The sequence below is a fragment of the Oncorhynchus clarkii genome, chromosome 15 (assembly GCF_045791955.1).
Source record: "Oncorhynchus clarkii lewisi isolate Uvic-CL-2024 chromosome 15, UVic_Ocla_1.0, whole genome shotgun sequence".
Taxonomy (NCBI): domain Eukaryota; kingdom Metazoa; phylum Chordata; class Actinopteri; order Salmoniformes; family Salmonidae; genus Oncorhynchus; species Oncorhynchus clarkii.
This window is the reverse complement of record NC_092161.1, coordinates 24,978,751-25,267,108: the sequence shown is the minus strand read 5'-3', so window position 1 is coordinate 25,267,108 and position 288,358 is coordinate 24,978,751. Positions and strand designations below refer to the sequence as shown.

The following is a 288,358-nucleotide window of genomic DNA, read 5'->3' as shown; positions in this document are numbered from 1 at the left end:
ATTGCAGGATTCAAAGAATTCATCCAGAAATGGTACTCCTATTCACAACAAACTGCATACCGAAACATGTGCTGTGTAACTCCTAACACTAATGATAGTGGACATGCTATATGATCGGTCTACTGAGCAATTTTCAAATACTTAATTTGCTCAATGACTATCATGACAGTGGAAAATATTTTGAAAGTATTTCATGTCAATGGCGGTGTCAAAAGTGCACTAATTTTGATCAGAGCTCTATGGACCCTGCTGATAAGTAGTGCACTAAATTTGGAAAACGGGACCATTGTCCTTTGTAAACAGTCCAACCTGATGCAGTGTTTGAGTCCTGCTGGCTGGCTAGTAAACCTCTACTGTTCCAGTGTCCATACTGGGTTGTGTCCCAAATGGCACCCCATTCCCTATACAGTACACAACTTTTGAGCAGGGCCCATAGGGCTCTGGTCAAAAGAAGTGCACTATATAGGGAATAGGGTGCCATTTTGGACGAAGTCCCGGTCTGTGTATCTGAGTGGCTGGCACCATGCTACTTAATGAGTGGCTACACGCTGATGCCTTGTTCTCTTCTCTTTATTCCCGCTTCCAAACGGCTCCCAAAACTTTTACAGGGGCTCTCCAGCCAAGCCTTTAAAAGAGGGGGCCAGGGTTGGTACTAATCCCAGGGGAGAGAGCCCATTTTGGGCACATGTATCCTCTCAGGTGGGGAGCCACTTCCAGAGATCAAATCTGCGTCCCAAATGGCACTATATTCCATATATAGTGCACTACTTTTGACCAGGACCCATCAAAAGTGATCCATTATATTGGGAATAGTAGGTCATTTGAGATATAACTCTGGAGAAACAGGATTCTTCTCATTATGTTCAACAGCTGTTGTTGGTCTTCTTCATGCATAGAATTGAAGTGGCTTTGCTGAAATATCTGGTTTGATTAGAGTTCGGTAATTTCACGGCTATGTTTCGTTTCAAGTCATTTAGGGGGGAACTTGTGGAAAGTCAGCGTCCATATAATCAATCTAGCCCTCTTTATGAGGTAGAGAGAACAAAGAGAGAGCCAGATGAGTCCTGGTGCTATTCAGAGAAGATACTTGGTCCTAAAGACATACTGCACTTCAAAGACAAGGTCATAAAGACGTCAGTCGAGGCCTTACCAAGAAAAAGTGGAACATTATTCTTTATGTTGCAGATGTTCAGGTTAGAATAGACTCATTTAGGAACATTAGACGGCTCTCAAAGTGGATAAAGATTCAGGTAGTCATATTACAGTCATCTCTCCCTGTTCCCAGAAAACGGGACAGAGGGATAGACAGGAGGCAGTAGGAAAGTAGCACCGCTGCGTCCCAATGGTACCCTATTCCCCTTTATAGTGCACAAGTTTTGACCAGGGCCCATAGAGAATAGGGTGACATTTGGGACTCAGGGTAGGAAGAGACGCTTAAAGACGGACATCAATGGAAACCACCTGTTCTTAGCGTTATGAAACAACTAGAGGAGAACTAAGTGATGGACCAGACTGCTGCTTTACAGTCAGGTGTAAAACGCAAGACCCCACCGGCCTGCCAGGACATCTGAAAATATAATTCCCCCCTTTCTCTGCCTCTCTCTGTCCCTTTCTCTCCCCCATCCCCTCCCTCTCTTCTCTCCACCGTCAGAAGGAGAAGTTATGGTGTCTATGACAAAATGCTCCCTGTTTAAGAAGTTCTGAGAGGAACATCTGGAAGAGGCAGGCAGGCAGGCACGCACGCACGCACGCACGCACATGCACGCACAAATTGTCAACGGCTGAAGACAAACTGGTCTGTCTAACCTATAGTAAGTTCATGCAACTGTGTGCCTATTTTGCACTTACTGTAAGTTGCTATGGATAAGACTGTCTGTTAAAGGACCAAAAGGTTAAAAAATATATATATATTTTTTTTTAAATAAATTTATCAATAAACCAATTCAAATGTTGGATTCACAGTCTCGTAATGCAAACTTTTCCAAATAAATTAAACCAGATTGTTAGCAAATCTCATTTTCTCACAATAATTGTCATCAATTACCTCTGAGGTAGCCTTGTCTTGCCAATGTCATTGCAGAGTGAATGAGAATACAATGTCTGGCTATGGGAGGCTACCTCAAAGATAAACATATCATTTTGGTCACTTAGCTCAGTGAACTGTTTTCTTTAAACTAGTATCCAAGTATAGGCCCAATGTACCGTTACCAAATGAGAATGACTAAGAACAGCAAGCTAGCCAAGTAAGAAGTTAACGAGGCAGTCTGGGATTCAAACAATAAAGTACTCCTCCAGCCAATATTTTGGTAAAAAACTAAGGGATGGGGCTGGAGAAATGTAACCCCTCGGAAATTCATAGACGGAGCTATGGATGCAAGGACTGACCATCCATGAGATCAAAATGATAGGATTAACCCTGATTTGAAGTGATACAGTGTTTGTTACAAATCCCAGATTGCCCCTTTAAAGAGAGCCAGAGACTTGGAGGACATTTTTATATAGCGTAATGCTGGCTTCTCCTCTGATGTGCATTTTGTATGAATGTGTGTGTGTGTGTGTGTACTTTCCATATGTATTAATTACATTGTGTATGAATATGCCTTATGTTCAAAGATAGATGAACATTCCTCCTCTCTGAAGCAGATGGGGATGTCAGCCACAACACACACACACACACACACACACACACACACACACACACACACACACATTTACTTAACATTCCCCCATCACAATGCTATAAACTTTTGGAATCCATCTTGGGAAAGTATTGAATGGAACATCTTTGGTAGATTTACAGTATAAGTGAAGTTTTTGATTGAATAACGAACTTTGATCCTCCGATAACGATGACTTCAAACACCAACAATTGCTGTCATATCAGATCATCTATAGTACGACAAAGAATTCACAGAACCAAGCTGTCATATTAGATGAACTATAGTACAACAACTAATTCACAGAACCAAGCCAAGAGGCAACAAAAAAGTCAGGGCTTATTTTTCCAAAAGGTAGAATTATGCTATAAAGAAGAAAGAAAAAGTATATTGGCAGGATAGGTGACCTCTGTGAGATGGTCTACACATGGAGCTCACAACACACACTCTGTTCCTATTCACAACTGGTGAACACCAAACACAACGTACATTGTAAAAGTGAGGACAACAAGAGGTGATGTCCCAATACTGTCCCTCTTCAGGCAGTGTCGTTCCATTTGATTTCAAAACACTGTTTAACAGCACCCCTTTTGATTTGATCAAAACTTTTCATACACATTTGTAGAAGTGGTCAGACACTTTGTGGACCCGCCAAACCGTGCTTCTTAACACCCGCCCGGAATTCAGCTGCACCAATGTGTCGGAGAAAACACCGTTCAAATGACAACCGGGGTCAAGTCTGCAGAGAGCGCAATGAGTCGCTAGAGCGTGATGAGCCAAGTAAAGCACCTCCGGCCAAACCCTCTCCTAACCCGGACGACTCTGGGCCGCCCTATGGAACTCCCGATCACAGCCGGTTGTGATACAGCCCGGGATCAAACCTGGGTCTGTAGTGATGCCTCTAGCACTGCGATGCAGTGCCTTAAATGGCTGCACCACTCGGGAGGCCCGGTTTGACAGCTTTTAAATGATATCAAACTCAACCATATATATTTTCGAATGATGAAGACATGGACGTCTCATGGTAGGTTATGCCAAATGGGTCACCTTTGAGCACCTCCATCTCCTAAATGTTGTGGCATTCAGATCCAAAAGTCCCCTTCTGACTACGTCTAACATGTCAAATATGTATAGAACACTTCATTTAAATCAAAAGGGGTGCAGTCAAAAAGTGGTTGAATTCAGGTGGAACGACCCAGCAGTATTAAGTGGAACAGCACAGTGGAACTCCTTGGAGATTTTACACTGACACTGGACTTTGATCAAATAACAAAACATATCAATTTGAAACTACTTTTCCTTTCCTTCAAACAACATCCGTAACAAGGTTTCCCAAAGTCGGAGCAGGGCCCCTCCCCCCTGGTTGCATATTTTGGTTTTTGCCCTAGCACTACACAGCTGATTCAAATAACCAACTCATCATCAAGCTTGGATTATTTGAATGAGCTGTGTAGTGCTAGGGGAAAAAACTAAACGTGCACCTAGGGGGGGGGGGGGGGGGGGGCGAGACTGACTTTGGGAAACCGTGATTTACAACACATACGGAACAAGCCAAGAGGCATCAAAAAGTTATACGTCTAAACTTTTGACATTTTACTAAGCAATAAAATACTAAAGAAAAAGTAATTAAAGAGAATAGCTGACCTAGTGTGCGTCCCTATAGGTCCTGGTCAAAAGTAGTGCACAAGAAAGGGAACTGGGTGCCTAGTGTACATGTGGCTGAAACAACCCAAAACAATAGACTAAGTGAAGATAACTAGAGATGACTCCACCAAATGGCCCTCAATTACATTTAACTGCACTCTCGCTCTCTCTCTCTGTGTGTGTGTGTGTGTGTGTGTATATATATACGTGTGTGTGTGTCTCCAGAGGTTCCCTATTACAAGATATCAAACAAACAGCAAACATTGCAGGCTTTACCAATTAATTGACCAAATTCAAAACAACCCCTTGGGTGCGGGGGCTGAATCCCAAATGGCACCATATTCCCTATAGAGAGCACTACTTTTGACTATGGCCCATATGGCACTATGTAGGAAATAAGTTGCTATTTGGGATGGAGACGGGGTAGTAAGTCATCAGGCAGATCCTGTATGTATTTACTTTGACCCTATCAGTGCTAGACAACCATGATCATTTAACAAAATAAATAAAAAGAGGGGCTGAAAATTGAACACACCTGTTAGTCCTCTTGCTTCCCCCCTGGCATGCACACATGCCGACGCGCTCACACACACACAGACACACACACGCGCACACACACACACAATCTTTCTGACGCAGACTCAAATACCCCATCATGCATAATTGGTGGGGTAAGAGAGAACAGTCTTTGAAGTGTTCATTTTTCTAGCCTTGGGATACAAAGAGAATGCTAGTAAAACAGGGGTCTCGGGCCGGGGACAGAGACACATATTTACACAGAGGGAGTGAGGGAGGGGGTTGCGGTGATGCCAGTGATGCCAGTGATGTTGTCAGAAGAGCGCTCTTACTTGAACTGACTAACAGATTGAAAAGGGAAATAGTCATGGCTGTCAATACAGACACTCCACTGTATTTGAACAACTATGACATCTGTATAATAGGGGGTTAGACAGTATTTTAATGGTAGCACTATTTTATGCTTCTGCTGTTACTGAATTGATGAACTGGGAGCACTATGCTATGGACCACAGATGTTGAAATAACCTACTGTACACTGGACAATTAATACAGAACGCAACATGCAACAATTGCAAAGATTTTATTGAGTTATAGTTCATATAAGGGAATCAGTCAATTGAAATAAATTCATTAGGCCTTGATCTATGGATTTCACATAACTGGGAATATCGATATGCAGCTGTTGTTCACAGATACCTTAAAAACAAGGTAGGGGCGTGGATCAGAAAGGCAGTCAGTATCTGCTGTGACTACATCTCCTTCATAGAGCTGATCAGGCTGTTGATTGTGGCCTGTGGAATGTTGTCCCACACCTCTTCAATTGCTGTGCGAAGTTGCTGGATATTGGCGGGAACTGGTACACATCGATCCAATGGAGGCAGGCCATGGAAGAACTGGGACATTTTCAGCTTGCAAGAATTGTGTACAGATCCTTGCGACATGAATGGCACAACAATGGGCCTCGGGATCTCGTCAAGGTATCTCTCTGCTTTCAATTAGCTTTCGATAAAATACAATTGTGTTCGTTGTCCACAGCTTATGCCTGCCCATACCATAACCATAACCATGGGGCACTCTGTTCATAACGCTGACTTCAGCAAACCACTCGCCCGCTCAACGCCATACATGCTGTTTGCCATCTGCCCGGTACAATTGAAATCGGGATTCATCCGTGAAGAGCACACTTCTCCAGCATGCCAGTGGCCGTCGAAAGTGAACATTTGCCCATTGAAGTCGGTTATGACGCTCAACTGCAGTCAGGTCAAGACCCTGGTGAGGATGACAAGTACGCAGATGAGCTTCCTTGAGACGGTTTCTGACAATTTGTGCAAACATCTCTAAAATGATGTTGGCGGTGGCTTATGTAAAAGAAATGAACAATCAATTCTCTGGCAGCAGCTCTGGTGGACATTCCTGCAGTCAGCATGCCAATTGCGCGCTCCCTCAAAACTTGAGACATCTGTGGCATTGTGTTGTGTGACAAAACTGCACATTTTAGATAGATAAGGTGGATATGTGTATAGATAATCTTGGCAAAGAAGAAATACTCACTAACAGGGAGGTAAAGACATTTGAGAGAAATACAATTTTTGTGGGATATTTTTGGGATCTTTTATTTCAGATCATGAAACCAACACTTCACATGTTGCGTTTATATTTTTGTTCAGTATATATATATCTTCCTCAACACACTTACCCTATATTCCCTTAGTAGGTGAGAATGGGACCATACCAACATTGTTCAACGTACCATGAAACCGTGTTGCTCAAGTCTTATTCAAGTCAATAAACTTCTTATGTGTATTAGAAATATAGCTGAAATATAGCATCATTTGGATACAGTCAAACTAATGAAGTGAAATGGATATAGCTGCCCAGTCAGACGGTACTGGCTCACTGGTCACAGGACATAGACCACAACATGAGAGAGATGCATAGAGCACGGATCGGGATCGTAGAGCTAGTTGAAATGTACACCTGTGTACACATGGTTTAATTTTGGTTGAGCTTGTTAAAATTAGATTTCCCCAAATCATAAATCCAGTGTGCAGGTATACTGGGAGGAGGGTACAGTACATGTGCCATGCTTGAGGTCCCATGCGTACAGCTCAGCACAGTTGTCTGTCTCGTCTCCTTTACCCCATGATCTCATTGTGACGAGTAACTTGCTGAGCAAACCACTGGCTGGCTGTCCTGTCTCCGGTATCTTAAGCCCTGTTCACACTGCAGACCTTAATGCTCAAATCAGTTTTTGTTTTTCAAACCTGACTGTCCAAACAACAAGTTATAGTAACAAAGGGTGTGTAGGCTTATTGGTGGGGGTGCTGGTACTTCCTATCTCTCAGAAGTGATGTGTCCCAGTTGATTTGAACGTACAAAACCATAGTGCAAGAACACTTTTAAAGCCTCAAAGGAGAAGATGATGCAACTTTCAAAACAAGTCCTTTTTGGCTAGCCACAGCAGTCAACTAGCTAGCTAGGTACTGATTAGCTTTCTAGCACATTCACTAACTTCTTTGTAAACCATTAACAATTAAGTTAGCTACCCCAAATGTTATTGTCAAACTGTCAACAGAGTAGCTAGCAAGCAACAAGATATGCCAAATAACAGTCTAAAAATCACTTGTGGGCAAATAAATCAGATTTGACCGTTCAGACAAGTCGCAAGGCCAGGAATCAGATTTGTATCTGAGTTCAAACCATATATGAAGGTGGTTTGAAATGTGGCTTGAAATATCAGATTCCATGTGGCAGATTAGAATATGCAAAACATTTGATTTGAGTCACTTCAAACTGCCAATGTGAGCAAAGCTTTAGAGAATAGATCGCTCCATCTCTCCCTCTATCCATCTATGTCCCTCTCTACCCTTCACCACTCACTCTTTCTTCCTCTCCATCTCTCCACTATCACGCCATCCTTTTGTCTCCATCCATCACTCCCTCTCCATTCCATCAGTCCAGATTTTCTCATCTGTCACAATGGTTCTATTAATCCTTCACTCCTCCTGTCAGACATCCCTCCCTTTCCCCCTTCCTTCATCCCTCACCTATTTTTCTTCCCCCAACTAAACCTGTGTAAGCCCCCTCTCATGCCTTCAACTATCCAGATATGAGCAGTAACCCTGAGACGCTATGTTGTCTAAGAAATTACTCATGAGGGGAGTACCCGGACCGGCTGTGAGCCAACACACACACACACACACACTCTGGTTACCAGTGGTCTGAGACAGAGAGAGAGACAGTCAGACCAGGATATCACAGTCCAACTGGACATTAGAGAAAGGTAACATAATGGTGTCTAATTTTTTATTTATTTCACCTTTATTTAACCAGGTAGGCAAGTTGAGAACAAGTTCTCATTTACAATTGCGACCTGGCAAAGATAAAGCAAAGCAGTTCGACAGGTACAACAACACAGAGTTACACATGGAGTAAAACAAACATACAGTCAATGATACAGTAGAAAAATAAGTCTATATACAATGTGAGCAAATGAGGTGAGATAAGGGAGGTAAAGGCAAAAAAGGCCATGGTGGCGAAGTAAATACAATATAGCAAGTCAAAAAAAAATAAAATAATAATAAACACTGGAATGGTAGATTTGCAGTGGAAGAATGTGCAAAGTAGAGATAGAATTAATGGGGGTGAAAAGGAGCTAAATAAATAAATAAATACAGTAAGGGGAGAGGTAGTTGTTTGGGCTAAATTATAGATGGGCTATGTACAGGTGCAGTAATCTGTGAGCTGCTCTGACAGCTGGTGCTTAAAGCTAGTGAGGGAGATAAGTGTTTCCAGTTTCAGAGATTTTTCAGTTCGTTCCAGTCATTGGCAGCAGAGAACTGGAAGGAGAGGCGGCCAAAGTAAGAATTGGTTTTGGGGGTGACCAGAGAGATATACCTGCTGGAGCGGGTGCTACGGGTGGGTGCTGCTATGGTGACCAGTGAGCTGAGATAAGGGGGGACTTTACCTAGCAGGGTCTTGTAGATGACATGGAGCCAGTGGGTTTGGCGACGAGTATGAAGCGAGGGCCAGCCAACGAGAGCGTACAGGTCGCAGTGGTGGGTAGTATATGGGGCTTTGGTGACAAAACGGATGGCACTGTGATAGACTGCATCCAATTTATTGAGTAGGGTATTGGAGGCTATTTTGTAAATGACGTCGCCGAAGTCGAGGATCAGTAGGATGGTCAGTTTTACAAGGGTATGTTTGGCAGCATGAGTGAAGGAGGCTTTGTTGTGAAATAGGAAGCCAATTCTAGATTTAACTTTGGATTGGAGATGTTTGATATGAGTCTGGAAGGAGAGTTTACAGTCTAACCAGACACCTAGGTATTTGTAGCTGTCCACCTAATCTAAGTCAGAACCGTCCAAAGTAGTGATGTTGGACGGGCGGGCAGTATTTGGCCCATCTAACCTCTTAAGCCAGCAACTCGACTCCAGCCCTTGGGGAAGGCCTTTACTAACGTGTCCCACTTGGCACCCTATTCTCTACAGAGCTCTGCTCAAAGGTAGTGCACTATGTAGGGAATATGGGTGCCATTTAGAACAGCCTCTGTGTGCTGATATCTGTCTAAGCACGAAGAGCCAGCATCCCATCCACATTACATCAGCTTCAACAACAGTCTGTTAGTGAGTTTCCTTACAGCACTCAACTTCTGGACTAGTTACCATTGATAAAAGTGGCTGCCCATTGATGAAAACCAGAATGATATGCTGGCTCTTATCTCGCCCTCAGAAGGGCTTATTGGGGTGATGATAGCATCAAGCTGAGGGGATGGCCATCTTGCATCAAAGACTGGCCATATTTCAGGCTGCATTCCTCTGTCTGTTGGCCAGTGTAAACATGGGGGCTTATTTTGAAAATGGTAGATGCGTTCGTGCTGAAAAGCTCTCTGCTACATTACACACAAAGACATACACCCTCATAGAAGCCAATGTCTTTATACTGTCACACTTGGCCTTTCCCTAACTGTGGCACTAGGACCCATTAAGGGGATTAACATGCAATCACATTTCTGCTTTCTTTTTCTCCATTCAGATTGTTCTCTCTCCCTCTCGAAGTAGCCCACGGTGTGCGATTTCCAGCAGCCCCAGGGCTTGGCTGATCTCCGTTAGCAACCTCCATTGTTGTGTGTTTATTATGGTCCTGGCAGTGGCACCCTTTAGTGTGGTGGTGATGTGGTGGTCCACGTCCCAAATAGCACCCTTTTACTTATATAGTGCACTACTTTTGATCAGGGCTCCATAGGGCTCTGGTCTAAAGTTGGGCACTATTTTGGGAATAGGGTGCCATTTGAAATGCATACCACCACTGGCCATGCCTACACCCACACAACCTGGACACTGTGGCTCTGACCCCGGCACAATAAACTCCCGACTACACACTTCCATTAAATTAAGGCATTGGTGAGAAAGGAGATTAAACTGCAGACCTTTTGAGCATGACGGATCACTTCATTTTCCTCACCAAATACAAATATTCACCAACAAAACGATTCTGTTACATTAAAAATAAATTTGACAGTAAACCATTCAGCACACCTGTCCCAACAGAACAGCTCTGTAACATAAACAAAGAGTCAGTAGAGGGTAGTGTAGGGGTGTTGAGCCCTGGTAACGGGCTAGTAAACGTTATTCTATTACGTCTTTAAAGGGAGACGTGTTAAAGAGGAAATGACAGCACTGAGAGACTCCTGTAACTCTGCAGGCCTCTTCTGATCAGCATGGTAGATCCGTGCGTCACACACACACCCCTCAGGGAACAGTCCTCCTCCAGAAGTCCTGGGCTTTCTCGCTGTTTCCTTCAGTAATACACTGCTGCTACTCGCTGTTTCTTATCTATGCATAGTCATTTCACCCCTACCTACATGTACAAATTACCTCAACTAACCTGTACCCCCGCCCACTGACTCGGTACCCCCTGTATATAGCCTCGTTATTGTTATTTTATAGTGTTACTTTTTATTATTTTTTTACTTTAGTTTATTTGATCAATATTTTCTTAACTCTTCTTGAACTGCACTGTTGGTTAAGGGTTTGTAAGTAAGCATTTCACTGTAAGGTCTACACTTGTTGTATTCGGCAAATGTGACAAATAAAGTTTGATTTGATTTAATACAGTTCCCTAATACAGAGCCTAACGACAGACAAACATACGTACAAACTATGTGGACACCCCTTCAATTTAGTGGATTCGACTATTTGACTACTTCAGCCACACCCATCGCTGACTGATGTATAAAATTGAGCACACAGCCATGCAATCTCCATAGACAAACATTGGCAGTAGAACGGCCTTACTGAAGAGCTCAGTGACTTTCAACGTGGCACGGTCACGGTCAGTTTGTCAAATTTCTGCTATAGCTGCCCCAGTGAAGTGTAAGTGTTGTTATTGTGAAGGGAAACGGCTAGGAGCAACAACGTCTCAGCCGTGAAGTGGTAGGCCTCACAAGTCACATAATGGGACCGTTGAGTGCTGAAACGAGAAGCGCGTAAAAATCGTCTGTCCTCGGTTGCAACACTCACTACGGAGTTCCAAACTGCCTCTGGAAGCAACGTCAGCACACAAGAGCTGTTTGTCGGGAGCTTCATGAAATGGGTATCTATGGCCAAGTAGCCACGCACAAGCCTAAGATCACCATGAGCAATGCCAAGCATCTGGCTGGAGCTGTGGAAACGCGTTCTCTGGAGAGATGATTCACACTTCACCATCTGGTAGTCCAACAGACGAATCTGGGTTTGGTGGATGACAGGAGAATGCTACCTGCCTGAATGCATAGCGCCAACCGTATAGTTTGGTGTCAGAGGAATAATGGTCTGGGGCTGTTTTTCATGGTCTGCGCTAGGCCCCTTAGTTCCAGTGAAGGGAAATCGTAACGCTATAGCATACAATGACATTGTCAACTTTGTGGCAGCAGTTTGGGGAAGCCCTTCCCTCTTTCAGCATGACACTGCTCCCGTGCACAAAGCAAGGTCCATACAGAAATGGTTTGTCGAGATTAGTGTGGAAGAACTTGACTGGCCTGCACAGAGCCCTGACCTCAACCCCATCGAACACCTTTGGGATGAATTGGAACACCGATGCAAGCCAGGCCTAATCGCCCAACATCAGTGCCCGACCTCACTAATGCTCATGGCTGAATGGAGTCCCTGCAGCAATGTTCCAACATCTAGTGGAAAGCCTTCCCAGAAGAGTGGAGGCTGGGGGTGGACTCCATATTAATGCCCATGATTTTGGAATGAGATGTTCGACAAGCAGGTGTCCACATACTTTTGGTCATATCTAGTGTAGTGTATCTAGTACGCACACGTTTTTATTTTCACACACACCGGATAGGTGCAGTGAAATGTGTTGTTCCACATGGTCAGCCATAATAGTACTGTGCCCCGGGTGCAAATTAGGGTTAAGTGCCTTGCTCAAGGACACAAACAGATGTATCACCTTGACGGCTCAGGTATTCGAACCAGCAAGCTTTTGGTTACTGGCCCAACGCTCCAACCACTAGGCTACCTGCCGAGCTATATTTGGCTACCAGTTATGGTTTTATTTGTGTTCAATGCCTTTTTTCATAGCAATGAATACATTTTTTATTTTATATATACCTTTTCTATTTTATTGCTCTGAGGGTCTGCTGTAAAATTACAGTGCAAATTGTTGCATTCACACCACCTTATCCCGCCCCTTTTGTCTATAACATAACATATAAAGCAGTTTGTGACAGTAATTTGTCTCTAGGGGATAGACTGGGGGGGGGGGGGTCCCCTCATAATGACACTGTGTCAAGTCAGACTAAAATGGAGCATGCAGTGCAACAAACATGTACTACAGTATACAGGCTTGAAACACACTACAGCCTCTCTTGGAGCTCATTTGTAAAGACATGAAAAAGCTTTGTAGAAATAATTATCTAGGTAAAGAACATATTATGGTGGTATAAATCTAAAACCACAAGTTGAGGAGTCGTTACAAGTCGGTCATTACGTGTGATAAAATAAAAAAGCTCTGACGTTATCCAAACAAACCTTTAGTTGGTCAGTTAGTTTTCCACGTATAACTCGTGTAAACGTGTAAAACAAAACAGCAACCTGTGGCATAAAGGGGATTTCAGTTGAGGGGAATTCAGGGTTATATGGGCACTCCCCAAGGATAAGTATTCTGACCACCAGTTTATTTTAGGTGTTCCTCAAGGGACCTACTTCTGACTGGCTGCTCAGGAAAATGTGATTTAACGGGCACTTAAATAGGGTTTATCAAAAAACAAACAGCACATTGGAGACGAGGTGTGTAAAGTGTGTGTGTGTGTGTGTGTGTGTGTGTGTGTGTGTGTGTGTGTGTGTGTGTGTGTTTCACGCGTGACTGGCTCAATCAGCATGACAGGATGTCATCCCTCTTGGCACTTACACTTTACAGACAAAATAAAAACACACTCATTCCAACACTTCTGGATCTACAATGGAGTATTGTTGGCCACGAACGAAGTGATTTTCCCCCAGGGTCGAATTATGAAGCATGTAGTCTGGCGTTTAATGACGACAGTACACTGCAGTACAGAAAAGCAACAAAGTGATTGACTAATAACTCAGGATTATTACAAGATTATACCAATACATAAAAAGGGTCCTTTGTAGTTATGCCAAGTCTTACAAAGCATTATACCTATAGACTCATGGGTCGATAGGCTCTAAGATAAAGGTGTTTCCTATCTATTTTGTCACTGGAAGGAAATATAATGCATGCTAAGTTCAAGTGCCAGTATACGGATACTTGGGTGATTCCAAATGGGATTGGCCCAAAGATATATATGAAATTAAGCCATAAATATATCCTTTGGGGAAAGGAGGTTTGGCATACCTTTGGTGGAATCCTTTTACATGGATTATGTGGCTTTCACAATGTATTGAGCAGACCATAAAGAGACACAGAGACAGCTAGAGGAAGAGGACAGTAAAATCATCACATCCTGTCTTGAGGAGGGAGGACTGTACTCTACTCTGGTAATTGAAGCAGAAATCCTCTTGGACAATGACCATCAAATTAGCATTTTACAGTCAGGAACAAGAGCATAGGATAGAAGGAAGGGCAGAGGAAGTGAGGTGTTTGACCCAAGACAGTGATCATTTTCATTACGGTTGTAAAAGCACAGTGTCCTTTTTAATGCATCTAAATAGAGACAATGCATAACGTCTACTGTAAAAACCATTGACCCCCAAAAACTAGTCTAATTGACAAGGATTCAGTCTTTTCGCTCCCTTTTTCTCTCATTCTCTTTCCTCTTACTCTTTTCCAAGATGGCATAGCAGTCAGACGTCTTTGTCCTGTCGTGTCCCTTTTATATATATTTTTATTGCATATTTTTTACAAATATTTCCGTAAACCTCAACTTCTAAATACTCTCCTGCAACCCGCCTCACCCAATGTGGTGTGGATCTGTTTTTTCTCTCTAAAGTATTTCTATTTACTTTGGCTCTGGAATCCCACAACTGAAGCTAGCAAGCTAACGTTAACTAGCTACCAGCTATCAGTCAGCAAACCACTGCTAGCGGTCATCAGCTAACCTCGCCAGTTCATACAATGTGACTCAAACCAGAGCATAATGGACCTATTTTTCTCTCCATATCCCCGGATTCCTACCGCAAAATCTGAACCTTTTCATCTGGATCCTCTCAACTAGCTAAACGCAATCCCGGGTGACTACTCCTGGCTAGCGTTTCCATCCCGGAGCAAGTACCAATTAGCCTGAAGCTAGCCCGGCTAGGGCTCCTGGCCTACCACCGAAGACCACTGTTGGGCTACAATATCCGGGCACCTTCTACTGCCGGAACAGGGCACGGAACCCCACCGATCCTCTACGACTGGAATACCGACATAATCTGCCCGAGGATTCCAAAGGCCCATTCTGCTAACCTGCTAGCTCACTAGCCCCAGTCTGCTAACTGCTAGCTTGCTAGCCCCAGTCTGCTAACTGCTAGCTTGTTAGCCCCGGCCTACTAACTGCTAGCTTGTTAGCCCCGGCCTACTAACTGCTAGCTTGTTAGCCCCGGCATGCTGACTGTCTGAATCGCCGCGTCCACAGCCAAGCCTAACCACTCACTGGACCCATATGATCACTTGGTTACGCATGCCTCTCTCTAATATCAATATGCCTCATCCATTACTGTCCTGGTTAGTGATTACTGTCTTATTTCACTGTAGAGCCTCTAGCCCTGCTCAATATGCCTTAACCAACCATGTTGTTCCACCTCCTACATATGCGATGACATCACCTGGTTTAAAGGTCTCTAGAGACTATATCTCTCTCATCATTACTCAATGCCTAGGTTTACCTCCAATGTACTCACATCCTACCTTACCTTTGTCTGTAGACTATGCCTTGAATCTATGCTATCGTGCCCAGAAACCTGCATCATTTTACTCTCTATTCCGAACGTGCTAGACGGACAGTTCGTATAGCCTTTAGGCTTACCTTTATCCTACTCCTCCTCTGTTCCTCTGGTGATGTAGAGGTTAATCCAGGTCCTGCAGTGCCTAGCTCCACTCCCACTCCCCAGGTGCTCTCATTTGTTGACTTCTGTAACCGTAAAAGCTTTGGTTTCATGCAGGTTAACATTAGAAGCCTACTCCCTAAGTTTGTTTTACTCACTGCTTTAGCACACTCTGCCAACCCGGATGTCTCAGCCGTGTCTGACAAGAGCACCTCCTCCCAGCTGCCCACTGCTCTGAGGCTAGGAAACACTGTTACCACCGATAAATCCACTATAACTGAGAATTTCAATACGCATTTATCTACGGCTGGCCATGCTTTCCACCTGGCTACCCCTACCCCGGTCACCTGCCCGGCACCCTCCACAGCAACCCGCCTAAGCCCCCAGCATTTCTCCTTCATCCAAATCCAGATAGCTAGATGTTCTGAAAGAGCTGCAAAATCTGGACCCCTACAAATCAGCCGGGCTAGACAATCTGGACCCTCTCTTTCTAAAATTACCTGCCGAAATTGTTGCAACCCCTATTACTAGCCTGTTCAACCTCTCTATTGTCTAAGATTCCCAAAGATTGGAAAGCTGCCGCGGTCATCGCCCTCTTCAAAGGGGGTGACACTCTAGACCCAAACTATATCTATCCTACCCTGTCTTTCTAAGGTCTTCGAAAGCCAAGTTAACAAACAGATTACCGACCATTTCAAATCCCACCATACATTCTCTGCTATGCAATCTGGTTTCAGAGCTGGTCATGGGTGCACCTCATCCACGCTCAAGGTCCTAAATTATATCATAACCACCATCGATAAGTGTAGCCATATTCATCGACCTGGCCAAGGCTTTCAACTCTGTCAATCACCACATTCTTATTGGCAGACTCGACAGCCTTGGTTTCTCAAATGATTGCCTCGCCTGGTTTACCAACTACTTCTCTGATAGAGTTCAGTGTGTCAAATCTGAGGGCCTGTTGTCCGGACCTCTGGCAGTCTCTATGGGCCTGCCACAGGGTTCAATTCTCGGGTCGACTCTCTTCTCTGTATACATCATTGATGGCGCTCTTGCTGCTGGTGATTCTCTGATCCACCTCTACGCAGACGGCACCATTCTGTATACTTCTGGCCCCTCTTTGGACACTGTGTTAACTAACCTCCAGACGAGCTTCAATGCCGTACAACTCTCCTTCCGTGGCCTCCAACTGCTCTTAAATGCAAGTAAAGCTAAATGCATGCTATTCAATCGATCACTGCCCGCACCTGCCCGCTGTCCAGCATCACTACTCTGGACCGCTCTGACTTAGAATACGTGGACAATTACAAAAACCTAGGTGTCTGGTTAGACTGTAAACTCTCCTTCCAGACTCACATTAAGCATCTCCAATCCAAAATGAAATCTAGAATCGGCTTCCTATTTCACAACAAAGCATCCTTCACTCATGCCGCCAAACATACCCTCGTAAAACTGACCATCCTACCGATCCTCAACTTCGGCGATGTCATCTATGAAATAGCCTCCAACACTCTACTCAACAAATTGGATGCAGTCTATCACAGTGCCACCCGTTTTGTCACCAAAGCGCCATACACTACCCACCACTGCAACATGTACACTCTCGTTGGTTGGCCCTCGCTTCATACTCGTCGCCAAACCCACTGGCTACAGGTTATCTACAAGTCTCTGCTAGGTAAAGCCCCACCTTATCTCAGCTCACTGGTCACCATAGCAGCACCCACTCGTAGCACTCGTTCCAGCAGGAATATCTCACTGGTTACCCCCAAAGCCAATTCCTAATTTGGTCGCCTTTCCTTCCAGTTATCTGCTGCCAATGACTGGAACGAACTGCAAAAATCACTTAAGCTGGAGACTCATATCTCCCTCACTAGCTTTAAGCATCAGCTGTCAGACCAGCTCACAGATCACTGCACCTGTACATAGCCCATCTATCTACCTCATCCCCATACTGTATTTATTTATTTATCTTGCTCCTTTGCACCACAGTATCTCTACTTGCACATTCATCTTCTGCACATCTACCATTCCAGTGTTTAATTGCTATATTGTAATTACTTCACCACCATGGCCTATTTATTGCCTTAACTCCCTCATCTTACCTCATTTGCACTCACTTTATATAGACTTTTTTGTTTTCTTTTTTTTATACTGTATTATTGACTATGTTTTGTTTATTCCATGTGTAACTCTGTGTTGTTGTATGTGTCGAATTGCTATGCTTTATCTTGGCCAGGTTGCAGTTGCAAATGAGAACTTGTTCTCAACTAGCCTACCTGTTTAAATAAAAGGTCAAATAAAATAAAGTCAGGAAAAAAAACTACAATTGAAATTCAAATGCCAAGCAATGGTTTCAGAAGTGAACAAGAGAAACAGTTAAGCCTCGATTATCAGCCACATTTACAACAATACAATCCTTTCAGTTCCTGTAATTCATTCATTTACCCTCTTACGACTTTCTTCTTGCTTTCACACCTTCTGATAGAAGCAATGGTGAATATGCCACCTCAATGTCAAGCTATGGGGGCAGATTATATCAACACCTCAGCTAAACAAATTGTTTTTGATTCCCCATCATTGACTACTAGTGATGGTCTCATTTACTGGAGGAGCAGTAAAGAACGACAATGGATGAAACCATGACATTGACAAATAGTAGAGAAACTGTTGAGGGTTTATATTGAATGGTGTATATAAATGTACCATAACAGCAAAAGTTCTGTTACCACAGGCATCATGTAAGTACAGTTTTGGGGGAAATTCAATTCTCAGAATGCAATGTACCTCCATAGAATATATATATATAAATAACCTTTATTTAACTAGGCAAGTCAGTTAAAGTAAGTTATTTTCAATGACAGCCTATGAACAGTTGGTTAACTGCCTTGTTCAGCGGCAGAACTGCAGATTTTTACCTTGTCAACTCAGGGATTTGATCTCTGCAACCTTTCGATTACTAGTCCATCGCTCTAACCACTAGGCTACCTGCCACCCCATTTCATAACAGAAACTTCAATGAATATAAGTGTAAACTGCTTGACCCTTTCGCTTTAATTTATTTGGAGCTATTGTATAAGAAATAAATGAACACAGCACTTCCTTATTTAGCTTATCTGCTTGTTAGTCAGTCAATAAAAACTACTTGACAGAACTCTTCATGTCTACACCCAGGAAAAAAAAATTATCGAAGGAACACACCATGCTTGTGTCACAAATGGCACCCTATTCCATCCAGCCCCATAGGGCGCTGGTCAAAATGAGTGTACTTACTATATAAGGAATAGGGTGCTTTTGGGATACACCCACAATGTTCTATTATCAGTCCAATTGAAATAGTTACTAAAACCTATTGGATTAAAGTTCTTTCTCAATCGACACCATTCATACAGGCTGTTTTTTCAGCTGCCTCCACAACCTTGTAACCTAATAAAGTACCAGCATAAAGTGTGTCAACAGTTCTCGCTAGGTAATAATATTGTAAATCCATAACGTCAGCTACATCCCAAATGGCACCCTATTCCCTATGTAGTGCATTCATGTTGATAGGGCTCTAGTCAAAAGTAGTGCACTGTGTCGGGAATAGGGTCCCATTTGGGACAGCCGTTGGAAATATTTGTAGATTTGACAGCTGGCTTTATATCCGTAGTTGATGTCATGGGCTGTGGAAGTACCTAGGTATCCAGCTAGAAAAAACATGACTCATAACGGTCACTTATCAATCAACATGTTATAGGCTTTCACCCATCGTAAAATTCCAGATATGGCTCCATTTGACACCTGAATGGAAAAGTCAACAGTAAAAGTAGTTAAAATTCTCATTTTATGTCGTACTCTCATGCCTATCCATTTCAGCCACCTGTACATACTGTCCACAGGCCTTTATTAAGTGACTGTCACCTCTTACAAGATTAAGATTGTGTTACATGGACAACATTTTGAAGAAGGTATGTAATGATTTCCTTTATCAGAGCTTTTAGAGCATTTTACTGTCAGGGAGACGAGAGATTTTACAAGGGGTACACACACACACACACACGGCCTGCAGCCGTCAGCTGGTCCAGCGAGGGAGTGTGTGTCTATTGCTCCTCACCACAACCTCTGGTTTCCTGTGTGAGGGCCTGCGAGGTAAATAACAGCAGGACAGAGACAAAATTCTTACCGCACTGTCCCACATGCGCAAGCAGTGGCGCACACATACACACGCTGTAAAGTAAAAACACACATACAACCTGGCAGTCAGTTCCCATTCCCACATCTGTCAATTCTCCCCTTCTGTCCTGAGTCTGACACACTCATGTCCTCTCTTCCGCCACACTGCGACTTCCTCCATTTCACAAGTCATAAACAAACACGCCGACGCTTTCACTACTGGCTGCCACAGACAACCACTCCCAAACCTCCCCTACACACACACACACACACACACACACACACACACACACACACACACACACACACACACACACACACACACACACACACACACACACACACACACACACACACACACACACACACACACACACACACTCTCACACACACTCTCACACACACACACACACACACACACACCTGACTGTATGACGAACTAGCAGTAGGAGTGCTCCCCTTTTTTAGTCCAGACATACACAGATATATTTGCTCATCATTCATTACCTCGGTCACTGTTTATTTCTCTCCCTCCCTCCTCCCTCCTCCCTCGCTTTCCTGACCAACTGGCCAGCTGGTGAAGGGGGAGGGATGGGGAGCCTCCCTCTCCACTCGAACAGACCGAACAGAAACCCAGGGTGCAGTTGGGACATGCTGACAAGTGTAAGAGGACCAGCGGTGTTAAGGGTCACATAGGCTACTGTGGCAACACAGGTTTGGGCAGTTCACTTCACGGTGTAGGTTACTGCAGTATAACCACAGTGACTAAAAGACTAGAACAACAAACTGAAGCATGTCCTCACTACACCACCAATAAAAGGCAGTTGGGCAAGACTTCTGCGCCACTGGGAAAGAAGGTTAAGAATAGGGTTAACCCTTTGGTTTACAGTACCAGGTTTGTACACACCTACTCGTTCTCTGCTACCACTTGTCGTGAGGTAGCAGAGAAAACAGTCTATGACTTAGCCATCTTCTGACACCGCCTATTATATAGATCCTGGATGGCAGGAAGCTTGGCCCCAGTGATGTACTGGGCCATACGCACTACCCACTGTAGCGCCTTCAGATGCCGAGCACTTGCCATACCAGGCACTGATATAACCACTCAGGATGCTCTTGATGGTGCAGCTGGAGAACATCTTGAGGATCTGGGGACCCATGACAAATCTTTTCCGTCTCCTGAGGGTGGGAAAAGGTTCTGTTGTGCACTCTTCACGACAGTCTTGGTGTGTTTGGACCATGACAGTTCGTTGGTTATGTAGACACCAAGGAACATGAAACTCTAGACCCACTCCACTACAGCCCCATCAATGTTAATGGTGGCCATCTCGACCCCCCTTTTCCTGTAATCCATGATCAGCTCCTTTGTCTTGCTCACATTGAGGGAGAGGTTGTTGTGCTGGAACCACACCGCCAGTTCTCTGACCTCTCTGTCTCGTCATTGTCGGTGATCAGGCTGTTGTGTCGTCATTAAACTTAATGATACAGTGTTGGGGTCGTGTTTGGCCACGCAGTCGTGGGTGAAAAGGGAATACATGGCAGACATGCTGTAACCTACTCTTACCACCTGGGGGTGGCCCGTCAGGAAGTCCAGGATCCAGTTGCAGAGGGAGGTGTTTAGTCCCAGGGTCCTTAGCTTCGTGATGATCTTCGTGGGCACTATGGTGTTGAATGCTGAGCTGTAGTCAATGAACAGCATTCTCACATAGGTGTTCCTTTTGTCCAGGTGGGAAAGGGCAGCGTGGAGTGCGATTGAGAATAAGTTGGGTGAATTTTGGCCCATTCCTCCTGACAGAGCTGGTGTAACTGAGTCAGGTTTGTAGGCCTCCTTGCTCACACACGCCTTTTCAGTTCTGCCCCCACATTTTCTATAGGATTGAGGTTAGGGCGTTGTGATGGCCACTCCAATATGACTTTGTTGTCCTTAAGCCATTTTGCCACAACTTTGTAAGTATGCTTGGGGTCATTGTCCATTTGGAAGAACCATTTGCGACCAAGCATTAACTTCCTGACTGATGTCTTCAGATGCTGCTTCAACATATCTACATCATTTTCCACCTCATGATGCCATCTATTTTGTGAAACAACATGATGCTGCCACCCACGTGCTTCACGGTTGGGATGGTGTTCTTTGGCTTACAAGCCTCCCCCTTTTTCCTCCAAACATAACGATGGTCATTATGGCCAAACAGTTATATTTGTGTTTCATCAAACCAGAGGACATTTCTCCAAAAAGTACCATCTTTGTCTCCATGTGCAGTTGCAAACCGTAGTCTGGCTTTTTTTATGGTGGTTTTGGAGCAGTGGCTTCTTCCTTGCTGAGCGGCCTTTCAGGTTATGTCGATATAGGACTCGTTTTACTGTGCATATAGATACGTTTGTACCTGTTTCCTCCAGCATCTTCACAATGTCCTTTGCTGTTGTTCTGGGATTGGTTTGCACTTTTCGCACCAAAGTACGTTCATCTCTAGGAGACAGAACACATCTCCTTCCTGAGCAGTATGACAGATGTGTGGTCCCATGGTGTTTATACTTGCGTACTGATGTTTGTACAGATGGGCGTGGTACATTCAGGCATTTGGAAATTGCTCCCCAGGATGAACCAGACTTGTGGAGGTCTACAATTATTTTTCAGTGGTCTTTGCTGATTTCTTTTGATTTTCCTATGATGTCAAGCAAAGAGGCACTGCGTTTGACGGTAGGCCTTGAAATACATCCACAGGTACACCGCTAATTGACTCAAATTATGTCAATTAGCCTATCAGAAGCTTCTAAAGGCATGGTATCATTTTCTGGAATTTTCCAAGCTGTTTGAAGGCACAGTCAACTTAGTGTATGTGAACTTCTGACCCACTAGAATTGTGATAGTGAATTATAAGTGGAATAATCTGTCTGTAAACAATTGTTGGAAAAATGACTTGTGTCATGCACAAAGTTGATGTCCTAACCGACTTGCCAAAACTATAGTTTGTTAACAAGAAATTGTGGAGTGGTTGAAAAACAACCTAAGTGTATGTAAACTTCCGACTTCAACTGTAGGTATTACAGACTTTGTCAGGGAGAGATTGAAAATGTCAGTGAAGACACTTGCCAGTTGGTCAGCGTATGCTCACAGTACACGTCCTGGTAATCCGTCTGGCCCCGCGGCTTTGTGATTGTTGACCTGTTTAAAGGTCTTGATCACATCGGCTACCGGTAGCATTATCACAGTCATCCAGAAAAGCTGGTGCTCTTGTGCGTGCTTCATTGTTGCTTGCCTCGAAGCGAGCATAAAAGGCATTTAGCTTGTCTGGTAGGCGCGCATCACTGGGCAGCTCACGTCTGGGTTTCCCTTTGTAGTCCGTAATAGTTTTCAAGCCCTGCCACAAACGACGAGCGTCAGAGCCAGTGTAGTAGGATTCAATATCAATCCTGTATTGACGCTTTGCTTGTTTGTTGGTTCGTCTGAGTGCATAGCGAGATTTCTTGTAAGAGTTTGGATTAGTGTCCCACTCCTTGAAAGCGGCAGCTCTAGCCTTTAGCTAGATGCGGATGTTGCCTGTAATGCATGGCTTCTGGTTGGGATATGAACTTATGGTCACTGTGGTCAGTCAATGTGGAAAAATTCAAGTGCTATGTTGAAACTGGCTCTCATGAGGACCGCCACAGGAAACGAAGACCCAGAGTAACCTATGCTGCAGAGGACAAGTTCATTAGAATTAATTGCACCTCAGATTGTGAAGCATATATTTGGGCTGCTGAGTTCAAGTAACAGACACATCAACATCAACTGTTCAGAGGAGTCTGCGTGAATCAGCATTCATGGTCAAATTTCTGCAAAGAAACCACTACTAATGGACACCAATAATAAGAAGAGACATGATTGGGCCAAGAAACATGTGCAATGGACATTAGACCGGTGGAAATCTGTCCTTTCGTCTGATGAGTCCCAATTTGAGATTTTTGGTTCCAACCACCATGTCTTTGTGAGACACTGAGTAGGTGAACCGCATGTGTGGTTGCCATCGTGAATCATGGAGGAGGAGGAGTGATGGTGTGGGGGTGCTTTGCTGGTGACACAGGCTGTGATTCATTTAGAATTCAAGGCATACTTAACCAGCATTGCTACCACAGTATTCTGCAGCGATACGCCATCCCATCTGGTTTGCGCTTAGTGGGACTATTATTGGTTTTCCAAAAGGAAAATGACCCAACACATCTCCAGGCTGTGTAATGGCTGACCAAGACGGAGAGTGATGGAGTGCTGCATCAGATGACCTGGCCTCCACAATTGCCCGACCTCAACCCAATTGAGATGGTTTGGGATGAGTTGGACCACAGAGTGAAGGAAAAGCAGCCAACAAGTACTCAGCATATGTGTGAACTCCTTCAAGACTTTTGGAAAAGCATTCCAGGTGAAGCTGGTTGAGAGAATACCAACAGTGTGCAAAGCTGTCATCAGGGCAAAGGGTGGCTACTTTGAAGAATCTCAAATAGAAAATATATTTAGATTTGTTTAACACTTTTTTGGTTACTACATGATTCCATGTGTGTTATTTCATAGTTTTGATGTCTTCACTATTATTCTACAATGTAGAAAATAGTAAAAATAAAGAAAAACCCTTGAATGAGTAGGTGTGTCCAAACTTTTTACTGGTACTATTTGTCTCATCTTAAAATAAAACACTATGTAAGCTAAGAGTTTACTTAAAGCACATTCTTTTGGTGTGATTTATTGCCTTCTAAGTGTATTCATTCATATCACCTTGTAAATAGGATCCTTATTTAATGTACGTGGTTGAGGAATGCTATTGAAGGGGCAGATTGGGCCCTTATGAAGGACTTGTGTAATAAATCTCTTGCGGTGCTTGGCATGGTGTTGACTACATACTATACATGTACAGTACACATCTTTGATTGCAGACATGAAAGCACATTCCAGCTCAGTTAGGTTGTGATGTCCATAAATTGTAGTTGACAGGAGAGGCTAACGAGAGATATAGGTAGGGCTAACACTGACGCTGTCCTCAGTGAAAGAGGTAGAGAGAGAGGTCAAGAGAGAGAGGGCGGCCTATTTGAACAGACTTCATCCGAGAAGGGAAGAGAGTAAATATTATAATTTCACATATACTTGTAAAGAAAAGAGTACAAAGTGCTAACCACCCAGCTTTGGAGTAGTTAGGTCTATTTCCTTGTTTTTGAGATGAGCTGGCTAGTAGATACCCATAGACTTCCAGCAATTGTGCTAAGCTAACAATATGCTACCTTCAACTTTCTTGAAACCGCACACGGACATAAAAATGGTATCCATGAGTTTGTCTGACTCTAGGTAAGTAGGAAATTACCAAAATACCAATGTATCCATTTAATATCAGGTTAAACTAACAGAGAAAGAGAGAGTATTGGGTAGAGCAAGAGGGCTAGAGAGCGAGAGGGCTAGAGAGCGAGAGGGCTAGAGAGCGAGCGAGCGAGCGAGCGAGAACTAGAGAGCGAGTGAGAGAAGTGGCCAGGTTCATGTTTCATGTGGCCAGATCCTAAACCTGCCCTTGACCTGTCTGTCAGACGGAGGAACGGAAGAACGGAGAGAGACTGAGGGGAGGGACGGCAAGCTGATGATTGACACACTGACATTGCCTCCCCTCCCTTCAATAGTGTCCAAGTAGAGTTAGCTAGGTCTAGTATGCTGTACCTGCTCCAAAACTCAGCTATTCTTCATCCTATAGCTCATTCTCCATATTTTTTAATAGTGAGCCAACATGTTTTCAGGATTTTTATTTCCATGACTGATAAAAAACTAATTTCTCATGCTCTCTCATCTCTCTGCAGAAGACAAACACTCAGTGATCAGTTTATTAGATATACCAACACGTTAATGAAAATGGTGGCCCGTAGCTTGTTCTATAAAGCAGGCAGACAGGCATCAAGTTACTGTTCGATTGAACGTTAGAATGGGCAAAATGAGTCCCCGGTGGACTGACAATACACTGCTGTTTAGTGAATCCCCTGTGGACTGACAATACACTGCTGTTTAGTGAATCCCCGGTGGACTGACAATACACTGCTGTTTAGTGAATCCCCTGTGGACTGACAATACACTGCTGTTTAGTGAATCCCCGGTGGACTGACAATACACTGCTGTTTAGCGAATCCCCTGTGGACTGTCAGAGGTCCAGATGTAGAACACAAACAGAGGTATTGAGCGGCTGGCCAGAGGGGAGGAGAGGGCGATTGTGCTGCTGTAGGATCTTTGATGTTTTATGGTACTGGACTTCAGTCACAAGGCTTTCACACACATCTGTAGGCTACCGCTCTTGCTCTGCCGCGCTCAATGACTACCACATGCTCCTAATGGCCCTGTAGAAGTTTGTGCACAAACACACACACACACACCGATCGTAGTAACAGAATGCAAAACAGTTATACTCTGGACGTCCATTAGAAACCTACAACAAATACACTGACAGTAAGCTACAGTTTGACTTTCATTTACTGATCTTGTCAATATGATTCTCAAAAGATTCTCATCACATTGTAGTCTAAAAAGCCATGTGTTTTCAAGCCTTTAACCCCCACATTCAGTGACAGTAAGGGGCATTCACATTACACTGACCTCATCCCCCTGAAACACACACACCTCCCCCGTCCTATTCAAGCCTTGTAAGGGTGAACTCTCCTCTCAATAAGATTCCTGTCCACTCCAGGCAGCGTTTCCATGTCTGTCCAAACATACAGAGACAGAGGAAAGAGAGAAGCAGAGAGCGGTCAGTCAGGCAGAGAACCCATCTGTGTTCTCCTCCATTCTCAGAGCCTGGACATGAGCAAACACTATCGCTTTCACACCACCGGCTTTCAGCGCCCTGCCTGGCAACCATTCTGAGACTGGAGCCTGCCGTTCAGTTCACACTGAACGGCAGGCTCTGCTGTTACGAAGAAGCTTGAACTTGACATCTAGCCAATTAGCTAGCAAGTTAGCAAACCAAGTGCTTATTTGGAGCCTCTTAGAGTTCTAACAGTTATGCCTAACTAATAGTTAACTATAGTGATAAGCAGTGGTGTTTCAAGCACCCCGTGAGGCGGGTGGGTCCCCAACTGAATTATATATTTTTAAACGGTATTGAAAATCATACCATCTTTTTCAAAAAACACCGTATAATGGGGTAACACACACACACACACGCCTAAACAACATCACATGGGTCATAGAGAAGAAGAAGGGAGATGAACATTTGGGTAGTCACCAACTGATAAGATGGCGTCCCAAATGGCACGCTATTCCCTACATAGTGCACTGTTGTTGACAAGGGTCTCTCGTTAAAAGTAGAGCACTATGTAGGAAATAATGTGCCGTTTGGAAGTGACCAAGACTTCCAGGGTGTTTGGGCGGCGGCTGCAAACTCTTCTGGGAAACTACCAGATAACGACAGGAAGAGGTTGAAAGTCTGAAAGGAGGGAATAGAAGAACAGATCTATGGGACACAGGGGTTGAGAAAACACTGGGTTTTTAAGGGCAAGCTGCTGAACTGTGGGGCATAGCACTGTTGGGATATAGGCTGTGTCCCAAATGGCACTCGATACGCTACATAGTGCACTACTGAGACCAGGCAAATAGGGTTCTGGTCAAAAGTAGTGTGCTATATAGGGAATGGGGTGCCATTTAAGATGCATCCTTAGTGTTTGCATATGGTAATGATTGGCTTCACATCAGTCTGGCCCGTTAAATGGTCAATAGTCTAATGTGGGGAGTAAAAATAACATCTTTAACATCCTGGAAGATCAACATACGTACAAACAAATAAGTGTGGTCGTCTAAAAGCAATATGGCTTTATCTTTTATATTATTTTCCCCTAGCTTTCAAGTTTAGTTCAGAAACACTTAAGGACTGCTGGTGTTTGAACCACCGTGCCAAGTTATTGTTATGCTGGGATCTCTTTTCATCTGCCTCATCGTTACATTTCAATGCTGATTTTCACTTCGGTCAACAAAGAGGAGAAGAACAGGTGCACCGTTTAGTAAGGCAAAGCTAATTACGGCTAAAATGGGAGAATTTATTTAGGTTTGTCCGATTTGTCCGATGCGGCCGCTGCCTCCTGCTCAGTTCAAAGCATCATCCATCTTCCAGTTACATCTCCCACTAACACAGGCCCGCTCACATCTCCCACTAACACAGGCCCGCTCACATCTCCCACTAACACAGGCCCGCTCACATCTCCCACTAACACAGGCCCGCTCACATCTCCCACTAACACAGGCCCGCTCACATCTCCCACTAACACAGGCCCGCTCACATCTCCCACTAACACAGGCCCGCTCACATCTCCCACTAACACAGGCCCGCTCACATCTCCCACTAACACAGGCCCGCTCACATCTCCCACTAACACAGGCCCGCTCACATCTCCCACTAACACAGGCCCGCTCACATCTCCCACTAACACAGGCCCGCTCACATCTCCCACTAACACAGGCCCGCTCACATCTCCCACTAACACTGGCCCGCTCACATCTCCCACTAACACAGGCCCGCTCACATCTCCCACTAACACAGGCCCGCTCACATCTCCCACTAACACAGGCCCGCTCACATCTCCCACTAACACAGGCCCGCTCACATCTCCCACTAACACAGGCCCGCTCACATCTCCCACTAACACAGGCCCGCTCACATCTCCCACTAACACAGGCCCGCTCACATCTCCCACTAACACAGGCCCGCTCACATCTCCCACTAACACAGGCCCGCTCACATCTCCCACTAACACAGGCCCGCTCACATCTCCCACTAACACAGGCCCGCTCACATCTCCCACTAACACAGGCCCGCTCACATCTCCCACTAACACAGGCCCGCTCACATCTCCCACTAACACAGGCCCGCTCACATCTCCCACTAACACAGGCCCGCTCACATCTCCCACTAACACAGGCCCGGGCGATGGGAAAGTTCACCCTTCAATTGGAGAGCTTGCTTGGACAGACTGGACAAATATTTCCTTTGTGTGGTCGTCTCCTCGCCTCTGTTCTGCCCTGACAGCCACAGAAGAGGGGTTGGGGTAAGAGTGTGTGTGTGTGTGTAGTGTTGGTCCCCCCCCCTGTAGTGACCCAGGACCGCCCATATAGCTGCTTCCATGTTAAATGTTTGATCTCTGTCACTTGGCTTAGCGTGTGTGTGTGTGTGTGTCCCACACTTGGCATAGGTATCAATTAGACCGGGGTTACAGAGGAAGAGTGTTCACACAGTGTGCAATCAAAACAGCACAGTGCCCATTTGAAATGAAAAGCTTTCGATGTTTACTGTACAGATTACAGTTGAGGGTTGAGGAGGGGTTGGAGTCAGTCAAATGGTTCTCAGATGGTTTCTCTCTGAATGTGTCCAAAATTACACCCTATTCCCTATATAGAGGCTGTAGAGCCAGAAGGCTCCACAGTCAAAAGTAACGTACTATACAGAGGATGTAGGTCACCATTTGGGACACAGCCTCTACATTTCAAACACAGATGGGATGTTACGCTGGGATAGTTTCTAGGTATGTAAATATGTATTGTTGAGGCTCACTGAGGTTATACTTTGAGAGGATCAATTTACAGCAATACCTACAGTATCACCCTACTGTATGGTTTATATCAAGACAAATGTCACCCTCGGTTGTCATATCATTTACTATATATAACAAGATCAATTCTTTCTAAATGAAACATTTTTATCAAGACTCAACTCTCAAAGAGGGAAACTGAACTGCAGACACATATAGGGCTGGTTTCTTGGAAACAGATGAATCCTGGACTAAAAATAAGTAAGGGATAATCAAGGAGTGGCTATGTATTCTATGGAAAACAACGAACAATGTGGAAGGTGTGCTCCACTCCTTTAACCTCCGCGCTAGCGGAGTGGAACTGACCTTCCACGGAGTTGCATTCTAACGCATAGAGCCCCGAGTTGAATATCCCTTTTATACCATGTCTATAATTGAACACATTTGCCACTAGAAATGTGTTAATTTGCCAGTAGAAATGTGTTCAATATCCACTGAATTAGCTAGCAAGTTTACTAGATAGCTACATTAGTCGCTATGGTAACCAAACAGACTCGCTAGTTTAGCTAACCAAACCATCGGTCTTAGCTTGCTATTATGAAAATCGAATTCAACAATACCGATACTGTTTTCAAATTTGTTTGAGCTGCTTTTGCTTTCAAAAGCAGCTCAAACACAACATGTAAAATGAACTAGAGCCATTGAATTCTACCGTGCAAATATTCCGTGCATTATAGGGAAAAAATGCACACTGACAGACGAGGGGGTGGGGTACTGTATATGGCCAAAATGCCACAGCTAAGGGCTGTTCTTAGGCACGACGCATCTCAGAGTGCCTGGACACAGCTCCTAGCCGTGTTATATTGGCCATATATATATAACTGATTACCAACGTAATGAGAACAGCAAAAATAAATGTTTTGTCATACCCGTGGTATACGGTCCGATATACCACAGCATTCAGCCAATCAGCATTCAGGCCTCGAACCGTCCAGTATTTAATCATCAATAAAGATTCTCAATTAAAAAAAAGATTTTTAGTCCAGGACTAGGCTTAATCTACGTCTGGGAAACAAGCCCATAGTGTTAAGAGTTTAGAGGAGAGACAACTGACTGTCACATAAAAACTTTGTCAACGGGAGAAAAGTTAGGAGATCTCAGATATCAAGTCTGAATACTGCACATTGCCTGATGCCAGTCCGTTTCCGTTTTCTTGCCAACTCCTCTAAAATGTTTAGCTTGACAATGACAGCAATGGAGTTTGTAAGAGCACAAACACATCTGGGATCAGGTTACCTACCGCCCATAATGCTGACAGTGTAACTGTCTAGTGCGGTCTGTGTAACTCTGTCTGTGAAGCTGTGGAACAACACACCAACTGCAAAGACAAATAGCCTAGCGCTGGTGAGACCACATGGTCCTGTAAATCAGCGATGGACTACTCTCTGGGTGAACTCTTGACTCAGAGGTCAGAGGTCAGCTCATATCATTACCCTGAGAAGCTGTTCACACTGATCACTTCATAGACAGACGGACAATCTGTTGGATAGACAGGGAGAGTGGAGCTAGAATGAAGATGTTCCGGCTGAGAATGATCCTCCCCCTTTTGCAGTATTTGGAGCTTCAATATATTTGAAATGTTGTGTGTTTGCTCATAGTGCGTGTCTTTGGGAGAGGAACATGTCACCCTATGTACACTGAACAAAAATATAAAACGCAACATGCAATTTCAAAGATTTTAAAAAGAGTTACAGTTAAGGGGAGTTAGTCAATTGAAAATAAATCCATTAGGCCCTAATCTATGGATTTTACATGTCTGGGAATACAGATATGCATCTGTTGGTTTATAGATACCAAAGTAGGGGTCTCCCGAGTGGCGCAGCAGCCTAGGCACTGCATCGCAGTGCTAGAGGCGTCACTACAGACCCGGGTTCGATCCCGTGTCACAACCGACCGTGATCGGGAGTCCCATAGGGCGGCGCACAATTGTCCCAGCGTTGCCCGGGTTAGGAGAGGGTTTGGCCGGGGGGGCTTTACTTGGCTCATTGGCTCTAGCCACTCCTTGTGGTGGGCTTGGTGCCTGCAGGCTGACCTCAGTCGTCAGTTGAACGGTATTTCTGCCGACACATTGGTGTGGCTGGCTTCTGGGTTAAACAGGCTCATGTTTGGGAGGACGCGTGACTCGACCTTCGCCTCCCACGCCAGTTGGAGAGTTGCAGGGATGAGACAAGGTCGAAATTGGGAAGAAAAAGGTGGTAAATAAATAAATAAGTAGGGGCGTGGATCAGAAAACCAGCCAGTATCTGGTGTATTCACCATTTGCCTCATGCAGCGTGACACATCTCCTTCCCATAGAGTTGAACAGGCTGTTGATTGTGGCCTGTGGAATGTTGTCCCACTCCTCTTCAATGGCTGTGAGAAGTTGCAGGATATTGGTGGGAACTGGAACAAGCTGTCGTACACGTCGATCCAGAGCATCCTAAACAGGCTCAATGGGTGACATATCTGGTGAGTATGCAGGACATGGAAGAACTGGGACATTTTCCGCTTTCAGGAATCATGTACAGATAGTATATTTTTAGGATCCCCATTAGCTGTTGCAAAAGCCACAGCTTCTCTTCCTGGGGTCCACACAGAACATTAAAGATGACAGAACATTAATAGGCAAGAACAGCTCAAGGACAGAACTACATAAATCCTTGCGACATTGTGACATGCGTTATCATGCTGAAACATGAGGTGATGGCGGCGGATGAATGGCACGACAATGGGCCTCAGGATCTCGTCACGGTATCTCTGTGCATTTAAATTGCAATTGTGTTCGTTGTCCTTGGCTGGGGCACTCTGTTCACAGTGTTGACATCAGCAAACCGCTCGCCCACACGACGCCATACGTACAGTTGAAAATGGGATTAATCCACGAAGAGCACACTTCTCCAACCCACCAGTGGCCATCGAATGTGAGCATTTGCTCACTGAAGTCGGTTACGTTGCCGAACTGCAGTCAGGTCAAGACCCTGCTGTGGACAACGAGCACGCAAATGAGCTTCCCTGAGATGGTTTCAGACCGTTTGTGCAGGTATTATTTGGTTGTGCAAACCCACAGTTTCATCAGCTGTCCACGTGGCTGGTCTCAGATGATCCCGCAGGTGACGAAGCCAGATGTGGAGGTCATGGGCTGGCATGGTTACACCTGATCTGCTGTGGTGAGTCCGGTTGGACGTACTGCCAAACTCACCAGAACAGCTTATGGTAGAGAAATGAACATTCAATTCTCTGGCAACAGCTCTGTGGCAGCTCTGTGGCAAAGGTGCCCCTGTGTAATGATCATGAAACATGGGACCAATACTTAACATGTTGTGTTTATGTATTTGTTCAGTGTATTTACGTGGTAGTTACTGTACATCGGCAGAAAGTGGGTTTTTTCTCAAGAACTAGTCTTCTTATGAAGATTGTCCATTTAACATGCTTTTTAGTCCAGAAGCAGGCTAAATCTGTTAAATGATCCTGTAATGTCCTAAAACATATGCATTTACATAGGCAGATAGAATAATTGTAAATGTGCTACATTACATTGATTCAAATCCTTAGATGAGTCCATAGGGTGGCGGTGGAGTTTAGTGGTCATTAACACTAGGCTAAACGATATGGATGAACTGTTATTTAGACAGGATGTCCATTGTCATCCTAAGGGTGCTATAGTAGACTAAACACAGTTGACCATCATCCATCATGTCCAGTGGAATATTAGGACCACATGTCATCAGCCATATCTCCGTTACTCCAGGATATCCGTCTCAAATGGCATCCATTTCCCTACAGATGTAGAATCTGAATTTGATCACCCTGTTGAAGGAGAACTTTCCTGCACTACAGGTTTAAAAAGGCTTCTGAAGTTTGTAATTTCCACTTTGAAATTTCAGACTTGATTTTCCCTTTCGAAAAATGTATCAATCCCTACAAAATGTTCCATTAATAATAATCCCCCAAAATAATTCACATTTCCTGTTGCTGCTTTAGCAAACTGACACAAATTAAGACACTAAAAGGGAACACGGTGCAATTTGAGACGCAAGCCATGATCTTGGTTTAGTAATGAATACATGTATATCACGTACTCTCTGGCCAATTGTCATCAAGCAACTTGATATACGGCAAAACGAGAACAGTCCCTGAATGATTGTTTAAATGTGACAAATTGATTGGGTTTAGAAGTAGGATCATGGGGAGGAAACTGTAATGCATTGTCTTTCTGTCATGCTGTTGAATACATAGGACCATGCCAGGGGTTTCGAGTTTCGAGTAAAGACACGCCCTGAAATCATTACGATGATTTATTAACAATTACAAAAAACTGTAAACGCTTCCACTCGTGGCTTCATTAGAAAAACATGGTTGAGCTTGGATTATAGTAACAGTTTAAAACAGTGACACGAGGAACGGTGGAGAGGGATGGAGCGTCTCTGACTAATGTGTGTTTCCTCGGTAGGGATTAGACCCCGTTCAGTCTCTCCCAGTCAGAGGAAACATAAACAGCCATGACACTAGGATTAAGGCTTATATAATGAAACTCTAACTTTATAATGCTGGATGTTATGCAGCCCCTTGACATGCCTCAGTTAAATATCCTTGGCACTGCTCGATGCCCATCTGAACTGTAAAACAAAAGTTGTTTCAATTTGTTGCCGGCTCTCACGCATCTTAGTAGTAGCAAAATGCTTTTCTGCCTAGTCATAAGAGCAAACATCACTCCACACTGCAATCAAGACTTACCCAAAAAGGAATAACAAAGGTATCTACAAATGGATTGTTTGACTCATCCAAGTTACTTATAGACTGTGGACATGAAGCGCATTGGATTTGTGTCAATAATGCTAAAAAGTTAGCATTTGAAAGCGTGGCCAGGTAAACAAAACAAAAGCATGGATTGTGATCATACCTTATCCGTAGACTGCTTACAGGGTAGGAACACCAGTATGTAATTTAGCAATTTGGGTGAATAAGTCATTCCTAATAACCTTATTCCCAACACAGAGCAGTACACACTCAAAATGGGGTTTATTTCATTTCAGTCATCATTGAGATATGACCATATGAGTGCTGTAATGTCCCTACAAGGATTTTGTTTCCCCTCAGTCAAGTCAACACCAGCCCCAGCTAATAATGAACAAACAGCAGGAGAGTAATGACCATAGCAGAGACCAACGTTATGGCTGCCCAACAGTCATGTCATCAAAACCATGACAAGGATTCTGGGAGGGGAAACAGGCCCTTTAACAATGTCAGCTGACTCTACATGACCTCTAGTGGAAGATTGGCACAGTTCAACGGACAGCCACTCTCTTCACTCGCTCTCCTCCCTCTCTCTCGCTCATTCACTCTCTCCACTCCCTCTCTCTTACAGGCCCAGAGAGAAGAGAATGCGTCGGCAGGCAACTTTCCACACCTCTTCCTTTCAATCCACTCCCTTAACTGTTCCCACCCTCTCCCTCCTCCCGCATCTCTGCCTCCCTGGCAGAGGACATGCACCTCTCGGTTTTATGGAAATGGATTAGAGAAAATAATATCACCCACAAAGCCATCAATGTTTTGACTGGGCTTAAAAGCCTCTTAAACTGCAGTGGTGCTATGTCCAATAAGCCCACTTCCAACTGTGAGCTAAGCTCGCCTCGCCTTGACTGCCACTGACATCATGGAGAAACCAACGCTAAAGAAACGCACTCCGTTATTGACGAGTGAGCAGAACTTCCCCAGGAAACCAGGATGAGCCAATAGCAATCAGCCGAATCCATGGCTGAGCCAATAGGGATGAAACTAAACCAGGGATCAGCCAATAGAGTTGAGCCAATATTTATCCCTCAGCGTCCCGCTCTTTAACGCCGACCAGAATGTGGTTGCTTCCCAGTTGGCACCCTATTCTCTACATAAGCCTGAGTCAAAAGTAGTGCACTACATAGGATATTGGGTGTCATTGGTGACTCGACCAGCCTGTAACATAAATATCATAGAGCAATCTGAATGAGGGATTTTATAAGCAGCTTCTGTCTCGTTGAGATGGTGGTGATGCGAAGCAATGATGGAACGGGATGAGTCAGAAAGGAGCGGAAACTAACCGGTAATAGGAACCATTTGGTTCTGTGTCAATTCAGAGCCAATGCACAGAAGTCATCGACATCAATCTTCAACAAATCTCTCAGCAGTAAAACGGTTTATGGTTCGTGATTTTGGTGCCAGTGCTGAATAAAGTGATAATTGCCTACTTTAAGGTTTTGCTTGGGTCTACATCCCAAATAGAATCTTATTCCCTACTTAATGCACTTCTTTTGACCAGGAACCATAGGGTCTATGTATGGAATATGGTGCCATTTGGAATCATTATCTTTTTTTGTTCTGGTGTGGTGAGGAATCACCCCAGTTGGTATCCAATGGATGAGATGCACCAACTAAGGTTGCCACCCGAATGGCCCCCTATACCCTATATGGTGCACCACTTCTGACAAGAGCCATATGTGCCCTGGTAAAAAGTAGTGTACTACATAGGGAATAGGGTGCCATTTGAGACGCCAATACTAACACAGAGAAGAGCTGAAGAAATTTCAAGACGGTTACGTGGGATTGAGTTGGCAGGACACCCAAAACCTCTTTACTGTCTGGTTCTGTGAGGACGGTACGATACTTCACCTCCCTAACAGGTAGTAAAATGTGTCAGCTGAATGAATGATCATAGTAAGACCTTAGTGATAACAAGCTCTTGCTCCCTCCCACAGTCAAACAAGGCAACAAGAACCTGCGTCGGATGCCAAAGAAGCGTCTCAGGGTCGTACAATAAATCTACTCTATGCCCGCATCCCAAATGGCACCCTTCCCCCTACACAGTGCACTACTATTGACCAGGGCCCATGGGAACAGGGTGCCATTTGTCGCACAGTTCCAGTTCAAGTTCTCTCTTGTAGCACAGCATTGCTGATAGTGAGATCACGGGAGATTGTTTGCGTGCAGTGGAATTGACTACCTACACACAGACAGCACCGATACATTTGTGTCCTACACATGAGGTCGACAAATGCACTTTTTACACGGTGTAAGTTGCTCTCTCCTTACTAGCATTTGTGCAAGCGGTGCTTTTTACAAACAAACAACAACATGGTTACAGCCTGGCTTCCTTTCAGATAGGGTTGTCACAATTGTATTTCTTTATTTTTGATTTCCCCTTTTTTTAACCAGGTAGGCCAGTTGAGAACAACTTCTCATTTACAACTGCGACCTGGCCAAGATAAAGCAAAGCAGTGTGACAAAAAACAACACAGAGGTGCACATAAACAATCACTGTCAATATCACAACATAAATATATATGAACAGTGTGTCCAAATGTAGAAGAGTAGGGAGGTAAGGCAATAAATGGGCCATAGAGGTGAAATAATTACAATTTAGCATTAACACTGGAGTGATAGATGTGCAGATGATGATGGGCAAGTAGAGATACTGGGGTGCAAAAGAGAAAGAAGATAAATAACAATATGGGGATGAGGTAGTTGGGTGTGCTATTTACAGATTGGCTGTGTACAGGTAGAGTGCTCAGTGAGCTGCTCTGATGCTTAAAGTTAGAGAGGGAGATATAAGACTCCAGCTTCAGTGATTTTTGCAATTCGTTCCAGTCATTGGCAGCAGAGAACTGGAAGGAAAGGCGGCCAAAGGAAGTGTTGGCTTTGGGGATGACCAGTGAAATATGCCTGCTGAAGCACGTGCTACTGGTGGTTGTTGCTAAGGTGAGCTGAGATTAGGTGGGGCTTTACCTAGCAAAGACTTATAAATTACCTGGAGCCAGTGGGTCTGGCCACGAATATGTAGTGAGGGCCAGCCAACGAGAGCATACAGGTCGCAGTGGTGGGTAGTGTATGGGACTTTGGTGACAAAGGTTGGACAAAGGTTGGAGTCATTAAAATTTGTTTTTCAATCACTCCAGAAATGTATTGTAAGCAAACTATTGTTTTGGCAAGAGCACCAGCTTTTCTGGATGACTGTGTGATAATGCTACCGGTAGCCGATGTCAGCAAGACCTTTAAACAGGTCAACAATCTCAAAGCCGCAGGGCCAGACGGATTACCAGGACGTGTACTGTGAGCATACGCTGACCAACTGGCAAGTGTCTTAACTGATATTTTCAATCTCTCCCTGACAAAGTCTGTAATACCTACAGTTGAAGTCGGAAGTTTACATACACTTAGGTTGTTTTTCAACCACTCCACAATGTTTTGTTAACATACTATAGTTTTGGCAAGTCGGTCAGGACATCTACGTTGTGCATGACACAAGTAATTTTTCCAACAATTGTTTACAGACAGATTATTTCACTTATAATTCAGATAGATAGTTTTGTACCCGTTTCCTCCAGCATCTGCACAAGGTCGTTTGCTGTTGTTCTGGGATTGATTTGCACTTTTCCCACCAAAGTACGTTCATCTCTAGGCGACAGAACGCGTCTCCTTTCTGAGCGGTATGATGGCTGCGTGGTCCCATTGTTTATACTTGTGTAGTTATGTTTGTACAGATGAACGTGGTACCTTGAAATTGCTCCCAAGGATGAACCAGACTTGTGGAGGTCTGCAATTTGTTGTCTGATGTCTTGGCTGATTTCTTTAGATTTTCCCATGATGTCAAGCAAAGAGGCACTAAGTTTGAAGGTAGGCCTTGAAATACATCAACAGGTACACATCCAATTGACGTCAATTAACCTAGCAGAGGCTTCTAAATCCATGACATCCTTTTCTGGAGTTTTCCAAACTGTTTAAAGGCATAGTCAACTTAGTGTATGTAAACTTCTGACCCACTGGAATTATGATACAGTGAATTATAAGTGAAATAATCTCTGTAAACAATTGTTGGAAAAATTACTTGTGTCATGCACAAAGTAGATATCCTAACCGGCTTGCCAAAACTATAGTTTGTTAACAAGATTTGTGGAGTGGTTGAAAAACTAGTTTTAAAGACTCCAACCTAAGTGTATGTAAACTTCCGACTTCAACTGTAGGTCTATAACAGTTTGGGTCTAGAGTGTCTCCCCCTTTGAAGAGGGGGATGACCGAGGCAGCTTTCCAATCTTTAGGGATCTCAGACGATACGAAAGAGAGGTTGAATAGGCTAGTAACAAGGGTTTCAACAATTTCGGCGGATACCAGTATTACGATACTCAGAAAACAGTTCTAATCTTGTAAACTCACAGCCTCATGTTGTTACAGTTTGAATCACATTTGTTTATTTTCCAAGCTATAGCACACAGTTATTTACATACAGCAGGGTTTTTCAAAAGGACCATAGACTTTAGGCTACTTCCTGTTTTCTTTTTTTGATATGGAAAATTGATCATTGTGGTATTGCGCTATTGGTACCACACATTCAGATAGTTTGGTCATGTTGTTAACCCCTAAAACAGTAGAGTATCAGTCAAAGACTGTGCTATATAGGAATTGGCTGCCATTTGAAATGTAACCAAACACCTTGTGCACCTCTTGGGCCTTTCCTAAGGTAGGCCCATACATTACGGTAGTATAGTAATATTCTATCTATTACGTAACCTTCTGACCCCTGCTTTTTATTCTGGTACGGTACAACCTGCAACTCGTGTCTCCAACGACCTGCTGACGGGTCGGAGGAAGTCAATCTGTGAATAAATATTACGTTTACAGCCGGTTGTACATGGAAGTAAATCACGGGGGAGGTTTAAACTGTCCTCGGGATGGCTGTGTGTGTGCGAGCGTGCACGTTGGTGTAAGGAAAGAGAGTTAGTGGGTTAGGACAGCTGTTTTAAACATCCTCTCACTCTCTCTCACTCCTTCCTTGCTTCAAGGAAATAATAACTGGAGCCCAGAAAACCGGAAAGCGTTTTTACAGCCAAAGTAAAAACACTGAGTAATTTTCATAAATGTGTTCTAGAGCTAAAAAAGCACTGTGAAATAAAAAAAGTTACGCGACGCCAGGGCTGAGAAAAAAGTCACTGAATCACGTCCCACAGCGCTGATGTTCTTACCATCTTTTGCTAGCGAAACATGACAGTACCTCACGACAACAAACTTCTACAACTTCTTAATTTCTTGGTCCACGCATCACATCTCACAGTCCCAGATCGTAGCTGAAGCTGATGCATTTTGAGGCCTGGATAATTCTCCCTTCCTTTCCCTTTGCTGGGGAAATTGACATCAGACTTTTGGCAGCACGGGTGTATGGGTGTGTGTGCGTGCAGCAGATGGTGGCTACACCTTTCTTGTGTTACTGGTTACTGTGATCAGAGGAGTCCTGGGCTAGTAAACAGGGGTGTTGAGGGAGGGATCGCCTTCCCTCGTTCCCTCCTCTCCCTGTGGGCCTACAACCCCATGTCTCTCCCACCACACCCTTCCTCTCCGTGGCCGACCCATCCATGGTGTCACTTACTGGAACCGACGCAGTTTAGATCTTAGAGTGATGGTCTGAACTCGGCAAACAACGTGTTGGACTGATTGTATTGAACATTCCAGTAACACGTTTCCTGCTATAAAAAGCCATATTTTATGAATGACTAGCCTATAGCAAGAGAAGGTATGTACCACCCTCCCAAAGAGAGAATTATATATATTTTCCTCACACAAATTGAAAGACTAATTTGTCTAACTGCCAGTAAGAAGTTCAACAAGTTCATCAACAACCCTTTCTTTTTTCTTTTTCTTTTTTTATACCCTTTTCTTTTTTTATACCCTGGTATCCAATTGTTAGTAGCTACTATCTTGTCTCATCACTACAACTCCCGTACGGGCTCGGGAGAGACAAAGTTTGAAAGCCATGCGTCCTCCGAAACACAACCCAACCAAGCCGCACTGCTTCTTAACACAGCGTGCATCCAACCCGGAAGCCAGCCGCATCAATGTGTCGGAGGAAACACCGTGCACCTGGCGACCTGGTTAGCGTGCACTGCACCCAGCCCGCCACAGGAGTCGCTAGTGCGCGATGAGACAAGGATATCCCTACCGGCCAAACCCTCCCTAACCCGGACGACGCTAGGCCAATTGTGCGTCGCCCCATGGACCTCCCGGTCGCAGCCGGCTGCGACAGAGCCTGGGCTCAAACCCAGAGTCTCTGGTGGCACAGCTAGCACTGCGATGCAGTGCCCTAGACCACTGCACCACCCGGGAGGCCCTTTCAACAATCCTTTCTAACTGCACCACTGTAACAGGTGCTTAAAAGTACCTCTTCTACCTTCACCAGCTCACACCCAGACTGGATCTCGGGATGTCTGTCTCGCAAACACACGTGACGGACCTCCTGAAAGATTGTAGCCAGTTGTGCCACCAAAAGCTATCAATTCGATGGTGCGGGTAGAGACATTTCAAACTGAGGAGTAAGGCTATCAATACCCATCAGTTACCCATCTAACATAACATCCCCCCATACACATGAATGTGCGTTGGCCTCTCCCAGACAGCTAGCCAGCCCTATATCTGACTGGGAGATGAGATTAATGGCCATATCTCTGACTGGTAGACAACATTCATGTCGATGACAGTGCATTTACTGAGGCATGATTCCAATTAGTGTCTGTCAGGGCTGTATTATCATGGCTCCTTGGTCCTCTTTGCTTAGTAATGCTACATCAGCGAGCGAGAGGGGGAGTAAACAACACATTGGATTGGCTGTCCTTCGATACATCCCAAATGGCATTTCCTTTATAGCGTACTACTTTTGACCAGGGCCTATGGGGTGCCTTTTGGGACACACTCAATAACATCTGGAGATTGGAATCATAAAGAGAGCCATGAAACACAAATGTGCTGCTACCTTCAGATTAGATGCCTCCTCTAAGACCAAAAGCCCTTGTTACTCAACTTCTTGGCCTGTGTCACAAATGGCACCCTGCCTCCTATTCAGTGCACTACTTTTGACCAGGGCCCGTAGGGTGGTGCACTATATAGGGAATTTGGAACGCAGAGGCATTGATTGAAGAATGTAGAAAAGAGAGGGAGCCATGCATTTGATGACACACTAGCATGCACTCGACTCACTCACGCAGCGACAAAACTTGGACAGGAAAATTATTACGGGAGACTCAACAGACAAACAAATACTCTCCAATAAAAAGAGTTGAAGCCATGGACAAGGTTCTGGCCCCACACTAAAGTCCTTCTCTCCTTCCCCTGTCATCCAGCAGCATTTGCCCAATTCTTTGAAAAATGGGGAAAGGCACGAATAAGAGCTGAAGCTGGCAGAAAATGAAACAGTATGAACATACCTAATAAATAAGGGCTTAAATCAAAAGCCATATGCAGGAGCATCAAATTCACTGCAACTTTATATGTAAATTAACATAAGAGAGACGAGATCTGACCGGATCATGAGTAGCCCAGCTCAGGCTTTAGTACTCGGGAACAGAACGGACCAGGGAAAACACACACACACATTTGGCATGGTCCCTCAGATCCTCAAAGAGTTCTACAGCTGCACCAGAAAGCATCTTGACTGGCTGCATCACCACTTGGCAACTGCTTGGCATCCGACCGCAAGGTGCTACGGAGGGAGTGCGTATGGCCCAGTGCATCACTGGGGCCAAGCTGCCTGCCTTCCAGGACTTCTATACCAGGCAGTGTCAGAGGAAGGCCCAAACCACAGACTGTTCTCTCTGCTATTGCACAGCAAGCAGTACCAATGCAACAAGTCTGGAACCAACATGACCCTGCACAGCTTCTACCCTCAAACCACAAGACGTCTAAACAAGACTGCTAAACAGCTACCTGCAATGACCCTTTTTTGCTCTCTTGCGTTGACTCTACACACACACCCCCCAACACACATAACATGCACACACATGCATACTGACGCCACACACACACACATACAAACTGACACCACACACTTTCACACTCACCACATGCACTGCTGCTACTGTCTATTATCTATCCTGTTGCCTAGTCACTTTACATCTATCTATAGGTACATAGCTACCTCAATTACCTCGTACCCCTGCACATCAACTTGGTACTGGTACTTCCTGTATATAGCCATGTTATTACCTCGTACCCCTGCACATCAACTTGGTACTGGTACTCCCTGTATATAGCCATGTTATTACCTCGTACCCCTGCACATCAACTTGGTACTGGTACTTCCTGTATATAGCCATGTTATTACCTCGTACCCCTGCACATCAACTTGGTACTGGTACTTCCTGTATATAGCCATGTTATTACCTCGTACCCCTGCACATCAACTTGGTACTGGTACTCCCTGTATATAGCCATGTTATTACCTCGTACCCCTGCACATCAACTTGGTACTGGTACTTCCTGTATATAGCCATGTTATTACCTCGTACCCCTGCACATCAACTTGGTACTGGTACTCCCTGTATATAGCCATGTTATTACCTCGTACCCCTGCACATCAACTTGGTACTGGTACTTCCTGTATATAGCCATGTTATTACCTCGTACCCCTGCACATCAACTTGGTACTGGTACTTCCTGTATATAGCCATGTTATTACCTCGTACCCCTGCACATCAACTTGGTACTGGTACTCCCTGTATATAGCCATGTTATTTTTACTCTTATTTTTTATTTGTTATTCACTGTGTATTTATTTTTCATGTCACTATTCATAGTTTTTATTTTATATCTTTAACTCTGCACTGTTGGAAATAGACCCCTAAGTAAGCATTTCACTGTTAGTCTACACCTGTTGTCTGTGAAGCATGTGACAAATAACATTTGATTTGACACAGACACTAGCCTGAGGGGAGTTTAACAGCTAGTGTGGGAGAGAGCGAATGTGATCCATCATTGGCACACACCTTTTTTACAATAGGTATAAATATCACATTAACCAGTACTTTGTCTCTCTGCCATCAGATACTGTTTCAATCCTCTCCAGAATGGGATAAAACATGAACGCATATCAAAACACATACAGAAGACGGTTCGCCACAGGATTCAGCTCAGACCTTTTCCATTTGAAAGAATAACACCAGTTATACGGGGCTGATGATTCTATGACATAAACAGAGACAAACACACAGACAGAAAGACAGAGATAGACTTGAACTGCTTGTTGAGAAAATCTGCATTTTGTTATGAGAAAACAAGAGAGTAGATCTTTCTGCAGATACCGTCCTGGTCTGTCATGCTTTGGCAACAGTGGCAACCACCCATTCATGCCAAGAAAACATTTATTGACTTGAGAGAGCGAGCGAGAGGTTACGCCAAGTTTGTGCGACTCATTTGACCGAGGTCTGAGCCTCACCCACCGCACCACCTGCCAGCGTACTGCGCACACACATATACACACATATACACACGGCTGTACTCCACCTCATTAATCTGACCTTCCTGCCAACCTTAAACACAGCTGACTCAAAAGCTCTTCAATTAGACAGAAATCTCCATATTATTTCAGCGTATTCATGGATACTGTATTTCTCTGGAAAATTTGGAGAACGGCTTTTTGGAACGGATGGCAGAGAAGACGAGACACACAATGATCATGTTCCAGAGAAAAAAAATCTAAAAGTCTCGGCGAGGCCCAATATTTATCTGGGTGTGGATGTCTGTGCACGCAGACGAGACAGAAACACAGGATCTAACCATTACACTGTCATCTTCCAAGGAGTACATCAAATATAAAGTCTGCCTCTTAAATGGTGCCCTGTTCCCTTTATAGTGCACCATTTTATACCAGAACCCTATGGAGCGCCTACCCTATTCTCTAAATGGGACTTGGTCAAACGTAGTGCAGAATATAGGGCATAAGGTGCCATTTGGGACATAACAAAAACATGTTTTTTAATATTGTAGGAGATGTCAGCTGACATCTAGTGGGGTTCAAGGGTAAGTAAACAACATGGTTTGTGTCCCAAATGGCACCATTTTCCCTTATAGTGAAAAGACCTAGTGCACTAAATAGAGAATAGGGTGCCATTTGGGGCACTGCCCTGGTTCAGTAGACATGTTGTAAATGTCTCAGCCATAATACACTTGTTTCATACTGGCAATCTGTCCTTCAACACAGTACAAGCCAAGCCAAGCCAATACACACACACACACACACACACACACACACACACTCCTAGCAGCAGCCATTCCCAAACGACAGTGTATAATAACTTCTGGTTTCAGCAATGCTAAAAACAACTTGGACTCAGGGGTAGACGTAACATAGTTAATGTAAATCCAGGACACTCATTAGTATGACATGTAACGTTTGGTATGTATTCATTTGTGGATGTCTATCATTCATTTCATATAAATTGTTAGGAATTACAATTCATATGATATGTTACGAATTCCAATTTGTTGTAGCTAAGTTAGCTAGGTGGCTAACACTAGCTAGGTGGTTAACGTTAGCTGGGTTAGGGTTAGGAGTTTGGTTAAATGGTTAAGGTTAGGGTTATGGGACGGGTTATCTAACATACTGAGTAGTTGGAAAGTAGCAGGCTAAGTAGTTGCTAATTAGCTAAAATGCTAATGGTTGTCCGTGAAGAGACACGCAACCTTTGGGTTGCTAGACGTTCGCATCATGTGTTCACCCATCCACCCTGACCAACCACCCTACTTGCTTTCGTTTTTTTCCTTAAAGGAAAATTCCACCCAAAATCTCTCTTTTGGCATTTGTTTTATTAGTCCATTGTTGATATAGTCCCTAAATGTTTGCATGTCAGCAATCAAGTTAAGATGTACAACTTTCAAAATACAGCCAGTATGATGCATTTTGTATTTTCATTTTCATGCAAAATGCATAGTGCTGAGCGGTTAACCGAAAACTCTGTTATTCTTCGTTTTTAAACAACTAATTGATCAACTCGGTTCAATTATTTTAATTCCATTTCATTCATTTTTTGTCTGTGAGCTCAATGCACATATTACACAGTTTCTCTAGAGATAAATCAGATCAAGCCTGAACTGTGCGATGTAGTAGTTTAGCACACAAAAAAAGTGGTAATTAACTACAATGACCACAATCCATTGTGCATCTACTTGTCCAGTCTGTGTTTCTTTTAAGACTACTAAGGAAGAGACAGAAGAATGTGTGATCGTGAGAGGATATGGAAATCAGCTGTCGCTTGGTGAGGTATCTCTACCTGAAAAATACATGATAAGTGATTGATAGTTGGTACTCAGCAGTCATAAAAGTATGCCTGATTTACTTTGAAGAACTACAAAATAGTGGTTTTGTTCAACAATATTACTTTTATAACAGTCAAATGCGTTCCCAGAACAGTGAGCACTTACCGATGAGTAGATCTTCTTGCGCACTGTATTCCACTTGTTCATGCCAGAAAAGGAGGTGAAAACCTGTATTTCTGATATTGGATGGGACAATACAGGGCAGGAGGCTGCAAGGTGTGACCAATACTATTAGCAGGAACTACACATGCTCTCCTCGACGGGATTTAAACTTGAATCTTCTCTTCTTTTGGACTATAGACTACCAATGTTGTTGTTGTAGCCTAAGTAAATGCTTTGTTTTATCCTATGTTTTGTGTAGACTACATCAATCCATTGTAGAAGAGTGCTACTTGGTCAATGTTACTGAGCTCATGCACTCACCTGTCTTAATTGGTTAATTAAAAGGCAATATGGGATACAAACAAAGTGGTCACCCATTACTCAAAGCCAATTCCTCAGCTGGTTACCAAAAAAGTGGCTGAGTTCCCACTTTGTTGTTATTTGAATCCCAGATTGCCCCTTTAACAAACCTTGGACGAGTGATGAAGTCCACACTCTCACAGATGTGAAAAGTGGGTCATTTTGTTTTTGCTGCTGAGCCATTCAACGAATGCAACACACACAATTGATTTAAAAACACTTCTTTTTTCAGTAATGACATTGAATAATGTAGATACGAAACAAATAGCTGGTGTCATTTATACCCCAGAAAAAAAGCAGCATCTCCACCATAACTTTGCTGCATTGGGAAACGTGTGAAATAATTGACAACATGTGTAGGCCTTTACACAATGTATCTGTCATTTTTCAAGTTCTTTGACTACCTCATTAGAGAGGTTGCTGACTGCCACATAATGTGCCAATAACGCGAATAACCCCTTTCTTCTTCTAAACTACAAAACACTTCACACCCAACTGCTTTCATTATTAGCCTAGTTTGGTGTGAGAGGAAAGAGAAAGATCTGCATCCAAAATGGCACCCTTTTCCCTATATAGGGCACTACTTTTGAGTAGGGCCCATAAGGTTCTGGTCAAAAGTAGTGCCCTATTTAGGGAATAGGGCGCCATTTGGGATGCGTTTCCTGACAGTGGCCATAGCACATTGCGGAGAGCCTATACAGTTCTAGCCCACTCAGTCAAAGCATTCTGATCAGCTTTGAATACTGGATAAGTGCACTCACACACGCACTGCATATCCAATTCATTACCACCATCACGACTTCCCCCACCCGCCCAATCAAGAGGATGTTTGCATGGTTGCCTTTACTGCTGCTTTTAATAAAAACAAGATAAAGCAATGCTTTCTCTCCCACTTTTTTCTTTGCTCTCTTTTTTTTCCTCCCTCGTTTGTCCCAATTAAACACTCCCCCAGTGTGTTTTTACTCTGTGTTAATTTCTTCACGTTTGTTTTGTTCATGTGAAAACGACCTCTCAGAAGTCTGTAGGGGTATGAGGCGCTTGGACTACGTCCCAAATGGCACACTATCCCCTATATGATGCACTGCTTTTGACCAGAGCCCTTTTCAAAAGTAGTGTACTACATAGGGAATTAGAGTACTATATGAGACATAGGTAATGCACTTGCCCTCCAAGTTGCTGGTTCAAATCCTCTTCGGATCGGCCGTTCCTCCTAAATCGCTACATAGGGTCATCTCTTCCTCCCACAGCGTCTCTAGATTGATGAGGAGAGATAGGAGTTCCAAAGGGCTATCCGTTACCAATTAGCTCTGTGGATTCACACACGCAAATGCATAGGATAAATGCTGGAGACACACACAACACACCGAACGGACACACACACACAAACACACACCCTGGCCTATGGGAAAGTTACAGGGCGGGTCTCGTAGCCTGAATTCTAGACTCCACTGTATACTCCTTCAAAGCATACTTGTCGACCTCTATAGATGTACTAATGCTGTGAATCAGCATCAATCTGCCTTTGTAAGGCTGTAAATAATGAGGCAGGACAGTTCGATAGCTGACCACAGATTGGTCTGCATCCCAAATAGCACCCTACTCCCTATATAGTGGACAGCATATAGGTAGTAGGGTGCCATTTGAGACGCAGACGTGGTGGTCTGGATCCAAAATGGCCCCCGCTTGGATCTCCTGGGTGGCCTGGACTGCCTCAGTTGCTTCAACTAGGCCTGGTTTATTAAAGGCAGAATGGTAAACAGATTCTCGGGTATTGGGAGGCTCTCTGAACTCTCGGGGGATAATAATAAGGATATGAAAGAGAATCCCCACTGATACTCAATAACATTGTGTTTGAGGGGAATCCTTTTTATCTTTCACATACAATGTGAAATGGTATTATATTCCTTATATACAGTATGATGCACTAATTTTGACCAGAGCCCTATGGGCCCTGGACAAAAGTAGTGCACTATAAAGGGAATAGGGTGCTATTTGGGATGCAAATCATGGGAACTTATCTCACCCATACGCTACGATGACGTTAACAAAGCAATATGAGGAACAGTAGGGCGTCACAATGTCTACAGTACATCCCAAATGGCACCCTATTCCCTATATAGTGCACTACATTTGACCAGGGCCTATAGGGTAGTGCACTAGGGAATAGGTTGCCATTTGGGACACACAACAAGTCATGTGTATGAGTTATGACACATCGAGATATGTTCCCATACGTACTGTCCATGTGAATGACAGCATTAAAGTGGAAAGCGTATAAGACATCTGTGTGGCAGGGACTTCTTTAACTTCTCATTCTTCAGAAACACTTCATGCTTTGATAGTTTGATGACATGACAAATAAGAGAATAGGAGAGACACATGTAGTCAGAGAAAATATTGATACTAAAAATGAACCAAGCGTTACTGGCAAATAATAATCTGTGTGTGAAATAAAACATAACAGATGGCAATCAAACAACATAGTTTTCCATCAAACAAGGAGTGTCCAAAATGGCACCCTATTCCCTTTTCAGTGCACTACTTTTGACCAGGACCCATAGGGCTATGGTCAAAAGTAGTGCACTATATAGGATATAGGGCACCATTTGGGATGCAAACATAGTCTTTAATAAAGAAATATCAAAGAAGATGATCTAATTTCACACACGAGGAAAGACGAACGTTGCTGAAAGCTACATGTACAATGGTCCTAATTACACCCAAATCAACACGCCCTTGAGACCTGATTAGGCCAAATCAACACACTCATACATCTTTTGTGGCAAGGATCCTTTTGAAAAACCACATCCCTTTCCACTGAATAAACTTTCCCCACTAAACGTGAATAAACGTTCTGTGGAAATACCTTGGATGGCTGTAGTCTGCATACCATGCTTTATTATATGTCTGTGTTAGCATGGGAGGGAGAATGCTGATGGTAATCCTGACGCATCCCTGTACAGGAACAACCCTCAGGCTACGTCCCAACTGACACCCTGCTCCCTATATAGTGCACTACTTTTGACTAGCCTGGTCAAAAGTAGTGCACTACATAGGGAATAGGGTGCCATTGGGACACACGTCTGGGGCTGGGAGGCTTTCTTTAGACCACATCCCGTTTTTGGAGGGTTGGGAGGGATGGAGGTAGTTGAAACAGGCAGCGCTTGGTGAGACATGGCGGGCGCACGTTTGAACAAGGCGTTCATACGGTGCCGGAGCGGGGTGTCTTCTCACACTCAAACCAGCATAATGTCTGTGGTGGGTGTACGTGGGGAGGGGGGGTGTGTGTGTGTGTGTGTGTACACGTGGTTACATACTGTATGTGTCTGTGTGAGCCTTTGCGCATGGAAAACTGAATCTGCACTTATGTCTCCTCTGCTCAGACAGCTACAGCTTAACTTCAACACTACCAGGCAAACACACGCGCACACACACACACAGACACACTGGTTAACTTACACACACACACACACAACCCGCAGACAGCCACAGTTTAATTTCCACACGCCCAGGCAAACAGAGAACTGTTAGAAACGTAACTGTGGTCAGTGGGCATCATTTCTGCTCATCACCACAGCTAGTGTTTAAAGCACAAGACACACAACCTACAAAGATCATCTGGTTGCAGACCTGGGTTGATGAACTATTAGAAATCTGTCAAATACTTTGAGCGTTTGCTTTAGCCTGCCTGGAGTGCCAGGACGTTTCTATTGGTTCCATTGCAACAGGGAAGTTCAATCAAGCACAGATAAAGCAAATTATTTCAAATAGTATTTAAACCCAGGTCTGTCTGGTTTGGATGGGAAAATGGTAGAGCAATAATTGATGATGTGTGCATCCCAAATTGCACCCCATTTCCTTTATAGTGCACTACTGTACTTTTGACCAGCACCCATAGTGCACACTATATAGGGAACAGAGCGCCATTTGGGACGCATCCAATGTGTTATGATAGGTTTAATTATGCAAAAACATGGCATCAATCACTTCCAGGTTTTTATTCAATGGTTCAGTCAGTGCATAAAAAAGAAACAATCTTTTATCCATTTTGTAAGTATTTGTCAACAGAAGTATAACAAAACTCAGAGCTACAAAAGGAACAGTCGTAGATCAACATAACAGTGTAGACCAGGATTGTTACCTTTCCCATAATGTCTAGATTTTCCCAAGAAATCCTGGAAGGAGGAATGAGGGATTCCAGACTTCCCTTACCAGGGGCAAGTTCTTATGTCGCAGTCTCCTGAACAGACCCATGGTGTGGTGAAGAAACACTCTTCAAGTTATTAACAGAATTTAGAATGAACAGAATTTAGAATTAACTAAATTTGGTGCAAAAGAAGGAAGGATATCCTTTTCAAATCAAGGTGAGTATCTGTACGAATGCCTGCATACCAGCTACTGTTTTTTAAAACAATGGAGCTTTAGGTTTGAAATAAAACAGATCTGGGATCAGGCTACAGAATGTAGTGTGGGGGAAAATAATCTTCAATTCAAGGTGAATATCTGCTCCATTATTTTATTCCCTTGAAAGCCATTCCACTTTAAAAACCAGCCCTTAAGTGCCTATCCAGAGATTGGCTCTATACAGTACAGTACAGTACAGGTGCTACTGTTTCAAAGTATGCTTCTGGCTTCAAGAAAAAAATGGGTTAACAACAAAATGCTTTTTTTTCTTTCAACTCCTTTAAAGACGTAAGCATGCTAAAATAGCAAGCACAAAGAAATATTCAGTTATATTTCATACTTCATACTCTAAAGTTGTCCTATTTTTGACAATAGTTCACACATCTTGGTGCTACATGGTCTCAGAAATATCAACCTCTGTGGAAAAAGTATACAATCTTTTTATATTCCTCACTGAGTGAATTATAAAAAATAATGGTCTCTGTACACAATATTGAAAATACCCAGTGGTTTGCATAATTATTTGATTGGATCAATGTCTCTCTCTCTCTGGTCTTCATCACTATAGGCCTGTGAAAACACACACACACACACACACACACACACACACACACACACACACACACACACAAAGACGAAAACATCAGTCTCCTTAGAAACCAAGATTCAGACACATTTCAACAACCAACCGCTAATAAGAAATAATAGCCTGAGCAATTACAATAAAACAGACTTTAATATTTGAACATGTCAAAGATAAACATGAGTTGGAAAATGAGAATGAAGCCTGGTTGGTTGGTTGGGGACCGAGAGAGATGGTTCCAGAGGGCTCTGAGTTCTGGGCTTGCGTCCCAAATGGCACCCTATTCCCTATATAGTGAACTATTTTTTACCAGAGCCCTATAAGCCCTGGTCAAAAGAAGTGCACTATATAGGCAACGGGGTGCCATCTGGGTCACAGCATATGGGAGATGAGTGATAGTGCATGGTGACTTCAGCACCCAGAGTTGGGGTTTGGGTTGGTTGTTACTATAGTTACTGTGGCAGCATTGTTAGCTCGTGGCGTGTCAGATAGCCAAAGCGTCGGCCTGACCACGGCCTCTCTAACACCTCTCTGCAGGCTCTCTTTCTCTATATATATATTATGATTTTTTTTTCTCCCTCCCTCTCTATGTATCTCTCTCTGTCCAACCTGGCGCTCTCTTTCTCCATCTCTCTCTCACTCTCTGTCCCTGGCTCTTTCTCTCTCCAGACTTTCACACGCGCTCTCTCTCTCCCTTCCTCCCTTCTCTCTCTCTCTCCCTTCCTCCCTTCTCTCTCTCCCCCTTCCTCCCTTCTCTCTCTCTCCCTTCTCCCTCCCTCTCTCTCTTTGACTCTGGGAACTGTGGGCAGAACTTGTCGACCAGCTAGCGCCACAAGAAGGCAGAACCGCAGAGAACCTCGTCTAAACCAACCAGACACTCTCTGTCTGCGTCCCAAATGCCACCCAGGCGCTGGTCAAAGGTAGTGAACTATATAGGGAATAGGGTGCCATTTGGGACATAGTCTTTGCCTCTGCCCAAATCCTCTCTAAAGACTTGACGCTGTCTGTCTGCAGTGATTTTAAACCCTGTAAACACTGTTCCCTATGCACCCAGTACTGACTTAATGGAAGAGGTGCCCTTCTCCATCTCTCTCTCGCACTCTCTCACTCTCCAAAATGGCCGATGTCCACCAATCGCATTGCAGAGCCGGTACGTCAATCTAAGGACTAATTGGAGGGTCTATAAAGGAAAATGGAGGCTTCTGAGTCACCTATTGGTAGTTGCCGGGGCAACATACACTGCAGTGGTGCCGGGGACTCTGAGTGAGGTCATTGACAGACAGACATGGAGGCTCCATCAAATAAAGTCGCCTCTTGTCTCTAATGGGATAAAGGAGTCGTCTCAAGACACTACTAATAAGAAACAGACCGGCTGATATTACGCTGTTATTGGATAGCTTTGTGATCCATATAATAATATATCACAATATAATCCATATTTCTATAATGGGTACCTGGTAGCAGACTAGGTTGTTATGCTTTTGAGTGTAAATTATCTTACACTTATGTGAGTAATGTTGAAATATGTTACAGTTTTCAAAATGTGTACTGTATATGACAGACTGTTTGATTTCCGGTCTTATTGGATGGCTTTTTCATCCATATAATCATATAATCATAATAAAATCCATATACTGTAATCATGTCCATGCTACCTGGTACTGTATAATGCCTTTTGGTTGTCTCCCGCTGGGCACACACTGGTTGAATCAACGTTGTTTTCACGTCATTTCAATGAAATGATGTTGAACCAATGTGGAATAGATGTTGAATTGACATCTGTGCCCAGCGGGCTGGTAGACCACGTTTTTATGATGTTACTGTGAAACGCATATTTTACCGTATTTTGCATAAATATGAAACCGTTTTTAAGAGTAAAGCGTGAATAACATGCTCTTAAACATAGGAATATGACAGCGAGATGATTGTTGATTTTGACTACAGTTGATTGGGTTATCTTATTGGTGTGATTGTGATTGATTGTGACAGACTAGTACCTTTGGGTTTAGACGCTCACCTGAGAACACGGATCTCTTATTGGCATCTCGTACCCCACCTGTGAATACATCAGAACAGACAATAACACTAATTAATCCACATAACTGGGACTCTGACTGACATCCCATCCAACATGGCAACATATTTTAGCGTTTTCAGGGGTATTCCAGTTGGGACTCGAACCACAACCCCAAAGCAGATAACTCCTTTGGAGGAGTTTGTGACCACCCTCATCAAGGGTTGCTGCCAATATCATATGAAAACAACACTATCAGCACCCATCAAACTACCTACAGTACATATAAACCATCATTACAGAGACGTTGGCAGTTGTATACACACATTACCATGTTAATTCATCAAGTTAAAGCAGAACATATGTTTGTATTTTTTTCATCAGGCCACTGTTGATGTAGTCCCAGAATGTGTTGCATGTCAGCAGTGGACTAATGAAAAATACCAAAAGATAGTTTTGGAGTGGAGTTTTCCTCTATGTTTAATAAATTGGGTAGTTAGTCTGAGACATGAGCCACAGGGTGGTTGGGAAGAGAAGGGGACAGGAGGGGGACTGACTACTCCATTGACTACACACTACTTTCATCTCAATGAGGTCGCTGCGGTTACCCCATTGTGGAAGTCTCTAGAATAACAGGAAATAGCTATGGATGGCTTTTTTCTTCTTTATTATGTAGCTCTGTGCCATAGACTTGGCGCCAGCTCAGACACAAGAACCAGGGCACTGGCATGGCAGCAGAGATGAGGGGAGGGGGGTGTCACTGTGCCAATGAGCTAAGAAGCATACATCTAATGACACACACACACACAGACACGAACGCACACAGGCATACGTACACACAAATGTAAACACAGACGCACGCACACACACACTTACTGAGTCAGTCAGCAGCCATCTCACCCCATGAGCCCTCTCTCATGTCTCGCAGCTGGGCATCTCTCTCTTTCTTTCTCTTGCTCCCGCTCTCTTCCATCTCTCTCCCCTCTCTCTCCTCCTCCTCCACCTCTCTCTCTCTTCCATCTCTCTCCCCTCTCCTCCTCCTCCACCTCTCTCCCTCCCTCTCTCTCCAGTAGTGTGTGGCTCGTATCCTTTTATAAACACATCATTGCCATAGCCCGAGTATAGTAGCTGAATACGTTTGGCCACTTCACCAGCTATGTTCCTTTTGGCACAACAACCCTCCATACCCAAGAGAAACCTGTCATGTAGTCTTACAGTTCCATTTGATTGCCGCCATTTTGCGTAACGCAATGTTTGGTTAGACTTGGAATTCCTGGATGCATCCCAAATGGCACCCTATTCCTATATAGTGCGTTACATTTGACCAGAGCTCTAAGGGCCCTGGTCAAAAGTGGTGCACCACATGGGGAATAGGGTGCCATTTGGGATGCAGTCCCTGTTTCATGAGTTCCATAAAAACCTTTGGCCCTCTGACTCCAATTCCCACTTGCATTTCAGTCTCAGTACAAGCAGATGATTCCAGGCCCTGTTGTTTACTGAGAAAACTGTGTGTGGATACCAAATCGCACCCTATTCCCGATATAGTGCACTACTTTTGACCAGAGCCCTATGGATCCTGGTCAAAAGTAGTGCACCTCATAGAGAAAAAGGTGGCATTTGGGACACGTTATGTGATACATTATTTGCAGAACATTTCTGTCACTGTTCTGGGAAAGAGAGGAATTAGGGCCAAATGACAGATTTAGTTCCATCTGGCTTGATAGATAAATTCAATTAATTGACTTCAACATGAACAGAATTATGTACGATGAACTGTACTTACACTGTAGTTGTATAATCCACCCACACTGAAGAAGTTGGCTATGTGTGGATATGCACTCTCCTTCTGTATGTTTTTTCAATGACAGAGACCGGTATGCAATGAAGGGGAGACAGAGAGAAGGGAGATACTGAGTTGGGCCGGTAGGTGCCGGGATTCGTGCCCACACAGTCAGGGGAATCGTATATGTGCTGAGGGCGGTGGTCTTAACTACAAGGCCAACGTCAGGCAAGTGTACTGTTCGTGTGTGTTCATTGACGCATTTCTACAATACCAGGATCTGAAGCCATCTCTGAGGATGTGGCGATACGCAACTCTCACCATAAAAGTTAAGAGCACACACATTTGATGGTTTGATAGGACTATTGAGACCATATTATATTATTATTTATTACATATGAATAATTATGACATATTACTACATTCAACAGATTTATTTATCTGAACATCAAGAGGGGACTTCTGATCTAACTATGTCATGTTCAATGATGGAGTCTGTGTCCCAAATGGCACCCTATTCCCTATATAGTACACAACTTTGCCCAGAGCCCTATGGCCCCTGTAGGGAATAGGGTTCCATTTGGGATACACTCCTAGTGATGTCATGTTCAAAGGACAGAGAGAGAGAGAGAGCTACGTCGTACCCAAGCCAGACTTATATAACGATTTATGGATTCATGAGATGCAACGGAGAGTCCTTCATGTCCATCGGCTAGCTCTTAACGTGAATAAATCTCTTAAGTGACGGCTGGAGATGTAATCTTAGACGATATTAACAATCCACCCAGAAATCACATATTCAGCTTTTAAAACTTCAGAAGATGTCTGCCTCCTGTGTAGCAAGGGGCATTTCATGACTAAACTCTCATTTTCTTGTACTGAATTTGACAGCGTACATTAAGGTATAAATCCCCTTTATTAGGCCGACGGAAAGCCATACTTTGTACATTAATCACAGAAAATTGAAGTAATGGCATAAATAAATTGAACTAAGGAAATTACAGTGTGCGGCTGATGGCAGTAAGAGAGCGATCAGACATCGTGTGGGGCAGTAGAATACCACTGACTTCATGAAAGAGTTTGACACTGTGAAACACTGAGGAAAAAGGACTTCCCTTGTGAGTCAGTATGGGAGAGAAAAGACAATAAGAAAGGTGGGGAGAGAAATAAACAGCAATGCGGATAAAGATTAAGACAGAGGTAGAAAGAGAGAGACAGGGCCAGAAAGAGAAAAAGAGCAGAGAAATAGAGAGAAGGGATGAAGGTAAGGCACGCTTACTCACACTTGTCCTGCTCAGGTGGTTCCAGAAGGTCACTCTCTGTGTCACTGGGAATGTGCCATGGCTGTCTGATGGCCTGCAGCTGCTGGTAGAACTCATCCTATAGGAGAGGAGATGGGATGGGAGGAGAGGAGATGGGAGGAGACATTACAGGGTTGACTCATGTTGTAGGTAAACAACAGGTGTCTAATTGAGTATTAACAAAACTACCTACAAATAATTTTGAGAGGTTGTTTTTAAGTTTAACAAAGTGTGATGAGATCCATATACTGGTGAGCTCTGGCCGTAATAGCCTAACAACAATGTATACTATACATACAACTTGTTTGGAATTAGAGAGATAAATAATTGAATCGTCAAGATGAAAAGCTGCATACATAGCTATACATTTACAAACGTAGGCAAACAACATGAACTGGGCCAAGGTTTAGAGTGAACCATAAAAAAAACATGTTCTTCTGGAAAATATATATCTGATACAGCTGTTAGAAGTCTGTAAGCAACTTTAAGGCTTGCACACATCGCACAGAATGTGGCTCTAGAGTTCATCTGCCGATCGTTCAGCACGCTGTGTTTTATGGACCACCCATTGTAGAGGTCTGACTGACGACATTTAAGTCGATTCTACATGGAGAACCGGTGCGCACTCGGTTTGCAAATTACTGTTCAGAGGTACCTAAGTACTCTCGGCTGGTAAACTATTGGTGTGTCTGAGCCTTTAGATTCTGTCATTTTTAAACCACTAATTTATTTTATTTTATTTTTTGTATTTCTAAACGTCTTGACGGTGGAAAACAGAGAAAGTCTATCTATCGCTCTCTCGTTCCATCTCCTCGCTCTCTTTCTCTCTTGTTCCATCTCCATCTGTCGCTCTTGCTCTCTCGTTCCATCTCCTCTCTCATTCCATCTCCTTTCTCTCTCTCACTCTCTCTAAAAGGAAAATTACAGAGAAATTGTTAGTGAACTAGAAACCAAAGAGTTCCCCATTTAGTCCTACAGCTTTTAAAACCAAGTACACCTTGGAGTATAGTCCTTGGGGCCAAACTTTAATAAATAAATTGCCCGTGTTCCCTTTTAATGGCTTTTATGGGTTCTAGTTTTGTTCCCTTCTAATAGCTTTTATGTGTTCTAGTTTTGTTCCCTTCTAATGGCTTTTATGTGTTCTAGTTTTGTTCCCGTCTAAAGGGTTTTATGTGATCTAGTTTTGTTCCCGTCTAAAGGGTTTTATGTGTTCTAGTTTTGTTCCCTTCTAATAGCTTTTATGTGTTCTAGTTTTGTTCCCGTCTAAAGGGTTTTATGTGTTCTAGTTTTGTTCCCTTCTAATAGCTTTTATGTGTTCTAGTTTTGTTCCCGTCTAAAGGGTTTTATGTGTTCTAGTTTTGTTCCCGTCTAAAGGGTTTTATGTGTTCTAGTTTTGTTCCCGTCTAAAGGGTTTTATGTGTTCTAGTTTTGTTCCCGTCTAAAGGGTTTTATGTGTTCTAGTTTTGTTCCCGTCTAAAGGGTTTTATGTGTTCTAGTTTTGTTCCCGTCTAAAGGGTTTTATGTGTTCTAGTTTTGTTCCCGTCTAAAGGGTTTTATGTGTTCTAGTTTTGTTCCCGTCTAAAGGGTTTTATGTGTTCTAGTTTTGTTCCCGTCTAAAGGGTTTTATGTGTTCTAGTTTTTTAGTGTTAAAAGGTGATGGATGTTTCCCAGCCAGTCAAAAGCTGGTCAGCCAGCCAGCCAGTCAGTGAGTCAGTCAGTCATTTAGCCAGTCAGTAAGCTGGTCAGCCAGCCAGCCAGTCAGTGAGTCAGTCAGTCATTTAGCCAGTCAGTAAGCTGGTCAGCCAGCCAGCCAGTCAGTGAGTCAGTCAGTCATTTAGCCAGTCAGTAAGCTGGTCAGCCAGCCAGCCAGTCAGTGAGTCAGTCAGTCATTTAGCCAGTCAGTAAGCTGGTCAGCCAGCCAGCCAGTCAGTGAGTCAGTCAGTCATTTAGCCAGTCAGTAAGCTGGTCAGCCAGCCAGCCAGTCAGTGAGTCAGTCAGTCATTTAGCCAGTCAGTAAGCTGGTCAGCCAGCCAGCCAGTCAGTGAGTCAGTCAGTCATTTAGCCAGTCAGTAAGCTGGTCAGCCAGCCAGCCAGCCAGTCAGTGAGTCAGTCAGTCATTTAGCCAGTCAGTAAGCCAGCCTGTCAGTTAGTCTCGATGGTGGAGAAAGAGAGGACGCCTCCAAGCGTCTCTTGTAGAGTCCTGGTCAAAAGTAGTGCACTATTAAAGGGAGTAGGGTGCCATTTGGGACGTAAAGGCAGTGTTTCAAGAAGAGTTACAACAGGAAGAGGAAGAATCAGGTTTGTACATCCATTCTTTCCTGTCCTCTCTCTTGCTCTCCCTTGTTTTCTGTACATCCAGTTTTATAAACAGGCCCAGGATTCTTGCTCTCTTTCTGCCTCTGTTTGTTTGTCTCTCATCCCCCTCTGTCTCTCTCACTCTCTTTCTCTCTCTCTCTCTCTCTCGACCCTCTCCACTTCTATCTCTCCATCACTAGCTGTCTACCAGGCGATGCACATTCACTCACACAAAATACACACACACCTCATACTCACAGAAACACACACACTCACAGCCAACACTGCTGTCACATGTTAAAGAGACATTGAACCACTGGACACTTCCCATTTCACTCTGTGTATTTAAATACTGTATCCCCGACATAGCTTATTCTAATATTTCTACTACTGCACAGTGTATTCTTACACTGTTTATACACACCACATACTTATTTACATACTGGATTCTTGACATAGCTCATTCCAATATATCTACTGTTGTACATATAATTCTTAGTATATCTGGTGTAAATTCTCCAGCTATACTGCACATATGTATAGATTGTATTTTGATTACTATTTGGGCTGTTAATTGAATTCCTCAATCTTGATTTCTTGTTTCTTTTGTACTCTTTCTACATTTTAATTATTTGTGTACTTTGACATTTTACTGCAATAAACATTGATTTGATTTGATAGCTCTCTCTGTTGTTGTTGTTCTTCTCTCTCTCTCTCTCTCTCTCTCTCTCTTTCTCTCTGTTCTTCTCTCTCTCTCTCTCTCTCTCTCTCTTTCAGTGGACACTAGTCATCCCGCAAGTCCAGGTGGCTCCAATCATTTGTGAATCAGAATCAGGTCACTCCGCTCCGCTCGCTGGTGTTTTTGATAATCTCAGTAGGCGTCAACCTCAAGCAACTGTCCAAAAAATACACAGGAATCACCAAATTCCTGCCCGCGATTAATAAAGTCCTCAGAAAGGGGGTCTCATATTTAACAATGTGGCTCTGAAGTAGACCATGAAAAGGAACTTGAGACAAAAAAATCCCATTGAAATATTCCCCTTTAAAGCCAGACACATTTTTTCCACAGTGAGTAGACATCCTACTGTATGGACCTCCCATCACTATGCCAAACCCCCCATGATGTCTCTGTGTGTGTGTGTGCATTCTATGTGCCCTCACGTGCTCTCATGTTCTAATGCCAACCTATTACAACCCATTACATTACCCAAGGAATTACAATAAATGAAGGGTACATTTCACTTCCATGACCCAAGGTTTATGGTAATTAGACCTGGGTTTTTCTGTTCTTTTATACACTGGTTCATCCTATAATGACCTACAGTAGCATGACAAACGAAGGTCAGTTTTGACTTATCCCTCTTATAGTTTAGGTTATGATTTTGAAAGGCTGATCCTAGATCTGTGCTTTAAGGAAACTTCCCCCTGGTGTGAGTGGGTACCTCTGACAGATAGGCCCTGAGGCTGGAGGCCTTGCCCAGACTATCTGTCGTACTCAGCCCAGGAGGGGTGAGCAGGGGCCTGGGTCGGGTCGGCTGACTGGTGGGGGTCACCGGTCTGCTCCTTGACCTCCTGAACGTCACCTCCTTATGACCCCCGTGACCTCCAACCCCTGGGGTCACGGCCGTCATGGCCGACCTGGAGGTCAGCAGGCTGTTGGGGGTCATGGGCCTGCTGCTGGGGGTTCTAGGAGTTGTAGTTCTGCTGCCGGGGTTGCTGGGAGAATGAGTTCTGTGACCAGTCGTCATGGTGAGGGAGGTTGGTTTCCGGGTGAGCAGAGGGCTAAGTTTGGGGCTGACCAGGGGGTAGCCTATGGAGCTGGGCTTGGCTGAGCGGGCGCTGAGGACGGGGGACTGGGGTCTGGAGGGGGGTCTGGAGGTCTGGCCTGGTAAGGGTAGAGTGTTGGGGAGGGTTCCCCCCGGGAGGGAGGTGTGGAACAGAGGGGTGAGGAGCAGACTACTGTGGGGGCTGTTGGGGCTCCGCTGGGCTAGTTTCCCCTGCTCCGCCAGTTTGGCCAGGTCCTTCTCCACCTCTGGAGGGGCACAGAGACAAAGACAGACATGTTTGATAATTAAATGTATTCATGATAAATAACATACTGTATAAAAGTAAGGCCAAGGGACATAGTCAACAAAATATCTGGGCCTTATTATATAAAACAGAGAAAGGGCAAAGGTGGGTCATGTTCAGATATGCACGCTTATCTTTCAAATCTTTCAAAAAAAAGCACCTCAACGCTCTGATTTTCATTGATGTGTGTTTCTGGACTAAAGACACAGGATGGACTAATTTACATTACAAAACATCCCAGAAGATATCACAGGCTTCATAACAGGAGAGTGGGAATGCTGCCTTTCCTTTTCATTATGTTTGTCTTAAAACCCCTTTCAATGGTCATTGAAAACAATATTTACTGACTCTGTAAATTGTGGTGAATCCTGCTTCAGTAAAAATTCCGGATTGACATTAAAAACGAATGTCACATAACATGAAGATTGTGTCCCAAATGGCACCATATTTCCTATGTAGTGCACTACTGTTGACCAAGACCCATAGGGCTCTGGTCAAAAGCAGTGCACTACATAGGGAGCAGAGTGCAATTTGGGACAGGTACCCTATTTCCTATGTCCTATGTAATGCACCCTATTTCCTATGTAGTGCACTACTGTTGACCAGGGCTCATAGGGCTCTGGTCAAAAGGAATGCACTACATAGGGAGCAGGGTGCAATTTGGGACACACAGAAGTGTTATTCCAAAATTCTGAAAATATATTTGTTTGCTTTATTGGTAGTTACAAAAACAGTTTTGTTTGTCAGAGGATGGGATAGGACTGCCAATGAGAACATCTGGGGGTAGCCTGCTCTCTGCTCCTCATCTCCCTGTTTTTGTCCTTTTTAAGGCTCTGACGCTGTTGGGTTTTCAGCGATCCAAGCTGGGACTTATCATGCGAGGGGGATATTTTCAGGAATGACTCACCACGAAGAGTTCGTACCAAACGGCACCCCATTCCCTATAGTGCACTACTTTTGCCAGAGCTCTATGGGCACTGGTCAAAAGTAGTGCACTATGTAGGACATATTATGCCATTCGGGATGGAGCCTAACTCCTTAAGCATTCTCAGAGAAGCGTGTATTTGTGACATTTAATAAATGACACGTAGTGGAAGCATTACATGTACTTCATAAACCTTGACTTCAACCATTTATGAGCAAATAGAGACTTCTCCAAAACAAACAACATTTCATTTTTCCACGCTTCAAAAATGCGAAACACATGTTCACTCATCACAAATTACTAGCTACAGTCGATCCACATATTATTGCAAAATACTCCAAAACTACTATGATACTGTAGGTCAACTAATATTATACAAGAGCACTGAGCAGTGTTGGAGAGATGATTTAAGCTGGTTTGAAAGTTTAAGAAGTGTGTGTCTGTAAGTTTGTTTGAAAACTCATCTAAATTGTTTGTATTGTATAGTCCATCCGGCACCCTGTGTATTTCATTCCATGACGTGGATAACCATATAGCTGGATCTGTAGTTAATTAGTTGTAATTGTAACAGTCTCTTGAAACCAGAGAGAGATACTACACCATGGCAGTATGTTCACTTACTGAATGTGTGTGTACATCATACTGACATTGTGTTCTTTGCTGTTTTAAATTAAACTCAGATACTGTGTGTGTGTGTGTGTGTGTGTGTGTGTGTGTGTGTGTGTGTGTGTGTGTGTGTGTTTGCACCATACACTAACATTGAGTCCTGTGTTGTTTTAGCCCATATGCTGTTATAGACTGTGTTTGTAGACCTGCTGACATCTGATCCAATAGAGCGATATAATATAGGAGAACATGGTTGTATCCCAAATGGCACCCTATTCCCTATGTAGCCTGTACTTTTGACCAGGGCGCATAGGGCATATATAGGGAATAATATACCTGTGTGTAGAAATTAGAATATATGAGCAACTGAGATTATGGGAAACTTTATGGCTTAAAACCACACATTTTCGGTGGATTGGCAATCCCTGTAAAGTATCCTCCTTTTTAAACGAAGCCAACTCATTGCGGCTCTGCCACATAATTGGAAGGGGCAAAGAAATAGTCTATTAGCCACCCATTAAAAACCTGAAATGGCAAAATATGATTAGTGTACATCGAAAAATGTATCAGTTTGACTTAAAGTCAAATGGTTTGACAGCAACGTCGCATAAAATTCAAGTCAGTTGGGATCAGGCTCTTTGACGTCCCAATACCTTGGCATCTGGTCTATGAACTGGTTTATACAAATCAACTGACATGTCAATCCGTTCGTTTTAATTTAAGATATTATATAAAATACAAAGACAATGCTTAATAGATGGGGCATTGAACAGTCAGCCTTACACAGGCTCTGCCATGAGAATTGACCACAAGTTCTCAATGGGATTAAGGTCTGGGGAGTTTCCTGGCCATGGACCCAAAATATCGATGTTTTGTTCCCCGAGCCACTTAGTTTTTTCTCTTATGGCAAGATGCTCCATCATGCTGGAAAAGGCATGGTTCATCACCAAACTGTTCCTGGATGGTTGGGAGAAGTTGCTCTCAGAGGATGTGTTGGTGCCATTCTTTATTCATGGCTGTGTTCTTAGGCAAAATTGTGAGTGAGACCACTCCCTTGGCTGAGAAGGCCTCAGGATGCTTTACTGTTGGCATGACACAGGACTGATGGTAGCGCTCACCTTGTCTTCTCCAGACACGCTTTTTTCCAGATGCCCCAAACAATCGGAAAAGGGATTAATCAGAGAAAATGACTTTACCCCAGTCCTCAGCAGTCCAATCCCTGTACCTTTTGCAGAATATCAGTCTGTCCCTGATGTTTTTCCTGGAGAAGTGGCTTCTTTGCTGCCCTTCTTGACACCAGGCCATCCTCCAAAAGTCTTTGCCTCACTGTGCGTGCAGATGCACTCACACCTGCCTGCTGCCATTCCTGAGCAAGCTCTGTACTGGTGGTGCCCCGATCCCGCAGCTGAATCAACTTTAGGAGAAGTCCTGGCACTTGCTGGACTTTCCCCGAAGCCTTCTTCACAACAATTGAACCGCTCTCCTTAAAGTTCTTGATGATCCTATAAATGGTTGATTTAGGTGCAATCTTACTGGCAGCAATATCCTTGCCTGTGAAGCCCTTTTTGTGCAAAGCAATGATGACGGCACATGTTTCCTTGCAGGTAACCATGATTGACAGAGGAAGAACAATGATTCCAAGCACCACCCTCCATTTGAAGCTTCCAGTCTGTTATTCAAACTCAATCAGCATGACACAGTGATCTCCAGCCTTGTCCTCGTCAACACTCACACCTGTGTTAACGAGAGAATCACTGACATGATGTCAGCTGGTCCTTTTGTGGCAGGGCTGAAATGCAGTGGACATTTTTTTTGTGATTCAGTTCATTTGCATGGCAAAGAGGGACTTGGCAATTAATTACAATTCCTTTGATCACTCTTCATAACATTCTGGAGTATATGCAAATTGCCATCATACAAACTGAGGCAGCAGACTTTGAGAAAATGTTATTTGTGTCATTCTCAAAACTTTTGGCCATGACTGTACAGTAGATATTCCATTAAAAAAAATCTACCGTGTCCAGCTACAATAGTCATTTACAACACTAACAATGTCTACACTGTATTTCTGATCTATTTGATGTATTTTAATAGACAAAAAAATGTGCATTCTTTTCAAAAACAAGGACATTTCTAAGTGACCCCACACTTTTGAATGTTAGTGTACATTTGAAGGAAAACAGTGTATTTTACAATAGTTATCTTTTGTTTGTTTTTAATCCCATCCTTAAGCTACCCTCAACCCCTCCTATCTACAGTATCTCTAAAGACCATCCAGTTCTGAACACATATACATTTTACAGACACTGTGTATTTTACATGAGTTATCGTGTTGTTTTTAGTCCCGCCCTTTAGCTCCACTCAACCCCTCCCATCTATCTACGAACACCATTCAGTTTTGATTTCTATTTGCTATATATTTGTCAACTGTGCTGTGATGTTTCACAAATGTTCTGAACCTTTCTATTCTCATAGTTTCTACGGATTGTAAATTAAAGATAAATATTTTGATAAAAGTATTATATTATTGATCGATTGACTAAGAAGTGCTATTTGCAGAGTTAGCTCCAAGTAACTGCTGCAATTCTTCAGCCATACCTGAACATGTGACTAAAAACAAGCTACATATGGACAGTATCAAAACAAATGATCTAATGATTCTGTTTCTTTGCAGCAAAATCTGCATTCTTGTCATGCCCTGACCTTAGTTATCTTTGTTTTCTTTGTTATTTTGGTTAGGTCAGGGTGTGATGAGGGGTGTATGTGCTTTTTGTCTTGTCTAGGGGTTTTGTATATCTATGGGATTTTGGTATGTCTAGGTAAATGTAGGTCTATGGTGGCCTGAATTGGTTCCCAATCAGAGGCAGCTGTTTATCGTTGTCTCTGATTGGGGATCCTATTTAGGTTGCCATTTTCAATTTAGGTTTGGTGGGTTATTGTCTATGTGCTGTTTCCTGTCAGCATGCGTGTCTTTTCACGGCACGGTTGTTTAGTGTTCTTCGTGCAAATAAAGAAGAATGTATTCTTATCACACTGCGCCTTGGTCTCCTCATTATGACGAACGTGACAATTCTATTGGTTGCAAGAATTTTGTATAATAATTTAAGTAGATTTATTTTTTATTTTTTTTACCTGGCGTCGAGAGATTTACAGAGTTAGCAAAACGTCACACCAGAGTAAGACTACACAAAACACAGCCCTTATTTTAAGTGTTTCTAAAATCCCCTATGGGAAAAATTAATTGTGGAAAAACAATTTGAACCATTTCCCTCTTTGACTGCTAGTTTTTATGGGTATTATGACTCATACTGTGGTACTCTATAGTGTGTAAGCCAGTGACAAAAAAAACTAAATTTAATCAATTTTAAATTCAGGCTGTAATACAACAAAATATGGAAAAAATCAAGGGTGGGAAAACTTTCTGAAGGCCCATGTATATGAGTTCTTCATGCGTTGCCATACTTTCTGAAGGCACATGTACATGAGTTCTTCATGCGTTGCCATACTTTCTGAAGGCACATGTATATGAGTTCTTCATGCGTTGCCATACTTTCTGAAGGCCCATGTATATGAGTTCTTCATGCGTTGCCATACTTTCTGAAGGCACATGTATATGAGTTCTTCATGCGTTGCCATACTTTCTGAAGGCACATGTATATGAGTTCTTCATGCGTTGCCATACTTTCTGAAGGCCCATGTATATGAGTTCTTCATGCGTTGCCATACTTTCTGAAGGCACATGTACATGAGTTCTTCATGCGTTGCCATACTTTCTGAAGGCACATGTATATTAGTTCTTCATGCGTTGCCATACTTTCTGAAGGCCCATGTATATGAGTTCTTCATGCGTTGCCATACTTTCTGAAGGCACATGTACATGAGTTCTTCATGCGTTGCCATACTTTCTGAAGGCACATGTACATGGGTTCTTCATGCGTTGCCATACTTTCTGAAGGCCCATGTATATGAGTTCTTCATGCGTTGCCATACTTTCTGAAGGCACATGTACATGAGTTCTTCATGCGTTGCCATACTTTCTGAAGGCACATGTATATTAGTTCTTCATGCGTTGCCATACTTTCTGAAGGCCCATGTATATGAGTTCTTCATGCGTTGCCATACTTTCTGAAGGCACATGTACATGAGTTCTTCATGCGTTGCCATACTTTCTGAAGGCACATGTACATGGGTTCTTCATGCGTTGCCATACTTTCTGAAGGCCCATGTATATGAGTTCTTCATGCGTTGCCATACTTTCTGAAGGCACATGTATATGAGTTCTTCATGCGTTGCCATACTTTCTGAAGGCACATGTACATGGGTTCTTCATGCGTTGCCATACTTTCTGAAGGCACATGTACATGGGTTCTTCATGCGTTGCCATACTTTCTGAAGGCACATGTACATGGGTTCTTTATGCGTTGCCATACTTTCTGAAGGCCCATGTATATGAGTTCTTCATGCGTTGCCATACTTTCTGAAGGCACATGTATATGGGTTCTTCATGCGTTGCCATACTTTCTGAAGGCACATGTACATGGGTTCTTCATGCGTTGCCATACTTTCTGAAGGCACATGTACATGAGTTCTTCATGCGTTGCCATACTTTCTGAAGGCACATGTATATGAGTTCTTCATGCGTTGCCATACTTTCTGAAGGTCCATGTATATGAGTTCTTCATGCGTTGCCATACTTTCTGAAGGCACATGTATATGAGTTCTTCATGCGTTGCCATACTTTCTGAAGGCACATGTACATGGGTTCTTCATGCGTTGCCATACTTTCTGAAGGCCCATGTATATGAGTTCTTCATGCGTTGCCATACTTTCTGAAGGCACATGTATATGAGTTCTTCATGCGTTGCCATACTTTCTGAAGGCACATGTATATGAGTTCTTCATGCGTTGCCATACTTTCTGAAGGCACATGTACATGGGTTCTTCATGCGTTGCCATACTTTCTGAAGGCCCATGTATATGAGTTCTTCATGCGTTGCCATACTTTCTGAAGGCACATGTACATGAGTTCTTCATGCGTTGCCATACTTTCTGAAGGCCCATGTATATGAGTTCTTCATGCGTTGCCATACTTTCTGAAGGCACATGTACATGAGTTCTTCATGCGTTGCCATACTTTCTGAAGGCACATGTACATGGGTTCTTCATGCGTTGCCATACTTTCTGAAGGCCCATGTATATGAGTTCTTCATGCGTTGCCATACTTTCTGAAGGCACATGTATATGAGTTCTTCATGCGTTGCCATACTTTCTGAAGGCACATGTATATGAGTTCTTCATGCGTTGCCATACTTTCTGAAGGCACATGTACATGGGTTCTTCATGCGTTGCCATACTTTCTGAAGGCCCATGTATATGAGTTCTTCATGCGTTGCCATACTTTCTGAAGGCACATGTACATGAGTTCTTCATGCGTTGCCATACTTTCTGAAGGCACATGTACATGGGTTCTTCATGCGTTGCCATACTTTCTGAAGGCCCATGTATATGAGTTCTTCATGCGTTGCCATACTTTCTGAAGGCACATGTATATGAGTTCTTCATGCGTTGCCATACTTTCTGAAGGCACATGTATATGGGTTCTTCATGCGTTGCCATACTTTCTGAAGGCCCATGTATATGAGTTCTTCATGCGTTGCCATACTTTCTGAAGGCACATGTATATGAGTTCTTCATGCGTTGCCATACTTTCTGAAGGCACATGTATATGGGTTCTTCATGCGTTGCCATACTTTCTGAAGGCACATGTATATGAGTTCTTCATGCGTTGCCATACTTTCTGAAGGCACATGTACATGGGTTCTTTATGCGTTGCCATACTTTCTGAAGGCCCATGTATATGAGTTCTTCATGCGTTGCCATACTTTCTGAAGGCACATGTATATGGGTTCTTCATGCGTTGCCATACTTTCTGAAGGCACATGTACATGGGTTCTTCATGCGTTGCCATACTTTCTGAAGGCACATGTACATGAGTTCTTCATGCGTTGCCATACTTTCTGAAGGCACATGTATATGAGTTCTTCATGCGTTGCCATACTTTCTGAAGGCCCATGTATATGAGTTCTTCATGCGTTGCCATACTTTCTGAAGGCACATGTACATGAGTTCTTCATGCGTTGCCATACTTTCTGAAGGCACATGTACATGGGTTCTTCATGCGTTGCTATACTTTCTGAAGGCCCATGTATATGAGTTCTTCATGCGTTGCCATACTTTCTGAAGGCACATGTATATGAGTTCTTCATGCGTTGCCATACTTTCTGAAGGCACATGTATATGAGTTCTTCATGCGTTGCCATACTTTCTGAAGGCACATGTACATGGGTTCTTCATGCGTTGCCATACTTTCTGAAGGCCCATGTATATGAGTTCTTCATGCGTTGCCATACTTTCTGAAGGCACATGTACATGAGTTCTTCATGCGTTGCCATACTTTCTGAAGGCACATGTACATAGGTTCTTCATGCGTTGCCATACTTTCTGAAGGCCCATGTATATGAGTTCTTCATGCGTTGCCATACTTTCCGAAGGCACATGTACATGAGTTCTTCATGCGTTGCCATACTTTCTGAAGGCACATGTATATGGGTTCTTCATGCGTTGCCATACTTTCTGAAGGCACATGTACATGGGTTCTTCATGCGTTGCCATACTTTCTGAAGGCACATGTATATGAGTTCTTCATGCGTTGCCATACTTTCTGAAGGCACATGTATATGGGTTCTTCATGCGTTGCCATACTTTCTGAAGGCACATGTATATGAGTTCTTCATGCGTTGCCATACTTTCTGAAGGCACATGTATATGGGTTCTTCATGCGTTGCCATACTTTCTGAAGGCACATGTATATGGGTTCTTCATGCGTTGCCATACTTTCTGAAGGCACATGTATATGGGTTCTTCATGCGTTGCCATACTTTCTGAAGGCACATGTACATGGGTTCTTCATGCGTTGCCATACTTTCTGAAGGCACATGTATATGAGTTCTTCATGCGTTGCCATACTTTCTGAAGGCACATGTATATGGGTTCTTCATGCGTTGCCATACTTTCTGAAGGCACATGTATATGAGTTCTTCATGCGTTGCCATACTTTCTGAAGGCACATGTATATGGGTTCTTCATGCGTTGCCATACTTTCTGAAGGCACATGTATATGGGTTCTTCATGCGTTGCCATACTTTCTGAAGGCACATGTACATGGGTTCTTCATGCGTTGCCATACTTTCTGAAGGCCCATGTATATGGGTTCTTCATGCGTTGCCATACTTTCTGAAGGCACATGTATATGGGTTCTTCATGCGTTGCCATACTTTCTGAAGGCACATGTATATGGGTTCTTCATGCGTTGCCATACTTTCTGAAGGCACATGTACATGGGTTCTTCATGCGTTGCCATACTATTCCATCACAGTGTCAGATCTGGGTTAGTCACTTGAGAAAACAGGATACATCTACTGAAACACCAAATGTAGACCTTTAGGAAGCGACTTGAATATCCAACTGTACACAAGTGATAAATGAATACACGACTACTACTAATGTTGAGAAACTGTACATGAAGCTGCTTTCATAATGCCCTATTTCAGTCAGTGTTTATAAGCAGTGAAGAAAATGCAGCAGGTATGAGGGCGTGAAATGTCATACTCTCCCACACAGCACCCATTCTACCATGACCAAGATCGTTGGTGTTTGATTCAACTAAACAGGATATGTTGATAAATAATCAGTTCCCATAAAGCCAATATGATCATCAACTGATGTTATGATAAACAAAAGCATTCTTTCAGTCGGTTTGGAAAATCGTTGTTCCTGACCGTAAGTGATTTGGGTGTTGATGCAGTCATGCTGTTACTGTAAGTGTGACGAAGATAGTTCCCCTTCCACTCCTCCTCCTGTCCTCTCCAATTAAAACATGGCTCTCACATCCCGTTTATTAAACATCGAAGACTGCGTCCCAAATGGCACACTGTTCCCTGTTTCACCAGCGTCCTTGTCAAAAGTAGTGCACTATAAAGGGAAAAGGGTGCCATTTGGGACACAATCTAAAAATCAGGAATGTATTTATCTGTATCCAACTTGATTAACTCACTGTAGTTCAAGTACTGTGTTCACAGTCTGAGCTGATGCCTGGCCTCCAGACTAAAATAAGTGATGACAATTGTTTAAAAGACAATCAAGGTTGGAGGCATCAGGACTCAAATGCACTTAGCACAAGGCGGGTGGGAGGGAGGAGGCAGATATAATCTATTCTAAACTCTTTGATCAGAAAGAGAAGACATTTAGTGATAGAGTACAGGACCACAGCATTACAACACCCTTACAACTCTTAGATCACATGCAATGCTTTATTGACTCCGGCTTCCAACCTCTTCAAAATGGAAACTTTAAAGACAGGCACACTGGCGGGCACACACACACACACGTTAACGATTCAGTCATCTCTTTTCGTTTGGATAAAATCTGCATGTTGTCGGCCAGAATGAGATGTACTCCCTGAATAACATTAAACAACATGATTACAGATAAATGATGTCGAACGGATAGGAGAATTATCATGAACTGAATTGCATTACCCTAAAACTGATCCCAAATCTGTGTGTCCTCAAGACTACTCCATTGCTGCCTTTGTTTGGCATAACAAGGAGCGACAAGGAGTTGGCATGATAAGACATGCAGACTGGCAGTCAGACTAAGCCTAGACTGGTTCCAGGTCGGTAAACAGCATGTTTTATTAGCCATCTGCTCTGACTATTCACATTCCATATCATAGGACTAAAGCTAGTATTACGCACAGACTTCAATCATCAAAGAGATTAGGGTTGCAAAATTCTGGTGACTTTCCCAAAGTTCAGAAAAAAGTTTTCCAGAACTCCTCGTTGGAGGATTCCCGTAATCAGGAGAATTAAGCAATGAGGTAATTCACCAACTGGAATTCTCCAAGCGGTATTTATGAAAAACCTGGGGATCTTGGAAAAGTTACCGGAATTTTGAAACCCTAGTGAAGTTCTACTTGAGACAAGTCTAATAATCAAATGGGATCTTTTGGTGGGGAAAAAAGTAACCTATTACTTATATCCACAGGGATTACAAAAGAAAGTAGATAAACCTAATTGTATTTCAAAAACGGACTAGTAGAAGGGGAATGCACCATTACCACATAATTTGGGGTGAGAGAGGAGATAAAAGGAGAGGCGGTGGGTTGAAACATGGAACAGATTAGCAGCTAATAGAGGCATGAAAGACAGGGAATTAAGTTGTTCAACGTCTCCCTTCAATGGGGAGCCCTCTGATTCAATACAGCCTAACTTAAGTAAAACAACTAGAAATCAATGCCACCTGATGGCTTGAGGGTGTTTCATAAAGAACGAGTGCAAAGTGTGCCATGTTGTCAACACAACGACTTTAAGGACTTCTCTAGTGCCCCATACTGCCAGGCAGTGTACAAATCTCTATACACTCAGGGGGAAATCCTAACTTACACTTACATTTTCACTTCATCAGAAGTTTGGAAGATTAGCCCCAGAGGTAAATTGCTAAGATGCAGCATTTAGTTCAGTGGAGTAGGTAGAGAAGTTGCCCCTAACTGCTTATACAGGGTCAGATCTTTTTTTAATCCATTTAAGGGTTTAGGAGAGTATTGGGAGTTGAGTAATCAGATCTTAGATCTGTGGATAAGAGAAACCTCTACCTCAGTGCAATCAGTAGGAGTGTGTGGGAGAGAATAGTCTATCGCCGTGCAGATTAATTATTGAGACACTCAACAGTGATATTTTATTAGCTGCTCAAAGTGAATGTGTTGCCAACACAGGGCCTCCTCTTGTGTCCCAAAGTCAGCCAGTGTATTATTCTCCTGACGGGACTGTGAGGGAGAGAGATACAACAGGCTAACAATGAGCCAATACGTTATTGCATTATGAGATACACAGCAGTGGCATTTTCAAAAGCTCAAAGTGTGCATGTTGCCAACATAGGGCCTCCCCACTGTGTCTCCAAAGTGCCAGACAGGGTTCTGTTTTGCTAGTGAAAACCCTGTGTGAGGGAGACAGACCCATACATACAACAGGCAACCAATGAGCAGATGAGCTGAGGTCTGAGAAGACGCAGAAGATATTTACCAGCTGTGAGTGCCTCTGCGTGACATTAATAGTTACACTAAGTGTGGTCAAAATGCTTGACATAACCCTAGAATGTAGACACGTATGTGGTGTACATGCAGCAGAGGCTGCATCCCAAACTGCACTTTATTCCCTATATAGTGCACTACTTTGACCAGGGCCTGTAGTGCACTACAGTAATAAGGGAATATAGACTCTTATAAACCCGTTTGGGACACAGAAGAGATAACCACAGCTTAAAGGGGGAATGTGCAGGAACAAACAATTGGGTGACACATGTCTTAGGTTGACTGTGGATGGCGACTTCACTCTTTGGTCTACTTTCATCTGGTTAATAAATTAATACTCTACGTCGCAACCACCCGTAACGACCGTGACGAACGTCTCAGAGAGCCACCCAGACAGACGTCACGTCAACCATCGTTCAAAGAGAGGAGAGAGATCAAGCCTGATGGAAAGGCACAGTGACTGCTCCCATATTTTGGTCATGGTTCTAAGAACTTAAAATGTGTCAGGTCACAGCATGCGAAGTGTGTGCATGAGTGTGTGTGTGGTTTTATAAATTAAAATATGTCAGTTCATAGCAGTGTGTGTGTGTGTGTGTGTGTGTAAGCTATCAATTTCACAGAAGGTTTTAACGACTTACCAGAGCTGTATTTATTAAATTAATAAAAGATGCCGAGGGGTAAAAATAAATATATTTTTTTCCAGACACTTTTAATTGGCAGATCAGTTTTTAATTAGCCAATCAAATTGCACAAGCCCCAAATATGTTATTTGGCAGGAGCTAGGTTAATTCTGTCTCTCTCTCTCCCCATGTTCTCTTTCTGTCATATATGCAATGTTTAATGGAGCTCTGTCTGTCTGTCTGTCTGTCTGTCTGTGTGTCTGTCTGTGTGTCTGTCTGTGTGTCTGTCTGTGTGTCTGTCTGTGTGTCTGTCTGTGTGTCTGTGTGTCTGTGAGTGATTGTTTGATCTGGGTTACCCACAGTGTTTGTCACTGTAAAAAAAAAACACTCCCGTCACACAAAGAACCCCTGCCCCTCCACACACACCATACACACCCAGATAGATGCCTACCAGCGAGGTGTTTGCCCATGTTTTCTAGTTCTTTAGAGAAGAGGGAGTCACTTAGCAGCAGTCCCCCCGTCTGTCCCAACAGCTCCCTGGACGAGCTCCCTCCTCCTACTCCTTTGACCACCTTCACATCAGCCTCCCAGACTGCCTGACGCTGACACAGAGAAGAAAGAGAGAGTGGGAGAAAAAATAGAGAAAGTCACATTAGAAGAAAGAAAGACCCCCTCAATTACAACATCATTGAATAATCAAGGTTTTGCTCAAAAGCTCAAAATGGGGGCAGGCCCCAGCCATATCTGTTGTAACAAGAGGCAATTATTATATTTTATGGGCATTAGAAAAACTTTGGGTAACCACAGAGTGTAGATGAAAGTGGGTGGGTTGGAGGCTAGCCTCGGATGGTAGAACATCGACTGGTAGACTACTAGACTGTCAGTAGTGGTCGTTTGAGGGGATTTTTATAAATAACAATCAATAAATTCTGAAATGGAGTGCAAGGTTGTGTCACAAGTGCACCCTATTCCATTTTTAGTGCACTTCCCATAGGGCTTTGGTCAAAAGCAGTGCACTATGTAGGAAATAGAGTGCCATTTGGGATGCAGAATATGGCTCCTGCTAGCCAGGCTGTCTGAGAGCGCTGATCCATCTACAGTATAGGCAGTTAACAAACAATACATCTAACAAACCAAACTGTTTGGAAATAGTTTCATAAGCATATGGATACCATTTTTTAAAGTTTTTTTTTACAATATCAAAACTAGAAAAGTGTTTAAAAACTTTATGAACAGACATTCAGGGATCATGAATAAGCAAAGTAGACTACGGTTGCAACTGGCTGCTGGGGTAGCTGGGTTGCCATGTATTACTGCCATGCCGCCATACCTATTCCTGGCATCAGACATAATTTAGTATGACCGGGGTTGCCAGATTCTATAATTGGAGTACACATAATCCCCCCCCCCCCCCCTCTTTTATCCCAGTGATCACAGACTGGTCAGATGAGCTGTTAATCCAGTGGACCTTTGTGTGTCCAATGATAAGACGGCCATAGGGCTCTAGTTAAAAGTAGACGCATTAAATGGGTAATATGGTGCTATTTGGGACGTAGTTGTACTGAACCTTAACATGAGTTATAGTGACATCACTGCCAACTGTGACATCACTGGACACTCTTAGCGTCCACTGACAGGCTGGTTTCACATGATGGACTGTCCAGGCAGGGTAGTGTATGGATGGGTCCCAAATGGCACCATATTTCCTAATACTGCACTATTTTCAACCAGTGCACATAAGGCTCTGGTCAAAAGTAGTCCACTATATAGGGAAAAGGATGCCATTTGGGACACACGACGTCTAAAGGCACAGATCTGATGAGAGACATACAGCTTCTCTCCACTACGTTTATAGACCAACCCAGAGGGATAGCTAACCTTACACATGGGTTGCATCCCAAAAGGCACCCTATTCCCTATATAGTGCACTCCTTTTGACGAGTGGTCTATAGGGCTCCGGTAAAGAGTAGTGCACTACATAGGGAATAGGGTGCTATTTGGGACACATCCCTAGCCTAACACTGGTACTCATTGTAGGCCCCCTGATCTGAATGTGGATTGAGTGAGTGGTCTTAAAACATGTCCGCATAGAAAAGGAATGACGAAAAACAACAGGGTCTGTTGCCGGGCGCTGCCCAAGGATAAATGGCAAAACGTGATTTTGGGGGAGACTGGAGCTTTCCCCTAAATGGTACCCTATTCTCTAAAGCCCTTTGTGCACTTATTTTGATCAGAGCCCTATGGGCCCTGGTCATACGTAGTCCACTCTATAGGGAATAGGGTGCTATTTGGGAAAAATCCCTGAAGTTGGTCTTTCTGCCTATTAGCGACATGAAGAGCTCTGTGGCGGTAAGACCACAACCCATCAGTAATTATAACCCTCTAACCAGTCTGCCAGCAGGGTGAAACATTACATGACATGTTCCTCCCTCCCTCCCTCCCTCCCTCCCTCCCTCCCTCCAGCATGACATCATCTAGTCATGCTTTTCTGGGTATTCTCTCTGTGACATCTTTCGTGACATCTCCACACACAAACAGGTTCTGGGTAGAAGGCATCTCCCATAAAATACCACAATTTAAACAGAACTCGTTGTGGTCTGTTATGGGAGATCCTGCCATCATCTTTTATTTTTTGACTACATGACTTTACCCAGATGAGATGCCCATTCCATAGATCAAAGCATTTTAGTATCACAGTCACATCTAAATTCTCACTCTGGGTTGAAGTTCTTCATAGACACCAGACCTAGGATCAGTTATACACACACATAGACATACAGAACAGTATATTCAGTGTTTGTGGCCCTTATGAGACTCCAAATGAACTACAGCTATATGTCTGGAGACGTAATGAGCCAGCTAAACAATGCAGAGTGTTGTAGTCCACAGACCGACTGCTTAACTACTGACTGACTGGCTCACTGGCTGGCATGCTGGCTGACTTGCTGTCTAACTGACTTGTTGGCTGGTTGGCTGGCTGACTTGTCCTAAACATGTTCTTTATCTCCCATATAGCATGTTGCCTATTGAGACCCTCTAGACCTGACTGTAACAATTGAAACTGGACATTCACAGATGTAGCCTAAATGACACCCTATTCCCCAGCTACATAATACTCTTGCCTAGTGTGCTACTTTTGGTCAGAACCAAAGGTCAAATAAAGTTTAAGTCAGATGTTTACATACACCTTAGCCAAATATATTATAAACTCAGTTTTTCACAATCAGAGGCAGCTGTCTATCGTTACTTAGGTAGCTTTTTCCCACTGGGTTTTTGTGGGTAGTTGTTTTCTGTTTTTGTGTCTGCACCAGACAGAACTGTTTCGGTTATTCCCTTTGTTATTGTTGTATTAGTGTTCAGTGTCAATACAATAACATGAACACGTACCACGCTGCGCTTTGGTCCTCACCTTCTTCCACCAACAGCCGTTACACTCCCCTTCATCTACACTAAATGAAGTGGATTTAACAAGTGACATCAATTAGGGATCATAGCATTCACCTGGTCAGTCTATGTCATGGAAGGAGCCGGTGTTCTTAATGTTTTGTACAGTCAGTATATATAATATATAGGGAGTCGTGTCTGTTTAGTCCCCCTGATGAAAACAACATCCATTTACTCAACAAGTTATGCTTTGATTCTTGGCATACTTTGTCTGTTTACATTGTGATGTTATCTAGGGAGGTGAATTAATAGAAGGTTGTGTGTATATTGGAATCCTGTGTATCTTGCTTGGCTTTAGGACTCTACAGTACCATGTGGAAGGGCCCCTGTAGTCTTTAGGACTCTACAGTACCATGTGGAAGGGCCCCTGTAGTCTTTAGGACTCTACAGTACCATGTGGAAGGGCCCCTGTAGACTTTAGGACTGTACAGTACCATGTGGAAGGGCCCCTGTAGTCTTTAGGACTATACAGTACCATGTGGAAGGGCCCCTGTAGACTTTAGGACTCTACAGTACCATGTGGAAGGGCCCCTGTAGATTTTAGGACTGTACAGTACCATGTGGAAGGGCCCCTGTAGTCTTTAGGACTCTACAGTACCATGTGGAAGGGCCCCTGTAGTCTTTAGGACTCTACAGTACCATGTGGAAGGGCCCCTGTAGCCTTTAGGACTCTACAGTACCATGTGGAAGGGCCCCTGTAGTCTTTAGGACACTACAGTACCATGTGGAAGGGCTCCTGTAGTCTTTAGGACTGTACACTACCATGTGGAAGGGCCCCTGTAGCCTTTAGGACTCTACAGTACCATGTGGAAGGGCCCCTGTAGTCTTTAGGACTCTACAGTACCATGTGGAAGGGCCCCTGTAGTCTTTAGGACTCTACAGTACCATGTGGAAGGGCCCCTGTAGTCTTTAGGACTCTACACTACCATGTGGAAGGGCCCCTGTAGTCTTTAGGACTGTACAGTAACATGTGGAAGGGCCCCTGTAGTCTTTAGGACTCTACACTACCATGTGGAAGGGCCCCTGTAGTCTTTAGGACTCTACAGTACCATGTGGAAGGGCCCCTGTAGTCTTTAGGACTGTACAGCACCATGTGGAAGGGCCCCTGTAGTCTTTAGGACTCTACACTACCATGTGGAAGGGCCCCTGTAGACTTTAGGACTGTACAGTACCATGTGGAAGGGCCCCTGTAGTCTTTAGGACTGTACACTACCATGTGGAAGGGCCCCTGTAGTCTTTAGGACTCTACCCTACCATGTGGAAGGACCCCGGTAGTCTTTAGTCACTTCATGATATACGGTTGTGATTACCGTCATGATTACCTCTACTCCTAAGTGTACGTGTGTATTTGTGTGCCAGGTTGGATTCCCACATGGGCCAGTGAATATACTTTTGGTCCAAAAGAACCAAATGGTCTTGCAAATATTGCAGCGCATTGATCAAATTGGAAAGCTTACACTGGCTTTGATATCGCCTGGATGGAATTTCTTAGTTTATCTATCTGGCTGTACTGTGTGAACTTTGTCTGCCTATCGTGATGTGGACACAGCCTCTGCGTCCCAAATGGTAACCTATTCCCTATATAGTGCACTTCCTACAGGATTCTCGTCAAAAGTAGTGGGCTATATAGGGAATAGGAAACCATTTGGAATGCAGAGAGCATCTGCTTTTGGTGAAATAGATCACAGCTTTCCACTGCAGATGGTTGCACTTGGACCTAGTGTCAGAAAATCAGAAAAACCTGCCTTTTGGAATATCCTTCACTTCCAGACATTTAACAAATGGTCAAAGTAGTGCATGATAGAGGGAGTAGGACTCTGGTCATAAGTAGTTGACTATGGAGGGAGTAGGGCTCTGGTCATAAGTAGTTGACTATAGACGGAGTAGGACTCTGGTCATAAGTAGTTCACTATAGAGGGAGTAGGACTCTGGTCATAAGTAGTTCACTATAGAGGGAGTAGGACTCTGGTCATAAGTAGTTCACTATAGAGGGAGTAGGACTCTGGTCATAAGTAGTTCACTATAGAGGGAGTAGGACTCTGGTCATAAGTAGTTCACTATAGAGGGAGTAGGGCTCTGGTCATAAGTAGTTGACTATGGAGGGAGTAGGGCTCTGGTCATAAGTAGTTCATTATAGAGGGAGTAGGGCTCTGGTCATAAGTAGTTGACTATAGAGGGAGTAGGGCTCTGGTCATAAGTAGTTCATTATAGAGGGAGTAGGGCTCTGGTCATAAGTAGGTGACTATAGACGGAGTAGGACTCTGGTCATAAGTAGGTGACTATAGAGGGAGTAGGACTCTGGTCATAAGTAGTTCACTATAGAGGGAGTAGGACTCTGGTCATAAGTAGTTCACTATAGAGGGAGTAGGACTCTGGTCATAAGTAGTTGACTATGGAGGGAGTAGGACTCTGGTCATAAGTAGGTGACTATAGACGGAGTAGGACTCTGGTCATAAGTAGGTGACTATAGACGGAGTAGGACTCTGGTCATAAGTAGGTGACTATAGAGGGAGTAGGACTCTGGTCATAAGTAGTTCACTATAGAGGGAGTAGGACTCTGGTCATAAGTAGTTCACTATAGAGGGAGTAGGACTCTGGTCATAAGTAGTTGACTATGGAGGGAGTAGGACTCTGGTCATAAGTAGTTCACTATAGAGGGAGTAGGACTCTGGTCATAAGTAGTTCACTATAGAGGGAGTAGGGCTCTGGACATAAGTAGTTCACTATAGAGGGAGTAGGACTCTGGTCATAAGTAGTTCACTATAGAGGGAGTAGGACTCTGGTCATAAGTAGTTGACTATGGAGGGAGTAGGGCTCTGGTCATAAGTAGGTGACTATAGAGGGAGTAGGGCTCTGGACATAAGTAGGTGACTATAGAGGGAGTAGGGCTCTGGACATAAGTAGTTCATTATAGAGGGAGTAGGGCTCTGGTCATAAGTAGGTGACTATAGAGGGAGTAGGGCTCTGGACATAAGTAGTTGACTATAGAGGGAGTAGGGCTCTGGTCATAAGTAGGTGACTATAGAGGGAGTAGGGCTCTGGACATAAGTAGTTCATTATAGAGGGAGTAGGGCTCTGGTCATAAGTAGTTGACTATAGAGGGAGTAGGGCTCTGGACATAAGTAGTTGACTATAGAGGGAGTAGGGCTCTGGTCATAAGTAGTTCATTATAGAGGGAGTAGGGCTCTGGTCATAAGTAGTTGACTATGGAGGGAGTAGGACTCTGGTCATAAGTAGGTGACTATAGACGGAGTAGGACTCTGGTCATAAGTAGGTGACTATAGACGGAGTAGGACTCTGGTCATAAGTAGGTGACTATAGAGGGAGTAGGACTCTGGTCATAAGTAGTTCACTATAGAGGGAGTAGGACTCTGGTCATAAGTAGTTCACTATAGAGGGAGTAGGACTCTGGTCATAAGTAGTTGACTATGGAGGGAGTAGGACTCTGGTCATAAGTAGTTCACTATAGAGGGAGTAGGACTCTGGTCATAAGTAGTTCACTATAGAGGGAGTAGGGCTCTGGACATAAGTAGTTCACTATAGAGGGAGTAGGACTCTGGTCATAAGTAGTTCACTATAGAGGGAGTAGGACTCTGGTCATAAGTAGTTGACTATGGAGGGAGTAGGGCTCTGGTCATAAGTAGGTGACTATAGAGGGAGTAGGGCTCTGGTCATAAGTAGTTGACTATAGAGGGAGTAGGGCTCTGGACATAAGTAGTTCATTATAGAGGGAGTAGGGCTCTGGACATAAGTAGGTGACTATAGAGGGAGTAGGGCTCTGGACATAAGTAGTTCATTATAGAGGGAGTAGGGCTCTGGTCATAAGTAGGTGACTATAGAGGGAGTAGGGCTCTGGACATAAGTAGTTGACTATAGAGGGAGTAGGGCTCTGGTCATAAGTAGGTGACTATAGAGGGAGTAGGGCTCTGGACATAAGTAGTTCATTATAGAGGGAGTAGGGCTCTGGTCATAAGTAGTTGACTATAGAGGGAGTAGGGCTCTGGACATAAGTAGTTGACTATAGAGGGAGTAGGGCTCTGGTCATAAGTAGTTCATTATAGAGGGAGTAGTGCTCTGGTCATAAGTAGTTGACTATAGAGGGAGTAGGGCTCTGGACATAAGTAGTTCATTATAGAGGGAGTAGGGCTCTGGACATAAGTAGTTCACTATAGAGGGAGTAGGGCTCTGGACATAAGTAGTTGACTATAGAGGGAGTAGGGCTCTGGTCATAAGTAGTTCATTATAGAGGGAGTAGGGCTCTGGTCATAAGTAGTTGACTATAGAGGGAGTAGGGCTCTGGACATAAGTAGTTGACTATAGAGGGAGTAGGGCTCTGGACATAAGTAGTTGACTATAGAGGGAGTAGGGCTCTGGTCATAAGTAGTTCATTATAGAGGGAGTAGGGCTCTGGACATAAGTAGTTCACTATAGAGGGAGTAGGGCTCTGGTCATAAGTAGGTGACTATAGACGGAGTAGGACTCTGGTCATAAGTAGTTGACTATAGAGGGAGTAGGGCTCTGGTCATAAGTAGTTCACTATGGAGGGAGTAGGGCTCTGGTCATAAGTAGTTGACTATAGAGGGAGTAGGGCTCTGGTCATAAGTAGGTGACTATAGACGGAGTAGGACTCTGGTCATAAGTAGTGCACGATAGAGGGAGTAGGGCTCTGGTCATAAGTAGTTCACTATGGAGGGAGTAGGGCTCTGGACATAAGTAGTTCACTATAGAGGGAGTAGGGCTCTGGTCATAAGTAGTTGACTATAGAGGGAGTAGGGCTCTGGTCATAAGTAGTGCACGATAGAGGGAGTAGGGCTCTGGTCATAAGTAGTTCACTATGGAGGGAGTAGGGCTCTGGACATAAGTAGTTGACTATAGAGGGAGTAGGGCTCTGGTCATAAGTAGTTGACTATAGAGGGAGTAGGGCTCTGGTCATAAGTAGTGCACGATAGAGGGAGTAGGGCTCTGGTCATAAGTAGTTCACTATGGAGGGAGTAGGGCTCTGGACATAAGTAGTTCACTATAGAGGGAGTAGGGCTCTGGTCATAAGTAGTTGACTATAGAGGGAGTAGGGCTCTGGACATAAGTAGTTGACTATAGACGGAGTAGGACTCTGGTCATAAGTAGGTGACTATAGAGGGAGTAGGACTCTGGTCATAAGTAGGTGACTATAGAGGGAGTAGGGCTCTGGTCATAAGTAGTTGACTATAGAGGGAGTAGGGCTCTGGTCATAAGTAGTTGACTATAGAGGGAGTAGGGCTCTGGACATAATAGTTGACTATAGAGGGAGTAGGGCTCTGGTCATAAGTAGGTGACTATAGAGGGAGTAGGGCTCTGGTCATAAGTAGGTGACTATAGAGGGAGTAGGACTCTGGTCATAAGTAGGTGACTATAGAGGGAGTAGGGCTCTGGTCATAAGTAGGTGACTATAGAGGGAGTAGGGCTCTGGTCATAAGTAGTTGACTATAGAGGGAGTAGGGCTCTGGACATAAGTAGGTGACTATAGAGGGAGTAGGGCTCTGGTCATAAGTAGTTGACTATAGAGGGAGTAGGGCTCTGGTCATAAGTAGGTCACTATAGAGGGAGTAGGGCTCTGGACATAAGTAGTTCATTATAGAGGGAGTAGGGCTCTGGTCATAAGTAGTTCACTATAGAGGGAGTAGGACTCTGGTCATAAGTAGTTCACTATAGAGGGAGTAGGGCTCTGGACATAAGTAGTTCACTATAGAGGGAGTAGGACTCTGGTCATAAGTAGTTCACTATAGAGGGAGTAGGACTCTGGTCATAAGTAGTTGACTATAGAGGGAGTAGGGCTCTGGTCATAAGTAGTTGACTATAGAGGGAGTAGGGCTCTGGACATAATAGTTGACTATAGAGGGAGTAGGGCTCTGGACATAAGTAGGTGACTATAGAGGGAGTAGGGCTCTGGTCATAAGTAGTTGACTATAGAGGGAGTAGGGCTCTGGTCATAAGTAGGTGACTATAGAGGGAGTAGGGCTCTGGACATAAGTAGTTCACTATAGAGGGAGTAGGGCTCTGGTCATAAGTAGTTGACTATAGAGGGAGTAGGACTCTGGTCATAAGTAGTTCACTATAGAGGGAGTAGGACTCTGGTCATAAGTAGTTGACTATAGAGGGAGTAGGACTCTGGACATAAGTAGGTGACTATAGACGGAGTAGGACTCTGGTCATAAGTAGTGCACGATAGAGGGAGTAGGGCTCTGGTCATAAGTAGTTCACTATGGAGGGAGTAGGGCTCTGGACATAAGTAGTTCACTATAGAGGGAGTAGGGCTCTGGTCATAAGTAGTTGACTATAGAGGGAGTAGGGCTCTGGTCATAAGTAGTGCACGATAGAGGGAGTAGGGCTCTGGTCATAAGTAGTTCACTATGGAGGGAGTAGGGCTCTGGACATAAGTAGTTGACTATAGAGGGAGTAGGGCTCTGGTCATAAGTAGTTGACTATAGAGGGAGTAGGGCTCTGGTCATAAGTAGTGCACGATAGAGGGAGTAGGGCTCTGGTCATAAGTAGTTCACTATGGAGGGAGTAGGGCTCTGGACATAAGTAGTTCACTATAGAGGGAGTAGGGCTCTGGTCATAAGTAGTTGACTATAGAGGGAGTAGGGCTCTGGACATAAGTAGTTGACTATAGACGGAGTAGGACTCTGGTCATAAGTAGGTGACTATAGAGGGAGTAGGACTCTGGTCATAAGTAGGTGACTATAGAGGGAGTAGGGCTCTGGTCATAAGTAGTTGACTATAGAGGGAGTAGGGCTCTGGTCATAAGTAGTTGACTATAGAGGGAGTAGGGCTCTGGACATAATAGTTGACTATAGAGGGAGTAGGGCTCTGGTCATAAGTAGGTGACTATAGAGGGAGTAGGGCTCTGGTCATAAGTAGGTGACTATAGAGGGAGTAGGACTCTGGTCATAAGTAGGTGACTATAGAGGGAGTAGGGCTCTGGTCATAAGTAGGTGACTATAGAGGGAGTAGGGCTCTGGTCATAAGTAGTTGACTATAGAGGGAGTAGGGCTCTGGACATAAGTAGGTGACTATAGAGGGAGTAGGGCTCTGGTCATAAGTAGTTGACTATAGAGGGAGTAGGGCTCTGGTCATAAGTAGGTCACTATAGAGGGAGTAGGGCTCTGGACATAAGTAGTTCATTATAGAGGGAGTAGGGCTCTGGTCATAAGTAGTTCACTATAGAGGGAGTAGGACTCTGGTCATAAGTAGTTCACTATAGAGGGAGTAGGGCTCTGGACATAAGTAGTTCACTATAGAGGGAGTAGGACTCTGGTCATAAGTAGTTCACTATAGAGGGAGTAGGACTCTGGTCATAAGTAGTTGACTATAGAGGGAGTAGGGCTCTGGTCATAAGTAGTTGACTATAGAGGGAGTAGGGCTCTGGACATAATAGTTGACTATAGAGGGAGTAGGGCTCTGGACATAAGTAGGTGACTATAGAGGGAGTAGGGCTCTGGTCATAAGTAGTTGACTATAGAGGGAGTAGGGCTCTGGTCATAAGTAGGTGACTATAGAGGGAGTAGGGCTCTGGACATAAGTAGTTCACTATAGAGGGAGTAGGGCTCTGGTCATAAGTAGTTGACTATAGAGGGAGTAGGACTCTGGTCATAAGTAGTTCACTATAGAGGGAGTAGGACTCTGGTCATAAGTAGTTGACTATAGAGGGAGTAGGGCTCTGGACATAAGTAGTTCACTATAGAGGGAGTAGGGCTCTGGACATAATTAGTTCACTATAGAGGGAGTAGGGCTCTGGACATAAGTAGTTCACTATAGAGGGAGTAGGGCTCTGGACATAAGTAGTTCATTATAGAGGGAGTAGGGCTCTGGTCATAAGTAGTTCACTATGGAGGGAGTAGGGCTCTGGACATAAGTAGTTCACTATAGAGGGAGTAGGGCTCTGGTCATAAGTAGTTCACTATAGAGGGAGTAGGGCTCTGGACATAAGTAGTTCACTATAGAGGGAGTAGGGCTCTGGTCATAAGTAGTTCACTATGGAGGGAGTAGGGCTCTGGACATAAGTAGTTCACTATAGAGGGAGTAGGGCTCTGGACATAAGTAGTTCATTATAGAGGGAGTAGGGCTCTGGTCATAAGTAGTTCACTATGGAGGGAGTAGGGCTCTGGACATAATTAGTTCACTATAGAGGGAGTAGGGCTCTGGACATAAGTAGTTCACTATAGAGGGAGTAGGGCTCTGGACATAAGTAGTTCATTATAGAGGGAGTAGGGCTCTGGTCATAAGTAGTTCACTATGGAGGGAGTAGGGCTCTGGACATAAGTAGTTCACTATAGAGGGAGTAGGGCTCTGGACATAAGTAGTTCACTATAGAGGGAGTAGGGCTCTGGTCATAAGTAGTTCACTATAGAGGGAGTAGGGCTCTGGTCATAAGTAGTTCACTATAGAGGGAGTAGGGCTCTGGACATAAGTAGTTCACTATAGAGGGAGTAGGACTCTGGTCATAAGTAGTTCACTATAGAGGGAGTAGGGCTCTGGTCATAAGTAGTTCACTATAGAGGGAGTAGGACTCTGGTCATAAGTAGTTCACTATAGAGGGAGTAGGGCTCCAGTCCCGAGAGAGAAACTGAGTCACTCCTGTCTGAAACAGTCATTGCATTGCATTGTATTGATAATGATGTATGTTTAGATGATGACCCAAATGAGTCAAACTGTTTTTGTTTCATTTGTTTGTTGGACGCATCGATGCAAATCATTTTATTTCATCCAGATGAACAACAAATCAAAAGAACAAGGTTTGTTGTGTTCATCTCTGAGATAAAGTACTTTTATAATTTGGTAATGAGTTATGATGAGGTCATTCATGTCAACGACTAGAAAACCAACGTTGTATAATTCCACTCCCAGCCAACACTGCAGAAACCCAAAGCCGAGCCCAAGGTGAACAAAGAAAATGGAAGAAAATCCTTTGGTGGTGATGCTTCTGTCCAACTAACAAACATGGATCTGATTCCTACCTAAATTAGATCCATGTTGAGAGAGAGAGGATGGGAGTCCAGATTGAAATCTTTCACTGTGTGTGTGTGTGTGTGTGTGTGTGTGTGTGTGTGTGTGTGCGTGCGTGCGTGCGTGCTCAGCAGTAATATCCACCAGCACCACTAACAGGGAGTTTTTGGGTCCCAGTCGGCCCCGGTGCACAGCAGGACTGTCAGGGCTGTGTGCATGCAGTCAGCCTCAATCACCTTGGTGGTGGTGAAGAAGAAGAGCTAGAGAGACAGACAGACAGACAGTATGCTGTCGTTTAAACTCTGCCCTTTTGAGGGCAGGAAAAGGCCAGAAAAAGACTCCTGTCTGGGTTTCTTACTCTGGTCTACCATGAATGATAAAGTTCTGATCTATTCATAACTGGTAAGAAAGATTGTCTATTTTGGGAAATATTGCTTCTAAGCTACGTTCATCACCTTTGATACTTGATACCCCATGGACCCTGGTAAAAAATGGTGCAATGTTTGGACTTCTGGTCTGCCCACATGACTCTTGGGCCACATGTTGCCCGTTGTAGCCTGGTCTAGTGAGGAACTGCTAGTGGGCAACCCAAGTGGAACAGGAAGCAGCTAGGAACACACACACCACTAGCAAGACCACCACCGCTACCTCATCCCCTTTAAGACCACAGGTTGACCTCTTCAAACCACTTAATAGAAGGCATGCCTGTTGTTTTCAGAACATGAGGATGGAGGGAGAGATGAACGTGATAGGGAGGGATGGAGTGAGGGAAAGGACAGGAGGGAGGAAGAGATGAACGAGAGAGGGAGGAAGAGATGGAGTGGGGGAAGGGACAGGCGGGAGGGAGGGAGAGATGAATGAGGGAGGGAGGGAGGGAGGGAGGGAGGGAGGGAGGGAGGGAGGGAGGGAGGGAGGGAGGGAGGGAGGGATGAATGAGGGAGGGAGGAAGAGATGGAGTGGGGGAAAGGGACAGGCGGGAGGGAGGGAGGGAGAGATGAATGAGGGAGGGAGGGAGAGATGGAGTGGGGGAAAGGACAGGCGGGAGGGAGGGAGAGATGAATGAGGGAGGGAGGGAGAGATGAACGAGAGAGGGAGGAAGAGAGAGATGGAGTGGGGGAAAGGACAGGCGGGAGGGAGGGAGGGAGGGAGGGAGGGAGGGAGGGAGGGAGGGAGGGAGGGAGGGAGGGAGGGAGGGAGGGGATGAGAGTATGAGGGAGTGATGGAGGGGGAGCAAAAGGGGGGAGAGGGAAAGAGGAAGAGAAAGTAATCCAATATGATTTAGTCTTATTTCTTCCTTTGTCTGCATGTGTCCCTTGTGTTTTCTGACAGCTCGCTGAAAACAACTGGTTGATTTATGGGCCTAACCCTGCATGTGAGAGACAGCTCGACTACACATCTGGTTTGTTTCCTCATTGTTTGGTGTAAAAATGTTATCTTTTAAAAGGGTATTTATAATAACGTTGTTTACCTGGTACGATATTTGTCAGAAGGCTTTTTTGGGGTAACTAAAGTTTCATCTACAATACAGTTTTTGAAGAGCGTATTACTGTCTCTGTAAGCTGTCAAATAATTGTAAGTGGTGGAATCCGAAACTCGGTCTCCCAGCGTGGAAAACAAACATATTAACCATTAGACAATGAGGAAATTCCCCTTGGGCAGTGGGTGCCACTGACCTTAAGTCCAACTCACTTCACTACATAACGATCAACAGTAACATACAGTACATTTAGCCAAACTATTGTTTTCAGCATGTTTGGCATGACAAGGAACCATATAGGAGTTAGCTGCAACACACACAGACCTGGGACCAGGCTAATAATGTAGATTACAGTGAGAAATATACAGTGCCTTCAGAAAGTATTCACACCCCATGAATTTTTCCACATTTTGTTGTGTTACAGCCTGAATTTAAAATTGATTAATTTGAGATTTTTTTGTTACTGGCCTACACACAATACCCGATAATGTCAAAGTGGGATAATGTTTTCTAAATTGTTACAAATGAATACAAAATTAAAAGCTGAAGTGTCTTGAGTATTCAGCCATTTTGTTATGGCAAGCCTAAATCAAATCAAATGTATTTATATAGCCCTTCTTACATGATATATCAAAGTGCTGTACAGAAACCCAGCCTAAAACCCCAAACGGCAAGCAATGCAGGTGTAGAGGACGTACAAAATAAGTTCAGGAGTAAAAATGTGCTTAACAAGTCACATAATAAGTTACATGGACTCACTCTGTGTGCATTAATAGTGTTTTAACATAATATTTGAATGACTACCTCATCTCTGTACCCCACACATACAATGATCTGGAAGGTTCTCCAGTCGAGCAGTGAATTTCAAACTCAGATTCAACAACAAAGACCAGGGAGCTTTTCCAATGCCTCGCAAAGGGCACCTACAGTGGGGCAAAAAAGTATTTAGTCAGCCACCAATTGTGCAAGTTCTCCCACTTAAAAAGATGAGAGAGGCCTGTAATTTTCATAATAGGTACACTTCAACTATGACAGACAAAATGAGAGAAAAAAAATCCAGAAAATCACATTGTAGGATTTTTTATGAATTTATTTGCAAATTATGGTGGAAAATAAGTATTTGGTCACCTACAAACAAGCAAGATTTCTGGCTCTCACAGACCTGTAACTTCTTATTTAAGAGGCTCCTCTGTCCTCCACTCGTTACCTGTATTAATGGCACCTGTTTGAACTTGTTATCAGTATAAAATACACCTGTTATCAGTATAAAAGACACCTGTCCACAACCTCAAACAGTCACACTCCAAACTCCACTATGGCCAAGACCAAAGAGCTGTCAAAGGACACCAGAAACAAAATTGTAGACCTGCACCAGGCTGGGAAGACTGAATCTGCAATAGGTAAGCAGCTTGGTTTGAAGAAATCAACTGTGGGAGCAATTATTAGGAAATGGAAGACATACAAGACCACTGATAATCTCCCTCGATCTGGGGCTCCATGCAAGAACTCACCCGTGGGGTCAAAATGATCACAAGAACGGTGAGCAAAAATCCCAGAACCACACGGGGGGACCTAGTGAATGACCTACAAACATTTAAGGTTTGTACCCTGCGGGACAGGGTAAGTTAAGTTGAGCTGCGGGATAGGGTAAGTTAAGTTGAGCTGCGGGATAGGGTAAGTTAAGTTGAGCTGCGGGATAGGGTAAGTTAAGTTGAGCCGCGGGACAGGGTAAGTTAAGTTGAGCCGCGGGATAGGGTAAGTTAAGTTGAGCCTCGGGACATGGTAAGTTAAGTTGAGCCACGGGATAGGGTAAGTTAAGTTGAGCCGCTAGATAGGGTAAGTTAAGTTGAGCCACGGGACAGGGTAAGTTAAGTTGGGCTGAGGGACAGGGTAAGTTAAGTTGAGCTGCGGGACAGGGTAAGTTAAGTTGAGCTGCGGGATAGGGTAAGTTAAGTTGAGCCGCGGGACAGGGTAAGTTAAGTTGAGCCGCGGGATAGGGTAAGTTAAGTTGAACCGCGGGACAGGGTAAGTTAAGTTGAGCCGCGGGACAGGGTAAGTTAAGTTGAGCCGCGGGACAGGGTAAGTTAAGTTGAGCCGCGGGACAGGGTAAGTTAAGCCGCCTACACATTTCTGTACTGAGGGAAATATTACCACTACCTTTTTAAAACCATGTCTATCTTGATTTCCCACTCACAATTCAACACAATCACGATCACTGTTTGGTCTTTTAATCATTTTAACACAGGCTTAACACTTAACAAACACTTAACATAGGCCCTGCTGTTACCTCATATCACAGCAAGAATGCCTTGCATTATGCCTTGGAAGAAAACACTTACATTTGCTCAACTTACCCCAAGGCAAACATTTTGACTATATTAGCCCACACAGCTACAAGGATGCACTTTCATGCTAGGTTTAGGACCTCCTATTGAAGCTTATAGAGACCACAACTTAAAATTATCTACTTTGGTTTTAGATACAAGCATCATTAAACCTTGAACACGATAGATTCATTTGGTGAAAATCTGTTTTTTTGGACCTAACTGTCTTACCACTTTTTCCATGTGGTTTCTTCCTTCACAGACTCCATGAAATGATGACCTCTTCCTAAATATTTGGTCAACTTATTCATTTTGTGTATGGTTTCCTAGAAACAGGGGTGGCTCAACTTACCACTTTTGCTCAACTTGCTCCACTCTCCCCTACCATTTTTTGAAAGGAAAACTATTTCACTCATATTGTAAGTAATTATAGGTCACATTTCATAGAAATCTGGAAACACTGGACAGTTCATTTAAGGTGTTGAACTCTCCTCCCTCCGTGTCTCTTTCATACACCCCCATTGCTTTGTCCTCGTCCCTTACCCGTCAGTTAATGATGGACTATAGTTGCAGGCACGCAGCAGCACCCTAGAACATCTCCATTGTTTGGCTGCCCTTGGAAGTGTCCAAAATGGCACACTATCCTCTGTACAGTACACTACTTTTGCCATATGGACCCTGGTCAAAAATAGTACACTATATAGGGAATAGGGTGCCATTTGGGACGCACTTTTGGCCAGTTAATGATGAGCTATTGTTGAACTATAACAATCCAGCACTCCAGAAGACCATGGTTTGGCTGGCCTTGTGGATCCCAGCGTGTAGACAGTATGTCATAGTAGACCTGCCTTTGTAGTCTCTCAAGAAAGGAGAGGAAAGGGAAGAGAGAGGGGAGAAGAGGAGAGCGGAGTAGAGGAAAGGAGAGGAAAGGGAAGAGAGAGGGGAGAAGAGGAGAGCGGAGTAGAGGAAAGGAGAGGAAAGGGAAGAGAGAGGGGAGAAGAGGAGAGCGGAGTAGAAGAAAGGAGAGGAAAGGGAAGAGAGAGGGGAGAAGAGGAGAGCGGAGTAGAGGAAAGGAGAAAGATGGGAGAAGAGGAGAGGGGAGTAGAGGAAAGGAGAGGGAGGGGAATAGAGAGGGGAGAAGAGAGCGGAGTAGAGGAAAGGAGAAAGATGGGAGAAGAGGAGAGGGGAGTAGAGGAAAGGAGAGGGAGGGGAAGAGAGAGGGGAGAAGAGGAGAGCGGAGTAGAGGAAAGGAGAGAAATGGGAGAAGAGGAGAGCGGAGTAGAGGGAAGGAGAGAGATGGGAAGAGAGAGGGGAGAAGAGGAGAGGGGAGTAGAGGAAAGGAGAGGAAAGGGAAGAGAGAGGGGAGAAGAGGAGAGGGGAGTAGAGGAAAGGAGAGAGATGGGAAGAGAGAGGGGAGAAGAGGAGAGGGGAGTAGAGGAAAGGAGAGGAAAGGGAAGAGAGAGGGAAGAAGAGGAGAGGGGAGTAGAGGAAAGGAGAGGGAAGGGAAGAGAGAGGGGAGTAGAGGAAAGGAGAGAGATGGGAAAAGAGAGGGGAGAAGAGGAGAGGGGAGTAGAGGAAAGGAGAAAGATGGGAAGAGAGAGGGGAGAAGAGGAGAGCGGAGTAGAGGAAAGGAGAAAGATGGGAAGAGAGAGGGGAGAAGAGGAGAGGGGAGTAGAGGAAAGGAGAGAGATGGGAAGAGAGAGGGAAGAAGAGGAGAGGGGAGTAGAGGAAAGGAGAAAGATGGGAAGAGAGGGGAGAAGAGGAGAGGGGAGTAGAGGAAAGGAGAAAGATGGGAAGAGAGAGGGGAGAAGAGGAGAGCGGAGTAGAGGAAAGGAGAAAGATGGGAAGAGAGAGGGGAGAAGAGGAGAGGGGAGTAGAGGAAAGGAGAAAGATGGGAAGAGAGAGGGTAGAAGAGGAGAGCGGAGTAGAGGAAAGGAGAAAGATGGGAAGAGAGGGGAGAAGAGGAGAGCGGAGTAGAGGAAAGGAGAGGGAAGGGAAGAGAGAGGGGAGAAGAGGAGAGGGGAGTAGAGGAAAGGAGAAAGATGGGAAGAGAGAGGGGAGAAGAGGAGAGCGGAGTAGAGGAAAGGAGAAAGATGAGAAGAGAGGGGAGAAGAGGAGAGCGGAGTAGAGGAGCGGAGTAGAGGAAAGGAGAGGGAAGGGAAGAGAGAGGGGAGAAGAGGAGAGGGGAGTAGAGGAAAGGAGAGGAAAGGAGAGAGAAGGGAAGAGAGAGGGGAGAAGAGGAGAGGGGAGTAGAGGAAAGGAGAGAGATGGGAAGAGAGAGGGGAGAAGAGGAGAGGGGAGAAGAGGAAGGGGAGTAGAGGAAAGGAGAGGAAAGGGAAAGGAGAGGAAAGGGAAGAGAGAGGGGAGAAGAGGAGAGGGGAGTAGAGGAAAGGAGAAAGATGGGAAGAGAGAGGGGAGAAGAGGAGAGGGGAGTAGAGGAAAGGAGAGGGAAGGGAAGAGAGAGGGGAGAAGAGGAGAGGGGAGTAGAGGAAAGGAGAGGGAAGGGAAGGGAGAGGGGAGTAGAGGAAAGGAGAGAGAGGGGAGAAGAGGAGAGGGGAGTAGAGGAAATGAGAGGGAAGGGAAGAGAGGGGGGAGAAGAGGAGAGGGGAGTAGAGAAAAGGAGAAAGATGGGAAGAGAGAGGGGAGAAGAGGAGAGGGGAGTAGAGGAAAGGAGAGGGAAGGGAAGATAAGATAGAAGGGAGAAGAGGAGAGGGGAGAAGAGGAAAGGAGAGAGATGGGAAGAGAGAGGGGAGAAGAGGAGAGGGGCGAAGAGGAAAGGAGAGAGATGGGAAGAGAGAGGGGAGTAGAGGAAAGGAGAGGAAAGGGAAGAGAGGGGAGTAGAGGAAAGGAGAGGAAAGGGAAGAGAGGGGAGAAGAGGAGAGGAGAAGAAAAGAGAAGAAAGGAGAGAGGAGAGGCTTGAATCAGGAGTGTAATTGTGTTATTGTCAATATCCTGTTTTCTGTTGGCTGCTCTGAATCAGTCGTGTCATTGGGTCTGTGTGCCTGGGAGCTGAACCGACCACATTCTACGTTAGTCCGCATCACAATTGGCACCCTATCCCCTACATATTACCATTGGGCTCAGGTGAAGCGTAGTGCACTATATAGGGAATAAATTGGGTGTAATTTGGGATGCAGCCTAGGTGAGTCCATAGCCATTGCCAAGACAACAGGAATGTATTATCTGAAGCGTTAGACCACATATTATTAATATCCTCCTGTAGCTGTGGGGTTAGGGTTGGGTTAGCGGGAGAATGATGGAGTGTGTGTTTGTGTGTGTCTGTCGGCTTAGGGTTGTGTTAGGTTAGTTGAAGGACGATGGAGTGTGTGTGTGTGTGTGTGTGTTTTGACTTAGGGTTGTGTTAGGTTAGCTGAAGGATGATGGAGTGGGTGTCCACGGATGCACTGGATAAAATCATTTTTTATTACAAATGAATTCTGTGTATCTGTTTTGTATTCACATGATCTTTTTTTGTATTGATGTACACTGAGTATACAAAACATTAAGAACACCTGCTCAGTGTTCGTGTGCCATGGATTGTGTACGTGTGCCATTCAGAGGGTGAATATGCAAAACAAACGATTTCAGTGCCTTTGAACGGGGTATGGTAGTAGATGCCAGGCACACTGTTTTGTGTCAAGAACTGCAACGCTGCTGGGTTTTTCACGCTCAACAGTTTCCTGTGTGTATCAAAATTGGTCCACCAGCCAACTTGACACAACTGTGGGAAGCATTGGAGTCAACATGGGTCAGCATCCCTGTGGAACGTTTTTGACACCTTGTAGAGTCCATGCCCCGATGAATGGATGCTGTTCTGAGGGCAAAATAGGGGTGCAATGCAATATTAGGAAGGTGTTCCCAATGTTTGGTATACTCTGGTGGATGTTAGCTAAAGTTTTATTAAATACATATACTTCAGAATTAATGTTATTAATATTGACAGTATGTGTTTTGCAACCAACTACATTACAATAGCATTTATATGGCTGCTTGCTCTTAACCTACGCAGAAAACACTCAATGTGCCATAGTGATAAATATTAGCTTCAACAGTGTTACTTCTGATAAATCTCCTTGCTGTGTGGGATTAACCTTGCTGTGTGGGATTACTGCATGGCAAGTTTGATTGAACGTTGGCCCATGAAGAGTGAAAACGGAGAACTCGAAGGAAGGAAAAAACTCACGCTCACTAAAGTTCAAAGAGTCAGCCTTTCTTTTCTAATACGGAGTGCGGTGCGGGAGAGCAAGCGAGCGGTGCGGGTTCTAGCTCTGCTCTGCATGCAGTCACAAGCAATCAATTGCCGACAAACAGACTGTTTCTCTTAAAGTTGAATTAGTAGACTATATTTAGTAGAAACCACAGCAGTACGATCTCTCCTCGCTCCCAGCTCTCCAGGCTCTTTGTTTCTCGGGTCCATTGGAGGTGAGTAATTTGCTATTGTTTGTTCTAACAAATGAAAACCCCAAGCAGCCTGGGGTTTGGGCTAAATTTAAATAAGGCATTAGTTATGACTCCTGGCTGATGGTGGCTTTGCATGTAAGGGTGTGTGTGTGTGTGTGTGTGTGTGTGTGTGCCTGGTCTGGTGGGACTGGTGTGTGTTGGTAAGAGAGAGAGAAAGAGAGGGATGGAAAAGGGAAAGAGGATGAGGTGGATACAGCAGGCCATGACTGGGCCTAGACACGCATGTTTGTTTGTTTGTTTGGCCAATGGCAGGTGAGCCAGGTATCATGCTAACAGCAACTATGGCGGTGGCACAGAAGTGTCGGCTGTAGGCCCTACCGGGGCTCTTTCACAATTCACATTCGGTTACTGGCCTTCTTCTCAAAACACATTGGAGGGGAAGGACCTCCTCCATTACAGTTGAGAAGGCGTTGAGGAAATAGGATGCAAGAAATTGAATTGAGATAGAGCCCTAGTCTTGAGGGTACAATGGGGGGAAAGGCAGTGGTGGTCACAGACCAGATTAGCTTAAGGTATTGGTCCTGGGCGGTTCGATTTCGGGGCCTGAGGGAGGCAATAACTTCTGGTTTCTGTTTCTGTCTGCTAGGTAATTGCACTCACCTGGTGTCCCCGGTCTGAATCTGTCCCTGTGCATAAGCAGAGCATGAATACCAGAAGTGTTTTGGCCCTCCAGGACCGGAATGAAACAGTCCCAGCCTAGAGGAACCAGGGAGACTGGACACAAGTAAGGCAATGCAGGAGCTCCTACAGTTCTTCAGGATAGCTGTTTTCTAAACTCACTTTTTGCATTGAGACAATCATTGTGAACGTGGAGCACCAAGACCACATGAAAGGAAACCACTAATATGGAAAGTCTGGAAATACTAGAGACTTTTGTAGGGGAATATAACAGCTATTGGGTTACCTAGGTTACGTCCCCAATGGCAACCTATTCCCCTTGCAGTGCACTACTTTTTGACCAGGGCCCAATGGGCTCTGGCCAAAAGTTGTGCACTATATAGGGATTATGGTACCATTTATGACACTTCCCTGGAGTATAAAACATTGAGATTGGGTCTGCCGATAATCAGGTGTATAATATATTACCATAGAGGTGTGGGAGCATGCTGGCTCCATTGATAAAGTGGAGAGGTGGCCAGTGCCAAATACTAAAGACCCAGGAAGAGACGAGAGAGGTCACACACACACACACGCGCGCACACACACACACACTTAGGAATAGAGGCCCTGCAATATATCAGCTGAACTACATCCAAATGGCCCTGGAAACATAAACCATCACATTCCTGCCCTGAAACATACACATAGCATTGCATCATGCAAATTATCTTGTTCTTGTTGCTTGTAAAATGTAAACATTTAGAAAAATCTTGACGACGGTAACACCCAGTCGAAGGGCTAGGTTTGATTAAACATAGTGCTTGACACTTATGAAGGAAATTGAGCAGAAATTCTTGGGAAATTACTCCGGCTGTTGCTTTAGGAACATAACCTTTATGAGTCAATTATCACCTAGAGAAGCTGGCACAGCTAGATGGTAGACCTAATGCTGTTGCAGCAGCATTAATGTTAACCATTAACAGCGTTCTGCTTTCTGCCGTTCTGCCGTTCTGCCCTTGAGCAAGGCAGTTAACCCCCAACAACAACTGCTCCCCGGGCGCCGATGTCATGGACGTCGAATAAGGCACACCCCCCCCACACCTCTCTGATTCAGAGGTGTTGGGTTAAATGTGGAAGATACATTTCAGTTGTATACACATATGTGTGGTGTGTGTTCAGCTATCCAAGTCTGCTTCGTTTTATGGCTCAATGCTGGATACAGATATCCTTTACCTAGGGAAAAACAGGAAGCCACTATAAAATGCCCTATTGACTGAAAACAAACTTCTATACAGGACATCCCTTGTCTGTGTCCCATGGTTGCCTCCCAAATGGCACCAAATTCCCTTCATACTAGTGCACTACTTTTCACCAGACCTCTATGGGCCATGGTTAAGAGGAGTGTCCAACATAGGGAGTAGGGTCCCATTTGGGACGCACCCAGTGAACCATAGGAAAGGCAGTGAGTGGAGATAGATACAGTAGATAGACAGACAGAGAGCTCGGCCATTGTATGACATTAACCATTGTTTGTCCCAAGAAGTGAATCAACAGAACTCATTAAAGTATTACATGTTGTTTCCCATAGCTTGTTAGCTCCTCAGGGCACCAGAGCCCTGCAGGCCCAGTTAAACAAACACACTATTAGGAAGACAAATTACATTAGCCTTTCAAAAAGGGCCCAAAATAAGCCATTAAAGAGGAAAACAACCACATTTGGGTTCAGTTCCAAATGGCACACTATTCCCTATGCAGTGCACTACTTTCGACCAGGGCCCATAGGGCTCTGGTTAAAAGTAGTGCACTATGTAGGGAATAGGGTGCCATTTGGGTTGAATAGTAGGCTTTAAAAACAGCAGTAGGTGGCGGGAGAGAGACATTCACACTTGGTGTTTCCATATGGGAAACATTAGAATATTAAAAGCTTGCTCTTAACACTGCCAACCGCTCGAACCTATGGAGACCGTGTGAGGAGAGCAATGGAGAGTACATGTGCTGTACTGTACAGTGGTGAAGACAGCCAAAATCTTGAGTTACTTGTGTGTCAGTGCTGTGACCCATGGACTGCAGAGTGTAGGGAGCTGGATCGCCGAGGATGCAGTTGGTTCCCTGTAATGCAATCCGACACAATTGGGGGTGGCTGGTAGCCTCGAGGTTAGAGTGTTGGGCCAGTAACTGAAAGGAAACTGGTTTAAATCCCGGAGCCGACAATTAAATAAATATTTTGCTGTCCTCTTAAGCAAGGCACTTCGCCCCAATTACTCCAGGGTTGCTGGACAATAGTGACCCCACTCCCTGTGGGTTTCTCAGGAGGAGTTGGAATATACCAGAAACACATTTCCATGACACACTTGTACAAGACACACCCACAAGTGTATCCGGACAAATATAAGCACCCCCATCCCCTGAGTTATTATTATTATTAATTGAATTGAACAATGAAGATATCAGATATTCTTTCTAGCAGCATTGAGAGAATGCTATTTTGCCATTTACTCCATCAATGTCGACCCGGTTACCGCTTTGATTGAATATTGTCTCACACCAGTCCTGCTGCCAGTTAGTCTGGAGCCTCCGCCCATCTGGTGCGCACACACACACACACACACACACACACACACACACGAGGTGCAGCTCCAAATCCCTTTTATTTCTACAAAAAAAAGCTGTTAAAGGCTTTTCCAACACTTGGTGTGGATAATTAAGCATCAAGGTATCGGCGTCTGCATACACAGACTGCTTTATTAACAGCATGTGAGTGTCTGTGGCACCGCCACACTCAATCTGTCATGTGTTAGTTAGTTAGCTGTCAGATGGCTACATCAATGCAGCACCAGGTCTGCATCCCAAATAGCACCCTATTCCCTTTATAGTGTAGTACTTTTGACTAGGGCCCATGGGGGGGGGGGGGGGTTATATAGGGCATAGAGTGCTTTTTGGGGCAGACTCCAAATCCCTCTATGAACTCCCTTAGCAGGTGGAGTTATCACGAAAGCCAGCCAATGAACAATAATGAATTGAATGTGTCGTTTCGTCTACCCTTTTGCCTGTAGCTACATCTGTAGAGCACCTTATAAACCTCCATGATCTCCACAGTTGTCACGCAAACCAGTACGCAGAACAATAGTGAATGTCTCTTTACTAGCCCTTTATGTGGGGCAAGAGTATCATGATTCTAAATAGCCCTATCTCTGGTCGGTAGTTCCAGATACATAGAAACGGATTAAAACCGAAACTCATCCTTTTAACAGACAAATGGCAGAAAAAGCCCTGAAACTATCGACATTAACGACATTTAGGGAAACTATCGTAGAGTGACATTTAGGGAAACTATCGTAGAGTGACATTTAGGGAAACTATCGTAAAGTGACATTTAGGGAAACTATTGTAAAGTGATATGAAGGGAAAGTCTAATTAGATGTGTCACTTGTTCCGCTGTATCACAGTTATATTGTCCATTGTGTAAACTGTCGTGGCCTGTAAAGATGGATGGTTAGAGCCTGGCCTTGGCCTAATAGCAGGGTTATTGAGACGGGTCTAGCGCTCAGTCTTACAAAACAGGTTGGGGGGGGTGATAATTGATGAGGTAAGGTGAGCTGGATTGTTTGGTGACAGATGGTGGGAAGAAGAGAGGGAGGGACAGAACGATGGAAGACACTTACTGGGAAAGAGACCTGAGACACACTCTCGCATTCCTGGTCTCGTACCGGCGCTGTGTCCACCCCGGGAAAACAACCTACTCCAGACAACCCACAAACACACAGAAAGAAAGAGTAAGAGTAATGCCATATTTGACGTATCGAGAGCTGACAAGATGATATACTGGGTAGGTCCTATTAGCGGCATCCTAATAGTGCACTGTGCGTGATTTGGGATGCATACATTGTGTACTATTAACTTACAGGAGATATCAGGCACAGGTTGTAAGTGATTGGGGGGTCCACGAGGCCCATTTCCATCAGGCATGTTGACAGCAGCATGCTCTGGGATTAGGGGATGAGAAGTTCCATGGAGAGGTCCATGTTGAGGTGATCCATGCTGGGAGGGTCCATGGTGCTGGTCCTCTTCTGGTCTACTGGCATCTGACAGACTGTCCCCCTGCAGCCTGTAGAGACAAAACCGAACTTAGATAACGCACTCGACGACTACAGGCTGAACCACATGTCAAAACAACTCACACAAATCATCACACTTCACACATTACAACCCCTAACTTAAAACAAAACCTATACACACTTTACGCTAAACATCCACTAGCTTTCAGACGAGCAGCATTCACCCGAAGTCGGTTTGGAACCTTCGAAGGCACAACACCGATGAAACATTCTTCAATTACAGTGGGTCAAACGCTGAACACTTAACACACGACGCAAGGCACATACTTCCCTACTGTAGTGTGCATACAGCACAGTATGCACACTACAGTAGTCCAGTACCGTATCTGTTTCTCACACTATACATCTGTATTCATCAGCATATCAAACTAGAAGTGCACATCTAGGATCAGGTGCCCCCCCTCTGTCCATGTAATATTTTTCACTCTGATCTAAATGACTAAACTGATCCTAGATCAGTATTCTACTCTGATATGCTTAATTAATACATCAGGCCCTGAACCCTTCTATGAGAGGACAGTGGGAATCTATCAGTGAGAGGTGATGAAACAGAGTGGAACTGATAGGCTTCACTTGTCTAATCTATATCAGGGGAATGCGTCGGGATGTGGATGTGCATCAGGGAAGGTACCTCCAGACACAGTAACATAGCAGACCAGTTTAGGAATTCATATCCATCCACTCATCACAACTACAGTTAGATAGAATCTGTATAGGCAGAACTATGCCCAAGCCAAACTCAGATAAAAGTCTTATCATGTATAGCTGAAGTATAAGATGGTGCAGTTCATTCAGTTTTGGAGCCAAACACACTTTGCAAAATGTTTGTTAACAGGGGCATAACTTTTACCGGGGATGGGCATGCCGCCCCCCCCCCCCCCCCCCCTTGGCATTTTGTCCCCTCCACATTTATCCTGGGAATGTGATACAAAACAAGGCAACCGGCTGATTTCGGATCATGCAGACGTCTCTGAGAGGTGGGGCTGTTTGGAGTGTTTAGCTGGCTGGATAAAAAATATATAGATATTATGTCCTCCTGAACTTCTAAAACCAAAGTCACGCCCCTGTTTGTTAATGTTTGTGTCAGTTGTTCACATCGACAAGCCCATTCCTGTTGCTAGAAGCTTTCGAACATGCATTGGGTTTGTTATATAAATGATAACACACTAGTAGAAATGTTAAATATTGTCTATTTAGAATTCAAGTTCCATTTTATCACTGACCTTCAATATTAACCACTGCGGATTGTTGTGGAAACTAGTTAGCCAGTAGCTGTGAGGACTGAGCATGCTCAGAAATTACTATGCACTATGTTGAGGTGTGTTTTCCTAATCTTTATCAGTTAAATGTTTGCGATATTTATGTAAATGTATTAGCCATTGATATTTAAACCAGTGAAAAGTATTGATTATTGACTGAGATATTCATGTTAATTGATGACATTTTGGATTACCGGTATCACAGTTTTAGGGCTGGGTTTTGAATCTGTTCACTCTGCCTAGTTTGAAGGCACTCTGCTTAGTTTGAATTCACTCTGCCTAGTTTGAATTCACTCTGCCTAGTTTGAAGGCACTCTGCCTAGTTTGAAGGCACTCTGCCTTGTTTATTCACTCTGCCTAGTTTTAAGGCACTCTACCTAGTTTGAAGGCACTCTGCCTAGTTTGAAGGCACTCTGCCTAGTTTGAAGGCACTCTGCCTAGTTTGAAGGCACTCTGCCTAGTTTGAAGGCACTCTGCCTAGTTTGAAGGCACTCTGCCTAGTTTGAAGGCACTCTGCCTAGTTTGAATTCACTCTGCCTAGTTTTAAGGCACTCTGCCTTAGAAGCCAGCAGCTTCAGTGAACTGGCCCTTTGTTATTTTGGTCAACGTCTGATGATGTACCTGTAAATAAATACCATCATTTTAAACCCAAATTCCGTCTGTCTACTGGTGCTTCACACCCCTGACAAGACTGTCGGGTCCACTATCATATCCCATCTGTTCGTAATCATAACTGTTCAATGTCATGTCCAGCTTTGAGCCCATATATGCCTACCAGTACAAATCCTATCTATGGCATATATATAGGTCTGCCAGTACCAGCCCTATCTGCTTGGAGTGGGATGAGAGCCTTGTCCAAAAGTTGTGGCTTCTGCCTTTCTTCTCACGTCAAAGATGTAACACTCTCAGAGATTAGACAAAGAGCAGCACGCTGTGTCTGAAAGACAAACAGTTTTCTAACAGGAACGCAAGCTGAACACTCTGGCCTTCGCTTTGTGGTTGGATGTAGTGGTTCGGATAAAAATAATGTTAGATGACATTTTCTGTATCCCAAATGGCACCCTATTCCCCATTAAGGCTCTAGTTAGAGGTAGGGCATAGGGTGCCATTTGGAACACACTTTTTGATTCCCTTAGTGTTTCCTTCTTCTCCTATAAACAGTTTCACATCATCTGTACTCATGGTATTTACGTTTGAACAGTATATATTTAGTTGACTGTAAATCATACCATATATCATTTAATTGCACACTGCTTTAGTTACGCATTCTTTTAGTTGCATGCTATTTTCCATGTAATCAGAGGAAGCCATTAACTGGAGACAAAATACATTTATTTTATTTTATTTAACCTTTATTTAACTAGGCAAGTCAGTTAAGAACAAATTCTTATTTACAATGACGGCCTACCAAAAGGCATAAGGCCTCCTTGCGGGGACGTGGGCTGAGATTAAAAATAAAAATATAGGACAAAACACACATCACGACAAGAGAGACACCACAACACTATATAAAGAGACACCTAAGACAACAACATAGCAGCAACACATGAAAACGCAGCATGGTAACAACACAACATGACAACAACTTATGGTGTGGCATTCCTCCACAGCCACCACCACTTTGTACCTAAGGGATTATTGTAAGAATTGAAGATAACTTTTGAAATGAACAAATCTCTCTCTCTCTCCTATGTCTCTCACTCCTATGACCCTCTCTCATCTGACCCTCTCTCCTCTGTCTGTCTCTCTCTCCTCTGTCTGTCTCTCTCTCCTCTGTCTGTCTCTCTCTCCTCTGTCTGTCTCGCTCTCCTCTGTCTGTCTCGCTCTCCTCTGTCTGTCTCGCTCTCCTCTGTCTGTCTCGCTCTCCTCTGTCTGTCTCGCTCTCCTCTGTCTGTCTCGCTCTCCTCTGTCTGTCTCGCTCTCCTCTGTCTGTCTCGCTCTCCTCTGTCTGTCTCGCTCTCCTCTGTCTGTCTCTCTCTCCTCTGTCTGTCTCTCTCTCCTCTGTCTGTCTCTCTCTCCTCTGTCTGTCTCTCTCTCCTCTGTCTGTCTCTCTCTCCTCTGTCTGTCTCTCTCTCTCAAAAATATCCCTGCTTTGAATGATGTGGTCCTCTGCATTTGGGCCTGACTACCATTCACAATTCCCTGAAAGCATTCCATATACGAAAACAAATATTCTAATAAGGCCTATTCCCGGTCCACATATGCCACGGATGGTCTCCCAGGCTGTGACGACACACAGACACACATACGCGCACACACACAGTGCTTAGGGACAGGGTCTGGGATGAGTTTGTGAACACTTGAGATTTGCCGCCAGAGCAAGGCCCAGCAGGGACATGCAGCTCTAGCCACATCTATGGGCCAGGGGCATGCAGCTCTAGCCACATCTATGGGCCAGGGGCATGCAGCTCTAGCCACATCTATGGGCCAGGGACATGCAGCTCTAGCCACATCTATGGGCCAGGGACATGCAGCTCTAGCCACATCTATGGGCCAGGGGCATGCAGCTCTAGCCACATCTATGGGCCAGGGGCATGCAGCTCTAGCCACATCTATGGGCCAGGGACATGCAGCTCTAGCCACATCTATGGGCCAGGGACATGCAGCTCTAGCCACATCTATGGGCCAGGGACATGCAGCTCTAGCCACATCTATGGGCCAGGGACATGCAGCTCTAGCCACATCTATGGGCCAGGGACATATCTATGGGCCAGGGACATGCAGCTCTAGCCACATCTATGGGCCAGGGACATGCAGCTCTAGCCACATCTATGGGCCAGGTACAGGCATCTCAAACCACATCTATGGGCCAGGTACAGGCATCTCTAACCACATCTATGGGCCAGGGACATGCAGCTCTGGTGGGCCCAAAACATAAAACTATCAAATAAAGAAATCTCACGCTTTTGAGAAAAGGATTGAAAGGAAGGATGATATTCGTTGTCTATCACTGTCCCTGGTAACATCTGCCTCCTCTAAGTAACGCCTTGGAACAGATGGGTGTTGAACACACCTCTGGGTAGGCTCCACTGGAGGTGACTGGTAGCACACAGTACTGGGTGGGGCGCAGGCAGCATTTAACAGTGCTGCAGTAAATTAATAAACACTCTGAGGTGTTACCTTAGATTAATCATCTCCATGCTGTTGTTCCCCGGCTGGCATAGTGGTCTTGTATTTTTGTCTTTCACTTCGATGGCTTCCCAGACTAAGTTAGAGGAGACTGGTGGAGGGAAACATAGGAGGACGGGGTCATTGTAATTGCTGGAATGGAATAAATGGAATGGTATCAAACACATCAAACATATGGAAACCACATGTTTGACTCCGTTCCATTCATTCCTGTCATTACAATGAGCCCATCCTCCTATAGGTCCTCCCACCAGCCTCCTCTGAAGTATGTATATGAAAGACATCTTGCCAGCCTTTGAGTATTGGGATAGCCAATTTACCCCCCCCCCCCCCCCCCTCTCTCTCTGTCACACACCCACTGTCTCCCTCTCTCTCTCTCTCCTCTCTCTCTTTCTCTTTTCCTTTCTCTCCCTCTCGCTCTCTCCCTCTCTCCTCTCTCTTTCTTTCTCCCCCTCTCCCTCTCTCTCTCTCTTCCTCTTTGTATCAGCACTTACCTACAGTCTACATTCCTCCAGATCAAGAACAGAATATCATATCTTAAGTGCATTCCAAAATGTGCTTGTTGTCACAAGACCGCCCTGCGCTGATACCGGTCTCCATTATCACCTCTTTATCATTTTTTATTTATTTTTTAGATCACTTGTTTTCTCTTCCGGCACGTTTCCTGTTTATCCTCCCTCCCAGCCCAATGTTATGCTCATGTTTCTGGGTGTTGGGTGCAATAGGGCCCAAGCGGGCATGACTCTGCCCGATGCCAGGGTGAGATAATGGGGTATTAGACAGGTCAGACGCCAGGCACACTCCTCCATCCCCCCTGCCCCCTTCCCTCTCTATTTGGGTTTTGTCCTCTTTCTTGTTCTTTTCATTTTTCATTCATCCACGCCGCTTATCTGTTTGGTAATGCGTGTCTAAGATGGGTAGATGGGTTTCTCATGATACTGAATGTTATCAGAAAGTTTGTAGACAGATTGTTTACCACCTGAATGTTTAAAGTTCAATAGTTTATATCTATGGCTTATAATGACTAAGCCAGCTCCTGGATCACAATGGGTGCATCCCAAATGGCACCCTATTCCCTATATAGTGCACAACTTTTGACCAGGGAATAGGGTGCCATTTGGGACGTATCCACTGATGTTGTAGCCGTATCTGGAGCTAGCTTTGGCTCTGTGCAAATATCTCTCTCAGTGAAACGTCAGACATCTGCTTTCTCCCCCTCTCCGTCTGTTCTGTTCCGACCAAATTCCTTTAACCTGACCACTAGATCCTCTAGAGGTTTATTGGCTGACGAGCTCTAGTTGTTTTAGATGGTGAGGGATGGGAGGGAAGGGAAGGGCCCTAAACAGATCACACATCACTGGCCTGGAAATGCCTTGGACAGACGGCCCAGACCAGACCGGCTTCATTCCAGATGCACGGGACTGTAATATCAGAGGTTATTTAAACACACGCACACACAGACCCACACACACACTGTGTTCTGTGGTATGAGGAGTGTGTTCAGTAGACATGCCTGTGAACAGGGGGCTGTAAAGACAGGGGTCAGAGGTCAAACGGGAGCAGAGCGTGAGAGAGAGATGTGCGTGGAGAAGGAGAGAGAGAGAGAAAGTAGCAAAGAGAGAGAGAGAGGCTGGCTCTCACCTCTAACAAAAGCTTTACAGTGTGTGCTTTAGACCCAACCATGTCTCAATGGGATTCCCAGAAGTGCCTGTGAAACCTATCCATCCTAATAATAAACCTGCTTCCCTGGAGCCTAGCATGAGTGGGGAGGGAGATAAAGACTTTCTACTGGGCTAGTATAGTGATAGGGAACTGGGCTAGTATAGTGATATCATACTACACCAGCTCCGACACTCGTCTTATGTGGCAGGGCTTGCAAACTATTACAGACCATAAAAGGAAGTACAGGAGCGAGCTGCCCAATGACACAAGTCTACCAGAGAAGCTAAATCACTTCTATGCTCGCTTCGAGGCAAGCAACACTGAGGCATGCATGAGAGCATCAGCTGTTCCAGACGACTGTGGGATCACGCTCTCTGTAGCCGATGTGAGTAAGACCTTTAAACAGGTGAACATACACAAGGCTACGGGGCCAGACGGATTTCCAGGACATGTGCTCTGGGCATGTGCTGACCAACTGGCAGGTGTCTTCCGTAGCCATGAAGTGCATTGAAAGGTTGGTAATGGCTCACATCAACACCATTATCCCAGAAACCCTAGACCCACTCCAATTTGCATACCGCCCCAACAAATCCACAGATGATGCAATCTCTATTGCACACCACACTGCCCTTTCCCACCTGGACAAATGGAACACTTATGTGAGAATGCTATTCATTGACTACAGCTCAGTGTTCAACACCATAGTACCCTCAAATCTCATCATGAAGCTAAGGATTCTGGGACTAAACACCTCCTTCTGCAACTGGATCCCGGACTTCCTGACGGGCTGACTTAGGTGGTGAGGGGAGGTAGCAACACATCTGCCACGCTGATCCTCAACACCGGCGCTCCACAGGGGTGTGTGCTCAGTCCACTCCTGTACTCTCTGTTCACCCACGACTGCATGGCCAGGCACGACTCCAACACCATCATTAAGTTTGCAAACGACACAACAGTGGTAGGCCTGATCACCGACAACGACGAGACAGCCTATAGGGAGGAGGTCAGAGACCTGGCCGTGTGGTGCCAGAATAACAACCTATCCCTCAACGTAACCAAGACTAAGGAGATGATTGTGTTCTACAGGAAAAGGAGCATCGAGCACGCCCCCATTCTCATCGACGGGGCCGTAGTTGAGCAGGTTGAGAGCTTCAAGTTCCTTGGTGTCCACATCAACAACAAACTAGAATGGTCTAAACACACCAAGACAGTTGTGATGAGGGCACGACAAAGCATGTTCCCACTCAGGAGACATAAAAGATTTGGCATGGGTCCTGAGATCCTCAAAAGGTTCAACAGCTGCAACATCGAGAGCATGGTTGCATCACTTCCTGGTACGGCAATTGCTCGGCCTCTGACTGCAAAGCACTACAGAGGGTAGTGCGTACAGCCCAGTACATCAATGCGGTTAAGCTGCCTGCCATCCAGGACCTCTACACCAGGTGGTGTCAGAGGAAGGCCCTAAAAATTGTCAAAGACCCCAGCCACCCCAGTCATAGACTGTTCCCTCTACTACCGCATGGCAAGCGGTACCAGAGTGCCAAGTCTAGGACAAAAAGGCTTCTCAACAGTTTTTACACCCAAGCCATAAGACTCCTGAACAGGTAATCAAATGGCTATCCGGACTATTTGCATTGTCTGCCACCCCCAACCCCTCTTTTTACACTGCTGCTACTCTCTGTTTATCATATATACATAGTCACTTTAACTATACATTCATGTACATACTACCTCAATTGGGCTGACCAACCAGTGCTCCCGCACATTGGCTAACCGGTCTATCTGCATTGTGTCCCGCCACCCACCACCCACCAACCCCTCTTTTACGCTACTGCTACTCTCTGTTCATCATATATGCATAGTCACTTTAACCATATCTACATGTATATACTACCTATCAGCCTGGCTAACCGGTGTCTGTATGTATCCTCGCTACTGTAAGTAGCCCCGCTACTGTTTATATAGCCTGTCTTTTTACAGTTTTATTTTTTTACTTAACAGTTGTTCACCTAATACCTGTTTTGCACTATTGGTTAGAGCCTGTAAATAAGCATTTCACTGCAAGGTCTACACCTATTGTATTCAGCTCACGTGACAAATAAACTTTGATTTGATTTGCTAGGGAACCGGACTAATATAGTGAAGAGAACTGGACTAGTATAGTGATAGAGAACTGGGCTAGTATAGTGATAGGGAACTAGGCTAGTATAGTGATAGGGAACTGGGCTAGTATAGTAATAGACAACTGGACTAGTATAGTAATAGACAACTGGACTAGTATAGTGATAGAGAACTGGGCTAGTATAGTGATAGGGAGCTGGGCTAGTATAGTGATAGGGAACTGGGCTAGTATAGTAATAGACAACTGGACTAGTATAGTGATAGGGAACTAGGCTAGTATAGTGATAGGGAGCTGGGCTAGTATAGTGATAGGGAACTGGGCTAGTATAGTGATAGGGAACTGGGCTAGTATAGTGTTAGAAAACTGGGCTAGTTTTACTAGGCTAGTATAGTGATAGGGAACTAGGCTAGTATAGTCATAGAACACTGGGCTAGTATAGTGATAGGGAACTAGGCTAGTATAGTAATAGAGAACTAGACTAGTATAGTGATAGGGAACTAGGCTAGTATAGTAATAGAGAACTAGACTAGTATAGTGATAGGGAAGTAGGCTAGTATAGTGATAGGGAACTGGACTAGTATAGTGATAGGGAACTAGGCTAGTATAGTAATAGGGAACTGGACTAGTATAGTGATAGGTAACTGGGCTAGTATAGTGATAGGGAACTAGGCTAGTATAGTAATAGGGAACTGGGCTAATATAGTGATAGGGAAATGGGCTAGTATAGTGATAGGGAACTGGGCTTATATAGTGATAGGGAACTGGACTAGCATAGTGATAGGGAACTGGGCTAGTATAGTGATAGAGCACTGGGCTAGTATAGTGATAGGGAACTAGGCTAGTATAGTGATATGGAACTGGGCTAGTATAGTGATAGAAAACTGGGCTAGTATAGTGATAGGGAGCTGGAATAGTATAGTGATAGGTAACTGGGCTAGTATAGTGATAGGGAACTGGGCTAGTATAGTGATAGGGAACTGGGCTAGTATAGTGATAGGGAACTGGGCTAATATAGTGATAGGGAACTGGGCTAGTATAGTGATAGGGAACTAGGCTAGTATAGCGATAGGGAACTAGGCTAGTATAGTGATAGGGAAGTAGACTAGTATAGTGATAGGGAACTGGACTAGTATAGTGATAGGGAACTGGACTAGTATAGTGATAGGGAACTGGGCTAGTATAGTCATAGAACACTGGGCTAGTATAGTGATAGAGAACTGGGCTAGTATATTGATAAAGAACTAGACTAGTATAGTGATAGGGAACTGGGCTAGTATAGTGATAGGGAACTGGGCTAGTATAGTGATAGGGAACTGGACTAGCATAGTGATAGGGAACTGGGCTAGTATAGTGATAGGGAACTAGGATAGTATAGTGATAGGGAACTAGGCCTGTATAGTGATAGGGAACTAGGCTAGTATAGTCATAGAACACTGGGCTAGTATAGTGATAGAGAACTGGGCTAGTATATTGATAAGGAACTGGGCTAGTATAGTGATAGGGAACTTGGCTAGTATAGTGATATAGAACTTGGACTAGTATAGTGATAGGGAACTGGGCTAGTATAGTGATAGGGAACTGGGCTAGTATAGTGATAGGGAACTGGGCTAGTATAGTGATAGGGAACTGGGCTAGTATAGTGATAGGGAACTGAACTAGTATAGTGATAGGGAACTGAACTAGTATAGTGATAGGGAACTGGGCTAGTATAGTGATAGGGAACTGAACTAGTATAGTGATAGGGAACTGAACTAGTATAGTGATAGGGAACTGGGCTAGTATAGTGATAGGGAACTGGGCTAGTATAGTGATAGGGAACTAGGCTAGTATAGTGATAGGGAGCTGGAATAGTATAGTGATAGGTAACTGGGCTAGTATAGTGATAGGGAACTGGGCTAGTATAGTGATAGGGAACTGGGCTAGTATAGTGATAGGGAACTGGGCTAATATAGTGATAGGGAACTGGGCTAGTATAGTGATAGGGAACTAGGCTAGTATAGCGATAGGGAACTAGGCTAGTATAGTGATAGGGAAGTAGACTAGTATAGTGATAGGGAACTGGACTAGTATAGTGATAGGGAACTGGACTAGTATAGTGATAGGGAACTGGGCTAGTATAGTCATAGAACACTGGGCTAGTATAGTGATAGAGAACTGGGCTAGTATATTGATAAAGAACTAGACTAGTATAGTGATAGGGAACTGGGCTAGTATAGTGATAGGGAACTGGGCTAGTATAGTGATAGGGAACTGGACTAGCATAGTGATAGGGAACTGGGCTAGTATAGTGATAGGGAACTAGGATAGTATAGTGATAGGGAACTAGTTCTGTATAGTGATAGGGAACTAGGCTAGTATAGTCATAGAACACTGGGCTAGTATAGTGATAGAGAACTGGGCTAGTATATTGATAAGGAACTGGGCTAGTATAGTGATAGGGAACTTGGCTAGTATAGTGATATAGAACTTGGACTAGTATAGTGATAGGGAACTGGGCTAGTATAGTGATAGGGAACTGGGCTAGTATAGTGATAGGGAACTGGGCTAGTATAGTGATAGGGAACTGAACTAGTATAGTGATAGGGAACTGAACTAGTATAGTGATAGGGAACTGGGCTAGTATAGTGATAGGGAACTGAACTAGTATAGTGATAGGGAACTGAACTAGTATAGTGATAGGGAACTGGGCTAGTATAGTGATAGGGAACTGGGCTAGTATAGTGATAGGGAACTAGGCTAGTATAGTGATAGGGAACTGGGCCTATGGACACTGCAGTAGTAAGTCAGGCAAGCATTTCTCATATGCAGTACCCTATCTGTTCAGAAAAAAACACTCACTGAGCAGAGACAAGAGGAGTCTTTGGACACAGACCTGTCCCACTCTCTCTGTACCAAGTTATAGAGCAGACAGACAACCATTCAGCCAAACAGACACACTGGCACAGGTAAAGCCCAGGTAACCCCCAGATCAGAGTAAAGGATAAATATTTACCTTGCACACCTTGAGCAGATGTTGAGTGTGACCTTGGCCTGGGGCTCTGGGAGGTAGGAACTACGACCCTGGCTGAACTTACTTCCTGACGGGGCCAGCCCTGTTACCCCCTCCATTCGCAGGTCATCTAGGTCCTCTATGGAGAGAGAGGAGAGAGGGCGAGAGGAGAGAGAGGGAGAAAGGGGGAGGAAGAGAGGGAGACAGGGAAGAGAGAGAATGGGTGAAGTACAGGGAGATGGAGTGAAGAAGAGGGATGAGGAATAGAAGGAAAGGGAGATGGAGTGAGGAAGAGGGATGAGGAATAGAAGGAAAGAGAGAGAGGGGAAAGAGGGAGAGAAGGAGAGGGACAGTCATTTATCATAGTCACTGAGTCATCAACAGATGCATTGTATCTGTCTTAGCTGTCTCAGCCGTCCAGAACTGAGGAAGGATGAACCAACACACACACACACACACACACACACACACACACACACACACACACACAAAGAGACGATAGACTGACAAGACTATCTTGCATCAATTAGCCAATAAATAGATGGTGGTTGTAAGGAGAAGAGACAGAGAAGGCAGTCCTGAAGGAGAGATGATGAGAGAGAGACCACACATCCTGACCAGAGAGAAGGAGAGACGTTTCTCTGTGTGTTCTCTCCCTGTGTCCTCATAAGAACAGTCCTCGGTCTGCATGACTCTCTAAAGAGCTCCATATGAACTAGACACGCCATTGTCATCCCCTCTCCTTCTCCCCAGTCTCTCTGTCTCTTTCACCCGACCCCCCCCCTCTATCTCTCTCTCTCTGGTTTGTTTTAACATACTGCTGTTGGACAGGGAGACAGAATAAAGCTGAACTGAGTTCCACACGCGATAGTGTTCCCAGGTTCAGTGCTGTGTGTTCCCAGGTTCACCACTGGGCCCATGTTCAGCTTTAAACAGGCTTATATGATCAGGTATCAGAGAATAGAATTTTCAGCTTCAAGGTGAAGTAGATGACGCGTGTTTCGGTAACAGAGACAATAATACAATCATTGAGAACAGAAAGCATAACTTCGTCTGCGTTCCAAATGACAGCCTAGTCCCTTTATGGCTGTGTGGACCCTGGTCAAAAGTAGTGCACTATATAGAGAATAGGGTTCCATTTGGGATGCACCCTCAGTCTAATAAGCAGGGTCATGACTGAGTAGAAAAGAAGGGTAGTAAAATATAAATAACTTCATGTTTATTGTCACAAAACTAAAACCAGTAACGCTTTATTAAATATAGCAGGACATCAAAGAGGGATGTAAATTCGACAGCAAGTTCTTGGTTCTGAATAAATGTTTTGAGAGACGAAACACATTGCAACAATTATATAGCGTAAGTCTGAATTTGTATGTTGACGACATGAGTCATGGTCTGAGTTAGCTAACTGTTGGTAAAGATATATAATACAGCTTTTTAATAACAAGTTGATATCTTAAAGGTCCAATGCAGCTGTTTTTATCTCAATATCAAATCATTTCTGGGTAAAATGGTTAAAAAAAAAAATTAAACAACAATTAATAATTGGCAAAAAGATATTTCTCAAGCAAGAAAGTACTATTCCAACCTCAAAGTGTGGAATATATGTATAAAACACAGGAAATCACATTTTTGACAGCACTGGGCCTTTAAAATCAAATACAAACTTGCCCGTATCACTTGTGTTTATTAAGCATACAGGCAAGCGCAGTTTGAAGATATCTTAGAAGGATTCCCAGGCCCCTGCAACAAAACACCTCAGACGTGCGAGTGCTTTCCCTTTTTTTAATAACAAGTTGATAGATACAGTACCTCAAGCCATTACTGTATGGACCATTTGACAGCATATAAAGGATGTTTTCTTTAACAACAATAGCCCATTTTGTTTTCATCAGTCATCAGGAATGTGAGAAATGTGACAACAAGAGATCAAATGCTGGACATAATTATTACCACTCACTAGTGTGTGTGTGTGTGTGTGTGTGTGTGTGTGTGTGTGTGTGTGTGTGTGTGTGTGTGTGTGTGTGTGTGTGACAGATATACACATTAGTCACATTGATACTCTCCCCGTCAATCTCATGTTACTGGCCTCCTGGTTGAGACGAGACGATAGAAAACAGCGGCTTACACTTTGATAGAAGAGGAGGCGTGACTAATCACCTGGATTAGAGGAGAGACACTCATCCACTGAGAAATCTTCCTCTCCCCTCCATCCATCACACTGGCCCTGCGCCAGGCTATCTCTCACCTGTCTCTCCTCGTTACGCGTTTGTCTGTGTGTGTGTGTGTGTGTGTGTTTGCTTGCATGCCTCCCTTTGCTTCGTACGTGCATGTCTCCTCTCCGTAGGTGAAGAAATCATTTAAAGAGAGCGAGAGGAGACGAGAGAGGAGAGAAATACCATACCAGCTGCAAATGAAGAATTCCACTAGGAGTAAAATTCCATGAGAAGTACATTTTCAGAGAGGCACTGATGTGTGTCTAAAAGGAATACCAGCCCGGGTGTTACATGTAGTCAGATTGCCCGGGTGTTACATGTAGTCAGATTCCCCGGGTGTTACATGTAGTCAGATTGCCTGGGTGTTACGTAGTCAGATTGCCCGGGTGTTACGTAGTCAGATTGCCCGGGTGTTACGTAGTCAGATTGCCCGGGTGTTACATGTGGTCAGATTGCCCGGGTGCTCAATGTAGTCAGATTATCCGGGTGTTACATGTAGTCAGATTGCCTGGGTGTTACACGTAGTCAGATTGCCTGGGTGTTACACGTAGTCAGATTGCCCAGGTTTTGATTTAGAATTGTCTGATGGGTGTTGGATTTTTCCTTAATTTTTCTATCGTCTGATGAGATTAACATAAACATTTGATAACATACACACCATGAAGATGAACGTTTATATCATGCTGACATTGAGCCATACTACGTCTTACCGTGCCAGACGAGGTGAGATTTCTCACCTGAAGCACTGAGAGACCTGTGGGCCTGGTCAAAAGTATTTCACTGTAAGGAAAATAGGGTTGCAGCTGGTACACACAGTCCCAGAACACAGGTCATCCAGGGACTGGGACTGGTGTGGATAACACAGGGTGACTGAATGCTTCTGTCATGCTTCTGAGAATGCCTGTAAGCATAGTCTCATTCATCATCACTGCTGGGAAATGAGAGTGGGTGGGCAAGAGGAGAGAGGTTACCGGCCGTGGGAACCATGTCTGTGTCCCAAATGGCACCCTATTCCCTATGCATTGTGTTACTTTTGACCAGGGTCCATAGGGTCTGGTCAAAAGTAACACACTGTGTTGGGAGTAGGGGGTCCTTTGGAACACAAGCCATGGCTTAATATTGTGTCAACGCCCAGACCATCACCTGCTCCTCCACCTAATCCGTCTCCTGGTCGTTATCTACTCTGTCCTGTCTAGAGACTGGTTTGGTTTACGCGGTGGTAGACTACAAGTCCGAAAAGTCTAGGTGGGTCACAGCGGGAACCACTGCTGTAAAGTTACTGTGTTCAAACGTTGCCACGGTCACAGCACATTACCTTACGGGAAGCTTTTAATCTCCGAGTTCACCTCTCCCTTTGACCTTGTTCCTTGTAGGTGGAGATAAAGAAATGACAAAAACACGGAGAGGACAAAATCTCTGTCTAATCTTTCAGGCGAGTGGAATAAAGACATTACATGCAGCTTAGATTTAGTTTGTGTTTTGTCTAAACAAGATGTTACCGCTGTTGAGAACAAGCCTGGCATGACAACATGGCGCGCTTACAGGACGGCAAGTCTTTCCGCCCTACAAACAGTGTCAATGGGATTATACATTGGGATCTCACTCACACACACACACACACACACTCACACACACACACACACACACACACACACACACACACACACACACACACACACACACACACACACACACACACACACACAGTGGCATTATACTGTCAACCCTGCTGTGTATGAATAACACTGGTCTGATGCTATCAGGTGTGGGCTCCTACAAAGAGACACAGGGGCCTCCATGGGCCAAGGGAGAGAAACAGAGTGATCCCTGGAAGTTACACTCACCCTTATTAGTGTGACTTACAGTACATTGGCATACAGTGTGTGTGTGTGTGTGTGTCCACAGTGCCATGGCTGATGTGTATTTTATGTGGGCATATAGCTGCTTGCTGCTTACCGCTGTGCCAGTGAAGTGTTGGTGCCAGACATAGACTTAAATACTGGGAACTGACTAAACTAAACTAAACTAAACTAGAGGATAAATCATATTTTTGTGTGTACATCTTTTTTTTGTTTGTTCCCCTTTTCTACAGGTCCCATTGAGAAAGAGAGTTTATTTATTCAGCCAGACACAACTGAGTTTATCTCCCTTGGGTTAGCAACACATCCTACCATAACCCCCGCACCAAACCCCCCACACAATAACACCGTCTAAGAGAAGTTTACATTACAGACCGGCACGTCATACGTTTCACCATGCAACACTCACGTCACACGCAGTGGCGTCTGTCTAGACACAACAAAGTCAGCACTCAGCCCACCCGTTTGTCAGCGAGCGAGGCACATTTTCACTCCCTCAGAGTCAGAGCACAGCGGGGCAGCCACACATGGTCCCTGGGTACGTCCAAAATATGACCCTATTCCCTACATTCTCTAATGCTTCCTGGTCGAAGGAGGAGCACTATATAGGGAATAGGGTGGCATTTGGAAAGCAGACCCTGCATCAAACGTTGAGACATGACTGATAAATACGACTGGCAGAGGAGAGGAGACGGGTGGAAAGTATTTGAGCGATGCGATGTGAACAAAGAGGTCTGAGTAATGAGGAATTCCTTCTCTCAATCACTCACTACACCAAAGCAAAAAGCGGAGCTGGTGTGTGTGTCTGTTCCCCCATCAAGTTTCCATGTTATAATGTCATTTAGACGGAGACTGACTGACTCTCTCCTCTCTCTGTTCTAAATCAAGAACTGAAGTCATAATTAGTATATTCATCTCACAAATAACCTAACCTACACTTTCTGAGATGATGTGTTGACAGATGTATAGTGTGCAATCATCTAACTCTCTCCCCCACACACAGAGACACAGAGAGAGACAAACACAAACACACTGGCACGCACACACCCTTTCTCACGCACACCAAATCCAAGACTACGAGTTTATTGATTCACATATGAGTGAACTAATTGACTAATTTCCAGCCCTTCATATGTCCTAGCTGTGTCTGTGATGCTGTGATGCTGTGGCTCTGTGTCTAGGAGGTCACAATGGAATGCATCCCAAATGGCACCCTATTACCTATATAGTGCACCCATAGGATCCTGGTCAAAAGTAGTGCACTACGTAGGGAACAAAGTACCATTTGGGATATAGCCTATAACAGCAGGCTCTAGTCTTGTGTCATTATAAAATAGACTGTGGCTCTACTGTCTCTCCTATCCGCTGCGCTGTAATTAACAATATCTCTGTAATGATAGATATCACAGAGAGTGGTAGCAGACACACACACACACACACACACACACACACACACAGAGAGAGAATGATTTGAATTGTGAAAGAGAGGGGGGGTGAAAGAGAGAGGGGGAGAGAGTGAGGGAGAGAAAGAGAGACCCCACACTCTCCCTGCCCCTCACACAGTCAGCTCAAGCATTTGTGATTCATGAAGTATTAAACACAAAGCATTGACTCTGCGGTTAAATCTCCCAGAACGGGCCAGAGAGGCATTTGTTTAGCTTTGTAATAAAAGCAATATTCCAACTTACATTTCATAATTACAACTCAGCTTTCAATTGCGTTTCTTTCCCAGTGCCTGTCATTCCCCTCAAAGTCTGTCTGTCAGATCCCAACCTCATGCAGTATCTCAGACAGACACAGAGAGAGAGAGGGAGAGAGAGGAGAGAGAATAGAGAGAATAGAGAGAGAGAGAGAGAGAGAATAGAGAGAGAGAGAGAGAGAGAGAGAGAGAGAGAGAGAATAGAGAGAGAGAGAGAGAGAGAGAGAGAGAGAATAGAGAGAGAGAGAGAGAGAGAGAGAGAGAGAGAGAGAGAGAGAGAGAGAGAATAGAGAGAGAGAATAGAGAGAGAGAGAGAGAGAGAGAGAGAGAGAGAGAGAGAGAGAGAGAGAGAGAGAGAGAGAGAGAGAGAGAGAGAGAGCTTTAGATATCAGAGAACACTGCCTTTACAAGAAAGAGAACAAACTAAAAGCATCAGATGGAGAGAGAGAGAATACAAGATCAGAGCCTGTGAAAGTCTTGTCAGAACTCCACAACACTGTTCTGTCAACTCATTCAACTCAAGCTCTTAAACTGTAATCCTTCTCTCTGAGAGAAAGCCTGGAGACAGGGAACAACAACCGTCTCCCAGGCTCAATACTGCCATCTAGAGTTCATATAAGTAACTGTTGATGCAATATGATAAGAACACAGTATTAAGACATCAATGTTAGAGACCTGGGCCAGTATCCATAAAGTGTCTCAGAATAGGAGTGCTGATGTAGGATCAGTCCCTCCCTGACCATGTATTCTTCTTCACTGTGATCTAAAAGGCTAAATTGATCAGCACACCTACTCCTAGACGCTTTGGGCTCCCGAGAGGCGCAGCGGTCTAGGGCACTGCATCTTAGTGCTAGAGGCGTCACTACAGTCCCTGGGTCGATTCCAGGCTGTATCACATCCGACTGTGATTGAGAGTCCCATAGGGCGGCGCACAATTGGCCCAGCGTCGTCCGGGTTTGACCGGGGTAGGCCGTCATTGTAAATAAGAATTTGTTCGTAACTGACTTGACTAGTTAAATAAAAGTTCCATTTAAAATGTTTAAAAAAATATTTGTGACACTAGCCCCGGCCCAGTTACTAAAGGAGAACAACAGAGAAGGTTTCTGGGCAGATATGGTGATCTACAGCCCAGAGATAACAATGTCTGGGTGGGGTTACCAGATTTTGTGGGTTACATTGTCAAGTAATGAGGTAGTTGGAGTTGAAATCCCCCCCCCCCCCCCCCCCCCCGCCATAGTCCTCATTCATACGCACCTGAAGAGGTGATGGGGAGTTGGCAACCTGTTGGTGATAAACACATAGATACGAAAGACAACACAAACACTCTGATTACGCAGTAATGACCTCATAAAGTCTGTAACTCACTGTTTGTCAGATGCATCTTCATTTAGACGCTAACAGGGGCCACCCTTTCTCCTATAAAAACACCTGAGAATGACATGGTGGATTTTTATCACGAGAAGAACAAAGAATACACAATGCACAATGTTGCTGGCAAAGATACTGTAAGATGAACAAAGGCCTTTTCATAGATATAAAAAACAGATGTATTTATTGTCTATGGGTCTTTTCAGGTATTTAGTCAAGAACACTCTTCAGACAGATCATTCTAGGCACAAGCATAAAGGTCCTTTATCCTAAAACTTCTCTATTTAAATAAACTATCGGTGTTTAGCCATAATATTACAGTATGTGTCCATTCATATAATCTGTCATTCCAAGACCAACCCCTTCTATCCGTAAACTCTGAGACCAGTGAGTGTCCGATTTTATCCCAACAGATAACATTGTAACACTGAACTTGCCCATCAGTGTTGTAGTTGCCTCCAGTAATACCACTGCAATTCACCCTTCAACCAACCCATCCATCTGCACATGTATTATTTTACAGGGCCTCATAATGGCAACACTTATTTTCTAACTGGGGACTCTTTCTCCCATCAAACTATATAGTATCAGAGGCTTTAGTCAGAGAAGCTGTCACCCTGCCAGCCGTTTCCACCCCCTGTACATGACTTGATCTTATGTGATTTAGTACCTCTGTAATTCACACTACTAACATGCCCTTCTCTTCTCCTCGTGTGTCTTTTAACAAACAACGCTCCCTGATGATACGGCTCAGTTGTTTGTTTGCGCTGTTGCCGGGGCAACTGTTGTGTCTCTGGTTGTCAGGGCAAGGAAGGAGAGGAGGAGAGGGGGAGGACTGGCGTCAGGAAGTTCAGAGCAGGGTGAGGTGTCTGCCAGCCCTGGCACTCTCTTTCTTTCCCCCTCTCCCGCTCTAGCTCTCATTCTCTCCCGCGCGCTCTCTCTCTCTCTATTCTAAATACAGAATAGAACAAAGAGATATACTGATATTGGGGCTGGGCTCTGAAGCTCTGCAATTGGACCAGATTTTCTCTCTCTCTCTCTCTCACTCACGCACACACACACACACACACACACACACACACAAGTATTCTTTGTTTTCTTTATTATTTTGCTTAGGTCAGGGTGTGACATGGGTGATGTATGTGTTTTTGTACTGTCTAGGGGTTTTGTATGTTTATGGGGGTGTATACTATCTAGGTGTTTATGTATGTCTATGGTTGCCTAGATTCTCAATTAGAGGCAGCTGTTTATCGTTGTCTCTGATTGGAAACCATATTTAGGCAGCCATCTTCTTTGGGTATTTCGTGGGTTATTGTCTGTGTTAGTTGCCTGTGTCAGCACTATATTAAGCGTCACCTTCGTTTTGTTGTTTTTGTAGTTTGTTTATGTGCTTCTTCTTCGTCATTAAAGGAACATGTATTCATATCACGCTGCTTGGTCCTTTTGCTTGGTCTGTCACGTTCGGTGAATGGAGGAGACCAAGGCGCAGCGTGATATGAATACATGTTCCTTTAATGACGACGAAGAAACACACAAACAAACTACAAAAACAACAAAACAAACATAAGAGGATAAAAAAACAAAATAATAACAATACAAACTGAATGACTAAAAAGGTGTGTTTTAAGTTCTCTTTGAAATATGTCCACAGTTTCTGCCCCCTCAGGTTCTCTAGAAGGCTATTCCAGGGGCATAGTACCTAAAGCCTGTCTCTCCATGCCTCTTGGTCCTTGACTTTGAGTGCCAGAAGACCTGAGGGACCTACTTGGTACATAACTTAAAAGCATGTCTGACATGTATTGGGGAGCACAATCGTGGATTGATTTAAAAACCAACAGAAGCATCTTTAAATGAATTCTAAATGAATTCTAAAACTCAGGCAGCCAGTGCAGAGACATTAAAACCGGTGTAATATGTGCTCTCCTTCTGGTCTTGGTCAGTACCCGTGCTGTAGAATTCTGTATGTTTTGCAGTTGACCAATGGCTTTCTTGGGTAGACCAGACAGGAGAGCATTACAGTAATCAAGTCTGCTTGTAATAAAAGCATGGATAAGTTTCTCTGTATCAGCCTGAGAGAGAAACGGCCACACCGTGGTAATGTTCCTCAGCTGGTTAAAATATATATTGGTCACATTCCTCATGTGTGATTCGAAATGGAGTTCAGATTCTAAAATAACACCTAGGTTTTTTACCTGGTGTTTTATCTTTATTGCCCGTGAATTACAATGTGCGGCCAGATTCTCTCTCTGTGCTTTGGCTCCAACAATAAGTACCTCGGTCTTGTCTTGATTTAGCTGGAGGAAGTTGTGATCCAACCAAGTATTTAAATCACTAATGCAGTACAATAATTTATCTATGGAGCTAAAATCCTCAGAAATGTAAAAGTTGTGTATCGTCTATGTAGCAGTGAAAATCAATGCTATGCTTTCTGATAACGCTGCCAAGGCGTAACATATATAAACTGAACAGTACCGGACCCAAACCCTTGTGGAATGCCACATGTGATATGTATTCTCTATGAGTTATGTTCACCCAGGGTGACAAAAAAAACTCTTGACCAGTTAAATTATGCAATTTCAATCTCCTGCTGTCCTCCTGAATCCCCTAGAGAGTAAGGGTACACTACCCCCCCCCCCCCCCCCCCCATGTTCGGGGGACCCCCGGCCGGGTGGTACAGAGCACAAAAGCGCATCTGTTCATTCACAGAGGGGGTTCTGATATCTCCTGTACGAATATATGACCTTAATAGAGTGTCCTGGTGGCGCGTTTGTGTAGGGGGTTTATGTTTTGTTTGCAAATAGGAACAGGGTCACTATTAAGCTACGGTGAGACCGAGGACAGGGGTAGTATGAGTGCTCAGTCCAGACAACTAACAACAACCGCTTTAATACAGTAACCTTATCTTACCTACAGTTTCATTTAACGGTAAGGCAGGAGATGGCAGGGAGACTTCATTGTCAGTTGGAGAGGAGAATAAGTTATTGCAACATGACTGTATGTCGCTCTGGATAAGAGCGTCGGCCAAATGACTGAAATGTCATGTAAATGTAACGTTTCGGAAAGGGGTCAGCTGGAGCCCTCTCGGGAGGAACTGGCCCTCTCTGTTGTTTTTCTGAACTAATCATAGAACAACACAGTGCTGCCAGCTGAAGGCTGTTTCTCTCCACCAGCTCAACTTGTTACTTTATTAAGAACCGTTTCTGTGTGTGGTTTTACCAGCATAGTCTGTGGAGACGGTTATGCTTTCTCCTTGTGTACTTTCCAGTGGTTCATAAAGCCTGTGTCACATTACTTTCCAGTGTTTCATAAAGCCTGTGTCACATTACTTTCCAGTGTTTCATAAAGCCTGTGTCACATTACTTTCCAGTGTTTCATAAAGCTTGTGTCACATTACTTTCCAGTGGTTCATAAAGCCTGTGTCACATTACTTTCCAGTGTTTCATAAAGCCTGTGTCACATTACTTTCCAGTGTTTCATAAAGCCTGTGTCACATTACTTTCCAGTGTTTCATAAAGCCTGTGTCACATTACTTTCCAGTGTTTCATAAAGCCTGTGTCACATTACTTTCCAGTGTTTCATAAAGCCTGTGTCACATTAGTTTCCAGTGTGGATTGTGCTGCAGGTAACACTAGGCATAAGGACATATACTTGAATGTGATGTCATAGAAATGAATGTGATGTACTAGCCTCTGAGTCCCCAGTATTTGTCCCTGTCTATAACAGTCTATAACACACTTAACTCTAATGGTGGAAAACACAGACAGACAGACGAGACAGTTTGGTTGACTATTTGGCTTTTACAAATAACCATTCAAATAGTCAAAGAAAAGTACTTGTTTTGGGCTGTGTATTTGAAAATACTCAAATGCACAGAAAAAAGTATTTGAATAAAAAATACACAAAACCACATGCATTTGAACCTAGGTCTGATATACACATGCACATACTACTGGCATACTACCCTCCCCCTGCAGGGCCACCCACCGCCGCAATAAAAAGGTTGTATAAAATACTATATTCTCCCTGGAGGTCGTTGCCATAGAATTAGGAATTAGAATACTACAACTGACATGAACATTCTTATGACGAGATAAAGGTCAGCCATTTTGGTCAAAAAGTTGGTTGGCCACTGCTGTGATAAGAGGTTTTGTTTGTTTGTGTGTGTGTGTGTGTGTGTGTGTGTGTGTGTGTGTGTGTGTGTGTGTGTGTGAACACCTGGAGTGGGCTTGTCACATAATATGATAATTCCTGGGAAGGGCTGTGGCAGTCATGACATTTCGGCAGCCAGTGATTGTCAAGCAAATCACTGTCAGTCTCATAGCAATTGACCGTAAATGAACATAAACACATTGATGCAGACCTTTGGAACATCTACATTTTAAAAGTCTAATAAATCCATTTAATACAGTCTACACCATCACAATAAATCCATGTTTTATTTTAGACCGGTCTAAAGAAACATGATATGAAGAAATAAAGTATATTTCTGAAGAACAGAATATCATACTCTGAGTTGTCCTGATGTTAGGCCCTGACCTGGCTATGCCGAATGGCTGTGTGCTACACTAGTTTATTTAGCAGACAAGATTTGCTTACGTTGCATTATTTTATATTATTTTATAACATGAAGAATACAATTGAACATAGCTGAATAAAATTAGATAATATATTTCCTACAAACAATTTGAGGGAGTGAGCAAACACGTCTATTCTCTGTTGAGCGGTTAGCAAAGAAACATGTCCTCCTATATGCTTCATTTAGAGTTATTTATAGAACTTTAGTTGTGATACAAATATTGGGCTATAATGTTTAGAATTTTAATACATTCTAAGGCTGCATGAGGCGACTACAATTATAATTTGAAAAAAGTTGCATGAAAGGCATGAACTCTGCTTTGTTTTTAGCGCAGGCTGTACACACTTCATCATCAGTCTTCATCAATTTGACAAGCGCTTGATAATGCCTCAAATTTCCCTGCGGCATCCCCTTTGTGTGGTCATAATGCTTCCTGAACAAATCCGTGCCATTTGCGGACAGTGTCTGTTGTGCCCTTGGGCTGAATATAATCATTATAATTCCCTTCTCCCATCTGCATGCTCCAAAGCACCTCTCACTCAAATGGCTCTCCGTCACATGATCGGGTCTTTCTCACAGGCTACAAGTGAAGACAGACACTTTGAGGACACAACTGTGTGCGTCCTCATCCAATTCCGAGGCGTATATTCAAGATATTGTAAGAACTGTCCACATTTACTTTTCGTCAGCCAACAAGATGAGTAGGCCTAATGAACAGCAAAAGCCTATGTCAATCTACTATCCCCCATAGTACAAGTTGACCTATTCTATTCTGTGCGAGAAATAAATATTCCAAACACAGTCTGGGAAGGTTGTGGGATGGGATAGATCTCAAATGAACACAACCACAAGCATCACAAATGTGGCTCACATAACAGATCAGAACTTTTAGCTTGAAATATTGATAAACTATTAGCCTATTTCTCCACGTTATAAGCAGAGGAAATGGGCACATGGCAGTAGGCTATAAGCAGGAATGTTCCATTAGCTGGAAAACACCATTCTCAAAAGTGAACGCAAATGCAATTATGCATGTCATGTTTCTATTATAATGATGCATTGTTATGGTGACAATGATCTTCCCCAAATGTGAAACGTATGTGCTGTGTATGTATGCCAGTTATGCTGTGTGCTTCATTTTAAGAAGTTATTTGGCCACTTTAGTGGGATACAAACCCTATCAAAACATACAGGGCTGTGAAAAAGTATTTGCCCTCTTCCTGATTTCTTGTTTTTTGTCACATTTGTCACATTTAAATGTTTCAGATCATCAAGCAAATGTTAATATTACACAAAGATAACCAAAGTAAACACAAAATGCAGTTAAGTCATCATTTTATTTATGAAGGGAAAAAAGCTATCCGAACCTTCATGGCCTATATGACAAAGTACAGTAATTGCTCCCCCTTGTTAAATCATGAATTCACTGTGGTTAATCACATTTTTTGGAAAGCTGAATTCAATTTCACAAGCCACACCCAGGCCTGATTACTGCCAGACCTGATGAATCAAGAAATCACTTAAATAGAACCTGTCTGACAACGTGAAGTTGTCAGACAAAAAGCAAGACATCATGCTGTGATCCAAAGAAATTCAGGAACAGTTGAGAAACAAAGTAATTGACATCTATCAGTCTGGAAAGGGTTACAAAGCCATTTCTAAAGCTTTGGGACTCCGGCAAACCACGGTGAGAGCCACTATCCACAAATGGAGAAAATTTGGAACAGTGGTGAACCTTCCCATGAGTGGCCGGCCTACCAAAATTACCCCAAGATCGCAGCGACGACTAATCCAAGAGGTCACAAAAGAACCTACAACAACATCTAAAGAACTGCAGGCCTCAGTTAAGGTCAGTGTTCATGACTCAACCATAAGAAAGAGACTGGGGGAAAATGGTTTCAATGGCAGAGTTCCAAGGTGAAAACCACTGCTGACCAAAAAGAACATAAAGGCTTGTCTCACTTTTGACAAAAAAAAAACATCTTGAACTTTTTGGAAGGTGTGCATCCCGTTACATCTGGCGTAAAAGAACATCATACCAATAGTCAAATATGGTGGTGGTAGTGTGATGGTCTGGGGCTCCTTTGCTGCTTCAGGACCTGGGCAACTTGCTGTGATTGATGGAGCCATGAATTCTGCTCTCTACCAAAAAATCCTGAAGCAGAATGTCCGGCCATCAGTTCGTGACCTCAAGCTGAAGCGCACTTGGGTTCTGCAGCAGGACAATGATCCAAAACACACCAGCAAGTCCACCTCTGAATGGCTTAAAAAAACAAAATGAAGGTTTGGAGTGGCCTAGTCAAAGTCCGTACTTGAATCGGATTGAGATGCTGTGGCATGACCTTAAAAAGGTGGTTCATGCTCGAAAACCCTCCGATGTGGCTGAATTAAAATAATTCTGCAAAGAAGAGTGGGCCAAAATTCCTCCACAGCAATGTGAAAGACTCATTGCCAGTTATCGCAAATGCTTGATTGCAGTTGTTGCTGCTGAGGGTGGCACAACCAGTTATTAGGTTTAGGGGGCAATTACTTTGTCACATAGGGCCATGAAGGTTCAGATAGCTTTTTTCCCTAAATAAATAAAATCATCACTTAAAGACTGCATGTTGTGTTTACTTGGGTTATCTTTGTGTAATATTTACATTTGTTTGATGATCTGAAACATTTAAATGTGACAAATGTGCCAAAAAACAAGAAATCAGGAAGGGGGCAAATACTTTTTCACGGCATTGTATATGCCTATGGGCTAGGCTATATGAGGTGTGTGACTATGATTTGCCTTACTGCATTCAAGCTGGTCATCATTCACAAGTGATAGGCTAATATTGTCACCCATCAGACTATTCTTGATTTAATCTCGTATTTACATATCCTGAATAATATATGTGTGAAATTTGTTTTGATTCAGAATGAACCATTATCATGCACCTGTATGGGGAAAATGCATGTCATCTATGCACTTAAATAGCGAATGGAGGACGTTTTCCTGTGTTTCATTTTCATGCCAGCTAGGTAAGCTATACTCTTGTTTTAAAGAGAAGCAATGTGCTCAATATTATTAATGTTGCGAAATAAATATAGTAGGCCTAGACTATAAAAAGCTGATGGGATCCTCCTCTTTTTAATAGAGGCCATCACTCTGTTTTCTCACGCAATTACATAACTTATAGAAATGTTGCGCAACATGAGCTCATAGACTCTCATGAAGTGTTTGATAAGATTTTTGATTACATTTGCATTGATGTCAGATATATTGGAGGGACAGTAGAGTGCTGAGTACCAGGCAGTTAGCAAGTTGACCATCAGCAGGATCAGAGCTTGGAGAAGCCTAATTAACGTGACTAAGCGATCACGTGGAATTTAACTGCCAGCATGACTCTGGTGTGGCTGGTGTGGCAGTAATACGTTTACCGTAAAAGCCCTATTCCTGGCTTGACTTAGTATCACAGTTGTGTGAGCAACTGGAGTCATAGAATAACAAAGACAGTCCTGGCTAGGCATGGATTACCCCATGCCAGCTCCTCAGTGCTTTGTTACAATATGGTGGTTTGGTTTGGTCAAAACAAGAACAGTGACAACACATGTCTACAGAAAGTGGCAGAGTCATCATTGCACCTGGTTAGTTTGGCACGCTGTGTGTGTGTTAAGTTGGTAACCCTCTGCTACACACAGATGGTGGAGTCTGGCAGAAGCTCAACGAGTGGGAGAGAGAGACACCAGTGGCCCAGTCTGAACCATAGAGAACAACAATAAACACCCGGGTCATGTTCAGTACGTACAAAGCGGACAAAAACAGAGGAAAACGGGGAGGTACCATCTGCAGTCCAATAAGAAATGCTTTTTTACTCTTTGTTGCGCAACGCTTTGCTACGTTATGCCCTAGTGAATACACCCCATGGTTCACAGGAGAATTCAGTGCCAGTCACTGGCTCCTATTCCATCTGTGGCCACTAGAGGTCTGTGTAACCTCATATACACAGTGACTCAAACATCCACTTCTCTAGTTTGTTCACTCACAGATTGTTGTAACAATGAATGATCTACAAACTACATTCCTGGATCCATACAACTTTGTGTGCATCTCAAATGGCACCCTATTCCCTATATAGTGCACAACCTTTGACCAGGAACCTATAAGGAAAAGGGTGTCTTTCGGGATGCAACCTTCGAATACAGGCCGTGGCTGTGAATACAGAGTTTTCACCGCATCCTTCCAGAAATCTGTCTTTCTCGAACCTAAGGATCCGAATCACATTCTGCACTTGCGTTATTTTTTGCACACTACGTAGCTACTGCTCACACACCTGCTCCCTTCATGTTTTTCTCTCTACTCACCCTCTTCTCAACCATGATGACGTAGCCCGTCTCTGCCTGTGTAGGGACAGCTAAAATAAAAACTGCGCAGCGATTTTAAATGAACATTCCAAAAACAACCCGTCTGTTATAACGAATATTGCACTTGCATAAGCAGGACGCAGTCCCTACACATCCAGGTTTTGTGTGATGATGTCGGCTAATCTGTATAGTTGCTGCCATGTCGTAGCCACTAGCCAGAGTTCCTGAAAAAAGAACACTAATACTCTGACTGCCTGTCTGCCTCCTGCTTAGCCGATGCTTGCAACGATGATGAAACAATAACATTAATAGGCTAATTAGACTGCATGTCGGTGTCTTGCTTGTGTTTGAAATGCTGCCTAGATAGCAGCATGTAACACTCCAAAAACTGTCTGCGTTTTAACCTCATGCAGGCCCGACGAACCGCTATTACCGCTTCTCAATGATCATGCAACTGCAGCACAAGAGGCATACCCAGCTGTTCCACCTCTGGCAGCCGAGCTGTATACAGCGGTGCTCTGTCCTTACATCTTTGTCAACTACCGCTTTAGACAGCGTACTATTTGTAATTGATCATCTTCATATCATAGTGAAAGTAGATGTAAAAAAGAACGAGTCAATGTTTGCAATGATGATGAGAAAATAATATTAAACCGCTATTTTGACTGTAGTGTCTGTCTTGCTTGTGTTTGATATGCTGGCCTAAATAGCTGCATGTAACTCAGCAGCTAAGAAGAACATGAAATCGCAAGACAGCCTTTGCAATACTGTTACAACAGGCGACAACGTTTGTACCAACATGCCGATCATGTTGTTTGTGCACAACATCAACATGACAGCTGCATGTAGCCGAACGCCCCTCCTGAAAAAATAACATTCAATCGCGCTTGAGGCAAGGAATGCACAGTTCGAACATGGTCGACTATGTCTTTAGCTTCGACTGTAAAAAAAAAAAAATACGGCTTTAGTGTGTGACATCAAGTTTCCCTCCGAGGGTCAAGAAATGGGCAGCAGCAGCGGAGCACTGAGCAGAAGCTACGTAAGGCAGCAGAGTGGGCAGCAGAGTGGGCAGCAGCTACATAAAAGTAAATTCTGCAAATGCAGAGAAATCTCTATCATTAGCCACAGCAAGTCAGGTTCCAGAAAATCTGGAACAGCAGCCACTCTGTTGAATATTATCTCCATCACAACTCCCTGAGTCCTAATCAAAACAGTGTGGCTTATCTGAAGTCAAGTTCAGATCGCATGATGTCCACTATAATTGCAATCCCCTGTTTTTGTCAGCTTAATTAAGACAATAGGACAGTCCTATTGTCACCAACCACTGGGCATCTCTCTTCTCTCCGTACCATCTCTGTATTTCTGTAGTCTGGAAGGCCATTAAGTAAGACTGATAGACCTCTCTCCCTCTCTCTCTACCAGGACCAGCCCAGTCTCAATGGGCTGTACCAGGCAAAACCCTTCACTATATTAGGCCAAGCCTTCACACAGAATCACAAATGACCTCATTGCATCATCCCCTCTGAATATCTGCTATCTGTGGACTAGACTGTCGGCTATAGCTGTTAAGAGTCAGACACACAGCTATCAGAATTATGATCAATCAGAGATAAGACAAAGCAGGGTCATTTCATATAATCAACTCACAAAATGCCTCTTTGATTAAATATGGTTTATATAGTGTGAAACGACCAACAGAGTCCTCTCCTTCTCGAACAGGGAAAACATTAAACACATATGAATAATTAGTCTACTTCAGCTCATCCAGACGCCACTTTACAAATGAGCACTCTGGATGTGCTGTGCTCTGCAGATGACACGGCCTTCTGAAGTGGGGGAGGACATTGATTATCTGTCACTACAGAAGAGACTAAGGGGAGAGAGAATAAGAGGGGGAAAGGGGATAGAGATGGTCAACTACTGTGTAATTGGACTCCTGCTTCCCCATCTGGGGAGAGGGAGTGGCCATGCAAGACACTCAGACCGGAATGAGCAGAAAGGATGTGGTCTGTTCTGTTCAGTACAACAAGTCGGTCTACCCGCGTTACAGAAAGTCATGCTACGCTAAAGCATTACTTTGGCTGATCTGTATTTGAACATATACTGCAGAGCAATAGGTGTTGGAAAAGACAGAAAGAAATAGAAAACAGCAGGTAATCTGTGGGATTTAAAGTAGCATTTTGTAAGGCTATGAGTCAGCTATTTCCCTCTGTGGGTGTGTGTTTCTCCCTTAGCATGAATGGAGTATCAGAAGAATGAGGCCTTTCATTACAACAGAGCCAGAGCCCAGGGATGATCCCCTTTGTACTTTATTCTACCTACCTACCTATCGCTGGAGGTAAGGATTATAATGCAGGAGAGAGCAGGAGAGAGAGAGGGAGAAAGAGAGAGCGGGAGGGAGAGAGAGCGGGAGAGAGAGCGAGAGAGCTTTGATAACAGAGAACACTACCTTTACAAGAAAGAGAACAAATTGAATTTGACATGAGACAAGATACCTCAGTGTCTGGTCAGACAAGGTGACAGGAGCAGAAAGAACAGACACCCCCCTCACTGTGTAATCCAGGAAAAGCACCTCAAGTCACACAAGAACCTTCCGGGAATCAAAAAACACCCTCAAACAAAAAATATAAAGGAATATAGTGTTTGTTTGTTCACTCATTCATTGCCGTTATGAATTACAGCCTAAATTGTTATGAATGGTTGAATCACACATTTCTTGACCAACACACACACATACCCACACTGGTGCACAGTGTGTGGGAGAGGGCATGATAACAGGCAGCTAAATAAATCTCAACCCCACAGTGTACTTCACATCAACGAAGTTGAGCTGCGACATCGCAAAGTTTATCAAAAACTATGGATTTGGCACGCAATTACTGAGAATAGCAATTACACAGAAAAAATCACAGTACATTGTGGAGTTGAGTTTTACTTGGCCAGATAACAGGAGGCTGTAAGCACTGTGAAGAACACACCATTCTGTACTACCATGAAGTAGCTATGTAACGGATGTGAAACGGCTAGCTAGTTAGCGGTGGTGCGCGCTAAATAGCGTTTCAATCGGTGACGTCACTTGCTCTGAGACCTTGAAGTAGTGGTTACCCTTGCTCTGAAAGGGCAGCGGCTTTTGTGGAGCGATGGGTATCGATGCTTCGTGGGTGACTGTTGTTGATGTGTGCAGAGGGTCCCCGGTTCGAGCCCGGGTATGGGCGAGGTGACGGACTAAAGTTATACTGTTACAGCTACACTACAGCATGGGAAAGTGTGTGGTTGTGTGTGTGCGTGTATAATTTGTTTTGTTTCATCTAGTTTGGCTGTGGATTATCATGTATCTGTTATTCATGGTTATCCTACATTTACTGTACACAATTTGTCTTGCCTCTTAGATTATAGAGAGAGACCATTTGCAATGCAATCATCTGTTGTCTAGAACCTGACTGTCATGTAAGTGTTTCTTATTCACAAAGGAAGGAAATTCCGTTCAGTGTTTATGAATGTGTTTTCCATATTCAGCATATCTGGAGGTGGTTGTTGTTGTGGAACTTGGTAGTCTAGTTCAGCCGTAATGAAGACGCCAGCAACATCTTAAAGTCAGAACTCAATGACCGTCCATGAAAATAGAGTCATTATCTTCACTGGCATATTTGAAATGTGAATCAGTATTCAGTCTGGTTTTGTTTAGTAGTTGTTAGTGGGAAAATGGGGCTTGAAGAGTAGAAGATGTGAACCCATCGACCCCTGTGTGTGAATGCCTGTGTGTGTGTGTGTGTGAATTTGTGAATGTGTAAGCACATTTTTCTGAACTTACCCAACAGTTCCATGGCATCATCCTCATCCTCTATTTCCTCCTCTGTGAGTGAGGGGGCGGAGCTATGGGCGGAGTCAAAGGAATCCTGGGACAACATGGCCGCCAGGAGCTTCTTGTGGTGCTGCTGCTGCTGCTTCAACCCTTTACTCTTCCCCTCCATCTTCACACTGGAGAAAGAGGAAGGGGAGGGGTTACAACAGGAAGAGGAGAGGTTAGAATGGGAAGGGGCAGGGTTTTCAACCTGTCTGTAATACCAACATGTTTCAAGCAGACCACCATAGTCCCTGTGCTCAAGAACACTAAGGTAATCTGCCTAAATGACTACTGACCCGTAGCACTCTAATTTGTAGTCAGGAATTGCTCTGAAAGGCTGGTAATGGCTCATATCAACACTATTATCCCAGAAACTGTAGACCCACTCCAATTTGCATACCGCCCCAACAGATCCACAGATGATGCAATCTCTATTGTACTCCACTCTGCCCTTTCCCACCTGGACAAAAGGAACACCTATGTGAGAATGCTATTTATTGACTACAGCATGGCGTTCAACACCATAGTGCCCTCAAAGCTCATCACTAAGCTAAGAATCCTGGGACTAAACACCTCCCTCTGCAACTGGATCCTGGACTTCCTGATGGGCCGCCCTCAGTTGGTAAGGGTAGATAACATCTGCCACACTGATCCTCAACACTGTGGCCCCTCTGGTGAGTGCTCAGTCCTCTCCTGTACTCCTGGTTCACCCATGACTGCATGGCCAGGCACGACTCCAACACCATCATTAAGTTTGCAGACGACACAACAGTGGTAGGCCTGATCACCGACAACGACGAGAAAGCCTATAGGGAGGAGGTCAGAGTCCTGGCCGTGTGGTGCCAGGACAACAACCTCTCCCTCAATGTGATCAAGACAAAGGAGATGATTGTGGATTACAGGAAAAGGAGGACCGAGCACACCCCCATTCACCTCGATGGGGCTGTAGTGGAGGAGGTTGAGAGCTTCAAGTTCCTTGGTGTCCACATCAGCAACAAACTATCATGGTTCAAACCCACCAAGACAGTCGTGAAGAGGGCACGACAAAGCCTATTCCCCCTCAGGAGACTGAAATGATTTGGCATGGGTCCTCAGATCCTCAGAAAGTTCTACAGATGCACCAACAAGAGCATACTGGTTGCATAACTATCTGGTATGGCAACTGCTCAGCATCCAACCGCAAGGCACTACAAAGGGTAGTGCGTACGGCCAAGTACATCACTGGGGCCAAGCTTCCTGCCATCCAGGACCTCTATACCAGTGTCAGAGGAAGGCCCTAAAAAATTGTCAAAGACTCCAGCCACCCTAGTGATAGACTGTTCTCTCTACTAGCGCACGGCAAGCGGTACCGCAGCGCCACGTCTAGGTCCAAAAGGCTTCTTAACAGCTTCTACCCCCAAGCCATAAGACTCCCAAACAGCTAATCAAATGGCTACCCAGACTAATTGCATTGTCCCCCAACCCCCTCTTTTACGCTGCTGCTACTCTGTTATTATCTATGCATAGTCACATTAACTCTACCTACATGTACTGTAGATATTATCTCAATTACCTCAACTAACCTGTACCCCCACACACTGAATCTGTACCAGTACCCACTGTATATAGCCTCACTACTGTTATTTTACTGCTGCTCTTTAATTATTAGCTGTTTTTATTTCAACACTTATTTTTCTTAAAACTGCATTGTTGGTTAAGGGCTTATAAGTAAGCGTTGTATTCGGCGCATGTGACAAATCCAATTGGATTTGATATCACAGACAAAAGGAGAAACCCAGACATGACACAGGGTGTATGAATCTAAAGCATCCATTTAGAACCTCCCCTCACCACCAAATATGGTGGTGAAAGGAAGTCCGGTGGTGGAAAGTGAAGATGGAGCTCGTTGAAAATGTTCTCATTGATGAAACAATCTCAATATGGTTTTCTGTTCCTAAAACTATAATCTGTTACGAACAGATTTTGTAGACTTGACCCTTTCTAAAAGTTGTAAAAAAAAAAAAATGGTGTTGTTTAGAAGGAGTGCAATTCACAGAGTAGGTATTACCAAACGGAAATATGCTCTGCCCACCTCCTTGCTTGTCCTGCCCACTATGCTTCATTTGCTCCCTTTGGAAACGACACCAATGATAACTCTTGGTTTAGTTATCAGTATCTTTGTTTGTATGGTTAGGGCTTGTGTTAATCTGCTTCAATCATTTACTCCTCATCTTTTTCTTCACACCGTATAGACAGGAAGAGAAGTTAGAACATTGGGACATTGGATATGTTATTATAGCCACAGCAAAGAGTTTTTCCTGTTAAGTTTGCACACCCAGGAAAGCCCCAGGCCTTCCTTTTGGTTCTACTTAGTAAGATGCGATACACTCTATGGAAATGGTTTATTTCCCTGTTAGAAAGATATAGATTCACCCCTATCAACAACATCTTTCTAGCTCCTAGACAGTTTTGCAGTATATTTTGTGTGTGTGTGTGTGTGTGTGTTATTTCTTACATTATTTGCTCGGAACGATTCTCAAATTATTACCTACAGCCCCAAAAATGAGTTTGGATATTAGATTGGAGGCCACTTACCAGCATTTCGACCAGAAATTAGACTTCCCTGAATTGGATCCTTTGTTTGAACTCCCAGAGGCAGTTCCATTCATCCCGGGGGATGCACCAAAACGAAGACGCCGGAGAAAAGGAAGAAGAAGTGAGCTCTCCTAGTCAGACTCAGGAGGCGTGCATACCGTCCACCGCTTCAGAGTATATTACTCACTAACGTTCAGTCCCTGGACAATAAAGTAGACAGGCTCAGGGCGAAGATCTCCTGCCAGCAAGACATCAGGGACTGTAACATACTCTGTTTTACAGAATCATGGCTCTCTCTGGATATATTGTCCCTGTCCATCACACAGACAGGAAGAAAGAACTCTCTGGGGAAAATAAAAGTGTATGTTTCATGATTAACTACCAATGGTGTGATTGTGGTAATGTTCTCCTGATCTAGAATACCTCACCATCAAATGCCGACCACATTACCTCCTGAGAGAATTTTCTCTGGTCATTATCACTGCTGTGTATTTTCCCTCCAAAACCGACACCACGACAGATTCTTAAATAACTACACTGGACATTGTGCAAACTGGAAACCATATATTATGAGGCCACATTTATTGCAACTGGGTACTTAAAATACATCTGAGGAAAACGCTTCCGAAATGTTATCAACACATGTACTACTTGCGCATCGTACACTCTGGATCATTGCTATTCCCCCTTCTGGGACAACTACAAGGCCCTCCAAATAAAACCAATTTTCTCCTCCGCTCCTATAGGCAGAAACAGGAATTAGCTGTGGTAAGGACTGTTTAACGTGGGTCTGACCAATCAGAATCTACGCTTCAAGATTGTTTTGATCACGCAGACTGGGAAATGTTCCGGTTTGTGTCTGAGAATAGTATCCACGTACACACTGACTCGGTGACTGAGTTCATCAGGAAGTGCATAGGGAATATTGTTCCCACTGTGATGATTTGAACTTATCAAAAACAAAAACTGTAGATAGATGGCAGCATTCATGCAAAACTGAAAGCAACAACCACTGCATTTAACCAGAGCAAGGTGACTGGGAACACCGACGTGTACAAACAGACCAGCTATGACCTCCGTAATGCAATCAAAGATGAAAAAATCTTAACCCACACCCTAGACCCACAACAATTTGCATACCGCCCCAACAGATCTATGGATGACGCAATCCCCATCGCACTGCACACTGCCCTATCCCACCTGGGCAAGAGGAATACCTATGTAAGAATGCTGTTTATGGACTACAGCTCAGCCTTCAACACCATAGTGCAATCCAAGCTCAGCACTAAGATCGAGGCCCTGGGTCGGCCCTGTGCAACTGGGTCCTGGACTTCCTGATGGGCCACCCCCAGGTGGTGATGGTAGGCAACAACAACTCTGCCAAGCTGATCCCCCACATGGGGGCATGTTCAGTAATTTTGATCCAAATGTGCAAATTGTCCAAACAGATCATCAAGGTAGAGGGATTTTAAATGTGTTATTGGACAATAAACAGATAAGGCTTATTAACCTATATGGTCCAAATAATGGTGATCCAAGCTTCTTTGAATATATATACATATGATAATTTATCAACTCTTCAAGCAACACTAGACTCTATTATTATGGTGGGGGATTTTAATACGGTTTTAAATACCTCTATGGACCGGAAAGGAAATCACAATACAAACTATCACCCTCAGGCACTTAAGGAAATCATGAATGTTAGTGGATATATGGAGGCTTAAATACCCTGACCTAGTGAGAAATACACGCCGGAGGCTTAATCAAGCTAGTCGTCTTGATTACTGTCTTATGTCATTCTCTCTGGCACCAAAAGTTTAAAATTGGGTTGATAGGGGACAGAATGCGGTCGGATCATCACATATGACATATATATTACTCTTACAGAATTTCCACGTGGGAGAGGATATTAGATGAGAACTTGTTTATAACTAGGACAGAAGCATTTATAACTGACTTTTTCCAACATAACATAGGTACAGCAGATCCCCTTATTGTATAAGACACTTTTAAATGTGCCTTTAGAGGCCATGCAATTCAGTATTCATCTATAAAACAAAAGCAATTTAAATCAAGAGTCCATATTAACAAAGGAAATTGAAGGACCAACAGCACAGTTAGATTGCAATAACAACTATACCTTGGAGGCACAGAATAAGAGGAAAAACAAAAAGAAATGGAGGAACTTATTCAAGAAAGATCCAGTGTAATATATTATAAAAAATAAAGCGAACTGGACGGAATATGGGGAAAAAGTGCACCAAATTATTTTTCAATCTTCAACATAGAAATGCTACCAAAAATGATGGAGTCACACATGATTCACCAAATTATATTTTGAAAGAGGAAGTAAAGTACTTTGAGTATGTGTTTTGTTTAACCAAATCTAATTGTATGGATTTTTTTCCCTATTAATAATGTGAAATTAACATCTGTACAGAAAGACTCATGTGAAGACCAAATGACAGAGGAGGAACTTCTTGATGCAATTAAAGCCTTTAAGGCTGGGAAAACTCCAGGGCTGGTTGGCATACCAGTGGAAGTACTGTATAGCAAACTTTTTTTGATATACTCAGAGGACCATTATTAGCATGTTTTAACCACTCCTATATAAATGGTAGATTATCGGACACACAACAAGAAGGTCTGATTTCATTAGTACTGAAACAGGATCCAAGTGGTATATATAAAGATCCAGTCCATTTAAACAATTGGAGGCCTCTTACACTTCAGTGTTGTGATGCAAAAACTCTAGCTAAATGCTTGGCGCATAGAATTTAAAAAGGTATTGTCAGATATTATTAATCCTCATCAGACAGGTTTTTTACATGGATGATACATTGGAGATAATATAAGACAATTACTGGAAACAATAGAATACTATGAAATATTGGGGAAACCAGGCCTGGTTATGAAAAGGCTTTTGATAAAGTACGACTGGAGTTTATATATAAATGCCTTGAATATTTCAATTTTGGAGAATCTCTTATAAAATGGGTTAAAGTTATGTACACCCTAGGTGTAAAATAGTAAATAATGGCTACATCTCAGAAAGTTTTAAAAACTGTCAAGAGGAGGAAAACAAGGTTGTCCACTATCGGCATATCTATTTATTATTGTTATCTAATTCAAATTAGATACAACAATAATACTGTATTAAGGGATTAGAAATCCGTGGCTTGGCCTCCCGGGTGGCGCAGTGGTTAAGGGCGCTGTACTGCAGCGCCAGCTGTACCACCAGAGACTCTGGGTTCGTGCCCAGGCTCTGTCGTAACCGGCCGCGCCCGGGAGGTCGGGGGGGGGGGGCGACGCACAATTGGCATAGCGTCGTCCGGGTTAGGGAGGGCTTGGTCTGTAGGGATATCCTTGTCTCATCGCGCACCAGCGACTCCTGTGGCAGGCCGGGCGCAGTGCGCACTAACCAAGGTTGCCAGGTGCACGGTGTTTCCTCCGACACATTGGTGCGGCTGGCTTCCGGGTTGGATGCGTGCTGTGTTAAGAAGCAGTGCGGCTTGGTTGGGTTGTGTATCGGAGGACGCTTGACTTTCAACCTTTGTCTCTCCCGAGCACGTACGGGAGTTGTAGCGATGAGACAAGATAGTAGCTACTAACAATTGGATACCACGAAATTGGGGAGAAAAGGGGGTAAAATTCAAAAAATAAATAAATACATTTTTTTTAAAAATGTTTAAATAAAAATATCCATGGCTTAAAAACAAAGGTGTCATTTTACGCTGATGATTCATGTTTTCTTTTAAAACCACAATTAGAATCCCCCCACAGCCTCATAGAGGATCTAGATACTTTTGCTAACCTCTCTGGATTAAAACCAAACCACTGATAACTGTACCATATTACATATTGGATCACTAAAAAATTTAACTTTACATTACCGTGTAGTTTACCAATAAAATGGTCTGATGGGGATATGGACATACTCGGTATACATATCCCGAAATATAGAAATGATCTCACTCCAATACATTTTTATAGAAAGTTTAATAGAAAGCAAAAATAAATAAGATCTTCCTACCATGGAAAGGCAATACCTGTCTATTTGTGGAAAAATCACCCTGATTAACTCTTTAGTCATCACTATTTGCTTATGGTTTTGGCCATCACAAAGCCCTGACCTCAATCCTATAGAGAATTTGTGGGCAGAACTGAAAAAGTGTGTGCGAGCAAGGAGGCCTACAAACCTGACGCAGTTACACCAGCTCTGTCAGGAGGAATGGGCCAAAATTCTCCCAACTTGTTGTGGGAAGCTTGTGGAAGGCTAACCGAAATGTTTGACCCAAGTTAAACTATTTAAAGGCAATGCTACCAAACACTAATTGAGTGTATGTAAACTTCTGACCCACTGGGAATCTGATGAAAGAAATGAAAGCTGAAATATTCTGACATTTCACATTCTTCAAATAAAGTGGTGATCCTAACTGACCTAAGACAAGGAATTTTTACTAGGTTTAAATGTCAGGAATTGTGAAAAACTGAGTTTAAATGTATTTGGCTAAGGTGTATGTCAACTTCCGACTTCAACTGTATGAATGTTTATATGTATAAATCATTCCCCAATATTAAAGCTCATCCACCCCTTAAAATAAACATTTTTAAAATACATTGCAGGCTGATTGTGGTGATGGTGTGGGGTGTGTTTTCATGACACACATTGGGCCCCTGAATAAAAGTGGAGCAATGTTTGAATGCCACAGGATATCTGATCATTATTGCCAATAAGGTGCATCCCTTCATGGCAGCAATGTATCCATCTACAATTAGATTTTTTTCAGCATGATAATGCCCCATGCCACAAGGCTAGGATTGTACTAGCCTGCCCAGTCACCAGATCTCAATCCAATTGAGCATCGGAGGGATGAGATGGAACGAGCAGAGATCCACTACCAGCCAACTTGACACAACTGTGGGAAGCATTGGAGTCAACATGGGCCAGCATCTCTGTGTAACACATTCGACACCTTGTAGAGTCCATGCCCCGACAAATTGAAACTATTCTGAGGGCAAAATATATTAGGAAGGTGTTCCTTTTGTACACTGAGTGTATATATACATTGCTCGTTGTGAAATTTCTCCATTTCATTACTTTGGATTTGTGTGTATTGTTCTGTATTGCTAGGTATTACTGCACGGTAGGAGCTAGAAATACAAGCATTTAGCTGCACCTGCAAAAACATCTGCAAATATGTATACGCGACCAATAACATTTTTCTTTTATTATGATTGGATTCTGTATCTCCGAGGCTGTGTGTATCTGTAGGCAGGTGCAGCTTCTCTACCCAGTACACAGTGTCCTCACACTTAAGTACCTCTCAACATGGCTTCCACCCGGCAGCTATTCCACGATCGTTTGAGAATAGGTTGTATCCCAAATGGCACCCTATTCCCTATATAGTGCACGACTTTTGACCAGGGTTCATAGGGAGTCCTGCCATTTGGGACTCGGTGTATACAAACCAACAGGGCCATTAAAGTAGAGAGGTAGACACTCACACTTTCCTCTGTTGATTACCAGGAAGTGAATAGGCTTGGATAATTATTAACAGACTTGAACTGAGGAAAAGAGTAATTAAAATCACAACACAACATAGAGGTGAGGCTACAGAGAGAGAGAGGCGGGGGCAGAGACCGGAAGAGAGAACGAGAGAGAGAATAAGAGTGAATGAGAGAGTAAAAGAGGAGAGAGGTTGAGAGAGAGCAAGAGAGAAAGTAAAAAAAGAGCAACAGATCACGGAGGGGAGGTTGCAGAGAGGGCGTGGGAGAGGGAGTAGATAAAGAGAGAGAGAGAGAGAGAAGAGACAGAGAGGAGAAAGAGAGAATGAGAATATAGAAGATAGAATAAGGATAGTGTATTCAGTATTCACTGCACCCCTGTGTGAGAGATATAGTCAGCATTGGTGCAGTTAGCTGCCATTAGCAATGGGGATGTTACACTGCAGCGTTGCTCCCTTTTGTATTGGGTTGCTGAAAAACAGTCTGTGGGAAGCCAGAAGTGAAAGCCAGAAGTGAAATGAAATGTCATCTTACTGTGCCGGCGGGAGTCACTCTACAACAGACCCACGTTTGGAAAGTCTGTTGAATAGTACGGCCTGTTAGATATTCACCCTGTTTTAATGACCAACTGTTCTGCCCACGGGCACAGTAAGTTGAAATATAATTTGATTGAACTTTGGCTTCCCACTGACTTTTTTTTGCGCAACCCAATACAAAAGGGAGCAATGCTGCAGTGTAGCATCAGCAGTGCTAATAGCAGCTAGGGTGCAGTCAGCCTGCCTCTGATCTATCAGCGTCAGCGTGTCTCTGTCCAAGACAGCTCCTTTGTCGTTGTCATGCCAAACATATTGGCTACAGCAGACACCGAGGCAGTTAGAGGAACAGATGGGTTTTAGAGCTATGACATATGATGTACTGAGGCAGGGAACTGGTCAAAACACCACAGCTCTGGTAATCACAAGTCTTTACAAAGCACATAGAGGATGCATGTTCAAAGAATATCTAATTTTCAAAAGAGATAACCGACATATCAACAAGTTCCCCATAGCTAGTTTGATTGAATAGTGACCAAAGTCCCTACAATGGATCCGGACAAAGAGGATATGATTATAAAGCAAAGAAAGGATACATGGTCTGACAATAGAAACCTGTCCGAACACCTTGTTGTTTCTCATATCAGGTTTGAATGAATGTGGCCCAGTCCATTCAAACGATCCAGACAAAGGACTGTGTCCCAAATAGCACCCTATTACCTATTACAGTCCACCATGCGCCCTGGTCAAAAGTAGTGTACTATATAGGATACTGGGTGCTATTTGATGGGCAGACAATGGCTGTGCGCTCTGTTGTAGCTATAGAAGCTGAGTTATGGAGCAGGTCTTGCTGATTTTAATGATCCATGATGGACTTCGCAGGTCCAGGAAGAAAACCTTCTCTAGAATCTACATGCTGTATCCTCTAATCTGGGTCTTTTCAAAGACCAGGATGTTAAATTACAATGGAGGAACAATTCCTAGAATGCATCCTACAACGCACCACAGAGATACAACGCACCACAAAGATACAACGCACCACAGAGATACAACGCACCACAGAGATACAACGCACCACAGAGATACAACGCACCACAGAGATACAACGCACCAGAAAGTTGAGAGCCAGAGAAAAAAAAAAACTAAAGTACAATTCACTGAAAACAATTGACTAAGCAGAGCAGAGACAGACTCCTAGAATAAACACAAACATATGCATAACTTCACCCTGCTGCTGAGGTGGAATGACTTTATCTCCAGCTAGGGCACAAACTGTGTGGAAGAGGAATCAACGACCCAATAATGCCTCCAATTTAATATCCACAGATAAAGAAATGTACTATGGAGCGTGTGTGTGTGTGTGTGTGTGTGTGTGTGTGTGTGTTTGCGTGCGTGTTTTGCACCGGCTCCATATTTGACATAATAATTCATTTCCATATCCTGTCTGGGATGGAGGGTGTGTGTTAGGGATTAGGACTGGAGAGCCTTAATTGGATGAATATCTCATCAGAATGACTAGGACTTACAGATTCCAGGGGGGAGAGAGGGAGGTCAGTACTTGAGAGGAATGGAGAGAGAAAGAGCCAGAGAGAGAGGGGGAGAGAGAGAAAAAGAGAGAGAGATACATAGAGAAAGAGCGAGAGGGGGAGAGATTAAACATCTTCATATCCTGAGCAGGAAGAGTATTACTATGCTAATGTGCCGTATCATATGGATTAGGCCAAGTGAGACTGGTGGTTCTTTTCAGAGTATTTTGTTTGTGTAACTTTTATTTGCAATTCTAGCGCCGGCCTGTGTCCCAAACGGTACCCTATTCCAGAAATAGTGCACTACTTTTCACAACAGGAGCCCTGGTCAAAAACAGGGAAGTTAATACGGAACAGGGTGCCATTTCGGACACAGTACTAAGTATAAGGTTCTGCTTTGAGACTTCAGATGAAGCAGTGGCATTGTAAGTTCTGTTTGTGAGAAATGTTGAGTTGCATTTGTTGTTCAGATTTTTCAAGTATTTTCAATGGGGAATCTCCTCCTCTCTATTTCCTTTAATTCCTTACGGGGATCTTTGTCTCTCTTCTCCTCCTTTCTCTCGCTCCTCGCTTTAGTCTCAGCCATCTACCTACACAGGGACCAGGCTCAGGTAATGTGTTCTATTATAAATGACAACAGTGACGCAAACACCAATTAACACAACATCAAATAAGAGACGTAGCTAGAATCAACTTAGAATCAAAATCTGAATCAAACTGATATTCTGTGTAGCACTCTCACCCCCTCTGTTTTTACCAAACCTTGAGTGTGTGAGCCCTGGAGAGGGACTACGCCTCTGCTCAACTTCCCTGAGGGGAACAAGATAGCTCCTACCTTCAGAATCACAGAGAGTAGATCACAAGACCTCGACTACCAGGGACATGATAGAGAATGTGTCCAAAATGGCACCCTATTCTCTATATAGTAAACTACTTCTCTGGTCAAAAGTAGAGCACTGTATAGGCAATAGGGTGCCACTTAGGACAAACACAGAGTATGACTCATACTGGAGAAAGGAAAGGACTACATTACCTGCTGTTAAAGTAAAATAAAGTTGGGGTTTGTCATGGGAATACTGATATAAGAACAATACAGTTAAAATAGGGTAATTAGAAGATAAAAGATTAAAAGAAGAGTAGGAGTGGGGAGGGGAGACGAGACGAGACTGTAGTGTGAATACAGGAGGAGGGAGGAATTAAGTAAAAGAGGTGAGAGAGGGAACGAGAGAGGGGAGAGAGGGGGGCGAGAGAAAGAGAGGGGAGAGAGAGGGGAGGAGAGGTAGGGAGATAAAGAGAGCGAGAGAGAGAGAAAGGGGAGACTGAAAGAGAGAGGGGAGAGAGAGGGCTGGAGAGGGAGAGAGGAGAAAAGAGAGAAGAGGGAGAATGAGAGAGAGGGGGGGTGAAGGGAGAGAATGAAAAGCGAGAGAAGTGGGATTGAGATGTCCCACACTGCACTCTGTCTTCCATACTATCTGTCCCAAAAAGCCTCTCCCAGAATTCACCTGGCTCTGCCTGATTTCCCAGAAGCCCACCACTCCAATCTTCCATTCCTCCACCCCTCCATTTCACCCTCACCTACTGCAGATACTGTACATACCCACAGGTAACTGTCAGCTCTCCTCAAACTCTAACCGTGAAGGAGGGATGGGAGGAGAATAGAAGAAAAGAGAAAGTCCAGAGAATGATGACAAGGTAAGGAAAATAGATGGGGAGGAAAGCGGGCAAAGGACTGGAGAGATATAAGAAGATTAAGACCAAGCTGGGGTATTATTGTATGAAAAATATCAGAGGGCGGGGCTCTAATCAACCTCTTCCTCTAAATGTGGACAGGCAGGCATCAGGAGAGACTACTGTAGAGTTGTTCAGTACAGCTGGGTTTTAGATCAGGCAGTGAATTGGGCAGCCCCATCATTATGTCAGGGGACGAAACGTTCCAAATGGCACCCGTTTCCCTATATTCATGTTCTGCACTTCAATCACTCAGGCACATCATGCCATTGTTATGAACGTTCTCAAGCCACTCTCCGCCATAGTGGTACCCTAAAGTCAAGTGATGCCCAGTCATTCTGAACAGGGGATAATGACTGTTTCATCTAAATTATGTTTCCAGGTCACTATAATGTACTTTAAACAAGCCCTGCACCCCTTTGATTAACAAATCAAATACAACTCTATTGGCCACATACAAGTGTTCAGCAGATGTTTTTGCGGGTGTAGCAAAATGCTTGTGCTTCTAGTTCCGACAGTGCAGCAATATCTAACAAGTAATATCTAACCATTTCACAACAAATACCCAATACACAAATCTAAGTAAAGGAATGTAATTAAGAATACATAAATATATGAATGAGCAACGTCAGAGCGGCATAGACTAAGATACAGTAAATAGTATATAATACAGTATATACATATGAGATGAGTAATGCAAGATATGTAAACATTATTAAAGTGACTAGTGTTCCATTTATTAAAGTGGCCAATGATTTCAAGTCTGTATGTAGGCAGCAGCCTCTGTGCTAATGATGGCTGTTTAATAGTCTGATGGCCTTGAGATAGAAGCTGTTTTTCAGACTCTTGGTCCCAGCTTTGATGCACCTGTACTGACCTCGCCTTCTGGATGATAGCAGGGTGAACAGGCAGTGGCTCGGGTGGTTGTTGTCCTTGATGATCTTTTTGTCCTTCCTGTGACATGGGAGCTGTAGTAGGTGTCCTGGAGGGCAGATAGTTCGCCCCCAGTGATGCGTTGTACAGACCACACCACCCTCTGGAGAGTCCTGCAGTTGTGGGCGGTGCAGTTGCCGTACCAGGCAGTGATACAGCCCGACAGGATGCTCTCAATTGTGCATCTGTAAAAGTTTGTGAGGGTTTTAGATGACAAACCACATTTCTTCAGCCGCCTGAGGTTGAAGAGGCACTGTTGTGCTTTCTTCACCACACTGTCTGTGTGGGTGGACCATTTCAGTTTGTCAGTGGTATGTACACCAAGAAACTTAAAACTTTCCAACTTCTCCACGGCTGTCCCGTCGATGAGAGACACCGATGCACTGGTTACTGATGTAACCTCTGACAATATTTTCCCGGGAAGCCCAATTCCAACTTCTTCAAACCACTGGCGAAATCCCCTCTTAATCATCTCAAACTGTGTTTTTAAAACACAATTAAATTAAGCACAGACTACCCCTTGCTAATCAGGAAACTCTCAGGTATGTTGTGGTGGACTGTCATTATAATTGCTTCAAGGAAACCTGGAAAAATGATGTTTGTAGTGTGGCTAGCCACTGAATGGCTCTGAATCAGCATGCAGTCATGCTATAACCACTTTTGGAGCTAACTAGTGCTCTCAAATCACATCCTGATGTTGACAGCAGATTGGGGTTGCATTAATAAAATTGATAAATGATAAAATATTAAAGCATTAGACCTCTCACTAAAAGCGTCAGTCATACAAGAGTTATACTTAAACCAGAACTTGTTTTCCAATAGATTGATAAGAATGTCTCACACCTTGTGTTTTTCCCCGTTGTCCATATTACAACCTCTCATTTTTTAATTGAAAACAGAACCTTGTTCAAAATATCCCCTTTCCAAAACAAGCCATACAAAGCTGGTTGAAATTCCACTTCCATCCTCCAGAAAAGACAGAAAACATATTACTACAAATAATATGGTTAAACTCAAATATACTAATTGATTAAAAAAAGTATATATACATACTGTACATTATTCATTAGGGGAAATATCATAATAAGTTATCTTTGTAGCTTGTTTCTGTCACTGGTGTTGAGAGGAGTAGGCAAGAGGCAGTAGCAGCTTTGGAACTACTGAATCTATTTAAGCACCATAGATCAAAGCGGGACAAAAACCCAAATGGTGTTGTGCTCAAAATATATCTTGATAAACAAAAAGGCACAGGGCAAGCCCAAAGTGCAAAATATAAAGTACTCAGGAAATAGTAGGAGAGATTCCTCTCAGGAAAACAAATAGAATTTGCAATGACCGACAAAGACAAATGTCAGAGGGAGTAATTATACAGTGATAGAGTGGGGATTGGAACCAGGTGTGTGTAATGATGACAAGTCAGGAGTTGATGAGTGAAGGGCGTTTGCCAGCAGTAGGTTCGGCAGCAGTTAGAAGGCCGGCAACGTCGAACGCCTGACCTGGACAGGAGGGGGAGCCAAAGTGAAGGCTGGTGTGACAGTTTCTGGTCACAGGTTCAGGAGAGGTTGAAAAAGCTGTACAAACAAAGTTATTTTTGTCCTCCGATGTGGGGGTGGTGGTGGATGGGCCATTAAAAAAAAATATATATATATATATTGAGAAAACAAGTTAAATAGCTAACCAGCTGAGCTAGCAAACAATGTAACAAAAGTATAATTTTGGATTCTAAAAATACATTAACAGGTTATGCATTTCAGGAATCACAGTAGCAAGATCCCCTGGTGCACTGTTCAATTACTTCAATTTTTTTTAAAGAAAACTCCAAATTTATCCCACTGCCCTCACTGGCTTTCATGTCTTTCAAAACGTGAGATGGTCCGAGGCTAGGAACATAATCATTATGTTCCTAAGTCTGAGGTGTCGGACTCAATGACAGTTGCTGTCCATTGGAGCGCTGCAAATGGTTGCCCAAAATGATGGGGCGGGGTTTATCGAAAGGTCAATTGAGAAATCATTAAGTCAGTAGAACATTCGTGCACCAGTCCTCAAAAGTACAAACAATATTGTGATGAAACGTGCAACCCACAAATAGTGAACTACTATAGACCAAAAGTGCACTATCATCCTATCACTCGATTCCCTATATGGTGCACTACTCTTGGCCATTTCAGACACAGACAGCGTTTAAGAGCTGGGCCTCAGATGAGGCAGAGCAGCAGGCAGCGCCATTATGCAAGCCACGGTATCTTTTAGCACATCTCAGTGGCTCTCAGTCCTCTAATGCACAGCAGCAGCAGCAGAAGACTGGCAAGCAAGAGGCAGCATCAGGAGCCAATACCCAGAAAACACAATTAAGCAGAAATAAATGATGTCAGCTGAGCCAAACACTTCTCAGACTTCATTGGAGGAACTCTTAGAGGATGCTACAAGGGAATGGGTTTTGGGGATAGGAGAGACACACACATACATGGAGATGTACACTGCACACATGCATACCCCTATCCCTCTGCTGAGAACCCTAACAATGTGATTTCTCTGACTAATCCAGCAATGGAATAACCTAATGAGATTACAAAAACCAGTGTGTGTGTGTGTGTGTGTGTGTGTCAGCTCGAGCATGAGTATGATTTATGATTTAATATCTGATCCTCTCTAATTAGCTACATCCCAGACAGTCGCCAAGTGCGCTCGCCACACACACACACACACACACACACACACACACCACCGCCTCACAGTCCCACAATTCATATAACCACAGCAGCATCCGGAAGCGGGCCTTGGAGAGAGACTATTTATTTTATTACACACCTGCATAATTTTACAAAAACATACACTTTGTTTAAATTAGATTACTTTTTCATAACAGTGAATTACACCAAAACCCATGTCAGATATCTCCCTACAAAGACTTACTTCAGTAGCCTGAGTGCCAGCGCTATCATGCCAACTCCATGTCACGTATTGTCATGTCAACAGCCTGGCCTCATGGCAATCTCAGCGTTAATCTTAAGAAGGACAGCAATGGAGTTGGCAATGGCACAAACGGATATAGGAACAGGCTATAACACAGATTAAAAGGCTGTAGAATGAATGTGCCTTAAGCCACACCCTACAAATATCACCAGCTGATGGGATTGCACTCCTTTACAAATATTTGGGAGAGAATGACTAAATCGTTGTGTATTTTAATTTTAGTATCATTTAATATTTCAAGAAATATGTCAAGCGTGGTTGTGGGGCTAAAACTGTCCAAACCGAAATGGTCACAACCAAAACAATTGACACCATGGCAATAGATAGAGGTCTCATCTTCGTATCTGTGTCATTATGGCATATGTGACAGCACGGGCTGCAGCACTGAGGCTATCTCCTGTTTAAAGTTAAATGTGCCATGCTCTACCAAATGATTTACAGCTGACCATCATGTGGGTCAAGTGGACAAGTGCACATTTTAGGAAAGAGGGTTTGAGTATTGAGACGCAACCCTCCAAGAGCCCAAACATTGACGTCTATTTGGCCCAAACAAAAACATCTATAATGTTCTGTACTGTACTGTACCCTACTCTACTGCACTGTACTGTACCCTACTGTTCTGTGCTGTACTCTACTGTACTGTGCCCTAATGTAATGTACTGTACTAAACTATACTCTACTGTACTGTACTGTACTTTACACTAGATGGCAGTGATATATCTTAAAGCCATTTACAAATAATAGGCAACCTAATTTGAAGAAGAAGACAATGCTCTCTGATCCTTGGCTGATCCAACCCAACCCATAGGAACCCCCACCCAGTTGACTACTTAAAAATGGTGGAAAGCCTCATTGGCAAAGTCTACACTAAAACGAGACATATCCTTCTAGGGTCCTCTATCTGTCTCTATGATTGACACTTGATTGTTAGTCCACTGTACTTCTTTACATTTATTAAACACACAGGTCATTATTTGTATTTTAGATTATTTGTCGAGTTATTGAAGGATAGGGACATCTGGTGTCAACACGAAGAAAAGTACAGCAGACAGCCAGACAGTACAGAGAGGGGATAAAAACAGACCCTGTGCGATATCAAGAATATCTGGAGAAAGAAAAGGGAAAGAAATGCTAAAGGAAAGGAAGAGGGAAAGGTCAAATTAATAAAATATTTATCTGAGAGGTCAAAGACAACACAGGTCAGCAGCAGTGAAAAGGCAGAAAGACAGACAGATAGAAAGACTTACCTTTTATTGATTGTGTTAGTGATATATCAATCACATGTGCCCCATTAGATATGGTATCAATTAAGTAAGCAATTAAGTTAAGAACGTACAGTACAGCGTCACAACCGAAACAATGATGTCACTACCGAAATGCCTGTTATTTTTGCCACAATAAAGATAGAAAAAGTGACAACTAATTCATTAGCAACATAATGAACTAGATGCATAAGTAATTAAATCCATCAATACATTTCAGATTCAAGCAATCAACATTGAACATTTTACAGAGAACAATTATCTAAATTCTATTGAAAGGTTTTGAAAATCAGATTTTTTTTTAAAATCCTGTTTTTACTATTTTGGAAATGTTGTACGCAAATACAATTTGAAAAATGAATCTGTAATAGCATATGAATCATTACTGTGCAAAGTTGTTCATTTAATGCAACTTTTTCACTATGTTTCACTAGTGACAAATATATTGGGGTGGTAAGGATTTCAGGTAAATACAGTATCTCAAAAATGCCATTACAAAATGTCGTAGATATGTTGATCTGAAGACGTGTGCTGAAAGTTTGGGAAAAATAAGATGCTTATTTATTCACCCCACAATTTACACCACTTTTGTAGAATGACCTATAGGCTATAGGGAAAGGGTGCCATTGGGGACAAATGCACAAAGTCGCCCTCTCTGTTGCAGCTGGAGAAAGCTTAATTGGAATGGCCTCTGGTTGGCTAAGATTGAGAGGGGTAATTAAGGCGTCCTCATGCTTCCCAGCCTAAAAAGTTCGGAACAGTTTGTGCATATATTATTATGACATTTTGTAAAGTGTTTTGTACTTCAGTGAGGGTTTATTTTTGTCAAGCGAAGGTAATTTAAGGGAGTATGCTAGCAAAATCATTCGGTTCACCTAGCTGAGTTCGGCCGCAGCATGCTTCAGTATGGCCGAACACAGCTAGACAAACCGAATGAACTGAACCAGTGTGCTAGCATACTCCCTTAAAATAAAATACCTTTGTTTGAAAAGTGAGAAAAAGGGCGATAGTAATCATTGTCCATTTTGAGACGCTGTCGAAAGCAAGTATACAGTTCCTCTAAATAATCAGATAACTCAAGAAAACTGTAATTAATTAATTTTTACATTTTGCAGAGGAGATCTTAGTCGCGCAATTTTACATATACAGTTGAAGTCGGAAGTTTACTCAGTTTTTCACAATTCCTGACATTTAATCCTAGTAAAAATTCCCTGTAATTAGGTCAGTTAGGATCAACACTTTATTTTAAGAATGTGAAATGTCAAAATAATAGTAGAGAGAATGATTTATTTCAGCTTTCATTTCCTTCATCACATTCCCAGTGGGTCAGAAGTTTACATACACTCAATTAGTATTTTGTAGCATTGCCTAAAAAATTGTTCAACTTGGATCAAACGTTTTGGTTAGCCTTCCACAAGCTTCCCACAATAAGCTTGTGTAACTGAGTCAGGTTTGTAGGCCTCCTTGCTCACACATACTTTTTCAGTTCTGCCCACAAATTTTCTATAGGATTGAGGTCAGGGCTTTGTGAGCAACGAGGCCTACTCCAATACCTTGACTTTGTTTTCCTTAAGACATTTTGCCACAATTTTGGAAGTATGCTTGGGGTCATTGTCCATTTGGAAGACCCATTTGCGACCAAGCTTTACCTTCCTGACTGATGTCTTGAGATGTTGCTTCAATATATCCACATAATTTTCCATCCTCATGATGCCATCTATTTTGTGAAGTGCACCAGGCCCTCCTGCAGCAAAGCACCCTCACAACATGATGCTGCCACCCCCATGCTTCACGGATGGGATGGCGTTCTTTGGCTTGCAAGCCTCCCCCTTTTTCCTCCAAACATAACGATGGTCATTATGGCCAGACAGTTCTATTTTTGTTTCATCAGACCAGAGAACATTTCTCCAAAAAGTATGATCTTTGTCCCCATGTGCATTTGCAAACAATAGTCTGGCTTTTTATGGCGGTTTTGGAGCAGTGGCTTCTTCCTTGCTGAGCGGACTTTCAGGTTATGTCGATATAGGACTCGTTTTACTGTGGATATCGATACCTTTGTACCTGTTTCCTCCAGCATCTTCACAAGGTCCTTTGCTGTTGTTCAGGAATTGATTTGCACATTTCACACCAAAGTATATTCATCTCTGAGCGGTATGACGGTTGTGTGGTCCCATGGTGTTTATATTTTCGTACTATTGTTTGTACAGATGAGCGTAGTACCTTCAGGCGTTTGGAAATTTCTCCAAAGGATGAACCAGACTTGTGGAGGTCAACAATTCCTTTTCAGAGGTCTTGGCTGATTTCTTTTGATTTTCCCATGATGTCAAGCAAAGAGGCACTGAGTTTGAAGGTAGGCCTTGAAATACATCCAGAGGTACACCTCCAATTGACTCAAAGGATGTCAATTAGCCTATCAGAAGATTCTAAAGCCATGACATAATTTTCTGGAATTTTACAAGGCACAATCATGACTCCAACCTAAGTGTTTGTAAACTTCCGACTTCAACTGTAACTAAAATGTTTGGTGCAGTATTTCTCAATGTAAAAATGTGCATGAAAACGAGTCATCTCTCATGGAATGACAACAAATACTTTTTTGAAGAATCCCAACCGTTGACCAATCATCGACTTCGGCTTGACTCCAGAACAAATGTGTGTGTGTCCAAACATGCCTTTAAGGCGTCACTTTGACACACACACACAAGCACACACAAATACATTTACACATTTAAACACATACACACACGAGCCCCCCCCCCCCCCCCCCCCCCCCCCCCCCACACACACACACACACTCTCTCTCTTTTACCTCAAGGCAGGGCTGTTATTGGCCCTCCCCCACACCTCAGTCTTGTTCCTTGGGACTGGGGGCTGGAGCATCTCTGCTGCCAGGGGGTCTGGATCCTCATCCTGCCTGCCCACCCACTCCCCCACAACCCTGGGCCGCAGCACTGAGTTATACCCCCCAAGGTTCTAGTGCAAGGAGGAGAGGGGTGGGGGAGGGTGAGAGAGAGAGAGAAAGAGAGAGAGAGAGAGAGAGAGAGGGGAGAGAGGGGAAAGAGAGGAGAGGTGATGGAAGGGAGGGAGGTGGAGGGAGATAGGGAGAAAAGGTAGAGAAAAGGACTGTCATATGGCCATTCAGTTCAAAACAGAAAGTAGATTTTGTCAGTGATACATTTGTGTGCCAGGTAAATAAATAAATAAATAAATAAATGCTGTCTGTCTGTCTGTCTGTCTGTGTCTTATTATTATCAACCAGTGGTGTAGTGGTGTGTAAACGCACACAAACTCTGCTTATTCTGCTTTTTTATTTTGTGCAAGCTTTTACGGAAAAATGCATTGAAAGTGTAGGGAGCATTACTGTTTTCAACGCGACAGGCAATCAGTGTTTGACCACCATTTTTTTTTACCAATTCATCCCTGACAACAACCCAAACTTGACAGTGCTCACAGCCACTCACACAGTATCACTCATTTAGGTGTCTACACCGTGTTCGAAGTGGAATGGAATTCAATACTTAATTACATGATAGGAGGGTAAATATATCTTAATATTCTGTCTGTCTTTGTCTTGTCTAGAAGGAGATTATCTGGGTTTGGAGCCAAGCAGACATACTGTACTGTAATACTGTATGATATTACCTCTATAGGGAACGTCTCTTCTTGAGGACAAGAATACATCAAATGCTGCTGCTATCTTCAGGGTTCGAATTATGGGGGCTTGGCAGTGCCATGAGAAATCAGATGGACGCCCATGAAAGTTGAAATATTAAGGTGGACACCCTCAAAAGCTTTAGTAATAAAGGTTACTAAAACCTTTTGTTTGAGGGGCCTCCTGACAATCAATTTGCAATTAAGACTGTGTGCAATACTGGGAAATACTGTACACTGGAAAGTCAGTGCTCTCATCACCGTGTAGAATCCAGGTCAAACAAAGCTTTGTCTACACACTAGCACCCAGGAAAATACAGGAAGAGGACATGTTTATTGAAGTTTCTGCAGATGGATGTCATTCCCATGAGATTGTGGTTTGTCATTATTCTCACACACATGCACGCGCACACACACACACACACACACACACACACACACACACACACACACACACACACACACACACACACACACACACACACACACACACACACACACACACACACACACACACACACACACACACACACACACACACCACTATTCTCAGAGCTGTGTGTCGTGCTGTTAACTGAGCCCAAATTGACGAAAGATGGAATCGGATTGCAACAGACAGGGTGGCGGCAGTAGAAGGTGACGATGTAACAGTTTCAATATCAGAGGAAAGTCATGACAAAGTAGTTCATAGTCACCTGATCAAGTTCATCAGAAGCAGCGATACCTTTAAAGAAGAGAACAATGATTCAGAGGGGGCTCTGCTTTACCTGCAGTCTCTATTTCCAAAATATATACAAAGTGATTATAGTAAAACGTTACTATAAGTCTTACCTCTAGTCAAAAGTGGTTAAGGGTTTACTATAAGATAAAGGTAATACCTCGTGACTGGTTCTCTAGAGCAGTGGTTCCCAAACGTTTTATAGTCTCGTACCCCTTCACACATTCAACCTCCAGTTGCATACCCCCTCTAGCACCAGGGTCAGCGCACTCTCAAATGTTGTTTTTTGCCATCATTGTAAGCCTGCCACACACACACACAATACGATACGTTTATTAAACACAAGAACGAGTGTGAGTTTTTGTCACAGCCCAGCTCGTGGGAAGTGACAAAGAGGTCTTATAGGGCCAGGGCACAAATAATAATATAATAATAATCAATCCTTTTCCGCTTTATTTAACCATCTTACATATAAAATCTTATTTGTTCATTGACATTGTGAATAACTCACCATAGGTTAATGAGAAGGGTGTGCTTGAAAGGATGCACATAACTCTGAAAAGTTGGGTTGTATTGGAGAGTTTTCCACGCACAGTCTGTGCTTGTATTTAGTTTTCATGCTAGTGAGGGCCGAGAATCCACTCTCACATAGATACGTGGTTGCAAAGGGGCATCAGTGTCTTAACAGCGCGATTTGACAAGGCAGGATACTCTGAGCGCAGCCCAATCCAGGAATCTGTCAGTGGCTTCTGATTAAATTTTCACAGAACCGCTTGTTGCAATTTCGATGAGGTTCTCTTGTTCAGATATCGGTAAGTGGACTGGAGGCAGGGCATGAAAGGGATAACGAACCCAATTGTTTGTGTCATCTGTTTCCGGAAAGTACCTGCGTTATTGCACACCCAATTTACTCAGGTGCTTCGCTATATCACATTTGACATTGTCCGTAAGCTTGAGTTCATTTGCACAAAAAAAATCATACAATGATGGAAAGAACTGTGTGCTGTCCTTGTTAATGCAGACAGAGAAGAGCTCCAACTTCTTAATCATAGCCTCAATTTTGTCCCGCACATTGAATATAGTTGGGACTACAGAGAGTCCCTGAAGTCCTAGATTCAGATCATTCAGGCGAGAAAAAACATCACCCAGATAGGCCAGTCGTGTGAGAAACTCGTCATCATGCAAGCAGTCAGACAAGTGAAAATTATTGTCAGTAAAGAAAACTTTAAGCTTCTCTCTCAATTTAAAAAAAAAACCTGCCAATACTTTGCTTCTTGATAACCAGAGAACTTCTTCTGTATGTTGTAAAAGCGGTACATGGTCGCTGCTCACATCATTGCATAGTGCAAATAATACACGAGAGTTCCGGGTCCTTGCTTTAACAAAGTTAAACATTTTCACTGCAGTGTCCTAAGCGTCTTTCAAGCTGTCAGGCATTCTCTTGGCAGCAAGTGCCTCTTGGTGGATGCTGCAGTGTACCCAAGTGGGGTCGGGAGCAACTGCTTGCACGCGCGTTACCTTTCCACTATGTCTAACTGTCATGACTTTTGCAACATCATGAGCAGCAGCTATGTTTGGCTACAGTACATACGGACCGTTAGTGGAATTCCCGCTAGAGGTTAATGTGATTGGATGTTAATTATTTTACTAGGCTTCCTGTATTTGATATTGTGTTGTTATTTCGTTGAACACTAGATGGTTTAGTTGTATTTTTGGCAGTGAAATGAGGATACTCAGGTGAGAAAAAAACATCACCCAAATGTATAGCCCCGTTGGAAAATATAAATCTGTTTGAAAATGTGAAGAATTATTATTATTATTATATTTTTTTTCCTTCTGTGAATCACATTTTTATTTGATGTACCCCGACGGCATTGCTCGTACCCCAGTTTGGGAATACTTGGCTTTAGGCTTTAGGGTACAGTATTAGGGTTTAGGGTACAGTATTAGTATTTAGGTTACAGTATTAGGGTTTAGTTACTAGACTCACTGCGTGACAGGTTCTGTCCCGCCTGCTTCCGCTCCCCCTCCCAAGCGCCAGGCTACCCGTCGTCACGCGCACCTGTTACCATTACTACGCGCAGCTATGCTCATTGGACTCACCTGGACTCCCTCACTGTGTTGATTGCCCCTGCATATATGTCTGCTCCTCTGTGTTCCCTGTAGTAGCATTGTTTGTCATGTCGTGTTTATGTCCAGATGTTGTTCCTGTTCTGTTGCATGTCCGTCTAAATTAAATGGTTCACTGCCTGTACCTGCTTCTCATCTCCTGCGTTGGGCATTACAGGTTCTCTAGCGCCTTGGCTTTGGGGTTTAGGGTACAGTATTAGGGTTTAGTTACTAGACTCACTGTGTGACAGGTTCTCTAGAGCCTTGGCTTTAGGGTTTAGGGTACAGTATTAGGGTTTAGTTACTAGACTCACTGTGTGACAGGTTCTCTAGAGCCTTGGCTTTAGGGTTTAGGGTACAAGTATTAGGGTTTAGTTACTAGACTCACTTTGGGACATGTTCTCTAGAGCCTTGGCTTTAGGGTTTAGGGTACAGTATTAGGGGTTTAGGGTACAGTATTAGGGTTTAGGGTACAGTATCAGGGTTTAGGGTACAGTATTAGGGTTTAGGGTACAGTATTAGGGTTTGGTAACTAGATGCACTGCTGGACAGGTTCTCCAGAGCCTTGGCTTCAGGGTTTAGGGTACAGTATTAGGGTTTAGTTACTGTACTCACTGCGTGACAGGTTCTACAGAGCCTTGGCTTCAGGGTTTAGGGTACAGCATTAGGGTTTAGTTACTGTACTCACTGCGTGACAGGTTCTCCAGAGCCTTGGCTTCAGGGTTTAGGGTACAGCATTAGGGTTTAGTTACTGTACTCACTGCGTGACAGATTCTCCAGAGCCTTGCCCAGCTTCTTGCTCTCCTGCAGGATGTGGTTGAGCTCATCAAAGTCTTTGCTCTCCCTCCACTCCCACGATGGGTGCTCTATGGACCGCGGCACTGAAACACACAAACACACAGAGCAATTTCATTGAAATGTTCTTCAACACTGAAACAAACCAGAACTTGAGAAAGTCATTAACTTTCACATGTGTCAATAAAGCTTAGATATCAAGATAAGTTTTCTGTATGGAAGAGAAAGTCTATGTATCCCCTCCAAGACCATTGGTCTCCCTCAAGGCCTGGAGGGCATTACAGCATGATTAGCAGATGAAAATGGGACAAACAAAAAGAGGAAATTACCCAGATTTTATTATCATCTCACCAACGTCTTCCAGTGTCCCCTGCCTTAGCCCTGGGCCCCTCTATCTCCCTCTACATCTCTCGCTCCCTCTAAACATTACCTAGATGTTTAATTCATGAATGAAGAGTGAGAGATATATACATGAAATATGGAGGGAGAGGGGGAGAGATATTCTCCTATAGGGATAGGGGAATATACATGTAGTCTTTAACTTAACCCACATCTTATGTACATCATTATGTTCCTATACTGAGTGTACACAACATTCAGAACACCTGCCTTTTCCATGACATAAACTGACCAGGTGAAAGCTATAATCACTTATTGATCCACTTCAATCAGTGTAGATGAAGGGGAGGAGACAGGTTAAAGAAAGATTTTAAAGCCTTGCGACAATTGAGACACGGATTGTGTGCGTATGCCATTCAGAGGGTGAATGGGCAAGACAAAATATTTGCCTTTGAACGGGGTATGGTAGTAGGTGCCAGGAGCACAGGTTTGTGTCAAGAACTGCAGCGATGCTGGGCATTTCACGCTCAACAGTTTCCTGTGTCTATCAAGAATGGCCCACCACCCAAAGGACATTCAGCCAACTTGGGAACTGTGGGAAGCATTGGAGCCAACATGGACCAGCATCCCTGTGGAACGCATTCGACAGCTTGTAGAGTCCATGCACCAATGAATGTAGGCTTTTCTGAGGGCAAAAGAGGGTGCAACTTAATATTAGGATGGTGTTCCTAATGTTTTGTACACTCAGTGTAAAGTACATCTCTGAATAAACCATCCATATAGAACTGGCCTACTGCACTAATATCCCCGTTTAGGGATAATAATGGACATACATGTAGTGCTTTGCTGAATGAACAGTTCTCTTTCTCTCCATGCGGGGCAGTCGAGTCATTGGGATCAGGGCTTGCTATCAAAATAATTCTCTCTCTTTCTCGCTTATACGCTAAAACTAGGTCCTTTTACTGCAACATTCAAATCTACAAAAATGTATCTGAAAAGCAGCCTGACACTTCAACAACCATCGTTTTACATAGCTTAATAACAACATAGATATTGGTCTCTACTAGCCTACAAGTGAAAAGTGTATGCTAAGGTCAAAATTGAGTTCAATCGTGGCCTGGAGTGGTCTAACGGTTAGGGCTGCTACATTCAGCGTGGCAGCGCACATATAAGCATAACGTGTCGGCGTGGGTTCAATTCTGACCCACGCCACCACTAGGCTACGACATGAGGTTCCACAAATAACTCAATCCCCCCGATTGACTTGATTTATTTACACATTTCAAATGTAGACAGTGCAAGGATATCTTGATGAGAAATGACCATACCAGATAACATAAATAGGAAACAAATAAAATAACAACAATATGCTACACCAACATTAGTTTCCATTAATACAATGTGGCAGGTAAATTGTCATAGTAGATTTGCAGTGGTAAACAATGAAATTCTTGTACAGAATGCTTAGATTAATCGCCCGTAGTCTGTTGTGGGTTTGATTCCTGCTGGGCCACCTATACTAATATTTGGACAGAAAAAAAGGCATCTGCTAAATGGCAAGGTGTTTGTCAACCCATTATATTCTGGTGTATAGAGGAGCACAGCTCTGTCTCTTCAATGCCAGACCGGCAGTTGAGATGGTGTTGATACTGGAAAAGCTTCAGGAACCGAGAGACAAACAGCATAGTGGAGACCCCGATTGAACTTAATTCTGACCTTACCATACACTTGACACTTGTATGTCGTAGGCTAGTAGAGACCAATATCTATGTTGTTATTAAGCCATGTAAAACAACAGTTGTTAACGTGTCTGGCTGCTTTTCAGATACATTATTGTACATTTGAATGTTGCAGTAAAACCCCCACACACACATGCACGCACACACAGAGTTTTGGATTACATGAAAGATAATGGAGAGAGATCTATATTTCATCAGGACATTAGGTCCTTATGAAAAATACATACCTTTGAAATGATCTGAAATACAGCAGGAAATGGGTGGGTGAAAGCAGGGACACTACTAAATGTTCTAGAAAGTCATCTGAAGCAGTAATCTAAAACTACTTTGATGGATTCTGCCCTTCTATGTTCCTGAGAAGTGAGTGCTGCTCCTGCATACATCACTGTACTGTGTTGTATCTCTGAACATCACTACTGTATGGATGACTACTTTGAATTGTATCAGCCATCTGTGTAAAGTACAGTACTAGACGTGTTCTACAAAGATACAGAGATACCATATCTTATGCATGTTTCATGTATGTTTCATGAGTGAAATCCACTAAGACACAAAGAATGGACTCCACATAGGATAAGGGTATCCTGTGGATACCATGTGTAATGCATGTTTCATGTATGTTTCATGACTGAAATACACTGGAAGTGTTCTACAGTAGGGGGATGTCCATGTTACATTTATAAACCTGGAGAGTACACAGGTATGTATCTACCTTTTTGACATTTTGTTTTGAGGAAGAATAAGAGGATTTTATCTGTTGTTATTTAGTGTAAATTCATTGCCTGCATGATTCAAACGGTGTCTTAACTCACATACTGTACAAGTTAGCAGAGGCATGTTTAGTCTTTGCTGTTCTTTCCTCTCCTCCCTTTCCTTCCTTCCTTCCTTCCTCTCTCTATTTTTATCTTCTTCTTCTTTCCATTGTAAAGGTCAACTGTAACAGTAGCAGAGAAAGACTAGAAACAACAAGGAATGAAATATTACACATGTACTGTATGTTAACAGTAGGTTGAATAATAATAGGCATGTATGTTGAAGCCTTTATTATTCTTGGGAGATAAAGTATTATAAAAGTAAAATATTACTCTAAAATATGACATTGTGGTGTTGTGATGGTCCTGCTTTCTAGCCTGTTTGGAAGTGCACGGTTACCCTGCAGTAAACTCTCCCTTTTTTTGTTTGTACCTTTATTTAACTGGGCAAGTCAGTTAAGAACAAATTCTTATTTATTTTCAATGACGGCCTAGGAACAGTGGGTTAACTGCCTGTTCAGGGGCAGAACGACAGATTTGTACCTTGTCAGCTCAGGGATTTGAACTTGCAACCTTCCGGTTACAAGTCCAACACTCTAACCACTAGGCTACCCTGCCGCCCCTGACAAAACACATAAGAAACACACACAACAAAAAATATTATATAAATATCCTGAAGCTAAAATATACAGAAATAATACATTATCTGATGAAATTGCTTTAGAAAGGTGCAAAAGACAGGGATGTCCCCTCTCCCCCCTCCTGTTTGCACTGGCACTTGAACTGCTTGCTGAAAGAATTAGACAGGACCCAAATGTAAGAGGTATCAGCATTGGTAAACGTGAATATAAACTAAACTTATTTGCCAATCTACTGATATATCCAACCAATATTGAAAACTCAAGGCCCCCTTGCTAAACAATAATGTCCCCATAAATCTTACACACAGAAGAAACCTCTTCAGAATGGCATGGCTCCAAAAGTTTTTATATTTATTCTCGGTAACACCAATTACCCCACCTAAGACATTCTTTAAAAAAGTATCCTCAGTCATAACAGACTTTAAATGGGCAAATAAAACTCATAGAATAAAAAGGAAAGTTGTACATCTCCCTAAGTCTGGGGGTTGCTTTCACCTCCAAGACTTGGAGTTTTATCAACTCGCCACCCAAAATGGTCCACATTGGAAACCTAAAGGCATAGAAACCATAAATGGCTTGATAATACAAAATTAATTTAATTCCATGACAGAATTAAAAATCGATTTTGGACTGATCAATGTAGATATTTTCAAATACACTGAACAAAAAAATGAATGCAACATGTAAAGTGTTGGTCCCAAGTTTCATGAGCTGAAATAAAATAATCACAGAAATGTTCCATACGCACAAAAAGCACATTTATTTTCCTCATATGAACTGTAACTCAGTAAAATCTTTGAAATTGTTGCATGTTGCATTTTTATTTTTGTTCAGTATACATACAACTTAAACGCTTCAGATCACAACATTTCTATTTTAATTATTTTGGATATCCTATTAGTCAGAAAATGGTATTCATATGATCTGTAAGATATACAAAATATTGCAGAGAGCATATCAAACTGACAATCTCTTAGAAAAATATAAACTATTGAAACCAAGACCTAGAACGAACTGATATTGGCACAAAATGGAGGGAATGTTGGAACATAACTAATACAATTACAGTTAATGAAAATGTACACTTAATCCAGCATAAACTAATGTATATAATTGATTATACAAGAGACAAAATTCACAAATTCAACAGCACAGCGACAGAGTCATGTCTTCAGAGTAAAACTAATAATGATTCAATAATCCATGCCTTCTGGGAATGTCATAAAGTCCATGTGTGGAGTTAGAGAGTTGGCTGTCTGTCACGCCCAACACCTTAGTGTTCTTTGTTTTCTTTATTATTTTGGTTAGGTCGGGGTGTGACATGGGTGATATGTGTGTTTTTGTCTCATCTAGGGTGTTTGTACTGTCTAGGGGTTTTTGTAGATTTATGGGGTTGTTTCCATCTAGGTGTTTTGTAGGTCTATGGTTGCCTAGATTGGTTCTCAATTAGAGGCAGATGTTTATCGTTGTCTCTGATTGGGAACCATATTTAGGCAGCCATATTCTTTGGGTATTTTGTGGGTGATTGTGCCACACGGGACTGTTTTGTATTTGTGTCATGTTCAGTCTTTTCTATTAAAACATGGACACTTACCACGCTGCGTATTGGTCCGATCCTTGCTACACCTCTTCAGATGAAGAGGAGGAAATCCATTACAGAATCACCCACCAACAGAGGACCAAGCAGCGTGGTAACGGGCAGCAGCAGCAGCATCGAACACAAGACTCGTGGACTTGGGAGGAAATTCTAGACGGGAGAGGACCCTGGGCACAGCCAGGGGAATATCACCGCCCCGAAGCAGAGCTGAAGGCAGAGAGGCGCTGGTATGAGGAGGCAGCACGGCGTCGCGGTTGGAAGCCCGATAGTCAGCCCCAAAAATGTATTGGGGGGGGGGGGGGGGCACACAGGGAGTGTGGCGAAGCCAGGTCGGAAACCTGCGCCTACTTTCTGTGCTTACCGGAGAGCGAGAGGGACCGGGCAGGCACCGTGTTATGCTGTGGAGCGCACGGTGTCCCCGGTGCGGGTGCACAGCCCGGTGCGGTACATTCCAGCTCCTCGTATCGGCCGGGCTAGAGTGGGCATCGAACCAGGTACCATGAAGCCAGCTCTACGTATCTGGTCTCCAGTGCATCTCCTTGGGCCGGCGTACATGGCACCAGCCTTACGCATGGTGTCCCCAGTTCGCCAGCACAGCCCAGTGCGGCCTATTCCACCTCGCCGCACTGGTCGGACTACGGGGAGCATTCAACCAGGTAAGGTTGGGCAGGCTCGGTGCTCAAGAGCTCCAGTGCGCCTGCACGGTCCGGTCTATCCAGTGCCACCTCCACGTACCAGCCCTCCGGTGGCAGCCCCCCGCACCAGGCTGTCTCTCCCTACAGGTGCTCCCGCCTGTCCAGCGTCCAGTCTTTTCTATTAAAACATGGACACTTACCACGCTGCGTATTGGTCCGATCCTTGCTACACCTCTTCAGACGAAAAGGAGGAAATCCGTTACACTGTCAGAAGTATTACAATGTAAATGTACTTTTAAACCGTCTGTCTGCATGTTTCAAGACGTGGCATATAATGGTGCAGTGAGATGGACGATACTCTACTCATCAATTATCTTTAAGAAAAAACATATACTTAACTGGAAATCAAACAATTCTCCATCGTTAAGACAATAGAAAAATCATATGCTTCATTATCAAATCAAATCAAATTTATTTATATAGCCCTTCGTACATCAGCTGATATCTCAAAGTGCTGTACAGAAACCCAGCCTAAAACCCCAAACAGCAAGCAATGCAGGTGTAGAAGCACGGTGGCTAGGAAAAACTCCCTAGAAAGGCCAAAACCTAGGAAGAAACCTAGAGAGGAACCAGGCTATGTGGGGTGGCCAGTCCTCTTCTGGCTGTGCCGGGTGGAGATTATAACAAAACATGGTCAAGATGTTCAAATGTTCATAGATGACCAGCATGGTCGAATAATAATAAGGCAGAATAGTTGAAACTGGAGCAGCAGCACAGAATTATCTAAATATTGAAAGAGCATTGGCGACGGAGAGGAACAAAATGGTGCAATTTGAGGACATTTGACAGAGTAGTGCGGGTCCTGGAGATAGGGGTGAGAACAGGTGGGCCTGGTTGATGTTTGTGTGGATCTGTATGTTCTGTATTAACAAAAAAGTAATAATCTTACCAAAAAAAAACGACTTGTTTTCCTATGGAGAGAAAAAAATATTTTCTGGCTTTTCTGCAGTGTAACATATTTCATTGCTGAAAGTGAGCAATAGGCACAAAATATTTTCACAATTTATTTTTGTTGTTTGTTTTCTTGTTTCTTGAAATGCATAGAGGGATTCACCCATAACCATTGTACCTAGAGTACAATAATATATGCAATATCTCTGACACCTCACCCTGCAGTCAGGAGAAAAGGCCAGCTACCGTAGTTTCGTTTTCTTGTAAATGTTCTCTCTGTCATGACATAGGAAAAGTCATGAGAATGGAATGTTGATCAATGACATAACAAGAGAGAACGGTTTATTGTTGTAACAATTTATTATTTATTAAATCAACTGTTGATTTAGTCAATGAGACTAAATGACATACTGTTGAAATACATTCAATGTATTTTTCTCTTCATATTGTTACACATTATCCACCCTTCATCACCAGCATGAATGACACTGGATCTGTTGCATATTTCGCTAAATGAAATCTAAGAGGTTGTCATTCCAGTATGTCCCCAGAGGATGATCATGAGGGTCAAAACCAGACAACAGGTTTTCCTGTGCCTTCGCAGAGGCGGCAGCGGCAAATAAAAACCTGATGTAGTTATCGGTAAGTTGTGGTTCAGGTAGGCCCAGTTGTAGTACCCCATAGGGAAAAGTTAAGTAATCATCTGGCCACATGGTTCTGTAAAGAAGACAGGACTGTCAGTGATGTGAGAGATCTACTACACCCTAATGATATGGCCAGTCAGGCACATGCTCAGATAGAGTCCTAGGGGTACTGGAGAACCTGCCCTTTGTCCCTACTATTAAAACAGTGCCCTTTTGATTGGTGGTGTTTTTTAAACTAATTTATTTTCTCTCTTGTTACTTTAAATGTAACAAATTGTCCATCAAACTACATTATTTCTCATAAACTCATGAATCTTGAAAAAAGTCCCCTCCCCGCCCTTCAACCTGCATGGAGTGATCTACAGCGCTGGGTGGTGAGTTTGAAATTAATACTGCCAGTAGTTGGTTACTTAGGGTTGCTACCATGTCTCGTCTCAGGATCAGGGAAGATCTGCATTTGGGATGATCAGCTGATCCAGACCACCACAGTAGTGGTTCTAGCAAAGATACTTTTACTTCCTCCCTTTCATCTGTGGTTCTAGCTTGTTTGCCCTACAATGTGTGATGAGTGAGTGTGGCTTTTTAAAAAACTTTGATCACCTCCCCCATTAAAGGTCTGTTCACGACCCTGTGGCTAGTCGACATTATTATGCCGTCAGAGACATTTTGGGAAGTAGCTTAACTTCTATGGGTGACAGTAACAAATCTCCATTCTTTTCACAACATTATAAACACAAACTGTAAGGTGCAAAATGTTTACATGAAAATGTCATGGTATGTATTCGGGAAAATGTTTAGATTTTTTGTTGGTGACCTACTCTTTGATCATATGCACATTTTACAGAGAGGATATAAAATAGTCAAGGCAAAGGACATCCTAAACAAACTGCTCATCTACAGATTTCAAAAATAACCAAAAGGCATCCCTTTATCACCTGCATTCCTGATGCGGACGCTGCTGCCTTTGTGGTTGGATGGTACCTAAGACAGTGATGCGGTTTGGGTCCCAGACACAGTCCTCTTCTAGACCACTCTTCACCATACCACAGTTAGGAGGAACCCAGGCGGTGTCGTAACCGTTCTCATGCCAGGTTGTCCGCAGAGGATGATCCTGACAGTCAATTCTTTTCACCTTGCCCACATTGACTTTGACTCGGATGACAACCCTCTGATTTTCAGGATGATCCAGGGGGTACCTGCTTGCCTTCTTCATGTCTCGACTGAGGTACACTCCATGCCCCAACATACCACCAGCAGACGGACGAAAACCAGAGGCCCTAATTTTCCCTGCCGCCTGCTTAGTGGTGCCATGGTACATGACGTAGGTTTTGCCATCTTGTGGTTCAGATTGGCCCAGTCGCACTACCCCAGAGGGAAGAGTGAAGTCATCTTCTGCCCACATGGTTGTGTAGATGCTGCTGTAAAGAAGACAGGACTGTCAGTGATGTGAGAGATCTACTACACCCTAATGATATGGCCAGTCAGGCACATGCTCAGATAGAGTCCTAGGGGTACTGGAGAACCTGCCCTTTGTCCCTACTATTAAAACAGTGCCCTTTTGATTGGTGGTGTTTTTTAAACTAATTTATTTTCTCTCTTGTTACTTTAAATTGTAACAAATTGCCCATCAAACTAGATGTTCTCATAACATCATGAATCTTGAAACAAGTCCCCTCCCCAACCCTTCAACCTGCATGGAGTGATCTACAACGCTGGGTGGTGAGTTTGAAATGAATACTGCCAGTAGTTGGTTACTTAGGGTTGCTACCATGCCTCGTCTCAGGATCAGGGACAGGAAAAGGGGCAACTGCAGTTTGACTGTCAGTAGCAGAACAGATTTAAATCAAGTAAAGACTAGTTAGCTTGTTTTGGAAGCATAACTAACTAGCTGATTCATCTACATTTGGGATGATCAGCTGATCCAGACCACCACAGTAGTGGTTCTAGCAAAGATAATTTTACTTCCTCCCTTTCCCATCTGTGGTTCTAGCTTGTTTACCCTACAATGTGTGATGAGTGAGTGTGGCTTTAAAAAAAACTTTGATCACCTCCTCCCCCATTAAAGGTCTGTTCACGACCCTGTGGCTGGTCGACATTATTATTATGTCTGAGGGACAAGTCGGGTAGTAGTTTAACTTTCATGGGTGACAGTAACAAATACCCATTCTTTTCACAACATTGTAAACAAATTCATTTTTATGTGAAAATGTCATGGTATGCATTCAGTCAATTGTTTAGCTTCTTTGTTGGTGACCTACTCTTTGATCATATGCACATTTTACAGAGAGGATATAAGAGACTTAACATAGTCAAGGCAAAGGACATCCTAAACAAACTGCTCATCAACAGATTCCAAATAATAACCAAAAGGAAATGTTGGAATGTCAGAAACAAAATGTAAAACTTAGCAGGTTTGATCAACATTAGATGGATAAAGTACTTACCTAATGACAGAGCTGGATGTCTAGCTGACGTTGATCTCAGGGTACAGGTAAGGTAGATGGATGACTTTATGGATGACTTTTTTTTACGGATGACTTTATACCACTTCCAACGGATGTCATGACAAGGACGTGCAGTGAATATGCAAACGAATGAGGTTCTAGTTGTACATTTTTGTTTCCCACCAAACAGGTTATCACATGACCAAGGTACATATAAGGATGAAAGGGGGCAGATTTACTAACAGTTTACATCCTCCTATCTCTCTCTCTCAGATGCAGAGATCCTATGTATGTTTCATGACTAAAATCCACTAAGACACAACCAAAAGACTCCAAATAGGATAAGGGTATCCTGTGGTCATGTAGGGCGTTTCACGTGGAACGCCAGGATTGTGGGTTTGATTCCTGCTGGGCCACCAATACCAATATTTGCACAGAAAAAAGCATCTGCTAAATGGCAAGAGCCTGTAAAGGTGTTTCTCAACCCATTATATTCCGGTGCAGAGAAGAGCACAGCTCTGTCTCTTCAATGCCAAACTGGCAGTTGAGATAGTGTTGATACTGGAAAAGCTTCAGGAACTGAGAGAAAAACAGAAGAGTGAAGGCCACAATTGAACTTAATTCTAACCTTACCATACACTTCACACTTGAACGTCACAATCTAGTGGAAACCAATATCTATATTATTAAGCTATGTAAAATGACAGATGATATGTGGCTGCTTTTCAGATACATTTTTGTACATTTGAATGTTACAGAAATAGGACCTTGGCCTAAAGTTGGAGTGAGCAAGAGAGAACATTTATTTGAGGGTGAACCGTGATCCTATTAACTCGAATGCCCAGCATGGAGAGAAGGAGAAGTGCTCTTTTTCAGGGACTCATGGGGCTCATTTGAATTTTCTGATGCAGCAGGAAAATTCTCAGCGACAAAAATATGATCAAGTAAAGATCCGACATCTGCAGTAATAACTTTAAGGAGATGAAACACTAGACACTTTAATAATGTCTCTGTATCTTGCATTACTCATCTCATATGTGTAAACTGTACTCAACACTATTCTACGGTATCTTAGTCACTTCAATTGTTTGTAAATATTGCATCATCCATCTCATATGTGTATACTGTACTCTATACAATGCCACTGTATCTTAGTTCAATACCGCTCTGACATTTATGTATGTATTCTTAACCCATTCCTACTCAGATGTACGTGTATTTTGGGAATACGTTGTGAAACTATTACTTGTTAGATACTGCTGCACTGTCAGAGCTAGAAGCAGTAGCATTTCGCTACACACGCAATAACATCTGCTAAACACGTGTATGTGGCCAATAACATTTGATTTGACATTTGACACATGTATGTTAACTGTATGTTTATGCCTTTATTTCCTGGGAGATTAAGCTATTAATTATTATGATAAAAGACGAGATTGTGCTGCCGTAATGGTCATGATTTCTAGCCTGTTTTGAACATATTTTATTGCTCAATGTACGCAACAGGCACAAATATGATTTACACAAATGATTATTATTTAGTTGTTTGTTGAAATGAGTAGAGTGATTCACTCATAATCATTGTACCTACAGTATATTTATATATAGATTATCTGCTTTTATCTTGATCTCTTAGACCTCACCCTGCAGTCAGGAGAAAAGGCGAGCTACTGTAGTTTCGATTTCTTGTAAATGTTCTCTCTGTCATGGCATAGGAAAAGTCATGAGAATGGAATGTAGATCAATGACATAACAAGAAATGACGGTTACTACTGCACTGTCAGAGCTAGAAGCACAAGCATTTCGCTACACACGCAATAACATCTGCTAAACACGTGTATGTGACCAATAACATTTGATTTGATTTTAACAGCATGTTGAATAGTAATAATAGACACATGTATGTAAACTGTATGTTGATTCCTTTATTTCCTGGGAGATGAAGCTATTAAATATTATTATAAAAGATGATATTGTGGTGCTGTGATGTTCATGTTTTCTAGCCTGTTTTGAAGTGCACGGTTACCCTGCAATAAACTCTCACCAACAAGACAAATAACAAACACACACTACTTGTCTTCCTATGGAGAGAAAAAAAATCTATTCAGGCTTTTCTGCTGTTTAACATATTTCATTGCTCAAAGTAAGCAATACGTACAAATATTATTTAATGTTTTGTTTATTTTGTTGTTTGTTGAAATGAATAGAGTGATTCACCCATAATCATTCGTACCTACAGTATATTTATATATAGATTATCTGCTTTTATCTTGATCTCTTAGACCTCACCCTGCAGTCAGGAGAAAAGGCGAGCTACCATAGTTTCGTTTTCTTGTAAATTTTCTCTCTGTCATGACATAGGAAAAGTCATGAGAGTGGAATGTAGATCAATGACATAACAAGAGATAACAGGTTATTGTTGTAACAATTTATTGGTCAAAATAAACTGTTGCTTTAGTCAATGAGTCTAAATGACATTCTGTTGAAATACATTCAATGTATTTTTCTCTTCATATTGTTACACATTATCCACCCTTCATCACCAGCGTGAAGGACACTGGGGCTGTTGCATTTGTGGTTGGATGGTACCAAAGAAAGTGATGCGTTTTGGGTCCCAGACACAGTCCTCTTCTAGACCACTCTTCACCATACCACAGTTAGGAGGAACCCAGGCGGTGTCGTAACCGTTCTCATGCCAGGTTGTCCGCAGAGCATGATACTGACTGTCAATTCTTTTCACCTTGCCCACATTGACTTTGACTCGAATGACAACCCTCTGATTTTCAGGAAGCTCCAGGGGGTACCTGCTTGCCTTCTGCAGGTCTCGGCTGAGGTACACTCCACGCCCCAACATACCACCAGCAGACGGACGAAAACCAGAGGCCCTAATCATCCCTGCCGCCTGCTTAGTGGTGCCATGGTACATGACGTAGGTTTTGCCATCTTGTGGTTCAGATTGGCCCAGTCGCACTACCCCAGAGGGAAGAGTGAAGTCATCTTCTGCCCACATGGTTGTGTAAATGCTGCTGTAAAGAAGACAGGACTGTCAGTGATGTGAGAGATCTACTACACCCTAATGATATGGCCAGTCAGGCACATGCTCAGATAGAGTCCTAGGGGTACTGGAGAACCTGCCTTTTGTCCCTACTATTAAAACAGTGCCCTTTTGATTGGTGGTGTTTTTTAAACTAATTTATTTTCTCTCTTGTTACTTTAATTATAATAAATTGTCCATCAAACTACATAATTTCTCATAAACTCATGAATCTTGTAAAAAGTCCCCTCCCCCGCCATTCAACCTGCATGGATGAGTGATCTACAACGCTGGGTCGTGAGTTTGAAATGATTACTGCCAGTAGTAGGTTACTTAGGGTTGCTAGCATGTCTCGTCTCAGGATCAGGGACAGGAAAAGGGGCAACTGCAGTTTGACTGTCAGTAGCAGAACAGATTTAAATCAAGTAAAGACTAGTTAGCTTGTTTTGGAAGCATAACTAACTAGCTGATTCATCTGCATTTGGGATGATCAGCTGATCCAGACCACCACAGTAGTGGTTCTAGCAAAGATACTTTTACTTCCTCTCTTTCATCTGTGGTTCTAGCTTGTTTACCCTACAATGTGTGATGAGTGAGTGTGGCTTTGTTTTTACTTTGATCACCTTAAAGGTCTGTTCACGACCCTGTGGCTGGTCGACATTATTATGCCGGGTAGTAATTGTTTAGCTTCTTTGTTGGTGACCTAGTCTTTGATCATATGCACATTTTACAGAGAGGATATAAGAGACTTAAAATAGTCAAGGCAAAGGACATCCTAAACAAACTGCTCATCAACAGATTCCAAATAATAACCAAAAGGAAATGTTGGAATGTCAGAAACAAAATGTAAAACTTAGCAGGTTTGATCAACATTAGATGGATAAAGTACTTACCTAATGACAGAGCTGGATGTCTAGCTGACGTTGATCTCAGGGTACAGGTAAGGTAGAGTGATTCAACGGATGACTTTATACCACTTCTAAAGGAAGATATGACAAGGGCGTGTTGTGCAGTGAATATGCAAACAAATGAGGTTCTAGTTGTACATTTTGTTTTCCATCAAACAGGTTATCACATCACCAAGGTACATATAAGGATGAAAGGCGGCAGATTTACTAACAGTTTACATCCTCCTATCTCTCTCTCTCAGATGCAGAGATCCTATGTATGTTTCATGAGTGAAATCCACTAAGACACAACCAAAAGACTTCACATAGGATAAGGGTATCCTGTGGATACCATGTGTAATGCATGTTTCATGTATGTTTCATGACTGAAATACACTGGAAGTGTTCTACAGTAGGGGGATGTCCATGTTACATTTATAAACCTTCCTTCCTTCCTCTATCTATTTTTCTCTTCGCCTTCCTACCTCTTTCCATTATAATGGTCAACTGTAACAGTGGCATAGAAAGACTAGAAACAAACGAGAAATGACATATCACACATGTACTGTATGTAAACCGTATGTTGAATAAAAGTACACATGTATGTTAACTGTATGTTGATGCCTTTATTTCCTGGGAGATTAAGCTATTAATTATTATGATAAAAGACGAGATTGTGCTGCCGTAATGGTCATGATTTCTAGCCTGTTTTGAATATATTTTATTGCTCAATGTACGCAACAGGCACAAATATGATTTACACAAATGATTATTATTTAGTTGTTTGTTGAAATGAGTAGAGTGATTCACTCATAATCATTGTACCTACAGTATATTTATATATAGATTATCTGCTTTTATCTTGATCTCTTAGACCTCACCCTGCAGTCAGGAGAAAAGGCGAGCTACTGTAGTTTCGATTTCTTGTAAATGTTCTCTCTGTCATGGCATAGGAAAAGTCATGAGAATGGAATGTAGATCAATGACATAACAAGAAATGACGGTTACTACTGCACTGTCAGAGCTAGAAGCACAAGCATTTCGCTACACACGCAATAACATCTGCTAAACACGTGTATGTGACCAATAACATTTGATTTGATTTTAACAGCATGTTGAATAGTAATAATAGACACATGTATGTAAACTGTATGTTGATTCCTTTATTTCCTGGGAGATGAAGCTATTAAATATTATTATAAAAGATGAGATTGTGGTGCTGTGATGTTCATGCTTTCTAGCCTGTTTTGAAGTGCACGGTTACCCTGCAATAAACTCTCACCAACAAGACAAATAACAAACACACACTACTTGTCTTCCTATGGAGAGAAAAAAAATCTATTCAGGCTTTTCTGCTGTTTAACATATTTCATTGCTCAAAGTAAGCAATAGGTACAAATATTATTTTATATTTAGTTTATTTTGCTGTTTGTTAAAATGATTCACCCATAATCTATAAATATACTGTAGGTACAATGATTATCTGCTTTTATCTTGATCTCTTAGACCTCACCCTGCAGTCAGGAGAAAAGGCGAGCTACTGTAGTTTCGATTTCTTGTAAATGTTCTCTCTGTCATGACATAGGAAAAGTCATGAGAATGGAATGTTGATCAATGACATAACAAAAGATGACGGTTTATCGTTCAAACAATTTATTGGCCAAAATCAACTGTTGTTTTAGTAAATTTGTCTAAATTACATACTTTGGCAATACATTCAATGTATTTTTATTTTCATAATTTCACACGTAAACAAACAAACAACCATATATTACTGGTGAAATCCAGTATTTTAACATTATAGAGACTTGCTTATCCAAATAAGATTTTTGCAAATCAACCTTGTTTTTGTTATGTTATGCACAAAATAGTTTGATGGATTCTGCCCTTCTATGTCCTGAGAAGTGAGTGCTGCTCCTGCAAACATCACAGCTCAGCGTTCAACACAATAGTGCCCTCAAAGCTCATCACTAAGCTAAGGACCCTGGGACTAAACACCTCCCTCTGCAACTGGATCCTGGACTTCCTGACGGGCCGCCCCCAGGTGATAAGGGTAGGTAACAACACATCTGCCAAGCTGATCCTCGAACACGGGGGCCCATCAGAGGTGTGTGCTCAGTCCTCTCCTGTACTCCCGGTTCACTCTTGACTGCACGGCCAGGCACGACTCCAACACCATCATTAAGTTTGCCGATAACACAACAGTGGTAGGCATGATCACCGACAATAATGAGACAGCCTGTAGGGAGGTCGTCAGAGACCTGGCCGTGTGGTGCCAGGCCAACAACCTGTCCCTCAACGTGATCAGGACAAAGGAGATGATTGTGGACTACAGGAAAAGGAGGACTGAGCGTGCCCTCATTCTCATCGATGGGGCTGTAGTGGAGCAGGTTGAGAGCTTCAAGTTCCTTGTCGTCCACATCACCAACAAACTAACATGTTCTAAGCACACCAAGGCAGTCATGAAGAGGGCATGACAAGACCTATTCCCCCTCAGGAGACTGAAAATATTTGGCATGGGTCCTCAGATCCTCAAAAGGTTCTACAGCTGCACCATCGAGAACATCCTGACCTGTTGCATCACTGCCTGGTATGGCAACTGCTCGGCCTCCGACCGCAAGGCACTACAGAGGGTAGTGCGTACAGTACATCACTGGGGCTAAGCTTCCTGGCATCTAGGACCTCTATACCAGGTGGTGTCAGAGGAAGGCCCTAAAAATTGTCAACGACTCCAGCCACCCTAGTCATAGACGGTTCTCTCTGCTACCGCACTGCAAGCGGTACAGGAGGGCCAAGTCTTGGTCGAAAAGGCTTCTTAACAGCTTCTACCCCCAAGCCATAAGACTCCTGAACAGCTAATCCAAGGGCTACCTAGACCCCTATTTTACGCTACTGCTACTCTCTGTTTATTATCTATGCATTGTCACTTCAATTCCACCTACATGTACATATTAACTCAATTACCTCGACTAACCGGTGCCCACGCCCATTGACTCTGTACCGGTACCCCCTGTATATAGCCTCGACATTGACTCTGTACCGGTACCCCCTGTATATAGCCTCCACATTGACTCTGTACCAGTACCACCTGTATATAGCCTCCACATTGACTCTGTACCGGTACCCCCTGTATATAGCCTCCACATTGACTCTGTACCGGTACCCCCTGTAAATAGCCTCCACATTGACTCTGTACCGGTACCCCCTGTATATAGCCTCCACATTGACTCTGTACCGGTACCCCCTGTATATAGCCTCCACATTGACTCTGTACCGGTACCCCCTGTATATAGCCTCCACATTGACTCTGTACCGGTACCCCCTGTATATAGCCTCCACATTGACTCTGTACCGGTACCCCCTGTATATAGCCTCCACATTGACTCTGTACCGGTACCCCCTGTATATAGCCTCCACATTGACTCTGTACCGGTACCCCCTGTATATAGCCTCCACATTGACTCTGTACCGGTACCCCCTGTATATAGCCTCCACATTGACTCTGTACCGGTACCCCCTGTATATAGCCTCCACATTGACTCTGTACCGGTACCCCTTGTATATAGCCTCCACATTGACTCTGTACCGGTACCCCCTGTATATAGCCTCCACATTGACTCTGTACTGGTACCCCCCGTATATAGCCTCCACATTGACTCTGTACCGTAACACCCTGTATATAGCCTCCACATTGACTCTGTACCGGTACCCCCTGTATATAGCCTCCACATTGACTCTGTACCGGTACCCCCTGTATATAGCCTCCACATTGACTCTGTACCGGTACCCCCTGTATATAGCCTCCACATTGACTCTGTACCGGTACCCCCTGTATATAGCCTCCACATTGACTCTGTACCGTAACACCCTGTATATAGCCTCCACATTGACTCTGTACCGGTACCCCCTGTATATAGCCTCCACATTGACTCTGTACCGGTACCCCCTGTATATAGCCTCCACATTGACTCTGTACCGGTACCCCCCGTATATAGCCTCCACATTGACTCTGTACCGGTACCCCCTGTATATAGCCTCCACATTGACTCTGTACCGGTACCCCCTGTATATAGCCTCCACATTGACTCTGTACCGGTACCCCCTGTATATAGCCTCCACATTGACTCTGTACCGGTACCCCCTGTATATAGCCTCCACATTGACTCTGTACCGGTACCCCCTGTATATAGCCTCCACATTGACTCTGTACCGGTACCCCCTGTATATAGCCTCCACATTGACTCTGTACCGGTACCCCCTGTATATAGCCTCGCTATTTTATTTTACTGCTGCCGTTGAATTATTTTTTACTTTTATTTTCAATTTTTTTACTTAACACTTATTTTTCTTAAAACTTCTTAAAGCATTGTTGGTTAAGGGCTTGTAAGTAAGCATTTCACTGTAAGGTCTACCTGTTGTATGATTTGTACTGCGTTGCATCTCTGAACATTACTTCTGTATGGATGACTACTTTGAATTTCATCAGCCATCTGTGTAAAGTACAGTACTAGACGTGATCTACAAAGATACAGAGATACCATGTGTTATGCATGTTTCATGTACAGTATGTTTCATGACTGAAATATACCGGATTACTAGAAGTATTCTACAGTATGGGCAACACTGGCGAGTACACAGGTACGTAATCTACCTTTTTGACAGTTTGTTTTGAGGAAGAATAAGATGATTTTATCTGTTGTTATTTAGTGTGAATGAATTTACTGCATGAGTCACACGGTGTCTTAGCATACATGTTAACAGAGGCATGTTTAGTCTTTGCTGTTCTTTCCTCTCCTCCCTTTCCTTCCTTCCTTCCTCTCTCTATATTTCTCCTTCTTTCCATTGTAATGGTCAACTGTAACAGTGGCATAGAAAGACTAGAAACAAACGGGGAATGACATATGACACATGTACTGTATGTTAACAGAATGTTGAATAACAATAGACATGTATGTAAACTGTATGTTGATGCCTTTATTACCTGGGCGATGAAGCTATGAAATATTAATATAAAAGATGAGATTGTGGTGGCGTAATAATGGTCATGCTTTCTAACTTGTTTTGAAGTGCACGGTTACCATGCAGCAAACTCTAACCCACAACATACATAACAAACACACACTACTTGTCTTTCTATGGAGAGAAAAAATATATTCTGGCTTTTCTGCTGTTTAACATATTTCATTGCTCAAAATAAGCAATAGGTACCAATATTATATTCACAAAATGTTAATTGTTTTGTTGTTTGTTGAAATGAATAGAGTGATTCACCCATAATCATTGTACCTACAGTCTATTTATATATAGATTATCTGCTTTTATCTTGATCTCTTAGACCTCACCCTGCAGTCAGGAGAAAAGGCGAGCTACTGTAGTTTCGTTTTCTTGTAAATGTTCTCTCTGTCATGACGTAGGAAAAGTCATGAGAATGGAATGTAGATCAATGACATAACAAGAGATGACGGTTTATTGTTGTAACAATTTATTGGTCAAAATCAGCTGTTGTTTTAGTCAATGAGACTAAATGACATACTGTTGAAATACATTCAATGTATTTTTCTCTTCATATTGTTACACATTATCCACCCTTCATCACCAGCGTGAATGACACTGGGGCTGTTGCATTTTAGGCTGGATGAAATCTAAGACAGTGATGCGGTTTGGATCCCAGACACAGTCCTCTTCTAGACCACTCTTCACCATACCACAGTTAGGAGGAACCCAGGCGGTGTCGTAACCGTTCTCATGCCAGGTTGTCCGCAGATTATGATACTGACTGTCAATTCTTTTCACCTTGCCCACATTGACTTTGACTCGAATGACAACCCTCTGATTTTCAGGATGATCCAGGGGGTACCTGCTTGCCTTCTGCAGGTCTCGGCTGAGGTACACTCCACGCCCCAACATACCACCAGCAGACTGACGAAAACCAGTGTTCAGGATTTGATTTGCGGCCTGCTTAGTGGTGCCGTGGTACATGATGTAGGTATAGCCATCTTGTGGTTCAGATTGGCCCAGTCGCACTACCCCAGAGGGAAGAGAGAAGTCATCTTCTGCCCACATGGTTGTGTAAATGCTGCTGTAAAGAAGACAGGACTGTCAGTGATGTGAGAGATCTACTACACCCTAATGATATGGCCAGTCAGGCACATGCTCAGATAGAGTCCTAGGGGTACTGGAGAACCTGCCCTTTGTCCCTACTATTAAAACAGTGCCCTTTTGATTGGTGGTGTTTTTTAAACTAATTTATTTTCTCTCTTGTTACTTTAATTTTAACAAATTGCTCATCAAACTAGATGTTCTCATAACATCATGAATCTTGAAAAAAGTCCCCTCCCCGACCCTTCAACCTGCATGGAGTGATCTACAACGCTGGGTGGTGAGTTTGAAATGAATACTGCCAGTAGTTGGTTACTTAGGGTTGCTAGCATGCCTCGTCTCAGGATCAGGGACAGGAAAAGGGGCAACTGCAGTTTGACTGTCAGTAGCAGAACAGATTTAAATCAAGTAAAGACTAGTTAGCTTGTTTTGGAAGCATAACTAACTAGCTGATTCATCTGCATTTGGGATGATCAGCTGATCCAGACCACCACAGTAGTGGTTCTAGCAAAGATACTTTAACTTCCTCCCTTTCATCTGTGGTTCTAGCTTGTTTACCCTACAATGTGTGATGAGTGAGTGTGGCTTTTTTTTTTTTACCTTGAGCATCTCCCCCATCAAAGGTCTGTTCACACAACATTTTGATTTAGTTTAATAACTTCTTTGTTGCTGAGAATTTTCCTTCACCGCAGAAAATGTAAACTTGTAGTGTATTTGAGTTTTAAAAAGGCATCTAAAGTTTGTAATTTCCACTTTGACATTTCAGACTAGATTTCCCCTAACAAAACATTTATCGACACCTACAAAATTGTCCAATTATTATAATCCACATAATAATTCACATTTCCCATTGCTGCAGGATTATTTTCCTGCTGTAGCAAACTGTCTCAAATTAAGATCCTACATCTGTAGCTTAACTTCTATGTAGTAGCTTAACTTCTATGGGTGACAGTAACAAACCTCCATTCTTTTCACAACATTATAAACAAAAACCGTAAGGTGCAAAACGATTACATGAAAATGTCATGGTATGCTTTCATTCAATTGTTTCGCTTCTTTGTTGGTGACCTAGTCTTTGATCATATGCACATTTTACAGAGAGGATATAAGAGACTTAGCATAGTCAAGGCAAAGGACATCCTAAACAAATTGCTCATCTACAGATTCCAAAAATAACCAAAATGCAGAGTTGAAATATTGAAACCAAAATGTCAAACTTATGACACTTAGGAAGTATGATCACGATTAGATGGATAAAGTACTTACTTACCTAATGTTGTCTAGGTGATGTTGATCTCAGGGTACATGTAAGGTATGAGTGATTCAACAGATTACTTTATAACAGTTCTAGAGGAAGTTATGACAAGGGTGTGTCGTTATGCAAACGAATGAGGGTCTGCTTTTAAGTTTCATTTCCCTTCATACAGGATATCACATGATCAAGGTTCATATAAGGATGAGAGGGGAGACTAAACAGTTTCCACCCTCCTCCTCGAACTCTCTCTCTCTTGCTCACTGTCTTTGTTTTAAGGGGTGGGTCAACTTTAATATTGCGGATAGATTGTTGCTTCCAGCAATGTAATTGTCTGAATCATTTCCAATTCCCCATATATTTTTGGGGTAAATATATATATTTATATATTTACAGTCGTGGTCAAAAGTTTTGAGAATGACACAATTATTCAGTGCTTCAGTGTCTTTAGATATCTTTGTCAGATGTTACTATGGAATACTGAAGTATAATTACAAGCATTTCATAAGTGTCAAAGGCTTTTATTGACAATTACATGAAGTTGATGCAAAGAGTCCATATTTGCAGTGTTACCCTTCTTTTTCAAGACCTCTGCAATCCACCCTGGCATGCTGTCAATTGACTTCTGGGCCACATCCTGACTGATGGCAGCCCATTCTTGCATAATCAATGCTTAGAGTTTGTCAGAATTTGTGGGATTTTGTGTGTCCACCCGCCTCTTGAGGATTGACCACAAATTCTCAATGGGATTAAGGTCTGGGGATTTTCCTGGCCATGGACCCAAAATATCTATGTTTTGTTCCCCAAGCCACTTAGTTATCACTTTTGTCTTATGGCAAGGTGCTCCATCATGTTGGAAAAGGCATTGTTCGTCACCAAACTGTTCCTGGATGGTTGGGAGACGTTGCTCTCGGAGGATGTGTTGGTACCATTGGCTGAGAAGCAACCCCACACATGAATCGTCTCAGGATGCTTTACTATTGGCATGACACAGGACTGATGGTAGCGCTCACCTTGTCTTCTCCGGACAAGCTTTTTTCCGGATGCCCCAAACAATCGGAAAGGGGATTCATCAGAGAAAATTACTTTACCCCAGTCCTCAGCAGTCCAATCCCTGTACCCTTTGCAGAATATCCATCTGTCCCTGATGTTTTTCCTGGAGAGAAGTGGCTTCTTTGCTGCCCTTCTTGACACCAGGCCATCCTTCAAAAGTCTTCGCCTCCCTGTGCGTGCAGATGCACTCACACCTGCCTGCTGCCATTCCTGAGCAAGCTCTGCACTGGTGTTGGCTCGATCCCGCAGCTGAATCAACTTTAGGAGACGGTCCTGGCGCTTGCTGGACTTTCTTGGGCGCCCTGAAGCGTTCTTCACAACAATTGAACTGCTCTCCTTGAAGTTCTTGATGATCCGATAAATGGTTGATTTAGGTGCAATCTTACTGGCAGCAATATCCTTGCCTGTGGAGCCCTTTTTGTGCAAAGCAATGATGACGGCACGTGTTTCCTTGCAGGTAACCATGGCTGACGGAGGTGGCAGGGCTGCAATGTAGCCCTGGGGATTCAGTTCATTTCAGGGCAAAGAGGGACTTTGCAATTAATTGTAATTCATCTGATCACTCTTCATAACATTCTAGAGTATATGAAAATTGCCATTATACAAACTGAGGCAGCAGACTTTGTGAAAATTAATATTTGTGTCATTCTCAAAACCTGGCCATGACTGTACATATACTGTCACGACTTCCGCCGAAGTCGGCTCCTCTCCTTGTTCGGGTGGCGTTCGGCGATCGACGTCACCGGCTTTCGAGCCATCGCCGCACCATTTTTCATATTCCCATTTGTTTTGTCTTGTTCCATACACACCTGGTTTTCATTCCCTAATCACACTGCATGTATTTATCCCTCTGTTTCCCTCCATGTCTTTGTGTGAAATTGTATTTATGTCATGTGGGTATTGTTACGCGCCATACTTTTTGTCTATGTTCCGTGTTTGGGAATAAAAAGTGTGCCTGTTCACTACACTCCGCTCTCCTGCACCTGACCTCGCCTCCAGTACACACCCTTAACATATATACACATATACATATATAAACACAAACATATACATACATAAATATACCTATCTTTTTGAAATATATTTTCCTTTATTATTTTCCCCTAACCCTACCACCCCTTCCCTAATTGGAGTAAACTAATGGACAACAACACTGAGGCTTCTACTTCCAGCTTATACATACTATATACATTTTAGACACAATGTATTGTACAATAGTTATATTATGTTGGTTTTTGTCCTCGCCTTCCTCTATTTCTGATGTCCATCCTGTTTGACTTGCCATATATTTGTAACTGTGCTATTTCACAAAAGTTCTGAACCTGTATACATTTTACAGACCCCCCCCCCCCACCCCCACAACTCAATGGCACTTCAATCTTTTGTCTTGCCCATCCACTCTCAGAATGGCACGCGCACACAATCCATCTCTCAATCGTCTCAAGGCTTAAAAATACTTCTTTAACATGTCTCCTCCCCTTCATCTCCACTGATTGAAGTGGATTTAACAGGTGACGTCAATAAGGGATCTTAGCTTGGACCTGGTCAATCCGTCATTGGGAGAGAAAAAAAGCAGGTGTTCATATTGTTTTGTACACTCAGGGTATGTTTCATGACTGAAATGCACATCGTATGAGAAGGTATCCTGTGGTCCATTGTGGCCCAGTTAGTAAGGAGCTTGAAATGTCAGGATTGTCCGTTTGATTCCCGCTGGGGCCGCCAATAGATGTTTCAAAAACATCTCCCATTATATTCTGGTGCAGCTTTGAGAGGAGCACAGTTCTGTCTCTTTGCTGCCAGTTAGGGTGTGTGTAATATTGGAAAGCGTCACAATCAGGGCCACCAGGGTAGACACACAGACACAGAGATAGAGACAGATTCTCACATTCATTTCCTCCTGAGCAATGGTCTGACCACAGCCTGAAATAGCCTGGGACTGGCAGAGACAGAGAGCAATACTGAATTATTGAGGTTTCTCTCTCTCTCCATCTTTTTTTCTCTCTGACCCATCTCTCTCTCTCTCTCGTTCAGATTCCATCCCCCCAGTTATCTGTGCTATAGACCCTCCGGTAGTGTACCCATCTGGCACTAGCACAGTTAACCATGACTAATTGAATGGGAAATTACATCCAATTAAAAGGGGAGATTGAAACTAATGAGGTGAATAATTGGGGTACAACAGGTATCAATGCAATGGACGAACGGTTCCTACTCAAACCTGCAGCTCAGCTTGCTGGAGTTTAGGGGAGATTGTAAGCGCTGTGCCGTGACACCACCTTCACTAAGACCTGATGTGTCTGTCTGTCACACCGAAAGCAAAGAAGCTTCCTGGTGTTTGTATTACTGTCGGTGGACTTTGTTCAGAAAAGACAAGCAGGATTGGCACCTGCTACATCTACTGCCGAGAGGTTCCCGACATCAATTTGTAATGACAGAGGTACTGACAGGACTGTTAAAGGTTACATAGGTGTATAAAAGGGAAGACTGAAAGCAATGAGGTGAATGCTTAGGGTACAGCAGGTATCAACGTAAAGGGTGAACGGTTCCTATCCGAACCTCTACTACAGTCTGTTGGACTAGAGAAGGGAGATACAGAGGCTCTCACAGATACACAGCATTCAAATGCAGATACACTCACGGGACTTGGACTCTGGTGAGGGAGGGGAGATGTTAGACACAGCCAGATCACTCTTAGACTTCTTGGGTTTCTTAGGATGGATCTGCCAGGGCTTCTCATAACTCCTGAAGTCACGACGTCCTTTACTCTCTGCTGGGAGGAGATGAACAAAGCAAAGTACAGAGAGATCATTGATTAAAACCTGCTCCAGAGCGCTCAGGACCTCAGACTGGGGTGAAGGTTCACCTTCCAACAGGACAACAACCCTAAGCACACAGACAAGACAACGCAGGAGTGGCTTGAATGGCCCAGCCAGAGGCCGGACTTAAACCAGATCTAATATCTCTGGAGAGACCTGGAAATAGCTGTGCAGCGACGCTCCCCATCCAATCTGACAGAACTTGACAAGATCTGCAGAGAAGAATGTGAGAAACTCCTTAAATACAGGTGTGCCAAGCGTGTAGCGTCATACCCAAGAAGACTCAAAGCTGTAATCGCTGCCGAAGATGCTTCAACAAAGTACTGCGTAAAGGGTCTGAATACTTACAGTACCAGTCAAAAGTTTGGACACACCTACTCATTCAAGGGTTTTTCTTTATTTTTACTATTTTCTACCTTGTAGAATAATAGTGAAGTCATCAAAACTATGAAATAACACATATGGAATCATGTAGTAACCAAAAAAGTATTAAATAAATCAAAATATGTTTTATATTTGATGTTCTTCAAATAGCCACCCTTTGCCTTGATGACAGCTTTCCACACTCTTGGCATTCTCTCAACCAGCTTCATGGCATGAAGGTCAGTCAATCCAGAAAAAAATGTAAAGAACTCCTTTGGTCCAAATTTGAGATTTTTGGTTCCAACCGCGTGTCTTTGTGAGACGTAGAGTAGGTGAACGGATTATCTCCCGACGTGTGGTTCCCACCGTGAAACATGGAGGAGGAGGTGTGGGGGTGCTTTGCTGTTGACACTGTCAGTGATTTATTTAGAATTCAATGCACACTTAACCAGCATGGCTACCACAGCATTCTGCAGTGATAGACTTCCATGTGTTTATCAACAGGACAATGACCCAAACACACCTCCAGGTTGTATAAGGGCTATTTGACCAAGAAGGAGAGTGATGCATCACATGCATTGACTGGTACTGTATGTCAATGTGATATTTCAGTTTTTATACATGTAATGTAATAAAATGGGGAACAAGTGAAAGAGACTGAATGCAATGTATGTGTGGTACATGTGTGCGTGATTGTGTGCATATGCATGTACTTATAATATAGCACATTATGTGAGCATCTGCGTGTGGGTCTGTGTGTGTGTGTGTGTTCCTACCTGCAGAGCTCTGGGCCCACAGTGCGGCGGAGCCCGACAGTGTCCTGTGCAGCTTGCCGGGGCTGCCTTGCTTGGTCTGCAGGTGATTGATGAGAAAAGGAATAGGGTGATCTGGGGTCTCGCTTATCAGACTGGTCATCATCTCCTATCAAGACAGAACAAAAGACACGTCAGACAGATAGACAGAGAGACAGGGGAGGAGAGAGAGAAAGAAAGAGGGGGAATTAAGAGTGGGGGAAAGAGAGAGAGAGAGAGACACACACAGAGAGAAAGAGAGAGAGAGACACTAATAGACAGAGAGAGAAGGAGATGGAGAGAGAGAAAGAGAGAGAGAGAGAGAGAGACACAGAGATAGACACAGAGAGAAAGAGAGAGAGACAGAAAGAGAGAGATGCAGAGACACAGAGAGAGAGAGAGAGAGAGAAAGAGAGAGACGCAGAGACACACAGAGAGAGAAAGAGAGAGAGGCACAGAGAGAGAGAGAGACAGAGAGAGAGAGAGAGAGAGAGATACAGAGAGAGAGAGAGACAGAGAGACAGAGAGACAGAGAGACAGAGAGAGAGAGAGAGAGAGAGAGACAGAGAGACAGAGAGACAGAGAGACAGAGAGACAGAGAGACAGAGAGACAGAGAGACAGAGAGACAGAGAGACAGAGACAGAGAGAGAGAGAGAGAGAGAGAGAGAGAGAGAGAGAGAGAAGGAGATAGATGGGGAGAATAGAAAACAGTTAGACAGACGGAGGAGATGAGAAGGTGAGCGTGGGATGAATTCCGAGGGAGAAAAAAGAGAGGGCAGAACAGGTAGCACTCAGGCAGACTGACAAAATTGGGGAGGAGAGTGCGAGGGAGATAAAGAGGGAGAGAGAGAGAGTGAGAGAGAGAGAGAGAGAGAGAGAGAGAGAGAGAGAGAGAGAGAGATTGAGGAAGGAGGGCCGAACAGAGAGCAGCCAGACAGACGGACGAACAGACTGGGGAGAGGGAGAGAGATGGAGAGAAGGAGAGGTGAAGCTGTAGGGAGGAAGGAGAGAGGTAGAAAAAATCAGACAGGCGGCTGGACAGACAAGGGCAGAGGGAGATACAGGAAAAGGAAATAGAGAAAGAGAGATGACAGAGATGATAGAGATGACTAGAATGGGGAAACGTAGGAGGAGGAGTGGAGAGAAAGGAGAACAGGTAAAGGAGAAGGTGATGAAGACGAGATGAAGAAGAGAAAGATCTGGACAGAAAGCAGAAGGAAAAGGAGAGAAGGGAGAAAGATAGAGAGAACAGAGGAAAGACGACAGAAGTTAAAGAGAGAGGTAGCAGGGGTTGAGGTCACCTGACTTGGCATGCTGCTCTGACAGACTGTCTGATGGGTATTCGCTTTCTGATCTGCCACATGCCTAATTAGATACAGTACCTGCGTCCCAAATGGCACCCTATTCCCTAGATAGTGCACTACTGGGAATAGGGTGCCATTTGAGGGTACAACCACAATCCTTGACAAGCCAAACCATGACAGCCAACATGTTGTTCAAAAAGGGATCATGAACAAGAACATTTGCATTCCCATGAAATATGAGCTCAGTACAGAAATACCTGCATTTTAGTCATGACAGCTTCACGCAGAGAAGAAAATCATGTGGAACTTAACCTGATTAGAAACACTACACAAACCAGCACCACTTACAGCACAGTGAGTGTAATTCAGCAGCTACTGATAATAAACTACATTCTTAGAAGGGCTCTGCAAAGTTAGTCTATTTCCGTGTGTGTGTGTGTGCGTCTGCGTGTGTGTGTGCGTGTGTGTGTGTGTGTGATCAGGGCTATGGGGATGAACTCTGCTTGAAACTCAGTCAGATTAGCTGAAGCTATCACCAGAAATGCAGTAGAGGGCTGGGCTGGTGGCACCTACCCAGCATGCACCCCGTGCTGGGTCCACTGACTCAGTGCCATCAACCCAGGTCCCATGCGGCTCAGTTGGTATAGCATGGCGCTTGCAATGCCAGGGTTGTGGGTTCCATTCCCACGTGGAACCAGTATAAAAAATGTATGATCTCACACCTGTAAATTGGTCTAGATAAGAGCTTCTACTAAAATGTATGATCTCACACCTGTAAATTGGTCTAGATAAGAGCTTCTACTAAAATGTATGATCTCACACCTGTAAATTGGTCTAGATAAGAGCTTCTACTAAAATGTATGATCTCACACCTGTAAATTGGTCTAGATAAGAGCTTCTACTAAAATGTATGATCTCACACCTGTAAATTGGTCTAGATAAGAGCTTCTACTAAAATGTATGTTTGTGTTTCTGTGCGAGAACGTGTGTAATACCTTAGTCAGCTACGCTAGTCTTGACCGTGCAGAGAGTACAGTAGGTCATTGGTCAGTGGGACATGCCTGCCTGGCCTTTGTGTCTGTGCAGAGCAGTTTAATGGCAACAGCTGTAGGCTACAGTACATCTCAACCAGTGAGAGAGAGAGAAACCTCACAAATTCAATTCCAAAAGACTCAATAACATGGGATGCTCTGCCCCCAAAAAAGGTGATGTCTTAAAAGAAGCAGTGTTGTTGAGGAATCCAAATCCCCTGCAGCTACAGAGATAATCTCTCCACGTTAAGAGACAATCTCTCCACGTTAAGAGATAATCTCTCCACGTTAAGAGACAATCTCTCCACGTTCACAGACAATCTCTCCACGTTAAGAGATCATCTCTCCACGTTAAGAGATAATCTCTCCACGTTAAGAGATAATCTCTCCACGTTAAGAGACAATCTCTCCACGTTAAGAGACAATCTCTCCACGTTAAGAGATAATCTCTCCACGTTAAGAGACAATCTCTCCACGTTAAGAGACAATCTCTCCACGTTCACAGACAATCCCTCCACGTTAAGAGATCATCTCTCCACGTTAAGAGATAATCTCTCCACGTTAAGAGACAATCTCTCCACGTTAAGAGACAATCTCTCCACGTTAAGAGACAATCTCTCCACGTTAAGAGACAATCGCTCCACGTTAAGAGACAATCTCTCCACGTTAAGAGACAATCTCTCCACGTTAAGAGATAATCTCTCCACATGTTAAAGCTGGATGATTTAGCTACTCAGGCTGTTTCACTACTGAAACACTGTCAAGTGCAGAAGCTCACATATACTCTACCTGCAAGCACATACACACACACACGGACTACTTGTTATTGAAACACAAAGAGGGGGGGGGGTCATTGTGCTCAGATCAAAAGGCATTTGCCACTCAAGTACTAAAGTGAATTTCTGCTGTACGCGCAGCACTCAATTATAAACACACTAATGATGGTGGGATGTAACAGTTCTAATTAGTGTTTCGTAGCTCCGGTGGGTTGTGTGCGCTCTGGCTCTGGGTCTATGCTGAGTAGGTGCCACCAGCCCACCCGTGTGTGTGTTTTATATCTGGGCTATGGGGATGAACTTGTGAACTCTGCTTACACCAGAAATGCCACAATGCAGTACAGGTCTGGGTGGCCCCTACCCAGCTTAGAGCAACACACAAACACACACACGCACACACACACACACACACGGGTGGGCTGGTGGCACCTACAGTACTCAGCATAGACCCAGTGCCAGAGCTGAGGTGGGCAATTATATCATTACCGTGCCTCTGAGTTCAAAAGACAAAAGCCATTTCTTGTTTTTGCGTGTGTGTGCGTGCATGTGTGAGCTTGGGTGTGTGTGTTCCTATGTGTGTGTGCATGCGTTTGTGTTTCAGTGTCTAATGAATACCTTAGTCAGCGAGACTGGTCTTGGCTGTGCAGAGAGAAGTCCTCCTGTAATTGGTAATTGGTCAGGGGGATATTCCTGCCTGCCTGGCCCTTCTTGTCTATATAGAGAAGCTTAATGCCACCTAGCAGCAGCAGTAGGCTACAGTATATGTCAACCACCGTGTGTGTGTGTGAGAGAGAGAGAGAGATGGGGGGAGAGAGGGGGAGGGAGGGAGATACAGCGCATGAATTCAATTCCAAAATTCAATTCCAAACTCACTGACACGAGATGCTCTGCCTCATACAGGTGATGTCTTAAAAAAGCAGTATTGCTGAGGAATCAAAATCCCCTGATAAGCAGAGGATTAGATTTCCCCTGCAGCTACAGTGATAATCTTACCACATTCTATATGTTAAAGCTGGATTATTTAGCTACTAAGACACTGACACGCTCATGTAGGTAAGCACGCACACACACACCCGAACTCACACACACACACACACACACACACACTAAGACTGTTTCCTATTGATACACACTGACCGAGAGAGAGAGAGAAAGAGAGAGAGAGAGAGAGAGAGAGAGAGAGAGGTGGGGGGGTGCTTAGATCAAAAGGCGTGTGCCATACAACTACTAAAGTGAATTAAAAACCCACTAGCAGTGGTGGGATGTAACAGTTATAATTAGTGTTTAGTAGCTCTGTGTGTGCCTGTTTGTGTGTGTGTATGTGGCTCCAGTTGGTAATTAAACTAACCTAGCAACAGGAAGTCTATAAAGTAAAGCCTATAATTTATGGTTTTGCTCAGGAAGCCAACACACACACACACACACACACACACACACACACGTGTTCAGGAAGCCAATTGAGCAGCGTGTTGTTAAATACCCCGGTGTTCCTGAGGAGGAGTAAACATTTTCTGCGGCGAGAAAAGGATGTAGTGTGTGTGTGTGTTTCAGTTTCTGTGTACTACAGCAGTAATACACAGCGTATTGTATGTCACAAACATACTATTGCAGCAGGCAAAGCAACCGGAACTGACACATTCACTTAGTATGGTAATGAGGTGCTTTAAATAAAGCGTGACGCCTCATCTCATAACCACACGTTGATTGGTGATCACATTTCTCCTGACGAGGGGGAGCCCCACTCTGATGTACTGATGAATTTGGGTCAACAACTCTGTCTCACAGGAGTAGACATTAACACTGTTAGGGTTAGATAGGGATTGATGTACATCAGCACAATAGCATTCAATATGGGGGGCTCGGTGTGTGTGTGTGTGTATGTGCTAGACAAAGTGACCATGCAGTTGTGTGTGTGTGACCAATACTTCCTGATAGCTCAGCACTGTCCCTCAGCAGTCTGTTGGCACTAATAGACAAGCTGTCAGCTAGCCAAGAGAGAGAAAGACAGAGGGAGAAAGACCACCTTCTTGCCCTACCCAGCTCTCAAGGACTCCCAAAGGTACACTGCTATATGATGACAAAAAAACACACAGCACTTATATCTCTCTCTGTAAGTCTCTCTCTCTCCCTCCATATGTTGTTCATCTCACTCACTCTATTTTTCTATTCCAGTAGCCTGATGCAGACCGTGTTGTTGTTGCTTTATCACTAAAGTAGCTTCATTAATAGAAGAGGGGCTGGGAACAGGGGATGTGGAGGAAGACAAGAATGAATGAGTGATGCATGGGACTGTTTTGGTGGAGGACGGAGGAGAGGAGCTAGGGATAGGACTCTCTGGAGAAATTCCAGACCTTGAATCAGCAGGCAGACGAGAGAAGGGGAGATCGTGCGGAAGAGAGGAAAACAGGGGGAACGTGGGAGAGAGGGCACAGCCACCAGACTGTCAGTGCCAGGGGACACACTGTGGAGTGGGCACACACACACACACATATATACAGCCAGCTTTAGCTTTTTGGGGGCGAGATTTGGTTGGGTGGCCCCTCACCTTGTAAAAAAAACATTTTAGCGGACCCCTTTTGACAGAAGAGAGAAAAAACATTTTGTTTTAAAGTGAAATTCCTATAATTCTACACATTTTGCCATGGGGCCCTAAGCAACCGTTTAGGGAACTGGCCCTGCATGGGCACATGCACAAACACCCACCCATACACTCCCTCTGCTTCTCTGGTCAGACAAGCCTCCATGAGGTGACTGTCATGGGTCTCCATATCAAAGGAGTTCATCTTACGGAACATGAATAAGACCATTCCATCAATCCCAGTATTAGCCAGTAGGGTCCTTCGTTGCAGCATGTTATGTTACAGCATGGGATATGTTCCAAATGACATCCTAATCCTTATATAGTGCACTACTTTTGACCAGAAACCCTATGGGCCCTTGTCAAAAGTAGTGCACTAAGCCTCCCGGGTGGCGCAGTGGTTAAGGGTGCTGTACTGCAGCGCCATGGGGCGACGCACAATGGCCTAGCGTCGTCTGGGTTAGGGAGGGCTTGGCCGGTAGGGATGTCCCTGTCTCATCGCACACCAGGGACTCCTGTGGCGGGCCGGGCGCAGTGCGCGTTAACCAAGGTCGCCAGGTGCACTGTGTTTCCTCCGACACATTGGTGCGGCTGGCTTCCGGGTTGGATGTGCTGTGTTAAGAAGCAGTGCGGCTTGGTTGGGTTGTGTTTCGGAGGACGCATGACTTTCAACCTTCGTCTCTCCCGAGCCCGTACGGGAGTTGTAGCGATGAGACAAGATTGGATACCACGAAATTGGGGAGAAAAAGGAGTAAAATTAAAAATTAAAATAATAAAAGGTAGTACACTATAAAGGGAATGGGGTGCCATTTGGGACGTAGGCCGGGTCTGCAGGCTACAGCAGGCCAATGATAACGGCAGACATCCGTGGTGCACAGCCTGACTGCCTTCTCGCTCTCTCGTTATGTCTCTCTTTCTCCCACTTGCTCTCTCTTCGGTCTGTCTCCTCAATCTATCTCCTTTCTCGCTCTGATCTATATCCTTCCTCTATGCTCTTAATTCCCTCCATCTCTCCCCCAGTCCCTCTCTCCCTCTCTCCTCTATCCTCCCAGGACGGTGGATGGCAGGCCTAAGGCTGTGTGTTCAGCTCTCTACAGTAATTACACTAATAGTGTCTGGCTGCAGGGGACCTGTGTTAACCCTGTCTTATACGAGTATTTAAAACTAGCATCCTTAGTTACTACATCCATCTTTGGACTTATAAATTAATGATATATGCCCATTGATTCTTAAAGAATATAGTTTAGAAATACCTAATTAGCTTAGTTCAACTGTCGTATACCATCAGAACCAAAAATATAAGCTTGTTTAACTCCAATGTTTGTAAACAATGCAAATATAGATGACGGATGGGACTAAGAACAAACAAACAATAACTAATGTAAAATATACTGTGTCTGTAAAATGTATATAGTATGGAAGTAAAAGCCTAAGTGTTGTTGTCCATTAGTTTACTCTAGTTAAGGGAGGTGTGGTAGGTTTAGGAGAAAATAATATATTTATTTACAAAAAAATATATGGAGGATTGGAAATGATGCAGACAATTACATTGATGGAAGCTACAATCTATCTGCAATATTAAAACTGATCCCCCCCCCCCCCCCCAAAAAAAAAGTGTAAATATAAACAAACACTGTATAGCCTTAAAACATGGGGCTCTATTCAATCTGTGTCGCTGAAGTATTACAGATTGTGTGATAGAAATGTAAAGGTAACTTCCTATTATGCAGCGTTTAACCGTGAATCCAGTCTCCACAAAAGTGGGAACGTTGCCCTTAAATTTCCATCACGCTGAAATGCTGAACGTCCGCGACACGGATGGAATAGAGCCCATGGTTAAAACTATATATTTGATGGCACGGATGGAATAGAGCCCATGGTTAAAACTATATATTTGATGACACGGATGGAATAGAGCCCATGGTTAAAACTATATATTTGATGACACGGATGGAATAGAGCCCATGGTTAAAACTATATATTTGATGACACGGATGGAATAGAGCCCATGGTTAAAACTATATATTTGATGGCACGGATGGAATAGAGCCCATGGTGAAAGCTATATATTTGATAACATGGATGGACAGTCCTTGCATCAAAAGCTCTTCCCTTCCTCCCTTCCTCCTCAGAGACAAGACCCGTTGATTAAATGGGCTACGGTTTCAATTCTGCTGTCATGTAGTCATTATCAATTACGACCAGGGAAACACAATCCTTCTTCTAAAAATTGATTTTATTGACATCTCTGTGTGCATCCGCAGCATTCAATTTGTCACTCCACAGATTCTATTAGAGAGAACTAATAAAGATCACAATTGTCTGCGAGCTACTGAAGTATTGCTTAGTTTGGTCCGACTGAAAATATACCCGTGTTCAGTGGTGGCTGGTGGCACTTTAAATTAGAGAATGGGCTCACAGTAATGGCTGAAATGGAATTAATGGAATCATTCCATTCACTCCAGCCATTATTATGAGCCATCCTTCCCTCTCCAGCCTCCTCTGCTCCTGTTTCAGTCTGTCCAAATGAAGGATAGATATATACCAACATAAAGACTGGGGTCACAGGGTTTTTCTGCATAGGAGACTCCCCCCGTCATGAACAATATTACATTGCTGCACTGTGACCACTAACTATGCATGGTTCCAAATGGCAACCTATTGCCTATGTAGTGCACTACTTTTGACCAGAGCCCATGGGTAGTAGTCCACTATAAAGGGAATAAGGTGCCATTTGGGACGTATCCATTGTCTTTACCAAGGTGACTAACGAGTCAAACTAATTAACTACCTCCATATACATGGCATTTCTCTCTCCCTCTCTATTTGGCCTTGCTATCTTGTAGGACGTAAGCAATAGGTCACCTTCCCATGTGACGGTAAATCCATTACTGTCCTGTATAATACGGAGACTTACAAACCCACCCACACACAACATCACTGTCTTGTATAATCAATGGTCAGTGGTTAGCTAAGTGCTGAAGGAAAGCACCTTCTCATGTTCTATTCATTGATGTTGTGTCTGTCCCAAATGGCAATCTATACTCTATATAGTGCACTACTATTGACCAGGGTCCATAGGGCTCCGGACAAAAGTAGGGAATTGGGTGCCACTCGGGACAAAGCCGTAGACCTTGTATCGAGGTGTAGATTTAAATAGATGGGTGAATGAATAAACAAATTGGTTGGGAGGTTGGGTCTAGGCTAAATGACAAACTACCCCCTTTACTGGAGAGCCTTGGTGGGGTGGGGGGACTGAAGCACGTTTGGATAGACTCACTTCTCAAGGTTATTCACTACTCTCTACTATGAGATGCAGTATCCCAACCTTCTCTCCCAAGTGGTTATTGTGAATATATCTCAATATGATTCCAATAACTCTGGGTTAACGTGTTCGTGTTCCTAGATCCCTCAGTGGACCCTGCATCCAACATACCATGTTACTTGATCCCTCAGTTGACCCTGCATCCAACATACCATGTTACTTGATCCCTCAGTGGACCCTGCATCCAACATACCATGTTCCTAGATCCCTCAGTGGACCCTGCATCCAACATACCATGTTACTTGATCCCTCAGTGGACCCTGCATCCAACATACCATGTTCCTAGATCCCTCAGTAGACCCTGCATCCAAAATACTATGTTACTTGATCCCTCAGTGGACCCTGCATCCAACATACCATGTTACTTGATCCCTCAGTGGACCCTGCATCCAACATACCATGTTATTTGATCCCTCAGTGGACCCTGCATCCAACATACCATGTTACTTGATCCCTCAGTGGACCCTGCATCCAACATACCATGTTATTTGATCCCTCAGTGGACCCTGCATCCAACATACCATGTTACTTGATCCCTCAGTGGACCCTGCATCCAACATACCATGTTACTTGATCCCTCAGTGGACCCTGCATCCAACATACCATGTTACTTGATCCCTCAGTGGACCCTGCATCCAACATACCATGTTACTTGATCCCTCAGTGGACCCTGCATCCAACATACCATGTTCCTAGATCCCTCAGTAGACCCTGCATCCAAAATACTATGTTACTTGATCCCTCAGTGGACCCTGCATCCAACATACCATGTTACTTGATCCCTCAGTGGACCCTGCATCCAACATACCATGTTATTTGATCCCTCAGTGGACCCTGCATCCAACATACCATGTTACTTGATCCCTCAGTAGACCCTGCATCCAACATACCATGTTATTTGATCCCTCAGTGGACCCTGCATCCAACATACCATGTTACTTGATCCCTCAGTGGACCCTGCATCCAACATACCATGTTACTTGATCCCTCAGTGGACCCTGCATCCAACATACCATGTTACTTGATCCCTCAGTGGACCCTGCATCCAACATACCATGTTACTTGATCCCTCAGTGGACCCTGCATCCAACATACCACGACATGGGATTAAATTTACAGAGATATCTTCCAAATTATGATAATCTTTAAAAAATAAATTGACTGTCCAGGATTATGTTAAAAAATCAAATCACATTTTAAGAAAAAAGGTTCTGGGTGGCCCCAGTGATGTTCTGGGCCGTATGCACTACCCTCTGTAGTGCCTTGCGGTCGGAGGCTGAGCAGTTGCCATACCAGGCAGTGATGCAAGCACTCAGGATGCTCTCGATGGCGCAGCTGTTAAACCTTTTTGAGGATCTGAGGACCCATGCCAAATATTTTATGTCTCCTGAGGGGGAATAGGCTTTGTTGTACCCTCATCGCGATTGTCTTGGTGTGTTTGGACCATTCTAGCTTGTTGGTGATGTGGACACCAAGGAATTTGAAGCTCTCAACCTGCTCCACTGCAGCCACGTCAATGAGAATGGGGGCGTGCTCAGTCCTCCTTTTCCTGTAGTCCACAATCATCTCCTTTGTCTTGATCACGTTGAGGGAGAGTTTGTTGTCCTGGCACCACACGGCCAGGTCTCCGACCTCCTCCCTATAGGCTGTCTCATCGTTGTTGGTGATCAGGCCTACCATTGTTGTGTCATCGGCAAACTTGATGATCAAATCATATCAAACTTTATTTGTCATATGCGCCGAATACAACAAGTGTAGACTTTACCATGAAATGCTTACATACAAGCCCTTAACTTCTTCGGGCTAGGGGGCAGTATTCGGAAGTTTGGATGAATAAGGTGCCCAAAGTAAACTGCCTGTTACTCAGGCCCAGAAGCTAGGATATGCATGTTTCCAAAACTGTTAAAATAATGTCTATGAGTATAACAGAACTGATATGGCAGGTGAAAACACGAGGACAATCCATCCAGATCCATTGTAATCAGCTCACCACTGATTACAATGGCTGGGAATGGGAATATAAAAGGAAGACCTCCCAGATTGCAGTTCCTAAGGCTTCCACTAGATGTCAACAGTCTTTAGAAAGAGTTTCAGCTTGTTTTTTGAAAAATAAGCTAGAATTTGTAGTTTTTCTAAGTGGCTCCCATTTTGGCTGTAGTGTTTGTTGCGCGTTTCAGTGAGGGTGTGCACTTCGTTATTTATCTCCGGTAATGGTCTCCGGTATTCTCCGTCTTAAATTTGATAATTTATTTACATATTAGGGTACCTGAGGATTGATTAGAAACGTTGTTTGATATGTTTGGAAGAAGTTTATTGGTAACTTGTGGGATTCATTTGTATGCATTTTGAACGAGGGAAACCGGTGGAATACTGACTCAAGCACACCAATGAAATATACTTTTTTGTGATATAAAGAAGGACTTTATCGAACAAAAGGACCATTTGTTTTGTAGTGTGCTTTCGCCGTAAAGCCTTTTTGAAATCTGACAAAGCGGCTGGATTAACAAGAAGGTAAGCTTTTAACTGATGTATAACACTTGCATTTTCATGAATGTTTAATATTACGATTTTTGTCATTTGAATTTGGCGCTTTCACCGGATGTTGGTCAGGTGGGACGGTAGTGTCCCAATGATCCGCAAGAAGTTAACCAACAGTGCAGTTCAAGAAGGGTTAAGAAAATATTTACCAAGTAGACTAAAATGAAAAGTAATAATAAAAAGTAACACAATAAGAATAACAATAACGAGGCCATATACAGGAGGCACCAGTTCCGAGTCAGTGTGCGGGGGTACAAGTTAGTTGAGGTAATTTGTACATGTAGGTGGGGGTGAAGTGACTATGCATAGATATGGGGGGGGTCAATGTAAATTGTCCGGTGGCGATTTATTAATTGTTCAGCAGTCTTATGGCTTGGGGGTTGAAGCTGTTGAAGAGACTTTTGGTCCCAGACTTGGCGCTCCGGGATCGCTTGCCGTGCGATAGCAGAGAAAACAGTCTATGACTTGGGTGACTGGAGTCTCTGACAATTTTATGGGCTTTCCTCTGACACCGCCTAGTATATAGGCCTTACGTTCAGATGCCTAGCAGTCGCCATACCAGACGGTGATGCAACCGGTCAGGAAGCTCTCGATGGTGCAGCTGTAAAGCCCTTTAGGGATCTGGGGACCCTGCCAAATCTTTTCAGTCTCCTGAGGGGGAAAAGGTTTTGCCGTGCCCTCTTCACAACTGTCTTGATATGTTTGGACCATGATAGTTCGTTGGTGATGTGGACACCAAAAAGCTTGAACTCTCAACCCACTCTACTACAGCCCCACCTTTTCCTGTAGTTCACGATCAGCTCCTTTGTCTTGCTCACATTGAGGGAGAGGTTGTTGTCCTGGTGATGGTGTTGGAGTCGTGCCTGGCCATGCAGTCACGCAGTTATGAATTAAATCTTCTATGGCCAATGTCTGATTGTGTGTTATTCATCCAAAAAGGTACTGGAACATCTCTCCTACCCCGATCCCAATTTACTGCCAACCTCTTTCCCCGAACACAAACAGTACGGATCAGCAACAAATGTGTGAAGAGTAGGCAGCATAAACAACCTCTATCGATGAGGAGTACCGCATACCCAATCCTGACTCTTGTCCCACTAACTCACACAGTGAGTATGATTCCATGCCAATGAATTGAATAGTTACATTAAAACGTTTACATACTTTGCAAGAAGAACGATGTCCCTAATAATGCTGTTTACATGGACACATCTGAAAACAGGCTACCCGATGGGAAATCGGCAATCAAAACAAACGTTCTACTACAGGGATCATGTTATTTTTGGGAAGCATATTTGATTCTGAGTTTGAACATATACAGTTTCTATGTGAAAACTACTTCTAAGACGTTCAGTTCTTCCGAACTCACTTCATTGGCGCTAATGAGAGAGGCTCCCTCGGCTGGTGCTGGCACATTCGCAGATCAAATACACCGCTGGAATGCTTACTTCGATGCTTACTTTGACGCTTACTTCGATTTTGACCGTACGCCGATCAAATCAAATGGCATTGGTCACATACACATGGTTAGCAGATTTGAATGCGAGTGTAGAAAAAAATGCTTCTGCTTCTAGCTCCGACAGTTCAGTAATATCTAACAAGTCATCTAACAGTTCCCCCAACAACTACCTAACACACACAAATCTAAAGGGGTGAATGAGAATATGTACATTTAAGTACATGGATGAGCGATAGGCAAGGTGCAATACGTGGTATAAAATACAGTATATACATGTGATATGAGTAATGTAAGATATGTAAACGTTATTAAAGTGCCATTATTTAAAGTGCCATTGTATAAAGTGACTAGTGATACATTTATTAAGATAAGCAGAGTAAGGTGTTTACATGACTATTGCATAATCTGCCTACTGCCATAAACAGATTAATATCAAAGTATTACTGCGCATGTTAACTTACTTAGTGACTGATCAGTCTATGCTATGGATCACTAACAGAGTACACTCTTAGAAAAAAGGGTTCCAAAAGGGTACTCCTATGGGGACAGGGTACTCCTATGGGGACAGGGTACTCCTATGGGGACAGGGTAGTCCTATGGGGACAGGGTACTCCTATGGGGACAGGGTACTCCTATGGGGACAGGGTACTCCTATGGGGACAGCCAGACAACTCTTTTAGATTCTAGATATCCCCTTTTTCTCAGAGTGTAGTGTAGCATAAGCAGCATAAAGTACAACCTGTGGGCTTCACAGCCAAACCCACTTTCTCACACACACTCAGTCTCTCTGCCTCCTATCAGTTACCCAGAAAAGCAGAAGATCAATAGAGGTCAGAGACTGGTGCTGTTACTCTGAGTGACCTCTTTATAGAGCTGTGTTTGTTGAGACCCTGGAGATGCTGAGCACACACACACACACACAATGTAGTACAACTGAACGTAGATGAGATTAGAGTGGAGATGAGAGTATCGAATCCCATGAACCCTGTCAGGGATGTGGGTACACTATTTTCTTGAGAACTGCAAACTACTGTAGGATCAAATTCACATGCAATACAGTTAATGCTACATGTTGTTTACTGTGTGTGTGTGTGTGTGTGTGGTTCATACTTATGCTACTCGTGTTCATGGGTTGCTATAATGCTGATATTGTAGAATCTACTGCAATGCATCACAATTCAATACATTAAATCATCTAAAAAGGAAATGAAAAATGGGAAGTCAGTGGAAAGTGTGAACGCTCATCGCGAGTTCAACAATGAACAGAACGAGACTTTAGTTCTCGATAGATAATTAAGTATTTATTTTCAAAAGATTCAAGTTTTCTGTCAGCTACACATTTGCATTGTCCGTGTCCTGAGGCTAGTAAAACTTTCCCTGATAAACACAGTTATTCATTAAGCAGGCGCTTCCTCCTGGGGAGAACTGAACAGAACTGTAGACTGTGTCTCAAATGGCACCCTATTCCCCACGGGCTTTGGTCAAAAGTAGTGCACTATGAAAAGGAATAGCGTGCCATTTGGGACACACACTAAAGCTCACGGCTAAATCCCATCCACTGAAACATGTACAGTTTATCTCATTAAGAAGACTTCACCAGTGAAACAAACTAAGAGGCAAAGCCAACGTTCTCTGGGGAATTGGCTATGTTCAGTGCTTTCTGTTTCCTCTATTGTATCATCTATTTATAACAATCCCTCTATTCAAACATAAAACCCGAGGTGACCTAATTGGATGGATTTGATTGACAGATCATGGTAGGAACTATTATAATTCCAAGTTTCAGACACACAGAACCAAAGCCTAACACCTTTTATCCACCCTCCCATTTCACTACTTACTCTGCCACCTAATTGGCACCCTATTCCCTAACAGTGCACTACTTTTGACCAGGGCCAATAGGGATCCAGTCAAAAGTAGTGCACTATATATGAAACAGGGTGACATTTGGAACTTAACCTTCATATACAGTTGGCCCTTTTCCTTTTCATGCATCAATTATACTGTACAGTGGAAATAGAAATAACAGTGGGTGTCATATAAGAGCTCTGAGAGAACATTAAAAAGGACAGAGTTTTTAGTGACTGCTAAATAATTGGGAAGAGTAGGTGTTTGATTGGAAGAGACTAGTAGCTCATTCTCCCAAAGGACAGGCAGGGAATATGCCATGGCATATAATTAATAGTTGAATTTCCACAATTATTCTGGAGTGGAGCTCCAAGTTTTGGAAGGTATTGTTTAGACAAATACCTTCTCTCTTTTCAATATCTTAGTGTAATATTAAATTATACGGTTGACAGGGTCATTTCAAGTAACAGTTTTATTAGTTGAGAGCAAATACCGATGAGTTGACTCACAAATATTGAAACTGACACACAGGCCTACACAGTTATAGCTCAATGAACGTTGCTCATCTACCTTGCCATTCCTATAGCGCTAGATTTGCCAGATGAGCTCAGTCATTGACATGTCAGAGCTCTGATGATTGTGTCAGAGTGTTATGTCCATAATATCACACATACTCCAAACGTTCTTTAATAACCTTGAAAGAGACACTTGGGGATGTGTCCCAAATGGTACCTTGATCCATATATAATGCCCTCCTTTTGACCAGAGCCCTCTATAAGAAATAGGTGGCCATTTGGGACACATATTTGAATCATGACGCAGGTGGATTACATAGAGTACATACAGTACCACTAGTTACAGCCATTGATTTGACAGGGTAGAGGTGGATAAATGACCGTTTATAATATCACTGCACTTCTCCAACATCTACTCTGAGAGAGATTGTTGTTACTGTTGTCCCGTTGACAACATTGATTATTGTTATTTTAATTATGTTAACATTGTAAATCTCCAAAGTAAGCTTTAGCAATATGTATGTTGTAATGTCATGCCAATAAAGCAAATTTAATTTCATTGAAAGAGAGAGAGAAAGGGTGAGAGAAAGAGGGAGGAAGGGGGAGAGAGAGAGCAAGAGAGAGAGGGGGAAAGATAGCGAGAGGGGGTGAAGAAGAGAGAGAGAGATAGAGAAAGAAAGAGAATGAAAGAAAGGGAGAGAGGGAGAGAAAGAACGAGAGAGGGAGGGAGAAAGAGAACAATGAAGGCGGGGACCATCTTTCAGGTGGAGTCTACTGCCTACTGTACATGCATACTGAACGCAGGATGACCTCATTGTGGGGTTGACGTGGAGACCAAGGAGGAGGGGGGGTGGGTCATATTTCTACAACACACCTTAGAGAGCCACACACACACACACACACAACTCAGAGAGACACGAAACCAACCAGCCCTCATCATGAAATACCCTCCTGCAAGCCACAATCAATACCCTGGATTCCCTGGGCACAGTAAAGTCCAATGTTCTGAAAGAGTGAAACACAGAGAGAGGGAACACACAAAGAGAGAGAGAGTGAGAGAAACAGAGAGAGAAACAGAGAGAGGCCTAAAAGAGACATAAAACCAAGTCTTTATGTCATGAAATACCCTCCTAGAACGGCAAGTCACAATCAATAAGTTGTGCAATGTCCTGCAAACAGACATGGTTAAAATGGCACTGTTGTCTTGTTAAGGTTGTGCCATTAACATGTTACTGTAGAGAGCCAGGACAGGAGTCTTCCTGAAGAAAACCATTTATAACAATGAAACAACAGTAGTGAAATAGAGATAGGCTTTCTCATCAAAATGCCAGTCAGATACATTCTGTGCTATGCGACACCGCAAAGACCCAAGCCGACACACACACGCAGACACACATGTACTCATGCACTATATTCACAGAATTCTGTAAGGTGTGTTAACATGACATAGACTCTGATATGATCAAGAAGCATATGTCCCAAATGGCACTGGCCATGTCCATGTAAATGTACCCATGAGCACCAACATGTGAAGTTCATAGGAGTATATCAAATTGGGTGTCAAAAAATGTCTATATTTTGGGAAAATGAAGGCAAACATTTTTAAACATTGTAATTAACATCTACCAGAAATAGTATTTAAAAGGTATTAGAGATACTGAAAAATATGTAATGAAATTACAGCAATTTAATACTCTACAATGGGAAATCATAATAGTCGCAAACCATAGGCGACCTACTGTCCTCCCTTCCACTGGCATACTGTTATGCTCAGCTGATAACTGATTTCTTTCTCTTTCTGTCGTCTGGCGTTCGAAGCGTGCGTGTTTAATAAACAATCTGGAAAACACCTCCCTCTCTCTGCCTCTATTATCTCTGTCCAGTTATGTTACCTCTCCGGGCTCTTACTGACACCTACCCATAAGCCCCCTCTCTTCCCATTTACTGTGACCAGCATCTTCACCCACTGAGCACTGACCGACACCGGACGTCCATGGACGTTGAAAAGTGGTCACATTTTTGTCAGTCAGCCCTGGCCTTTTGTCAGCCCTGGCCTTTTGTCAGCCCTGGCCTTGATTTCAACATCCACAGGCGTCGTTTTTTGGGAGGTCCAGACCGGCCTTGATTACAATGTCTACAGATGTGTTTGTTTAGCATTACATTTTTAAAGGGAACAATCGGATTCTCAGCGTAATTCCATTATCGTGGAATGACCACACCCTATTGCCGATATAATAGTGCTACTTTGGACCAAAGCTATAAAGCAAAGGTAACTGAACTAAATGACTATCAGCAGTAATTTCTGTCATCATGAAGTGCTTTGAGAGGCTAGTTAAGGGTCTTATCACCTCCACCTTACCTGAAACCCTAGACCCACTTCAATTTGCATACCACCCCATCAGATCCACAGATGATGCAATCGCAATCAATGTAGATATCCGGGTGGCCATTTGATTAATTGTTCAGCAGTCCTATGGCTTGGGGCTAGAAGATATTAAGGAGCCTTTTGGACCTAGACTTGGCGCTCTGGTACCGCTTGCTATGCTGTAGCAGAGAGAAAAGTCTATGACTTGGGTGACTGGAGTCTTTTACAATTTTTTGGGCCTTCCTCTGAGACCACCTAGTATATAGGTCCTAGATGGCAGGGAACTTGGTCCCAGTGATGTTCTGGGCCGAATGCACTACCTTCTGTAGCACCTTACAGTCGAATGCCGAGCAGTTGCTGTACTAGGCGGTGATATAACCACCCAGGATGCTCTCGATGGTGCAGCTGTATAATTATCCTTTTGAGAATCTGTGGACCCATGCCAAATCTTTTTTTTTCTCCTGAGGGGGAAAAGGTGTTGTCGTCCACTCTTCATGATTGTCTTGGTGTGTTCGGACCATGATCGCTTGTTGGAGATGTGGACACCAAGGAACTTGAAACTCTGGACCCACTCCACTACAGCCCCATCAACGTTAATGGAGGCCTGTTCCGCCCTCCTTTTCCTGTAGTCCAGCCTGGCAGATGTGTTGCTGCCTATCTTTACAACCTGGGGTGGCCCGTCCGGAAGTCCTGGATCCAGTTGCAGAGGGAGGTGTTTAGTCCCAGGGTCCTTAGAAAGTGATGAGCTTTGTGGGCACTATGGAGATGAACGTTGAGCTGCAGTCAATGAACAGCATTCTCACGTAGGTGTTCCTTTTGTCCAGGTGGGAAAGGGCAGTGTGGAGTGTGATTGAGGGGCGATAGTCATTTAGGCAGTTTACCTTCGCTTTCTTGAGCACAGGGACTATGGTGGTCTGCTAGAAAGATGTAGGTATTGTAGACTCGGGAGAGATTGAAAATGTCAGTGAAGACACTTGCCAGTTGGTCCACGCCTGCTCTGAGTAAACGTCTTGGTAATCCATCTGGCCTCGCAGCCTTGTGAATGTTGACCTGTTTAAAGGTCTTGCTCACATCAGCTACGGAGAGCGTGATCACACAGTCGTCCGGAACAGCCGGTGATCTCATGCATGCTTTAGTGTTGCTTGCCTCAAAGCGATCATGAAAGGCATTTAGCTGTTCATTGACTTCAACATCATAGTAACCTCCAAGCACATCATTAAACCCGGGACCCTGTATCTGAACCCCGCCCAACTAAGTCCTGGACTTCCTGACGGGCCGCCCCCAGGGCGGCCCCAACACCTCCACTACATTAATCATTAACACAGGGGCCCCACAAGGGTATGTGCACAGCCCCCTTCGATACTCCCTGTTCACCCATGACTGCGTGGCCACGTACGCCTCCAACTCAATCATCAAGTTTGCAGATGACACAACAGTAGTAGGCCTGATTACCAACAATGGCAAGACAGCCTACAGAGAGGAGGTGGGGGCCCTTGTGGAGTGGTGCCAGGAAAATAACCTCTCCCTCAAAGTCAACAAAACAAAGGTGCTGATCGTGCACTTCAGGAGACAACAGAGAGAGCACCTCCCTATTCACATCAACGGGACTGCAGTGGAGAAGGTGAAAAGCTTCAAGTTCCTCGGCATACACATCACTGACAGCCTGAAATGGTTCACCCACACAGAGCCTCAGGAGGCTGAAGAAATTCTAATTGGCCCCTAAGACCATCACAAACTTTTACAGATGTACAATTGAGCGCATCCTGTCGGGCTGTATCACCGCCTGGTACGGCAACTGCACTGCCCGCAATCATCAAGGACATCAATCACCCGAGGCATGGCCTGTACACTCCGACATCATCCAGCTTCTATCTCAAGGCCCTCAGAATGTTAAATTGCGATCACTAGCCGGCTACCACCCATGTACTCAACACTGCACCTTAGAAGCTGCTGCCCTATGTACATAGACATGGAATCACTGGTCACTTTAATAATGTTTACATACGGTTTAATTCATTTCATATGTATATACTGTTTTTTAGTCAATGCCACTCAGACATTGCTAGCCCTAATATTTATCTGTTTCCTAATTCCATTATTTTACTTTTAGATTTGTGTGTATTGTTGTGAATTGCACTGTTGGAGCTAGGAACACCAGCATTTTGCTACATCCGCAATAACATCTACTAAATATGTGTATGTGACCAATAAAATTAGATTTGAATAGGGTGCCATTTTGGTACACATCCTCAGTCGTAGATGCATTTTACTGAACACTGGGGGACCCATATGACAAAAGCTTGTTTGGGAATCAGCTACAAACTCAGCTTTCAAGGGAATCAGCTACAAACACCTTAACCTAAGGTAGCAGGCACAAAATAAACGCCTGAGCAGAGTTGGCACATCCGGTATCCAGGAGAAAAGGAAGCTAAATTGAATTAGCTGTATCCTTGAAAACCGGATACATCCGGTTGTTGGCAACTCCGTTAAGGGTGCAAACACCTAGACTCATACTCATCTCTTTAATCATTTCTGATAGCTACGCTGGGTTTCATGTCTTCCTTCCTTCACTACATATGAACTCTATATTCACTCATCATGTCACAGAGAGTGAGAGAGAGCAAAGAGGGTAGAGAAACAGAGAGATGGAAAACGAGAGGCAAGAAACAGAGATGAAGAGGTAAAGGGAGAGATGAACAGAGCGAAAGATAAAGAAGAAAGAGAAAAAATGCAAAGAGACCGAGAGAGGGTGTCTGGCATAATGACAACCAGGCAGGTCTGTTTGTCTGAGTCAGAATTGATGCGAGTGTCAGAATGTACAGTTGAAGTCTGAAGTTTACATACACTTAGGTTGGGGTCATTAAAACTTGTTTTTCAACCACTCCACAAATTTCTTGCTAACAAACAATAGTTTTGTCAAATCGGTTAGGACATCTACTTTGTGCATGACACAAGTCATTTTTCCAACAATTGTTTACAGACAGATTATTCCACTTATAATTCACTGTATCACAATTCCAGTGGGTCAGAGGTTTACATACATACACTAAGTTGACTATGCCTTTAAACAGCTTGGAAAATTCCAGAAAATGATGACATGGCTTTAGAAGCGGTGTACCTATGGATGTATTTCAAGGCCTACCTCCAAACTCAGTGCCTCTTTGCTTGACATCATGGGAAAATCTAAAGAAATCAGCCAAGACCTCAGGAAAAACAATTTAAACCTCCACAAGTCTGATTCATCCTTGGGAGCAATATCCAAACACCTGAAGGTGCCACGTTCTTCTGTACAAACAATAGTATGCAAGTATAAACACCATGGGACCACGCAGCCGTAATACCACTCAGGAAGGAGACGTGTTCTGTCTCCTAGAGATGAACGTACTTTGGTTGCAAAAAGTGCAAATCAATACAAGAACAACACAAAGGACCTTGTGAAGATGCTGGAGGAAACAGGTACAAACGTATCTTTATCCACAGTAAAACGAGTCCTATATCGACATAACCTGAAAGGCCGCTCAGCAATGAAGAAGCCACTACTCCAAAACCTCCATAAAAAAAGCCAAACTACGGTTTGCAAAAGCATTTGGGGACAAAGATCGTACTTTTTGGAGAAATGTCCTCTGGTCTAATGAAACAAAAACAGAACTGTTTGGCCATAATGAAAATTGTTATGTTTGGAGGAAAAAGTGAGAGGCTTGCAAGCCAAAGAACACCATCCCAACCGTGAAGCCATCCCAACCGGAAAATTATGTGGATATATTGAAGCAACATCTCAAGACAGTCAGGAAGTTAAAGCTTGGTGGCAAATCGGTCTTCCAAATGGACAATGACTCCAAGCATACTTCAAAAGTTGTGGCAAAATGGCTTAAGGACAAGAAAGTCAAGGTATTGGCGTGGCCATCACAAAGCCATGACCTCAATCCCATAGAAAATTTGTGAGCAGAACTGAAAAAGCGTGTACAAACCTGACTCAGTTACACCAGCTCTGTCAGGAGGAATGGGCCAAAATTCACTCAACTTATTGTGGGAAGCTTGTGGAAGGCTACCCGAAACATTTAACCCAAGTTAAACAATTTAAAGGCAATGCTACCAAATACTAATTGAGTGTATGTAAACTTCTGACCCACTGGGAATGTGATGAAAGAAATAAAATCTGAAATATATCATTCTCTGTACTATTATTCGGACATTTCACATTCTAAAATAAAGTGGAGATCCTAACTGACCTAAAACAGGGAATTCTTACTAGAATTAAATGTCAGGAATTGTGAAAAACTGCATTTGGCTAAGGTGTATGTAAACTTCCGACTTCAGTGATGCGAGTGTGAGCAGTGATGTGAGTGTACAGTGCTAGAGTTGCTACGCTAGCAGGAAGCAGTGATGTGAGTGTACAGCGCTATAGTCACTACGTTAGCAGTCAGAACTGATGTGAGAGTACAGTGCTAGAGTCGCTACGCTAGCAGGGAGAAGTGTTGTGAGTGTACAGAGCTATAGTTGCTAATCTAGTTTACAGGTATTTTGCCGCCACACCAGCAGGGAGTAGTGATGTGAGTTTATAGCTCTATAGTCATTATACTAGCAGGGAGTAGTGATGTGAGTTAACAGCTCTATAGTCATTACACTAGCAGGGAGTAGTGATGTGAGTTAACAGCTCTATAGTCACGCTAGCAGGGAGCAGTGATGTGAGTTTATAGCTCTATAGTCACGTTAGCAGGGAGCAGTGATGTGAGTTTATAGCTCTATAGTCACGCTAGCAGGGAGCAGTGATGTGAGTTTATAGCTCTATAGTCACGCTAGCAGGGAGCAGTGATGTGAGTTTACAGCTCTATAGTCACGCTAGCAGGAGCAGTGATGTGAGTTTATAGATCTATAGTCACGCTAGCAGGGAGCAGTGATGTGAGTTTATAGCTCTATAGTCACGCTAGCAGGGAGCAGTGATGTGAGTTTATAGCTCTATAGTCACGCTAGCAGGGAGCAGTGATGTGAGTTTATAGCTCTATAGTCACACTAGCAGGGAGCAGTGATGTGAGTTTATAGCTCTATAGTCACGCTAGCAGGGAGCAGTGATGTGAGTTTATAGCTCTATAGTCACGCTAGCAGGGAGCAGTGATGTGTGTTTATGGCCCTATAGTCACGCTAGCAGGGAGCAGTGATGTGAGTTAACAGCTCTATAGTCATTACACTAGCAGGGAGTAGTGATGTGAGTTTATAGCTCTATAGTCACACTAGCAGGGAGCAGAGATGTGAGTTAACAGCTCTATAGTCATTACACTAGCAGGGAGCAGTGATGTGAGTTTATAGAGCTATAGTCGCTACGTTAGCAGCTGTCCACTGTGCTGGGCTGGCTGGCCCGGGCCACTCTTTGATACTAGCCAGCACTGATTAAAATGCAGTGTGATGTGTGTGTGTTGCTACATTCGCAGCTCAGTGGAAAGGACGACCTGATCAGAAGTTTGTGAAACACCTGCATGAGGACACACACACACACACACACACACACACACAGTGCATGTACAACCACCACACACAGATATACATACTTTGCTCTGTCTCTTTGCTCTGTCTCTCATTCTGTCTTTCTATGTCTCTCTCTATCTGTATCTCTTTCTCTCGCTCTCTCTCTCTTAACCTCCCACAAAAACATGTCCCGGCGCAACACAACACACACTCAGTTTTGTTATCGCAGATGGTGTATGTGTGTGTGTGGAGGAGCCTCGGGAGAAACAGTCTGTGTTTGTGCGGCGTCGGTGTCTCCCTAGCATCTGAGGGTTAATCTCCCCATCTGACCCTCTAATTAGATATGACTCTACCGTCTACACAACCAGCAGGACTGACTCTTCTAGCTGGGATATCATACCAACACAGTCTAGAGAAACAGCCAATGTGTCCCAAATGGCACCATCTCTGCTACATAGGGTTCCATTTGGGATGCAAACAGGCATGACTGACTCTTCTAGCTGGGATATCATACCAACACAGTCTAGAGAAACAGCCAATGTGTCCCAAATGGCACCATCTCTGCTACATAGGGTTCCATTTGGGAAGCAAACAAGCATGACTGACCCTTTTTATCATACCAACATGATGGGGTGTGGTAAGCACAACTGTCGTTATAGTAACTCAGACTGATACATTTAAAGGAGGAATCTACCAGAATAAAACCAGTTATTATGCTGCTACCGACTGGGCACAGACGTCATTTTGATTTCATTCATTGTCAACTAACGTGAATTCAACGTGAAATCAACAAAACATTTCACCATGTCATTGGATTTAGTTAAAAAGTTGGGTGAAAATTCATCACATAGAATTTTTTGGTTGAAATGGCATTGAAACAATGTTGATTCAACCAGTTTTGCCTAGTGGGTAGTCTATATGCACTACTGTAAAACTGTATCTGTAGCTGTATAGCTGTGGTAGTCAATACTGTCATTAACTTAGACTGATACACAACATTCAAACAGACGTCAATGAAAACCAGAAGACAACAGATTCCCACAGACATGCAAACCTTCCCACACACTTAAATCAGTACCCCTTCAGGCAGATGCCTTGCAGCAATTCTCTCTTTATTAGTATTTATCTGCATGTTCCAACTCAGCCTATATCCTGTACGATAGCACCTACATTAACTCCCTACACAAACAGAACGGTAGCTAGGTAGAGAACAACACTCTCCAGCCAAACAGCCATATAGATGCAGTACACTATTTTAATATGGTCAGACGGTAGAACAGGCAATGATCTCAAGTCAAACATTACTGTAGCAGATGAAATGCAATGATCATTTTGTGATGAAAGATGAGTGAGATGATTTACATTGTTTTACCTAATAATGTATCCTTCCATTCTATTAGACTATGTCTCACTTTTAATAGTGCTTTTGTCTATACAAAACAAAGCATTATTGCTTCTCTTCAGTGAACATTTGTGCCGCTTGGAACCTCCAAGCACAGTGTCAGTGTGATACCTCAGTTTATCCCGACCGCTTTTACCTAGAGCTCCACAGAATGATATTGCCCACTTTGTGCTGCCTGTAAACCCGTCGGGACCTTTCAGAAACATCTCTCTCTTTCTAATCATAGGGGGGTGGATGCCTACGACCAGGACATGCATGCTTGGTAGCCAGGGAAAGTATGCGACAAGACAACCACTAATGGCTGGCTACCTTATAATGATATTTTCCAAAAGCTACATTTACAGAGAGTGGGTTTCGTACTACAATCTTGCAGGCAGATCGAATCTGTGATGATGATCGTTATCGGGCAGAAAGGGGTGCGCTCTCTGTATTTCCCAATTCACTGCAGGGAGAGGGTCTTGCAATTTCCATACATGTATAACCTAGTTTTTATATTTAATAGTACGCGCTTTCATGTAGGCTATTTTATCAATCTAAGTTTCTACATTGAAACCAAAGCATAGCCTTATGATGCTGATAAATTGCAGGCTTGCAGCAAAACATGCGTGTCCCATTCAATGCCATGCACAGGTGAAATATGCTAGTTGAAATGAAGAATGCACTAACCTCAAACAGCGGTCCAATTTTATTTTTCTCCAGATACGACTGAATTCTTGACTGCTGTTGAGACGCCATGAAGAAACTATACGTCTTGCATTAAACGTAAATTATTTGAAAATAAACGTTGGGGCAATCCCATACAATCATTAAAATAGGTAGCCTATACGAGAGTCGAATTCAAACACCTTTAAGAACTACAACTGTAGCCAAGTGTACACAGCGAGAGATATACAGTAGGGGCGTCAAGAGCGGTGGGTTTGCTTCACCGCACCGCGCATAGTGGAAAGTAGCAAGTGGAAAGTAGCAGGTACTCTCGCGCTGCGCTTCGCTCTACTTGGTTTACTACACAGTAGCACCGGACCATGCTCAGCGCGACGCTTGAGTGGCTCCCTAGCGACCGCTTCATGCTCCAAGCCAATGGCAAAGATAGTTACTTGACAGTGATTAGGGATCTTTCGCTCATTGGCTGAGAGTGGTATCAGTGGATGAGAGGATCCCTCCTCCAGATTGTTTACCTATCTCGCAGTATTTAAAGGTCCGGACGGAAGACAGATGTGAGAAACAGAACAGTGCGGTTTTTCCGTACAGCTCAAAGTTTGGCCGGGGCATGATTCGCATAGTTAGTTCGTAAAATGCGCTGGTGCGCACTCCTCCTGTCATGTAACCTACAAATATTTTGCACATGCTTATGCATAAGTGGGAAACAGATGTCACCAGCCTAATTGCTTGCCAATGTCATGTATCTTTATGTGGGTGGACTGAGATCCTTGGAAGATTGTGGAAAGGCACCAGGCCGGCAGTGTGTTGTTTGTGGTGAGACTTTGTGTTTGAAACAATAGGGTGCCCTTTGGGACAAGCCTCTGCCTGGACTTTTGTTGGGCAGGCAATGAGAAAACTGGGTGATCTGTGGTCTAGGAAGAAGAATTCATCCTGGGAAGTCTGCTGCAGACTGCATTGACAGAGACAGAGAAACAGACAGACAAACAGAGTGTGTTTGTGGTGGAAAGAGAGAGACAGAAACAGTGATACCATTACAGAAAAATCACATGAATTTCACATGTGAACACATGATCTTGTGTGATCTCATGTGAAGTTAATGTGATAACATGTGACAATATGTAAAGCAACATGTGAAAACATAAAACTGCGTGACAACATTTTAGCACGTGAGAACACGATCTCGTGAAATGGGATGCAAAATGTCAATATGTGATATCATGACACTACACGTGACATTTGAGCACGTGAAATCCCAGCTGTCAAATGTCATTTAGAATATTTTATTTTGTAAGGCATAATTGACATTAATTCAATTTACACAGTCATGGTCCCCTGCAGGTTTTGTCTAGTTCCCGTTTGTTCCAGGGGTGTCCCCAAGGACGTACTTAGAATGTTATGTCATGATTCTCTGGAGGCTTTTGTCTAGTTCCCGTTTGTTCCAGGGGTGTCCCCAAGGACGTACTTAGAATGTTATGTCATGATTCTCTGGAGGCTTTTGTCTAGTTCCCGTTTGTTCCAGGGGTGTCCCCAAGGACGTACTTAGAATGTTATGTCATGATTCTCTGGAGGCTTTTGTCTAGTTGCGATGAAAATATGGTAAATCAACACTAGGTAATGCATTTTTTTAAAGCAACATTTTGCTGTTAATGGACAATATTGCTGTAATTTGGGAATGAACCACTCTGGAGATTTGAACGCACAACTTGTTGGTTTCTAGCTACTGGACGTTCCTGCTGTGCCACCAGGTCTGTAGACATTATGGGGATTGGCAAGAATACATTTATTTTTACAAAATGTATTTAATTGTTTTACCCTCTTTTCTCCCCAATTTTGTGGTATCCAATTGGTAGTTACAGTCTTGTCCCATCGCTGCAACTCCCTAATGGACTTGGGAGAGGCGAAGGTCGAGAGCCATGCCTCCTCCGAAACACAACCCAGCCAAGCCACACTGCTTCTTGAAACACTGCTCGCTTAACCCGGAAGCCAGCCGCACCAATGTGTCAGAGGAAACACTGTACACCTGGCAACTGTGTCAGCGTGCATTGCGGCCCGCCACAGGAGTCGCTAGGGCATGATGGGACAAGAACATCCCTGACGGCCAAACCCTCCCCTAACCCGGACGACGCTGGGCCAATTGTGCGCCAACCCATGGGTCGTGGCCGGCTGTGGCCGGTCGTGGCCGGCTGTGTCAGAGCTTGGACTCAAACACATAATCTCTAGTAGCACCGCTAGCACTGTGAGGCAGTGCCTTAGACCACTGTGCCACTCGGGAGGCTCAAGAATACATTTTTGCACTTCGCCTAAAGTTGCAGTGAAAATAAAGTACATGTACACAACAACTTGAAAGTGTTTGTATTTTTGTACTTTTACCCCTTTTTCGTGGTATCCAATCGGTAGTTACAGTCTTGTCCCATCTCTGCAACTCCAGTGCGGACTCAGGATAGGCGAAGCTCGAGAGCCATGAGTCCTTGGAAACACAACCGTGCCAAGCCGCACTGCTTCTTGACACACTGCTCGCTTAACCCGGAAGCCAGCCGCACCAATGTGTCGGAGGAAATACCGTACAACTGGCGACAGAAGTCAGCTTGCAGGTGCCCGGCCCGCAGGTGCCCGGCCCACAAGGAGTCGGGAGAGCACGATGGGACAAGGACATCCCGGCCGTACAAACTCTCCGCTAGCCCGGGCGACGCTGGGCCAATTGTGCGCCGCCTCATGGGTCTCCCGGTCTGCGATGCAGTGCCTTAGAATGCTGCGCCACTCGGGATGCCCAACTCAAAGATTTTTTCTATAAAATTACAGTTTGCTGCTGTATTAGAATTTCAATAAGTGTAAATACATCTTGTATACATTTGTACTGTGATCACACAGCCTTAAATGGGATGTGAACTCATAAACTCTTGGTTGCTAGCAATCTGAAATGTCCTGCTACGGTGCAGCTACAACACCAGCTTCTGTGAGTGTAAAAGAGATGCAAAATGTCAGTAACCTATGGGACACTTGCTGCCATTAGCAATCTTACCAGTAACCTACTGAACCTTCTCTGACTCATCTGTTGGCAACATGCACATTGGTTACTGAATGGCAGCATACTTTAACAGGGCAGCCTATCAGAAGATTTTAGGCGTGGCTTATTCTAGGCGTGGCTTCCAGCTATTTTATTTGGTCTCCCATAATAGGGAATGTCATCCCAGTTAACTTGGTCTGTTCATAATCATTTAAAACATTCTGCAGCCTTGTTAAAAGCTGACATTTCTATATCTGACACCAAATAACCATAAAATAATTTGACTCAAGAAACTGCTTCAACATATAAAATGTTGAATTCCACCCTGTAGTGCAGTCTTGTTTAGACCTCAACTCAGGTATTCCCATCTGGCATTGTGTAGACTTTAGTTTTTCAGCACCTACTGTGCTCCTGTGCAAGTATTCCACAGCTGTATTCACTTTGTCCACAGTGGACTGTATCACCTTCAGAGCATCTCTTACAAATCAGGTTGATTGTGTGGGCAAGACATGGATGATGGGTCCATTGTAACATTTTCATGGCTTTGTTTATGTTAGCTGCATTTTCGCTAACACAACAGAGCACTTTTCCATCTACTTGCCATTCTCTGGCCACTCTCAACAGTTCCTCTGCCAAGTTCTCTGAGGTGTGTCTGTCGCTGAACTCAAAGCAGTCCAGAGGACAGCTAGACATCGAAAAATCTTCAATGAAGTGACATGTAACCAACATGTAAGAAGTGGTTACCCTTGATGTCCAGCAGTCAGTGGTAAGGCAAACTGCAGTAGCTTTTTGAACTCTTTCCCGCACTGAACCCTGTGTGCTCTTGTACAGTTGTGGAATAAGTGATTTTTGAAAGGGTTTTCCTGCTTGGAATTGTGTACATTGGATTTAGACTTTTGCTATAATTTCTAAAACCTCTGTTCTCCACGATCGAAAATTGCTGGAAATCGGTGGCAATCATTTTAGCCAATGCAATATCAATTTGGCCTTGTTTTGCTACAGACATAGCATTAACTGGTCCATAGAAGACTGCGCTGCTGTGGGTCGCAGAGTAGGCCTACTTGACTGAGTGGATGGCTCCACCACTGTCACTAGCAGGCCCGCTAGTTTCTAGAAGCTCTGCTACAGCTAACTTCACAGTTGGGTGCACAGTTCGCATATGCCGGTGTAGGTTGTGTGTAGAACCAGCTTTATATGAGATTTTGTTTTTGCAAATTCTACACTGTGCTCTAACATTGTCTACATTATTAAAATGCATCCAAATGCTACTGTGCTTCCGACTCATTTTCCAGCTGTTGTCTTCACAGCTGTCCTCTTTCTCTCTCCTCGGCTGCTAACTGTGTGACTGTGAGTGAGTTGGCTCGGCCCTCCCTCACGCATCTTTGGTTCATTGGTTGACACTGCATGTCTGATTGACATGAACAACAGGTGAGGCTGTTAATCTGAGCAGACAGTCAGAACAAATGTGTGCGCTTGAGCATTTAGGCCTATACTTTTTTTTCATTCTTTAAATTAGTTAATTATATTCATTTATATCTTTTGATTATTCATATCTTCATTTTTTGTATTTTTATAAATAGAATTGGATCGTCTGATATGCGAGCCGCCTCCCAACATTCACCTACAAGAACCGGCTCTTAGAGCCGACTCGTTCGCGAACGACCCATCACTAATAGCTAGTAACCATGTAATTGTACTACTCACTTTCCTCCCAGACCATCAGGTCACTGAGTGTAATTGATTAGCTACAGTAACTCACTGTGAATTTTACAATAATCCACTTGTAACTACTGTATACTGAACAAAAATATAAACGCAACGTGCAACAATTTCAAAGATTTGACTGAGTTACAGTTCATATGAGGAAATCAGACAATTTAAATAAATTCATTCAATAGGCCCTAATCTATGGACTTCACATCACTGGGATTACAGATCTGCATCGGTTGGTGTCAGGTAGTTTAAAAAAACGATAGGGGCGTGGATCAGAAAACCAGTCAGTATTTGGTGTGACCACCATTTGCCTCATGCAGCGCGACACAGCTCCTTCGCATAGAGTTGATCATTGTGGAATGTTGTCCCACACCTCTTCAGTGGCTGTGCACAGTTGCTGGATATTGGCGTGAACTGGAACACGATGTGGTACACATCGATCCAGAGAATTCCAAACATGCTCAACCGGTGAAATGTCTGGTGTGTATGCAGGCCATGGAAGAACTGGGACATTTTCAGCCTCAAGGAATTGTGTTCAGATCCTTGCGACATGGGGCCGTGCATTATCATGCTGAAACATGAGGTGATGGCGACAGATGAATGGCACGACAATGGGATTCAGGATCTCGTCACGGTATATCTGTGCATCTAAATAACCATCATTAAAACACGGTTCTATTCGCTGTCCGTAGTTTATCCTTGCCCATACCATAACCCCACAAACATCATTCAGCCACTCTGTTCACAACATTGACATCAGCAAACCGCTCGCCCACACGACCCCATACGACCCCATCTGCCCGGTACAGTTGAAACGGGGATTCATACGTGAAGAGCACAGTTCTCCATCATGCCAGTGGCCATCGAAGGTGACATCGAAGGTGACATACGATACCGAACTGCAGTCAGGTCAAGATACAGGTGAGGACGACGAGCACACATTTGTTAAAATAGCCAGACTGGCTGGTCTCAGATGATCCTGCAGGTGAAGAAGCTGGATGTGGAGGTCCTGGGCTGGCATGGTTGTGAGGCCAGGTGGACGTACTGACAAATTATCTGGCAATAGCTCTGGTGGACATTCCTACAGTCAGCATGCCAATTGCACTCACCCTCAAAACTTGAGACATCTTTGGCATTGTGTTGTGTGACAAAACTGCACGTTTTAGAGGCCTTTTATTGTCCCCAGCACAAGGTGAACCTGTGTAATGATCATGCTGTTTAATCAGCTTCTTGATATGCCACACCTGCCAGGTGGAAGGATTATTTTAGCAAAGGATAAATGCTCACTAACAGGGATATAAACAAATTTGTGAACAACATTAGAGAGACAATTTCTGGGATCTTTTATTTCATCTCATAGAACATGTTGCATATTTATTTTTGTTCAGTATAGTTGAGAGTAAATTATTGAAAATTAAACATGAACTCCCTGTGAACCAGCTGCCATGGAGCTACTGGAAAATGCACAGTAACCTCTTAATAGTGTGGCTCTTGATTGTCACAAGTTCTTATAAAAAAAAAAACTGCAGTACTGACAATGTCAAGAGGTGCTCTACTTTAACAACATAATGATAAAACCACTTAAACTGCTACAACATTTCCAGTGAAGGTTGGCACAAATATATTTTAGACCATGCACCCAAATATGCTAATGAGCCCCCACCAGCACATTGCCTGCACCGATGTTTCAAAGTGCAGTAACAATTGTACCTAATGCTACATTCGTAACCAAGTGGGAAGTGGGAAAAATCCACTTGAGCGGCCCTCCAACTGGTAATTACTAGAGGGAAATTAGTATCATTTTGGAGGTGAAACTGCGTTAGCGCTGTCAAATCCACAACCATCTCCCGTCATTATATCTGGAGTGGAAATAGCCATTGGCTGTACGGAGCTGCATTAAGAGGAATCGCATGGAGCCTTGTTTACTATTTGGAACATTGGAATGTGATACGTAATCTACACCACAATAAGGCTGATAGAAATTCTTATTATTTGCTTTAATGATTTTCAATTTGAGTGTCATTGTTTCTATATAGCCTACACTTTCTCGTTCTGAGCTTCTAACGAGAGTAGGATGGCTGTGGCTTTGTGACAATGACCACACGAGCAGCTGCTCACCCATTTGAAAGCTCGAACACAGTTACACCTGCGATACCACCAAAACACCAGCTATGCAGTGTCGGCTTTCACGTGTTTATGCTTGATCTGATTTAATCTAGGCCTTAATGTTGTGTCCCTGAGCACTGCTACTTTTTAGTTGGTGTTGTCAGATAGTCACACAATTATTGATTTGATTAGTAAAGTACAGGAATGTATTCTTGCCAATAAATCTGTGGCCGATCTCTGTCATGGCCACAGACCTGGTGGCGAAGCAGGAAATTCAGGTTGCTGTCATCTAAGAGGTAGTTCAACTCCCGGGTGTGGTAGCGTCCCATGTGTGCCAACCAATGCTGAGGTCAATTCCATTTAAGTTCCAGTCAAATCAAAAAGTAAACCAAATTATAATTCTTAACTTTCCGCTATTTAAATAATTGAATTAGAATTGATGTGTACTTCCTGAATATAGTTGTTGTGTATTTACTGAGAAAATACAGTGCAGCTGTAGAAAGACATTAACATATGTTCTCACCGCAACTCAGTAGCCGGTAACTTACCATAAAATGACCGTGATTTAAAAAAACAGTTTGTGCCATAACCGCATCTAAAGTATCCTATAGGTTTAAATGTAATTGCAGGACGCATCAAAAAAGTACCCAAATGCATTGAGATTGAAAGTAAATATCTAGCAAAACACTATTACGGTAAGTATCCTATTACTGTAGTAATGTACTGTATAACTATCATAAACTATCAGAAATATAAATAGTTTTCCTTAAATGTGTATACATTTGAATAAAGCTGAAATGTACTTTGAAGTCCAAAGTGTAGGAATACAGGTGAAATCAACTACTGGTGGCGTAGCAGAAAGATCGGAATGCCGTGAATCAAGAGGTTGTGAGTTCAAATCTTAGATAAGGACATGTTGAATAATAATTCATGTATAAATAAACATACACAATGTAGTCATGTAGGTCAAAGTGTTGTTAAATGTGTAAGTTAAAAGCACTGTGCGTATCACAACGCCACCTTTTTGTTTGTAGGGCATCACCTGTGAAAGGTTGTGAAAATCCACGTGAAACGTCATGTGAAATATCATCACATGTGAAGTGCTCCAAAAACAGCATGTGGTTTTTTCCAGAAGGGTAGACAGACAGGGATCTAGAGAGAGCACTTGCTAAGCGAACCACCTGCAAAGACAGAACAGTTAAGACAGTGCCGTATTGCAATACCCTCTTTACGAGTCTTAAGACGATCTTATAATGTAGGCTGCATCCTATCTTCGTCTAATTACTTATGTTCGATTAGACTTTTTTAATTTTTTTATTATTGACTATTATACCGCAACGTTGAGGGAGCTAGCCTAGCACGCGTTTCACGCCACCGTTCATACACGCTGTAAACTGTGTACGTGACATGTCAAATTTGATTAGATTTTCACAGCAATCTGCAAGTAGAAACAAAGTGTAAAATACAATCCTTCCGGATGTCTCCTTTAAATTGGTTTAATTGAAATTAATGGACTACAGCATAGCATTGTATATTTAAAAGTAATACAGAGAAAATTGGTTTCAAACGAGAGAAAGTACATTGTGTATATGGCAACTATGGAGGGTCAGTCTCATAATATGAAAATAAATTACAGTAATTTTCAGTCAAACAAACAAACATGGCTATTGGTGTTTATCTTCTTTTTTTTTTTTACATTTTACAACTTTACATTTCTCTTTCTTTTAATGTGTTTTCTCTTCAACACATTATAAGCTGCTAGATGGCAAACAGGCACCTTCATTATGCAATATTAGAAAAGGTACTTATTTCAAACACTATGTGTTTACAGTAAGACATTGAGAGATATATGGGGACAGCTGTCAAACAGAAGGCCGAGTCCCAAATGGCACCCTATTTCCTATACAGTGCACGACTTTAGACCAGGCTCCATAGGTCTCTAAATAGGGAATAGAGCGCCATTTGGAGTGTATCCAAGCTCATCTATGCAGTTTGATATTCCATGTTTGTATAGTCCAGTAATTAACCAACTCTATAATGTTGCTACCAATATAGCAATGATACTGTAAGTAATACCTAAATACAGAATAATACTTAGCTCCTGAGTACTGGCAATATACAATATTTAAGTATATTTATATATATTTCATAGCTCTACTTACATAAGCTTGGAGTGCTGTTTTAATACTGATGGTTCATGTAGGAACCTCTTCATATCAGGGGGTTACTTCATGTGTGTACAGATGATCATGTTCATATCTGTAATATACCATCATTAAGGCACAGAGACTGCAGAATGGAAAACACACAAGCTACACTGCACCTTTCAGTGGTCCCTTACTAATCTTTAGGTGCGTCTCAATCCACTTCACTTGTGATCCCTTCCCTCCTCCACTTCACTCCCTCGGGGAAACGTCATAGACACGTCACTGGAGGGCTCACTCCAAGCGAAGGGAGGAGGCAAAGGTGCTGATTTAGATTGGAATGCGGCCTGGGACTCTAGAGAAGGTATGAAACTAGAGTGTCTACATGGCTACATGGTAGTGTTCAAGGTGTCATACCTGCATATCTACACGTCATTTTACAGTATCGCTATGATCAATGTTACAACAACATTTGCATGGTTATCAACATAGCCATGAATGCATTATCTGGAATGAGCAAGTTGGAGAGAAAGGAAAATAAATTACTGTGCAAATGGGGCACAGCAATATTGCCCCACAACTCATATAATCTCATTCCATTTTCACACCATATCCAAACAAATATCAAACAACATCAGTCAGGTCATGGAATGGTCATTTCCTGAACTTTGTGATAACAAAACAGCTCATTTTCATTCCATGATAGTTATTTGCAGAAAGAAAGAACATCGATGGATAGGCTGCATTCCATTTCAGTTGGCTGGTTGGACGTCAGCCTCAAGGCACCAATCTCAGGCTCTGTTGTTGTTCCATTATAAAACACTATTAATGTTAAATGAGATGCAATGTAGCTGGATGCAAGACAAATATATAAATCCATTTTAAAATCAGCTATAAAGTACAGCACAATAGCGGAGAGAGAAATAGAGTATTAAAAATTCACTATTTACAAATTGTGAACCCACTGAGCCCACTGTTGAGTGACTGAGTGTGGGCATTTTGAAAAGGCAAGCTGGCTGTCGATGAGAGAAAATGTTCTGTTTCCAGGTCTATGTCCCATATGGCACCCTATACCCTATATAGTGCACTACTTTGGACCAGAGCCCTATTGGAACCCACTGAACTCACGAGTGTGAGCATTTTGGGTCCTGGTCCAAAGTGGTGCACTAAATAGAGAATAGGGTGCCATTTGGGACACATCCCTAGGTTGATTCTTCAGTGGTAGAAAGAGAGAAGTCTTCTAAGGAATGGATCAGGAAGAAGGGTGAGCAGAGCTTCGCTGGACTGGACAGCTCCATACAGGAACTAGGGAATTAGGAATCACCCTCTGGGGGTGGAGGCTGGCACAGCTTATACAGTCTGGTGGGGAAAACACACGTACATACAATTAGGAAAGGGGCTCACTGTTTGCTACAGTTAGAGATTAAGGTGTACACATAGCACGGCATAGACAGACGCACGCACGCACATACACACACACCCGCCCCCACCCCCCAAACCCACACACACAGCGTTCTTAGTTCTGCACCCATTCAGCCATGAGGCAATGCGAGTGCCTGCCTTCAAAATGCACATTAACACAAATGTCCTGTTTCCTACTGTAAGTTCTCAAAGCGTAGAATGCTAAGACAACACAACAAGCTGCCCTAGCCTCACCGCAATTCTCCATCAGTAATCAACCCTCTCACAGACCTGTCTCAAAGTCGCACGGCCTGCGTCCCAAATGGCGCCCTATTCCCTTTTTAGTGAACTACTTTTGACCAGAGCCCTATGTGTATGTAGGGAATAGGGTGTTGTTTGGCAAGCACCCTCAGAGCGTCTAAGGAGCAGTCACTAACGCCGCACCTATTATGACAAACCCAGTGAGAGCGCAGAAATTTCCCCCGCGGCCAGCACAGCTCAACACTAATCACAGCCCCACTTAATTGCATTTGTCAATCCCACTAAAAGGTTCAAAAGGGCTGCATGTCACAAAAGGATATGTCAAAGCCAATTGGCTGTGACAGCCCCTATCCCCTATTCTTATCTATCATCGACTCTGCAGGGGGGCTGGGTGGGAGAGGCTGCCGTTTTCTGTTCTCATAGAAACAATACAACGCATACACATACAGTGGGGCAAAAAAGTATTTAGTCAGCCACCAATTGTGCAAGTTCTCCCACTTAAAAAGATGAGAGAGGCCTGTAATTTTCATCATAGGTACACTTCAACTATGAAAGACAAAATTGGAGAAACAAAATCCAGAAAATCACATTGTAGGATTTTTAATGAATTCATTTACAAATTATGGTGGAAAATAAGTATTTGGTCAATAACAAAAGTTTATCTCAATACTTTGTTATATACCCTTTGTTGGCAATGACAGAGGTCAAACGTTTTCTGTAAGTCTTCACAAGGTTTTCACACACTGTTGCTGGTATTTTGGCCCATTCTTTGATGCAGATCTCCTCTAGAGCAGTGATGTTTTGGGGCTGTTGCTGGGCAACATGGACTTTCAACTCCCTCCAAAGATTTTCTATGGGGTTGAGATCTGGAGACTGGCTAGGCCACTCCAGGACCTTGAAATGCTTCTTACGAAGCCACTCCTTCGTTGCCCGGGTGGTGTGTTTGGGATCATTGTCATGCTGAAAGACCCAGCCACGTTTCATCTTCAATGCCCTTGCTGATGGAAGGAGGTTTTCACTCAAAATCTCACGATACATGGCCCCATTCATTCTTTCCTTTACACGGTTCAGTCGTCCTGGTCCCTTTGCAGAAAAACAGCCCCAAAGCATGATGTTTCCACCCTCATGCTTCACAGTAGGTATGGTGTTCTTTGGATGCAACTCAGCATTCTTTGTCCTCCAAACACGACGAGTTGAGTTTTTACCAAAAAGTTATATTTTGGTTTCATCTGACCATATGACATTCTCCCAATCTTCTTCTGGATCATCCAAATGCTCTCTAGCAAACTTCAACTTCAAACTTCCTGGACATGTACTGGCTTAAGCAGGGGGACACGTCTGACACTGCAGGATTTGAGTCCCTGTCGGCGTAGTGTGCTACTGATGGTAGGCTTTGTTACTTTGGTCCCAGCTCTCTGCAGGTCATTCACTAGGTCCCCCCGTGTGGTTCTGGGATTTTTGCTCACCGTTCTTGTGGTCATTTTGACCCCACGGGGTGAGATCTTGCGTGGAGCCCCAGATCGAGGGAGATTATCAGTGGTCTTGTATGTCTTCCATTTCCTAATAATTGCTCCCACAGTTGATTTCTTCAAACCAAGCTGCTTACCTATTGCAGATTCAGTCTTCCCAGCCTGGTGCAGGTCTACAATTTTGTTTCTTGTGTCCTTTGACAGCTCTTTGGTCTTGGCCATAGTGGAGTTTGGAGTGTGACTGTTTGAGGTTGTGGACAGGTGTCTGTTATACTGATAACACGTTCAAACAGGTACCATTAATACAGGTAACAAGTGGAGGACAGAGGAGCCTCTTAAAGAAGAAGTTACAGGTCTGTGAGAGCCAGAAATCTTGCTTGTTTGTAGGTGACCAAATACTTATTTTCCACCATAATTTGCAAATAAATAAATTAAAAATCCTAGAATGTGGTTTTCTGGATTTTTTTTCTCATTTTGTCTGTCATAGTTGACGTGTACCTATGATGAAAATTACAGGCCTCTCTCATCTTTTTAAGTGGGAGAACTTGCACAATTGGTGGCTGACTAAATACTTTTTTTGCCCCACTGTATCAACACACAAATATGCATAAAAGCATTCTAGCACTTGAACGGTAGCACTATACAGTAGCACAGTACTCACACATTATTCACACCCTTGACTTTTTCCACATTTTGTTTTGTTACACCCGGAGTTTAAAATTGATTAAATGTTGATTTTTTGGGGGGGTCACCGGCCTACACACAAAGTGGAATTATTTTTAAAGATGTTTTAATAAATGAATTAGAAATGAAAAGCTGAAATGTGTTGAGTCAATAAGTATTAAACCCCTTTGTTATGGCAAGCCTAAATCAATTGTAAAAATGTGCTTAACAAGTCACATAATATGTTGCATGGACTCGCTCTGTGTGCAGTAATAATGTTTAACATGATTTTTGAATGACTACCTCATCTCTGTACCTCACACATTCAATTATCTGTAAGGTCCCTCAGGCGAGCAGTGAATTTCAAACACAGATTCAAACACAAAGACCAGGGAGGTTTTCCAATGCTTCGCAAAGAAGGGCACCTATTGGTAGATGAGTAAAAAAATATACAAAAATAATAATAATCCTTTTGAGCATGGTGAAGTTATTAATTACAGTTAATACGCCCAGTCACTACAAAGATACAGGCGTCCTTCCTAACTCAATTGCCTGAGAGGAAGGAAACCACTCAGGGATTTCACCATGAGGCCAATGGTGACGTTCAAACAGTTCCAGAGTTTAATGGTTGTGATAGGAGAAAACTGAGGATGGATCAACAACATTGTAGTTACTCCACAATACTAACCTAATTGACAGAGGGAAAAGAAGGAAGCCTGTACATACTAAAACTAGTCCAAAACACGCATCTTGTTTACAAGGCACTCAAGTAATACTGCAAAAAATGTCCTGAATACAAAGTGTTATGTTTGGGGCAAATCCAATACAACACATTACCGAGTACCACTCTCCATATTTTCAAGCATAGTGGTGGCTGCATCATGTTATGGGTATGCTTGTAATTGTTAAGGATTGGTGAGTTTTTCAGGACAAAAAAAAACAGAATAGAGCTAAGCACAGGCAAAATCCAAGAGGAAAACCTGGTTTCCTCCCAACACTGGGAGATGAATTCACCTTTCAGCAGGACAACAACCTAAAACACAAGGCCAAATCTACACTTGAGTTGCTTACCAAGAAGACAGAGAATTTTGAATTCAGGCTGTAACAACAAAATGCGGAATAAGTCAAGGGGTATGAACACTTCCTGAAGGCACTGTATCATCAAGCTATTCTGTGGTGTTGTGTCTAGTAGCATGTGGATGAGGTGTATAAGCTTACCTTGGTGCAGATTACTACTCTATGGTGTTGTGTAGGTGTGGATAGGGTAGGGGGGTTTCAGCTTACCTAGGTACAGAGGATGGAGTGCGGTCTCTCACTCCCAGGTTCTTGGCTGAATTCTGAACTCTCGCACCCTGAAAGACATAACAGAATCATCAATTCCAGCAAGCCATTAGGTAGACATAGATATCACCATCACCCCTGATGAGACAAAACCACGACTCCTGAGAGAAGAGCACTTTTTGCCAATCCTGTCTGGTCCAGCAACTGTGGGTTTGTGCCCATAGGCGAAGCTGTTGCCGGTGATGTCTGGTGAGGACCTGCCTACAACAGGTCTACAAGCCCTCAGTCCAGCCTCTCTCAGCCTATTGCGGACAGTCTGAGCACTGATGGAAGGATTGTGCGTTCCTGGTTTAACTCTGGCAGTTGTTGTTGCCATCCTGTACCTGTCATGCAGGTGATGTTCAGATGTACCAATTCTGTGCAGGTGTTGTTACACGTGGTCTGCCACTGCGAGGACGATCAGCTGTCTGTCCTGTCTCCCTGTAGTGCTGTCTTAGGCGTCTCACAGTACAGACATTGCAATTTATTGCCCTGGCCACATCTGCAGTCCTTATGCCTCCTTGCAGCATGCCTAAGGCACGTTCATGCAGATGAGCAGGGACCCTGGAAATCTTTCTTTGGTGTTTTTCAGAGTCATTAGAAAGGCCTCTTCAGTGTCCTAAGTTCCATAACTGTGACCTTAATTGCCAACCGTCTGTAAGCTGTTAGTGTCTTAACAGCCGTTCAACAGGTGCATGTTCATTAATTGTTTATGGTTCATTGAACAAGCATGGAAAACAGTGTTAAAACCCTTTACAATTAAGATCTGTGAAATTATTTGGATTTTTACAAATGATCTTTGAAAGACAGGGTCCTGAAAAAGGGACATTTCTTTTGTTGCTGAGTTTCTGTACCAAGCAGGCCTCAAAGCAGAGATGACCAGTAAAGAAATGATATCCTGTTATAAATATTATATGATCTCCTGCTGTTTTCTCAGATCACACTTTTTTCAGCATCACTGAACCATTCTGCTCCACAAGACCTTGATCCACAATGCATAAAGACACTCGGAACATAATTCAAATCAATGCAGAAACCAATTGCTGCGTTCTGAATTCCGAATGCATTTAACAGCATTGGATTGGTGGAAGCATGGCTGCAGGATATGCAGGATTTGCAGGATATGCCCTCCTTATTTAGTTCTCACACCTGTCAATTCCTTTTAAATCCATGAGGGGGTTATTTGAACGCACATGTCGGGAGAAGGGTAGAGAGTCGAAATTGAGCAAATCATTGAATTCCAACTTAACTTTAGTGACAGCCTTGGGGCACCAGGTGTGGAAACGCACATCTCTCATCCGACCCAGGAGAACAGCTAAAAGTTATGATAAAAGAGATCCAACATCCCCATTCTGTATTTTAGACCCTCATGGCCTTGTTGGATCGACTTGTTTGTACATCCAGACGAGCCCGAGGGGCTAGGCCACATCATTTATATCTGCCTCCCAAATGGCGCCCTATTCCCTACATAGTGCACTACCTTTGACCAGAGACGTTGGGGAATAGAGTGCCATTTAGGACAAAGACGACATGTCTCCAATGCCTGAGGGACGAGGGATGCGGGCATGACTCAGAGATGAGAATCAATCAGATTTAATCACGGCTGCCGCTGGTTGTTTAATGTGCAGTTTTCCTCCAGAGAGAGAAAGCAAGAGAGGTCAGAAATAGTCTACATTCCAAATGGCGCCCTATTCCATATATAGCGCAGTACTGTTGACCAAGGCCCATAGCACACTACATAGGGAATAGGGTGCCATGTGAAACGCAGAGATGGGCCTTTATCTATATACTGTATCTATCTATCAGGGCCTGGGGTGACTAGTCACCGTGCAGGCCACCTGGGTGTAAATCCTGGACATTTCCTCTACATTAACAGCATCTATAAATAAGCTGGGTGGTTAAGGGGGTGTCATACAGTATAGCTCGGTCCGACACTGTGCGAGATACCGCTGTGTACTGTCCATTCAGATCTATAGGAGGGGAGGGGGAGGTAGAGGGAGCAGAGTGATGGAAAGGGAGATGGAAGGATGGAGGAGAGAGAGATAGGATCACAGACTGGGTTGAGAGAAAGATGAGTGAGGGGATGGGAAAAGAAAGTGCACCTGGTGGGTGGAGATACAAAGGAAATTCAGCGAACCTGGAGGACAGCGGAAGTCAATTAAAACACTTCTTTATTGTTAAAACCAACGAGCAGCGGTTTGTAGCCTTGGGTGTGAGGAGATGAAATAGAGAGATAGATGGGGGTTAGATGAGGTAGCTGGGGGTGAGCAGGTGCGATTGAAAGAAAGAGAGCGAGAGAGAGAGAGAGTTGTATCAGCACACGGAGGGGTGTATGATCAGCACTAATGTTGTTACTGTAGTGTTCTGTTCTGAGTCTGCAGATACTAGACTACAGGGGGGAAATAAAGCAACTCAGCCACTCTTTGAGTTAAACCCTGTCAGACACCAGAACACCTGCGTTCACACAGACGCACGCACACAGACACGAGTGCGATCGCATGCACAGTTGCATAGACTAACACACGCGCAAACACACAGAATGTCACCGAAACGTCAGTCTCTCTTACTCCAGCAGCATCACCAATGTCTAACATGTCTGTCTGTGAGTCCATAACCCGTCTAACCCCTGTCTGTAAGTACACCTTAGTCATTCAGTCAGACAGTCTCCTGTGTGTGTGTGTGTGTGTGTGTGTGTGTGTGTGTGTGTGTGTGTGTGTGTGTGTGTGTGTGTATAGCATCAGTAATTACAGCGATGTCTATCACAGTGATCCATCCACATTGAACCCTCCAGGTAGAGATTCCCCACTGTCAGGAACGGAGCACTGAAACTGGCACTCTTCCATCTGCAACGGCTTTAAGTGTTAGAGGACACAGCAGTTGATAAGTTGGTTGAGGACACAATCTCACACTGCAACGACTTGTGGAAGAGTTGTATTGGAGACGGGTTGAATAAACCAATGGGAGAATGATGTTGAGACTGGTTACCTGACCAGGGACTCTGGGTGACCAGTGGGATGTTGGAACCTCTATAGGGTTTAGTATTTATTCAACTTTATTAGGTTGATTGAGGACACATTCACATAGAGAAAGAGTTTAGTTGGAGAGAAGAGGGGTTGGATGAGCAAATGAGAGACTGAGATTGGAGAGATTGGAGAGGCTGGTTAGGTAAGCATGGGTTCATTTGTGAAATACTTTCCAGTGGTCCCTAGCCTCTGTCTGGAGTCTCCATTAGCTTCACACTTGAGAATAGATTTCAAAACAGTTACTTAAGAGTTACTTAAACATTATTTGGCAATGAAACACATCTGAGAGACCGAAGCATACTTCAGAGAAGAGGTTTGTCTTAGAGAGACTGCTCTTCAACGCTATGACCCATTGCCCTTGATGAATAGTGAAAGGATTCAAATTAATAGCTGAAGACTCATTTACACCCATGGGCCAGTCAGTAAAGAGACTTCTTAAACAGTCTGACCTTGCCTTACCCTAACCTGGGAAAGTTTCAAACAGATATGCAATTCAAATTCTTTCCAGATTGAGCGTTGACAAGGGACTCAAGGTACATTATGATGGGTGATTTCTGTTGGAATCATATTCTATGATACAGAAGACTTTGGTTGTTTCCCAAATGGCACCCTATTTCCTATATTGTGCACTACTATTGATCAGAGCTCTAGTCAAAAGTAGTGCACTAAATAGGGAATAAGGTACCATTTGGGAAGGAATCTTAGTGAATGACATACAGCATTCATATTCATCTTATTCATCATATTCATGACGTGGTATCTGTCTGGTCTAAAAAGGAGAAAACCAAGGACTCCAGGGCTTTGTCCCAAATGGCACCTGATTTCCTATGTAGTGCACTGCTTTGACCAGGGACCATATAGCTCTGGTCAATAGTAGTGCACTATGTAGGGAATAAGGTTCCATTTGGGATGCAAAAAGGACTGGCTGTTTTTGCAGACTGTTCTATTACACTAACTGGCTGCAGCAAGTAGCCTAGCGGTTAGAGCTAACTGGCTGCAGCAGGTAGCCTAGCGGTTAGAGCTAACTGGCTGCAGCAGGTAGCTTAGCGGTTAGAGCTAACTGGCTGCAGCAGGTAGCCTAGCAGTTAGAGCTAACTGGCTGCAGCAAGTAGCCTAGCGGTTAGAGCTAACTGGCTGCAGCAGGTAGCCTAGCAGTTAGAGCTAACTGGCTGCAGCAGGTAGCCTAGCAGTTAGAGCTAACTGGCTGCAGCAGGTAGCCTAGCAGTTAGAGCTAACTGGCTGCAGCAGGTAGCCTAGCGGTTAAAGCTAACTGGCTGCAGCAGGTAGCCTAGCTGTTAGAGCATTGGGTAAGTAACCAAAAGGTCACTGGTTCAAATACCTGAGCCAGGCAAGACACTTTATCCTAATTTGCTCCAGGAGCGCCATATTACTATATTACTATGGCTGACCCTGTCTGGTGAATAAAAAAACAAAACATCTTTCTCACTTAGCTTGGACTGAACTGTCTGGGGTCATACTGTATATGCACTTTGTGACATCTGCTGACGTAAAACAATATTTATTAATGAATTTGATTTGATTCATAAATGGAGTTAGACATTTAGAAATGTCCCGGGAATATTTTGTGGTTTTAAATGAGAAGAAATGCAATACCACTTTAATTAATGACCTGTGAATGACCTTGAGACATAGTCAACAACGTTTTAAAATGTTAAAAGTTGACAAAATAAAAATGCACTGTAAAGAACAAACTAACAAGATAAATCCTTATATCCATACAGCATTAATCTCCATTTTGAAAATACAATACACAGCATGAAATATGGTCTCCTAGCACTGTGCCATTACCTTGCAAAACAGAACTAATGACAAAAGGCTCTTTCACTGTGTCTCTGTAAAGAATCCATTCAAACATGTAGAGTCCCAAATGATCCCCTATTCCTTATTATAGTGCACTACTTTTGACCAGGACCCATAGGGTGCCATTTGGGATGCACTCGAACACACTTCAGCCTACTCAAATGAACATCATTACGTACTTCAATCCCTGTGTGCATAGAAACCCTCGAAGTATATGTCCCAAATGGCACCCTATTCCCTACATAGTGCACTACTTTTGACCACATAGGGCTCATAGGTGCACTAAGTAGTAAACTATGTAGGGAATAGGGTGTCATTTTGGATGAACGCCTAGTCTTTTTGAATAAGTATCAACCATCTACTCCAGCTGAAGGTCAAACAGCTAATAGTATAGTGCTCCTGTTGGTCAACTGCCCACTTCTTCTCTGTGAGACCGAAGACGAGCCAAAGTAGCCTCTCTCTACCCTAGGTTTCCATTATCAGGCTGCGTCCCTAATGGCACCCTATACCCTATATAGGGTACTACTTTTGACCAGAGCCCTGTGGGTGTGTGTGTGTGGGTCCTGGTCCAAAGTAGTGCAGTTCATAGGGTATAGGGTGCCATTAGGGATGCGATCTATGCATTACCCTGTGGCTGACTGGCTGGCTGGCTGGCCACTCACAGTCTTACTAATGAGGTGAGGAGATACAGGCCAAGACAGAACAGCCTCTGAATGACACTACGACTTTACCTGGGAAAATAAATAAGGAATGTGTGGAGGGAAAGCGAGAGAGTATGGAGGGATAGTAATAGTTTCACCGTTTCCCTGAGCCCTCGGGTAGACGGTTGGACTTAACTAAGTAGCCATGCACGAGCACGAGCAGACATACACACACACACACCCCTATCCTGTATGCTGGCAAGCAGAGGGGAGTCAATTCTGGCAACAATATAATCAGATAGAGAGAAATGGATAGAGGGGGGAGAAAGGAGAGAGAAGGGAAGAGAAGCTTTTAGAAATAGCCTTACAGAGGTAAAAATGAAAACTAGCTCAAATGCAGCGGTAAACTTGCTGGTTTACAGAGACCGAGCTCTCGCTTTTGTTAAATAAGTCCAGGAAGGGAACCAACACCACAGAGGGTGAGTCCCAAATGGCACCCTATTCCCTATACAGTGCACTTCTTTTGTCCAGAGCCTTATGGCCCTACTATATAGGGAACAGGGTGCCATTTGGGACGCAGACAAACATTATTTCTGTAAAGGTAACCAATGCTAAACTATTCAGGCCATTTGGAAATAAAATAGAGATAGCATAACAAGCTTTGCCTGGCGATTAAAATAAAATTGGTTATTGGCATAATCTCAGTTGGCGATGACTCTTCAAAGACAAATACAATTAGCGACTACATGAGCGTATCTTTTGGATATTAACTCCAAAATGGGACCCTATTCCCTATTTAGTGCACTACTTTTGACCAGGGCCCATAGGGGGAATATAGGGAATTGGGTGCCATTTGGGACTCAGGCCACATATTTTGCAACCGAGCGTGTCTTTTGAAAAATATATTTTATACACGAGGAGTTTAGTGGATCTAGCCACGAGACCTAGCAATTACAGCACAACTGAATAGATGGTCTATGTCCCAAATGGCACCCTATTCCTTATTTAGGCAAGTCTCCAAGAAAGAATGGTTCACTATGGGCCCTGGTCAAAAGGAGTGCACTATACAGGGGAAACTTGCTCCATTTGGAACATAGACCTAGCCACTACAGCAGAACTAAAGAGATGTATTCTTCTTTTTCTCCCAAAAATGTAAATATCCACCACACGAGTTACGACGTCTCCTTTGGAGGAGATCAAAACTGTTGAATTATTAACCACATATTCTCATTGCCGGAAGCAAACCATTCTTCAAAACACACACACATCCATTCCTCAGCAAGGTTGGAATAATACATCTATCTGCTGTTGTGAAGTAGCGTTATGTAACAAGGCCTGGAGAATGTCAAGGGGAACAACAGCGGGGTTTGAGAGGAGGGGAGTGGTGAACATGTATTCACCTAACCTTTATACAGCCAGGTCCTGTGTGTCATTGAGAACAATAGCAGCCCGTTCTTTAGGTTTGAAAGGTTACAAGCTTAGACTGTGCTTTCAGTGGTCATTCTCTGGAGAAAGAAGGGACACAGTATAAAAACAACCGTTACAGTGCTTTGCATGGTACAAGAAGAGGCTGTGCTTTTATGCAAGTCTCCAAGAAAGGATGGTTCACCGTATGGCTGAGGTGTGTTTAAAAAACCTAGAAAGAGGCCTCCTGGGTGGCGCAGTGGTTAAGGGCGCCAACTGCAGCGCCAGCTGTGCCATCAGAGTCCCTGGGTTCGCGCCCAGGCTCTGTCGTAACCGGCCGCGACCGGGAGGTCCGTGGGGCGACGCACAATTGGCCATCTCCTTGTCTCATCGCGCACCAGCGACTCCTGTGGCGGGCCGGGCGCAGTGCGCGCTAGCCAAGGTTGCCAGGTGCACGTTGTAGCCTCCGACACATTGGTGCGGCTGGCTTCCGGGTTGGATGCGCGCTGTGTTAAGAAGCAGTACGGCTGGTTGGGTTGTGTATCGGAGGACGCATGACATTCAGCCTTCGTCTCTCCTGAGCCCGTACGGGAGTTGCAGCAATGAGACAAGATAGTAGCTACTACAACAATTGGATACCACGAAATTGGGGAGAAAAAGGGGTAAAATTTAAATAAAAAAAAAACCTAGAAAGAGACTGTACGTGTGTGTACGCTCATTTATCAAAACTGTTGTAGTAGGTTAGTCTGCTGTTGTGAAGTAGCATTAGGAAAAGGGATGTCAAGGGGAACAGAGGGGTTTGAGATGAGGGGAGTGGGTACTAGAGGAGTGAGGAGTGATGTATTCATCTAAACTTTCTTCGTCGCGGCCGGTTACGACAGAGCCTGGGCGCGAACCCAGCTGGCGCTGCGCCTGTATCTCACTGAAAACAACACATTTCCTTTTTGCAATAACAACCAGGTTATTGGGGTGTAAAAGTAGGTGAGTGAGTGAGTGAGTGAGTGAGTGAGTGTGGACGTGTTTAACTATACTTGTTAGCTCCATACCTGTTTCCTCATGACGTCAGTAGCCTGCATGATGCATCGTGGGGGAAGGCCGTGGCTACGAGCCAATAGGATTGCCTGTTCCAGGGTCACACTCAGGGTACAGCTGTAGAGGGTACAGAGGTCAGAGGTAAGTGCTTTGGACAGAACAAGAGGACAAGTACAATAGAGTGTCTAGTTTGTGAAACAGACGCCTCACAAGTCCTCAACTGGCAGCTTCAGTAATAGTACCTACAAAACACCAGTCTCAACATCAAGTGTGAAGAGGCGACTCCGGGATGCTGGCCTTCTAGGTAGAGTTCCTCTGTCTGGTGTCTGTGTTCTTTTGTCTATCTTAATCTTTTCTTTTTATTGGCCAGTCTGCGATATTGCTTTTTCTTTGCAACTCTTCCTAGAAGGTCAGCATCCCGGAGTCGCCTCTTCACTGTTGACGTTAAGACTGGTGTTTTGCGGGAACTATTTCCTGAAGCTCCCAGTTGAGGACTTGTGAGGCATGTCTTCCATTGGTGGATAAGGAACACTGAGTTACCATTATTGACAACAAAGCTGTAAAGTTGTTTCCCTACTAGGACAAAATCCCCCCATTAATTGCCAGTACAATCTAAATTATACGAATCTTGCTTTGCTCTTCTTGACACTCATTATCATCATATTTCTGCCTTTGCCTCAGCCTATCAACTAAATACAGTTAAAGCCATTACTGACAACACTGCTATAAAGTCGTTTTCCCCTACCAGTACAAAATAGTGATTCATCTGTTATTGTAGCTGTGTCATCATTATATTTGTCTGCCTTAGCATATAGGTCTGCTGATGTATGCATCTAATAGTCATTATAATGTCACTCACAGCTCACTAACAACTAGGATAATAATGAATCCTGTCTTTTGATTTAAAATAACACACACAGAGAGAGAGAGAGAGAGAGAGAGAGAGAGAGAGAGAGAGAGAAACCTTCTGTTCAGATTGAAGCTTTCGCACACCTTCATTGAGAGAATTGAAACATTCCATCCCTGTGAGGCAGCTAGCTGACTCCAAGCACACAGTAGGGTGTCCCAAATGACAACCCTTTGGCTGTATTGTGTACTGCCTTTGACCAGAGCCCTATGGGCCCTGATCAAAACAAGCAAACTATATAGGGGATATGGTGCCATTTGAGACAAAACCCTGGTGTCCTCAGACACACACTCTCACTGAAGATGAGGTGTGATGTGTGTGAAGTGTATTCTGAGTTTCGGATTGATTCACAAGTTACAGTAAGTAACCCTTTCAAAACACACACCACCCTAGTGTACAGTATACATTCAGCGGCAGATGTCAAGGCCTCTAGGGAACCCCTCGTCCGACAACAAGCAACACAGCCCTATCGATCCACAACCCTTTTACAGACAATGTAACTGTCTAAACTCTCTCATACCGCCAGCTAGCATTCCTGTAAGAGTACATTGGTGAAAAACAGTAGATCATTGGAGTTTGATGTTTCTCTACATTTCACTAGTTGTTGTCAACGTTACAGTGGGTATGCTGTCAAAGACGTGATGACAAACTGTCAACCAACCTTCTCTCTCGTGTTCAATTCTTCTTAATTCAATACAATATGTATCACCATAGTTTCCTGGGACATGAGTTGGAGCAACTAGGGTTACGACACCATCAGGCGGAGCCGAAAGTCCTGTTGAGCTTAATTTCCACTAACTGCTTTGGACTGGTGTCAGCTTTCTAGAACATGGCTGAGTAGGTGTGCTGCTGTCAAAGACATGAGGATAAACTATCCTCCCACCTTGTCTCATGTTTGTGTGGTACATTTACCCACCAGCCAGAACGAACACTTGACTTTGACCACGTTTACAGCAGTTGACTATAGAACAACATGGCGAGTGACTAAGTCAGCGGTCATACCATGACTCCCTACCAACCACCTAAAGCTTGTCTAATTACCTGGTGCCACAACCCACAAGGAATTGTTCAGCCACCATTTTGGTCTTGCCACGACCAGGCTCATGAGGCTGAGGTGTGTCTATGTGTGTGTCTGTGTGTGTGTGTGTGTGAGCGCGTGCGTGTGATGCTGGCAGAGTCTCTGTTCATTTGGGCTGGTGTCACTGCAACAGCTGATTTATACCCATCTGCTTTATGCCGTTGCTTTCAACCCACAGCCAATTTACAAGCTCCATTCGCCTCGCCCTGGGCCCATACAGATAAACCAGGGAAGAGAGAGGGAATGAAAATGGTACCAAGAGACACGAAAATAGAAAGGGAAAGAAATAGACACAGAGAGAGAGAGAGAGAGAGAGAGAGAAGGAAAAGGAGATGTCCTTTGCCATCTCAGCTTTGATGTATGACATGCAATGTTGAAAGTGAATGTAGCAGTGTGTGAGATGTTTACGGTCGCATTTTATAGGAGACATTACCTATTTGCAGAAACTCTGCCTTTTACTCCCGGGAAAGGTTACATGGCGGATAAGCAACAACAATGAACAGTGGTCATTGGTCGTCTCTGAAACATCTTTGAGCGCCCGTCAGTAGATGATAATCCTACTGTAAAGAGATGACTGAAAAGCTACTAAATGTGACTAACTTCCTGGCTCCAGCAGTCGCTCAGATAAATAGTAGTGATTCCATTCAAAGCATCTGGGAATGAGAATCTGCCTGTCCCCCCTCTTTTTGTTCTTCCCCCTCTTCTCAATCAGTCTGTCGTCATTTTAAAGATACTCTCTTCTTAGTCTTCTGGAACAGTGTGAGCCCTCACCTCCTGCTCCCCCCATCTAAAGGGTTTTGTGGGGTGACTTGAGAGACAGAAGAGTGAGAGCGAGAGAAAGAGGGAGATAAAAAGAAAGAAAGAAAGAAAGAGAAACAGAGAAGCAGAGGCAGCACATTGTAGAGAAAGAGAGAAACAGAGGAGCGGAGGAGCAGAGGCAGCACATTGTAGAGAAAGAGAGAAACAGAGGAGCGGAGGAGCGGAGGCAGCACATTGTAGAGAAAGAGAGAAACAGAGGAGCGGAGGAGCGGAGGCAGCACATTGTAGAGAAAGAGAGAAACAGAGGAGCGGAGGAGCGGAGGCAGCACATTGTAGAGAAAGAGAGAAACAGAGGAGCGGAGGAGCGGAGGCAGCACATTGTAGAGAAAGAGAGAAACAGAGGAGCGGAGGAGCGGAGGCAGCACATTGTAGAGAAAGAGAGAAACAGAGGAGCGGAGGAGCGGAGGCAGCACATTGTAGAGAAAGAGAGAAACAGAGGAGCGGAGGAGCGGAGGCAGCACATTGTAGAGAAAGAGAGAAACAGAGGAGCGGAGGAGCGGAGGCAGCACATTGTAGAGAAAGAGAAACAGAGAAGCAGAGGCAGCACATTGTAGAGAAAGAGAGAAACAGAGGAGCGGAGGAGCGGAGGCAGCACATTGTAGAGAAAGAGAGAAACAGAGGAGCGGAGGAGCGGAGGCAGCACATTGTAGAGAAAGAGAGAAACAGAGGAGCGGAGGAGCGGAGGCAGCACATTGTAGAGAAAGAGAGAAACAGAGGAGCGGAGGAGCGGAGGCAGCACATTGTAGAGAAACAGAGAAACAGAGGAGCTGAGGCAGCACATTGTAGAGAAAGAGAAACAGAGAAGCAGAGGCAGCACATTGTAGAGAAACAGAGAAACAGAGGAGCGGAGGAGCGGAGGCAGCACATTGTAGAGAAAGAGAGAAACAGAGGAGCGGAGGAGCGGAGGCAGCACATTGTAGAGAAAGAGAGAAACAGAGGAGCGGAGGAGCGGAGGCAGCACATTGTAGAGAAAGAGAGAAACAGAGGAGCGGAGGAGCGGAGGCAGCACATTGTAGAGAAAGAGAGAAACAGAGGAGCGGAGGAGCGGAGGCAGCACATTGTAGAGAAAGAGAGAAACAGAGGAGCGGAGGAGCGGAGGCAGCACATTGTAGAGAAAGAGAGAAACAGAGGAGCGGAGGAGCGGAGGCAGCACATTGTAGAGAAAGAGAGAAACAGAGGAGCGGAGGAGCGGAGGCAGCACATTGTAGAGAAAGAGAGAAACAGAGGAGCGGAGGAGCGGAGGCAGCACATTGTAGAGAAAGAGAGAAACAGAGGAGCGGAGGCAGCACATTGTAGAGAAAGAGAAACAGAGAAGCAGAGGCAGCACATTGTAGAGAAAGAGAGAAACAGAGGAGCGGAGGAGCGGAGGCAGCACATTGTAGAGAAAGAGAGAAACAGAGGAGCGGAGGAGCGGAGGCAGCACATTGTAGAGAAAGAGAGAAACAGAGGAGCGGAGGAGCGGAGACAGCACATTGTAGAGAAAGAGAAACAGAGAAGCAGAGGCAGCACATTGTAGAGAAAGAGAGAAACAGAGGAGCTGAGGCATCACATTGTAGAGAAACAGAGAAACAGAGGAGCGGAGGAGCGGAGGCAGCACATTGTAGAGAAACAGAGAAACAGAGGAGCTGAGGCAGCACATTGTAGAGAAAGAGAAACAGAGAAGCAGAGGCAGCACATTGTAGAGAAACAGAGAAACAGAGGAGCGGAGGAGCGGAGGCAGCACATTGTAGAGAAAGAGAGAAACAGAGGAGCGGAGGAGCGGAGGCAGCACATTGTAGAGAAAGAGAGAAACAGAGGAGCGGAGGCAGCACATTGTAGAGAAAGAGAGAAACAGAGGAGCGGAGGAGCGGAGGCAGCACATTGTAGAGCACAAAGAGAGAAACAGAGGAGCGGAGGAGCGGAGGCAGCACATTGTAGAGAAAGAGAGAAACAGAGGAGCGGAGGAGCGGAGGCAGCACATTGTAGAGAAAGAGAGAAACAGAGGAGCGGAGGAGCGGAGGCAGCACATTGTAGAGAAAGAGAGAAACAGAGGAGCGGAGGAGCGGAGGCAGCACATTGTAGAGAAAGAGAGAAACAGAGGAGCGGAGGAGCGGAGACAGCACATTGTAGAGAAAGAGAAACAGAGAAGCAGAGGCAGCACATTGTAGAGAAAGAGAGAAACAGAGGAGCTGAGGCATCACATTGTAGAGAAACAGAGAAACAGAGGAGCGGAGGAGCGGAGGCAGCACATTGTAGAGAAACAGAGAAACAGAGGAGCTGAGGCAGCACATTGTAGAGAAAGAGAAACAGAGAAGCAGAGGCAGCACATTGTAGAGAAACAGAGAAACAGAGGAGCGGAGGAGCGGAGGCAGCACATTGTAGAGAAAGAGAGAAACAGAGGAGCGGAGGAGCGGAGGCAGCACATTGTAGAGAAAGAGAGAAACAGAGGAGCGGAGGCAGCACATTGTAGAGAAACAGAGAAACAGAGGAGCGGAGGAGCGGAGGCAGCACATTGTAGAGAAAGAGAGAAACAGAGGAGCGGAGGAGCGGAGGCAGCACATTGTAGAGAAACAGAGAAACAGAGGAGCGGAGGCAGCACATTGTAGAGAAACAGAGAAACAGAGGAGCGGAGGAGCGGAGGCAGCACATTGTAGAGAAAGAGAGAAACAGAGGGGCGGAGGAGCGGAGGCAGCACATTGTAGAGAAACAGAGAAACAGAAGAGCGGAGGAGCGGAGGCAGCACATTGTAGAGAAAGAGAGAAACAGAGGAGCTGAGGAGCGGAGGCAGCACATTGTAGAGAAAGAGAGAAACAGAGGAGCGGAGGCAGCACATTGTAGAGAAAGAGAGAAACAGAGGAGCGGAGGAGCGGAGGCAGCACATTGTAGAGAAACAGAGAAACAGAGGAGCGGAGGAGCAGAGGCAGCACAATGTAGAGAAACAGAGAAACAGAGGAGCGGAGGCAGCACATTGTAGAGAAAGAGAGAAACAGAGGAGCTGAGGCATCACATTGTAGAGAAACAGAGAAACAGAGGAGCGGAGGAGCGGAGGCAGCACATTGTAGAGAAAGAGAGAAACAGAGGAGCTGAGGCAGCACATTGTAGAGAAACAGAGAAACAGAGGAGCTGAGGCAGCACATTGTAGAGAAACAGAGAAACAGAGGAGCGGAGGCAGCACATTGTAGAGAAACAGAGGAGCGGAGGCAACACATTGTAGAGAAACAGAGAAACAGAGGAGCGGAGGAGCGGAGGCAGCACAATGTAGAGAAACAGAGAAACAGAGGAGCGGAGGCAGCACATTGTAGAGAAAGAGAGAAACAGAGGAGCTGAGGCATCACATTGTAGAGAAACAGAGAAACAGAGGAGCGGAGGAGCGGAGGCAGCACATTGTAGAGAAAGAGAGAAACAGAGGAGCTGAGGCAGCACATTGTAGAGAAACAGAGAAACAGAGGAGCTGAGGCAGCACATTGTAGAGAAACAGAGAAACAGAGGAGCGGAGGCAGCACATTGTAGAGAAACAGAGGAGCGGAGGCAGCACAATGTAGAGAAACAGAGGAGCGGAGGCAGCACATTGTAGAGAAACAGAGGAGCGGAGGCAGCACATTGTAGAGAAACAGAGAAACAGAGGAGCGGAGGCAGCACATTGTAGAGAAACAGAGGAGCGGAGGCAGCACATTGTAGAGAAACAGAGGAGCAGAGGCAGCACATTGTAGAGAAACAGAGGAGCGGAGGCAGCACATTGTAGAGAAACAGAGAAACAGAGGCAGCACATTGTAGAGAAACAGAGGAGCGGAGGCAGCACATTGTAGAGAAACAGAGGAGCGGAGGCAGCACATTGTAGAGAAACAGAGAAACAGAGGCAGCACATTGTAAAGAAACAGAGGAGCGGAGGCAGCACATTGTAGAGAAACAGAGGAGCGGAGGCAGCACATTGTAGAGAAACAGAGGAGCAGAGGCAGCACATTGTAGAGAAACAGAGAAACAGAGGAGCGGAGGCAGCACATTGTAGAGAAACAGAGAAACAGAGGCAGCACATTGTAGAGAAACAGAGGAGCGGAGGCAGCACATTGTAGAGAAACAGAGAAACAGAGGCAGCACATTGTAGAGAAACAGAGGAGCGGAGGCAGCACATTGTAAAGAAACAGAGAAACAGAGGCAGCACATTGTAGAGAAACAGAGGAGCGGAGGCAGCACATTGTAAAGAAACAGAGGAGCGGAGGCAGCACATTGTAAAGAAACAGAGAAACAGAGGCAGCACATTGTAGAGAAACAGAGAAACAGAGGCAGCACATTGTAGAGAAACAGAGAAACAGAGGCAGCACATTGTAGAGAAACAGAGAAACAGAGGCAGCACATTGTAGAGAAACAGAGAAACAGAGGCAGCACATTGTAGAGAAACAGAGGAGCGGAGGCAGCACATTGTAGAGAAACAGAGAAACAGAGGCAGCACATTGTAGAGAAACAGAGGAGCGGAGGCAGCACATTGTAGAGAAACAGAGGAGCGGAGGCAGCACATTGTAGAGAAACAGAGGAGCGGAGGCAGCACATTGTAGAGAAACAGAGAAACAGAGGAGCGGAGGCAGCACATTGTAGAGAAACAGAGGAGCGGAGGCAGCACATTGTAAACTGCTGAGACCCTGAATATCACACTGCTGCTGCTTTCACTGTTATTAAACCTCACTGCTACCTCGCCCATCAGGCCAACTAATCACATCAATAGAGCAACCTGTGTGTGTGTGTGTGTGTGTGTGTGTGTGTGTGTGTGTGTGTGTGTGTGTGTGTGAGCTGCCTGCCTGCCTGCCTCTCTCTCTGATAGTGCAGTTTCCATTACATTACTAATCTATTGGCCTGGCTTCATAGTGTTTCATAAATACCATCCTGCTATATCCTTATTTCTACCCTTCTGGAATCCATTAAGATTTCACACAGTCAGATTCCCAAATGGCACCTTATTCCCTATTTAGAGCACTACTTTTGACTATAGCCCCACAAAAGTCGTACACTATAATGGGAATAGGGTGCCATTTGGGATAACTGGGTTCGTCAGGTTTGGAATTGTTCCGGGGGAAAAAGCATGTTATTAAGCTGTATCCTGTACTGCGTCAGAGTTTGATGAATATTTGATTATGGAAGAATTGTTCCATAAACAGTGTTTTGATTAATATGAAGTTAGAGCAGAATGGTTCTGTACGTAGAAAAACACAGGCTGTGGAAGAAAAACATGGTACCGGGAACCAGGAAACCGTTCTATAGAACCCTCTAGATGGAATAGCATTTAGGGTGGGAAAACAGGCCGACAAATAACCCTAGAATTGACCTGCCTTGTCACGCTACACTTAGCCTGCCTGTATGGGTGACTTGTGGCCAGTTAGAGGTGCTCAAACACACACATCCTCGCTCGCTCGCACGCACGCACGCACACACACACACACACACACACACACACACACACACACACGACTGTGAGTTAATAAAGGAGCAGCAGTCACTAGTCTGACGGGGGCTTTCTATTAGAGCTCAGCCAGCCGGGCAGCTCACTCCACAACACTTTATCACACTGTCATTCACACCACCACACGCAAGTGTGTGTGTGTGTGTGTGTGTGTGTCTCTGTGTGTGTGTGTGTGTGTGTGTGTGTGTGGAATAGAGACTGACAGAGAGAGAGAGAGAGAGATAAAAATATGAAAGAGAGAATGAAGCAGCAGCAGGGATCAGGGGTGACAAACGATCAGGATATTTCTGTCCCCACAGGATGATGAATCGAGACAAGATCTGGCAGGTGAAAGATGGACCCTTATATAGGTAGCGTCCCAAATTACACCCTAATCCTTATAAAGTGCACTACTTTTGACCAGGGCCCATAGGGTTCTGGTCAGAAGCGGTGCATGATATAGGGTTGCCATTCGGAACGCAGACATGGAATGTAATAAGAATGGAAGTAATTGACCTGTCGTTGACTTCCCGTCTAAAAAGTGCTATATTCACTTAAAAAGGCACTAACCATCTCTTTAAGGAACAATGAAAGCCATTACTAAGAGTATCGGCTTCATAACTAATGCAGAGGAAGGTATGTTAATAGTAAGTTCTACACTGTGTTCCAAATGGCAGACTCTTGTCTGTATAAGGCTCTGGTCAAAAGTAGTGCACTATATAGAAAATGGGGTGCCATTTGGGATTCAGACCTATTAATGAGTACATTCAATGTGGTAATGGAGATGCCATAGAAATGTAGGGGGGATATAGAATGCTGGATGGAGACAAATAGAGAGAACAGAGTGTGTGTGTGTGTGTGTGTGTGTGTGTGTGTGTGTGTGTGTGTGTGTGTGTGTGTGTGTGTGTGTGTGTGTGTGTGGAAAGCCAAGCCTGCTAAGTAACTGTCAGAGATTGACAGAATGTAGAGATACAGAGAGGAAGAAAGAAGAGAGGGAGGGAGAGAATAGGGGGACAATGTGAGAGGAGCGGTGACAATGGGAGAAGGGTACAAGTCACTCTCTCTCTCTCTCAATGGAAAGTGTTACCATATACATTGCCAAAGCAAACATACAGACAGATATTTTTTTTAAATGATGAAGCAGATAGATACCTGGTTGGTCATTCCACTGGCTGTCCCTACGGGTGTGTCAGGAAGCTACATATTTTGCAGCTAAGAGTTTTTTCGATATTGGATTTTTTCCTTTTCTGTTTTGGTTTCAAAATCTTTGTATTCGTTTTTTAAATTTGGGGGAAGAAAATAGCCCGTAAGTCTTTATAGTTCTGGCAATGTAGGAGAAAATGCAGCTGTGTCTCGACCTCTCTCTGGGCCAGGTTCTATGGACATGTTTTGCTCACTGAGTACATAGTCCGTGTTTTTCTTCATTTTCTACCAGTCATAGTGGTCAGATATTTGGCTCCAAGCAGACTAGCATTGAAGTTAACTTTGTCTTTCCAATACGTGATAGATTATTTTCTTTGCTTTGTGATAATTTGGTTGGACCAGTGGTGTCCTGAGGCTTTGTTGCCTTGGTAGTGGTTAGCGAACTTAGCCTCAGGACCAGCTGGCTGAGGGGACTCTTCTCTATGGTCACATCTTGGAATTTAAGGCCTTTGTAGGAGTGGGAGTAGGGCTGTGGCGGTCATGAAATTGTCAGCCGGTTATTGTCATGCATAAGACTGCCAGTCTCACGGTAATTTACCGGTAATTAACATAAACACGTTTAGCATTTCCAGACCTCCAAGCATACAAGCTACATACAAGAAGAATATGATTGGACTTGGGTGAATAACATAGAAAGGATCATTTTCCCATTCCGGAGCAAATGCACATTATGAAGTGGCTATGTTGAGTGTAAAAGTGATCATTTGAAACAGGTCCTATACAATAGATTTAGAGTTATTTGGCAACTTTAGTAGTGAATGATACAAACCATGTCGGCCTTAGAAATCAAAACATATATGGGCTGCATGATGCGGCTATGATGCGGCTATGATGCGGCTATGATGCGGCTATGATGCGGCTATGATGCGGCTATGATGCGACTATGATGCGACTATGATGCGGCTATTCAAGCTTGGCTCTGTTCCTTGCCTCTGGCTGCACAGCTGTTCTCTCATCAAGTGATCATATTTTTACCCATTAGTCTGTTCTCAATTTAATCTGCTCTTTACTAATATGTCAAATTAGTTTAGATTCAGAACGGCCCATTATCAAATGGGGTATAATAATGAAAAAACTAAAACAACAACTGCATTGTTGGTTAAGGACTTGTAACCTATGTACTGGCATAGGGAATGGAGGCCACTTTCCCACCGTTATGTTTTGCACTCATGTTGGGTAGGCTATTCAAATGAAATTGTATTTGTCACATGTGCCGAATACAACAGGAGTAGACCTTAAAGGGAAATGCTTACTTACAAGCACTTTTTTATTATTATTATACCCCTTCTTCTCCCCAATTTCGGGGTATCCAATTGGTAGTTACAGTCTTGTCTCATCGCTGCAACTCCCGTATGGACTCGGGAGAGGCAAACATCGAGAGCCATGCATCCTCCGAAACACGACCCTGCCAAGCCGCACCGCTTCTTGACACACTGCTCGCTTAACCCAGAAGCCAGCCACACCAACGTGTCGGAGGAGACACTGTACACCTGGCTGACCGTGTCAGTGTGCATTGCTCCTGGCCGGCACAAGGAGTCGCTACAGCGCGAAGGAACAAGGACATCCCAGCATCGTCCCATAACCCGGACGATGCTGGGCCAATTGTGCGGCTGCGACAGAGCCTGTACTCGAACCAGGATCTCTAGTGGCACAGCTAGCACTGCGATGCAGTGCCTTAGACCACTGCCGTGTGTGTGTGTGTGTGGTTCCCAATCAGAGGCAGCTGTCTATTGTTGTCTCTGGTTGGGGATCACATATAAGTTGTCATTTTCCTTTTGGTTTTTGTGGGACCTTGTTTTCTGTTTAGTGTCTGTGCCTGACAGAACTGTGCGCTTTCGTTTTTCACGTTTGTTATTTTGTTTGAATGTTTTTTGAATATTAAAATCATGAACACTTTCCATGCTGCGTCTTGGTCTACTCATTCTACCACCAACGAGAGCCGTAACTCTTGTCCAATTGGTGGTTACAACCCTCCCCTAACCCGGACGACGCTGGGCCAATTGTGCGGCTGCGACAGAGCCTGTACTCGAACCAGGATCTCTAGTGGCACAGCTAGCACTGCGATACAGTGCCTTAGACCACTGCAGTTTTAAGAAAAAGAAGTGTTAAGTAAAAAATAGACAAGTAAAAAATATGAATAAAAATAACAAATAATTAAGAGCAGCAGTAAAATAACAGTAGTGAGGTTATATACAGGGGGTACTGGTACAGAGTCAATGTGCGGGGGGCACCGGTTAGTCGCGGTAATTGTGGTAATATGTACATGTAGGTAGAGTGAAAGTGACTATGCATAGATAATAAACAGAGAATAGCAGCAGTGTAAAATAGGGGGTGACAATGCAGTCTGGGTAGCTATTTGATTAGCTATTCAGGAGTCTTATGGCTTGGGGGTAAAAGCTGTTAAGAAGCCATTTTACCCAGACTTGGCGCTCCGGTACCACCTGTCGTGCGGTAGCAGAGAAAACTCTATGACAAGGGTGGCTGGAGTCTTTGACAATTTTTAGGGCCTTCCTCTGACACCACCTGGTATAGAGGTCCTGAATGGCAGGAAGCTTGGCCCCAGTGATGTACTGGGCCCTATACACTACCCTCTGCAGTGCGTACGGTAATTTTGCTGCGCCTCAGGTGACATTCCACCCAAACACTGTATCCCAGGGGCTCTTTTGTCCAACCCTATTTCTGCAGCTACCAAGTGCTTAATTTGGGAAACCAACTGAAATCTGTTCGGGAACATCGATTGGAACATGTTTTCATAACTAAACATATTTCATTAAACTGTTGACAGCCCCCCCCCCCTATGCGCGCCGTAGAAAGGAACGAAAGAGAGGGGAGGAGATGGAAACTCATGGTGGTGAGACATTCTGCAGCTAAAAGTAATGTGTCAGTCTATTAATTATGAAAATAGAAAAGCCTTATCACTAGGCTATTCAAAATCTAAAACAAATTCACTATAATTGTAGGCTAAATCGGAAATATGATTAATGTAGGCTAGACCAATTACGTACCAAATATATTTTACATCAGCATTGTTGCTTGTTTTTCTGCCATGTGTAATACGCGGTTGGCTATGTATTGTATAATGGCACAATCGTTATTATAATTCAGGGTATGCATATGCACGGGGGTATGGAATGTGTGTTTTGAATGAATCATCCCCTTAGAAAGCCCTGTCCATTTCGTTGTATTTGGCTTTGAAACATCCACAAGGACCATGTTTTCCCACTCAGCTTCAACCTGCTGTTGAACTTCTTTCTCCAAATTGATCATCAGAGTGCATAAGAGGAGTTTACCGTTAGTCAACGGTCATGTGGAATTTCACTGCGATCATGACTCATAACTGCTGGTGATGCAGTAATACGGTCATCACAACAGTCCAAAGTTGGGGGAGGGGGGGGGGGGGTCACTTGTTTCTAAATGATTCTAACATTTGGTGGCTCTTCTTTAGATATTAATCAGAAGAGGGAATTGGCCTAATTCTGCTCTGCATGCGATGTTTGTAATTTTTCTCTGTAGCCTGAGGATGCTCGTACAGAGTTCCGCATGCTGGGTTTCCATTGGGGGTTTGTCCCATTTGTCAAAGTCTTGCTTTGTAAGCACAGCGCACACTTTACTGCCATAAAGTGCAATTGGTTCTATTATTAATTTGAATATTTTCGGCCAGATCCCCTCTCCTCTGCTCTCTCTCTCTGTCACTCACCGGTGCACGCCGCTGTTGCACATGACGATGTGTGTGGCTCCGAGGCGAGAGCAGAGTTCTGATGCCACGGTAAGCAGGCCGACTCCTGACGCCCCACAGGCTGTATACTGACAGGCTGCCGTGCGACGGGAGGAGATGAAACTCTCCATCAGCCGGTACAACTCCTCCAGAGCATTCAGAGGACGCATCAACTGGGAGGAGAGGAGAAGGAGAGGTAGGAGAAAGGGAGGGAGGGTTAATACTGTATGACTACTGTATCAGACCCTGCGATTGACTAGCGTCCTGTCCAGGGGGTATACTTGTACATCAAGCTGTCTCGCTCTGCAGAAACAGGACCATTGTGCCATGGATCATTCTGGCTCGGACAAGGCTACTTGCTATGACTGCATAACGTGAGTATCAGACCACGACTCCACTGTAACTAACCTATGAAACTGGCGTTTCCTGATCCTCTTACCTTGTCTATGAGGGCAGCTTTAGGTGTGGAGCTGGGGGGAAGGTTGGACTTATCCAGGTAGAAAGCCCTGTAGAGAGGAACACAGGAAGGTTAGACAATGCTGCTCCCTTGCATGACAATGGTTTTAGCTAATGATAAACAATGTTTAACTGACTATTCATGAGGTTAGGGTAAGCCCTCCACACTATGGCACCCAGTAGCCCTACGTGTTATGCCATTTCCTTTGCACCAATTTATTTAACCTTTATTTGACCAATAGGTCAGACTCAGTAGCAGCAGATCAGACCGGCCCAGGCCCTGCTCTGCAAAGCAGGGAAAATAGGGCAGCAGTCCATCAAGTGTTTGTTTTGGAGCTGGGTGGTGTGGTACATCAAATCATCTGTCTCACCCAGTCCAAGCTCCAGATCCTAGCTCAGCAGATATACAAACTAAGTATGTGTCCCGAATGGCACCCTATTCCCTATATAGTGCACTACTTTTGACCAGGGCTCTATGTAGGGTGCCATTTGTGATGCAGACTGAGCATCTCATCTGGGCTTCGTTCCTTCATTCATTCAATGAGCGGGAGGGTGTAGTTTCATAGTGTGGCCACTGGAGGCAGTACTAGACTGGTCTCTCTATTCTATGGAGATGGCTGGCTGGAGAATGGACGATGTGTGTGATGCTAATGGTGCTGGCTCAGCAGTACGTAAAATCAGTCACAGTCAGTCAACCCCCTCTTATTATACCAAGTGTGTGTGTGTGTGTGTGTATGTGTGTGTGTGTGTGTGTCCTATTATACTGTGCCAAATATGCTTCAAGCTATGAATCAAGGCAGGTACTACAACTATCTACAACCATCAGAGTGCTACAACCATCACAGCCTCAAGCATTGGAGAGATACACACACACACCACACAGAATGGTATGCATCTGCCTGTGGCCATTAGCCTCCTATCCTGCATCTAAGAATCTTCAGTTGGCGATATGCGATATCCTTTCTGCTAGCCAAAGTATTGTTACCCATATACTAGATAGAGACATATCCCTGCAGATTCCCATTGACATGTTTCCTAGTGTTTAGGCTTGAGGGTAAACAGAAAAGTGTAATGCCAGGGATATTGTTCATACTGCTGACAATAAAAGCTAATCCATTCATGTTTAGTTTAGTCTGCCCAGTACATGTATGAGTCCCAACGATTCCCTATTTAGTGCACTACTTTAGACCAGGGTCCATTGGGAATAGGGTACCATTTGGGATTGCAGACAGACTGCCTTGATGTTTATTATCACAATGATATTTTTGCCTGACATTGAAACAGTTATGGTTCAGGATTTAATAACGCTGTAAATCAGTACTGGCAGGGTGGGGAGATCAAGTTTAGTCTACAAACACACACAAACGCACACACCAGGGTGTCCGTTAGGAAAAATTGGCCCTGGACAAATGACCGGGAATATTTGTATTTTTCGGACATTTAAGCCATTAGGCTGTCCGTCCACCCACACAGCCAGCGCCATTCCATAAACGACGGATACTGGGTAGGTAACCCATTAGGCTGTCTGTCCACCCACACAGCCAGCGCCATTCCATAAACAACGGATATTGGGTAGGTAACCCATTAGGCTGTCTGTCCACCCACACATCCAGCGCCATTCCATAAACGACGGATATTGGGTAGGTAACCCATTAGGCTGTCTGTCCACCCACACAGCCAGCGCCATTCCATAAACGACGGATATTGGGTAGGTAACCCATTAGGCTGTCCGTCCACCCACACAGCCAGCGCCATTCCATAAACGACGGATATTGGGTAGGTAACCCATTAGGCTGTCTGTCCACCCACACAGCCAGCGCCATTCCATAAACGACGGATATTGGGTAGGTAACCCATTAGGCTGTCTGTCCACCCACACAGCCAGCGCCATTCCATAAACGACGGATATTGGGTAGGTAACCCATTAGGCTGTCTGTCCACCCACACAGCCAGCACCATTCCATAAACGACGGATATTGGGTAGGTAACCCATTAGGCTGTCTGTCCACCCACACAGCCAGCGCCATTCCATAAACGACGGATATTGGGTAGGTAACCCATTAGGCTGTCTGTCCACCCACACAGCCAGCGCCATTCCATAAACGACGGATATTGGGTAGGTAACCCATTAGGCTGTCCGTCCACCCACACAGCCAGCGCCATTCCATAAACGACGGATATTAGCTAAATGAGACAGATTTACGTCTCCTTAAAAACAGCCTATAACTAATTACAAAAACACTATTTCCATCTGTAGCATATGCAACATTTTAGAGCATATTTTCTTTCACGATTTTTGCTTTCCTAAAACAAATATTGTCCACCACACTGTTCAGCTATTAGAGATATGAGCACTAAATGCATCAGGGCACTGCATAGGCCTATTGGCTTAGGCGTCCACTGTATTAGGTCTATCCATTTTGGGGGTCAAAAAATATAAAAAAGAAGAGAAGCTTAGTCCTAGCCCCAGAGAGAGAGATAAGAGATATGCCGGGGGCTTGCTACGACACAACATGCATTTCAGATAGGCTACTGCGTCTGCTTTAGATATATAGGAGTTTATTTTTATTTATTTATTTTATTTCACCTTTATTTAACCAGGTAGGCAAGTTGAGAACAAGTTCTCATTTACAATTACGACCTGGCCAAGATAAAGCAAAGCAGTTCGACACATACAATGACACAGAGTTACACATGGAGTAGAACAAACATACAGTCAATAATACAGTAGAAACAAGTCTATATACGATGTGAGCAAATGAGGTGAGATAAGGGAGGTAAAGGCAAAAAAAGGCCATGGTGGCAAAGTAAATACAATATAGCAAGTAAAACACTGGAATGGTAGATTTGCAGTGGAAGAATGTGCAAAGTAGAAATAAAAAATAATCGGGTGCAAAGGAGCAAAATAAATAAATATATAAAATAAAATAAATTCAGTAGGGAAAGAGGTAGTTGTTTGGGCTAAATTGTAGGTGGGCTATGTACAGGTGCAGTACTATGTGAGCTGCTCTGACAGCTGGTGCTTAAAGCTAGTGAGGGAGATAAGTGTTTCCAGTTTCAGAGATTTTTGTAGTTCGTTCCAGTCATTGGCAGCAGAGAACTGGAAGGAGAGGCGGCCAAAGAAAAAATTGGTTTTGGGGGTGACAAGAGAGATATACCTGCTGGAGCACGTGCTACAGGTGGGTGATGCTATGGTGACCAGCGAGCTGAGATAAGGGGGGACTTTACCTAGCAGGGTCTTGTAGATGACATGGAGCCAGTGGGTTTGGCGACAAGTATGAAGCGAGGGCCAGCCAACGAGAGCGTACAGGTCGCAATGGTGGGTAATATATGGGGATGGCACTGTGATAGACTGCATCCAATTTGTTGAGTAGGGTATTGGAGGCTATTTTGTAAATGACATCGCCGAAGTCGAGGATTGGTAGGATGGTCAGTTATACAAGGGTATGTTTGGCAGCATGAGTGAAGAATGCTTTGTTGCGAAATAGGAAGCCATTAGATTTAACTTTGGATTGGAGATGTTTGATGTGGGTCTGGAAGGAGAGTTTACAGTCTAACCAGACACCCAGGTATTTGTAGTTGTCCACATATTCTAAGTCAGAGCCTTCCAGAGTAGTGATGTTGGACAGGCAGCGATCGGTTGAAGAACATGCATTTAGTTTACTTGTATTTAAGAGCAATTGGAGGCCACGGAAGGAGAGTTGTATGGCATTGAAGCTTGCCTGGAGGGTTGTTAACACAGTGTCCAAAGAAGGGCCAGAAGTATACAGAATGGTGTCGTCTGCGAACAGGTGGATCAGAGACTCACCAGCAGCAAGAGCGACATCATTGATGTATACAGAGAAGAGAGTCGGTCCAAGAATTGAACCCTGTGGCACCCCCATAGAGACTGCCAGAGGTCCGGACAGCAGACCCTCCGATTTGACACACTGAACTCTATCAGAGAAGAGGTTGGAGAACCAGGCGAGGCAATCATTTGAGAAACCAAGGCTGTCGAGTCTGCCGATGAGGATGTGGTGATTGACAGAGTCGAAAGCCTTGGCCAGATCAATGAATACAGCTGCACAGTTGTTAAGGGAATTTTTTATCAATAATGACTAATTATGTATACATTTCAATCAGGACTGACTAATCAGAATACTATTATGTTACTGTATATGTATGAATTTTCTTTTTAATCCTAGTACTGAATATAATGTGTGTAAATATAATCAAGAATTAGAACAATGACTGTCTGTTCCTTGGTAGAAATGAATTAACTATATCGCCAGACTGGCTAGAATGCTTATCTACATAGGCTGGCCTTGGCTCTAGACGATGTGGGAAGGCTTGAGAACTATACAGCCTTTGTGCCAGTGTCAAGAAGAGACGGAACAGTTAGAAAACGCTGACGTCATTTTCAGTTTATAACCTGTGGTAAAATGTATCATGGGCAGTACTCTCGAGAATAAACGCTGCTGGTTGATTTTTATGACTGGTCTCTGTCCATTTTATACAAATAAGAGTCTTACAAATTCTCATGAATTGACAGTGTGTTTAATTTTAATTGGGTATTAAAACATAGAGGAATATAATTCCTGTAACAACAGTAATGTTTCTTATCGATGCCGGTTAAGATATCGTTTAGGACCTTGAGCGTGGCTGAGGTGCACCCATGACCAGCTCTGAAACCAGATTGCATAGCAGAAAGGGTATGGTGAGATTTTAAATGGTCGGTAATCTGTTTGTTGACTTGGCTTTCGAAGACCTTAGAAAGGCAGGGTAGGATAGATATAGGTCTGTAGCAGTTTGGGTCAAGAGTGTCCCCCCCTTTGAAGAGGGGGATGACCGCAGCTGCTTTCCAATCTTTGGGAATCTCAGACGACACGAAAGAGAGGTTGAACAGGCTAGTAATAGGGGTGGCAACAATTTCGGCAGATCATTTTAGAAAGAAAGGGTCCAGATTGTCTAGCCCGGCTGATTAGTAGGGGTCCAGATGTTGCAGCTCTTTCAGAACATCAGCTGACTGGATTTGAATATATATGAATATTTTTTTTATAAAGATAACCATTTTATTGTTAGATTATAGGAGTAACTCCAGTAGGCCAAAAACATTCTTCCTCACCTCAAGTTCAACTGCCGGAGTCAGTCGGAGCGTTGCTGCGCACTGCCTCATATCAAAGGCCTGCAGTATAATAGGCTAATAGCCACACCACACCTTCAAAAAGTTTCTAAACTTTATTAGGGTAATATCAAAAGTAAATCAAGCCATTGTTTATAGGGAAAAAACGAGCAGGATATTATATTCCGGAAAACACAACATTATAGTTGGAACTTAATTTGGCCAAAGGAATGGCTCAACAGAATTAAACAAAATGCTTGCAAACTGGTTTAAACCTTCACAAAAGTTTTGAACAGCTTATATTGCAGTAATTAAAAGAAAGGCTAGTGCCTACCGTACCTAACAAATGAAAGGCTAATTATATTTATTTTACAACAGGCACACAAATCAAACTTAATTTAGCCAATGAAAATGTCTCAACAGAATGTAAAAAAACAAACACATTTTGCATATGTAGCCCTTTCCTATCGTCAAATTACCTAATGGCCTCATGGGTGGAATGTTATTCATAGTTTTCATAATTTATCATCTTTTTTTTTACATTTTTCTTTTTTTACACAGAAAATCCAGTGTTTATATATCAAACGGTTTTGTTATATTTCAGTCTTCTGTGGTGTATATAAAGTGTAATATCGGGATGCAAATACAAACTGTAATACATTTCAACTCTATATCTGACATGGTACAGGTGACTTCTTTTTGTTAAGCCCCTAATCATGTGTGTGAGGTGTATACTTTTGTTTCAAAGTAGATTTGTTTAAGACTACCAATAAACACTCTGTGTGACCCTGACTGAGCCCATAGCAGTAACAGGTTATAAAGAACTGGCTTGGATTAATAAATATCCCTACAATAATATAAAATAATAATAAGTGTAAAACAAATTACTATATATATATATATATATATATATATATATATATATATATATATATATATATATATATATATATATATATACAAAAAAATCTATTAAAGTTCCAAAATTGCATCCTACCTGAACAGTTGAGCATTACTCAATAGAGAAAATGAGTAGACCTATCATCTTATAAAGTAATTCACAGTGCTTTATTAAAAATGATAAACTTGGCTGCAAGCAGTGGTATATCAGACCGTATACCACGGGTATGACAAAACATGTATTTTTACTGTTCTAATTAAGTTGGTAACCAGTTTATAATAGCAGTAAGGCACCTCTGGGGTTTGTGGTAGATGGCCAATATACCACGGCTAAGGGCTGTATCCAGGCACTCCGCATTGCACCGTGCTAAAGAACAGCCCTTAGTCGTGCTATATTGGCCATGTACCACACCCTCGGGGCTTATTGCTGAAGTGTAATAGACTACCGAGATGGTATTGAAGAAATAAGTTGTTTCATCACCCTGTGATTCAAAATATTTTAATATGCAACCTAATTCAGTGATTGTCATGCATTGTGGGTAGACACTTATGCTACTGTTGTTATATTTCACTTTTAAAATAGAGCGAAATCATTTTGGGATATTTTTGTTGTTCAATGGAGATTCATTTTCCTGCATATTTACATGCTCTAATATCATAGGCTAATTTATTTGGGGCTAATTCACCACATGAGTAAGTGGAAACTCAAAACAGATCACCATAACTCATAGTAGCCGTGTGCTAATCTAAAATTACATTTAATGTCCAATGTGGCAGTTGTAGCCTACCGCCCAATGAGGCCTATGCACTCGCAATGGCCAATCCGCATTTCGCAGGCTCCGTATCTCAAAGCCATATCCAATATCCTTGCATAATTGTTGCTACTGAACTCATAATTGAGTTGAGAAATAAAAAAGTCCTGTATATCTACAGAAAGCTGAGAGCATCTTCTCTCCATCTGTAACAACAGGATAGCTTCCTTGCAATCAGAATACTTTTCTTTCTCCCTAGGCAAATGCTCCTCTCTCGCTCTCACCTCAGCAGCAAGGCAGCCCTGGATAATTTGGCAGGCTACAATTGTATTTATCGGCCAAAAGCCGTCAATTACCGGCAAACGGAAGCCCTGGCACACAGCACAGTTACATCATCGGCACCATAGCATTATCCTTTAACTTGCAGTCTCCCAAAGCTAAATGACTATGAGGGGAGTTTACTATTGGTTCAGGCAGAGTTAACGGTCCATGTAATTGGTTCAACACTGGCTTATCATTCACAAAATGCTTGAGATAGCGCAGGAGTTATGCTGAGCTTTCGGCTAGAAACGTTATTCACTTCAATCCCCCACATCCATAAACAGTTTGCAAGCACATATAATGGCATATAGCCAATAACGAACATTAATCATTTAAAAGGGTTGATGGGTGGTTCTCTGCAAATTCCTATTTGCTAAATATGAGATTTTGTCATTCAGACTCATGCTGTTTGCACTTGGTAACTATTGTGTGTGTGTGTGTGTGTGTGTGTGTGTGTGTGTGTGTGTGCGTGTGTGTGTGTGTGTGCGCAAAGAGATGTGTGCGGAAAAACAAAAAGGCTGGAGTGCATCAAAGCCAGTATCCTCCTTACATTATCCAAGAAGCGATGAAAAAAAAGAAAAAAATCTTAATCTTGCTCCAAAAATACTTTGACTTCATATTGTAGACATTAAAGCTATGTTTTACTAGCATAAAACAAAATGAAAGTCAACAAGACAATAACACTCAAAAGTTACCCCATAAAAGTTCTAAATATAGGTCCTGCTACAGGCCTGCTTTGCATCTTACCATTTAGTCCCTACACCACAACCCATTCACACTCCAATATCTCTCTTTCTGCCCAATAAAATTGTATCATCACACAAAACTGGTCTGCCCAAATGGCACCCTATTCCCTGCATAGTGCACTACTTTTGATTATATAGGGAATATGATGCCATTGTGGACACAGCCCTGCTCTGTCAGATAGGAATCACCTTCAATCTGAATGGACCACTCTGCCTCTGACTGAGCCTCCAATCGCACCCTATTCCCTATATGGTGCACTACTTTTGACCAGGAACCCATAGGGAATATGGTGCCATTTGGGATGAACCCTCTGTCTCAACACTGCTGCTTACACTTTTCTGTTAAAGCAAAAAAAATGTAACATCCTTGTAGATGCATTTTGCCAAGCCAAGGTCATATTACCCACTGATTATACCATAGACAAACATACTGCCCACCATGAAGAGAGAGGAGCCTGGAGGGCCTTGCCTGTGTCCCAAATGGCACCCTATTCCCTATGCAGTGCACTACGTTTGACCAGGGCCCATAGGGATTATTTTGGGAATAGGGTGCCATTTGGGACCTAATCCTTGATGACTAACTAATAATAAGGGCAAACTTTAGGTCAGGATGATATCCTTTGGGTGTTTTGGTAAGTGATGCCAATTTAAAGGGACATCATTCGGTCAACGGATGGCAATTGGGTGGTTGGGAAAAACCCTATTTTGGGAACTGGGAAATTATAGTCAGCCCACACATGCAGTACTGTAACTATATACACATGTTGGTACAAGGGGATACCCATATAATCACATATCACAGTATAGGATATCCGTGGGGTTATTGGCATGGCTGATGTATATGAGATTGTGAAACACGAGGAGCCCTGACATCACAGTTTCCTTTCCCACTGACGCTGGTGACACCCTCGCAGTTTTATCCATGCTCCTTTGCTCAATTCTGAACCCTTACGCGGAGACTGAATGAGTCTGTGTGTGCGTGAGTGTGATAGCGTACGTGTGTGAGAACATAGAGGTCAGGGACAGCCCCCCCTCCTTGCAGTCTGGGCAACAGCTCAACCTCCCAGAACACTCCGGAACCCTCTACAGGAATTCTAGAATGACAAAAGACTCGGAAGTTTAACCACATTCTAACCAGTTCCAACGTTCCGAGGGGGGAAGCATTGGATTTAACAATGCCCTGTGTTCACTCTTGGGCCATTCCCATTCCACCAGGTGGAAACAAAAGGAAAAGCCTTGGTAGCCATCTGTGTGTGAACTGTACAGGTGTTCTATGGGTCTACTTCATCTTGTTTGGTGATTTCCCAGGGTTTCTCGGTCTACATCCCAAATGACACCCTATTCCCAACATAGTGTACTACTTTTGACCATAGCACATAGGGAATAGGGGGCCATTTTGGACACACACTTTGTGTGTGTGTGTGTGTGTGTATGTATAAGAGGCTATTGGAGTCCTAGGGGAACTGTAGTGGGGCAGCAGGCTCAGTGTTAAAGCCTCCTCTGTAATAACTAATGGGGTACTTTTTCCACCACATACATTTTTACACAGGGCCTTAATAGAGGATTTGGACGGCAGCCAAGGATGCCCTATGGCTTTCAGCCCAGCACATTTGACTGAGGCCTTCCTCCAAGGAGACTTAACTCTGTATGCGTCCCATATAGCATCCTATTCCCTACGTAGTGGACTATATAGGGCAGTGCTTGTCCAGGGATACAATAAAAATGCCTACCGTTGGGGGTACTTGGAGTTGGGAAATACTGATATAGGGAATAGGGTGCCATTTGGGACACAAACCACTTTGTTTCATCTTCTCCTAACAAAAGGAAAATACTCCAGGCTCTTTCCCAGGCAGGCCACGCTCATTACAATCAGTAGGAACGGACTGTGTGTGTGTGTGTGTGTGTGTGTGTGTGTGTGTGTGTGTGTTCGAGAGGTTCTAAGGCACATATGTTTTCTGCGTTTCAGACAAAGCTAGCGTGGGAATCTGAATAGTGGCGTGCAGTCTACTGAGGCACATCAATGAAACAAACAGAGCTGAAACAGTGAGTACAGAAACCCTGAGAGTAACGTTGCCATGCTTAAAGTACCATGCTTAAAGTACCATGCTTAAAGTAACTGCCCAGGGAAAATATCCCCTTAATCTGTTAACTCATACCCAAATAATGTTAATGCTTCCTATACTTGTATTTGTTACCAAAGCATATATTAGAGGAAAATACACTTCAAAAAGCCCAAGTGAAACGTGTATTTCAAACAGACCATTTCAAAAATGCTTACTACTTTCTCAGAGGATGATGTCATGTTTTCTCATTGACTGAGCTGGCCAATCAGCTGTTGACTTGTCATTAATATTTTTATTGACCAGTATACGCCAACACCATTCTGTTGTTGGGGTACGCCCACACCATACAAACACAGAAAAGCTTTAGGTTACGACCGTAACCCCGGTTCTCTGATAGTACGAGTGAGGCATTTCCCTCATACTCTATAAAAAGGTCCATGCAGCGTCTCCGAGTCAAAACAAGCAACATCTCTTCCTCGCTCATTCAAGGAGGGTGTTCTGGTGAAATACCTCACTCATACTATCAGAGAACCAGAGTTACGGTCATAACCTAAAGTTCTCTTTCAAGGATTCGTTTCCGTATTTCATTCATGGGATATGCTGACTCCCGTATTGCCAGACGAGCTTACCCTGACGACTGACTGCCCTGTGCGACTTATCACACAAAATAGGCCCTGCCCCTCAGAAGATCCTACACGTAATACAGTATGCATCAGAGTTGGTGCAGTGATATCCAGTCTACTGTATAAAAAAACGTTGCCAATGTACGAAGCCCATACAAATATCTTGGCTAGATAGGCCCTTAAATAAAGGCCAGGATGTAGCCATTCCTTTAGTGGAATGAGCCCACAGGCCAGCAGGACACCGGAGTCCCTTACTTGTATAGGCCAAAGCGTTAGCCTCCCCCCCACTATTATCCAGTGCGAAAGGAGTTGTTTAGTGAGCACTTTACCCGTGTGAGGTTTGGGCCCAGGAAACGAACAGCTGATCACGTTTTCTAAACCCCTTTGTCCTGTCCATGTACACTGCATTCAGAAAGCATTCAGACCCCTCGACTATTTCCACATTTTAGTACGTTACAGCCTTACTCAAATGGTTTATTGTTTTATTTTAAGTCATCATCAATCTACACACAATACCCCATAATGACAAAGCAAAACAGATAAAAATGCAATATCACATTTGCATAAGTTTTCAGACCCTTTACTCAGTACTTTGTTGAAGCACCTTAGGCAACGATTACAGCCTAGTTTCTTCTTGGGTATGACGCGACAAGCTTGGCACACCTGTATTTGGGGAGTTTCTCCCATTCTTCTCTGCAGATACTCTCACCTCTGTCAGGTTGGATGAAGAGCGTCGCTGCACAGCTATTTTCAGGTCTCGCTAGATATGTTTGATCGGGTTCCAGTCCGGGCTCTGGCTGGGCCACTCAAACCACTCCTGCGTTGTCTTGTCTGTGTGCTTAGGGTCGTTGTCCTGTCGGAAGGTGAACCTTCGCCCCAGTCTGAGGTCCTGAGTGCTTTGGAGTAGGTTTTCATCAAGGATCTCTCTGTACGTTGCTCCGTTCATCTTTTCCCCGATCCTGACTAGTCTCCCAGTCTCTGCCTCTGAAAAACATTCCCACAGCATGATACTGCCACCACCATGCTTCACCATAGGGATGGTACCAGGTTTCCTCCAGACGTGACACTTGGCATTCAGGCCAAAGAGTTCAATCTTGGTTTCATCAGACCAGAGAATCTTGTTTCTCATAGTCAGTGTACTTTAGGTGCCCTTTGGCTAACTCCAAGCGGGCTGTCATGTGCCTTTTACTGAGGAGTGGCTTACATCTGGCCACTCTACCATAAAGGCCTAATTAGTGAAGTTCTGCAGAAATGGTTGTTCTTCTGGAAGGTTCTCCCATCTCCACAGACAAACTATGGAGCTCTGTCAGAGTGACCATTGGTTTCTTGGTCACCTCCCTGACCAAGCCCCTTCTACCCCGATTGCTCAGTTTGGCTGGGGGGCCAGCTCTAGGAAGAGTCTTGGTGGTCAATTTCAAGCTCAATTTCAAGTCTCATAGCAAAGTGTCTGAAAACGTACGTAAATAAGTTATTTCTGCTCTTAGTTTTTGTTATAAATGTGCAACTCATTTTGGGGTATTGTGTGTAGATTGATGAGGGGAAAAAAATGTTTAATCCATTTTAGAATAAGACTAACATAACAAAATGTGGAAAAGGTCAAGGGGTCTGAATACTTTCCGAATGCACTGTATTTGGCCTTGAGAAGGAGTTTTATGTGCTGACTAAATGGAAGCTGATAATTCTGAGTCTTACGAGTCCTTAACGTCCGAGACAGAGTCAAGACCGAATACAAAAGTATTCAACACAGAGACAAGACCAAGACACTCAATATGTGGCCTCGAGACCAGACTCGAGACAGAGAGCGGCCTCGAGTACTGCAACACTGCCAGCTAGTGCTAACCGTTGCTCCATGAATCCCGTGTGGATATCCATCGCCTCTAATGAACCATCGGGAACATCAGCCCCCATGTTAGAGTTTGTTGACTCAGGTTAGGTTGGCATGCTAGCCTGCAATGGAGACAGGAGGGGGAGGCTAAAGCTTCCTCGGCATGTTGCACCCCAATGCAAGCAGAACAACGAGTGGGTGTCATTGGCGGATATCTTGTTTCCACAGGAGCAGAGTCGTGCCGGGAGCTTCTCCTCGTTTGGAGTGGGAGATGCTTTTGTCGCCATAGCTGGGATGTTATGTTTTAAGTTGTCAGAAAAACTATCGTGGTAGGCTAGTCAGGTAGCTAGCGATTAGTAGGTTATCTCTGACGTTGGCAGTCTGTGTAATGGCCGGATACCGTTTCCGAAAAAGACAGATAGAAAAGTTAGCTTGGTGTAGCTAGTAAAAAAACTGGAAGAAGTAAACCCACAACATTTTAAAGCTAGCTAGCGTGGTGGCTAGCTTGCTAATGACGAGTCACTGTTTGGATACAGCTAACTCAATCATGGCTGGCATAGTGTAATAAAGGCTTCTGACAAGAATGGCTTCTGAGGTAAGTGAAATACTGAAATTAATACTTGAGAGATTTTTTTCTTTTTAACATACTAAATAAAACAAATATTTAATTCATATTGTAATTCATTATAGATCATATTTCATAGAAATCTGGAAACCCTGGACAACCACTGCAAAACATATTGAGACAGTCAATGTATTAATTATGGGCCGTTCTGGCTCGGACAAGGCTTACATTGAATTGATTTGAGAGGACAAGCTACAGTACAGTGCCCACTGACTTGCTTGTATATCCCTTGTTTAAAGACGCATACCTAAATTACAGTACTACACACAGGAACAGGGAATGTAGCACCAGCTACAATTCTCAATGACTTACTTCTGTATTCCTATAAAGACCTCATATCTAAATGACAGTACCACACACAGGAACAGGGAATGTTGCACCAGCTACAATCCTCTGGAGAGAACCAGCTGCTATTCTCAATGACTTATTTCTGTATTCCTATAAAGACCTCATATCTAAATGACAGTACCACACACAGGAACAGGGAATGTTGCACCAGCTACAATCCTCTGGAGAGAACCAGCTGCTATTCTCAATGACTTATTTCTGTATTCCTATAAAGGCCTCATAGCTAAATAACACTATTTGACAACACAGGGAGGGAGGGAAGAAATACAGTACAGTCGGGAAAACGGTCCGACGTACAAGCAACGATTTATGTGTCTCCCCATATTAACCCAGAGAGAGCTGGATTTATGTGTCTCCCCGTATTAACCCAGAGAGAGCTGGATTTATGTGGCTCCCCGTATTAACCCAGAGAGAGCTGGATTTATGTGGCTCCCCGTATTAACCCAGAGAGAGCTGGATTTATGTGGCTCCCCATATTAACCCAGAAAGAACTGAATTCTGGTCGATGAAGGACATTCACTGGATATTAAATTCACCCACAAACCCCCTGCTGTAGCAGAGTGGAACCGGGCTCGCCATTGGCTAATGAATTACTTTTTGGCGGAGGGAGGGAGTCCTCATGATGTGCCTTTGGATGTGTCCCTAATGGCACCTAGTCCCTATGTAGTGCACTACATTTGACCAGGGCCAGTAGTGTACAATATAGGGTGCCACTTGAGATGCAGGCTTTCTCAGTGATATTTGTGCTGAGTCTCAGGGTGCTGCATGCTGAATGCATACTCAGGAAGATAATTTCCTCATCCCACAACCACCCCCATAGCAGCTGTCTGCTTACCTTGTCACAATGTATTAGATGGGGGATTAGGGGGTAGTGATGGGTTGGGGGGGGGGGGGGGGTTCCCACATACAGTAAGCAGTAGTCTAAAAGCAATGCCCACGAAATTAACACTTTTTCACGTCTTATAGTGTATAGTAGAGTTCAATCATATCCTGCTTATTCCTCTGACCATGAGGTAAAGGACCATGGCCTATAGCATGCTAGTTATTATATCCTCCAATGCACACACGCCTCCGAACCACATGCCAGTCAACAGATGATTCAAGCACACAGTCATTGTCAAAGTCTGTGTCCCAAATGGCACCTTATCGTGCTTCTACACCTGCATTGCTTGCTGTTTGGGGTTTTAGGCTGGGTTTCTGTACAGCACTTTGAGATATCAGCTGATGTACGAAGGGCTATATAAATAAATTTGATTTGATTATCCCCTATACAGTGCACTACTTTTGACCAGGGCCCATAGGGGGGTCAGTGCACTATATAGGGAATCATGTGCCATTTGTGGCTCACACCTAGTCATTGTCACTGCTGTCAATCTGAGGAGCAGGAAGCCCAATCTGAGGAGCAGGAAGCCCGTGTCATGTGGTGTCCTTGAGGCCTCCCAGTAGATCAGGGTTTATGGTTTATGAGAGTCACGTACTGGTGATGTCACACCCTGCTTAACACATCTGTCCACTAAATCAGCCAACCAGGAAACAGGAGCCAATAAGGACCAACCAGGAAACAGCAGCTATTAAGACTGCAGACGACAAGGACAAGCTAAAAGACAGGAAGCCAATCTGGGTTTCCAGAGCCTTAAAGGTTCTATAAAGGTTTCCGAATCGTACATCTAAAACTGTCAGATTCACATCCTGAATAAACAATCAATGACTTGATGGATGAGTGTTTAGTAGGTTAAATCAGGCGTTTTAGTGCGAAACTAGAATAAAAGCCTGTAACTCTAGGCTGAAGACTATTACTCTAATCGTCCCATAAAGCCAAGGTGTTAGATATAGTAGAGCACTCATCCCTTTCACCTGGAAACCCATTGGAAACAGTCCCCATGGAGACCCTCGAAACAGTCGGCCTCTTTCTAAGTCTCCCAATGGGAACCTAGGAGCACACAGCTCAACCCGGGATATGAAATACACATGGCCATCCTGTCAGCACCATTCAGCTCCTTTGCAGCCAAGAGAATGGCACTGAACAGCAGGAGAAAGAGAAATGCGCATGGCTGAACGCACAGCACACAGGTAGCACTGCTCCACAGGCTGATAAGAGGCTTTCCTGAGATTTTGGAATTCAAGGAGAACGGTCTGTGGTTTCCAAGGCATCCTATTTAAAAAGGGAAAGAGTGAGATTGACAGAGCTAGACAGAAATAGAAAGAGAGAGAGAGAGCGAGAGAGAGAGAGAGAGAGAGAGAAAGAGAGAGAGAGAGAGAGACAGAAATAGAAAGAGAGAGAGAGAGAGAGAGAGAGAGAGAGAGAGAGAGAGAGAGAGAGAGAGAGAGAGAGAGAAAGAGAGAGAAAGAGAGAGACAGAAATAGAAAGAGAGAGCGAGAGAGAGAGAGAGAGAGAGAGAGAGAGAGAGAAAGAGAGAGACAGAAATAGAAAGAGAGAGCGAGAGCGAGAGAGAGAGCGAGAGAGAGAGAGAGAGAGAGAGAGAAAGAGAGAGACAGAAATAGAAAGAGAGAGAGAGAGAGAGAGAGAGAGAGAGAGCGCAAGATCGACAGATAGACAGACAGAGGTAGAATCATCCCTGTTTCCAGACAGACAGACAGATAGACAGAAGTAGAATCCTCCCAGGTTTTTCCAGTGGTTGCCTACTTGTACCCTAGTTTGACAGGTTCCCGAGGGAGCAGACTGCACACTGAGCACAGCTTGATGCAGCTGCTCCCAGCTGTTACTGAAGCTGCATAGTGGTTTGTGTGTGTGTGTGTGTGTGTGTGTGTGTGTGTGTGTGTGTGTTAGTGTTGACACAAGCACAACCGAGTTTGCAATTACTGTACTGCTCCACCTCCCTGTGCTTAGCTAGTCCCAACGAATTACACAGGACAGCAGGTCACCACTCAATCAGTGACATGCACTAATATCCCAAGGCAAGATTCAGCCCTACAATCACTGGAGGGATCTTTATGACCAGGATCAAATTTACCAATAACTATCTTGCTTGGCAGCGGTGCCTCAAACAAAGTTTGAATGACACGCAATACGTGAAGTTTTGGATTCAGCCCAAGCTAGGATTCAGCCCAAGCTAGGATTCAGCCCAAGCTAGGATTCAGCCCAAGCTAAGATTCAGCCCAGATCACTGGAGGGCTCTTCTGTACGACCTGGATTAACTACACATAAATATCAGATGGTGCCCAGCGTGACAAGGGCCCCTGAGGCCATGAAGATGTGCTGATCCACAGAGAGAAGAGATGAGCTATCGATATCTCGGATGGCTTTACTGACAGAAACCCTGCCCGGTGATTCCACTGCCTTGTGTATGAGTGCCAAGCACGCTCTATCGTCATCTCTACTTCGCGTAGCAGCAGTTGACGCCTACAGTCTCTCTGCCAAGGCAAGGGATGCTCTGTAGGATCCCCCATGTCTAATGTTAGCTTTAGGCAACCACCACACACACTAACTGCTTCATCTAACTGTAGATAAGAAGTCACTGAACTGCTAAACTCAAAAACCTGCAGTAATGTTAGTTTTGAATTATATATTTCAACGTTCCTTCCATCTGGTCTCCCTCCCTCCCTCCCTCCCTCCTCTTCTTCTTCTTTCCCTCCTCTTCTTTCCCTCCCTTGCTCTTCCTCCTTCCCGTCTCTCGAGGTCCTGCTGTTCTCTACACATGTTCTGTTCTTCTCCTCTTTGTTCTATAGTCCCTGGCTGGGTCACTGTAGGGGCTTTCGCACGCTTCGGTTCGTCTGGCGCCTACAAGAATTTGACTAAGTGAACCGAACGAGTGTGCTCACGTACTCCCTTAAAATACCTTAGCTTGAAAAACAAGAAAAATATGTTTGTCCATCTTGAGACCTCGTAGCCTGTAAACACAATTCCCCCAACATAGTTGGAATTCATTTAGAATTTTTTTCTGAGTAGATCTTAGTTGCGGAATTTTAACTAAGATGTTTGGTGCAGTAATTCTCAAGTGAAAAAATGTGCATGAAAACGAGTCGTCTATCGTTGAAGGACAACAAACACTTCATTGAAGAATCCCTCCTGTTGACCAATGACCGACGAAGGGGCGTAGACTTCGGGTTCCAGAAATTCGGCTTGCCTCGATAAAAAAAAAAAATGTAACGTACACGAAAAGCTAACTAACAAAAACGGCACAAAATGTCATCATAATATATGCAAACACTGTTTCGGATGGGAAGCACGCGGAAGCTTTTAGGCTGGAGAACACTGTACAAACATTCAGAGCATTCTGCATTCTATTCCCCAACATTCCCTCTGACAGAGACCTAAACTGTAATGCTTCCACTCTGATCTACACATCAGACACTGTGCTGCGTGTTGCTTTCAAAGTTTTACAAAGTGAACACGAGGAAACTGTCATAGCGCTACCCAGATGAGTTTCACAAAAGCCTATGGAATGGAGAAAATAATATATAATAATAATCAAACTACCATAACATTTTACAGTCGTCTTTTTAAAGTCGGAGTTACTGTAGGTTTTCTGCATCTTTGGCTTTCAACTATTACTAAATACATGTGAGAAGATATCATTTCTAAAACATTGTGTGTCTGGATGCATGTGCTCTCTTTGTATAGGGTTCATCAGATCCCATGGGACCTGACATCTGTTAGTGATTTGGCCGGTTCCTTTATGTTTTTTGGATGACTTGAATGACTTCACCACCAGGTGTGATGGCTTTCCGCCGAGCGTATATCTCTGTACTGCATGTGGTGTAGGCGATGTGTGTGTGTGCGTGCGTGACAATGAGCTGCTGGGATATTTCAAAGCCACCCCCGCGCAGCACTGGTGTCGTACGTGACTGAGTTTACAGCTCGGAAGGAGGATCAGTCCCACAATGCATCTTGGCAGAGACTTCAATAGATGAGCGTATAGTGAGATCGACAGAGAAAAGATATAAAAAAAAACACATGACCGAATACTGCCTTTACAAACACACACGTGCAACTGCAATTACTCTATTCACTTATCCTCTGTATGTTGTTTGGTGGACAAACGTCATTTTGTTAAATCAATCACTAGCATTTCTCTCGGTCTCTCCGTAACGTAGAGTAATATGGAGTGTGTGTATTGTGTGAGTTTGGTCCTGTCAGGGTTGTTGGCGGCCCACCAAGCTATCTATGGGTTCAACCTCAGCTCCCCTGGCCAAGCTCCAAGGATAACAAGCTGCCTGAGATTGAAGCATCCCAAATGGCACCCTATGGGTCAAACGTCGTGCACTTGTATAAGGGAATAGGCACCATTTGGGACGCAGGGCTGGAGAGGAGAGTGACATTACAGCCAACTCCGCCTGTGGTCAGCGCAGAGACATATCGCTGTAGTGAGCGTTCGTATTATACTGTTGTGTGTAGGAACATGACAGGAACATGGGTGGCCATTTGAGTTGTATAGATTTTGAATATTGAATATTGGACAACTGCTTTTTGGCTGATGAAATTGTGTCATATTTGGGGTCACACGGCACATGCATCATTTAACAAGAGGTTTGGGTGTACGAGCTTCTCACACGAACTGGTATGTTCTGGAACATTTGAACAACTGAACACTGACAGAGAGAGAGTGGGAAATGAATAGATACCTGCCGTAGGAGACAACTAGGATGAGAAGCCTTGGTCTGAACCCTAGTTCTGGACTGAAACAGTAACACTTTGCTGAAAGGTACAGTTCGTTTTGGCTGCTTTGGGCCTGGACGGCCAGCACAACTCAGAAATATGATTCTCTCTGCACTGTAGATGAGTCCTGAAGCTGTCCCCCAACCCAAAACCTACCTCCAACACCCAAACCCAGCCTTCCCACCCCACCCCCCACCCCCATCTTCTCCCCGTCTGTGGCCTCGCCAGCCTGTGTTTACAGAGCACATCTGCTCCCTGTTACTCCTGGACTCTTCGCTGTCAATTCAATTAGTATGCGTCGGCTCAGGTCGTACACACACACACACACACAAGTATAAACACACACACACACATTCATGCCAAGTTCTTCTTTTCAGATGAGTCAGCTAAATTGCACACACAGCATATGTTCTGTCCTGTGACTTTCCAGCATAAAGGGAATCTTAACATCAGGGGCTTTACATGTGAAGGTGCTAGAGTGAAATCTAGGAGCTAAAAAAGAACACAAAATACACTACATATACAAAACCATATGGACACCCCTTAAAATGATTGGATTCGGCTATTGCAGACAAACCCGTTGCTGACGGGTGTATAAAATTGAGCGCACAGCCATGCAAACTCCATATACAAACATTGGTTGTAGAACGGCTTTACTGAAGAGCTCAGTGACTTTCAACGTGGCACCGTCATAGGATGCCACCTTTTCAACAAGTCAGTTCATCAACTTTCTGCCCTGCTAGAGCTGCCCCGGTCAACTGTAAGTGCTGTTATTGTGAAGTGGAAACATCTAGGAGCAACAACGGCTCAGCCGCAAAGTGGTAGGCAACACAAGCTCAAGAACAGGACCACCGAGTGCTGAAGCGCCTAGTGTGTAAAAATCATTTGTCTACGGTTGCAATACTGACTACCGAGTTCTAAACTTCCTCAGGAAGCAACGTCAGCACAAGAACTGTTCGTCGGGAGCTACATGAAATTAGTTTCCATGGCCGAGCAGCCGCACACAAGCCTAAGATCACCATACGCAATGCCAAGCGTTGGCTGGAGTGGGGTAAAGCTGGCCGCCATTGGACTCTGGAGCAGTGAAAACGCGTTCTCTGGAATGATGAATCACACTTCACCATGTGGCAGTCCGACGGACAAATCTGTGTTTGGCGGATGCCAGGAGAACCTGCCAAAATGCATAGTGATAACTGTAAAGTTTGGTGGAAGAGGAATAATGGGCTGGGGTTGTTTTTTATGGTTCGGGCTAGGCCCCTTAGTTCCGGTGAAGGGAAATGTTAACACTACAGCTTACAATGACATTCTAGACATTTCTGTGCTTCCAACTTTGTGGCAACAGTTTGCGGAAGGCCCTAATTCCCCTGTGCACAAAGTGAGGTCCATACAGAAATGGTTTGTCGAGATCGGTGTGGAAGAACTTGACTGGCCTGCACATAGCCTTGACCTCAACCCCATCGAACAACTTTGAGATGAATTGGAATGCCGACTGCGAGCCAGGCCTAATCGCCCAACATCAGTGCCCGACCTCACTAATGCTTTTGTGGCTGAATGGAAGCAAATCCCTGCAGCAATGTTCCAACATCTAGTGGAAAGCCTTCCCAAATCAAATCAAATGTATTTGTCACATACACATGGTTAGCAGATGTTAATGCGAGTGTAACGAAATGCTTGTGCTTCTAGTTCCGACAATGCAGTAATAACCAACGAGTAATCTAACCTAACAAGAAGAGTGGATGCTGTTATAGCAGCAAAGGGGGGGCCAACTCCATATTAATGCCCCTGAATTTTGGAATGAGATTTTCGATGAGCAGGTGTCAACATACTTTTGGTTAAAAGCAGGCTAGCAGATGGTCACACACACACACACACACACACACACACACACACACACACACACACACACTATCGGTCTCCATAGTCTGGTGATATTTCCAGGGCTGAACATGAAGCTCCTTACCCCTCTAGAGTCTGCTAACACACAGTCAATTAAACAAAGCACACAGACAGACACCTCGAAAAGCCAATACTCTCATTCACTACAAAAGAGGACAATAGCCCCAGAAAAACCCAGTGGATAATGTTATGACAGAGAGAGAGAGAGAGAAAGAGAGAAAGAAAGAAAGAAAGAGAGAGAAAGAGAGAGAAAGAGAGAGAAAGAAAGAGAAAGAAAGAGGGAGAAAGAAGGAAAGAAAGAAAGAAAGAAAGAGAGAAAGAGAGAGAGAAAGAAAGAGAGAGAGAGAATGATTGAGAGAAAGAGAGAGAGAAAGAGAGAGAGAAAGAAAGAGAGACATTTGAAAAGGTCAAACTATCAGAGAATGATGGAAAATGACTCAGGTCGACTGAGTTTCTGTAGCTATAGTAAAAACCAACAATGTTTATCTAAAATATGAGGCAATAGATCATGGAAAGACCTATTGTTGCGCTCCCTCCATCACGCTGCAACTAAAATTAAAAACGTAACGCTGACTGCCCTCCTGAGACATGAGAGGTATTAGGGGATGATGTGGCACACATGGCAGACACACACAAACACACACACACGCACAAATGGCTGATGCCGGTTTCTAAATCAAGCGTAGCCAAGGCAGATTCCCCCATTCATACCACAATATATGTGTCCCAAATGGCACCCTATTCCCTACATAGTGTATATGACCAGGTCAAAAGTAATGCACTAGATAGGGAATAGGGTGCCATTTGGGACGCTACAATGAGTTTGATCTTGGGCCCTACGTAGTTCTGTGACTAATTAACTCCAGTATCAAGAACAGATGTTTACTTCATGCCTGATATGAACACGTACGTAGCTGAGCAGACGGGCTCTCAGGTATTGGGGAACGGAATGGGAATGCACTTTAGAAGACGCACAAAAGAGTTTTGGAAGACGTTGTAACCCATTATTCCATTGACTGAGATCTAAAATCAGGCTACGCTCTATGATATGCATGATCTGATCTGACTACATTATCTAATCTGACTACATTATCTGATTGGACTACATTATCTAACCTGACTACATTATTTGGTCAGACCACATATAATCTGACTACATTATCTAATCTGACTACATGATCTAATCTGACTACATTATCTAATCTGACTACATTGTATGATCGGACTACATTATTTAATCTGACTACATTATCGGATTGGACTACATTATCAAATCTGACTACATTATCGGATCTTAATATCATTTAATGTTTATCATGACTGCAACCCTCTAAAGGTGGTGAGGATCTCTCAGATGGTAACTATATGTGTTTAATTTGGGGGAGTGATTTTTTTGGCATCTAACCCCTGATTCAGTGTCAGCTATTCCCCCTAATGGTTAAAGGGATCCTTCAGGATGGCTATGAGGCCATTTATCTACTACCCCAGAGTCCGATGAACTCGTGGACACCATTTTTATGTCTCCGCGTGCAGTTTAAATGAAGTTGCTAACCAGCGTTAGTGCATTTGCTAAATAGCATTAGCGCAATGACTTTGAGTCTACGGTAACTGCTAGCCTGACTTCCAGTCATCTCGCTAACGCTAGTTAGCATTAGCTCGCCTAACTTCCATCATACTGGATTCAGAGACATAAAAATGGTATCCATGCGTTCATCTGACTCGGGGAATGGCTTCATTGCCAAAATCTGGAAGGATCACTTTAATGTCAGGAGTAGACTAATCTGGTCCTAGATATTTTGTATTATTATTTACGTATTTATTTAACCTTTGTTTAACTAGCAAGTCAGTTAAGAACAAATTCTTATTCACAATGACGGCCTTGGAACAGTGACTTGGAACAGTGACTGACTGACTCACTGACTTTTTCAGGGACAGAACGACAGATTTGTACCTTGTCAGCTCGGGGATTCGATCTAGCAACCTTTTGGTTACTGGCACAAAGCTCTAACCACTAGGCTACCTGCCGCCTCAAGCCTCCATCTCCAACTCAAGCTTTTATTGGCAGTCTCTACTGCTAGCACTGAGACCATTTGCCAAAGCTGCTTTTCACTCCTTAATTAACAATAAGGGAAAGACACAGTCCCCGCCCCTAACAGACACACACATTGAAGAACAAAGACATTTGGTTTTCCCCCCACATCTTCTGAAATCTCACTTATTTTGCTTTAATATAAAAAACCCATTGATATTTAGACCTCATATCACAGAGATATGACAGTACTTAACGGGTCACCCAGATGGAAGGGGAGGGGGGGTAAAGATGTATTAAAACACTCCATGGCTGCTTCCCAAATTGCGTCCAATTCCCTTTAAAGTGCTCTACTTTTGACCAGGGCACCTAGGGCTCTGGTCAAAAGCACTGCACTATATAGGCACAACCCCAGATTTCCAATTCTCACAGATGTTCTGAATCTTATTGAAACCATGTATATAATTTCCATGTCATTATTCGATGGGGGTGGGTAGCCAATCAGGGGAGGGGCCCCATGTGTGTGTGTGCCAATGGGGCGTGAGGAAACCGGGTCCACCCGGCTCTGCAGTGGTACTCCATCACCATCATTGTGCCGACACGCTGGGTGCTTTCAGCCAATCAAGGTGCTGACCTGCTGTGCTGTTCTCGACCAATCACAGCACAGTCCCGCTGTGCCTATTCAGCAAATCACTTTGCTGGCCTGCTGTGTGTTCTGGGTGGCAGCCAGGCGCCAGAATGTGTGTGTGTGTGCGCGTGAGTGTGTTTGTGCATGAGTATATGTGTGTGCGCGAGCGTGCATGTGTGTGTGTGTGTGTGTGCTGGAATGGAATGTTGTGTCAAAGTATATTAGACAACCTGCAGAGAGAAGCTCTAATGTCTCTGCTGTTTCTCCTTGAGGACAGGAACAACACACTGGGCAGACAGGAAGGAAGTAAAACTATAGAAGTCATATCAATCGTATCAGCCTGTCAACAGGCGATGTCGGGAGAAGTCTTTAGCAAAGGGTAGAGAACGTGTGTGTGTGTGTGTGTGTGTGTGTGTGTGTGTGTGTGTGTGTGTGTGTGTGTGTGTGTGTGTGTGGCGTGTGTACTAGCAGCCCATACCTCAGTCTCTTGTAGTACTGTTTGACTTTGTCCAGCGAGGCAGAGTTAATCTGAGCCTGGTATTCCTCTACAGACACACTATCCCTGTAGTAATACCCTTCCATACTCTCTAGAGCTACACACACAGTGACAGAGTGGGAGAGGAGAGAGGGAGGGGGGAGAGAGAGAGAGAGAGAGAGAGAGAGAGAGAGAGAGAGAGAGGAGAGAGATAGAGAGGAGAGAGATAGAGAGAGAGGAGAGAGAGAGAGAGAGGAGAGGAGAGACAGAGAGGAGACAGAGAGGGGAGAGAGACACATTACAACGTGTTACTGCAGAGATACAGCACTCTAGTTTTACTGTCACATGCACAGGACCCAGCAGGTGTTAAACAGTACAGTGAAATGCCCTGCACGCTCTTTCCCAACCATGCATTATAGAGGTAGTGATATAGATATGAAATTAAACACGTGAAATGCTAGAGAAGAAAAGAAAAAGACAAACAATTACGAGAATCCACCAATATCCTGAGCCGTATTCATAAAGCATCACAGAGAAGGAGTGCTGATCTAGGATCAGTTCCTCCCCTTCCGTGTAACCGCCTTCATCGTGATCTAAAAGGCAAAAGTGATCCTAGATCAAAGTTCCTTCTCTGAGCGTTCGTTCTGATAATGGACCCTGTTTGGCCAAGCGGGGTCTTACCCTGGGTGAACAGGACAGGGTAGATCTTGAAGCCTCCTCCGTTCCGGAGGCGCTGGGGTAGCTGGGAGAAGTAGAATGTCTCCAGGTAGAAACAAACCTTCAGGGCCTGGCGGGTCCCCTCCACCTCATACGACATGGGCATGTCTGGGAGAGAGAGACAGCAAGGTTCTAGGGCCATACATAAGCTGCGTCATCAATGCAACCCTATTCCCTACATAGTGCACTACTTTTGACCAGAGCCCTACGAGCAGCAGGTTCCATTTGGTGCGTAGTTATACAGATGGGAACATAACAGTTTTAATAAACAACATGTTATATACAACAGGGAACACAACAAGCCAAATAGGATTGAATGAAGCTGAACTGAATGTAATTGAAATGAGTTGAATTCCATTTACAGCAAGATAATGTTATCTAAATGAATGGAGTCGGGACAGGGGGTGATCTCCTATAGATTTACACTATGTCGTACAGGATCATGTCTCTCCATACATACTTGCAACCAGTGGTTCTCCTTCAAACTCTCTGAAGTAGAAGGTGACTTTCTCCAAGTCAATCAGAGCTACCTGAGTATCCTCCAACATGGCCTGCTCATCAGTCTGTAGAGAGAAACACAATCAGTCAACCCTCCAACATGGCCTGCTCATCATTTTTTTTATTTTTTTTTATTAAAACACATTCTTATTTACAATGACGGCCTACCAAAAGGCCTCCTGCGGGGACGGGGGCTGGGATCAAACATTTAAATATAGGACAAAACACACATCACAACAAGAGAGACAACACAACACTACACAAAGAGAGACCTAAGACAACAACATAGCATGGCAGCAACACATGACAACACAGTGTGGAAGCAACACAACATAACAACAACATGGTAGCAACACAACATAACAACAACATGGTAGCAACACAACATAACAACAACATGGTAGCAACACAACATAACAACATGGTAGCAACACAACCTAATAACAACATGGTAGCAACACAACATAACAACATGGTAGCACCACAGCATAACAACAACATGGTAGCAACACAACATAACAACAACATGGTAGCAACACAACATGGCAGCAACAAATGACAACACAGTGTGGTAGCAACACAACATAACAACAACATAGTAGCAACACAACATGGCAGCAACAAATGACAACACAGTGTGGTAGCAACACAACATAACAACAACATAGTAGCAACACAACATAACAACAACATGGTAGCAACACAACATGGCAGCAACACATAACAACAACAGTGTGGTAGCAACACAACATAACAACATGGTAGCAACACAACATAACAACAACATGGTAGCAACACAACATAACAACAACATGGTAGCAACACAACATGGCAGCAACACATGACAACACAACATGGCAGCAACACATGACAACACAGTGTGGTAGCAACACAACATAACAACATGGTAGCAACACAACATAACAACAACATGGTAGCAACACAACATAACAACAACATGGTAGCAACACAACATGGCAGCAACACATGACAACACAACATGGCAGCAACACATGACAACACAGTGTGGTAGCAACACAACATAACAACAACATGGTAGCAACACAACATAACAACAATATGGTAGCAACACAACATAACAACATAGTAGCAACACAACATAACAACAACATGGTAGCAACACAACATAACAACAATATGGTAGCAACACAACATAACAACAATATGGCAGCAACACAACATGGCAGCAACACAACATGGCAGCAACACATGACAACACAGTGTGGTAGCAACACAACATAACAACAACATGGTAGCAACACAACATAACAACAACATGGTAGCAACACAACATAACAACAACATGGTAGCAACACAACATGGCAGCAGCACAAAACATGGCACAAATATTATTGTGCACAGACAACAGCACAAAGGGTAAGAAGGTAGAGACAACAATCCATCTCGCGAAGCAGCCACAACTGCCAGTCTGCACAGAGAAACACACAACTTTGTGTGTGAGATAATGTGTGTTTGAGACAGAGAAACACAACAGTGGGTCAGCGTGTGAGAGAATGTGTGTGTCCCTTCCCTTCCCATTCTCCAAGCAGTTTGTTAACATGTTGGTGCGTGTGGGTTAAAGTGAGTGTACAGTGCCTGGTGTGTGTGTCCCTTCCCATTCTCCAAGCAGTTTGTTTACATGTTGGTGCGTGTGGGTTAATGTGAGTGTACAGTGCCTGGTGTGTGTGTCCCTTCCCATTCTCCAAGCAGTTTGTTTACATGTTGGTGCGTGTGGGTTAAAGTGAGTGCACAGTGCCTAGTGTGTATGTCCCTTCCCATTCTCCAAGCAGTTTGTTTACATGTTGGTGTGTGTGGGTTAAAGTGAGTGTACAGTGCCTAGTGTGTGTGTCCCTTCCCATTCTTCAAGCAGTTTGTTTACATGTTGGTGTGTGTGGGTTAAAGTGAGTGTACAGTGCCTAGTGTGTGTGTCCCTTCCCATTCTCCAAGCAGTTTGTTTACATGTTGGTGTGTGTGGGTTAAAGTGAGTGTACAGTGCCTGTGTGTGTCTGTTTCCCTTCCCATTCTCCAAGCAGTTTGTTTACATGTTGGTGCGTGTGGGTTAAAGTGAGTGTACAGTGCCTGGTGTGTGTGTCCCTTCCCATTCTCCAAGCAGTTTGTTTACATGTTGGTGCGTGTGGGTTAATGTGAGTGTACAGTGCCTGGTGTGTGTGTCCCTTCCCATTCTCCAAGCAGTTTGTTTACATGTTGGTGCGTGTGGGTTAAAGTGAGTGCACAGTGCCTAGTGTGTATGTCCCTTCCCATTCTCCAAGCAGTTTGTTTACATGTTGGTGTGTGTGGGTTAAAGTGAGTGTACAGTGCCTAGTGTGTGTGTCCCTTCCCATTCTTCAAGCAGTTTGTTTACATGTTGGTGTGTGTGGGTTAAAGTGAGTGTACAGTGCCTAGTGTGTGTGTCCCTTCCCATTCTCCAAGCAGTTTGTTTACATGTTGGTGTGTGTGGGTTAAAGTGAGTGTACAGTGCCTGTGTGTGTCTGTTTCCCTTCCCATTCTCCAAGCAGTTTGTTTACATGTTGGTGCGTGTGGGTTAAAGTGAGTGTACAGTGCCTGGTGTGTGTGTCTGCTTCCTTTCCCAACATCCGTCACAACATCCTCTCACACAAACAACTAACACATCTGCTCCCAGGCCAGACACAAAGGAGAAGGAAACGCTTTGGCTAGTGCCTATCTGCTCCTCTGTCACACTCCTCCTCTCTCTCTCCATCTTATTCCCCCCCTCTCTAGTAAACGGTGCAGCAGAAGCATTATGTACCTACTGTGTGGTTGAAGTGTTACTGAAGAGACATTAGGGACTGACTGTCGTGTGAGAACAGAGAGTACGGTCGTCGCTTACCAGGAACCAACCACTACCTCGGAATGGTGTGTGGCAAGGTTCACCGAGAGCGGGTTTAACACACACACACACACACACACGGTTCGGCATGCACACACACACACACACCACTGCCTTTGATTTTTGCTTGCACCTGCATGTACAGTGCCTCTGCTTAGAGTTAAGATGTGGAGAGGGAGAGGGAGAGGGAGAGATCCTCTTACTTAATCCTGTCTCAAATGAAATGGAGTTTCACTTCTGAAATCCAGAAAATTCCACTTCTTTTCACTTTAAATGACATTTTGGCTATCTCAACCATTCAGTCAGTGTATAAATAATGATTCGAGAATATCACTGGGAAAAATAATTGCTTTCTGAGTGATATTCTTCCCTTCATCCCCTTCAGACCAGGGGGCAAAACTCTTCCTCCTCTGTTCTCTAAGTGGGTGAAGTTAGACTTGGAGATTCTCTCTCTAACACAATGACAAACTGTAGTGCTCTAGTGCACTTAAACAAAGTGCACTGATCAGGAACTGACTACAACTACGAGTTCTGCAACTATCCTAATGTAGACAGACGTATGTGTGTGGGGATTGACAGAGGTCAAATCTGGTCTGTTATCGGTTATCCTGTACTGAACTGTACCAACACAGCAGTGCTAAGCTGGGCTACAGAGCTACATAGTGTCCGGTTGCTGAACCATGGAGGGGCAGTATTGGGTGTACTGTAGGACGCTAGGAGAGCCACGTCCCCTCATTAAACAAGAGAACAGTCGCTCCTCTGAGGACAGTCGCAGTACAATGACATGGCTGTTCACAACCACAATCAACCTAACGTCACCATCCTACCCCTCTCCAGGGAGCCTGGTGCACACACACACACACACACACACACACACACACACACACACAATCAATTCAACTCCACTGCGGGCGGTCACATACACACAGGAGCACTAAGTTTGTTTGTCTTTGTTTTGGAGCTGATTTGGCGTGGAGATGAGGTGAGGTGAGGCCACCAAGCATCTCCTCTGGTAAAGAACTAACAAAGCTTACAATATACTCTACAGTATTCTAATCTAGTTTTGAATCAGGTGCCGTGCAGAGTATTTTGAATAATGTGGAATATTTGGGGGCAACATCTTAGCATTTTTTGTGTGTTGCAAATCAATCATATTTAGCCTCAATATACAATGAGTGTCCAGGGGTGGTTGATAGCTTCCTGTCTGCCATTCATTCACCAGGTTGGGAGAGAGGAGGGACTGGAAGTGGAGAAGTAGCCCAGCGGAGGCTATCTGTTCCAGCCACCGTCGGCTTGCCTCCTGGGCCTCCTGAGGGTCCTGGGGGTCCGGGGCCTCTGGGTCTGCCTCCCTGCCTGATCCCTGGGTCTGGAGGGGGGAGTGGGGGGTTAAAATGTTAAGCTAGCTGTAGGGTTACAAAATTCCAGTAACTTTCCCCAATTCCCGGAGGATCCCGGACTTCCTGGTCATTGCCTCCTGATTCTGGAAAATCTGGGAATTTGGGGAAAGTTACAGAAATGTTGAAACGCACACACAAGCACGCCCTCGCACGCACGCACACACACATGCACACAAACTCACTGTTACCTGGTTGAGAACAGCCAGTAGGTGTTGGGAGAAGGCACAAACAGCTGCTACCAGAGACTGACAGAATACCATATCTCTTCTCAACTGGATCTCTGAGTCTAGAGGGATGGAGGGAGGTCGAGAGAGAGAGGGAGGGATGGAGGGAGGTCGAGAGAGGGAGGGATAGATGGAGGGAGGTAGAGAGAGGGAGGGATTGAGGGAGGTAAAGAGAGGGAGGGATGGAGGGAGGTCGAGAGAGAGAGGGAGGGATGGATGGAGGGAGGTCGAGAGAGAGAGGGAGGGATGGGGGATGGATGGAGGGAGGTCGAGAGAGAGGGGGAGGGATGGATGGAGGGAGGTCGAGAGAGAGAGGGAGGGATGGGGGATGGATGGAGGGAGGTCGAGAGAGAGAGGGAGGGATGGAGGGAGGTCGAGAGAGAGAGGGAGGGATGGATGGAGGGAGGTCGAGAGAGAGAGGGAGGGATGGAGGTCGAGAGAGAGAGGGAGGGATGGATGGATGGAGGTCGAGAGAGAGAGGGAGGGATGGATGGAGGGAGGTCGAGAGAGAGAGGGAGGGATGGAGGGAGGTCGAGAGAGAGAGGGAGGGATGGAGGGAGGTCGAGAGAGAGAGGGAGGGATGGATGGATGGAGGTCGAGAGAGAGAGGGATGGATGGATGGAGGGAGGTCGAGAGAGAGAGGGAGGGATGGAGGGAGGTCGAGAGAGAAAGGGAGGGATGGAGGGAGGTCGAGAGAGAGAGGGAGGGATGGAGGGAGGTCGAGAGAGAAAGGGAGGGATGGAGGGAGGTCGAGAGAGAGGGATGGAGGGAGGTCGAGAGAGAGGGATGGAGGGAGGTCGAGAGAGAGAGAGAGGGAGGGATGGAGGGAGGTAGAGAGAGAGAGAGAGGGAGGGATGGAGGGAGGTAGAGAGAGAGGGAGGGATGGAGGGAGGTAGAGAGAGAGGGAGGGATGGAGGGAGGTAGAGAGAGAGGGAGGGATGGAGGGAGGTAGAGAGAGAGGGAGGGATGGAGGGAGGTAGAGAGAGAGGGAGGGATGGAGGGAGGCAGAGAGAGAGGGAGGGATGGAAGGAGGCAGAGAGAGAGAGGGAGGGATGGAGGGAGGTAGAGAGAGAGAGGGAGAGATGGAGGGAGGTAGAGAGAGAGAGAGAGGGAGGGATGGAGGGAGGTAGAGAGAGAGGGAGGGATGGAGGGAGGTAGAGAGAGAGAGGGAGGGATGGAGGGAGGTAGAGAGAGAGAGAGAGAGAGAGAGAGAGAGAGAGAGAGAGGGATGGAGGGAGGCAGAGAGAGAGGGAGGGATGGAGGTAGAGAGAGAGGGAGGGATGGAGGGAGGTAGAGAGAGAGAGAGGGAGGGAGGGAGGTAGAGAGAGAGAGAGGGAGGGAGGGATGGAGGGAGGAAGAGAGAGGGAGGGATGGAGGGAGGTAGAGATGGAGGGATTGAGGGAGGTAAAGAGAGGGAGGGATGGAGGGAGGTCGAGAGAGAGAGGGAGGGATGGATGGAGGTCGAGAGAGAGAGATGGGGGATGGATGGAGGGAGGTCGAGAGAGAGGGGGAGGGATGGATGGAGGGAGGTCGAGAGAGAGAGGGAGGGATGGGGGATGGATGGAGGGAGGTCGAGAGAGAGAGAGAGGGAGGGATGGAGGGAGGTCGAGAGAGAGAGGGAGGGATGGATGGAGGGAGGTCGAGAGAGAGAGGGAGGGATGGAGGGAGGTCGAGAGAGAGAGGGAGGGATGGAGGGAGGTCGAGAGAGAGAGGGAGGGATGGAGGGAGGTCGAGAGAGAGAGGGAGGGATGGAGGGAGGTCGAGAGAGAGAGGGAGGGATGGAGGGAGGTCGAGAGAGAGAGGGAGGGAGGAATGGATGGAGGTCGAGAGAGAGAGGGATGGATGGATGGAGGGAGGTCGAGAGAGAGAGGGAGGGATGGAGGGAGGTCGAGAGAGAGAGGGAGGGATGGAGGGAGGTCGAGAGAGAAAGGGAGGGATGGAGGGAGGTCGAGAGAGAGGGATGGAGGGAGGTCGAGAGAGAGGGATGGAGGGAGGTCGAGAGAGAGAGAGAGGGATGGAGGGAGGTTGAGAGAGAGAGGGAGGGATGGAGGGAGGTAGAGAGAGAGGGAGGGATGGAGGGAGGTAGAGAGAGAGGGAGGGATGGAGGGAGGGATGGAGGGAGGTAGAGAGAGAGGGAGGGATGGAGGGAGGTAGAGAGAGAGGGAGGGATGGAGGGAGGTAGAGAGAGAGGGAGGGATGGAGGGAGGTAGAGAGAGAGGGAGGGATGGAGGGAGGCAGAGAGAGAGGGAAGGATGGAGGGAGGCAGAGTGAGAGAGGGAGGGATGGAGGGAGGTAGAGAGAGAGAGAGGGAGGGATGGAGGGAGGTAGAGAGAGAGGGAGGGATGGAGGGAGGTAGAGAGAGAGAGAGGGAGGGATGGAGGGAGGCAGAGAGAGAGGGAGGGATGGAGGTAGAGAGAGAGGGAGGGATGGAGGGAGGTAGAGAGAGAGAGGGGGAGGGAGGGAGGTAGAGAGAGAGAGAGGGAGGGAGGGATGGAGGGAGGAAGAGAGAGGGAGGGATGGAGGGAGGTAGAGAGAGAGAGAGAGAGAGAGAGAGAGAGAGAGAGAGAGAGAGAGAGGGATGGAGGGAGGCAGAGAGAGAGGGAGGGATGGAGGTAGAGAGAGAGGGAGGGATGGAGGGAGGTAGAGAGAGAGAGGGGGAGGGAGGGAGGTAGAGAGAGAGAGAGGGAGGGAGGGATGGAGGGAGGAAGAGAGAGGGAGGGATGGAGGGAGGTAGAGAGAGAGAGGGATGGAGGGAGGTAGAGATGGAGGGCGGTGTGGGGGAGGGAGAGAGGGAGGAAGAGACAGAGATAGGGGAGGTGTGAGAGAGAAAATTAACTTGTTATCGATGCTGAACACAAATTACATTAACTCCCTGGGTCGAGTCAAAAGTTTTTCAAAGTTCAATTGTGGTCAACGTTCAAGTCAGTTGGGCATTAAACATGAATTTGAAATACATGGAGTCAAAAGACAGGTGGTCTGTAGCTGAAAATAAATTGTCTGGTGCCATCATTTCCTGAAAAATAGCCTGCAAGGAGAAGTTAAGCAATCCACTCATTTTAAAATGGGTTCAGGAACCTCCAGTAGAATTCATAATGTGCTTCCTCTATGCCACATTATTATATTTTATTAAATTATTTGTTAGTATTTAACTAGGCAAGTCAATTAAGAACAAATTCTTATTTTACAATGACGGCCTACCCCTACCCTAACCCGGACGACGCTGGGCCAATTGTGTGCCGCCATATGGGACTCCGGATCACGGCCGGTTGTGATACAGCCCGGGATCAAACCAGGGTCTGTAGTGACGCCTGTATCACAGAGATGCAGTGCCGTAGACCGCTGCGCTACTCAGGAGAATCTGTTCACTCTATAACCTTGAGAAATAGGGAGATATGTGTTCTTAAGGGGGCTGTAATGGGATCATGAGGGACTTTGTCATGACAAAAATGTTCCTGTAGGTGTTTTAGGAGGGCTTAGCTAGTGTCTCAATTACCGTGTGGAGAGAGAGCTATGTAGATGATCTGCAGTTTAGTCCCTAGAATTCAATTTCACTCCTCTGTTTCATTGCAGATGTGTGTATTGAGGACACTGTGGTGTGTGTGTATGTCCCTATCAACTGTACATTGTTTTTTACATCCAAGGCATTTAAGAGGAGAGGAAAACCAACCTGTGTACTGTAGTAGGACCAAGAGCAGTCGTGTCTTCACCTCTGGAATAGTGAAGAACAAACCAAAGTTAGACTCTCAGAGACTTTAGGATACTTTGGTGCTTTTGATAGGATGTCTCTCACCAGCCGCCCCGTTAGGTCTAGATAGGTCTCTACACATGTGAAGACTAACTGAAGTGATTGGGACTGAAGTGATTGGTCCACACCTTCATTACCGGTCATCTGCTCTTGGCTCTTTCCTCTTCTGATTTTTTTACTGAGACACAATTGATTTATTTCAGATAATATGAATCTGTGTGTGTTTAGTATCAATATCAAAGCCACAGTGGTGTTTGTGGAACATTAAAAACCTTGGCAGCATAGAGGCTGGGTGAGAAAGTCATCTTGAGAGGTTCCACTGTTCCACTGCTTATTTCACACACAACGCCACACACACACACAAAGTCACACACACAAAGTCAAACACACAGAGTCACAAACACACATACAAAGTCAGAAACAACCACACAAAGTCACAAGCACACACACAAAGTCAAACACACACACAAACAAAGTCACACACAAAGTCACACACACACACTCACTTTCACGGAAGTGTGATCTGATCAGGGATTTAGGCACACATACACACTTAATTCCCACACAAACACCCACTCCGACAGAAATAAATAGAGTCAGAATGTTGGATTAATACACTGCGCCTTCAGAAAGTGTTCACACCCCTTGACATTTTCCATATTTTGTTGTGTTACAGCCTGATAAAAAAAATGAGGTATTTGTGTCACTGGCCTACACACAATAACCCATTATGTCAAAGTGGAATTATGACATTTTTACAAATTAGTTCAAAATGAAAGCTAAAATATCTTGAGTCAACATGTATTTAACACCTAAATAAGTTCATGAGTAAAAATGTGCTTATCAAGTTACATAATAAGTTGCATGGACTCACTCTGTGCGCAATACAAGTGTTTAACATGGTTTTTGAATGACTACCTCATCTCTGTACCCCATACATACAATTATCTGTAAGGTCCCTCAGGCGAGCAGTGATTTTCTAACACAGATTCAACCAGAAAGACCAGGAAGGCTTTCCAATGCCTCACAAATAATAACACCTATTTGTAGATGGGGAATAAAACCAAAAAACAGACATTGAATATCCCTTTGAGCATGGTTATTGATTACACTTTGGATGGTGTATCAATACACCCAGTCACTACAAAGACACAGGCATCCTTCCTAACTCAGTTGCCGGAGAGGAAGGAAACCACTCAGGGATTTCAACATGAGGCCAATGGTGTCTTTAAAACAGTTACAAAGTTTAATGTCTGTGATAGGAAAAAAGTGAGGATTGATCAACAACATTGTAGTTACTCCACAATACTAACCTAATTGACAGAGTGAAAAAAAATGTACAGATTAAAAATATTCTCAAACATGCATCCTGTTTGCAACAAGACAGTAAAGTAATACTGCAAAAAATGTGGCAAAGCAATTCACTTTTTGTCCTGAATACAAAGTGTTATGTTTGGGGCAAATCCAATACAACACGTTACAGAGTACCACCCTCTATGTGTTCAAGCATAATGGTGGCTGCATCATGTTATGGGTATGCTTGTAATTGTTAAGAACTGGGGAGTTTTTCAGGACAAAAAAAAAATGGAATGGAGCTAAGCACAGGCAAAATCCTAGAGGAAAACCTGGTTCAGTCTGCTTTCCACCAGACACTGGAAGATGAATTTACCTTTCGGCAGGACAATAACATAAAACACAAGGCAAAATCTACACTGGAGTTGCTTACCAAGAAGACTGTGAATGTTCCTGAGTGTCCGAGTTACAGTTTTGACTGAAATCTGCTTGAAAATCTATGGCATGACTTGAAAATGGTTGTCTATCAATGATCAATAGACAATTTGACAGAGCTTGAAGAATTTTGAAAATAATAATGTGCAAATATTGTACAATCCAGTTATGCAAAGCTCTTTGAGACGTACCCAGAAAGACTCACAGCTATAATCACTGCCAAAAGTGATTCTAACACGACTCAGGGGTGTGAATACATGTAAATCAGATATTTTTGTATTTCATTTTCAATACATTTTCAAAAATTTCTAAAAACATGTTTTCACTTTGTCATTATGGGGTATTATGTGTAGATGGGTGAGAAATAACAATATTTAAACCATTTTGAATTTCAAGGTGTAACACAGGGGTGTGGGACGTCCGGCCTCCAGGCCGTATACGGCCTACGGGACCGTTTGATCAGGCCCCCTTGCCAATTCATAAATACATTTTTTTTTTACATAAAAAAATCATAATTTTTTCCACTAAAATAAAATAGTAAAAAAATTGAAGCGTCATTACAGCTCGAAACATGCTAAACTGAATGAGTTGCGAGGACAACTTGGTGTGGATAAAGTCATTGCTCTTCAGCGGGGTGTCCAACAAGCCGCCTTTACGAAACCTCGTTTAGATGGGGAAGATGTTATGCAAGCAAGTTCTGTGGTGAGCTAGCTTATCGCAACGAAACTGAAGCCTCATTTGGAAGGAGATTTTGTAAAAGAGTGTCTCCTTGCCACTGCAGAGTTGCTAGCACCAGGCAAAGTCAAATTGTTCCAAAGTGTCCGTTTGTCTTGAAGAATTGTCACGGAGCGATAACTGACATGGCACAAGATATTGAAAAAACATTGAAGGACTCTGCAAAAAACCTTTCTCTTTGGCATGTGATGAAATGACTGACAACAAATACTGCCCAATTTGCCATTTTTTTGTGCATGGGATTACTACTGAGTTTGACACAAGGCAGGAATTGCTGTCTTTGGAAGCCATGCATGGCACCACCAGAGGTGAGGACTTGTTTGAGTTACTTGTCTCGGCTATGAGCAAATTTGAGCTACGGTAAAAAAAAAATGAAGTGGCTCGAAAAAGGGGTTAACAGCATTAGTGAAAAAATAAATGAGTCGTCTCAGTCTTGATCCAACTGATTTAATTGTATGCAACTGCAGCACACATCAAGAAAGTCTGTGTGCACAGTCCCTGAAGCCCGAACAACGTAATGGCAACTGTCCCGTCGACCCTCAATTTTATCAAAAGCAAAGGGCTGGATAACCGCCAGTTTAAGGAGCTATTTAGGGACCTTGAATCGGAGTATGGTGATCTGGTTTACCACTGTGAGGTGCGATGGTTGAGCCGTGGAAACATGCTCGCGCGGTTTTACGGACTGAAGGATGAAGAAAAACTATTCATGGAGATGAAAGAGAAACCTGTCGCGGAACTGAGTGATGACAAGTGGATGTGTGCTTTGGCCTTCATGGTGGACTTAACCAAGTGTCTGTCTGACTTTAACATCAAGCTCCAAGGGCCGAACCAGCTTCTCAGCGATCTGCTGTCAAACGTGAAATCGTTTGAAGCGAAATTAAAGCTGTGGTAAGTCCAACTAGAAAGGGGTAACACAGTGCATTTTCCTACTCTGCAAGGACAAGAGTCTGAGTTTACGTCAGAATATGCCGGTAAGTGTGGAAAGCTTGCGAAGGCATTTTGTGAGCGGTTTAAGGATGTGAAAAGTAAACAACTGGAGTTGAACATATTTGCAACCCCGTTTAAAGTCGAACCAGCGGATGTGCCGGATGGCCTACAACACGAAGTCATTGAGCTGCAAAGCAATAGTGAGCTCAAGCCAGGTACAACAACCTCCCTCTCCTTGAGTTCTACAAAATGTACGTTAGCACTGAGCATTTTCCTGTTCTGAGGAGACGTGCACTCATATTTGCGTCTGTGTTCGGGACGACCTCCTGCTGTGAGCAGTTCTTTTCCAAACTGACTCTTGCAAACACTCGATTCTGCTCAAGAGTGACTGACACAAACCAGGAAAACCAGCTGGGAGTATCGTCATCTTCACTGCCAGCTGAATTCAAATGCCTCGTCAAAGATGAGCAGTTCCAGACATCAGATTAGAGGTGAGTTTGAACAAGTAATCATAATAACAACATTATTTACAATACTATTATTTATTTAAATAGGACTAGCACTTTTCTAAATACTCAAGGACACAAAAGTAATATTTAAACTATAAAACCAATGTCAGTGATCAAAGTCACATTAAAACATGAATAATGGAGAAAATAGCTAATTGTAATAATATGTCCCCCAAATTAATTGATAAATATCCAAATGGCCCTTGATGGCAAAAAGGTTCCCCACCTCTACTGTAACACAACAAAATGTGGAATAAGTCAAGGGGTATGAATACTTCTGCTCTACAACTCAGTAGTTGTAAGTGGTTTCATCTCAAACCTTTATATTTATGCATCTGTTGTGTGTGGTGTTCCCGAGTTTTGTTGCATCTGGTGTGGTATTCCCGAGTTTTGTTGCATCTGGTGTGGTATTCCCGAGTTTTGTTGCATCTGGTGTGATGTTCCCGAGTTTTGTTGCATCTGGTGTGATGTTCCCGAGTTTTGTTGCATTTGGTGTGGTGTTCCGAGTTTTGTTGTATCTGGTGTGGTGTTCCCGAGTTTTGTTGTAATTGGTGTGATGTTCCCGAGTTTTGTTGTAATTGGTGTGATGTTACCGAGTTTTGTTGTAATTGGTGTGCATGTACCATATTCAGCACTAACCTTCCAACTTGGCTAATGTGTGGATGAAGGCCTTTGTGTCCAGTGTTCTTTGTGTACTGTATGGTGCACTGCCTCAAGTTTGTACCTCTGTGGACTTTTACAGCAGATGGAGACATACTCATTACAGAGGCTTTTTCAAGGTCTCAGCGTGTGCATCTTACCTTCGACGAACTTGGCGATGGTGTGTGTGAGGGCCTGTACGCTGCTGGGGAGGTTCCATGGGTCCTGCTTGATGTGGACACGGAGCTTCTTGGTACAGTTAACCCGAGGATCCATCTCCTGCTGGAACTCTGACAGACACAACACAACATGTTATAATCAGAGAACGAAAGCGTACCCAAACACGCAGCTTGATCCAATAGAGAATCAGGTTCTTAACTGAGGGACTTGATCATCCAAAAAAACATACCTTAACCCAGGACGCTGCCAACAGGTGACTATCCAAGAGAATTACATTTAAATTAAAGGAGCATAGATTTGGTGTCTGCATAGAGCTTATTTTCAGGACAAAACGACATGCTTATGTTTGGGCGTAGGACACCTTTATTCAGAGCCTTGTTGAAGTGTCCTTAAGTGAGGACACTTTGGATGATGTTCTGGTTAGAACGCAGATCTCCTGGACACAGAGAGGAGTAGCCAAATAGCTCAATCAGAATCCTGAATCATTTAGAAGAAAGCGGTGTGGGATCGAGGAATGATAGGAGAGGAGAGATGTTTTTTTTTTTAGACAAGTTACTTTACTGTCCAAAATCATAGCCTGTTGTCTTGAGGGAATCGGTTTGTTGCCAAAACACTGAAGGCCTTCTTGTGATCCACCTACTAAACAAAAAAACAGGTATCTTCTTAACCAGCCTTAGGCCACCACACTGCCCACATCCCCCCTTCATCCCTCGTTGTGTCTGCCTTACAGTCACACATGAGGGGCTTTAGAGTCCTTCAAAGCCTGGGAGACACAGGGAGATGGAGAGGAATGGAGGATGAGGAACCGAACATCTCCTGCATTATTCATCAGCGAGAAGAGAGGGGTGAAGGGATGAGAGTGGCGGAGGAGAGGAAAGAGTTCCAGACATACCTCATCATTTTGCTCCTCTGTCTGAAGGTGAGAACCAACGCCCACACACACACTCCCAAATGACCCTTACATTCTCTCTCTACCTCTGTCTCGCCCTCTCACCCCGAATACCTCTCTCTCCCTTTCGTCTCCATTCCTCCAGCCCAGACACTGTGGACGTATGTCTGAGTGCCAGACAGATATGATGGTATGTCTGCTAATGAATGTCTCATTAAGACTGCTGTCTTTGTTTGGTCCTATCCGTGCCTCACACACAGTCAGCCTTTATTAGGGGGGGAGAGAGAGAGGCAGCAGATCAATTTAGGGTGTAAACACAGAGAGACACACACAGAGGGGTTAGATATAGTGTAGATTTTGGAGAGAGATGGGAAGTTGAATCTGTGATAACAGGATGGTGGTGAACTAGAGGCTTGTAAGGCATTTAGGGATTTGGTCTCCCTTGTGTGTGTAGTGTGTGGGGCTGTGAGTGTGTTTGGTGTGTGCGTTTGTGTTTCTTTTCTCTAGGAAGGAGGAATGCTCTGCCATCTACTTTATTATCAACACACACACACTACGCCAGCGATACGCTTCATCGGATCAACATAACGCACGCACACACACACACTCCTCCTAGATCAAATGCATCTGTGCTCACATGGGGCGAGAAACACAGATCAGAGGAGAGAAATGAAACATGTAAAATGTGCAAAGTGTTTGGAACGTTCTGATATTTAAAACACACATAGGGGACCTAACAACCCCCCCCCCACCCACCCACCCACACACACACACACACACACACACATGGGGGACCTAACACTTCCCCCCCACACACACACCCTGAGTCTAATAAAATATCCTCAAAGACACACAAAGACAACCAACTTTTTAGGAGAGTGTAGTAGAGGGGTATAAGCTACAGATCAGGGCCAGATGTATCCAGCGTCTCAGAGAAGAAGTGCTGATTTAGGATCGGTTATGCCTTCTCGATCACAATGAATAACATTATATGTAAGGTGGGACCTGATCCTAGATCAGCAATCCTACTCTGAAATGCTTGATACATACAGTTGAAGTCGGAAGATTACATACACTTAGGTTGGAGTCATTAAAACTAATTTTGGCAATTCGGTTAGGTCATCCACTCTGTGCATGACATGTAATTTTTCCAACAGATTATTTCACTTATGATTCACTGTGTCACATTTCCAATGGGTCAGAAGTTTACATACACTAAGTTGACTGTGCCTTTAAACGACTTGGAAAATTCCAGAAAATGATGTCATGGTTTTAGAAGCTTCTGACAGGCTAACTGACATCATTTGAGTCAATTGGAGGTGTACCTGTGGATGCATTTCAATGTCTACCTTCAAACTCAGTGCCTCTTTGCTTGACATCATGGGAAAATCAAAAGAAATCAGCCAAGACCTCCACAAGTCTGGTTCAACCTTGGAAGCAATTTTCCAAACACCTGAAGCTACCACGTTCATCTGTACAAACAATAGTACGCAAGTATAAACACTTTAGGACCAGCCGTCATACCGCTCAGGAAGGAGACGTGTTCTGTCACCTAGAGATGAACGTACTTTGGTGCGAAAAGTGCGAAACAATCCCAGAACAACAGTAAAGGACATTGTGAAGATACTGGAGGAAACAGGTACAAAAGTATCTATATCCACAGTAAAACAAGTCCTATATCGACATAACCCGAAAGGCCGCTCAGCAAGGAAGAAGCCACTGCTCCAAAACCGCCATAAAAAAGCCAGACTACGGTTTGCAACTGCACATGGGGACAAAGATCGTACTTTTTGGAGAAATGTCCTCTGGTCTGATGAAACAAAAATAGAATTGTTTGACTGTAATGACCATCATTATGTTTGGAGGAGAAAGGTGGAAGCTTGCAAGCTGAAGAACACCATCCCAACAGTGAAGCACGGGGGTGGCAGCATCATGTTGTGGGGGTGCTTGCTGCAGGAGGGACTGGTGCACTTCACAAAATAGATGGCATCATGAGGATGGAAAATTATGTGGAAATATTGAAGCAACATCTCAGGACATCAGTCAGGTTATAGCTTGGTCGCAAATGGGTCTTCAAAATGGACAATGACCCCAAGCATACTACCAAAATTGTGGCAAAATGGCTTAAGGACAACAAGGTCAAGGTATTGGAGTGGCCATCACAAAGCTCTGACCTCAATTCTATAGAAAATGTGTGGGCAGAACTGAAAAAGCGTGGCGAGCAAGGAGGCCTACAAACCTGACTCAGTTACACCAAAATTCACCCAACTTATTGTGGGAAGCTTGTGGACCCAAGTTAAACAATTAAAAGGCAATGCTACCAAACACTAATTGAGTGTATGTAAACTTCTGACCCACTGGGAATGTGATGAAAGAAAAAAAACTGAAATAAATCATTCTCTCTAATATTTCACATTCTTAATTAAAATAAGGTGGTGATCCTAACTGACCTAAGATAGGGAATTTATACTGGGATTTAATGTCAGGAATTGTGAAAAACTGAGTTTAAATGTATTTGGCGTATGTGTATGTAAGGTGTATGTAAACTTCCGACTTCAACTGTAAAGCCCCAGGCCGCCACACAGGTTGGGGCTGTGCCAGACGGATTCAATTCAGTTCATTATTCACTACAGTCATTATCTGTGTCCCACACGGCACCCAATTCCCTTTACAAATGCTCTACTCTGACTACATTTCTAGTCAAAAGTAGTGAACTACATAGGGAATAGCCAGCCATTTGGGACGTAGCCTTTGAAACCCACAAAAACCTAACCTTTAGAAACCTTGGCCATGACATTTATACAGAAACAAGAGATTTTCCTCCTTTTCATGAAAACAACTGTACACCATCTGATCTCCAGAATGTCCCGGCTCAGCAATGGAGATTCATGATCTATAGCCAGAATATGGAAACGATAGTGGTTTATTGTCACTCCAGGAAACTGATAGGGTTAAATATAGCAACTTTTCTTCCAGCTGCATTTCCTGTCCAGATTAAATTCGTATCTGAGAGTAAAGGTCTTCGGCTAGAACAGAAAACCTTCCTACACAATGAGATAAAACAAAAACAATTGATAGAAGATGAATGTTTCAGGCCAAGAAAACCTCCGCGTCCCAAATGGCACCTTATTCCCTGTTCAGAAGTAGTTAATTATATAGGGAATAGGGTGCCATTTGGGACCCACACACAAGGTGAAGCCAAAACAAGCAGAAACTGAGCCCCAAAAACTTTACTTAACAGTATATTGTTATGATGTGATCTGACAACTGTGGCTATTATATACGTACAGTAGGTCTGTATGGTGTCATCTTCACTGTTGGGTGATAAGCAGTACTGTACTAAATATGGGGCGGAATTGCAGTAAACAGCAGGCCAATGGCACAGTTCCAGATATAAGGTATTGCTCAGAGAGAAGGGAAGGTTACAGAGGGATATGAGAGGAACAGAGAGAAGGGAAGGGTACAGAGGGATATCAGGAAGTAGCAGCCCTGTGAGGGAGGCTGCAGTGTTTTCTGAGCAGGTCCTGTTTCCTCTCAAACTCTTTCCTTTGAGAGAAGGAGCGATGGATGGAGGGAGGGAGGGAGGGAGGGAGGGATACTGGGCCTGGAGTCTCTCCAATGTTATCTTACTTCTCCAAGCTCTAATAAGCACAGCTACACCCCAGCTAAAAACACTACAAAAACACTACAAAACCATACAAAAACAGCCCTTACAGGAAAAGGGAGGAGAAAAAAATATATATATACCACCATGCCAGAGAAAGGGATGCATGTGGAGAGGGAGGGGATGGAATGGAGGGAGGAGAAGAAAGGATGGAGTTTTTCCTCCCATTGAAAGGCAAACATCCCCAGAGTGTTCTTTTTTTCCTTCTGTATTTCTTCCGTCGACCAAACCCATCTGGTTACAGGAGGCTAGGGTCGGGCCTGTTTGGTTCTAGGCTAAGTATTGACAGTATGACCCAGCTGTATGTAAGAGACAACCCTCCGTCTTTACCGGGCAGTCCTCGTCAAAAGTAGTGCACTACAAAGTCAATAAGGTGCACACTGAAAGACAACCCCTCCGTCTTTACCTTGTAGTCCTCGTCCAGGTGTGAAACACTTGGTCTGTTCAAAGGCCTTGGCCACCACCGCTCCCTTCAGCAGACTGGTGATGGACTCCACCTGAAGAGAAACAGAGAGGCAGACGAAGAGACAGAGACACAGAGAAACAGAGAGACAGACGAAGAGAGAGAGACAGAGACACAGTGAGACAGAGACAGAAACATACACTACTGATGAGATGTGTTCTGTTGGCAGGGGGTTGGGGGTGTGTGCTTGTGTATCGGTAATGGTGCTGCTCCAGTTCTGTCTTCATGATTTTAGGCAGTTCAATTCATGGAATCAAATGTAATTACAGTGAAAAGTGAAAAGTTTGGACACACCTACTCATTCAAGGGTTTTTCAGATTTTTTAAAACATTTCTACATTGTGGAATAAGAGTGAAGACATCGAAACTAGCAAATAACACATTTGGAATCATGTAGTAAGCAAAAAAGTGTTAAACAAATCCAAATATAATTTAGATTCTTCAAAGTAGGCACCCTTTGTCTTTTCTTCTTAACGCGTTTGAGCCAATCAGTTGTGTTGTGACAAGGTAGGAGTGGTATACAGAAGATAGCCCTATTTTGGTTACTACATGATTCCATGTGTGTTATTTCATAGTTTTGACGTCGTCACTAGTATTCGACAATGCAGAAAATAGTACAAATAAAGAAAAACCCTGGTGTCCAAACCTTTGACTTGTAATGGATAAACGTCAAAGTTAGAAATGTTGTGTTCACTGAATGGCGTGCCAGAACTGTCGAGAATGTATGACGTTATTGTGTGGGTCCAGTCGGTCTGTGGTTGTTATGCTTGTTTAGTCTGTGTTTTTCATGTATTACTATTCCACCTCCTGTGAAATGGCTGGCTGGGTGCAATTACATCTATGTTCCATAATTGGAAGCTTGAATCAGGGGAACTTAGTAGATAGTGTAGGATAGACATACACAAATCAAAATGACACCTGACCTTACCATGCCTCTCCTTTATCTGCTGATGCACGTGAACCTGACAATAGAAATACCGTAGCGGCAGGTAACCTAGTAGTTAGAGCGTTGGGCCAGTAACCAAAAGGTTGCTAGATCGAATCCCTGAGCTGACAAGGTAAAAACCTGTTGTCCAGCCCCTGAACAAGGCAGTTCCCACTGTTCCTAGGCCGTCATTGTAAATAAGAATTTGTTCTTAACTGACTTGCCAATTGAAATAAAGGTTAAATAAAAATTAAATAAATAAATATATCAATGGGAAAAACTATCCGGACTGGTTTAGCACAACAGGAAGGAGAGGCATGTTATCATTTAATTTTGCTGAAATGAAACTGAAGTGAAAAGACATCATCCGACCCGGAGACAAACTCTCACCTGCTCTTAAGAAATCTCTGGGCACACAACAACGCTGTCTCCTGAGGGTCTCTTATTAATTAGAGAACAGAAGAGTCAACACCAGAACACATAGGTGAGGAGACAGAAAGATTTACCTGGACAAAATCTCCATGGTTGGAGCTTGGTATCAAAAAGGATTGGTGTCACTATGGCATATTTTTTAACTGTACAAGAATTCCCCTTCCCCTTGAATTGAATATGTAAACCTGTTTGACAACTTTAGACCCTTTCCAGCTATTTCTAACTTTTTCCATTGAAAAACTATATCCCAAGTATAACTCCAGTAACGTACACACTTAACCCTAAAAGCGCCAAAAAGGAACACATTCTGAATTATTTTTTTTATCCTTTCGAAATTTCAGGACGTTTTCAAGCAAGTAGGTACCAACAATTTTTTTTATTATTTTAAATACATGATTTCTGTGTTAATATGGAGGAATAAACTATTATTTTGTTGTCTACTAAACTGAACATGTGGAGTCAAAAGTTAACTTTGCGATAGTCTACCAAATTTGGCACTAGAGATAGATGCATGTACACTGAAAATATATAGGTATGGAGCCACTCCAGATTTGACCCATGGAAGGCATGGCAGCCACTAGAACAAAGAAATCAAAAATGTAAATATATATTTAACTTCCAGTCTCTTTACCAAGTTGAGAGTCTCATCTTTCAGGTCCAAATGGCACCGAGTTTATAGCTCATAGAATAAAACATTTAGAGCTAAAAGTCTGATGGCACCAGCGCCCATATTGCCTACAGATTATCCCCCATATCAGTGGCCATTTTAGGCCATACAGCTATCTAGAAACATTTTGAATGAATAACAGACTAATGTTCCTAACTAGTGACTACGGATAAAATGTACTTAAAAAATCTGTTCAAAATGTGAAAACCATACAAAAACATTTTGAAACATCAAATTTAAGGATAAATGTGTGATTTAAAAAAAATACATGCATATTTTGGGGAATTTAAACCATGTGTTACTGCTTGACTGTGTCTCTTTGCAATCAATACCAATTTGCGATAAAAAATGACCCCCGTTGGCACTTTTATGCCAAAAATATGTTGTCACTTTTAGGGTAAAGCAACAAACAAAAAAGTTATTTTTTTGTGTAATCACAGCTCCCCCCCCCAAAAAAAAAACTTGTGCCACATAATCGGGACACCTGTACCACCTATTGAAATGTTCCTTCTGTTAGGTAAATCACATGATAAATTAGGTGCTTTAGGAAGCTTGAGGGGCTCTTCAACGCTGAATATGTAAATTCATACAGTTTTATTGACATTCGGCTAATGCCATGTTTCATGGTCTCCGTCTAGATATGGCCACCTGCAGCAGTATCCTGTCAGAAGAGCAGTTTGTTTGTGTGCTCTATATGTCTGGATGTGTTCACAAAGCCTGTCTATTACATGTGGACACAACTTCTGCAAGTCTTGCATCAGCGGCTACTGCGATAGCACTGGACTGTGCCAGTGTCCACTCCGTAAAACAGATTTTGGTCAGAGACCAGATCTCTTTCATTTCTGAGATGACTGCTCAGTTCAGGCAGGCAGTTCAAGTAAAAGGTGATGAGCCGGGAGAAGTTCCCTGTGACGTCTGCACTGGGATGAAGCTCAAGGCTCTGAAATCCTGCCCGGTGTGTCTGACCTCTTACCGCGAAACTCACCTGCAGCCTGCATCAGGTAGCCGCAGCCTTAAAGAGACACAAGCTGATCGACCCCCATGCAGAACCTGGAAGACAGGATGTGCAAGAAGCACGACAGACTCCTTGGAGCTGTTCTGTAGGACTGACCAGATGTGTGTGTGCCAGTTCTACATCGAGGCAGACCACAAGAGTCACCACATTGTCCCTCTAGAGGAAGAGAATGGGGAGAGGAAGGAGGAAGACGGAGGCACAGGTGCAGCAGATGATCCAGGAGCGTCAACAGAAGGTTCAGGAGATTAACGAGTCCATAGAGCTCAGCAAGAGAGACGCGGAGAGAGAGAGAGAGAGAGAGATAGGAGACAGCGTGCGGATGCAGCTCTTCACTGATCTGATGGATCTCATTAAGGGAAGTCAGGTCCAGCTCATTGAGGTGATTGAGGGGAAGCAGACTGCAGCAGAGAGGCAGGGTAAGTGGTTCATTAAAGAGCTGGAGCAGGAAATCACTGTGCTACTGACGGGAAGCACTGAGCTGAAGCAGCCGTCGTGCACCGAGGACTGGTCTAAGATCAGTGTCTATAGCCAGGTGTGTGAGGGAGAGATTAAGAGAGCTGTGTCTCAGAGAGAGCAGATGGAGAAAGACTGTGTCCCAGCTGCAGGAGAAACCGATGAGAGAACTGTAAGACGTAGTGTGATGCTGAGCTGAAGGGTAGGTATGAAGTGGACCCTAGACCCTAACACAGCACATCCCAATCTTACCATCTCTAAGGATGGTAAACCATTGGAGCATGGAAGCAAACTAAAGGAATGTTTATGACTACCCAGGGAGGTTTGGTAATGCTACTTGTGTCCTTGGCAAAGAGGGCTTCTCCTCAGGGAGATTCTATTATAAGGTGCTAGTCAGGAATAAGACGGAGTGGCCAGAGAGTCCCTCGGCAGGATGGGTAAAGCTCCATTTAGCCGGGAAAATGGAGTCTGGACTGTGGGGCTGAGGTCTAGAAATTAGTACCAGGCTATCTCAAGCTCAATTGTCCGCCTCTCTCTAAGTAAGAAGCTCCAGAAGGTGGGGGTTTTGGTGGATTATTGGGGGGGGTCAGGTCTCCTTTTATGATGCAGCGGGGACAGGTCTCCTGGCTTACAAGTGAGGACATATCTCCTTGTCATATCTACTCTTTCACTGGCTGCACCCTCACTGTGAAACTCTAACCATACTTCTGCCCCTGTTATAAAAAGGCTGAAAACGCAGACCTGCTGGTCATTTCTTCTGTCACAGTCTGGGACAAAGACTCAGAACCAGACTCTGTCTGTTTGTCAGACACAGACTGAACTTTAACCTCCCAGTCAGATGATCGTTGTTCGATGATCATGGAGATTCCAGAATTAAATGAAATGTCATGAAATTGTTTTCTTTGTTTGTGCAAGAGGAAACTGCCCTGAAACACTGTACTGCACTTCCAGATACTGCACTTCCAGATACTGCACTTCCAGATACTGCACTTCCAGATACTGCACTTATACACTTGGAGAAATGTTTGGAGCTACGGCACAAGGTCTGGGAAGAATTTTGGATTCTCTCAGAAATTTCAAAAGGGGGAAAAACATTTTTCACGGGGAGGGTCAGACAACCTCTTCGGACAGACAACTGTCCCTACAAATCACGAGTTTGGGTAGGCGGGGCTTAAAATGCGGGCGGGAATTGAGCTCATGTTTTATCTAGGGCAATAAGTGGATACAGCAGTGATGTCTCCGGTGACGCCGACTCGTCCGTTCTACCCCAACTGACGCCGGAACTTCTACAGAGGTGTTAAGCCAGAAACACAGGAACATCGTGGGAGGCAACAAGTCTGTCTAGAGAGACTACATTTGTCCTGTGCTGGACATACAGTTTGTATTGGAGATGGGAGGAGAAAATACTATTTGGGTTGGGGGAAGGGGGTCTTTTGATGTATCCAATATGTCTGATGATCTCTATAATATATTCAATATGCTGGATCTCTGTGTCACTTTTTTAAATTGTTTTTTTTTAACTCCCTTTTTCTCCCCAATTTCGTGGTATCCAATTGTTAGTAGCTACTATCTTGTCTTATCGCTACAACTCCCGTACGGGCTCGGGAGAGACGAAGGTCGAAAGCCATGCGTCCTCCGAAACACAACCCAACCAAGCCGCCCTGCTTCTTAACACAGCGCACCTTCAGCCCGGAAGCCGGCAGCACCAATGTGTCGGAGGAAACACCGTGCACCTGGCGACCTGGTTAGCGTGCACTGCGCCCGGCC

General features: G+C 43.9%; 2 protein-coding genes and 1 long non-coding RNA gene across 4 annotated transcripts in view; all 3 read right to left on the bottom strand.

Moving 5' to 3' along the window:
• Positions 1–49,946: 49,946 nt before the first annotated feature.
• Positions 49,947–204,507, bottom strand: c15h8orf34 (chromosome 15 C8orf34 homolog). Its single transcript, XM_071105144.1, has 16 exons — positions 204,387–204,507; positions 179,104–179,248; positions 177,787–177,915; positions 153,048–153,167; positions 150,155–150,183; positions 148,618–148,781; positions 128,736–128,902; positions 108,875–109,010; positions 97,633–97,700; positions 97,498–97,518; positions 97,258–97,331; positions 72,759–72,909; positions 59,382–59,971; positions 55,627–55,723; positions 52,547–52,605; positions 49,947–50,536 (listed from the first exon to the last, which is right to left on the bottom strand). The coding sequence occupies exons 1-16, from the start codon at positions 204,453–204,455 to the stop codon at positions 50,486–50,488; spliced, it is 2,070 nt and encodes a 689-aa protein (XP_070961245.1). The 5' UTR covers positions 204,456–204,507; the 3' UTR covers positions 49,947–50,485.
• LOC139367101 (uncharacterized) lies at positions 172,210–174,212 on the bottom strand. Its single transcript, XR_011626842.1, has 2 exons — positions 174,114–174,212; positions 172,210–172,823 (listed from the first exon to the last, which is right to left on the bottom strand). It is a non-coding gene; the product is annotated as an uncharacterized lncRNA (long non-coding RNA).
• Positions 204,508–212,683: 8,176 nt separating the features above from the next.
• Positions 212,684–288,358, bottom strand: part of LOC139367099 (phosphatidylinositol-3,4,5-trisphosphate-dependent Rac exchange factor 2) — a 203,630-nt gene continuing 127,955 nt past the window's right edge. For both annotated transcript variants that reach the window (XM_071105143.1, XM_071105142.1), the window contains exons 29-41: positions 283,044–283,134; positions 278,066–278,194; positions 273,289–273,330; positions 269,586–269,683; positions 269,220–269,366; positions 265,094–265,196; positions 264,598–264,741; positions 263,920–264,034; positions 239,951–240,017; positions 239,494–239,684; positions 226,397–226,499; positions 218,426–218,493; positions 212,684–214,706 (exon numbers count right to left, since the gene is read on the bottom strand). In XM_071105143.1, coding sequence (XP_070961244.1) covers positions 214,661–214,706; positions 218,426–218,493; positions 226,397–226,499; positions 239,494–239,684; positions 239,951–240,017; positions 263,920–264,034; positions 264,598–264,741; positions 265,094–265,196; positions 269,220–269,366; positions 269,586–269,683; positions 273,289–273,330; positions 278,066–278,194; positions 283,044–283,134 — 1,344 coding nt within the window. In that variant the 3' untranslated portion in view covers positions 212,684–214,660. The remainder of the gene's footprint in view (positions 214,707–218,425; positions 218,494–226,396; positions 226,500–239,493; positions 239,685–239,950; positions 240,018–263,919; positions 264,035–264,597; positions 264,742–265,093; positions 265,197–269,219; positions 269,367–269,585; positions 269,684–273,288; positions 273,331–278,065; positions 278,195–283,043; positions 283,135–288,358) is intronic.

What these genes read in the sequence shown, in the direction of transcription:
- c15h8orf34 (XM_071105144.1), bottom strand. Translation starts at nt 204,455, where the DNA reads ATGGCGTCTCAACAGCAGTCAAGAATTCAGTCGTATCTGGAGAAAAAT. An exon ending in AAATTGGACCGCTGTTTGAG is followed by an intron (nt 179,249 to 204,386) that starts GTTAGTGCATTC and finishes CTGTCTTGATAG; the next exon opens with GAGATGATGACCAGTCTGAT. An exon ending in TGTCTCAGGTCTCTTTCCCA is followed by an intron (nt 72,910 to 97,257) that starts GTAAGTGTCTTC and finishes TCTCTGTGTCAG; the next exon opens with CGTCAGGCAGTCTGGGAGGC.